At 35.8% G+C, this 288,358-nt stretch overlaps 1 long non-coding RNA gene and 1 pseudogene across 1 annotated transcript; both read right to left on the bottom strand.

Annotated features, from left to right (window-relative positions):
* Positions 1-71,383: 71,383 nt before the first annotated feature.
* On the bottom strand, positions 71,384-195,681 carry LOC140640911 (uncharacterized). Its single transcript, XR_012037510.1, has 3 exons — positions 195,592-195,681; positions 86,406-86,548; positions 71,384-71,953 (listed from the first exon to the last, which is right to left on the bottom strand). It is a non-coding gene; the product is annotated as an uncharacterized lncRNA (long non-coding RNA).
* Positions 195,682-201,053: 5,372 nt separating this feature from the next.
* LOC140640910 (probable E3 ubiquitin-protein ligase TRIML2) lies at positions 201,054-202,390 on the bottom strand (annotated as a pseudogene).
* Positions 202,391-288,358: the final 85,968 nt, after the last annotated feature.

The raw sequence follows: 288,358 nt of genomic DNA, 5'->3' as shown, positions 1-288,358 counted from the left end.
AGTTCTTAAATCGTATGTGTGTATGTGTATAAATATAGAGTGTGATGAGCAAGGCCTGTCTTCTTCAATTGACTGTGAACTCTCTAAGGGATTGGCAAAGGCGCTTTTCCTTTTGCTTGTCATTGTTTTCCATGTGTTTATTCTACTGACCATCACATAAGCACCCAACAAATACTTGCAAAATGACTGGATGAGTCCACCATTAATAGAATGATTCCTTAAATTGAAAAAGCTAAGCTGTATGAAAACCTGCATTATCCTATTATTAGCATGTTGTCATGTATATGTGGAAACTTAAGAACCACTTCTTGTTCTCAAGACAGGTTAAAAAAAAGTGAAGCACAGTGAATTCTTTTCAACAGGGACCATGGATCAGACGAGAAATGAAGGAAGGGAAGAGGCTGGACAACAAGAGCAATCTGACAGGGGCAGATAAAAACAAAGAAAAAAATAGATGTTTCAGTTAAGAACCGTGGGGAGAAGGAGAAATGACACCATGCTTACATCTTAAAAGTTAGTGATAAATGAGTAGCTAGGTGAAAATGACAGTTCAGTGTATAGGAAAGAGTTCAAAAGAGAAATCAGGAATCAGACATTTAAAGGCATAAAGTATAAGGTACTCCAAGGAATCAAGGTAGACCCCCAGTGGGGAACTGACGTTTAAGATGAGACACAAAGGATGACTCTGAGATAACTGGATGGGGGGTGGAGAGGTGAATATCCTAGCGGAGGGACTAGCATTGTCAAATCTCCAAAGAATAAAAAAAAGTGATTTGTTCAAGGCAGTGAGATGGTGGATATACAGATTAAAAGTGTTGAAACTTGGGGCTGAAGAGATAGGGAGAGGTCAGAATGCTGCTTACAGTGTAGTAGATGTTAGGATGCTGCTGTTTTCTTAAAGGCTGTGTGAGGCAATTGAAGGGTTTTAAGTAACAGAGTAACATGATCTGGTTTGCTTATTTGCTGTGTGACTGACGTCTGAGAGCAGATATGACTTTACTGAGTATATGTTATCAACAGTGACTTTGCTTGGGAACAGAGAGGCAAAGAATCAAAAGATGTCTTGATCTGACCAGGGTATCAGGGACTGTACCCCCTCAAAATTAAAAAGCTTGTATGACCTTTTAGTGTGATAAAGGATATGGGAACATGAAATAGAGATAGCAAATTAAGGCTGGAAAGGGGTTAGTAATGGAAGACAGAAAAGGCACATGGAAATGCTAGAGGGAATGGGAAAAGGCTTACAGTTGGAACAAAATTGAACTTGAAAGTCCAGAAGGAGAAATGTGTAGAATCTTAATTCAGTATTGTTCTCCTTATCTTATACAAAGAGAAGGCAGCTGTTCCTTGATCTTAGACTCCAAGCCCCATGGGGGCAAACCGTTAAAAGGGGAGTTTTAGGATTTAGAGGGACAGCTACATTTTTATAACTTCATGAACTTTTCTTCTGTATATAGGAGATGGAGATTTGTTACTATATGATTAAATACTCCTCCTCTGGCTCCTTGGCATTGTGCCCTAAGCTCAGGTATTCACATTTTTTTAAGAATAGAATTGAGGCCAGAACTAGATCTTGTTCTAGCTTTTCCATGAGATGAATAAGTATTCTTGTTCCCCAGCCTTTCACTGATGAATAACTAAGTGACTTTGGATAAACTCCTTAATCTCTCTGTGCCTCACTTTATTACGTTGTATGATGAGGAAGATGAAATAGATGAGCTCTGGTGTTCCTTCTATTTCTGACATTTCCACATTTCTACTGTTCAGTCTGGGCCAAGAGAGGTTAAAACTTTTTGTGTATCATTATTCATTAACGACGACTGTTATTATAATAGCCTTCTTTCATTGAACCCCAGTTCCACAGCAAGTATTGTATTTATTTCTTTACTTAATTTTCATTCTCTTATTCATTTAATCCCCACAACATTATTTTATGGTCAAGGAAATGAGCTTAGATGAGGTTAAGTCCTTACTCAAGGTCATACAGCTGGTAAATGACAGAACCAGGACTTTAACCTGGTTTTCTTTAAATCTATAGCTATTCATATTTGTAAGTGCTACGCTGACATTGGCTTAAACTTTTTTTAAATATTGGGATGTAACTGAAGTTAAAATAGATTTTTAGCAGAGCAGCCATTGGAGTATGAATCTGGCATTACTCTGATTCAGAAGAAAGTCTTACTCAGCTTCACACATAGTATGAATAATGGCATCAAAAATGTTCAACATAAATCTCCCCCAGACCTAAGGCCTGGATTAGTATGCTAATGTGTAAGCTGTTGCAATATTTCACAGCTAGGAATAAATGGCTAAACATAAAAATGTGTATTTAAATGTGGATGGATGTGCCTATAGAAGCACCAAAGGCACTACTAATATTATCCACACTTCTTTATCCATGGAGGATGGAAACCCTTTGGAGGCAGCAGTGAGGTAGGATTGTCTTGTTGCTGAGCCTAAAGCAATCAGGCTCTGAGACCAGATGAAATAGAATCAGAGAGTGCTGTAAAAAGCCTAGAAGAGCTGAACATCCCTGAAGAATGGCAGTGGCATTGCAGCTATTAGACATCCAATGGCCCAACACCTTGATGAACCAGCAAAGGTGAAATCCAAAGTCAAAGCCAGCCTAGAGGAAACATCAGAAGGGTTGCATTCAAATGTTTTCATGTTTAACCCTCAGTTAATAGCAGAAAAAGATGCCAACAGAGCACTTTGGAAAAAAGATGTATAAGCAATCTATCACAGTTTCACAGCTGCCTGGTGTGAAAGTCACAGTCTCTCTAAAGAGATGGGCAAACGTAGGTTTGTCAGAAGAGCGATGTATTAGATCATGTTTGGCTTGTCCCTATCCCCCAAATTTGGGGACAAGAGGTTGGCAAACAATAAGAAAACCAAAACAAATTTAAAAAAATGGTCCCATTAGGAATCAAGAGTCCTTTGAAATCTATTATTTTTTTTTTAAACTTGGATTTAAACTTTATCTTATTGGCACATGGAACCTGTGGTAATCTTGATTAAGCCTGCATCTCACTTCTTAGAATAATGTATTAGATGTATAAAATGACATATATATATATATATATATATATATATATATATATATGATTTCAAAGGTCATCAGTTATATGCCTTATAGTCATCAAAACATTTTAGGTTTATGACATAGTAAGGTACATGATTTTTTATCCTCACAATAAGTAATAACATTCTGGTGGTGGTTTTAATATTGACTATAATTTCAAAGACTGATGAAAGCAAATGATATTTGATGGTTGTGCAAAAACTGCAGTGTGATATGAAAATATATGTGATTCTTAACAATACCAAGTCATAGGTGCTGCTAATACTAGTCTGGTTTGTTGCCTTTGTTTATTAAAAAAAAAAAAACCTGGGGAGGAGGTGCAAGATGGCAGAAGAGTAGGGTCTCCAAATCACCTGTCCCCACCAAATTACCTAGATAACCTTCAAATCATCCTGAAAATCTACGAATTCGGCCTGAGATTTAAAGAGAGACCAGCTGGAAGGCTACAGTGAGAAGAATTCACGCTTCTCTCAAGGTAGGAAGACGTGGAAAAAGAAATAAAGAAACAAAAGGCCTCCAAGGGGGAGGGGCCCCGCGAGGAGCCGGGCTGAGGCCGGGGCGAGTGTCCCCAGGACAGGAGAGCCCCGTCCCGGAGACGCAGGAGCTGCACCGACCTTCCCGGGCGGAAAGGGGCTCGCAGGGGGTTGGAGCAGGACCCAGGAGGGCGGGGATGCCCTCGGGCTCCCGGGGAAACTAACAGACACCTGTGCCCCGGGAGAGTGCGCCGAGCTCCCTAAGGGCTGCAGCGCGCACGGCGGGCCCCGGAGCAGCTCGGGGGGCTCGGGGCGGCTCCGCGGAGGGGGCTGCGGGGCGGGAGCAGCTCAGAGGGGCTCGGGGGCGGCTCCGCGGAGGGGGCTGCGGGGCGGGAGCAGCTCGGAGGGGCTCGGGGGCGGCTCCGCGGAGGGGGCTGTGGGGCGGGAGCGCGAATCCAACAGCGCAGGCCTCGGAGCACAGGGCGCCGGGACACAGCCCAGGATCCGGCCAACCCCCGGGACAGGCAGAGGCCGGGAGGGCCCAGGACAGCAAGGACGCTCCTGCCCCGAGCTGAGCAGAGCAGCGGCCCCACCCCGGAGCCTCCAGGCCCTGCAGACCGAGAGCTCCAGAGTTACTGCAGGAGCTGACTCCAGGGCTCCAGAGCTGGCTCCACCACTGGGGTTGCTCCTCCTGGGGCCTCGCGGGGTAAACAACCCCCACTGAGCCCTACACCAGGCAGGGGGCACAGCAGCTCCCCCAAGTGCTAACACCTGAAAATCAGCACAACAGGCCCCTCCCCCAGAAGACCAGCTAGACGGACAAATTCCAGGGAAAGTCAAGGGACTTAAAGTACACAGAATCAGAAGATACTCCCCCGTGTTTTTTGTTGTTGTTGTTGTTGTTGTTGTTCTGTTTTGTTTTGTTTTGATTTCTGATTGCTTCCCCCACCCTTTTTTCCCCTTTCTTTCTCTTTTTCTTCTCTTTTTTCCTTTTTTTCTTCCTTTTTTCTTTTTCTCTTTTCTTTCCTTTCTCTCCTCTCTTTTTCTCCTTTTCCCAATACAACTTGCTTTTGGCCACTCTGCACTGAGCAAAATGACTAGAAGGAAAACCTCACCTAAAAAGAAAGAATCAGAAGCAGTCCTCTCTCCCACAGAGTTACAAAATCTGGATTACAATTCAATGTCAGAAAGCCAATTCAGAAGCACTGTTATACAGCTACTGGTGGCTCTAGAAAAAAGCATAAAGGACTCAAGAGACTTCATGACTGCAAATTCAGATCCAATCAAGCAGAAATTAAAAATCAATTGAATGAGATGCAATCCAAACTAGAAGTCCTAACGATGAGGGTTAACAAGGTGGAAGAACGAGTGAGTGACATAGAAGACAAGTTGATGGCAAAGAGGGAAACTGAGGAAAAAAGAGACAGACAATTAAAAGACCATGAAGACAGATTAAGGGAAATAAACGACAGCCTGAGGAAGAAAACCCTATGTTTAATTGGGGTTCCCGAGGGTGCCGAAAGGGACAGAGGGCCAGAATATGTATTTGAACAAATCATAGCTGAAAACTTTCCTAATCTGGGAAGGGAAACAGGCATTCAGATCCAGGAAATAGAGAGATCCCCCCTAAAATCAATAAAAACCGTCAACACCTCGACATTTATAGTTAAGCTTGCAAATTCCAAAGATAAAGAGAACATCCTTAAAACAGCAAGAGACAAGAAATCCCTGACTTTTATGGGGAGGAATATTAGGGTAACAGCAGACCTCTCCACTGAGACCTGGCAGGCCAGAAAGGGCTGGCAGGATATATTCAGGGTCCTAAATGAGAAGAGCATGCAACCAAGAATACTTTATCCAGCAAGGCTCTCATTCAAAATGGAAGGAGAGATAAAGAGCTTCCAAGACAGGCAGGAACTGAAAGAATATGTGACCTCCAAACCAGCTCTGCAAGAAATTTTAAGGGGGACTCTCAAAATTCCCCTTTAAGAAGTTCAGTGGAACAATCCACAAAAACAAGGACTGAATAGATATCATGATGACACTAAACTCATATCTGTCAATAGTAACTCTGAACGTGAACAGGCTTAATGACCCCATCAAAAGGCGCAGGGTTTCAGGCTGGATAAAAAAGCAGGACCCATCTCTTTGCTGTCTACAAGAGACTCATTTTAGACAGAAGGACACCTACAGCCTGAAAATAAAAGGTTGGAGAACCATTTACCATTCAAATGGTCCTCAAAAGAAAGCAGGGGTAGTCATCCTTATATCAGATAAACTAAAATTTACCCCAAAGACTGTAGTGAGAGATGAAGAGGGATACTATCTCATACTTAAAGGATCTATCCAACAAGAGGACTTAACAATCCTCAATATATATGCCCCAAATGTGGGAGCTGCCAAATATTTAAACCAATTAATAACCAAAGTGAAGAAATACTTAGATAATAATACACTTATACTTGGTGACTTCAATCTAGTTCTTTCTACCCTCGATAGGTCTTCTAAGCACAACATCTCCAAAGAAACGAGAGCTTTAAATGATACAGTGGACCAGATGGATTTCACAGATATCTAAGAACTTTACATCCAAACTCAACTGAATACACATTCTTCTCAAGCGCACATGGAACTTTCTCCAGAATAGACCACATACTGGGTCACAAATCGGGTCTGAACTGATACCAAAAGATTGGGATCGTTCCCTGCATATTCTCAGACCATAATGCCTTGAAATTAGAACTAAATCACAACAAGAAGTTTGGAAGGACCTCAAACACGTGGAGGTTAAGGACCATCCCGCTAAAAGATGAAAGGGTCAACTAAGAAATTAAGGAAGAATTAAAAAGATTCATGGAAACTAATGAGAATGAAGATACAACCGTTCAAAATCTTTGGGATGCAGCAAAAGCAGTCCTAAGGGGGAAATACATCGCAATACAAGCATCCATTTAAAAACTGGAAAGAACTCAAATACAAAAGCTAATCTTACACATAAAGAAGCTAGAGAAAAAACAGCAAATAGATCCTACACCCAAGAGAAGAAGGGAGTTAATAAAGATTCGAGCAGAACTCAACGAAATCGAGACCAGAAGAACTGTGGAACAGATCAACAGAACCAGGAGTTGGTTCTTTGAAAGAATTAATAAGATAGATAAACCATTAGCCAACCTTATTAAAAAGAAGAGAGAGAAGACTCAAATTAATAAAATCATGAATGAGAAAGGAGAGATCACTACCAACACCAAGGAAATACAAACAATTTTAAAAACATATTATGAACAGCTATACGCCAATAAATTAGGCAATCTAGAAGAAATGGACCATTCCCGGAAAGCCACAAACTACCAAAACTGGAACAGGAAGAAATAGAAAACCTGAACAGGCCAATAACCAGGGAGGAAATTGAAGCAGTCATCAAAAACCTCCCAAGACACAAGAGTCCAGGGCCAGATGGCTTCCCAGGGGAATTCTATCAAACGTTTAAAGAAGAAACCATACCTATTCTCCTAAAGCTGTTTGGAAAGATAGAAAGAGATGGAGTACTTCCAAATTCGTTCTATGAGGCCAGCATCACCTTAATTCCAAAACCAGACAAAGACCCCACCAAAAAGGAGAATTACAGACCAATATCCCTGATGAACATGGATGCAAAAATTCTCAACAAGATACTAGCCAATAGGATCCAACAATACATTAAGATGGTTATTCACCATGACCAAGTAGGATTTATCCCCGGGAAACAAGGCTGGTTCAACACTCATAAAACAATCAATGTGATTCATCATATCAGCAAGAGAAAAAACAAGAACCATATGATCCTCTCATTAGATGCAGAGAAACATTTGACAAAAGACAGCATCCATTCCTGATCAAACTCTTCAGAGTGTAGGGATACAGGGAACATTCCTCAACATCTTAAAAGCCATCTACGAAAAGCCCACAGCAAATATCATTCTCAATGGGGAAGCACTGGGAGCCTTTCCCCTAAGATCAGGAACAAGACAGGGATGTCCACTCTCACCACTGCTATTCAACATAGTACTGGAAGACCTAGCCTCAACAATCAGACAACAAAAAGACATTAAAGGCATTCAAATTGGCAAGGAAGAATCAAACTCTCCCTCTTCGCTGATGACATGATACTCTACATAGAAAACCCAAAAGCCTCCACCCCAAGATTGCTAGATCTCATACAGCAATTTGGTAGCGTGGCAGGATACAAAATCAATGCCCAGAAATCAGTGGCATTTCAATACACTAACAATGAGACTGAAGAAAGAGAAATTAAGGAGTCAATCCCATTTACAATTGCACCCAAAAGTATAAGATATGTAGGAATAAACCTAACCAAAGAGGTAAAGGATCTATACCCTCAAAACTATAGAACACTTCTGAAAGAAATTGAGGAAGACACAAAGAGATGGAAAAATATTCCATGCTCATGAATTGGTAGAATTAATATTGTGAAAATGTCAATGTTACCCAGGGCAATCTACACGTTTAATGCAATCCCTATCAAAATACCATGGACTTTCTTCAGAGAGTTAGAACAAATTATTTTAAGATTTGTGTAGAATCAGAAAAGACCCCGAATAGCCAAGGGAATTTTAAAAAAGAAAACCATATCTGGGGGCATCACAATGCCAGATTTCAGGTTGTACTACAAAGCTGTGGTCATCAAGACAGTGGTACTGGCACAAAAACAGACACATAGATCAATGGAACAGAATAGAGAACCCAGAAGTGGACCCTGAACTGTATGGTCAACTAATCTTCGATAAGGGAGGAAAGACTATCCATTGGAAGAAAGACAGTCTCTTCAATAAATGGTGCTGGGAAAATTGGACATCCACATGCAGAAGAATGAAACTAGAGCACTCTCTTTCACCATACACAAAGATAAACTCAAAATGGATGAAAGATCTAAATGTGAGACAAGATTCCATCAAAATCCTAGAGGAGACACAGGCAACACCCTTTTTGAACTCAGCCATAGTAACTTCTTGCAAGATACATCTATAAGGCAAAAGAAACAAAAATCAAAAATGAACTATTGGGACTTCATCAAGATAAGAAGGTTTTGCACAGCAAAGGATACAGTCAACAGAACTAAAAGACAACTTACAGAATGGAAGAAGATATTTGCAAATGACGTATCAGATAAAGGGCTAGTTTCCAAGATCTATAAAGAACTTATTAAACTCAACACCAAAGAAACAAACAATCCAATCATGAAATGGGCAAAAGACATGAACAGAAATCTCACAGAGGAAGACATAGACATGGCCAACACGCACATGAGAAAATGCTCTGCATCACTTGCCATCAGGGAAATACAAATCAAAACCACAATGAGATACCACCTCACACCAGTGAGAATGGGGAAAATTAACAAGGCAGGAAACCACAAATGTTGGAGAGGATGTGGAGAAAGGGGAACCCTCTTGTACTGTTGGTGGGAATGTGAACTGGTGCAGCCACTCTGGAAAACTGTGTGGAGGTTCCTCAAAGAGTTAAAAATAGACCTGCCCTACGACCCAGCAATTGCACTGTTGGGGATTTACCCCAAAAATACAGATGCAATGAAACGCCGGGACACCTGTACCCCGATGTTTATGGCATCAATGTCCACAATAGCCAAACTGTGGAAGGAGCCTCGGTGTCCATCGAAAGATGAATGGATAAAGAAGATGTGGTCTATGTATACAATGGAATATTACTCAGCCATTAGAAACCTCAAATACCCACCATTTGCTTCAACGTGGATGGAACTGGAGGGTATTATGCTGAGTGAAGTAAGTCTATAGGAGAAGGACAAACATTATGTGTTCTCATTCATTTGGGGAATATAAATAATATTGAAAGGGAATATAAGGGAAGGGAGAAGAAATGTGTGCGAATTATCAGAAAGGGAGACAGAACATAAAGACTCCTAACTCTGGGAAATGAACTAGGGGTGGCGGAAGGGGAGGAGGGCGGGGGGTGGGGGTGAATGGGTGTCGGGCACTGAGGGGGGCACTTGACGGGATGAGCACTGGGTGTTATTCTGTATGTTGGCAAATTGAACACCAATAAAATAAATTTATTATAAAAAAGTAATAACAGCAAAAAAATAAAATAAAATAACTATATCGGTTTAAAGTTTAAAAAAAAAAAAACCCTAAATTTCACTTAGGTTTTTTTAAGGTGTCAATTTTTTCTGTTTGAGTCCTTGGAGTTCTTGAAGTCTATACCCCATGAATCCTAGACTAAGAACTTCTGTACCATTTGCAGATTAAAAAACAGATAACCAAGTTACCTTTGGGTAAATATTAGATACTGTCATGACTTGTGTGCTACAGCTGATAGATAGGTTTCCTTCTTAGATCAAGGATTATGGTTCTGAAAATGCCTTTTTTGCTTTTTGTTCTCAAATAACAAACTGCATTATCTAGAATTCCTGTTTTTTACAGGTTAGAGTTTCAGTTGGATCCTAAAATTTACCTAGCCAGTGAGGCATCCTCACCTAGAGTAGTGGATTGTATGAAAGGATGAATAGTCACTTAACTCACTTAACATGAACATACTGCTATTAAGTCTAATACTCCTTTTCCAACACGCATGTCCAATACAGGTACATCCCATGCTTTGTGATCTCCCTTCCCTCCCATGCTTTTTCCTCATGAAGTGATTCTCTACTTCACCCCACTTACATTCTAAAATGGTAACTTCTATGCATCCTTCAAAACCTGCTCTGGTACCCTGGTCCTCCCATTCCTACTCTTCAGGATGGGTTAGATGCAACTTTTCATATCGGTGTCAGTAATATCCTGTGTTTGTCCCTGTCGTTGTACTGACTACTTTGCCTTGTTATTGTTGGGTTATGTGTTTGTTTCCAGTTTTAGACTCTGAGCTGCTTACAAGTCAGTGCTAAATCTCTTAGGTCCAAATCTCACCACAGTGCTTAGCACTAGATGGTTTCTCAACAAATCTTTATGAAATAAATGAGCAAAATTATGCTAAGGTTGAGGGGTGTAAGAATGTATGAAACACAGCACAATCCCTCAAGCAGCTTAGACTCACTGAGAATTGAGACTTTGTGTGTGTTTGTATGTGTACATGCCCATGCAAGATTAAGAACATTAAGAATACCTGGTATAAGATCCAGGTGCCTAATGCTAAGTAAGTAAAGTAAAAAAACGAATGATATCTCTATTTTAACAAACGTTCAAAGAAGAATATTAATTGAATTGGGGTTTTACCATAAAGCATCCTTCAGAAAGTGAAAACTATGCTGAGGTTAGGAATGTAGAAAGAGTTAAACAGTGTGAATGGAATGGTAATGGAGTCATTCTAGTTTTTCACTGGGTTTTTCTTCTTCAGTTTGCGAACTTCTAGTTCTTTTAACTGTTTCTTTAATTAAATGATTTCTAGAGCCTCTTATTTTTTTAGTGATTTTCCTTTATTTATTCCTTTTTCTGTTATTTTTATTCATTTATTTTTGTAAAGATGGATGTCTGAAACAGGACACGATAATTTGGAAAGGGCAAAATGGTTCTATGATCCCTGATTTAAATATTGTATTTACTTTTACTGTATTATCATTTATAATTGAGTTTGATTCATTAGTATCTGTGATACATTACTGGCAAAATGAGCAGGAGGTTAACTAAAACCCCAGGATATTTTTCACCTGACAAATAATTTTTAAACACTTTTGTTATTTCACTTAATAAACCATTCATTCATTTATTCCATATAAATTATTAGAATACTACTATGTACCAGGCATTATTTAGTAGATTGTTTTAGCCCAAACATGAATTTTTTCATAAACCTTTATTAAGAAAAACTGTATTTACTTTATTATATATCAATCTTTCTATCTATCCCTCTGTTCACCAATCAAACCATCTTATTTTATGATGTATTTTAAATAAAATGGCATATAAAATCACCTTATAGACATGCACTAATATCCCAGCATGTATACCAGGAACTAGAGTTCAATATGTTTGTTTGAACCACTTCTGATAAGATATATGCTAAAATTTTGCTGTGACGTTTCCTGCGCAAAACAAAATGATGTCCTATGTCAACTGCATAGCAACCCTATTCCAGTCCAAAAACTAAGGTAATGAGAAAATTACTGTGACATTTATTTGTATTTAAATTTTAGATTTAAAAAATATGATACCACAGTGTACTTGTTCCTTGAATTTTAGTGGTATATTTGAAATGATAAATACTGCTAGTTGACTTTGAGGGATATCTTTATCATTCAGATACAAATCAGCCCAAACTCTTATCAAGATTTAGAATATTGGGGATCCCTGGGTGGCGCAGCGGTTTGGCGCCTGCCTTGGGCCCAGGGCGCGATCCTGGAGACCCGGGATCACATCCCACGTCGGGCTCCCGGTGCTTGGAGCCTGCTTCTCCCTCTGCTTGTGTCTCTGCCTCTCTCTCTCTCTCTCTCTCTCTCTCTGTGACTATCATAAATAAATAAAAATTTTAAAAAAAGATTTAGAATACTATCATCACACTGAAAGTTTTCTTATACCCCTTTCATATGCATTTTAATTTTCCCAGATGATTTAATTTGCTTATTATGTTCCAATAGTCAACCTATCTACATTGTTTTCAATCTTGATTTTGAAATTTGACTAACATGCATAATATCCAGCTTAGTGCCATTTACTTATGTTTTTTGTGTACAGCAAAAGTGGTTGATTAAAGAGGTAAAAATAGTCAAAATTAGCAAGTTAAAACAGAAACCCCTCTAATATATGACAGAGTTTCTCCTTGGTTGCCACTGATTCATTGTTATACAATGGGGTCTATCCTTTGCAATGGCTATGTAGATAGCACAAGAGACTTGGTAAGAGATTATTTAATGGAATAATTAAATAAATACCAAAGTAATCCAATACTGTAAATACTGTTTAGGCATTTTAGTGTATAACTGAATTGGATTTAGACGTTTTTATGTGTACTAATTGCTGATAAATTTATATATCTTTTAGAATAACAAAATATCAGACTTGGAAATAAACTAACGTATCATCTGGCCCATTGCTTCAGCAGACATTTTAAATATTAATTTCCAACATCAGAATGAGTGATCTCATTGTTCCTTCCTGCATTTCTCTGGAAATGCAACTTGAGCTCTTTATAAGGAAGCTCGTTTTAGTGAGTCAGATGGTTTATCCTCATTGAAATATGAGCTTTTATCCTTACTATCATGTGTCACAAGGATCTAAATACCTATAGGGTAAAAAAATAATAAAGTATTATTATTTATATCTAAGATATAGATGCTGAAATTTGAATAATAAAATATTCTTAAAAGAAAGAATCTTTATAATTATTACATGACCTAGTGGTTTTTTATAAGTGTGCTATTGGCAGGTTAGTGTCATAAAGGTGCAAAATATTGATTATGGAAAATGTTCCCTATAGTTTTATATCTTGTACCTTTTAAATCTGCTTATGTTTCATTAATTATTAAGAGAGATTCTTGATTTATTACAATTTTAAATGAAATTTTTATCATTTTCAACCCAGGTTTAGCAGTTAGTGCAGGAAATTATCTCTGCCACTCACAAATGAAAGTGTTTATAAGTAAGAAATTTGCTAATTTGCATCAAATTATAAAGCTATCTTCTAGGTCAATTAGTAGTAATTTACTACTTTAAATACACCAAAAATTCAAGGAAAAAATACATTGGTAACTCTCATTTTTGGAAAATATAAATATAAATAAATGCCACTGTATTATTATTATTATTATTATTATTATTATTTTGCTTTATTTTCCTGACTTGATTAAGGTCTCCAGAATAATTGAAATTAAATAATATCTTGTTTATAGGAAAATGCATTACAAAGGTTTGGCACACATCTCTTGTAAATTGGATCAAACAAGAAATTTACCATTTAAATCTACCCATCAATTTGTAATGCAAATAAATAAAGGCTTATTGCATTTAAATAGTGCATATTACTAAATAATGAAACACACTGCTACTCCATTGATCAGTTTTGGTGTAAATTATGGCACAAGCATGGAAAGGTATCACTTGAATGGACTGAAACAAACCTAAGACTGAATTAGACCACAGTTGAAATTCAATATGTTCAATTTGCTGTAGCCGGCAGTCCAACAACTTGATCTTTTGTCACTATGTGCACCAGAAAAGGTCATATATCTCTTGTGCACTTATGTCAGGAAAAGCACCACAACTTACTTATCATACTTTCAAAACACTTAAGAAAACAAGGCAAATTCCCCCCAAAGAAATTCAGCTTTGGGTAAGGGTTTTGTGATTACAATCAATTGCAATGTTGTCAAAACTGACAAATTGAAGTTCCTAAATAACTGGCTCGTAACTGGATCTCCTAAGGCGAGAAGGGTAATGTGCTCCTGGCCCTTGATGATTTTCATATACAGCTTTGAGAATCATTTACACAAGGGTTAAGTAGGTGAACTGTAACATAAAAAGACCATAAAAAATGGTAGACTCCTTTTAAAGCTTAATCTAACACGGGATAGTGGAAATATTTTAAGATAAAACATCACATTGGCAATGCAATAAAACCAATCCAGTAGGAAACATTCGATAGCTTATTTAAAGTAGGATAATTAAAATAACATTCCTTGCTGCATTCCTGTTTCTTATGCTTAGTGCTATATTTTTAAATATTTATTTATTTATTTATTTATTTATTTATTTATTTATTTATTTATTTATTTATAAGAGATAGAGAGAATGGCAGACATGCAGAGGGAGAAGCAGGCTCCATGCAGGAAGTCTGATATGGGACTCAATCCTGGGACTCCAGGAACACACCCTGAGCTGAAGGCAGATGCTCAACTGCTGAGACATCCAGGCATCCCTGCTTAGTGCTATTTTAGTGATTTGACAGTCACTGATGATTATATTGTTGCAAAATCTCACAACAACATAGAAACCTGCATGCAGCTATGTCAAGGTAACTTTTCCAGTGCATTTTGGGCTTCAAGTGTTTCAGACCTGTGGGTGACTTCAGATCTTATTCTATTCTTAACATTTGGAGATGTGAGTAGCAAAAGATTTTTTCTCTTTCTTCTGGAATGATTTAATATCTTGTACATTTTGCTTACCACAGCATTTCTTAAAATGATGCAGCATAAAATGATGTGGCATATATATTATATTTTATATATATATAAAAGTATATATACTTTTTTGATCTGTGAAAAACACCAAAACAGAGCTAATGTCTCATTTATCCCTGTATTCTCACACCATGCTAACACAGGACAATAATAAGTCCTCAGTAAAGTAGAATGAATGAATGGATGGATGACATGAAACCGAATGAATGAAAATATGGAGTGTATAATATAGTGTGTGGTAAACAGCCTCAATGCTTCCAATTTTTCCACCCTTATTTATACTCCTTCCCAGGAGTGTACTTGCAAATGTTTAATGACTGGCTTTCAGAAACAAACAAGCAAACCCTCTAGTTTCAGCATTTGCTGATTTGCATGGTGTAAACATTCCTATCATGGCCAATTTCATGCTACCAATATGATATCACTAAATTCAGAGCGGAGAAGAGATCAGTCCTCATGAGTCAACACAAGCTGGTTCCAACACACCACCATCTCTCTTCCTGTAGTACGTCTTTTTATTTTCTCCCACTATAAGCAGAGATTACTTTTTTACTACATTAAGGTTGGGTTTGGTCATATGGCTTGCTTTAGAAAATGGAATGATAGTGGACAAGCAAATGCTTGAAATGTGCTTGTGCATTTGTGTTTGCTATTTATGATTCTTCCATCACCACCAGAAAACATGGAACTGGTATAGAGAGGAAAAGAGATATACGGAGCAAACCTATACAGAATTCATCACTTAGAACCAAGTCCTGCCCAAGTCAGCCAAACCCCTACCAATTTTATAGATGTGAGAGTGAAAGATCTGTATTTATTGCATTAATCCACTGAGATTTTTGTGGTTGTTACTGATACTGAGTGCAGAGAGAGTGAAGAATGAAAAGTAGTGTAAAGTATTATAGTAAGAGTAGATGACCTCATGCTCCATTCCTTACTCTGCTACCATTTGTGTGTTTTTTAAAAAGTGAACTAATAGTATGGATTATTGGTCTACTTTGCATTTCTCCTTCTGAAAATAAAGTCCATAAACACTTCCTTCTTAATAGTGGTATTATGAGATGCTCTACAATTATAAAATATTGGTATTGATGCCATTGTCATTTAGAAACTAGGAAATAGGGCAGCCCGGGTGGCTCAACGGTTTAGCACCGCCTTCAGCCCAGGGCGTGATCCTGGAGACCCGGGATCAAGTCCTACGTCTGGCTCCCTGCATGGAGCCTGCTTCTCCCTCTGCCTGTGTCTCTGCCTCTCTCTCTCTCTCTGTGTGTTTCTCATGAATAAATAAATAAAATCTTTAAAAACAACAAAAAACTAGGAAGCAGTAAGTCAATTATATCTTTAGGTTTTTCATTTGTCCGTATTTACAATCCATTCACAAGTTGGTAATGCTTACTATATGCATGAACTATGCTATGTATGAATACTGTTTTTCTTTGAGGGATATATTTTCCCCAACCTCTTAACTTCCTGTGTACTGATATTTTCATTCTACTAATCAGTTGGAACTTCTATCCATTGGTATTAGTTATTACTAATTGACATATTTAAGGACTTTCTCATAGTTTTCAGTCTTTATGGATTTCTTTTGTAGTTAGCAGTTAACAATTGAACTCTTCCTTCTCAAAACTCTTTATACATGGTGCCTATAGAACATCTTTAGCTTTTTCACTTTTGACCTCTCTTATTGGTTCTAATTTCCTCACTGATAGAAGAAACCAAAGTTTAGTCCCCAGTTCTCTCTACACATTTTTCTTTTCAGCACTCTCACTCAGACATACTTTATCACATCTCTGCTCAAGCTCTGCTTTTTTAGTGGCTATGCCTCTCAGATCCACATCTCTGTCCTAACTTCTGCAAGACTATCAATCCCATATCATGCTGAATATTCCCATTTAGCTCTCTATGGAGCTATTATTTCCAACTGAAGATATCTTAAATCGAATTATCCTCTTCCTATTAAAAGCACCTTCTGCCTTCATTGGCTCCATCATTCCCCAATTAAGAAAAGCTCTAAATCTTGAGATAATATTTTATTGTTTTTTTTTAAAGATATACTTTTTTAAATTTTTATTTATTTATGATAGTCACACACAGAAAGAGAGAGAGAGAGGCAGAGACATAGGCAGAGGGAAAAGCAGGCTCCATGCACCGGGAGCCCGACGTGGGATTAGATACCGGGTCTCCAGGATCGCGCCCTGGGCCAAAGACAGGCGCTAAACTGCTGCGTCACCCAGGGATCCCTATTTTATTGTTTTTCCTGTGTCTTCACTTTCATTACAATTTAGCCATATAATGCTCTTGAAATTATCTAGTAACTATTATATTTATTATATTATATTTATTATATCTAGTAACTATTAATATTTACTGTTTTTCATAAGGAAGGTAGGATTCTATCTCCCTAGCCTTTTGAAACTAGATATGGCTTTATAACTCAATGTAGCATGAGCAGAAAGGTGGTGTATTACTTGTATGTAATACAAGCATCCAACTAAGCATCCAACTTAGGTGATGCTTAGGACTGAAGCAACAAGCTATGGATAGAGATTTACACATTATAAATTGTAGAGCAGAAAAAAAAAAATAGATCCAGATAAGAACCAAGATCCTTGATGGCATCACCAATTCCTCATCTATACTCTAGGTGGCCTATTCCTGGATGTTTTGCTGAGTAAGACAAAACCACTCTGTTTATTTATAGGCATTAAACCTCATCTTCTGAAATCTAACCTGGATATGGATTCAGAACAGATGTATCTTTTTTGACACATCTTAATCTTTTTAGGCCCCAAAATAAGAAAGAGTCTAATCCACTGTGTACTAAATGTTAGTCTCATTTGAGCCCAAACAACCATTTGCATATCTCCCCCCTTTAATTTCTTGCTACATTGCAGTAGAACACTTTAGAACAAAATTTAGAACACTTTTTATTTCTCCTAAAAGAGGTCAAAGTGAGAAAAGATCATAGTGAGAAATATTATTTTAAGGAATAGATGCAAATATATTCTGAATACATTTCCTATTTCGGGTTTATAGACTAACTCCCTTACTATTAAAGTACTAAATCTTTAAGGATTTTCCAATTTCCCCCAACTCCTACCCCACCTTGAGCATAGCTTACGTTTCATCTGCCAAACAGAATGTAAGGGTATACTTTGCTGATGAAGAGCAAGTTGGCTGGAATTATACACATTAATTCCTTTGAGACAACAAAACAAAAAAAAAATAATAAAGGCAAGCTCTGCCCTATTTAGGTAACAATGAAATCAAAGTCAAAATAATTACTCATGAAATGAAGAAATCACCTGCAAGGCAATTTCTCAAGGTAGTGTGATTTTGAGTTAGAGAAAATATTCAACTAGCAAGAATTACAGATGACAAGAGCTTAAGAGAAATATAGAGCAATTCATTTTAGTTGCAGGAAGTGTCTTCATCTATTGTGTCCTAATGTCTCGTGAATGTGGCTGATAAGGTTATCAGAAGTACAAGACTGAAGTGTTGATTTTCTCTTAGGTCTGCATTACCATTTGGTTATGCATTATATTTTAGGACTCTGAAGGGAAATAAAATATAGCCATCATTAAAAACCTCTTTCTACATAATAAGCACATGCTGAAGGGTTACCATGAGATATGGGTATGTAATTGGATAGATGTTCCAGAGGCTTCTGTTGCCTCCTCAAGGTTATGAACAAATGATACATATCAACATGGATCCATGGATGATGGCAGAGACACATTCTTCTCTAAAACTGTTAAAATGTCAAGAAATACCAATATAAAGCATAAAATTCTTTTTACTAATTCTATTCAGCACTTCAATAGTAATAAGAAGGGCTTAAGTAAAACAAAGGCCTGACATCACACTATTTTCAAAGTCCTGAGAATGTAAAGAGGATGTGACTTCTATAGCTTGAGTCATCATAGTATAATGATTTGTCACAAATTGTTTGAGATTAATCTCAACGCAATCCATCCCCTTCTCTCAAAGAGATTGCTGTTTTTCAGTCTCACTACTCTCTGTTCTGAGGACACAGTGAATCACATTTAGAGCCCATGCTTTCATTTGTTCTGCATTTTCCACAGGATGAAGGCAGTAGAGGTCTGGCAGATGGAAAACTCATGAATACTGGCTGATAGTGGAAACAATTCACAAGTTAAGTTTCCCAAAAGAAAATAAAAAGGAGGAATGGATGTTTATAGAAAGATTTTTAAGAGGAATGATGTGTTCCCAAACTTCTGGAGGGGATGCCAGCACCTGGCAGACTGAACTGATAGATTAAAGGAAGACAATTATAACACTCCACAGGGATGATAATGAAGGCAAGAACAAGGTTACTAATATTCTCATGAATGTGAGCTCACCTGACATGTCTGAATAGGAGGATTAAAAACAACAGATGTGAAATTTAAATTATGTTAATGGCATTCAAGGCAAATAAGTCAATTGTTTTTATTACAAAAATGTCTCTTTATCTTGAAACCAAGTAACATATAGTCAAAGCGGATGAGAAATTTCTTTTAAAAATCCTGAATACAATCCAACCTAAACACAACTTCTTTATAGTTACAATAAATATGACTATAGTTTCCTCTCTTCTTAATTATTGATTTCTTACATTTCTACTGGGGAGAGAATTAAAGAGGAACTAGAGGCTAGAACTGGGGAAAAGATATAAAGGAGAGTGAAGTGTTTCATAAAATTGGGTAGATTGTTTTAAAAATCACCTTGAGGCAAGATAAAGGAGCTGAGATAAAAGTACACCTAGTTCTTGAAACTGCCTTCAGTATGCACTGGGGTTGGGAGGCAGAGTGATAGAAAGACAGCTGCTGGACTTGAATCAATATTCTGATGGCAGAGTGGCAGGAGCTAAGGGTTCAGAGTACCTGGAATCAGACTCTTGGCTCTATCACTCACCAGACATATGCTATTGGGCAATTTTCTTAACCTCTTGAAACCTCAGTTTTCTCATGTGTCAAAATGAGGACACTGAACATTGTTATTTACTAAAGCTGATGAGAGAACTAAGAGTGATACTGGATTTAATACACTTAGCATGGTTTCTAGCAAAAGCTTATGTGCAATGTTATTATGGTGGTGTGTTTGTTGCGACATAGTCACAATGGACAGGGCTAAGCCTTTATTTTAACTATTGAGGTATCTTTTTTTTCTTCCTGAGAAATAGAGTAGTGTGAATTTCTCCCACACTTTAAGGGCAAACTGTTCTGTTGTTAGACTAACACAAGCAACTAACAATCTTTTTAAGCCCAAATGACACCCATTACCTGGTCCTTATTTTCTCTGGAACAATGAAGACATCTTGTTTCTTCCCCACATATTACTATTTCTAGTTTTGAACACAAATCTCTCCCCCTCAGTTTTCTAGTTTTTATTCCAATTGAGCAAATTTCTTTGTTCATTTTTCCAGATGGATACTTTCCAGTATGGTAGTCACTAGCTACATTTGCCTATACTGAACACTTGAAGTGAAGCTACTTCCTTTTGAGATGCCTTATTATATAACAAACATACTGTATTTCAGACATCGTGTGAAAACCAAAATAGAAAGCTCTCAATAATTTTATTGTATATTGATTATATTTGAAAAATATTTTAGATATATGGGGTTAAATAAAATATAGCATTAAAATAAATTTCAGCTGTCTCATTTAACTTTTTTAATGTGACTGAGAAAATTTGTAATTACCTATGTATCTCATATTTGTTTCTTGCTTGTATTTCTATTGGATAGTGTTGATCTACAGAGAATAATTGTGGAGTTGACGTGATTAAAAGAAGAGTATACCAGAAAAAGAAAAGAAAAAAATGTGGATTTTAAAAAGTAAATAGGCTGCAGTTTGGAAACAAATCCTATGTATTTGTTATACACTTGTTACAATTTCCCACCAATCACCATCTCAAATTAATACAGTTTTCAACATATGTGGTCATGAACTAATATGAAACACATTAAACCAGATGGAATCTATGTTTACAGCTGTTCACCCTCCTGCATACCTTCCTCATGGAGCAGTGAGACTCCTGCCAGTCACCTGTCACAGATACTTAGAAGCTAGAAACTTAGAACATTTATCCTCACCCCTAAAAGCCCCTTTTGAAGATCAGTTGAAATTTCTTCAACTGAAACCCTATTTTGTTATGCCTCAAATTAAAGGTAAATTAGAGTAACAGGACCAAATGACTCCCTTTTCATTAATCTCTGAAGACAAAGTGCATATTTCAAAGAAGAAAATATCTCAAAGCCTAGAGAGATTTAAACTAATCTTGTTAGTTCTCCTTTAGGTAAAACTCCACTATACAGCTGAAACGTCTTTCACAGATTTTAAAGGAAGGAAGGCCACTATATGGCACTGCTAAATGCATTTACTTTAATTTGGTTTAGTTCTGAGTTTTATAAGGCTATAAGCTGCATGTGACCGGTGTTTGGTAAATTGTCTTCTCACTGTAGTTCCCCAAAGTGCAACAGAGTCCTTAGCTCAGCATCTAGACTTACTTGATTTTATTGTGAGGCTGTAATCTTTCTTCCAGCTTGAACTTCCTAAATAAATATATTGTTTGTGCTTCTAGAAAGCACCAATAGGCAAGTTTTTTAAAGTTATTTGAAGTATTTTATTCTGAATATCCGAAATAAATTTGTTGGATTAGCTTTCAATGAACATTTATTAGTCACTGATATATGTGTTAATCTAATAATTTAAGAAAATTTCAATTTTAAATGAAAAATAAATCAGCCAAGACAGCATAAATGAAGTGTTCTTAAAGAAGTTGTTTAATAGAAATTGTCAATTTTAGGGGCACCAGGTGGCTTGGTTGGTTAAGCTTCTGCCCTTGGCTCAGGTCATGATACCAGGTCCTGGGATAGAGGCCACGTAGAGCTTCTGAGCCAGGAGCCTGCTTCTCCCTCTCTCTCTGCCTGCCACTCTGCCTACTTGTGTTTTCTCTCTCTCTTTCTGTCAATTGTCAATTGTCAATTTTAAATGGAAAATATATCAGTCAATATAAAATTTGAAAATTAAAATTGTCAATTTTAAATGGAAAATATATCAGTTAAGATAGCATAAATCAAGTGTTCTCAGCCTTGGCGCAATTAACATTTGAGCCAGAGAATTCTTCATTGTGAGGCTGTTCTGTGCATTGTAGGATGTTTAGCAACAGCACATGGCCTCTGCCTCCTACATATCAGTAACATCCCTGTCCCCAGTTGCAACAGCCCAAAATATCTCCTGATTGGACCATATGTCTGCTGGGCAGCAAGTTTGCCTCTAGTTGAGAACTGCTGGCTTAGGTTTTGCTATGGTTAGGATTATAACAAAGCAAATCTCACAGAATAAACAAAGCAAAATTAGATTCTTCCATTCTCAATATATGTTCTATATAGGAGTTTATGGCTCATGATATTCACTCAGGTATCAGTGCTGCCTGAACCTGTTTCCACAGAAAAAAAAAAGAAAGAAAGAAAACTGGAGAATTAGTTGCTGGCCCTTACTTCCATCTCTGCCAATAATTGACCTTCTTTTCACATTTCCTTAATCAAAACAAAATATCTGGGGGAAAAAATCTGGGAATGCCTGATGTCAGACAGATAGGCAGTTTCAATCCTCCTGTGAATTATGAAGGGGTGAAGTGGGGTATTTGTAAATAGCCCTAAAGATCACTATAAGAAGCTTAGGGAAGAGGATGAAGAAGAAATGAAATCTGAAGAGAGGATGGAAGAAAAAGGCTCGTTTGGAAAAGACAACTATAAAGCAGGAAGGGAAATTCTAAGAGGAAGGAAGAGTATGAGCAGTGATTGATGAAGAACGACCCTTTTATGGACAATGCTTACAGCTCTCTCCTTATAAGAAAGTGCTGTGGGTACAAGGGTTAGCACTTCAAAGTCATGGTTCAAAATGTATTTAAAAAAAATGTATTTGAATATTTTTCTATTTTTATTATAAACCTTTTTATGTATCTCAAATTAATTACAATAAAAGTTAAAACTACTGGATGTTTACTGTGACAGTTATGAGTTTTGGGCTTTCCATCAGTTTTCTTTTTTTTTTCCATCAGTTTTCTATTTTAAATCTTCATAACCTTATACCATTAACCTTGTTGATAGTTTTTTCTTAATTTTTTTTTTTATGAGAAGACTGAAGGTAAGTAATTTGACATAGTCAAACAACTTGTATGTGAAGCACGAGGTCTAAAACCCAGGTTCTTCTGATTCTAAAATGTGTTCTAAACAACTGCACTATATAGGACAATGTAAATTATATTCAACCTTATAAGCATGAATTCTAAGATGCACATTTTTCTTCCTTTGAAACATCTCTCATATCTACAAACATCTTACAATCAATGTTGTGTCATAGTTTAATTGGCTGGTTTTTTCCCTTATCCCAATGGTACATAAAATAATAGTACGTTCTATAATCAATAGCATCTTATATTTGATAAATCTTTTAAGACAGCATTTTCTGTTAAGAAAAAGACAAAATCATTTCCATGCAGAAGCCATTAGCATCTAATCTGAAACTTTAGAGCAAGTCTTGCAGACTTTTTGTTAACTCAAACAACTGTTACTCAATGGCTCAGGCCAGAGGCTTCTGACCCCTTAGGATGGGTACTTATTTTCCTTTTTTCAGATTCATCTTCATTTGCAATACAGCTTCTTCCAAGAGCAGCGACATTCCTTCCCCAACAGCAAGTAGGGGCATTAATAAGAGTGAAATATCCAAGAGGACTGATGGAAAGGAAGAATAAATAGCTATTTTTGACAATAAATATTTTTGGCAAAATGAGATTTGGAGCAGAGTATTATTTACTTTTTCTTTGGGTGGTTCATCACCCTTTCTTTCTTTAATAAATGTATTTCGTGGGATCCCTGGGTGGCGCAGCAGTTTGGCGCCTGCCTTTGGCTCAGGGCGCGATCGTGGAGACCCGGGATCGAATCCCACGTCGGGCTCCCGGTGCATGGAGCCTGCTTCTCTCTCTGCCTGTGTCTCTGCCTCTCTCTCTCTCTCTCTCTCTCTCTGAGTGTGACTATCGTAAATAAATAAATAAATAAAAATAAAAAAAATAAAATAAATGTATTTCGTTTTAGTTTTGGATTAATCACTCCTCCCCCACTGTAGATTCAATGTCTGTGGTTTGGGTAAAGCTGATTCCACTCCTACCTGTGAGGGTATGACATACTTTGTAAAAGATTAATGCATTCCAACTCCCTGGCCACAGTAACTGGTTACACTCATTCCAATTGGTCCATTCAGAGTTCACACCTTGGGCTTTATTTAAGAAAATAGGAAATATTGGAACAAAATAAGATGTAAAATTTAGAGATGCTGAAGCCATCTTGCTGTTTCCTCAAGAACAGAGACATCTAAATGGTCACAAAGACAAGAGATAGAAATCAAGTTCAGGAGAAATCATTTGACCTCCTATCATAAATCACACCCAAAGTCAGCCTTTTCTCAGAGATTTTCAGTTATGTGAATAAATTCTCTTATATCATAAGCCAGTTTTAGTTCTGTTTTCTGTCACTGGTAACTGAAGGTGGCCTAATTGATGCACCCACTATTAGCTTTTTTTTTTTTTTTATAAAAATGGTTTCCAAAGTACAAAAAACAACTATGCAGAGAAACACACAACTGATTTGCAAAAGAGAACGAAATAGCTACAAAGCACTAAAACTGTTGAAGACAAATCATGTGATGCATATAAGATAGGGAAATTATCTTGGGTCAAATCTTCGGTAAATTTTTTTCTCAAAACCAGTTTTCACATTTTTAAGAATTATAAGAAAACTGTCACTGAACTGTCCTGGTCAGTTCAGACCAGAAATTAAAAAATAATTAACCAAGACTGTGTGCCTATAGCCAAAGGATAGAACTAGCTGGGTAATTACCAGGGCAAATAATAATACAAAAATGGATTCATCATTTTATATCATTTTGTTTTATTTTTTAAAAGATTTTATTTATTTATTTTTATTCATGAGACACACACACACACACACAGAGGCAGAGACACAGGCAGAGGGAGAAGCAAGCAAGCTCCATGCAGGGAGCCTGATTTGGGACTGGATCCCGGGACTTCAGGATCATGCCCTGGGCTGAAGGCAGGTGCTAAACCGCTGAGCCATCCAGGGATCCCTTCATTTTGTTTTAAAGACAAACCTTAAGAGATAAATAAAAATAGCCTCATTTTCCCCATCATGATATTGTTAGATATCAAAATAGAATGAATGAGTAGAGTTATGTAATGCTTACATATAATTTTTGAAAAACTGAATTAAATGGGTGTGTGCATGGAGAGAGGGAAGAGTAGAGAAAGACAGAGACACAGAGGGAGATGGATGGAATCAGACAGCAAATATTTTAACCAAATCAGAACTTTGGACAGTCTTTATTACAGAGTCGCCATTGAAGATATGTGTTTCCTCTGTTGGCAGTAACTGCCATTCTCTTCAGATCCCTTGAAACCATGACAGGCCACATCCACATCTTCTTTCTATATGTGTTTGTCCATTCTGTATTAGAATTCAATGAGGTATACGATGCCCTTTACAATGTCAGAGTGTTTCTGCCTGCTACCTAATTGCCTACTGATTTTTCACTCTATTTCATCAATCATTCTCTTGCAGACATTATGAGCTTTTGTAACACCTTGAATTTTAACACTCAGAATGATGGCTTTTTGCTGCAAACATACCTTCTCATCTGTACAAATTTTATCAGATATTAGAAATCAAAACTGTTGGCCGGTACAAAATAAATGGCAGAAAGGAAGGCCTCTGTGGCATAAAAACACACATTGCAGAACATGCTCACATCAGAGAGATGTGATGAAGTGCTCATTGGCTGAGGATATTTGTAGAATAGTACATTAAAGCCTCTCAGGAGAAAATTTACAGCACAATCTGCCATACTAGCTCTGGTTCTCATTAGATGAGAGGGTATGCTGGTCTCCCAAACTTGGGAAAAATAGATAGTTGACACACACATATACAAATATTTTAGGAAACTCTTCAGAGATAGTAGCGTTATAATGAATCAGAGCTGGGCAAGGTATTACTAAATGTAGTAAGTATTTGAAACACAAACAACCCAAGTTTTAGTTTTCAAAAATATAGATGAATTACCCAAGATAGTGGGATCTCTTTCACTTTTCTGAAATGTCAAAAAGGTAATTTAGGTAGCTAAAGTACTTAGATTTCAGGCCTTTATTTTGGACCTATACTTGATCATATTCCTGGGTGAAGACTGCTGTGTGATTTCAGCATCTATAGTTATGTGAGTATGGATACACTTCTAAGGAGACGTGATATCAAGGAGAGATTTTAATTCAGTTCATTGACATTCTCCTTTTCAATTTCATATGTAAGCACAGCTTACACAGATGCATGGGACATATATTTTAGGTGTTTAGTTTACTGCTTAATAAGGTATACATATTAAATACAAATTTTATCATGAAGTTGTATAGAAGTTACACAACAAAAATAATATCTAAAATGTGAAGAATGGCTTTTATGAATTGCTTACCACTTCTCTGGAATTGTCTGTGATGATCTTGTGATTCTTATAATGGCTCTACAAGCTATATATCATTGTTCACATTATGATGATGAGATGGTTGAGGCTCCAAAAAGGTGAGTTTGTAGCAACTTTGGAGAAATCTATCTGTCTCCCAACTTATTCTTCCAACTCTGGCAAGCTGCTGGCACATATCCAGTTCTTAGCTTTCTTTCACAAGGCTCTACAAAGATGCCAGAAGAGAAAGTTATTTAACCTTGACAAGAAGGAAGGAGCTTGAAGAAGAAAAAGTGTTTTCCTTTAAAATAAGATTCTAATATCCAATTCCCTGTGGCCCTGAGGACCGATGATCTGTACTAAGTTATTACACACCCTAGCAATTCTCATATGCCCACTTCTGCCTCAGTAGAAACACATGAGTTGATCAATTCCATTTGTAATTACATCTGGGAAAAGGGATTATAGAGACAAATATACTCAGCTGTTTTGTTCCCATGAGTACAACATGAAATTAATCACCGGACCAATCTTCCCCTTGCTCCAGTAGTATTGATCAACGCAAATCCTCTGCTAAGTCTGGCACATACTAGTCTTAACACAGGAGTATTTAGAAGAACAGAATGAAAATGTTTACTTCAATAACCAATTTGATCTCTTAATGCAATGATTACCAGTAATGATTGTAAACTTTTAGTTATAGTGACTAGGTATGAAATTATCTGGCCTATACTCTTTAGTTATTTTTGCCTTTTAACCACAATTGTGCTCAACAGTGAGCTCTATTCAGTAATTCAGAAGCACAGCTAATTTTTACATTTATAATGGTCATACCACCAACTTCTCACAACCCATAATGCTGACCAGCTGCTTTGATAAACAAGGCTGAGAAGAATTCCTAGGAGACTGATGCAATCACTTGCTTACTTCACACAAAATTTGATAGAATATTAAATGTAGTTTAATTATTTAATACTTTGAAGAAATAGATATTGCGCAGTCTTTTAGTTAGTTTGTACATAGACAAAATAAAAAGATTGTTATTGTCTTTCACAAAACATCCAAGATGATTTATTTCCCCTTTGTGATCATTCTCTAGAGTTGTATTTGCAAGGTGTATCTATAGTATGTTATTAGTTTTTTTTTTTTATCATGCATGAAAAATCCTATAGATAAATATATTTGGGGGAGATATATGGTCCAAAAGCGTTAAAGATTTCACAGTCTTTCATAGACAAATCAAGTTAGAATTCTTCAAAATAAAGTGAAGATTCTTCAAAAGGTTAGAAATAAATTCCAACAAATTTTCAGTGTAGACTTTTGTCTCAGAGGATGTTACAAGATTAGTGTTCTGTAGTGCACAGCTCGAGAAGTATTCTGTAGGATATACAAAACACAGAACTTCTGTAACCCAATGTCTTATGACTTCTAACCTGAATGATGGGTCAGGATGGATGAGCAAATATAAAGTATTCTAAATAGAAATCAGTCTTAGGCAAACATGTTAAAGGGGTATATTAGAAATAGGTCATGGATTGCTTTTCTCTCCAGATTACTAGACAATGTTATCAGATAATCTAACTTAACCCTCACAAATGCAACTGATTATTGGATACTTATGATATTCCAGGCAACAGGCATGACACTTTTTTTAATAGATTATAAAAATAATACATGTTCATTGGAGAGCATTTTTAAATGTAAGTACAAAGAAGAAAAAAATCTTCTGTAATGTAGCATTCATTCTTATATTTCCTGCAAATCTTTTTTTTTAATGTAAAGGTGTCAGGCCAATCAAGGATCTGAAAAATGCATAGCATTTATCTTCAAGGTTAAATGTTGGTATTTGATTTATGACATTCAGAGACAATAAGACATAATGCAAGTGCAGTGCATAAACCAATTGATAGGGTAGCGTAGTGGGGTCGAGAAATTCACCTTCTGTCTTAGATTTCAGAGTTTAGATAATATGATATATCTTTTTAAACATTACTATATGTGATTTAAATGGATTAATGTTAATGAAAGACTTCTGAATGTCCTGTACTAAATTCTTCACAGATTATACTCTATAACCAAAAAATAAAAACTGTAGGTGGAAGTAGTTTTTTTTTCCCCCCCTGCTCTATCTTGGTTAATTCCCACTTTCTTTCTTTTTTAAAAAAATATTTTATTTATTTATGAGAGACACAATGAGAGAGGCAGAGACATAGGTAGGGGGAGGAGAAGCAGGCTCCCTGTGGGATCCTGGATCTCAGGACTGGGGGATCATGTCTTGAGCCAAAGGCAGATGCTCAAGCACTGAGCCACCCAGGTGTCCCATTTCCCATTTTCAAATAATGTTTAAGATAACAAGTATTCTTTAGCTAAGGTCTCTATCATTTTATCTCCAATAGTTTTGTTCTCAACATTTTTCTAAACAACAGCAATAATTGCTTCAGTAACTGAATCCTAAATAAGAAAACCATGCTGTACTAGGAGGATGATCTTTAAGAGTTTATCTTCTCCTTTAATTATGTGTATGAAAAGAAGTTAATGTGTTCTTGTTTTTCATTATATTTTGTCTTAATGGTCTAAAAATTTCATGATGAGTACTTGTCAAGTTGTTCCCATTTTAAAAGCTCTGATTTTTAAAAGCAAATAGTACTTAACTGCTGAGACAAATTGTGCACAAACAATTATTTTTCTTCTGAAGACCTTATATATTGTGGTCATAAACCCATCTTCACTATATTAAGCATAAAGCCCTGACCGAGACAAACACTACTAAAAGCCATTCTTCCCTAGTAATCAAGACTTAAGTGTTGTTTAACCTTGTACAGTATATTCATTTTTGCCAGTTTTGGGGCAGACTTGAGATCATCCAAGGTCCAAAAATTTTTAGTCTTCCATCATGACATCATTGCCAACATCGTGTCTCATTCTTAACAAAGAAAAACTGGTCCAAAGTAAGATTAATCTTCTAACACAGTGTCAGGCTGGCAGTCTCCTTTATCTCAGTAACATGTTCATACAATTATCCAGCATAAAGGGCATATTCAGCATGACCTGGCCTAGAAGTTCAAGATGATAATTTGTGTAGAGCTTCACGGTAGAGTATTTATAACATAACCAGCTACATTGCCACAAGGTGAACATATTTAACAAAAACATTCTTGCTATTGAATCTCACAATTGCTGGATGGCTCTGGGTGATGGGGATTCATTTAAAGCATAGGATGAATTTCAGCAAATGTCAGTTTTTTATTGGCTAGCTCAAAGCAGCTCATTATATCGGGCCTTAGAACATAAGTCTCTATATGAGTTACAGAGCCACATATCCACCAAGTATTTAGAACTATAGGAAGGATAGCTGCAGAGGTTTTTATCTGAATCAGACCCCAAAGCTGCAATTAGTGCCAACTGCTAGCATTTTGAGATTCACGAGCGGCTTTCCATGTCTTGAATCAAGTCACGTTCAAGAGCGGCTCTACCACGTCAGAAACATTCAAAAGAAGTTTAAAACATCGTAGTTTAGAATGGGTGTTGGTTTCTTTGGTAATGTCTTCATGACTTTTCTGCTTCAAGTACATTCTGTTGCATCCATGTGTCAGCAGCAACTATTGGTTGCTTGAAATGTAGTTAGTAAGCCCAAAGGAAATGCTCACAAAACTAATAACTTGCTGATATCACCCTCACATTCATAATACAAATAGCAGAAATCTAACAATATAATCGCGTGTAGATGTTTCTGTACTCAATTCAAATATTAAAAAATACATTAGCTATGTTTCCCATTTTCATTGAAGTCTATCAGTGGTTACAGAAATCCCATTCATAATCAGTCTTCGCTTTTCCTAGGATCTTGGTCTGTGTGAAGGACCAATATTCCTGCCTCAGGAGACACTGTTTCAAACTTTTTAATGATTATCGTTACTTTCTCCGTGTTCATAAGAAGGTGTCTAGTTGTGGTAGGCTTTTCCTAGTATATCTGTTCCGTTACTCTAAAGCTGAATTGGGTCTCTTGCTTTCACACTTTTGCATTGGATTTAATGCTAGATTTTATAAAATTTGTGGTATTGAGTTAGTTGAAAGAAATTTAAATGCTCTTAAAGCCTTTAATGTAGATAATTAAATCCATTGCATCCCACCTGACAAGCTGCTTGGACTTACCCTTCTTAACTTTCCATGTGCAAAATTCACCTCAGAAAAGAAAGCTGTGGAATTCAGCTATGCTCCTTACTCCTTCTTTCTCATTTCAGGGGATAAAATATTTAGATGGTTTACCAAATTACATATTGATTTGAGTTACAAAACATCGATCTAGTTTTACTTGCACATATCTGCATTTCCAGGGGTGCCATTTTGCTTTCTGAAATTTGATGTTGCCCCTGATATATATTGTATTCCCTGCTGCTTATCATCTAACCTCCTACTTATGACAATTTCTAGAAGATTATAATTTGCTGGATTATTATAAGGATGTGATTTTGTGTTTCTATATATCCTTATAGGTTATATCTTTCTCTTTTTTACCTGTCAAATTTCTGGTTTTAGATTTTTTTTTTGTTTTAGATTATTAAAAAATTTTACCAAGTCAAATGCATTAACAATTACTCCAGATTGGTCAGCTTCCACTGTAAATACATGGTTTTTGGATTCTCTGTATCTTTAGGATTGGCCTCTAGGCATAGATGAAACCTTAAAAAATGTGATATCCACAGTCTCTGACCTCTAGCACTTTACTTATTCTATTTGTATGGGAAAGAGAAAGGAAGAGAACTTTTAAAGAAAGAATAAGACTTCTGTATCTGTTAAGTCATTGATGTACATTTCTCCACAACATTTCCACACTAATCCTAAAAAGAAACTATCACTCTCTACTCTCTAGATGAGTTAATTAAAATTTGAAGAAGTTAAGTATCAGCCTCAAGTTCTTACAGCCAATAAGAGACAGTCAGGATTCAAATATAGGTCTCCTGACTCCACAGCCTGATTCCTCTCCACTAATCAGATTACTTTCCTTTCATAGTTTTACATTCTAGCTTACCTTGTATTTTCATTATTTACATGCATATTATTTCTCCCTTGTAGGCCAGTGATTTTCAAAGCATGGCTTATAGTGTATTAGCATCAAATTCGCCAGGGTTATGTGTTTGACTCTTTTTATTTTTTAATATTTTATTTATTCATGAGAGACACAGGGAGAGAGAGAGGCAGAGACACAGGCAGAGGAAGAAGCAGGCTCCAAGCAGGGAGCCCGACGAGGGACTCGATCCAGGGTCTCCAGGATCAGGCCCTGGGCCAAAGGCAGCACTAAACCGCTGAGCCACCCAGGTTGCCCCAAGGTGTTTGACTCTTGATTGCAGTCTTAGATCTGCATGTAAAATCTCAACAGAAGGCAGAATCTACCTTACAAATATGAGCTCTGGGTAAATGTGATGCACAGTATAATTTGAAATCAGCCTTCTAAAGAGTCATGTTCAATATATATCTATTCGTTTTCTGCATTTCCCAGTTTAGTGTCAGACAGATGGTTGATGCTCAATAAGTGCTTATTATATCAGATTCTGAATATAATTTTAGAATCCTTGAGAAAGAAGTTTGATTTACTTTTATATTAAATCAACCAAGTAACTCTTTGCGATATGGCTACCAGAACTCCCCTATAACTCCTTTAATACAGCCCATTGGGTTCCAGGTGACATGTAGAGAACACAAAAGACTGGATCAGAGAAGTTTAGGACAATATATTGACCAGTGGATATATTCTGACATAAAACAAAATGGCAATGCAGTATCTTAAGTCTAGTTCAATGAGCAGTTTTGCGAAAATTTATATATGAGATGTAGGGCCCTTCAGTAGTGTCCAAATTACTCCTACTTTCTCCATTCTTCTTCCTTCACCGTAAGAAATTATATTCCCTGAGACATTACTAAGGGAGATGGGAACAGATGGGATTTTATTAGGAGAAATGGAAAGGATAAGCCTAAAAATAAAAACTTTGCTTTCAATGCAAACACATTTTTCTTCAGGAATTGTTTCTTAATATCTTTGAAGCTGCAGAATTTTTAAAATTACAAATGGGCACTGAAAACTTTCCACTAGTTTCTGGGATCCCTGGATATCTTGGCACCGTGGGAATCATTTGGATTTTCCTTCATATACTGAATTAATTAATTCAATGAGTGTCAAAATTATAGTCCTTCTTACAGATCAGTTAAGATTGAAGGGAATGCTTTTTTGTTTCCCCACTATGATATTGGGTTTAATAGGTGAGGTTCATAGGGCCTATTCTCAAGATTAAAGATAACTTTAAGGTGAGCCTTCTTCTAGACTCTGCTAATTTTTAAAGCTATTTATTTATTTATTTATATTTATTTATTTATTTATTTATTTATTTATTTATTTATTTATTTAACTGAGAGTGAGGCAGAGACACAGGCAGTGGGAGAAGCAGGCTCCCCGCGAGAAGCTGGATGTGGGACTCTATCTCAGGATTCTGGAATCACTACCTGAGCAGAAGGCAGACGTTCAACCATTGAGCCACCCAGGCACCCCTAGAATCTGCTGATTTTAAATCAGAGAACTCAATAAGTTATTCCATACATATTAGGGTCCTCTCAATATCCACGTTTGGATAGATGGAGCTATTTTCTGCCATTCATATACCAAGATATTGAAATCAGTTATTTTTCCTACACATCCCTTTGCTTGTATATTCAGTTTATAAGAGAGCGACATTTGAAAATAGCAAAGAACATCTTGTGTGCTATTATCATATCTTATGAATGGATCCATTGTAGTACTACAATCTTCTAATAACTTGTTAATCATTTTAGCATGCACATGTTAAGCGCTTAGAGATTTTATTGAATTTCTAAATTGACTTGATAGCTGAAATGTGAATAAATTTATGAAGTGAAATAATCCAAAGTAAACAATCTTTAAGTTTTCTTCTATCTCTAAGTTTTCCACATATTGTGGAAGTTTTATGTTCACAATTCAATTATCATCAGACCCTCAAAAGACAGTTAAAACTCAGGAGAATTCTCAGATGTGTGCTTAAAGATTACTAGGTACACAAATCAACAAAATGGGTATTTTCTCACATATTCGGAGAAACATTTAAATAAATGGAACAGAAGCTGCTGCTTCAGTAATGGATTAGCCCCTATGAGATAGAGAGTCTGCATCCTGACAATCATCAATATGCACACTGACTGCTAAGCAGTCTCATGCTCTTCTTCCACTGTTGTTGGGTGCTTTCTAACCCACTGAGACACTGCATTAAAGATAAATGGAGTGTGGTGGAGAAGCCCATGGACTAAAGCCTATAGAGTATTTTTTATTAGACTAGATTACATAAAAATAATTACTTGTAAAAGTATTCTAGATTAGATTGAATTTACTTCAGAGTGTCTAGATGGTATTTTCTACTATTAGAAAAATGGAGTAATCATCAAAAAATAAAAAAAATAGTCAATTATAAAAATATACTTCAAACAATTCAAAAGGTTAAGGCTAATAGTATTTTAATTTCAAATGTCAAGTTCATATGTGATTGTATGTTAAATCTCACCCTATCTCATCCTACCTTTTACAGTTTCCTAAAGGGAATGTAAATTTACCTAACATGCTCTTGTTTAATTTTAAAGAGTATTTGGTCTAGTAAATGACAAATGGGTATTCATAGAACTACATTAAGGAAAGGGAACTCTGAAAAAAAAAGTCAACTAGAACTTCCTGCTATTGAGCTGTTGGTATTTTGGAGCTCTTTGACCTGGGATATAATAACTGTACTTATGCCAATGTTAGTAATCTTATAATCTGTGTCACATTTTAAAAATTAACGAACTGATTTCTTTATTATGGCAGATTAGTTTGGCTGCCTAATCCAATAGTCATTTCTTACAGAGTTTGCTTTGCCAATCTACACTATGAGAGTTAGGAAAGAAAGACACTGTCTTTTATCCTCCCTTGTAGCGTAGGGTAGCTATGTGATATATTCTCATTGTTGAGATGTAAGTGGAAGTATGCTGGGGCTACTAGGAAAGTTTTTACTGCCTGAAATAAGTATTGTATGTCATCCGAACACTCCCTCTTTCATTCTTTCTTGAGATTGGTCACTCAATCGCAGTGACCACTTGCGACCACTCATCGTAGCTACCTTGTACAAAAGAAGTATAAGAGAAGGAAAGGCCAAGTGAATCAGAGCTGTCAGCATTAATATTATTGGTGACCTAATGTCAGAGTTTCTATAATAGACTTATTTCTTTGGGAAAAGCAAAGGAGGAGAAAAATTAACCTCTATTTTTATAAGCCACTGCACTTGTATATTCTGTTATTTATAGACAAATGTATTAAAGGGGATACATTTAACCCTTACTGCTCTGGGGCAAGTAGAGTTGCTCCCCTGTACACAGTGGCTACTGCTTTTTGTACAGAGTTTTTATATATGTAGATAGTTTTCAAGAGACTAACACATTCTTCTCAAATATTGAATGAATTCAATTTGTGTTCCTGCTATTAGAAGTCTATTCCCCTTGCTCCTCAATGACTGCTTTTGATTTAGGTATCATCAGGAGTAGCTTATTGAGGTTTCTCTCAGGAAAAAACATGTTCCCTGGTTTACCACAATTATTCCCTTTTTCAAAGTCACATTACTATTAAATAAATATTATGAAAGGAATTTAACAACTTATCCCTAACTCTTTGCCTTAATCCTCTATGTTTTTCTTAATATTTCCTTTTGATCATTTATCACATACGTGCAACTTTCACAGTAATAAAAAAAGAAATATTTTTATAAATAAATGATTTCATTTTGTGAGGTCATCATCTTTTCAGTTTTAATTGTTGTAGGCTACTTCATTAATTCGCTATATCAACATTTAATTATATTCAGCATTCAGCTTATTCACATTTTGCTCCTTTTGAATGTGTTAGGGTGCTAAGTGTCTGGGTTGAATTATGTTCCTCTCCAAATTCATATGTCAAAATATTAACCTCCAGTATCTCAAAATGTGACCTTATTTGGAAATAAGATTGCTACAGATGTAATTAGTTAAAGAGGAAGTCATTATAGGTCAGAATGTGACCTTATTTGGAAACAAGATTGCTGCATATGTAATTAAGAGGAAGTCATTATGGTGGACTCTAATCCAATATGACTAATGTTCTTATCCAAAAGGGAAATTTAGACAGAGAAATACACATAGAAAGATTGCCATGTAAAGATAAATACAGGGATTGGGATGATGATTTTATAAGCCAAGAATTGCCAAAGATTGCCAGCAAACCCCAGAAAGCTGGGGGAGAGGCATGGAACAGAATCCCCCTCACAGCCCTCAGAAGGAACCCAAGGAACCCAACCTAAGACTGTCTAGTTTTCTGACATCTAGCCTCCAGAACTGCGAGACAGTATATTTCTGTTAAAGTATTTAACAGTATTTCTGTTAAAGACCAAGTCTATGTTGCTTCAGCTCTACCAAACAAATACAATGTCATTGAAACATTGTGTGTGATTGATATTAACCATTCTTTCTCAGTTTTTTCAGTGTCTTTAGTCACACTTGCTTACACAGAATAATTTTTGCTAATCTTCCCCAGCTATAGAGGTAAATATTATAAATCATATATCTACATACTTATATCAACATATGTATTTATATGCCAAGTGCCTTTAAAATAGTTTTAATATTCATTTATTAGTGAATATATGTCCACTTATAAAAATTAATGACAGCCTAAGTATATTCTATTACAATTATTATTTTTACCTTCAATTACTATTTTGAATACTTTATTTATTTTGATAACATTATGAATTTATGACCCTTTTAGAGATTCAAATACTTTTAACAATGTTCAAAATATGTATTTTATTTTTTTAAAATATTTTATTTATTATTCATGAGAGACATAGAAAGAGGCAAAGACATAGACAGAGGGAGAAGCAGGATCCCCTCAGGGACCCCAATGCGGGACTCGATCCCTGGAACAGAATCACTGAAGGCAGATGCTCAACCGCTGAGCCACCCAGGCATCCCTACTTTTTATTTTTTAATTCCAGTATAATTAACATACAGTGTTACATTAATTTCAGGTGTACAATACACCGATTCAACAACTCTATACATTACTCAGTGTTCATCATGATAAATGTACTCTTTTTTTTTTTTTTAAGATTTTATTTATTTACTCATGAGAGAGAGAGAGAGAGGCAGAGACACAGGCAGAGGGAGAAGCAGGCTCCATGCAGGGAGCCCGACATGGGACTCGATCCTGGGTCTGATCAGGCCCTGGGCTGAAGGCAACGCTAAACCGCTGAGCAAATTGGGCTGCCCAATGATCTCTAAATTTAAAAGTCTGGTTTTTGCTGTTGTTTTTGTTTCTATTTTTTTCTTTGTTCATTTATTTCATTTTTTAAATTTCATGTGAGTGAAATCATATGGCATTTGACTTTTGCTTACTAATTTATTTCACTTAATATTATACCCTCTATGTTCATCTACATTCTTACAAACGACAAGATTTCATTCTTTCTATGGCTGAGTAATATCCCATTATACATATGTATATAATGAGGAATCTCAATATTGTTTTCCACAGGGGCTGTACTAATTTCCATTCTGACCAACACCAAACACGCATTCCTTTTTCTCCATATCCTCACCAACATCTGTTGTTTTTTGTGTTGTTGATTTTAGCAATTCTGATAGGTATGAGGTGATATCACATTGTAGTTTTGATTTGCATTTCCTGGAAAGTAAGCGATGACAAACATCTTTTCATGTGTTTATTGGCTATCTGTAGGTCTTCTTTAGAGAAATGTCTGTTCTTGTCTTCTGCCCATTTTTTAATTGGATTATTTGTGTTTTGGGTGTTAACTTTTATAAGTTATTTATATATTTTGGATACTAACCTTTATCAGATATGTCATTTGCAAATATCTTCTTCCATTCTATGAGTTATCTTTTGGTTTTGTTTATTGTTTCCTTCTCTGTGAAGAAGGTTTTTATTTTGATGTTGTCCCAATAGTTTATTTTTTGCTTTTGTTTCCTTTGCCTTAGAGGACATATCTAGAAAAAAACCTGCTCCAGCTGATGTCAAAGAGGTTACCACCTACGTTGTCTTCTAGGATTTTTATGGTTTCAGGTCTCACATTTAGGTCTTTAGTCCATTTTGAATTTATTTTTGCATAGTGTAAGAAAGGAGTCCAGTTTCTTCTTTTGCATCAATACCATTTATTAAAGAGACTGTCCTCTTCCCGTTGGATATTCATTCCTCCTTTGTCGATGTTCAATTGGCCATATAACTCTGGGTTAATTTCTGAGTTTCTATGCTGTTCCATTGATCTATATGTCTGTTTTTATGTCAGTATCACACACTGTTTTGCTTCCTACAACCTTGTAATATAACTTGAAGTCTAGAACTGTGGTGCCTCCAGCTTTGCTTTTCTTTTTCAAGATTGCTTTGGCTATTTAGGGTCTTTTGTGGTTCCATACAAATTACAGGATTGTTTGTTCCAGGTCTGTGAAAAATGTTTTGATATTTTGATAGAGATTGCATTGGATGTGTATATTGATTTGAGTAGTATAGACATTTTAAGAATATTTGTTCTTCCAATCCATGAACATGGACTGTCTTTCAGTTTCTTTGTGTTGTCTTCAATTCTTTTCATAAGTGTTGTATAGTTTTGGTAATTTATATGTTTCAAGGAATTTATCCATTTCTTCTAGGTATCCAAATTGTTAACATTTAATTTTCCATAATATTCTTTTATAATTGTTTTTATTTCTGCTGTGTTGGTTGTTATTTAACTTCTCTCATTTGTGATTTTATTTATTTGAATCCTTTCTCCTTTTTTCCTTAATAAGGCTGGCTAGAGGTTGATTAATTTTACTGATTTTTTCCCCCCAAAGAATAAGCTTCTGGTTTTGTTGATCTGTTCTATTGTGGTCTTGTTTTGTTTTTTAGTTTCTCTGTCATTTATTTCTGCTCTAAGCTTTATTACTTCCTTCCTTCTGCTGATTTTGGGTTTTGTTTACTGTTCTTTCTCTGGCTCTTTTAGCTTAAGGTTATTTGAGATTTTTCTTGCTTCTTGAGGTAGGCCTGTGTTGTTATTAATTGCCCTATTAAAACTGTTTTTGCTGCATCATAAAGATTTTGGACTTTTGTGTTTTCATTTTCATTTATTTCCATGTACTTTTGGATTTCTTCTTTTATTTCTTGGCTGACCCATTCATTGTTTAGTAGCATGTTATCTAACCTCCACATATTTGTGCTCTTTCCAGATCTTTTCTGGTGGTCAACTTCTAGCATTGTAGATAGAAAAGATGAGTGGTATGACTTCAGTCTTTTAAAATTCATTGGAGCTTGTTTTGTGGCCTAGTCTGTGATCCATTTTGAAGAATGTTCCATGTGCACCTGAAAAGAATGTATATTCTGCTGTTTCAGGATGGAATGTTTTGAATATATCTGTTAAGTCTATGTGGTCCAGTGTGTCATTCAAAGCCATTGTTTCCTTGTTGATTTTCTATTTAGATGATCTTCCCATTGATGTAAATGGAGATGTTAATGTCCCCTAGTATTATTGTGTTACTATCATTTATTTCTTTTATATTATTATTTTTTAAAGATTTTATTTATTCATTCATGAAAGACGGAGAGAGAGAAAGAGGCAGACACATAGGCAGAGGGAGAAGCACACTCCCTGCGAGGAACATAATGCAGGACTTGATCCCAAGACCCCAGGATCACACCCTGAGCCAGAGGCAATACTCAACCATTGAGCCACCCAGGTGCCCCCTCCTTTATGTTGTTGTTAACCGTTCTATATATTTGGGTGTTCCCATGTGGGGTGCATAAGTATTTATAATTGTTATTGTCTTGTGAATTGTATATTTTATTACATACTATACTTCTTTGGCTCTTGTTACAGTCTTAGTTGTAAAATCCATTTTGTCTGATACAAGTATTGTTACTTTGGTTTTCTGTTGACATCCATTTATATGATAGATGTTTCTTCATCCCTTCACTTACAATCTGCAGGTATCTTTAGATCTTAAAATGAGTCTCTTGTAAACAGCATATATTTGGATCTTTTTTTAAATTTATTTATTTATTTATTTATTTATTTATTTATTTATTTATTTATTTAAAAGAGAGAGAGCACAAAAAGGCAGAGTGGCAGGCAGAGGGAGAGGAGAGAGAGAAGCAGGCTCTCTTTGAGCAGAGCCCAATGTGGGGCTCAATCCCAGGACCCTGAGATCCTGACCTGAGCCAAAGCTAGATGTTTAAACACCCGAGTCACCTGTGTGCTCCTGTTTCTTTTTTAAAATCCATTCAGTCACTCTTTTTTTTTTTTTTTTAAATTTAGATACATCCATGAAGGCAAGAGAAACAAAAGCAAAAATGAACTATTGGGACTTCATCAAGATAAGAAGCTTTTGAGCTTTTGTACAGCAAAAGAAACAGTCAACAAAACTAAAAGACAACCTACAGAATGGGAGAAGATACTTGCAAATGACGTATCAGATAAAGGGCTAATATCCAAGATCTATAAAGAACTTATTAAACTCAACAGAAAAGAAACAAACAATCCAATCAATCATGAAATGGGCAAAAGACATGAATAGAAATATCACAGAGGAAGACATAGACATTACCAACAAGCACATGAGAAAATGCTCCGCATCACTTGCCATCAGGGAAACACAAATCAAAACCACAATCGGATACCACCTCACACCAGTGAGAATGGGGAAAATTAACAAGGCAGGAAACAACAAATGTTGGAGAGGATGTGGAGAAAGGGGAACCCTCTTGTACTGTTGGTGGGAATGTGAACTGGTGCAGCCACTCTGGAAAACTGTGTGGAGGTTCCTCAAAGAGTTAAAAATAGACCTGCCCTACGACCCAGCAATTGCACTGCTGGGGATTTACCCCAAAGATACAGATGCAGTGAAACGCCGGACACCTGTGCCCCAATGTTTATAGCAGCAATGTTCACCCTTTGTTTTGTTTTTTTTAATTTATTTTTTATTTTTATTTTTTATGATAGTCACAGAGAGAAAGAGAGGCAGAGACATAGGCAGAGGGAGAAGCAGGCTCCATGCACCGGGAGCCCGATGTGGGATTCGATCCCGAGTCTCCAGGATCGCGCCCTGGGCCAAAGGCAGGCACCAAACCGCTGCACCACCCAGGGATCCCCCACCCTTTGTTTTTTAATTGGAGTGTTCCATCTATTTACATACAAATTATAATTGATAAATATGTATGTATTGCCATTTTATTACTTGTTTTGTTGTTTTTTTCTGGAGATTTTCTCTGATCCTTTATTTTCTTTCTCTCTTTGTTTCTTTCTTTTTTCTTTCTTGGTTTACTGATTTTCTTTAATGATATATTTGGATTACTTTCTCTCTATTATTTACATATTTATTAGTGATTTTTGATATATGGTTACCACTCTACAGTTTGTATATAATATTTTCTGCCTAGGGATCCCTGGGTGGCGCAGCGGTTTAGCGCCTGCCTTTGACCCAGGGCGCGATCCTGAAGACCTGGGATTGAATCCCACGTCGGGCTCCCCGTGCATGGAGCCTGCTTCTCCCTCTGCTTGTGTCTCTGCCTCTTTCTCTCTCTGTGTCTATCATGAATAAATAAATAAAATCTTTAAAAAATAATAATAATAATATTTTCTGCCTATAGCAGTCTGTATGAAGTTGATAATTTGTTTGAACTCATTCTTTACTCCTCTCCTTCCCACATTTTAGATATATGATATATTTTATATCCTCTTATTTTTTGAATTTCTTGACTGATGTTTTAGACATATTCATAACATCACTTTTGGTTTTTCCCTCAACGAGTCCCCTTTAATATTTTTTGCAGAGTTGGTGTAGTGGTCATGAACTCCTTTAATTGGTATGGGGAACTCTTTATTTCTCTTTCTCTTCTGAATAATAGCCTTGCTGTATAGAATATTCTTGGATGTGGATTTTTCCCATTCAGCACTTTGAATGTTGTATGCCACTTTCTTCTGGCTTGGAAAGTTTCTGCTGAAAACTCTGCTACTAGCTTAATGTGTGTGTATGGGGGGTGGGGGTGGGGGTTCTTTCCATGTAACTATCTCTTTTTGTCCTCCTGCTCTTAATATTTTTTATCATTATGTTTTCCCATTCTAATTACAATATGCCTTGGTATCATATGCTTTTGTTGATTTTGCTGGGGCTTCTCTGTGCTTCCTGGAGATGGATATCTGTTTGTTAGCTCAGGTTAGGGAAGTTCTCAACTGTTATTTCTTCAAATAATGTTTTTTGTCCCCTTTTCTATATCTTCTTCTTTTGGGACTTCGTAATGCAATTAATATTACATTTGATAAAGTCACTGAGTTCCCTAAGTCTATTCCCACTTTGTATAATTATTTTTTCTCTCTTTTGTTAAGCTTGATTACTTTCCATTTCATTTATTTGTTCCTTTGCTTCTTCCAACCTGCAATTCATTCCATCAATCATGTTCCTCATTTCATTTATGGAATCTTTTTTCTTTGCTATGTTATACCTTTTCTCTGTATTAATGGTCTTATTGGTCCTATACTCTTTTCTGAAGTCCAGTGAGTATCCTGATGACCACTGCTTTAAATTCATCAAACATGTCACTTATATCTGTTTTGCTTAGATTTCCAGCTGTGCTCATGTCCTATTCTTCCATTTGAGGTAAATTCCTCTGTCTTTTCATTTTATCTAAGTCTCTGTGTCTATTTCTGTGTGTTGGGAAAGTCAGCTGCATCTCCGATTCTTGAGGGTAATGGCTTTATGATGAAGAAGTCTTTTATTGCCCTGCAGTGTAGTGTCCTCTCTTCCCAGGGCCTGCTGCTTCCAGGAGAGTCTTTAGTGTTTCCTTGCATGCACTCTGCTGTTGTGTCCTGGCTGCTCTATCCTTCAGGCCAGTCGCCTGCAGACACTCTCTTTCTCTTTGTTTGTTGTGTGCAGTGTTTGGTCCCTGGCCTGAATTTGGTGAGTTTTAATTAGGTGTGCTCTGGTCTGCTTGTGAAATGAGACCTGTCACTGCTGCCACTGGAACTGAGGCCTTGGAAAACTCCCAAGTTGGGAGATGTGGTGTTGGCAGGAGTCTGGGTCAGTCTTCTGGAAGAAGGGGCCCATTGTCCTGGAAATGAGAAAAGCATAACTTGGAAGGGCAGCTCTTCTGGAACTTGGGGCAGGGGTCTTGGTGTGAGCAAGTTAGTTAGCAAGTGTCCATGCTGTGCTGGTTTCCACAGGTGGCTCTGTGTTTATGAGGGGTGAGGGAGGAAATGTCACCTGCCAATTTGTTTGTTCCCTGAAGGGTCTCTCCATGAACACTGCTTTCCTGGGACATGCTCTGAGATAAGTAGCTAATCTCCCCATCATGTGCCCCCAGATTCATTTCAGATCATTTTTTCCCTGCTGTATGTCCATGGGCTGTTTGCCAGGTCTTTTTTCCAAGGGCAGCCCCAATGTCCTCCAAACTCTCCCAGAGCTGAGCATGCTAATCTTTAAAACGCCAGGCTTTGAGCCCCACTATTGCAAGAACTCACAAAATTTAGGTGCTCTCAATTTCCAAGCCAACTACTATGGGTATTTGTCTTCCCTTGTGGACTTCTCTGTTCTCTAGTCTATCTCTTGTTTTTTTCCATGACTGTGGCTCCCTTCCATGACTGTGGCTCACAATGATCTGTTTCTCTCTCAAACTGCATGTCTGCTCTTCCCTCCTTCTTTGATGTGGACTTTTCTCTTCTTGTGGAGTTTCTTCTTCAGATTGACTTTTGGGGTGTTTAGGATGATTTGATAGTTATTTAATTGTATTTATGAGATGGGGCAAACCTAGGGTCCCCTTACTCTACTGCCATCTTCCCAGTCCCTCCCCAGTTACTTTTTAATTTTTATTTTCAAATTATTTAATTTGGGTAGGACTAGACCTTTTAAAAGGCTGCTTCCTCCCTGCCTCCAGCATTGTCCCTGTCATCTTTAAAGCATTTTAATATGTAACAATAACTGGAAATTCCAGACCTAATCTGAATTTTCCTGCCTTATGTAACGAGGCCATCTTGCCTCCCTTTTAGTGAAGAATGCTATTAGAGACGAAATGTGCACACAAGCTATACTCATTAGTGTTGTTGGTAAACACTAGTGTTACTGCAATTGTGCTAGTTTTACTGATAAAAATGGAAAAGATATTTCTTTATGATGTCACAGGTTCATATCTATTTTCATATTTAACATATTATGTTTCTGAATGCTATTCTGCTTTCACTTTTAGATCTCTTAGACATTAGAGAAAAAACAAGTGATGAAAAGTACATGGTCAGTATGTGGTGTGTATTATGTTCTCTATATACATTTTTTTAATGAAAAACTATGAAAAACTGGCTTCTATATTTTGTTGATGATATACTAAGTTTTCTTGAATTGAATACAGAATTTATTTTAAGATGAGAGCAGAGCAATCAATATTGTAGCAATGTTACCGCTATCAATAAGAGCAGGAGAGAAGGGGTAAAATGACTTGAAGGTTATAAACGTGGTAAACCTGGATGGTATTCAGGTGACTGAAAATAGTGGATGAAAGTTCAGGGCAGAGACTAAAATAGAGAGTTTTGGGACTGACTTTCATTTTAGTGACATTTAAAATGTTGTATTTGGATGAGATTATTAAAAGGGAGAGTTCAGAGTTAGTGATGTAATAATGGTTCTTATATTCAGGAGGAAGATAAAGAGGAAATAATAGATGATGCAGAAAAAAAAAAAAGAGATCATTGCTTTTTTTTCTCCCAAGGACAAAAGAAATGACTCTTTGAAAGAGAATCATATTGACAACCCCCCTTTTTTTAAGAGTGAGCACATGAGCAAGGGGAGAGGAGGAGGCACAGAGGATAGAAGGAGAGAATCCTCAAGCAGACTTCCTGCTGAGTGAGGAACCAACACAGGGCTTGATCTGAAGACCCTGAGATCATGACCTGAACTAAAATCAGGAATTAGACATTTAACTGACTGAGCTACCAGGCACTCCTAGACTCCATTTTATATTCATACTACATACCATTTTTAGGGAGATCAGCTTTCGGGTAGAATAACTGGAATACAATTATCAAAGCACTTTGAAATCTCATATCAAAACTAAAGATGGGGTGCCTGGGTGGCTCAGCGGTTGAGCATCTGTCTTTGGTCCAGGGCATGATCCTGGAGTCCTGGGATCAAATCCCACATCGGTCTCCCTATGTGGAGCCTGCTTCTCTCTCTGCCTGTGTCTCTGCCTCTCTCTTTCTCTCTCTCTCTCTCTGTCTCTCATGAATAAACAAAAAATCTTAAAAACAAAACAAAACAAAACAAAACAACAACAACAAAAAACCCAAAAACTAAAGAAATAGTGATCTTCTAGGAAACATGATAAAGTCCTTGAGGCTACGGGATTTGGAATTAGGAAGTCCTAGGATTGAATACCGGTTCCTTCACTTAAGTACTTGGGCTAGTTGCTGAAATTATAGAAGCCTTATTTTTCCTTATCTCTACTAATGCCCATTTCCTAGAGTTATTTTCATATTTGTATAACCACACATGAGAAGCATCTAGTACACTGACATACAGTTTGCTTTCAATAATAATGGTTTTAAAGAACAGAATAACTTCAAAGGGCATTTTCCAAGGACTGTCTGTTATCGACACATTTGTATATCACCTTAACATCCACATTTATCAGGCAATTTATATTTGGATATAATAGAAATAGCTCTGACTGATATTTTCAATTTACCAGTAAAATAGTCTTGCTGTGTAGCTGTTATATAAAATGTGACTGTGTGTTGTCTGGTATACAGACATTTCTGCTTCCATTCCTTCTCTATGAAGCTATAATATTTCTACAGTCAAGGTCGACAGTCTAAAAGGAATGCAGAAGCAATAACCAAATTCTTGGCAGGGATAAAAGTCACAAGCCTGACAAAAATGAAATCCACTCCATCTTGTGTACATTCATTTATTCGTAGTTTTCAGAGTTTTGTGGTTACTGGAGAATTTGGAATGTCTTTGCTCTCATCAAATGAATATTTTCTTTAAATCTAGTGCAGTAGGAAAAGAGAAGAAGCTCAGATGACTTGGAGTTCCAGGAAATAAGAGACAATAAAAGCCAATTGTGTATGTGTGTGTGTGCACACATGCCGGGGTGTGTACATGTACTCACTGGGGGAGGGGAAGCTGTTGGAAATAATTTTGAAGGATATTTTAATGTTTGAAAATAAACTTTAATGTTTTCAATTTAATAGGATGCATTATATACAGGACCTTTTAGATGTCAACCAGTGAAGAATAGACATCTAAAATCAGAATTAGCATGGAAATTAAGTTTGCAAACATTTTCAAAGTTTTACTTTCTGAGTCCATGATTTCTTTTTGTAAATTTTACATATATTGTCACCACCTCACCTCATCTACATTCTGTCTGCATTGGAGTTCTTTTAGTTTTTCTAATTCTTTATAGTACCTATGTCTCAAAGCTGTTCCCACTGTCTTAAAGGCTTTTTTTCCACCCCATCAGGATATACCATTAATTCCTACATATTATTTATATCCCAATTTAAATGTCTCTTCCTCAAGAAAATCTTCCTGATCCACATAGATTAGATCAGTGCTCTTTGTTATTAATTTTCATAGTCTGTGTCCTTTTCACTCATGTGCTTATCATAGGGCTTGCATGTGGTAGGCGCTTAATGATTATTTGCTCAATGAACAAACTAAGGCATAAATAAGTTGGTCTTCTGATCACTCAAATGACTTTTGGTGTTGCAGAATCACCTGTAATTTCATGACATATTTTTTTCTTCTAAATAAACATCTTAGCTTTTGATCCCAAAATCTCTAATGCCACATTCATCCTCCTCTAATCACCTCTAATTCTGTTTGCAGTTATAAGAAGGTGACGATGTGTGTCAAATTTGTAACTGATTGGTCAGCTTCTACTTTATGGAACACTGATTTTAGAAGCCAATATTCAACTTCCATGAAAGTATAAAATAAAATCTCTGGATTCCAGAATTCAACATATTTTTAAAAAGAAAGAAAAACTTTTTTGGCTATACTTTTCTTTCTGAAGTATATGATCAGTTTTTTTTTTTTCCTTCTTAACAGCATCTGGTCTATTTTTAAAACTGATGAAAAAATACCACCTTCTTTTCCAATTTACTAAAAATGGCTAAGAATGGAATTATTAACAGTAAAATGATGTCACTTTTTTAGTCATTTAATTTGCTTATATTTTAAAAGAAATGCTATTTTAAGGCTGTGCACAGAAGGGGAAAAATAAAGATATTAGGGACTCCTGCTATTCTTTTCAGTAGAATGGGAAAGAGTGCTATTCATCTATCCTTTCATAAGTATTTTAGGAATTATTTTAATAGTATAAATCATAGGAACAAGCTAAAAAGAGCAGAAAAGATCAAAACAAGCTAATCTTAAAACCTGGCCACATGTGTGATCATTTAAATTTTAAAGTCAGGAGCTATTCATATTCAAAATACTATCATGCATAGGAAAAAATCAAGGTTATAATCATGGAGAGATAGATCATATTCCACTATTCCTGTTGACCTTGAAGTTAGTGTTTAGTAAGGCATATGCCAGTTTGAGACTTGGTTAAGTTTTACTTTTATTGTATTTTAAAATTTCCATCAATCCCTCATTTAAATGCACAATATCCAAATAATGCCTGCAGAAATATAAACCTCACTCTTCACTAAACAAAATTTTGGATTCATTTGTGATAGATTCAAAGATAAGTGAAAATAAACTATTGAAATAACACATTTTAAAAACCCCATAAAGGGATGCCTGAGTGGCTCAGTGGTTGAGCATCTGCCTTTGGCTCAGGGCGTGATCCCGGGGTTCTGGGATCAAGTTCCCCATCAGGCTCCTGTATAGGGAGCCTGCTTCTCCGTCTGCCTATGTCTCTGCCTTTCTCTCTGTCTCTCATGAATAAATAAATAAAATCTTTAAAAAGGTTTTTTAAAATCCACAAAAACAAAACAATTGGAACAACAACAACTCCTAGCTTAAATATGAAAAGTTGAAGCAAATTGTAAATGGTTTGTCCAAGGTCATACTGGAAATCTCTACTATTTCCACCAGGCTACCCAGAGCTGCTCCTATTCTGCTAATTTTCTATTGTCTCCGTCCTCCTTTTTCTCCTTTAAAAATATGTAAAAATTCAAGCTTGAAGCTCTCTTTTAATTAAATATTTCCATTTCTATTATGAAGCCTACATTCAGAATTTACTAATCAGCTTAAATTAAAGAAAGATAAAGCATGAAATGTACATAATTAAAAACCTCATTATATATTATGGACAATGGGCAACACATTAAGTGCTTGTGATTCCAGAGATATTTCTAAGGAAGTTCTTAATTCTACTATATGTATGTCTTATGCGCTTTGAGGCAGCTATGCCAACATATTTATTGTTCAGTGACCAAAGAGTAATTAACACTACAAAATTGTAAAAAAGAAATAAAAGTTACTAAATTTTATTGATTTGATATCCGCATAGCATTTTAATTTTTTAATGACGTGGCTACATTTTTATTTCAAGAAGAATTATATGTGATTTTGGCAACAAATAAGTGAAATGTTAAAAAAACAACAACAACAACAACACACTTTGGGAGCTTTGTAGTCTGACCTGCAAGGGTGAAGGATGCTTTTGAGAATGAGTTATTTATAAAATATTTTCTAGGCTTCTGTTAAAGGTATGAGGGCCACTTTGAAATTTCACACTGGAGTGTGGTTGGTGGTAGCACATTTCATTCACTAAGATATTTCTGGAACACAGGCAGCCTAACAGAGGCAAATGTCATGCAAGAGGGAAGTCGTGTGAAATGGTGGAAGATAAAAGTTTTAGAGCCAACATACAGGTTTGAGAATGGCTCTGCCACTCACTGGTTATATAAAATCGAGTAAGGAACATAAAGATTTACCTGGCAGAAGCTTGGGTTATGCAGGTTTATACAGGTGGTGACCTTTAATTTATTACAGAGACATGTGAATGATATACTTGTGTTAATAATTTAGCACACTATGCTGAATGTGCAACAGTTATATAGCTTGAGTTCTATCATTTCTGGCATTGCCCTGAAGTTTCTATTCTCACAGATGGAGAACAAGACATTACATTTGCTACTTCAAGGTTTGATATTTTGCAGGTAAATATTTCATATATTCAAAGTTCAGCCCCCATCTTTATTCTTCTCTTGTGATCTCCTCTTTCCTTTTTGTTAAAATAATGCCATGGTCTAGGAAAACCTTATGCACGTGCTCATGGGATGAGAGAAAGGAGGTTGGAGGCTTGCTGGTCCATGGGCAAGCCTGTGAGAGGTGTTTCCATTTCCTAGGCACTGGCTTTACTGTACCCTCAGTTTCCTGGTGATGGCAGGTTACATGGTCTTTGGTAGTGCTAGAATCCAGTCCTTTGGACTGCTAGCTTCCCATTGCCTCAGGTGGGACAAATTTTCAGGAGAGTTATTATATAAAACTGGCCTTATGTAACTGTTTAAAATGCTTTTTTTCTTTTGCTAATGGAGTCAACATATTAACAGTTTTCTCTTTTTCTAAAATGCACATGGAAACTTGAAATTAAAAATGGGCAAGATTATTTTATATAAGTGGTCACCTGATTTAAGTGAAACATTAGGCTTCACAGAATGATGTATAAATAAGTCTTCCTCTGCAGCATGTGTTAAATCATGATCGTCAAGTACAGTCTTCTCTAAATAGCAAACTTTTGGAAAAGTTGCTCATGCTCCCTTAGTAGATAGACTTGAATTATCTGATTTCCTTGTGGTCAGTCATATTAATGCCCATGGTGTATGGAAAAAGCAGGACCATATTTTATGTCAGTTACACACTCAATACTTAATTTTTTTTATTAATCAAGAATGTTCAGATTAGTTTGCATATGAATTTTAGCAGAAATAGTCAAACTTTGTGAGGATTCAAATTTCTTGCCACTTTCTATTTCCTTTTATTTATTTGCAAACCTGAAAGTCTTTGCCTGGTCTCATCTCTTTTTAAAAAGAAGAACAAGAAATCAAAAACAAGCATTAAAATTTAAATTTTCCTAAAATTAGAGGCTCTATAGGCACATGGTCTGTCTTTCCAATTATTATAGGCAACATTCAATCATGTTTTGTCACTACATAACAAGGGTCTCTAGCTTTCTGGTGAAGTATATCATCGTTTTCCACTCAATGCCGTATATTTAAGTTTTTTTCATGATAGTATCTCACTTTAAACTGCACATTTCTGTATTGGTTTTATCAGGCTAAACTTTAGTAACAAACTCTAAAATGTATATTGTATCAAGCATAGTAGAAATATATTTCTCATTATAAAAGTTCAAAGTGAATTTTTTTAAAAATTTTTATTTATTTATGATAGTCACAGAGAGAGAGAGAGAGGCAGAGACATAGGCAGAGGGAGAAGCAGGCTCCATGCACCGGGAACCCAACGTGGGATTCAATCCCGGGTCTCCAGGATCGCTCCCTGGGCCAGAGGCAGGCGCTAAACCGCTGCGCCACCCAGGGATCCCCAAAGTGAATATTTTGATTGGCTAGCCTTTTCTTTCTATTCATTAATTTAGAACACCAGGCCCCTTTTCTCTTGTAGAGCTACCAGTCCCAAGGCATTGTCATCATCTTCATCCAACCAGGAAAAAAGGAAAGACAACCTGAAGGGATAAAAATCTTTTTAAAAATCCTGACCTGAAAATAACAGATTATATACACTTATCTTCCATTGGCTAGTTCCAGCCATGTTACCAAAACAACCCCAGGAACAACTAAAAAATATAATCTAGCTTGTGGACAGAATGACAGGAAGGGGAATCTTTGACAACATCTAGTAATCTTGCCATCTGTGTTCCTCCTGTATGGACTTCCCTTCAGTTCTGTGGGACAATGACAAATTTCTCCTACAATAGAGAAATTGTCTCCCCCCCCCCTTTCTTCTATCTGAATGCTCTTCCTACCAACTCTATGCTTACTTCAACTCTCAGCTCTATATTTATTTTCCTCAAGGAAGTCTCTGCTGAGTCAATTTTGTTATCTGTGTTCATAGCAACAAATTCTCTCACTTTTATGATACTTAGAGTAACTGTCCTCAGAGAGCTGTATTCTGTTATTGTTCAGAATTGTAACACCACCACCTCCCCCAATGTCTGAAACATCATTAGTTGTTAATTGTTGAATAAATGAATCAATGAATACATGATGTTCTTTAAGCTCGTTCTTTAGATCAATTGGCAGAAGTTATACTCATGCCTTAGTTTCAGCTCCATTAGTGACATGAGGAGCAGTGCTAGGTATATGTACAAGTAGGGACAGATGTTTCTGAGATTAGCTTTTCCTTGCACAAAGTTATAAAGATGATATTTTTTAAAAACATGTGGCTAAATATAGAGTGGGAAATAAACACAGCTGATCCTTTGCTATTGATAATTAAGGATATGGAAAATAAAGCAAAATTAGATATATTTAAGAAGGCATGAATTTAATCATTATTTTCAATACTTTGTCCACTAAAGAGTTTTCTTAGGCTGAATGGAAAAATTATTTGTTTGTATTTATATCTTTGATAACTTCCTTCCTAATATAAAGATGATCAATACTATGCAAAGGGTCTGGGAAATGCTTTAATTACAATACAGAGTTTATGTATGCTAATAAGAGAGTAGAAATACTGCTTATAATTCAGTGTTAGAGTAACTTAAGTCCAGAGAAAATTTGTCTTAAGGTTTTTTTCAATACAGTAAACCACTATACATTGAGCTATTAGACTAGATTGATCTTACTAGACTAATTGCATGTCATTTCCATATGGCAGCTGGCAGTTTGGAATATCATTTATTTAACACTTCTGGTTTGTATATTCCTGCCACTTTCTCACCATGAACCTAGGGTTTGTATATATTTTTCTCACCTAGCAACAGGAGATACTGAAATTTTATGTAATCTGGGTTTTTTTAAATTGATGTGACCAAGTACTTTAGCTTTCTCTAGAAAATTATATTTCTTTGAAAATTGCAACTATCTTGATTACACAAATATTGAAAAAAAAATTCTGAGGCTAAAGTGATCAGAGTTCAAATCTTAACTTCAGAATATACAAATAATTAATGTAACTTCTTTTATTAACTTAGGAAATATTTATTTTGCCAGGATCTGTTCTGTGTAAACAACACAGAAGCAGATTCCCTATTGTATTGAACCTAACATTAGTCATGTGTTTTTCTAGTGTTGCATATGAAATCATGTGTATTAAACATGACTAGAGGCCATGGGTATTGAACACAACTAGAGGCCAGGCGTTATGCTAAGTGTCAGCATGGGAGAGATTGAGAGAATACACTCCCTGACATCAAAGAGCACATAGGCTACTGTGTAGAGTATGTCTTCAACTAACATTCACTGAGACAATATGTGTTAAAATCAGCTTGTAAAGGATCTAAATATTTGCAGCCATGGCATTTTTTTTTTTTTTTTGGTGCAAAGACTTGGCCAAATGTTATCTCTGGTGAATAGTATTTCTATTTGTACTTATTTAAAAATAGTCAATCCTAAGTAATCTACCTACATGAATAGGACATGTAGAAACCAGAAAAGATCTGAGAACAAAAATTAGAAAAAATATTTCAGCACTTGAGAAGATACTGGTAGCACAGCAATGATAACTGAAAAGCATATTTATGCAAACCTAACTATATGTTACTTAATGCCAACCAGTGCTATCACCTATAAGCTAGACTTTCCTTCTCTGGTCCCTATTGCAGTTCACCTCTACCTACCTTTCACCATTAGGCTTCTATTTTGGCCTGATATAAGATAGGAGGTTAAGACATCAATAGAACTTACCTTGAATGTGTAGAAAAGTGAAAATGAGAGTGTGATACTATTTTCTCAAGGATTATCAGAAATATTTCTGTGCCGTGTCCTTCAGAGTAACTCTTTCTTCCTCTACTCATTACTCTTAAAACTTTCTGACCCCTGTTAGTCTTCATGGCTGTACAAAAGGCTTCACATATCCAGAATAAGGGTCTAATTTAAATCCTATAGAGATGCCTATCTCTCCAAAATAATGCATCTAAATTCAGAATCTGCAAATAGATTGTGGCAGAGTAAAAATAGTATTACCCTCAAAGGGAGAAAACATTTTACAAATACTTATATAACTCTGTACTCAGGATAGGTGGTGGCTGAATTATCAGAATGTTCTGTGAAGCTCAGGGAAAAAGATGATCTGTAAATCTCAAAGTAAATTGACAGAAGTATTTTTCAAAAGATTGATCAGGACATTATTATCAATCTAGAAATATATGCAAGCTCCTATGTCATTTCATTCACTGTATTATAGATTTCAGGGTGCAAGCATACAAATCTTTCTCTTTCTCATCATACCGTGTTGCTCTTTTTTTTTTTTTTTACTTCTGGATGGTCAGTTTTAGGATTCATTACACAGTCTTCCGAAATGAGGGTGAAAACCCCTGCAAGCCATTTGACATTTAATAAGCTTCTCTTGAAATTCATCCTCACATTTTAGACTTATCAGATGCCATTGGTTGGTACAGTGAACATGATACCAAGTTTTTACATTTATCAGGCCATCTTTCTTTCTGAGGCATTCTCTCCTAGAGAGAATGGATTGTAGCCTGCTGTGAAGACTGTCTGTCCTCCCCACATATGCTCCATCACAGACACTGAGAGGAGAGAAAGTAGCAGGGAGGCAATGTCCCTTTATTAGGGTACAAATGCATATAATTGTGCTCCTTCCAATCATATAAGTCTCCAGGGCTTATTCAGACTAGGGGACTGGGAGCTGCTTACCAGCCCCTTGGCCCTTGGGTCCCAGCCTGAGCTGTGTGCTGCTCCAAGAGATTGCACAAACTCCTTGATGCTCAGAGTTCCACTTTTTACCCAGGCATCAGTTGACATGAACAGACCTAGGGCTCTGAAGAATTCTTCTCTGTTTAGGCACTCAGAGACTTCAGTTCATTAGCAGCTCCCCAGGGCAAGGGCAGTTCTCAGTAGTAGAGTCATTGTCCATTGTGAGGTTGAAATATATTGTATAAATAAGCCAAAGGTGATCTCTTTCTATTGGCCCTTATGTTGTCTTTTCTGCAGGCTGAGACCACTGATACCCAACTCAAGTCTTTACACATACAACTTTTTAAAAAAATAGTTCAAGGGCAGTCCGGATGGTTCAGCGGTTTAGTGCCGCCTTCAGCCCAGGGCGTGATCCTGGAGACCCAGGATGGAGTCCCATGTCGGGCTCCCTGCGTGGAGCCTGCTTCTCCCTCTGCCTGTGTCTCCGCCTCTGTCTCTCATGAATAAATACATAAAATCTTTAAAAAATAAAAAAACAGTCCGAGCAAGCAAAATTTTAGCCATTTACATTCTGCTTGTTTTACATGTTCTGAAACCTCACCTTGACAGATCACCTACTGAAAAGACCTATTGCAGTTACAAGGTCTCAACTCTCTGCTGTCCTACAGAGTTCTCTGACCCAGAGATTCCCTGCTGTCCTGCTGAGTGACATCACTGAGATGCCTAAGCCTCTCTTTGATCCTCCTCTCCCTGGGGATTTCCTTTTCTTTCCTCTCCTCTGAGTAGTGACACCGCCACCCTTCATCTCTCCCCCAACCTCTCCAACCAGAGCCATAGCCTTTGGACTTCCCCTGTATGCAAACATGTCAAAGTTAAAGTTGGGGGTGTTACTACCACCTCATGGTCAGATCGTTTTCCTAGATTTGCCCCCCAAAACTCTTGAATGCCTACAAAAAGCTATTTGCCACAGAGACACTAAAAAATCAAAAACAAAACAATAACAACAAAAAACTTCATGAAGGTTTCTGCCAGATGCTTGAAATTGTGATTTCTGAGAGGAGAAATTATAACAAAAGGCTGAGATGGGGCGGGGGAAATGGCAACCTAGGTAATAGCTGAGAAGACTTGATGGCAGGTACATGTTAAACACATCCTGTACTCTACTGGCAATGAATAGAAGAATTTTTTAGTGAAGTTGAATTCTTGCCATATAGGATGAAGTGAAAGTCAGCGAATAAACCTAAGTTACTTATAGATGTTCCATGCCATTACCATAGTGCTTCTACTTATCAGGGTCTTTTCTGGTATGGAGAGCCACCCAAGAATACTATAAACCCAGCATCCTGGACTACTGGTTTGCAACCTCCTTAGGAGCTTCTCTGGAGTATAATCTCAAACTGGCCTCTTGACATGTGGGGCAAGGGCATAGAGGTCTTAAATGAATTCAGTCATATACAAAATCTGGATAGTTTCAACAGCACATTATTATCTCAAGGCTCTGTCCTTGGGCAGCTTCTGGCAAGGGAAAGAAGTAGAATGTACTTCCCAAGGATAGAGGAGGGGGTAAGGAGACTCCCAACTGCCTGGGCCCAGCTGAAGGGTCAAACTGGCAGTCAGATCTTTTTGATGACGTCTTCCAGCTACTGTAGGAATTTTCATCATGCAAGCAGAGCTACTTGGTATTGGATCTGTGTGACAGATTCTTGACATAGATTTCAGGAGACAGGGCTTTGTAAACCACCTGAATTGAAGTGCAAAATGTGTGGAGACACATAAGGTACATGTCACAGAGTCTGCTGATGGTCTCATAATGTTCCTCCTCCCAATCTTCCTTAGATGTCCCAGTGTCCTTTGCAGTTGGTATGGTCATACCTTCCAGCCAATGAGATGGTAAGTGGAACTAAGATACAAACTCTGTGAGGCATCTTTAAAAGAATAGAAGACGTCCTTCTTTATCCTTTCTTCCCTCCTGCCAGCCGGAATATAGTCAAAATAGCAGGAGCTGCAGTATTTCCTGGGCCCTGAGTGGCCTTAGAAATAAAAGTCATGTACAGTAAAGTCACAAGTTGGAACTGGCTCAGTTTCCTACTACCATTTTGATTCCCAATTACCCTTGCACTGCTTATCTTCAAATTATTACATGAAAGAGAAATGCTCTTTTAAATGATCTCTTTTAAGTTTGGGATTCTGTGTTTCATCTTAGCCTATTTCTCAGTGATGCAGTGCATTTATGGAGAGTTTTTCTACATTTTTCATTTATTTCTCAAAAAGACCTTGTTGAAATATTTACTAACTTCTTGACTAGTAAATCCTAATGGGACAGAAAACAGTAAAATAAATAAATAAATGAATAAATGAATGAATAAATAAATAATCTGACAAGGCTTTTTGGGGATTTGTGAGGATACTGATCATTTGATGAAATTGAATACAAGTTAAGCTAACCCATTAGGACTAGTGACTAGTCAGTCCACGTTCAGATTTCAGGAAGAGCTGTAATTTATATCTATTATGAACCAAGTACTTGGCATTTCAGTCATTTTCTCTGTGAGCTTCAATTTACTACTATCCAAGGATACTGGGACAAAATATATAGTTGTTTGCTTCAAGGCAAAGATTAATGGAAACAGGCCATTGAATTGAAGTGGCAGGGGAAGCAACTTGTAAAAAACATATGGTTGGAAGTGCACTCAAGTTTCAAAAACAGTGAAAAACTTCATCAAATTGTGAAATATTGTGGTGCGTTGGTGGCTCAGTGGCTGTTCATCTGCCTTCGGCTCAGGGCATGATCCCGGATCCCAGGTCCAGGGATCGAGTCCCCATCAAGCTCCCTGCAAGGAGTCTGCTTCTCTTCCTGTGTCTCACATGAATAAATAAACAAAATCTTAGGAAAAAAAAAAACAAATTGTGGAACATTCATTTTGGAGGTACTAATTTTAGAGTGAGAACAACTTGTGAGAAAAAGGGAAGTGGATTAGAATATGATAGTATATATGATGTATATGACTAGTATGTGGTTAATTAGCATATGATATTCTGTATTTTCCTTGGCTAGTATTTCTTCTTTGGTATTATTATTATTATTATTATTATTATTATTAATTATTATTTAGCATTTAGCTTTAATCAATTATTGAGGGTATTGTGAATATGCTTGTATTATACTGAGTGCTAGTCTTATTGTGTAAATTTTCTGTGAAAGGTCCCCTACTACTAAGTATAACTTTATTAACATTTGAGAATCTGATATTTTTCCTGGAAGAGTAGTTCTATTTTAAAATGAATGCTAGTAGGAAATCACATTGAACACATAAAATAAAGCTACATGTCATAAGCTTGTGAAAATAAACATGAAACACTAAGTCAAGTACATGGTACATACATGTACTCTATAAATATCGGCTGTTATTGTTATTACTAGTTGCTATAAAATGTCATTTGTAATAAGAAACTGATACTCATATATCTTGCAATTATCTCTTTAGCAGTAGACATCTGGATAAAATATTACATTTCAATTTCTAGAAATCTTGAGCTAAAAAATCAAAATAGGTTATTTGTATAGTAGATATTGATAGCTAAGAACAAAGTTTTATTAATCAAAATATAAAGGTATATGCACAAAATACCAACAATTCAGTGAAACTCATAGGACAACTTTTCCTGCCTAAAATTATTAAATAATTTATAGAAAATACATGTAGGTGAACAGTAGAAAAAATCAACCAGCTGATTCATTAATAACTACTGTGAAAATTTCATGTGCATATAGTATATAATTGCATATTGTCAAATGGGTTATGCTATTACTTTTTAAGTAATATTAGTTTGACATTATGATATACCTTGAACATTTTTCATTACTATTCAACAGCATTGTTTTATTTATGTATTTATTTTTAAGTAATCTCTACACCCAGGATGGGGCTTAAACTCAATAACCAGAAATCAAGAGTTGAATGCTCTACTGACTGAGCTGGTTAGGCACCTTAAGAGCATTACTTTGGGCAGCCTGGGTGGCTCAGCGGTTTAGCACCACCTTTGGCCCAGGGTGTGATCCTGGAGACCTGGGATTGAGTCCCACATCAGGCTCCCTGCATGGAGCCTGCTTCTCCCTCTACCTGTGTCTCTGCCTCTCTCTCTCTCTCTCTTTCTTTCTCTCCCTGTCTCTCATGAATAAATAAATAATATCTTTTTTTAAAAATAGCATTACTTTAAAAGACAGCAAAGCAACTCCTAATATGTGCAAGTTATAATTTACTTAAGTCCTTGAATTCGTCATTTAGGTTATTTGCAACTTTTCCCTGATACACAATGCTGTAACAACATCTTGCATTAAATATTGATATAATACTTAATTTCTCTGGTGTTAATCCCTAGAATGTTGACATAAGTACACATACACAAAATATATTGTATGAACTGAAAAATTTTGTTCCAGACATCTTGGGTCAATTTCTATAGCCCTCAACATTGTGTGACATTACATGTTTAAATACATTGGCTAACAAGGAATAGGAATGTCCCTTTCTTTTCTTTCTTTCCATTGCATATTCTTTTCTTTTTCCCTGTTATCCTCCTTCGTCCCTTCCTTCCTTTTCCTCCTTGATCTTTTCTCTTTCTTACTTTCTCCCTGCTCATCCTTTTCTACCCTCCCTTGTGTTTTCTTCTCTTTTGCCAACATAATAATGAAAAATATGGCACATTACTGTTTTTAATTTCATTTAAATTATTAGGAAGTTTGAACACCTTCCGGCATTCATTACTTACCTATATTTTTTCTTCTGTGAATTGTTTGGTCAATTATTGATACTTTTATTTTTCTAAAGCTCTTTAAAATTAAATATTTGAACACTTTGCCTGACAAGATTTTTAAAAATTTGTCAGTCATTTCTAACAATTTTTACTTTTTAATGCCTACTTACCAATTAAAAAGATTTTGAAGGCTCATCTGTAGTTCCTTTCAGTATTTTTTAGTTTTTTTACTTTCATTTGGTTTTTTTTTTACTTTTTTCTTACTTTAATTTTTTTAACTTTTGTTACTTTCATTTGTCTATATTTTCCCCAATGATTTTAAATGCTACCCTTCTTCATATTCTTAATTCTTGCATTACCAAGATGTGTTTTCAGGCTGTCTTTCTCTCTCTCTCCCTCCCTTCCTCCCCTTCTCCACTCCCTCCCTCTTTTGCTCTCTGTCTCCTTTTGGTTTACCTGTCTGCCTTTGCCCATACTTGTACAATACTTTTTAAATTACAGTATCTTTATGTTTTAAAGTTGTCAGAGTTAGTTACCAATTATTACTCCATTATCATAGCCATTCATACTCATTTATAAAGTACATAAATTAACCATTGAAGTCAAGCTCAAGATGACAAGGTCAAAAATTTAGTTTAGCTTGGGTGGCCCAGTGGGTTGTGCCTTTGAATCTTGGTTTCGCCTCAGATCATAAGACCCAAGCCCTGCGTCAGGCTCTGCTTGGCGTGGAGTCTGCTTCAGATTCTCTCTCTCTCCCTCTGCCCCTCCCATTTGTGCTGTCTCTAAAATAAATAAATAAATAAATAAATAAATAAATAAATAAATAAATAATTTAAAAGATTTTATTTATTTATTGATGAGAGACACAGAGAGAGACCAAAGACATAGGCAGAGGGAGAAGCAGGCTCCTTGCCGGGAACCTGATGTGGGACTCAATCCCAGGACCCGGGGGATCGTGACCTGAGCCAAAGGCAGACACTCAACCCCTGAGCCACCCAGGTGTCCCTAAATAAATAAATTTTTAAAAACAATTTAGATTAGTTCAAATTGTAACATAACTGAAAATTTAATACTCTGTGTTTGTAGAAATATAAAATGAAATTAAAGGTCTTATACATATTTAAACACTCAAATTGTTACCTATTTTGTATATTAGTGGACATACTAGAATCTCCTATATGTTCTGAGCCTGCATGTGCATTATGAAAATGAAAGCAGAAAATTTATACTGGACATTGAAATTTGCCTATTACTAGCATATAGATTAATATGCCAAGAATGATTTCTTACCAAGTTTTAGGTGGATTTTAATGATAATTTATGATGCAGTTACTAGAGCAGAAAAAAATAAATGAATCGTTATACTCAGTATATGTCACAAAATGTTGTCAGCTATAATGCAACCATTTAAATAAATGGGACTAAATTAAAGTTTGCAGCCAACCTTTTGGTGACTTAAATCTTCTATTGCTCTAACTTTCAAAAAATGCACCATTTCTCCTTAGCACAGTTTCTGTCACCAAAAGGAAAGGTTTATGTTAAATAAATAGGAGAAAGTTCTTTGGAAGTTAAAAAAAAAAAAAAAGCAAGAAACTTCTCATAATAGCAAACAGATTTTTCCCTCTAATATTCACCATATTGAAATCAGAAAAATCCTTATTAGAGCTGTTTTAGTATTTTTCAGTCTTTAGAATAATCATACTATTTAAATAAAGGACTGAAATTTTTTCAAAACTGAAGATTTATAAGAAATATTATGGCTGTTGCAAGAAGTACAAGATTTTTGTGAATTTCAAAATAAAAGTTATAAGTCATTTCTTTGCCCTATATTTCAGCTCGGTGAATATCAATAACAATCACTGATCACAATTTATGTGTAAAAATTGATGGGTTAATAGAGATCATAATACTTTTTTTCAGTTTGGTGAAATTACAGTCACAATTATTTATAACATGAAAAAGAAAACAAAAACAAGTAGAGGAAGAAAAAAACAAAAAGAAATAACAATGATTAGTTTCAAAAGACAAAAATGTAGTGAAAATAAACCTATAATAAAAATGTTATGCCATATTATGTTCATTTGCTTGGGTTCCTACTATTGACTAATGCCACATTTCTACCTGCACAAAAAAATTTACCATTTATTCTGTTTGAGTTACATCAGTAAGAAAAAGATGCAGACAGTTTCGGTTTCTGGTGTTCATTCTGGTACTGTTCATGTACTATTTGTTTACTCTCAGTTGAATTGGGTTTGAAAAGAGCTAGATTAATTGCCCTGTAAACATAGCCCTGTGCCATTATGCAGTTATATTCGTCTAGTTTAGTTTTGTTTTCTTGAAATAGGCTGTTGGATGGAAGACTTGGTTATATATTATATATAACAAAACTGTGACCCAATGTAGAATCTCACTATTTTCTAACTGAAGAGTTCTTTAGATAAGAGGGAATATATGTTTATGTTTTCTTAATGTTTACTATTAGATATAACCAGACACTCTACATCAAGCAAAATGGCCTTTCCTTAGCCCTCCAAAAAACAATTCTCCATATGTCTGCATTGATGTGTTTTGTCTTTTACTGGGTCCTTTTTTCTTACCGCATTTCCTTTCTTCTCTTACTCTATTCTAGTCTTTTTATCCTCAAATCAGCTCTGGTTGTTGTCGGGTTTTTGGGTTGTTTGTTTGTTTTTAATTTCCAGGAAGTATTATTTATTTAAGTCATAGCCAGTTTTGAATAATTTTTATTATTAGAGCCATTCATCCCACATCATATTAAACCTGCTAAAATGTATCCACACTCCATAGTAAATGTAATTTATATATAACTATAAAGGAGTTCAGTAATGATATGTTATAGATACTTAAACTTTCATTAAGTTTAATTTCACAGTTTTTTAAAAAAGATATTATTATTTATTTGAGAGAGAGTGAGAACAAGATGGGGGAGTGGCAAAGGGAGAGGGAGAAGCAGACTCTCTGCTGAGCAGGGAGTGCAACACTGGGTTCAATCCCAGGACTCTGGGATTATGACTTGAGCCAATGGCAGACGTTTAACTGATTGAACCACCCAGGAGCCCCCAATGTCATAGTTTTGTTTTTGTATTTGGAGCTAACACTTTTGTTCAAATATCAAACATTTTTGTAGGCATTGGAAAAGAAAGCTCACAGAACATAAACACTGTGTCTAATAGATTAAAATGGACTGGAGGCATCCCGGTGGCTCAGCAGTTTAGCGGTGCCTTCAGCCCAGGGCGTGATCCTGGAGACCCAGAATTGAGTCCTATGTCGGGCTCCCTGCATGGAGCCTGCTTTCTCTTCTGCCTCTGCCTCTGCCTCTCTCTCTGTGTGTGTCTCTCATGAATAAATAAATAAAATCTTTAAAAAATGGACTGGAATTTCATAACTGATGGTCCCTATCTCTCCCAAATTATAGCTATCCTGAAATAGCTATCATTTTGGTACTTCATCCTGTTCCAGTCACCTTCTATTCACCCTTTTGGTGGAGGAGGGATCCTTTGTTCTAAATAATAAGAAAAGCCTGAAGGCATGACATTTGACACTGAGCAGATGACATTGGCAGCAGTTTATTTGTCACATATGCTCACAGTGCATAGGAAAAGGACACTGCAGACCATGCAGAGCCACATGAGGGGTGCACTGAGGAGCAAAGTGAACAAGTAGGTACTGTGGGAGGCAGGCTTTGTAGTGGCAAGAGGATTAGGTGACTCTTAATTTCCTCAGGATCACATGATTGGCTTGTTTGAATAGTTCTTTAGCTTACAGGGAGTTGAATCCCATTTGACTGAAGGCCACATGGAGTAAAGATGGTCTCGCTTGTAGAGGAATGAGCCTTTCCTGTTGGGTGGGGGACATATCTGGTCTGAGCAGGGCAACCCATAGCTAGGCTTTTGGGGATCTGTGAAGGTCAAAGATGTCAAGGCAGCGCATGGAATTACAAATCTTATAAAACATATTTACCTTCCAGATCTTTCCCTTTCCTTTCTGCCACCAAATCCTAGTGCCCACAGAACCCTGGTCAGAAATTAGACTCATAGTTAGATGGTCTGTTCTAAATTACTGTTCACCCTAGTAGGACATCGTTTTTCTTTTCTTAAATGATGAAAAAATGGGCTGTCCAAAGAGACTAGTTAAGCAAAGTTGACCAAATAATGAAATTTGATGTTCTATGCTTTTAGTTCGTATGTGTCACAAGTGCTAGAGTCACACCCTTGTCATCTCTGAATCTTCTTTTTCCTGGTTTATGTCTTTACATTTAACCTCCTATAATTTTATACATCAGGTGGAAGGCTATTGGTGAATATCTAATTTTTATGTAATTATTGAAGTTTTAAAATAAACATAACCTTTGGTTGTTACTGATACTTTGTATACTATATTAATTTCTTAAATTAGTAGTATATTCATTTTCCACAAATATATTGAATGCTTGCTTTAGGGGAAAAAAAGGAAGAAAAAATTATAAGAGGCCATTCAGAGTATATGTTAGATTTACTTTTGGTGTTATTTCTAATACTAGAAAGGGCTACTTTGTTGTTGTTGTTGTTGTTGTTGTTGTTTTCCTAACAAGAATCGAATTGCTAAGAGAAGGCAAATGGAGTAACAGCACATAACACACAGCAGATAAGCAGCAAACCTGCTTCTTAGTGTATTTCATGAATAATGAAATTAAACCCCTCTCACAATATATCGTAAACTTAGAGTGCCTGTACTTGGATGGCTCAGTTGGTTAAGTGTCCAACTCTTGATTTTGGCTCAGGTCATGATCTCAGGTTGTTGAGATAGAGCCCACATGAGGCTTTGTGCTGGGAGTGGAGCCTGTTTGAGATTCTCTCTCTCTCCTTCTGCTCCTACATACCTCTAAAACAAAAACAAAAAAAATCAGCTCTTGATCAAACAGAGACATGATATTGAAAATACTCTCCTAGTATAGCACAAGCACTGACAATGGTAGTCTCTGCTCGGAATGAACTCAGTCTGTTTGGGTCAAAAGAGGGTTCTATGGACTCTTGAAGTGTGATGTGTGACACTCTGAGTTGCTAGACTATGAGGTTGTGAGGGTAGAATGCCAGCGGAGTGAACTGGGGTGACCTAGGGCGACCTGGGGTGAGTGTGTGCTCAGTGTTTGACGCTTGGAATGTCAGCCTCTTACCGACTGTCATGGAAACATTTTAATAATTGAATGACCAGCCTGGTGCATAATGGTTCAATGTTTGCAGCTCTGCAGTGGTAGAATAATGGTAAGAGACTACTCTTGAATATTAAGATTTAAATAGCCAGATATTTTCCTTCTACTTTGTGGTCAGCATTTACTGGACAGTGGTTTGTACTCCTAAGTTTGGGACTTTAAATCATGTTATTCTAGGTTTTTATTTTATTTTTAAGGATTTTATTTATTTATTCATGAGAGACACACACAGAGAGAGGCAGAGACCTAGGCAGAGGGAGAAGCAGGCTCCCTGTGGGGAGCCTGGTGCAGTATTTGATCCCAGGACCCTGAGATCACGACCTGAGCCAAAGGCAGATGCTCAACCACTGAGCCACTGAGGCATACCAATTCTAGGTTTTTATAAGACTAATTATTTACCCACATTTAAAGGTTATTAAAGAGGCATATTTTGACTAGCTTAATCAGTCCTTCTTTAGAAATTCATTTCTACAGATGAATGAAATAGATACTATACTCGTCTGCCGTCTCTTTTGCAAATCTGTTTTATTTACCTCAACACTTAAAATTTGGTACTTTTAAAGCAGAATGGAAGAACTTACACTATCATATATCAAGACTGGAAGACTATACCTTTACTTTAAATGCCTCACCATTTTTTTGCTATGTGATCTTAGTGTTGGATTTTAATTCTGGAATTTATCATGAGGTCTTCTTCAGCTATTAGAGTGTAGATGGGAGTGAGAATGTACCAGTTCTGTTCATTCTTCTTGTACTTCTACATTGGCATGAAAAGAATGTTACTTAGCTGTCCCTTTGCTCCAAGGGACTTGAGAGACACATGGAGCAGAATTGGATCCAACTTATAGCTTGTAGCCCAGGCCAGCAAACCAACAGATACATGAGAAAAAAAATAAGTTATTGTGGTTTTAAATTATAGAGTTTGTAGTATTTTTTTAAAGCAGCATGATTGTGGGATCCCTGGGTGGCTCAGCAGTTTAGTGCCTGCCTTCAGCTCAGGGCATGATCCTGGAGACCTGGGATCGAGTCCTGCATCAGGCTCCTTGCATGGAGTCTGCTTCTCACTCCTCCTGTGTCTCTGCCTCTCTCTCTATCATAAATAAATAAATAAATAAATAAATAAATAAATAAATAAATAAATATTTTAAAAAATAAAAATTAAAAAAAAAATAAAGCAGCATGATAGTGACATTACTTGCCAGGCGCATAGACTTCTCAAAGCACTATAGCAACTGAAATGGCATCATAAATATGTGGCATTATAAACTTTAATATATTAAATGCATCAAAAATAAACCATGGCCAAATATTCTAGAAATTAAAGGATTAGCTACTATAAACAATTCATCTTGTAAATAATACGCTAGCAGGAGAGGCTTTTCCAACTGCATCTGTAGATCTCAAGTAAACTTCCAGAAAATAGCCAGAATATTTTGAATCTTCCTACAAACTACTGAAATTTCAATAAACCAGAATTTCTATAAGAAAGCATGACCTCTTTGAGTGTTTATGCAATTTAAACCCATCCCAATGAAATTCATCGCCTGTCACAATAATTGATACTGCTTAGGACTGTGTGGTCTTCACTATTCATATAACCAGTGTAGCCCAGAATTAAGTCTTATCAACAGGAACCAGGAAAACATTATTATGGATTTTGCAGTATATAATATCCTGGTATTTGCTTAATATCAGTGTTAAAACTATAGTGGTGGTAAAGTGACTATAGTTACTAATAACAGTTTACCCTGAAAGTTGCTTAGGTAATAATTGAGAAAAATATGGATCTGGAGAACAAGAGCAACAGGATTTATTTTCCTGGATGTTATTATTTTATGAAAATGTATCATGCATGCTACTTTAAGAAGGAATCCAGGCTTTTGGGGGAAAAAAAGTTTCTAATGCCTTCATAAACATGAGAGGTAGGGTGTAAGTCAGACATAGAGATGAATAAAAGTTATCTCAAATTCTAGGAAAATAAAGTGAATCACTTGAAGCAGAATTTCCAAAAAGAGTGTATATTCTTATCAGTGAGCCTTTAATCTTTTAGTGATCAAATTCATGAAGGAGAAGGTTCTGAACAGCTTAAAGATGTTTGCTACCAAAGTAGAATGTGTTCCATTAACAGTTGTCATCCATGGTCTCCTATCTCCCCAATAAAATGTTGTTTAACCCATGGCATATTAAATTGATTGAGGTGCCTGGATCCTTTTTAATACGGCAGTGATGAGTATAAAAATGCTGGTTATTTTGACCATCTGGAGACAGGCGAATCCTCACTCCATTCTGAAGGATATTTCCTGCTTCACTAAACTACTTACTGACCCAGAAAAAACTGCTTCATAACAACCCATGATTTTTTTCCAAGCTAGGAAACATGCATTTAAAAATAGTGCTAAGAAAATCATTATGGAGTAAGTCTGAACAAGCTATTTTCTGAGCACTGCAGGTCTGATTTATGGAGGTGTGACATAACAAATTTAGTTTTAACAAAAAGCATGTGGTTAAGGTTTTACAAGATCTCTGCTTTGAAAGATATTCTAATTCCGTAATTTTTAAGTCTTCCTAGCTAGATAAATTATTTACTTTAAAAAAATTGTTTCCTCCTTCCAGTTTATTTTTCTGTTTTATATTTGTATTTCAACAGTTCTCTAGAATCCAGCAGTGCCTAAAAGCTTGTTTTTGTTTTTTGGTTCCTTTCTTTCTTTCTTTCTTTCTTTCTTTCTTTCTTTCTTTCTTTCTTTCTTTCTTTCTTTCTTTCTTCTTTCTTTTTCTTTCTTTCTTTCCTTTCTTCCTTTCTTCCTTTCTTCCTTCCTTCCTTCCCTTCTTTCTTTCCTTTTCTTCCTTCCTTTCTTCCTTTTTTTTTTTTTTTTTGGTCAATGAGATAATTTTCTCATTCTTTTCTGTAAAATTTGGATGTAAGTTGAGGCCATATCTGCATGCGCTGATGAAATATTCAAATTGTGGCCTTCATTTTAGGGTTCAAATGACTAGTAGAACCTTGGACAGAATGTGAATAGTAGAATCAGCCCATTATTGGCTTGGTGGAACAGATTTGCAAGAAGAAAGGTTACATTGTATTATTTTCTTTAGGGCTGAAAACTAAGGCTAAAATTAGCTTTCACTGTGACAATTAAGTGTCTAAACAAGTTTAGACTTGTTTGGAAGTTGGAAGTTGGAAGAGAATGATATTCTCTTAATTGTGATCTTTATAATTTTAAATACTGCAATTGTATAGTTCTTGAAAAACACCCGAGGTCCCAGTAAAAGTAAAGTGGTGTGTGTGTGCGCACACACACACATTAGTTTGGGGGGTTATTATAGTGATGTTCCGTATTAATACCATGTATGTTATCTGGCGTTCTGTGGATTGATAACTTTATATAGGATATTTTAAATAAATGCCCATTTATTTCATTGGATATTAGGTTGATTTATGGTACTGGCTTTTAAGACTCATTTTAACTTGTAATTGACCTATAAAGAAAGAGTGCAGAAAAAAATAAGATTCAAAATTTAAGTAAAAAAATACACAAAATTTTTGCATACAGTGCATGAACACAAAAAGTATTACCTTAGACCCAATTAATGCCATTGATCAAGTTAAAATCTGGTGATTTGGTCATCTTATTGGCTTTATGACTAACTTAGGGTAGTGAAGCATTTTCCAGAGAGGAGGAAGAGCTGCTACAAAGTGTCTTTGTGGACTGAGGGGGTAGGTGGAAACATGAGTGTGAGGTGAGCTACCTGAGTACTTAGAAAAGTATGGATTTCCAGTACCAAAAGTAAGAGCACTTTAAGGATAAATCTCATGCCATATTTCAGTGTTTCAATACTCATACTATAGCTCAATTTAATTTTATTGGACAAACGCCCAAACATACTAATTCCTTGTGACGAGTAACAAACAATTAGAGATGCATGGTTTCTCATTCACTAGGACTAACCGTTTAAAAAGCCTTTTATTCTCTTATAGAAGAATATTAATTTTGAATATCATAAAGGACAGAAATTATGAGATTCTTATCAGTATTAACAACATATTTGTAATGCTAAATCCAATAAATTATATAAAGGTCTTTGGAACATGAAAATAAAAGTAGTGACAAAAAGATTGCATGCCAATTAGATGTACTATCCCAGTTCTTTAGCAGTGAGTGATCTCCTTATCAGCCTGCTTCGAAAGGGTTTTGAGTGATTTGAGCATAAGAAGGACTAAATGGAAACCAAAATATTGTATTAATTACATAAGCTCTTACATATTATGATTAAAAATAGAAAATCTAAATGTTTAGATTCGCTATAGAAATGTAAATGGAATCCTAGCAATGACACATACCCTCAATATCTTGAAGAAATTCATACTCATGAAGTTAATAACATGCCCATTTCACAAAATACTTAAGTAGTATGCCCAGGATTAAAATTTGGGTTTCCTTTAGTTCAAGCCAGTGTTTCTTTACTTATTCACCTAACAGCATTTAACATTCTTCCCTCTTTCCACTTCTTTCCAAATTTTCCCCCCAAAAAAATCTCTTGCTAAATCCCAATAGAGAAAACAGTTAAAAATCCGAACTGAGGGTTGCATAGAAGACAGTAGCATAGAGTTGCACTCATCCCCCTAACTCCATCTGCATCAACCTGAGGCACAGCCACAAAATGCAGCTTGCTGTCCACCCAGAATATGTTGAGACTCACTGCACAAAAGCATCCTACCTCTCCAAATGAAGGGAACAGAAGCTAAAAATAACCATATACCTATTAATCACCAAGTGTTGAACACAATTTAAATCATGTACTTCTCAATAAAAAACATATTTTCCGTGATGCTTAAGACCCTGGCATCACATGTCTACAGTGCTCCTGAAGCACCTAAATATCCAAGAAATCATGGGCTAATTGGACTACAGAGTATTATAACATGAGAATAGCATGTAGAACCTAATAGTTGGCATATGAATAAATTGCTTCTATCATTTTATATTGTCAATGTCTCACGACCCTCCAAATGCGGGATTTGCTAGTAAAACAATGCAAGTCCCCAGGGGACACTCTACCTGCATTATCTAGTTCTCAGCCTGCATTTTTGGACTCTTCATACTCATGACTACTTAAGGAGACAGATAACTGGGCATACAATTCTCTGAATCAGATCTTCCAGCCCGAAGTATGAGATGAAGGGGAGGTGGAAAGCTTAGCTTTCTCTGAGATGAGGAAATATGAAATATTTAGGAAAAGCACCCCTCACCACACCCACCACACCCCCCACAGTAAAATATAACCCACTGGATGTCCTGGGTTTTGAATCATGAGATCAAAACTTTCTGAGATCTGTGTTTTCTTTCCTTTTCTATGGGACAAGGCAGAGGGCCTTTAAAATAGATGTGCAACCACTGAGTGTTCCCCACCTGTCACTGTATAAACAATCTTCATTAATCCTCTTTTGTTCCCATGATCTTTTACTGGTGCATCATGAACAGAGGGTGCAGATCTAGTTCCTTCTCTCCCTTTTTTTTATGAGAGCAAAATGGTTTACTAAACATATATACAAGATTACTGATACAAACAATCTCATTATTCTCAGGCTGCTAACACAGCCTTCACCAATGAAGGAATCTAATTAGTTCAGCCTCTTTCTCCTATTAGAACCGATAAGGAGAATTGTTGAAACTTCCTCTCAGGCTCATGCTGTGCTCGGAAATGACCTGATAAAAGGACTCTGACAGTGCAGTACATAGAGGTGGTCTCCAAAAGCTATTTCCAAAATCTCTTACACTTAAAAACATTTCCTTAGATAATTCCTAGACAGCTGTGCTAATGTCAGAGCCTTTGCAATGAACCTGCACAGAGAAACACCAGGAAAAAAAAAAAAAAAAAAAAGGAGAAGAAGGAAGGAAGGGGAAAAAAAAAAGAAAAATGTGAAACACCTGGTTTTGGCAGATTTTTTTCTCTCACCAGAGGAGGCAGGTTTTACTACCATCTGGTCCACTGCCATGTTCTGCTCGTCCTTCTCCCCAGTACACTCCCCTATGGGCTGCACAGGACCAGGCCGGCAGCAGATTGCAGCCGACCCCGGCTCTGCACCATCCTGGGATTTGTAGCCCTGCTTCCGGCCTCTGCCTCCAACGTGGGTCTGTCTGCAGCATCTCCTTTTGACCTTCTCAAATAGTATTTAAAACAGCAACTGCAGTGACTCTCCGGAGCCCAGCGAACAGGCCATTTAAAATCTTTTAAGTGTTTAAAGAAATTGTTTTAACAAGTTGACCTTTATCTCTACCCAGTGAAAGTAGGCCAAACAAACAAACAAACAATTTTGGCTCTGGACTAAAAAGAAAACTTGCCATCTTAGCACTTTTTCCTGGAGTCCTACATCCTCCTGTCTTTAGCTGCCAACAGTGATCACAGGAAAACAGCCAAACATTCAAATACACCAGCTGTGTATTCACTCACTCTTTGCACAACATTCTAGGTTTCTTATGTGTTCAGTGGCATTTCCTAACATCTATTGAATTACAACGTGTCCTATTTCATGTAAATTGTGTTCCCTGCTTAAGCAATTACTAATGTCTGATTTAAAAAAAAAAAAAAAGATAAAATTTCATGTTGTGGAAGAAAGGCCCATTTCTCGAAAAATATTAGAGTTTACTGATACAGAATACCACAATATGGGAAGAAGCTCTGTATTATGCCCCGCCCCTTCATTTCAGATTCTCTGTGTCTTGTCTTTTGTTAGTATAACCTCCATGTGGCAGGCTCCTCTGGCAGCCTCCGTTTTTGTTTTCAACTTTTTTCTTTCACATTGATCTTCAGAAAGGACAAGCTCACTGTTGCAAATCCAATCCACAAAACATAAGTAATTGTTTTATATTTTATAGAAGTTTGGGGAGGGAGATGAAGAAGATAGTTTACATTTCACATCACATAGCTGAGTACTTAAAAATATCCCCATTAGACATTTCTGATCTGCTCAAAGCCTGTGTCTCTTAAATTTCTACTGGATCTCGTTTCATAATTCTAGGCCTTTATTTCTTATGGCAATCCTACCTCTGCTGTCCAAAATCTTGCATCATTTCACCCATTGCACTCCCAGAAAACAATGGAACCTCCCATTATTGATATCTATTCTCCTGAGAAGACAATGGGGATTATAAATAACTGCTTCCTTCTTTTGCTTTGCTTTTCATTCTTTTCCTTTTCTTTTTTTCTTGTTGTGCTGACATACCTTCTAGCAAATCCAGACAGAAATAAGCCTGTCTAAGGGAGCAAAATTGGTGTGAACTGTGACAGTATGGCCCCTGAGCTGTATGAAATTCATATTTTCAAGAGATAAATTCTGGCTATATCCTCCACATTGGAATACCTTCTCCCTGCAAAACATTTCTAATGGAATCTTAGCACATTTACATATTGTTTACAAAGCAATTTAAAAATAAGATGAAAAACAACAATAACTTCACATTTCTTTGTAGCTTTCTTGTGATTACAGGCAACTGGCAGTTCTTGTACACACTGATCTGTTAATATTTTCACTTTTGTGGTTTCATTTCTCAATATTCATTTATAAACTCATGTTCTAAAAGTTACACAAAGAGAAGTTCTGAAGAAGCCAAACATAAAATGAATAATTCAAGCTTGTGATGCAGGAAAACATGTTCAAATTGATTTTTTTTTAACTTAAAGTAACAATGGCTCTAATTCCGATGAATTGACAGTTTTTGAAGAAAATAGGAGCTACTTCACGTGTTATGTATATAGATCACGCCGAGCAAGAGAAACAATGGGCTCTGTTCATGCTGACAGTATCTGGATAGAAGGCTCCATGTATGAATAAGACAATGACGTGTCCTCATCTTTTTGTGAACCCATCAGCAGCCCACCTTTTTTAGCTGCACACCCTGTGCACACCACAGCTCATTGTTTTGTCCTTCTTAATGCTGCTCCACAGACTTGGCAGCAGGGCAACCCTACTGCTATGTTATTGCCTATGTGATAATCAGTGCATTTTTGTTATGAAGGATTAATGGTAGAAAGTGACCTTGAAAATACCCAAGGTTACAGACTTTGCATGTTAAAAATAAATTGTTAACTAAATTCATGATAATCAAAGTATAAAGAATTATGTTTTCTTCCATCTATCTGTTTTAATATTCTGGTCAGATAGGGTAACTGGTGTTAATTGAACTAGGTTGGCTTTGGTGCAATGGGGGCTCGCAAAGGAATTGGGGTTTTTTTTGTTTGTTTTTTGAAATGTAGGTGCTAAGAGTTAACACTTACAGAGTACTTATGGTGAGTCAAACACTGGTTCAAGTAATTTCTTTGTGTAGAGTCTTTTATTCCTCACAACAAACTTATGGGCTGAGTATCATTATTATAACCATTCTACAGATTAGAAAACTGAGGCATAAAGAAATCAAGCCTTTTGGTCAAGATTAAACTAAACTAAATCAAACTAAAAAGTGTTGAAAGTATATTTTTACCTAGACTGATTCTAGAATCTGTACCATTAACTGTATGCTACAATTATTAAAAAAAAACAAACAAAAGCTTAAGATCCAGGGTAGCAGGCTAAGAGATCACAAATGACAAAGAAAATCTGCAAACAGAAGTGCTAGATGTTAGAGTACCAAGCTTCACTTGATAAAATAACAGATGCTTATTTTCATACAGTTCTGGAGGCCAGAAGTCCCGACATGAGTCTTACGAGGCTGAAATCAAGGCGTTGGCATAGCTGTTTCTTTCTGGGGGCCCTGGGAAAGACGCTGCCCTTGCTTCTTCCAGCTTCTGGTAGCTGCCAGTATTCCTTGGCTCAGGGCTGCCTCACTCTAGTCTCTGCTCCTGTCATCACATTGCTTCTCTTCCACCACTGCTATCTTCAGTCCTGGAGAAAGAGAGAATGAATTATGAACATTAACAATGAGAGAAGTCACATGACAGATTTTTTAGAGAAGAGAAGAATAAGGAAGGATTATGAAAAATTTTATACAAATAAAATTGACATCTTTGATTGAATGGGTGAATTCCTTGAGTGACTAAAACATGAAGGCTCTCTCAAGAAAAAATACAGATTATTAATTTTCCTACCAAAGTAATTGAATCAGTGATAGAAAATGTTCCTACAAAGAGAACTCCATGTCCAGATGGCATCAGTGGTGAATTTATCCAACATTTAAGGAATCAATAGTTACATAAACATTTTCAGAAAGTAGAAAAGGAGGGACTGTTTCCCAAGTTATTCTGAGATCAGCACTGCCCTGAAACCAGAACCTAACAAAGACATCACAAGAAAAAATAATTACAGTTTAATATCCTTCCTCTATGAAAATGTATCCAAAAATTCTCACAAAATATTAGAATATTGAATCTAGAAATATTAAGAGCAGTAACAGAGCTTGACCAATAAAGGGCCCGAAATCAGAGTAGGTTTAAGATTTGAATTTCAACAAGTGTACTTTATTTAAAAGAATGAAGAAGAAACATTTACTTTTTTAAAAAAAAGATTTTATTTATTTATTTGAGAGAGAGAGCATGAGCTGGGGAGGTGGAGGTAGGGAATGCAGTGCAGAGGGAAAAGGAGACACAGACTCCCCGCTGAGCTGGGAACCTGATGCAGGGCTTGATTCCAGGACCCCAGAATCAAGACCTGAACCAAAAGCAGATGCCCAACCAACTGAGCCACCCAGGCACCCAAGAAGAAACATTTAAAACTTAATATAGTTTACTATACTAACAGAGTACTATATTATATAGTGTAGTGCTACTATACTACTATATAATATTTTATTATGAGAGGAAACCATACAGTTATCATTGAGATATGTTGAAAAAAGAAGAAAACTTGTATTTTATATTTACATACATATTTGCCATTTCTAGTACTCTTCATTACCTTTGAAAGTGGCACAACAGCTACCTTGTTTTCTTTAAGTTCAAGGATTGGAACAAGGCTTCAGGTATTGTTGCAGCCCATGAACGTGGTTGCTTATCTACTAATTCATCTGCTTGCCTTGGAGTAGCAACGGGGTACTTGACAATTGTGACACCTGTTAGATCTTTCTTTGGCTTTTCCAGATCCTGTCCCAGATGGGGAGTTAGCTCAGGGGTTAGCAAATTATGCACTGATTTTGTAAGTAAAGTTTTATCATAACAAAGCTGCATATTATCTGTGGCTGCTTTCATACTACAGTGGCAGAGGAGATGTGACAGAGACCATATGGCTGACACAGCCTCAAATATTTGCTCTATATGACCTTTTACACAAAAAGAAAGCTTTTTGTGTAAACTCATGGTTTAGTTCCATGATGAATGGTACCAGCATCTGCTGCAGGACGCTTCCATCACTGAATTCAGGTGTTTGGAGTTGGTGGACATTGATGGGAATTCCAGATGTCTTCAGTGGCCAAGGGCTTACCAGGATCCGTACTCTGCTATGCTTTCATCCATCTCTTAAAGATCTTTTATGATCCCTAGAGTCTCACAAAGTATTTCATGAAAATGGTTCTATTAATTTATAGTTCTCACTTCTCAAACAAAATGAGTTCAAATGCAAACCAGTGGTGCTGGGCTTCCTATCTTCTCCATGATATGGAAACAAAACTCTGAGATAGACACATAGTTATAAACAACTAATAGAAAAGATAGTGTATATGCTTTAAGATCTTGACCTTCAACCAAATTAGCCTCCAATGCTCTAGTTTATATGTGTGAGTGTGTGTGTGTAATCTCCCAAATGCATTAACCAATTCCAGTTCTTTGGAATACAGTTTGTTTCTTGCCAGGGCCTGTTGGCATTTACTCACCAACTCTTTGCACCGAAGTTTTCAATGAATCAAAGCTCTATGTGGTCTACTGCAAAGTGGGGAAGGATATATTTCTCCCTTTGTGTTGTGATCTGTTAGATATGGCCCAAAGCAAAACATTTTTCTATACAGTTTTAGGTGTCTGGGTTCTTTCAGGGTCATTTTTATTTGTATGCTCACTTGATTGACAGATCCTACAATTTGTAGGACCAAAAGAAGAGACCGATATTGGTTTGGCCAGGACACAAGATATGACTAACAGAACTGTTCACCCACCCAACTCTTTTCCCCCCCTTTTCTTCATGGCATTGGGTTTGCAGTGTTCTGACTTTTGTTTCTTCTTTAAGGATACTCAGGAATTTTCATGTAAACAGGCTTTTGGAGTACCTATCCTACCAATGTAACAGACATGTTCAGATTTTTCTAAATATTACTCAGTCAAGCTTGCAATATACTGAAATTCTCTTTTAAGCACAACTGACTATACAAAAAGAAAATTATGAAATAAAAATGCATGATAAACATCTTCATACCTACAACCAACCAACCAAGTAATCCTGTTCTTCAAGGCAAGACAATAAATGCATATTTCTTGAGGTCTGTTAATTAACATTTACATATCATGCCATTGTTGGATATTTTACAAAGAAACCTTTTTAAAACTCTCATTTTTATTTCTCACTGGCACCTTAATTTTCAGTGTTTCTCATCAACAATTTCCTTATCATTATTTCTTGTCAATATTCCATAATAAAATAAAATAGAATACAAATCATGTTTTAAACAAAAATAAATATCTTTTAAAGATTTTATTTATTTATTCCTGACAGACACAGAGAGAAGCAGAGACATAGACAGAGGGAGAGACAGGCTCCCTGTGGGAAGCATGATGCGAGACTCAATCCCAGAACCCTAGGATCATGACCTAAGCCAAGAACAGACACTCAACCACTGAGCCACCCAGGCACCCATAAAAATAAATATTTGTTACATGTTACTTTCTCAAATTTTTTTAGGGAGAGCAATTTTCCAAACATATTTCCTTTATTTGGAAAATTCCTCTCCAGGAAGATTAATATACAATATCCCTAGATTCATTCTGTCTTCATTGCTGAGTCTGCTTAGAACCATTCAGATTTTTGTTTTGTTTTGTTTGTTTGTTTATTTGTTTGTTTGTAGAGAGAGTGAGATAGCATGTGCATAGGTGGGGAAGTGAAGCAGCAAAGGGATAGAGAGAGACTTTTTTGGTAAGAATTTATTTATGTATTCATGAGAGACACAGAGAGATAGAGAGGCAGAGACATAGGCAGAGGGAGAAGCAGGCTCCATGCAGGGAGCCGCATGTGGGACTCAATCCCAGAATTCCAGGATCACGCCCAGAGCGGAAGGCAGATGCTTAATGACTGAGCCACCCAGACGTCCCAGAGAGAGACTCTTAAGCAGGCTCCACACCTAGTGCAGAGTCTGATACAGGGTTGGATTTCAGGACCCTGAGATCCATCACATGAACCGAAACCAAGAGTCAGACACTTAGCCCACTGCACCACCAGGTGCCCCAGAACCATTCAGTTTTCATTACCCAATGGAATTGTCACATCTGGGGCACAATTTCCTGCCTGCTTTGATGAATTGAGATATTTATACACATTCACCAATAAAAACATTGAAAATATAAGATGCTTAGGTGTATTCTTGTTGTTTTTATATTACTAGACTGGTTACCTTATGAGACTGTTTCTAGCAATGATCAAGGGGCCACTTGTGGAGCTTTGTCACAATGTCTTTGGATTAATGAAATATGAGTATTAGTTCTTTGTCTTGGTGTCTCAAATCCGCTCAATAAACAAGAATGGTGATTCAAATACAATGGAGGCATAAAAGTAGAGAATATAAATCAGCTCCTTTAACTTGTTATTTACTGTTTTTTTTTCCCGTATAGTTAAAAACCCAAAATGGCAGAGAGGATTGATGGAGACTTGATCTGGTATGTGACTTATGTATTGACATGTCTATTTTTCAGTAGAAAACGGGGGAAGAGATAGTCATAGTTGAACTTTGAGTGAAGCAAATATAAAAATTCCAGGTGGACTTCATTGAAGTTTTAGAATCGTCCCATCCCAGATTAGCATGCCATGTGAAAACAATGATTCAACATAGAAGAAGGGAGAAGATGAGAGAGAGGCAGGGATAGGGAAGGAGGAGGTCGTGGGGAGGCAGATGAGAGTGGAGGTTGGAGGAATAAGGCAGGAACAGGGAAGGGGATGGGAGCTCCACAAACAGCATGAATCTTCCTCTACAACTCCTATTCACTTGGTTCTTACTATATTTCTCTCTCCTTTTAATTCCAGCTTTCAAAAAAAATAATAATTCCAGCTTTCAAACCAATTGACATATTTTTTCTTTACATTTTTTTTTATTGGCACTAGAGATACACAGATGAAGAGTTCACAAATATTTTCAATGTAATAATTTTTTGTATAGATACATAATGGTAAACAAGAATTTTTGTAATTATTAAGGTTATTTTGAGGGCACAAGGCATATCTGTCACCTATTTTAAATAATAACTAGTACTTACTATCTAAATATAGTAGCAAACTTATGTCTGACGCACAGTATTTTATGTATTTTAATCTAAGTACTTTTATTCTAAGTGTTTTATTTATTTTAACTCATCTTCACAGTGTCTTATAAGGACGATAGTATTAATATTCTCATTTTATAGATGAGTAAACTGATATAGAACGGTGGTTGAATAACTTGTTCAAAATTAGGTAAAATTATTATTTATGAATAATAGACATATAGAAATGTGGGATTTGAACCCAAGGTGTCTGCCTCCAGAAACCTTGAGCTTTACATTATATGGCCTTATTCCTCATTTTGGTACTTAAAAGATATTGCCTCCTGCCCTTATTTTAGAGCGATAATTTCAAAAAATGTGCATTATGAGGGATAATGGATGGAAGATTTCCTGCTGTATTGAATATTATGGTTTAGTGTAGGGAGACATATATCTTAACAAGATATTTTTTACAACTCAACTAAAACTTCCGTGAAATCTTCTACTGAAATACAGTCGCCTACCTTCTGTTACTTTCATGTTTACTGGGTTAGTGGAACCTACAATTTGGGCAATTAACAAGTAATGAACAAATGACTAAATATTTGTGGAGAGTTGCCTATTATTCTAATTTGTGGGTTATTCAAAAAAGAACATAAATAGATAAATATAACCATAACTGTTAAAAACAACAATCTATAGTATCTGTCCTTTCAAAAATATTGGAAGACTTGCACATAATAAAACACAAGGATATATGGAAACTGGAATTGAACCTAGCAGCCTATACTAAATAGCAACTATCAATATAGTTAAAAAATAAATTTACTGTTAATCCTCCAGCAAGTTATCAGAGAACAATAAACTACACAAGGGAAACCTCTTAAATTTTCATTGTCTGTGACAGATGTACTTAACCCTTCTTAGTCACAATGGTACAAGTGAAACCTCTTAAATTTTCATTGTCTGTGACAGATGTACTTAACCCTTCTTAGTCACAGTGGTACAAGTGTAAGTGTACAAGCACAGTTAAGTTGCAGGGATTGGTTGGCTGATTTCAGGTCGGAATGCCTCCTACTTTCCATCAAAGGATACTTGGGAAAATTCTACAGGAAACTAATTTTTCTTGACTACTTAAAAGAATCACTGAAAAACCATGTATTGGATTAATCTTCATTTATTGCTGTTGAAAGATCATTTTTCAGTACTATAAACTGTTTTAGACATTGGGGAAAGAGTAGTAAGCAAAGCATACAAAACCTATGCCTTTGGCAGCCTGGGTGGCTCAGCGGTTTAGCGCCACCTTCAGCCCAGGGTGTGATCTTGGAGACCCGGGGTCGAGTTCCACGTCAGGCTCCCTGCATGGAGCCTGCTTCTCCCTCTGCCTGTGTCTCTGCCTCTCTCTGTGTGTCTCTCATGAATAAATAAATAAAAGCTTAAAAAAAAAATCCAAAAAACCCACCTATGCCTTTGTGAAGCTTATATTCTGGCACGTGAGATAGGAAACAAATCAATAAAAATATATGCTATATGATAGAATATAAACAATATATCATGTCAGGTGGTGTTTGGTGTCAGAGTGAAGGATGGAATAAGAATGCATACAGGAAGACGTTGTTAAGGAGTTCTCCAGGAAGGCTTTTTTGAAGGGTAATATGTGAGAGAGAACCGAATGACGCAAGAAACCATGAGATGATGTTTGTGGGAAATAGAATCCCAGGCTGAACGAATGGTAAATTGAAAATTCTGAAATTGGAATATGCTTGGTATGTTGGAGCAATAGGTAACAAAGAGGCCAATAAGAAAATGGTATATATGATAGTGCAGAAGAATGCTTATTGAAATGGGGAAATATTTGTGATTAAGTAAAAAAAAAAAGAAAGAAAAATACAATGTAGTATGTAGAATGTTATGTATATAATGAATTATAAAAATCACTAATTATAAAAAATAAAACTATAGCACAAGTATGTTATATATAGATAGAAATATATAGAGGTAAGTAAAAGACTGTAAATACGTAGACATATCATGTACCACTGTGATACCATGTATCACTGGTACATGAGTCATTTTTTTCTCTGCTTTTCTGTATTTTATTAATTTTGATGCAATATGCACAGATTACTTTAAAAAGTCTTAGCTTAAATTTTTTTTAAAGATTTTATTTATTTATTTAGTCATGAGAGAGAGAGAGAGAGAGAGGCAGGCTCCATACAGGGAGCCCGATGTGGGACTCGATTCCAGGTCTTCAGGATTATGCCCCGGGCCAAAGGCAGGTGCTAAACCGCTGAGCCACCCTGGGATCCCATCTTAAAATTGATCTACTTAATACACATTATTAAGCTCTTAATAATCTTTAAGAGCTTTGTTCTGCTGAGTCATTTAACCTCTGCTTTGATATTTACAAGTGGCTTTCACATGACATCAAAAGTAGAATTAGAGTATTGAGATAGGAAGCTTGAGTCAATTGGATGATTCAAAATCACAGAATTAAAAAAAAATAAATAAATGGACTGGTGCTAAATACAATAAATAAATCTAACATTTAGAGAAATTACTTACCATATAAAAGCCAAACATGGAATAGAGAATGATATAATGAACCCAGTAAAGAATGACTCTGGGGACTCAGCAACGTAGAAGTGGCTTATAGCATTTTGATGGATAATCAGGCAGGACCTTAACATGATTGCTGACATTAGCTTAATAGTAATACAAAGTTAATGAAACATTTAGCAGAAATTTAACATCCATTCATCATTATGTATTATCTTTAATCAAAGGCATTTTTAAAAAGAACATTCTGTGAATTCATAGGCTAAGTGTTTTCCAAGCGAGAGTTAAATCTCCAATATTTTAAGGGCCATCAAATGAATGCATTTCTTTTATTCAGACACATAAGGTTGAATTATGGAAAAATAAGAAAAGCTTTAGCCTTAGTGAAATAGCCTTTTATCAATCAAGCCAGAAGCAGTAGCCAATGTTTTTAGTGTTTATTTACTTGACTTGACACCAATCAGACTTGCATAAAAAGAAAGACATCCATGTGTATAAGTGATTAGGATGCCTTAGAGTCAGGATACTACTCTCCAAAAAAATGGAATTTTATTTTATAGTAGAAATAGACGGCAGGCAGTTAAATGGCCCAGACTCCTTCCTACTCGTGCCATTAGTTTTGTTTATTACCTGAGGAAAAACAATTTTATTATCTGTTAAATGAAGAGAGTAGTAGTAGCCTCTGCCGCACAGAAAGAAAACACTGATGACCATTCAATTCTGCCACGTGCATCAATGAAAAATTAGCTTTTCATCTTTATAAATTGTGCAGTGTTTATGTGGCTTCCATACTTTCCCACCTCCAGATACACGTGTAGCCTTTCTCATAATAAGTATATCCATCTTCATAGCTATTAGAAGAGATGCACAGAAGATAATAAATAAAATTTGTGTGGGTATATATACCATGCACTGTCAGTGTCACCAGGGTTTTCCCCCCCTGGTGTGGTTTTTCTCTTGTTTGCTCGTTTGTGTTTTATGAGATTTATGCATTACGTATATATCACCAAATGTATTAATAAAACGACCTTAGAGTTAGCACAGATGTAGATGCAACTTGCAAAAATGAGTGCATAATAGAGGCACAGCTGCTACCCCTTCTCTGGCTGTGCTATTTGCATCTTCTCAGGGGGTGTGCACCTGTGCATTGTTGGCCGAACTTCATTCCAGCATGTTACTTTTGCATTCAATCCCAATATTAGAACGGTGTAGTTCTGTGTTTTCTCTAATAAAGTAGAAAGGTCTCTGCCCTTGGAGTCATGGCTTTGTATTGTTCTTTGTCCTTTCACTTGCTGTGTAACCCAGTCTTTCTAGGATTCTTTTTTCTAATCACCTCTACTGTGTGACCAAACATTTAAAGGATGGTTATAGAGGGGCACCTGGGTGGCTCAGTAGTTGAGCATCTGCCTTTGGCTTAGGTCGTGATCCCAGGGTCCTGGGATGAGTCCCACATCAGGCTCCCCACAAGGAGCCTGCCTCTAACTCTACCTCTCTCTGTGTCTCTCCTGAGACAAAATCTTTAAAAAACGAAATCTTTAAAAAAATAAAGGGTTGTTATAGGGACTAAATAAACTAGGTTATGTAAAATCAGTCTTCAAAATGCAAATCGTTATCGCAATGTATAAGGAAAATACAATGATTTTAAATTTCTGATTTGCTACTGTGTCTACAGCTCTTTGATTAAGAAATAGGAGGTAAGCTCCCTACCAAGATGTAGCAAAACAATACTTTTTTTTTTGCAAAACAATACTTACATTATAATAGGAGAAGTAATACACATGTGAGAACAGTATTTGAAAAAAACTGCAAAAGTAAAACGAAGTCACTCATGAATCAATATTCATTATTAAAGTGATGATATGGGCAAAGAATACAATGAAGGTGGGAAAGGGAGAAAGGGACTTTGGGGTCAGAGGGATCTGTTAGACCTTGCAGAACTGGATAGGCAAGTTGTGGTTTTAGATACAAAGATTTTAACCAATAGGGTGGTGGCAGTATAGAAAAGAGATGTTAATTGGACTTCTCAATCTTACCTAGATATGTCTAGACTTAGAAGTGGTAATATATTTTTTTTAAGAAAAATTATGTAGTTCTAAATTGGAAACCAATCTTCTTGATGATTTAAAAATCTCAGTCTGTGTTTTCAAAAGATTATTTGTTAACAGATGAGTTTAAATTACCAGAAAAATAATGAAGTAACATATTTCATGAAGATAAATTCTACTTTATATTCCTTTAATCTTGAAGCTTAATCAAGGAAGCCAAGTGAAGAAAACTAAGTAAGAAGAAAAGCGAAGAAACAAACTATCTTCCATTATATGTACTAAGGCTATTGTGTCAAGCTTGTGGCATTTGCAAGTAATTTAAAATGAAATTGTGATTGATGAGGATAAGCAAACTCAGAAGGAAGATGTCAGCAGAGAAAACATTGATCTTAATTTTGGAATGTTGAAATTTTATTCCTAAAAGTGGTAGTTATAAGAGGTAGTGACTGTATCCCAAGAAGAATAAAATGTGAGAGGAAGATGGGAATGGACAGAATAGAGAGCAACAATAATTACCAGATTTTTTTTAGAAAACCTGAAATGTCTGAATCATTGCTTCCGTCAGCTTTTTGCTTTGCAATAGTATCTAGCCTAGATGTGTATGTGTGTTTTCAATTCCTTATAAATAGCCAAAGTAATGTTTTTGGACAACCAAGTTCTCTGCTGTCTGGCCTATTTCCAGGTCCAGATGATTCAGCTAGAACGGTGTCTCACAGTGTCTAGTGTAACGCAAAGTACAGAGGGGCTAAGCACAATAAATATTGATGGTGGTGGCATGAAACTATGATAGATTTCTCTTTTTTACTTCCTCTCTTGTTAGTCTTTCTCTGTCCTTCTCATTTCAAGTTTCCTCTTTTCCATGCAAGTTGAGTACCCATGGTGATTTAATCATCTTCCTTCCTCACTTCTACAGACAGCTATTCTTTACATTTTTATTTACAGTTTGATTTAGGAGTATATTTTAAAGATTTATTTGCACAGTGCATCAAATTTTAAATAAAACATGCCTTGAAATTCTAAGTCGTATCTCTAATATTAGAGTTATATCATTAATTCATTAGGTTTGTCACTGCCGGATGAATTATACAACTAAGTTCTCAAGTCATACAGCTGATGTGAATCCATATTTTAATCTTTGAACATAAATATCTCTATTAATAATAGCAGTTTGTTTAGAAGAACTGAACTTACATGTTAATCTATAGTCTTCCTATTTCTTAGTATATTCTTTACTCCAATGTCATATTCAAAAATGGCAGGAATGATATAGATTTATACTCTCAGAGCTTATTGTGCCTCTGTCATTTGTTCATCCAACCATCCATCTATCCATCCACTGTTCAACATTCATTGGATGCCTACTATAAAACATGCCGGACACTGGGTTTGTGATTGTGCAGAAAACCATCACAGTCCCTGTTGCTATGTAGGCTGGTCATATTAAAATACAAGTTATAGTAGTGGCGATACACCTGGGCATCTATGGCCTCAGCTCTACTCCTGTGTTTTGAGAACCACATTCAGGTTGTCCTTTGTCTCTGTCCCTCTCAAAAGAGTGAGGAGAATACAAGGCCAAGCATATGGAATGATATACATAATACAGAGAAGATCAAGCTTTGGATATCTAGGACTCCAGTACTCCATGCTCGAATGACCCGAAACCCTGCATTCAATGCCTCTCAGGGCCTCTTCCCTGGATTGTTGCTCCAAGGGTTAACTGAGCATGTGATGCTCTTCATACTTCTAGGCCTGCTGTGCTATATATTCTGTTTATTGAAGTTTTCTATTAACATACCCTACAGAATCTTTTGAATCCTTTCAATTATCTGACTTTGTGTAATTCCTGCAGACATATAAATGTTATAATGAGTGAATTAGGATAAAGAATATAATAGAAAGAATAAACACAGTTTTGGTCTAGGGTTCATGTAAGTCCTATCTGAGGAGACCATATTTAATCTGAGACTTGAAGGATAGAACTGAGATGTATTCATGTGGAGATCATGAAGAGTGTTCAAGGAAAAGGGAAGAACAATGGAATATTTAGAGGCCATTTCCAATTTAGATTGCTGGGTTTTTTTGGTTTGTTTTTGGTTTTGTTTTGTTTTGCTTTGTTTTTGGCTTGTGGGAGCTAACAAATTGAACTGATCTACAGATTGACTTTTTAAAAAACAGATTCTCATATATCTTTTTGCACTTTGAGCATTAGTATCTGTAGTCCAGAAAAGGGACACTTGGTTGCTATCGGGGTCATCTGAAGTGAGGACGATTTCCAGCTTCCAGCATTGTATGTCAATTTCCTGTAGAAGTAATCAAAGGAAATGGAACACAAGCAAGAAACCACTTAAGAATCTAAGACTTGTCTAAAAAAAGAATACAGGAATATTTTTTACATGGGTTCATTTCTTAAAAGAGTTATTTGAGACAGTGCCTATCTCTCATATTGAAGATAATTTATTAGGTCACATCTTGTCCTTCCCTGAGAAGATTTTGTAAAAGTCTGATGTAAATAATTTCCAGTCTTATGAAATCTTGAGGTTTGAATTAATGATGTGACAGGACATTCTAAAAGCATACTAAATGTTATAATCACGAGTGCTTTGTAGCAATCAAGGACTTTCTTAAGAGTGCTATAATAATAATAAAAAAAAGTTTTTAAATGGCTCCATTTAGATATATATCAGAACATAGACTAGATTGTCCCCTAAACTTTTTGTTGTGCTTAGAAATAGCTCAAGCAAAAATAAGTAACATTTAATTGCATGTAAAGACATATAGCAAGAGATAGACTGTGTATAGAGTACACAAGGTGTTCTATTCAGAATTATCTGGAGAAATAGAACCAAATAGGAGAAATACATGTATAGAATGAGATTTATTGTAAGGAATTGGGTCACAATTATGGAGGCCAAGAAATCCCATGATCTGCTGTCTGCAAGCTGGAAAGTCAGAAAAGCCGATGGTATGGTTCCAAGGTCTGACAGCCAGAGAGCTAATGTTATAGATTCCAGTCTGAGTCTGATGGCTTGAGACCCAGGAGTGAGTGCCTAGTGCAGAAGATTAATATTCCAGCCCAGTCAATCTGCCAGAGCATGATTTCAACATTCCTCCACCAGTTTGTTCTGTTCAGGTCCTCAATGGGTTAGACAAGGCCCACCCACATTGGGGAAGGTCATCTGCTTTACTCAGTCTGCTAAATCACATGCTAATCTTTTCCAGAGATCTCACAGACACACGCAGAAATTTAACTAGATGTTTGTATGTCCCATTATCCAGTGGAGTTAACACATAAAATTAACTATCACAAGTCTATCTGTTGCCAATCAGGTATGCATATGCATCTCTTAAAACCATAGCTAATCTCAAAATGAAGACAATAACAAGATCATAATCTGCCTCATGTGACATATCTTGTATACAATAGAAAATTCTAAGTAACTCTCTCTTTAAAAGAGGAGGTAAAGTCCTTGAGTATTGTCTACTCTTGTCTCTGGCATCCTATAACTTAAATACTGTGATGTAAATCAACAGTATTTAAATAATATTATACTATATTAATATATCTGGAGCACCTGGGTGGCTCAGTGGTTGAGCGTCTGCTGTTGGCTCAGGTCATGATCCTGGGGTCCTAGAATCAAGTGCCGCATCAGGTTCCTCACAGGGATCCTGCTTCTCCCTCTGCTTATTTCTCTCCCTCTTACTGTGTCTCTCATGAATAAATAAGCAAAAAACCTTAAAAAAAAAAAAACAAAGTTAGTATATCTTAAATGATAAAGGAATAACAGAGGGAAGAAAAGAAAAATATCTGAGATATATATGTATTTATTAATGTATATATGTGTGTATATATCTAGTCTATATGTGTGTATACACACACACACACAAGAAAGTAAGGAGGATTACTCATGACAATTATAGTTCTTGTTTGTGTAACTGGTCATATGGTCATAGCTGGTATTTGTAACAACTTCTTTCCACCATCTATTCATCTACCCTTTGCTTTCTGTAAGCAGCTCAGCTGGACATAGTTCTCCATGCAGTGACCCAAATCTTTATTCCTGAAGGATCTGGCTCATTAGTTGCTGGATCAAGTTGCTGCCTTTTATGATTCAGAGGCATGAGGAAACCAAAGTATCTATCTGGATGGCAATCTTAACTTCCAGTTCAATGGAATCATTGTTGCGCCTTCTGGTGGAAGCATTCTCCCTTTGGAACGGAGGCCTCTAGGCCAGCAGAGCATTAAGTCACAGGAACAGAAATAGGAATTTTGCTAGTGAGTTTCTTGGGGTAAATAGTGAGTGGTGCCACTCTCATTTTTACTCCTTGATTCCTGCATCTGGTAATCTGGCTGTGAGAGAAATAGCAGTGTATATTGAGAGCTGATTAGCACCAGATATATCCTTGAGAACCTTACCCCAGTCCTGCAAGGTATTGGTACATAGCTGGTGTTCTATGTGAGGCTTCCAAAGGCCATTCCACCATTCTATCAAGGCTGCTTCTTCAAGATGGTGAGGGAACATGGTAAGAGCAATAAATTTCATGAGCATGAGCCTGTTGCTATACTTCTTTTGCTGAGAGAAGAGTTCCTTGATTAGAGGCAATCCAGAATGGAATAAGGTGGTGGATAAGGCATTCAATAAGTCCATAGATGGTAATTTTGACAGAAACATTGACTGCAAGGAAGGCAAATCTGTATCTAGAGTATGTGTCTATTCCAGTTAAAACAAAATGTTGCCCCTTCCATGATGAAAACAGTCCAATGTAATCAACATGCCACCAGGTAGCTGGCTGATTATTCTGGAGATTAGGGCCATATTTGGTACTCATTGTTTCTGTTGTTAGCAGAGTGGGTACTCAGCAATGACTAGATAGCTAGGCCAGCCTTAATGAGTGGGATTCCATGAACCCATAAATAACCTTCATCCTTGCCATCATGTCAATTTTGTTCATGAGCATTGGTTGATGACAGGGGTGGCTAAGGAAAGGGGCTGACTGGTATCGATAGAACAGGTCATGCTATTCACTTATTAAAATCCTCATCTGCTGCGGTCACCCTTGGTGAACACTTACAGAGACACAAATATCTTTACTTCTTTCCCATTCAGAGAGCTATACACATGTACCTCTTCCCCAGATATTTTTTGTCACCCATTTTTCAATCATGTTTCTTCTATATCTCTAATCATCCAGCCAAACCATTGGTCACAGCCCATGAGTTAGTATACAATCACATATCTGGCCATTTCTCCTTTTAAGCAGAGTAAACAAGCAGATACTGCTGGAAGTTCTACACACAGGGAAGATTTCCCCTCACCACTCTCCCTCGACGATGTCCCAAAGTAGAGCTAGAGTGCTGCAGCTACCCACCTTTGGGAGCTGCCAAAATACCAGGCAGAACCATCTGTCAACCAGGCCCAAGTTTTTTTCTCTTCTGTCACCTGATCTTAGGGACCTCCACAGGGGGCCATCGGTGCAGGCTGGGAGAGAGAGCCATAGTTGTGGGGTTGACCCTATTGACAAGAATGGAGGAAAAGTAATTTGTCAATCAATAGCTGTATACCAGATGAGTGTTAATTTGCTCAAGCAGTGAAAGCATATCTGACATAGCTCCTGCAATTGGAGTTGCCATCTGGGTTATCCACTGTGACTCTCTAAAATTTATTTATTTTTGACACAGGTGAAATAAGCAAGTTGAATAGAGCTGTGGTGGGAATCGCTACCCCTGTCTGCATCCTTCAAGCCTTCAATGATGGCACTAATCTCTATAATTCCCTCAGAAATATGGTATTGCTTTTGATTTTCTATTTTCCCAGGTAAAAGCAGCTCTAGTGGCTTCTGTTTGTGCTTTCTCACCTTAATAGCCCTCATTGTACAGATCAGGGAATCAATGTAGGGATTCTGACAGCTGCTGAGTATATCTATTCCAATCATACATTCCAGAAGTAGGGAAATCACCATATGATGGGGATGACCAGGTCCACTGTGGGATGGAGTTGAGCAAATACTTCCTCGATTATTTGACCTCCACTAGCCCATCCCTAGACTGATGGGTCACAGCGGTGTTTGGGGTCTCATGAACTAAGTGTCACTTCACAGTCACTCTCCAAGAACTTTTTAGGGATAACCTGAAAGATGATTATTTCCTTTCTTTGAGTGCACAGTTATCCTGGCAGGAGGAGGTAGGTGCCTTTGTGGAAGGCCAAGATAAAGATTAACAGTATAAAGTTTGGGGAGTATATGAAGGTCCTTCCTCAAGGCCACCCAGGATCCCTTACATCTGAGGAGTTCTGAGTCTTTAAGCTGGCTCGATTCTGGGAATTGAATGAGGGACTGTGACTCTGCTTTTATGATGCAGGTTAGACTTTTAGTCACTTAACCTAGATCTTTTCTGCCGATACAGATCAAGTTAAGAATTTAGCAAGCTTCCTATGTATTTTACTTCTAGGAACACCATGCTCAACTAGTGCACACCAAAGGCCTATCTGGGCCAACTTATTCTGATTGGTGCTTTGACTTTGCTATCCTATACGATAATTGCACCCACCTTGCCTTTGGCAGTCCAGGGCTTCTACATGGTCCCTTCCACTCAGTTTCCAATTACTCTTATTGCTTGTGAGTTTCCCAAGTCAGCGACTCCAGTCCCCACTGTGAGGTTTGGACTACAGAGAGGAGGATTCTCAGAGCTCCTCAGAGGCTCTGGGCCTCCAGGCCTCCTATCACAAATTTATTTCTCACAGAACTGGTGAAAAGTACATTTTCTGGACCCCTCCTAGTGCGGATGAGGAGATCTTTACTTATTTATCTTTTAAAAGTGTATTTACCTTTATTTATGGCAGCTTTCAAGGAAGCTCTAGGCCCTGATAAATGAACGTATGAATTTCTTATACCATGCATTATGAAGGCATGCTTATAAGGCAAGCAAGGGTTCTAGTGACAATTATATGAGGGATTTTACTACCCTTGGTTGGCCTTTTAAAAACTATTCATTTTATTCAATGACTTGTAAACTTGGCAAGTTTGGCTGGTTTGCTTTATTTTTCCTTTGGTTATTTTATTTCTGTTCTCTGACTCTAAACCTGCTGAGAAGAATCCCATGCTCATGGAATTTTGAAACTTTAAGAGCTTTGTTTCTAAGGATGTTGAGGCTTTTTAGAGGATCTATATATTTTTCTCCACTCCCTGGTCTGTAGTTAAGGGGTTCAGCCTTCTTTGTTTATACCTAGTGTCTCATTAGAGAGGATCTGTCACATTTACAACACAAGGATATTAATCATGTTCCCCTCTGTCTCTTAAGCATTCTCTTTAGGCTTCAGAAATTGAAGGAGGAGGATATATTCTATTGACTAGATTTCCGTGTTTTTTGTTTGTTTGTTTGTTTGTTTTGGAAGAAGGTTTTCATATACAGGTTACATAATATGATTACATTGCATGCTACTTTTTATTTCGTCCATTATTAGCTTTATTAATTATATATAGGACTATTAATTCCATTTTATTCCAAATCAGTAGCAAATTAGTTATATTGATTTGACTTCTTCTTAATGTTGACTGGTGGTGATTGCTGAGCACAATACTCGGAAAATTCATTCATAGAATGATCAAAGATAATTTGCATTTGTTGCTGCCTTGGATTTTCAACATGTGTTGTTCCTTAAAAATCACCAGTCCTTTTTTATAACTTCATATTTTCCTCTTTTAGTTCACAAAACATTAAAATGAAAAGTTCTCAGCCAATTAACTTTTTTTGTTATTTATTTTCAGCTAGTTTCTTAAGTAACCAGTACATATTCCAACTGAGGGCCGTGACAAAAAGATATTGTTCAATTTGTTCTCAAAAAGCCACACAAATACCAATGATAGGATAGTTTCATTTTCTTACTTGGAATAATTCTGAAATTTTCAGGGTCTCAGGGATCTATTCTTGAAGCCTAAAGATATATATATATATATATCTTTATGCTATCTTTTTTATCTTTAAAAAAAAAAAAAATATATATATATATATATATATATTTTTTTTACGAAATGTGAATCTGAAAATGGGGGGTGGATAACATAAGGGAAGGCAGAGAAATGAAAAAATAAAGGAAAGTACTCTAGAACATCAAGGAGAGGTCAATTCTATAAGAGGTCAGTAACTATAAGGAATGAAATAGATGAGATGCCTGGGTGGCTCAGCGGTTTAGAGCCTGCCTTCGGCCCAGGGCGTGATCCTGGAGTCCTGGGATCAAGTCCCACATCGGGCTCCCCATATGGAGCCTGCTTCTCCCTCTGCCTGTGTCTCTGCACCTCTCTCTCTCTCTCCCTCTGTGTGTCTCTCATGAATAAATAAATAAAAAATATTTTTAAAAAAAGGAATGAAATAGATGCTGGAGAAAATTTAATTGAGATACATTATTGAGTGGCTTCTGCACAGGCTTTTTTGAAGAATACTACTGTTGAAGCCTGCATATCAGAGAGGAAAGAGCATGGACTCTGTTTTTTGTTCTTGTTATTGGTGGTGCTGGTTTTGTTTGTTTGTTTTGTTTTGTTTTGTTTTGTTTGGACTCTGAAGCCAAGACTGTGAGGCTGTAAATCCCTGTGCTACAAAGTATCAATTGTGCAATCTTTGTGCATCCCTTTCCTCAACTAGAAAATGAAGATACTGTTAGTACTTGACTCATAGAACTCCTGTAAGAAGCAAATGGACTGATATGTGTGAGGTGAATAGAGGAGTATCTGGGATCTGGTAAATATTTCAGCTACTAACACAGGAGGTTTGGTGGAAGTCTTGGGCTAGTGTCCTTAGTACAAATGAGTCATGGCTCCTCCTACTTTTGTCTCCGGTATATTTAAGGGCTATGTCTGACACTCACTATAATAATGCATTCTTGCTTGCATCATAATTTTTAGAGGCGTATTGTATGATTTGAGTGGAAAGAGAGGAAATCGATTCTTCTCTGGTATCTGCTTCTATTCTTGTTCTTTGTTAAATATGATGAAACAGATTAGTCTTTAGATAATCTGCTTCCACTGCTATATACTGGGATTCTTTCACTTTGTTTCCTTTGTAACAATTTAGCTTTCCAGTGAGGGTTTTTATTTGGTTTGTATAAAAAGGACCACATTGTAAAGGCTGGTCATCTTTGGATTCCTAATGTATTACTTTGTTCTTATGAATCACTTATTGGTAACTAATCTATATAACCTCCTATTTAGTCCAAAATGAGTTTTCATATTAGGAGAGAAAAATATTATTTAGAATTGATTACTTTTGAAATAAATGTTAGCTCGTGATTAAATGTATATGATATATCTAAGATTTAACTCAACTTTTGGTAATTTTAAGTGTTTTCAATATAGTTCATTTCATCATGCTAATGGAAATAAAAGTTTGTGATTATTTTGGGGGTATTAAAATTGTCCTTTTTTACACACACCTTTAAAAATACAATATTCTTTAAGAGAAATAACAAAAATATTTGTGCTTTTGCAATCATCTCTAGATATCTTGAGGTTTGAATTATAGAACAATAATTCTTCCCCTGTGCATCTAATGACACTCAGCCTGAAGCCTCCTTCCTAACAGTGCATAAAGTATTTGGCCTATAACTTATATTCTGCTGAGTCTTATTGCTTTGTTTATCAATATTTTTTGAACCTGCCTCCAGTCACCAGAAACATTATACACTCCAAGGAAACTTTCTTCTCTGACATTATTCCTATTTGAATCTGTTTTTGCATGCTTAAATATTGTCCACAAGGAATTGTAGATAGTGTAGACAGTGCAAGAACAAACGGCGTTAGCAAACAGAATATTTTGTCACAAATAGCCATCTTCCTGTCTCTTATAGCAGACAGTGGTAGCAGTTGTTAATGAGAAGTGAATTTAGTGAAAAAGGGAAGATGAAAGTAGCCGTTCTAATCAAAATCTGTCGTAATTTCTCAGGTGTCTAGAATTTATGACACACCATTCAGCAAATCTCCAATGATACATTTCCATAACAGGAGTTGTAAATCCATTGGCAGTTTCATTAATCAGACAAAGAGCTGTGCAGTTATTGAAATAACTCCTCAAATAATTGCCAACTTGCCGTGCTGTGACATCACTCCTAAGAGAAGTGCTTCCACAATTGATGATACAGCCTAGGTAAATTAGCATTTCTGGCATTGAAAAATCATTATTGGGCATACCACGGTTCTGAGAAAGCACTTCCTGGAATTGTTCCTCCTCTGAAGCAGGATTTAAAAAGTGGTGGTGATCAGTATTTTGCTTGTTTTACATGTGAGGAGAAATGTACAGGCATTGTATCCACCCTGCTTTAGACTATGGTCACAATTTTAACCATGAAACTATTTTAAAATTAAAATGTTGTTAATTTGATTGCTTTCGTATTTCTTAAGTGCCTTCTGAGCATGTGGACTGAAGTCTGCTAGGGATTTGGGACAAGTATGTAAAATAAGTAAGACGTGACACCTCCTCCCAGGTAGATTGTTACCCCTCAAGGGATGATCTGATTCAATGGAGTAAATACTGTTATGAAGGTTGTGGTAGGGGATTATAGAAGAAGGGTAAGCCAAGACTGACCATCACAATGGCAGAGAATCAGGAAAATATTTCAAAAGATGTGAACTCTTACATTAAATCTTAAAAGGAAGGAATTCAAAATATAGACCAAAAAAATTAAGTGAGAAGAGGTTTGGAATGAGAGTTAAGATGTGTACTCTACTTCAACTTCTCTGATACTTTGAATAAACCAGTTTATCTCTCTGAATCTTGATTTTTCTCTCTTCAAATATAAAGGTATTATTTTCATTTTTAAAGACAAATTCCCAGATTAAAATAAAAAGTTGAAATGGAAAGATTTTCTGGGAGATGAAAAGCTAGGGAAAACAACCCAAAATACAGTTATCATGAATTTTATTAATGTTATATCTCAGCAAACTACACAGACAGAACTTTGACATGCTTCTGATAGTTAAAGGAAATCATATGCTACAGTCATATTTATGTGAAATAAAATACTTTCCTATAGTTATTTGTGTGAATATGTTCCTTTTACATACTCCATATATACTCTTAGCTCATGACACAGATTTGCAAAAGACCACAGGTGTATCCAATGAACTAAAGACAGAATAGTAAAATAAAATACGCAAATGCCAAAATACAGAGTATAGCACTGTCAACTCTTTTCAATTTATACCTTAAGATCTGCACTATTTTTTAATACTTTGAATCTGATAATAGAAATATAATAATACAATACAATATTATATTGCAACCTACTCATGGAATTGGTGATTCAGGATGCTATGCATTTTGAATGGATGTAAAGATCTTAGTTCCTATGTACCAAATTACTTTACATAAAATATCTATGAAGTTTATATGTTTTTATATGTACAAAATAATCAAGTGAGGGGCACCTGGGTGGCTCAGTGGTTGAGCATCTGCCTTTCACTCAGGTTGTGATTCCAGGGTCCTGGGATCAAGTCCTGCTCTGGGCTACCCATAGGGAGCCTGCTTCTCCCTCTGCCTGTGACTCTGCCTCTCTCTCTCTGGGACTCTGATGAATAAATAAATAAATTTAAAAAAAAGAATAAATAAAATCTTAAAAAATAGGGAAGACATCAGTGATATGACTACTTCTCTAATTTCAGTTTCACTTAAGAGAATACTTTGTTAGTGTAAGCTGAGGAAGTAAAACATTATATAAAAATTCTGAATTTAAGAGCAGAAAATGAGAGGCTTACAAAATATGGTGAAATATTGTAACAGAATGTCCTTTCTCAAGAACATTTAAGTAGTCAGTGTGGACATCAACTTGTTATTGACTAAAGTGAACTATTAATAGCACTTTAGCAATTTTCTGTTTATTTTCGTAATTAATGTTTTACTAAAATTCTTGTGTGTCTCGACAATGTTTGTTCACCTCATCACTACCCTCAGTGAGTACAGCTATGTCTGGCATATTATATCACCAGATGAACTGAGGGATATGTCAACAGAATAACAAATATCAAGTATGCGTAGCTTTGCCAATTCAATCAGATGATTGTGTTGAGTGGGAAATAGCTACACCCTTCCTAATTTCTGTTGTGCACCCTGAAAGACCTGAAATGTTTATTTTGCTTAAGTTTCCATTTGTTCTCATTGGTAATGGAGACGTATAATCTTACCTAACTGATGCATTTTTTTAAAGTTTGATATTGAGGTAAATTAGGAACAGTGTGTGAACTATTATTTGGATGAATCACTTCAACTAAAATATTGATGATGATTTTAATTTTCCCATCACTGTCAAACTTCTGACAAAGGTGAAACCTAAAAGAAGAATGTGTTTCTTAAGCAAAATTATTTTTGTAGAGTTTATTGAGAGAGGGATTCTAAGAACTAGGGATTCTTACTGCTCTCTGTAAAGCTTACTGAGAAATGACTGGTCTCCACATTTGAAATTTGTACTTTTTTCCTAACACTAACTAGTTTTGTAATATATTTAAAGCAAAAGAGTATTGTGAATTTTCAATTTTCTTCTTCCCTAAAAGCGCACAGTCAATCTTCACCAACATTTCCTTTGCTCTGGAATAGCTGAAAATGGGCAAAATGTGAGTGAAAAAATACAAGATGCAACATCATCAAAATGTGAAATCTATATTGAAAACTAACCCATCATGGAAATCTGAAAAAAAAAAGAAGAAGAAGAGAAAGAAGAAAAATAAAAGAAAAAAAGAAAAAAGTAGGTCATCTACCAGTTATTTTAAGTAGTTTTGGGGCAGGTGATTACAATATCCATTGTTTGAATTTTTTTTCAGGAAAGTATTCCCCTTATCACTTTAGAAAGAAGAATCATTTTGCTTATTCCTTGTCTAAATTGTGATCGTATGACCTGTGGATGAATGAATATACATTTTATTTCTTCTTATTAAAAGCTGGTCTCACATGAAGTACTAAAGAGCTTAATTACAATATTTAGGAAAAGGCTGGGATCCCTGGGTGGCGCAGCGGTTTGGCGCCTGCCTTTGGCCCAGGGCGCGATCCTGGAGACCTGGGATCGAATCCCACATCGGGCTCCCGGTGCATGGAGCCTGCTTCTCCCTCTGCCTCTCTCTCTCTCTCTCTCTCTGTGACTATCATAAATAAATTAAAAAAAAAAATTAAAAAAAAAATATTTAGGAAAGGGAAGAGCCTGCTGTGGATAGTGTGAAACTTACTTTATTTTGTGGAATTACCGCAGCAGTTACACCATACCAAATATTTTGTTCCATTTAGTGTAAGTGAACAGAACAAGACAGATTCATGCAAACAAGACAGATTCATGCAATCTTCTTTATTACAAACATAGGCCAGGCAAGCTCTTCATTGCTTCATCCATGCTTTTCGTGGAGATTCCTATCACTTAACAGTATTCCTAGACTTTGGGCTTTAAAAACATAAAGCTTTCTACAGCAAAACTGACATTTTGAATAACTTCACTGATTAATCATTCCAATTTATCTCATCCCAAGGGCTCGTGTCTTTAAATGTTTATAAACTTGTTATTCTTTCCAAAAGGACAGTAATCCTCCCTAGGACCTGATTATTAACATGCCATTTTAATAGGCCATGGCAAAAAATATGATGCTAAACCTGAAATTATTTTGGATTTCTTGGTGACAAAAGTGAAAATGTAAATTTTTGAAGTTTTACATTTTTATCATATGTATCTTCACTAAATTTGGTACGGTTTGGTATAGTACCCAAAGCACATCTTCCATTTCAAAGTAAAAGAGAGAAAAGGATCCTATTCAGTGACTTTTGTTATGCCACTGAAAGTAAAGATGAGTTAACAGTGTTATCCTTTTTTGTCTTGTGTGCAAAAGATAGCAGATGCTTTGGGTGTTTGGAGCACACCTGGTTTTTATGCAAAGAAAATGTGTAATTTGGACTACCAAGTGAATAATTAATGTCAAATTAATTCAAGATACTTTCTTAAAAAATCACATGTGAAATTCCTTGCTTTCTCTAGGAAATGCTGAAACAAGCATCTTTATTCTGAGTCTCTCCACCCCACCCCCACCCCAGGAAGTTCTTTATCTCAGAGATAAAGAGCTCCTGCTGATTTCTCCTAGGAAAACAAAACAAAACAGAAACATTATATTTGCTATTTTGTTCTTTAAGAATTCATCCACTTGTGTAAAATGCAGGTTTTGTGATGTACTATAACTTTAGCTGACATAGTGCTTTCCAGAAGAGGGCTGGCTATTCCCTGTGATAGAACCACAGGGATTTAAAGAAATGCCATGTCAGAGTATCTACCCTTATTTGAAATATTAACAGCAATCCCTTAATATAAGCAAAAGGAGTTATCTTGTCATACATTTGGCTATTTCGAGTCCCAAATCTTGAAGCAAAGTCTGGGTTTAACCCCTGCCTTTCAGGCAATGGGTTGGGCCGTTGTCTGACCAGCTTTGCCGTTGAGAAATTCTGCTTTGCTTGTGTCTGCAGACAAAATGTCCTGTTTTTTCAGATAAACCATATTTATCATCAATATGTTCCCAGTCTCCCCAGGAAGACATGAGGATAGTCAAGATTTCTTTCTAAGTATTTAAGGAGAAGGTGAACAAGCGAGAGCTTAGAATAAACTTCTGTGGATTTAAATGCCAGCATTTTATTTTATTTTTTTAAAGATTTTATTTATTTATTCATGAGACACACACACATACAGAGAGAGAGAGAGAGAGAGAGAGGCAGAGACACAGGCAGAGGGAGAAGCAGGCTCCATGCAGGGAGCCTGATGTGGGACTCGACCCTGCGTCTCCAGGATCAGGCGCTAAACCGCTGAGCCGCCCGGGCTGCCCAAATGCATTTTAAAATAAATATTAAAACTAATTAAGGGCACCTGAGTGGTTCAGTCATTGAGGCGTCTGCCTTTGCTCAGGTGATGATCTCAGGGTCCTGGGATCAAGCCCACTGGGATCCCTGCTCAGTGGAGAGTCCGCTTCTCCCTCTGCCCCTCACCCTTTTCATGCTCTCTCTCACTCTCTCTCTGTCTCTCAAATAAATAATAAAGTCTTAAAAAATAAAACCAATTAAAAAAATAGGCATGGAAAAACTTATATGATTTAAAAGTTACAAGCAGGTGTTGTGAAGATAAATATATTTACTCCTAGGAAAGTGATGTAAATTGTACATGTTTAATCATATCAAAATAACAATTTGGGGAGTAATATACATACATACATACATATATACATTGTGTATATAAATATATACCAAACCCTGATATTGGTAGGTCAATCACATCGCACTTTTATCCTTCCCATGTTGTCCAGTAACGCTGGTCTACTGCCACTACCCCCTCTACCATCATCACACTATATAAATCTTTTTAAAGTCTTTTAATGTTAAATACCTAGTTGTTGCAGAAAACATCCACCCTATTTCCAGAGGAAGGGTTTCACTTCAGATATTTCCTCTATTTCTCCTTGTACTCTGAAATCTAACTCTTGACCAGGCTTTATCCAGATGAATACGGGTACTCTGAAATCTAACTCTTGACCAGGCTTTATCCAGATGAATACGGGTGCTGCTCTGGATCCTGCCCATAAATTTTGAGAGAAGATGGACCTTTGTCCATGTAGCTAGTGAAGAAGAGAACTTTAAATCCAGGTCAGCCCCACCAGTGGAGACTATGGGATTATTGGTGTCTACTGGTAGGTAGGTGGGTTCTCCTCTTAGATAGGCATACCTTCAAAAGCTATTTTTGTTTTCCTTAACCACCACACTAATCTCAAGTCTTAAAAAAGGTATTTCTCCTCTACTAAGGATTTGGCCTTGTCGTTTCAGTAATTAAGTAGGTATTTGAGCAGAACTTCTCAGTAACTACCTTGACAAAACTCATTCCAAATGGTAGTGTTTTCCTTTGGGGATCTCCAAGAGTTTGGTATTGATTGAATTCCTTTTATGACTCCTAATCATTCTCTGATACAAACAGGGAGAATTAATCAAAATTCGTGTAATATTAAATAAAATATTCAACAATGTTGTTACTAAATGTGAGAATAAAGATAAACGTTTCTGAATGTGTGGCAATATGTTATGGATAATCCTTCTTTAAATAGTTTCTGATCACATTTTAGATTACCCACCCAACTATTCTTTATCTTGTCATAAACTTTGTCTGAGTGGAAATAACTATTTCCACTTATAATCCTAGTTCATGGGGAACATCATTGATAATAATTGAACACTTCAAACTTCTAAGTACTTTTTCTTACTCTTGTTAAACAAGGTCAAATAAATAGTTTAAATTTTAGCAAAAGGTTTGTATATTGCCTTCATCTTTGTCATTCTCCTTTTTTCTCTCTTAAAGATGTTAATATATATATAAACATGTAAAAGTAAATAGACAAATAAATCATAAACCTATTTAACCAACAGCAGAGTTTATTAATTACAATATTTTATGGTATTTGTGTCAGTTTTTTTAGGAAATAAAATATGAGGCCTACTCTCTATTCTTCACTTTTACTGGGAGCAACTATTATCTGGAAGGATAGATACAAATGTATACACACATATATGTGTATACATATAATCTTGTCAAATGAAGAAAAAATATTTTTAGAACATACAAATGTCTCAAAAATACTACAGATTACTTTTTGTGGGTTTCTAAAATGTACATAAATTAGTCATATTGTTTGTATTATATTTCTACCTGTTTTATTCCTTAGTTTTATCATTTCAATATTTATGTGGAATATATAGAACTAATTAATTGATTTTAAAGGCTATCTGTTACATATTTAGCTTACTATTACATATACAGATTACAGTGACAGGATTTATGACCAGAGATTCAAGTTACCTAATAAACAGGTTAATGAAAGGGAATGAAATGAAACCCAAATCTAGTTCCTATGGGCCTGAGTGTCCTCAACATTTCCTAGTGCTAGTTTCCTTATATTCTAGAAGCATCTTTTAAAACTACATGCTCAGGATGCCTGGATGGTTCAGTGGTTGAACATTTGCCTTTGGCTCAGGTTGTGTTCCTGGGGTCCTGGGATTGAGTCCTGCATGGAGCCTACTTCTCCCTCTGCCTATGTCTCTGTCTTTGTCTGTGTTTCTCACGAATAAATAACATCTTTTAAAAAATAAAACTGTATTCCTGTGTTATTCTAAAATCAAAGAATCTTTTATATTTATTTATTCTGTTACATTTACTCTGATTACTAGTATCTTTAACTTTTTTCTAACGCATTAGTATTTTTGACTTAAATTTTTTTTCTTAGCTTCATTTATCTCCATTACCATTTTTCTTAAATTAATTAAGTTTAGTTCATTTTATTTTGCTTCCTTTATTGGTTTAGTTGTAATTCTGTTTTATTGTTTAAGAGTTAGGATTGCACTACCTCTGAAACTCACGATGTGTTGGCTAATTGAATTTAAATAAATAAATAAATAAGATGCAGAGACTGAAAAAAAGAGTTAGCATTGCATTATCTCATGCACACTTTGATTAAAATGCCTGTCGCTTATTATTCATACTGAATGGACGTCACATGAGAATAATATATATAGACTTAAGAATAATTTACTACTGTCTATCCCCTCATTTTACTTTTGCTTTCTCCTTGTGTTTGGTGTTCTGCAGTTTGTTTATCCTATGTGTGCATGGGTGCTCATTTCTTTCTAGTTACTCTGTTTAGGAATCTCTCTGAAATTTGGTGTGATTTGCAGGGTGGTTTTTTTTTTTTCCTGAATTTCATAAGGAATCATAATCATTGTCTCTTTACATATTTCTTTTCCTCATCCTCTCCATCTCTCTTCACTGATATGTTACATTTTTATATTGTGCATTTTCAATTTTTAAAATTATCATCTTTTTATATCTCTAAATTGGACTCCAGATTGTTTCTCTAGATCAATATTCTGATTCATCAATTATGTCTTCACAAGATCTATTCTCCAGCTTAAGATTTTCATTGCTCTTTCTTTTAACAATTTTATTAGTTATGTTTTCTAAAGCATTTTTCCTTTAATATATATACCATTATTTCTTTCATCATAGCAAATATTTAACTGTTGCTAAATGCTTTTTTGCCTCTATTGAGCTTATCATATGGATTTCCTTTGCTGGTTTGTTAATGGTGGCAAATTATATTTTCAAATGATTTTCAAATATTAAACCGTGCTTTGTGGAGAAACATCTCCACCATGTTATGATATATTATACTTTTAACATATTTATTTATTTACTTATTTATTTTTAAAATTTTTATTTATTTGTTCATGAAAGGCACAGAGAAGCAGAGCCATAGGCAGAGGGAGAAGCAGTCTCCCTATAGGGAGCTTGATTAGGGACTTGCACCTGGGACTTAGGGATCACGACCTCAGCCAAAGGCAAATGCTCAACCACTGAGCCACCCAGGTGCCCCATAACATATTTTAAATTTTTAAATATTTTAACATATTTTAAATTTAGTTTTCAGTATTGAAGTTTTGTGTCTGGTTATATGAGACATTGTTATCTGTGAGCTGCTTTTATTGCAACAATTTTCTGGTTCTGGTGTCAAGGTACTCCTAGCATCATAAAATGAGTTAAGAATCTGGAACGGGTTTATACAGAATTGGCATTATTTTTTCTTATTCTTTTGGTCAAATTTGCTAGTGAACCTATTTGAGTTTGGATCTGTTTCATGGGAAAATTTGAACTATGAATATAATTTTTAGGTACATTTGATGTTACAGATATTATAGATTTTTTCACGATTAAAAGCTTCAGTATATAATGCCTCTAAAAAATATTCCATGTCATCTAATTTGTAAAAATAACTGGCATAATATGTCTTATAGTATTATTCTTTTTATCTCTATTGGTTCATTTTTTAAAAGATTTTTATTTATTTATTCATGAGAGACACACACACAGAGAGAGAGAGAGAGGCAGAGGCACAGGCAGAGGGAGAAGCAGGATTTCTGCAAGGAGCCCAATATGGGACTTGATCCCGGATCCCAGGATCATGCCCTAAGCCGAAGTCAGATGCTCAGTCGCTGAGCCATCCTGCTGTCCCTCTATTGGTTAATTAATGACATTTGTCTGATAATAGTAATTCAGATCTCCTATTGATTGATTGATTGAATGAATGATTGTGAGAAAAGTCCAAAAGTTGACCAGCTCTGTTTAAAACAAACTTTGTTTCATTTCATTTATTTTACTATAATTTTCTATTTTCCATTTCACTCATTATTGTTTCTATTCTTATTCCCTGTGTACTACTTACTTTGGCTTAACTTGCTTTACCTCTAGTTTCTTAAGAAGTTTAGATCATTAGAGTCATTGAAATACACAATTACAGGGGCACCTGGTTGGCTTAGTTGGTTAAGCATCCCACTCTTGTTTTCAGCTCAGGTCATAATCTCAGGGTCATAATCTTAGGGTTGTGAGATTGAGCCTTGTGTCAGGATCTGCTGGGCGTGTAGTCTACTTAAGATTCTTCCTCTCCTCTGACTCTCCCCAGTCTCAAGAAAGAAAGAAAGAAAGAAAGAAAGAAAGAAAGAAAGAAAGAAAGAAATATACATTTACCAAAGATGCCAATAAAAGATACAAAGATGCCAATAGGAAATAGATAACTTGCATATCCATATATTTACTAATGAAATTAATTTTGTAACTGCAATCATTCCACAAAGACAACTCTAGGCCCACATAGATAGATTGCTTATACATGAATGTTCACTGCAGATTGATTGATTGATTATTATTTTTAAAAGATTTTATTTATTTATTCATGAGAGACACAAAGGGAGAGAGAGAGAGAGGCAGAGACATGGGCAAAGGGAGAAGCAGGCTCCATTCAGTGCCCGACATGGTACTTGATCCTAGGTCCCCAGGATCATGCCCTGGGTTGAAGCCTGTGCTAAACTGCTGAGCCACCCGGGCTGCCCCATTACAGTTTTATATGTAATATCCATACATTGGAAATAATCCAAATGTCCTTCATCAGGTGAATGGAAATAAACTGTGGTATACCCATACAATGGAATGCTATCCAGCAATTAAAATAATGGATAATTGATACATAAGATGGGATGGATAAATTTCAAAATATTTGTTGTGAGTGAACAAATCCAGGCAAAGTACATACTATCTGATTCCATTTATATGAGAACCTAGAAAATGCAAACTGAAGTACAGTGACAGAAACCCAATCCATGGGAAGGAATTACAAAGGGACGTAAAGAAACCCAACCCCTGTGGGTAATGTAAAATGTAGATAATCAATTATTTTGATTTTCCTGATGGTTTTCACGTGTGTATACACAGGGCAAAACTTTACTGAATAGTACATTTTAAATATATAGGACTTTAATGTTGTGCCAGTTGTATCTCAATAAAACTTTAAAAAGACAAATGAATTAGGTTCCTTACAAGAAAATAAATTTATATACATAAATCTTGATTTGTCTTGATTATGCATTGGCACTTCTTTCTCCATCTTCAAAACAGCAGGAAATAGTCATTCTGACTTATGTAGGTTGTGAAGATCAAATGGCATAATATGTAAAAATGATTCGAAAATGTAAAGTGCTATACAACCATTAATTGTTATTATAAATGATATGGCTAGATTTAAGCATTACAATTCATGATGGACTGTATTTACGTGTGTGTGTGTGTGTGTGTGTGTGTGTGTGTGTGTGTGTTGGAAGTGGGGGTTGAGATTTTTTAACTTTTTTTTCTCTTGTCCTTTTGTTCCTGGTCTTGCCATTTTTTGTAAACTTAATGATGTTCCACACTCCCTAGTTCTTTTCAGCCTGTTGGCAGCAACTCCTGGCTATATTTCACAGAAGGTTCTGATTCCTTCCTTGCAGGTTCTTTGCTTTAGTGAGAAATACAAAAAGGTAACGTAGGTGGGGGGAAACATAGAAGCTAGTATTTTCTTTGGTCAGTTGGGATAAGGAGATGAACGAAACATGATTGAATTGGCATGCAGGTTATATTTAAAAGGGTGGCAGCCTGAATGATGTAGCATGGCCATCTGGTAGATGTAGCAGAGCATCAGAGTGTCCAAAAATTTGATTTTTAAACTAACTTTGTTATTCCTCTGGCCTCAAAGTTTCCGCCAGCTTCCATACAGGGATGAATGTCTCCAAATTCCCAAATTGGTATTGTGTAAGAATTCAAAGATCAATGTTTACTTTATTGGAGCTGGGAAATATGGCTGTGAGAAAAATGAACTGACATTTTTTTCTAGCCATTACTATGGTCTGCATACAGTAGATATTTTTGCTTCTTATTTGGAATTGAATTCCAATACCGGCTGAGAAAAAAAAAAAGTTAGTTTCCTTCCCTCAGGAGCTCTCTTTCTTAGCTTTGATAAAGTAAAAATATTTCTTTGAAACTTATAAACATATACACAAAACATACAAATACTACTGACACACACAAGTATAAATGAATGTCACTAACGGCCTTGGGTTGAAATATCCCCAGAAGAAAACTAGAAATAAGGTAACATGAAACAACTAGACAGAGATGGGGCAACAGCCATGATCAGATGCATATCTCCTCAATAGCAGTCGAGTAGTTTCTTACTAGAGTTGGAGTTGATAGAGCTTCCTATCTACCTAGCTGTTATGGTCTGCTTCTCCTTAGAATTTAGAGGAAGCACTGATATCCTATTTTAAATCTTTGGGCTTACTGGCCAGTGTTAAGGTTTACCTTGGTGACAATTCATAGCTGAAAATAAGTGTCTGTGTATTTCATATTCCTTTGGTAAAACCAAAGGAATCTCCTCCTGACTGCTACATAAACTACCTCCAGGATTGGGAAGAGGGAGCATTCCTGTGGAATCTGTCTGGCCAATTCCTTGTCCTCTGCCTTCCCAATAACAGAATGAGGCAGAAAGGTGATAGGGATTGGTTGGTACCTGGGGGAAGAGATGAGTTCATAAAAATGGAAAGCATTTCTTTCTCCTTCCCTCACGCTTCAACTTGCAGGTGTAGAAGGGGATATATTTAATCTACTCACTTCAAATTTGGGAGTGCCTTAAATCCTCATGAAACTGGAAGGGTCAGTGTTTTATTTCCTGTCTGGTTGTTTCTGAGTCACTTCAATGCTGTCAGAACAAGAAGAAAGAAGCGAGAAAGAGGGCAGAGCAGCATAGCAATTTGGGAAAGGGCAAATATTGCTCACCAGAGTTGTCCAAAGAGCTAACTCTATATGTTCTGTGGGCTCAGGTAAGCGAAAAAAGGAGCTGAAGGCAGGGCCTGGCTGTTAGCCTTCCCATCCCCACCCAAGACTGTCCAGTGCAGGAAAGACAAAAACAAAGCATCATGAGGATGTACAGAGTCAGTGTGGCATTAGCTAAGGGAAACAGCCACATTTCTCCTGCATGATCTTTAATATTAAGCCTGTGGTAAGAATCTGCTGGGTTCCCAGTGACAAGAAAACAGGCTCTAAAATAGAGAAGAGAGGTAACCACCATAAAAGTAGGTCAGACTTTGATACCCAGCATTTGGAGTCAGCAGGGCGAAAACCACAGATAGTAATATGGCTCCCACACCCACCCAGGAACCTTTATGCATTTAAGTAGATTTCCTCATACATGCAGCCTCTGGAGCAATGAGAAAGAAGGTAGAAAGAAAGGCACAACTTCCTTTTTTTTCAAGTAACCATATAAAGTACAGCTTGAGCCAAGGCGGAGAAGTTTTGATTATTCAGAGAGGACAAGACTTGAACCAGGAAATAACTGTAAAAAATATTGAAGATACCCAGAAAAAAAAAAAAAAACAGGTATAACTTAAAAATCTTATCTGGGACCTTTAGGTTTAGGTGCCTATCATCCTTGCTCACTTCTCATTAGTGTAAAGAAAAGGAAAAAGTGGGATGCTTGAGAAGTAAAGTTGTTATTCACATTTACAAAATCTCTAACTCCATTAACTCCACTAACTTGAAATTATTAAAGAAACCAAATAAAATGAATATCATGCAAGCAGGACAGACCCAACATTTTCTCAAGTAAGTGTATTCATTGCCTTTCACTGTTCTTCCTTCCGTGTCCCTGATTTCAGTAAATGTTGTTACTGTCCCTATGGTTGGTCGAGGAAGAAACCCATTCCTCTTTGACTACTGTTTTAGTTAGTTTGGGCTGCTGTAACAAAGTACCAGAGTTTGAATGTCTTATAAACAATAGACATTTATTTCTCCCAGCTCTGTTGGCTGAAAGTCTGAGATCAGGGTGCCAGTCTGGTAGGGGGCTGACAAGGATATGCTGTCTGATTTGCACGTAGCTGTCTTCTCTTTGTATCCTCACATGGCAGAGAGCCAGCCGAGAGCTCTTTCTGGTCTCTTTGATGAGGGCATGAATTCCATTCATCAGGGCTCCATGTTCATGTCCCAATCATCACCCTAATACCATCACATTGGCAATTCGGATTTCAACATAAAGATTTGGAGAGGGCAATATAAACAATCAGCTCCTAACAACCAATTCCATCCAACTATCACCTCACCTGTCAGGTTTTCCTCCTAAACATCTCTTAAGTGTATTTACTTCTGCTCACTCATCCCCTTTGCCATTACCTTAGCTCAGGCCTGTCATTTCTCACCTAGTTGTCTCGAGGGCCTCATAATTGGCTCCCTGCCACTAGGGTGAAAGTAATTTATTAAAACATTATGTGATCACTCAACACCACCAGCGTCCCCCATAACAGTCATTATTATGTCTTTGTTGCCTTCAATATGAGTTTTAAATTCACAGGTAATGTCAAAGATGAGCTCACAGATGAACTTCAAAGATAGTTTACAAAGTCCTTCACAGTCCATCAACTAGTTAATCTCCCTTCCTTTTGTCTTTTCCATCACACTCTAGCTCAGTGGCATGAAAACCATGCCCCAAAGAATACTAGGCTTCTACAAAGCACTTCCAGAGACTATTGAATGAGCATATGTATGCACTGCCTGTGGGTGGGTCATTGTCTTCCTATGTTGTGAGTGTGTTGAAGGGTGCAAAAGTCTTTGGGCGGAGCCAGACTTTAGGACATCTTTACAACCTCACATTCTTTCATAGTAGCTGTCTATGTGGGGAAGAGGAGAGAGTACACAGGAGTATCTCTTTAAAGAAAGAGTCCCACAGCTTCAAAACTAATCAAACAAAACAAAACCTACTTTTAAGACCACTACCCTGCCATATGGATACATTAACAGTGTCTTGGACATACAATGACATACAATGGGCATACACTTTGGGCAGGTCCATTAACTTTCAAATAATTTCATTCTGGAAGATTCCTAGACTTTTTTTTTTTTTCTCTGTCGTCATTTTATCAGGTAATTCTTGCTGATTTTTCAGCTGTCTGTCCAAAAGCCATATTTTGGGGGAAGACTTGACTGAGTTTATAACTGTCTTTGCTTTTGTTATTTTTTTAACCATCCATCAGGGCTGATTATAATTCTTTATTTGTGTCCCAGACTGGATGGTAACATTGGACATCCCAGGCGTTCTGCTGGTCTCACCATAGCATTCAGGGATCCTAACAGGAGTTGCCAGCATCTATTTATCTTCAATAAACTCTGAATAGAAAAGTTCTATTAATGAAAGCTAGTCTTGGAAAGAGGAAGAAAATTCATTTACTCCATCAACTTTCCCCCAAATGCAAATTCAAATGACACTTTTGAAGAAATAAGCAGGCAAAAACTGTATTTACCACTAAAGCAGTCCTCATCTTTTACTTTTTCTTTCTGAAGAAGTTCTTAAATTTTTTCCTTATTTTTCACTGGCCACTTCTATAGACTTCTTTCTATTTCCATATTTGAGTCTTCAGAGTTGCTGGGTGCTTTTTTGCAAGTATTTTTTTCTAAAGAAAATCTTTAATGAATAAATTATGATATTCATTCGCTTGATGGAAAATACCTCAAAGCCCTATAAATAAAGAATGCTTGTTTGTTTACTTAATTTATCTTATTCCTATCTCCTTGGCAAAAATATACTTTTCAATATTTTTAATAAAGTATCAGATGCTTCACCTTCAGTTGAAAACCATTTAAATATTTTTCTTATAGATTTATGACAAATATGTAAGTAAGACCAATAAGCAGGCCTACGATAATGTGATTTCAGTGACAACTGAGTAAAAATAAACCAAGATCACTGCATAAGCATTTGTTTTTGAATGGGACTCCATTTATACAAAGACATGAAATTATAAGCAATTAAAATGCATTCATGCTTGAATTGAAAGGAACTTTTATGAGGCAGCCAAAGTAAAGGAATGGCAGGTGACCTTTTATATATTCTTAGGGGAGAAAAAAGAAGAGAAATGGTAGAATAATTTTAGAATGCTTCATTTAGTGAAAATGATTTTGAATTATTTCTTTTCCAGGAAATAAGCAAATTACATTTCTGGGTATCTTTTAAAATGACCCAATTTATTACAATTATCCATTTGCATTTAAAGTAAGTATTATTCAGCAGAGGCCTTCCTATTTTGTTTTCGTGTCCTATATTAGGGCTTTTCAATTTGTGGGGCTCGACAAATCAAAACACCTTCAAGTATGCGATAGTCGAGAAGCAGAAAGAACATCATTCACGCACCAGGCTCTCTCCTAGAGTCACGTGACCTTGAGCAGTCTGTATCTTCACTCTGACCCCTGTTTCTGTCCATGGACAAAGAATTGCTTCAACGTGGATGGAACTGGAGGGTATTATGCTGAGTGAAGTAAGTCAGTCGGAGAAGGACAAACATTATATGTTCTCATTCATTTGGGGAATATAAATAATAGTGAAAGGGAATATAAGGGAAGGGAGAAGAAATGTGTGGGAAATATCAGAAAGGGAGACAGAACGTAAAGACTGCTAACTCTGGGAAACGAACTAGGGGTGGTAGAAGGGGAGGAGGGCGGAGGGTGGGAGTGAATGGGTGACGGGCACTGGGGGTTATTCTGTATGTTGGTAAATTGAACACCAATAAAAAATAAATTAAAAAATAAAGAAAAGAAAAGAAAATCTCTACCTCCTATGTTCCTTTGTGCTTTGGAAGCAGTAATGCATGCAATATACCAAACACAGAGCCTGACACATAGCTTATGCTCCATAGGTATTGACACTTCTCAAATTGCTGCAGCAGGACGAGGCGGTGAATTCCTGGGTGTTGTTTGCGAGTCGGAACAGTTTGAATTGTGGCTGTGATGGAGCAGGCTCCGGTGAGCAGGAAGAGAAGCAAGAGCTGTGTAAATGGTTATTTGTATATTTAGGATATTCACATTTCATAACTTGGAGAGTGAGCACTGCAAAGGAGCAAGAGTACCCATAAATAGAGATTTCTAGTTGACAGGCTCCTGATAAAACAGCTTTTACTCTAATATGAGAAGCAAGTTAAGCAAACATATGATTGAAGCTACAGTGTGAAAAGGAATGCAAAGATTATGCTTGTGAAGGGGAGAGTGCCATAAGTTTGATGGTACCAGCTTAAATGAACTATGTATATACTACATATATATGTAGTGTGTATGCATCGCATGTGTACTCACATGTGTATATATAGAATATATATGTATACATACAATATATGTGTTCACACACACACACATCTATCTGTGGGTTGGCCAATCTATCCACCTACAACCCCTTGGATAGGCCCATGGTGGAGAATTAAATGAAGAAGTTGATTAAATGATTATATAGCATAAGAGTGGGACTTCAAGAAAGATTATCCCTACATAGACTGTAGGAATAGGTAGAAGAAACATCCTGGGGCTTAAATTTCTAATATTTAAACACACACACACACACATAATGTTTGAAACCAACAGTAGGTAGACAAATATAATTTAAAAAACTGAGTAAGAGGGGGAGGAGCAAGATGGCGGAAGAGTAGGGTCCCCAAATCACCTGTCTCCACCAAACTACCTAGAAAACCTTCAAATTATCCTGAAAATCTATGAATTCGGCCTGAGATTTAAAGAGAGACCAGCTGGAATGCTACAGTGAGAAGAATTCGCGCTTCTATCAAGGTAGGAAGACGGGGAAAAAGAAATAAAGGAACAAAGGCCTCCAAGGGGGAGGGGCCCGCGAGGAGCCGGGCTGAGGCCGGGGCGAGTGTCCCCAGGACAGGAGAGCCCCGTCCCGGAGGAGCAGGAGCTGCACCGACCTTCCCGGGGGAAAGGGGCTCGCGGGGAGTTGGAGCAGGACCCAGGAGGGCGGGGATGCCCTCGGGCTCCCGGGGACAGTAACAGCAACTGCGCGCCCAGGAGGAGAGTGCGCCGAGCTCCCTAAGGGCTGCAGCGCGCACGGCGGGACCCGGCGGGACCCGGAGCAGCTGAAGGGGCTCGGGCGGCGGCTCCGCGGAGGGGGCTGCGCGGCCCGGGAGCGCGAATCCAACAGCGCAGGCTCTGGAGCACAGGGCGCCGGGACACAGCCCAGGATCCCGCCTCCCCCGGGACAGGCAGAGGCCGGGAGGGCCCAGGACAGCAAGGACGCTCCTGCCCCAGCTGAGCACATCAGCGGCCCCGCCCCGGAGCCTCCAGGCCCTGCAGACGGAGTTCCTGCCGGAGCTGAATCCAGGGCTCCAGAGCTGCCCCGCCACTGGGGCTGATCCTCCTGCGGCCTCACGGGGTAAACAACCCCCACCGAGCCCTGCACCAGGCAGGGGCACAGCAGCTCCCCCAAGTGCTAACACCTGAAAATCAGCACAGCAGGCCCCTCCCCCAGAACACCAGCTAGACGGACAACTTCCAGGAGAAGCCAAGGGACTTAAAGTACACAGAATCAGAAGATACTCCCCGGTGGTTCTTTTTTTGTTTGTTTGTTTTTGTTTTTGTTTTTGTTTTGTTTTGCTTTTTGATTTGTTTCCTTCCCCCACCCCCTTTTTTTTCTCCTTTCTTTTTCTTTCTCTTTTTCTTTTTTTTTTTTCGTTTTTTTTTTCTTTTTCTTCCCTTTTTTTTTCTCTTTCTCTTTTCTTTCCTTATTTCTCTCCTCTCTTTTTCTCTTTTTCCCAATACAACTTGCTTTTGGCCACTCTGCACTGAGCAAAATGACTAGAAGGAAAACCTCACCTCAAAAGAAAGAATCAGAAACAGTCCTCTCTCCCACAGAGTTACAAAATCTGGATTACAATTCAATGTCAGAAAGCCAATTCAGAAGCACTATTATACAGCTACTGGTGGCTCTAGAAAAAAGTATAAAGGACTCAAGAGACTTCATGACTGCAGAATTTAGAGCTAATCAGGCAGAAATTAAAAATCAATTGAATGAGATGCAATCCAAACTAGAAGTCCTAACGACGAGGGTTAACGAGGTGGAAGAACGAGTGAGTGACCTAGAAGACAAGTTGATAGCAAAGAGGGAAACTGAGGAAAAAAGAGACAAACAATTAAAAGACCATGAAGATAGATTAAGGGAAATAAACGACAGCCTGAGGAAGAAAAACCTACGTTTAATTGGGGTTCCCGAGGGCGCCGAAAAGGACAGAGGGCCAGAATATGTATTTGAACAAATTCTAGCTGAAAACTTTCCTAATCTTGGAAGGGAAACAGGCATTCAGATCCAGGAAATAGAGAGATCCCCCCCCTAAAATCAATAAAAACCGTTCAACACCTCGACATTTAATTGTGAAGCTTGCAAATTCCAAAGATAAGGAGAAGATCCTTAAAGCAGCAAGAGACAAGAAATCCCTGACTTTTATGGGGAGGAGTATTAGGGTAACAGCAGACCTCTCCACAGAGACCTGGCAGGCCAGAAAGGGCTGGCAGGATATATTCAGGGCCCTAAATGAGAAGAACATGCAACCAAGAATACTTTATCCAGCAAGGCTCTCATTCAAAATGGAAGGAGAGATAAAGAGCTTCCAAGACAGGCAGCAACTAAAAGAATATGTGACCTCCAAACCAGCTCTGCAAGAAATTTTAAGGGGGCCTCTTAAAATTCCCCTTTAAGAAGAAGTTCAGTGGAACAGTCCACAAAAACAAAGACTGAATAGATATCATGATGACACTAAAATCATATCTCTCAATAGTAACTCTGAATGTGAACGGGCTTAATGACCCCATCAAAAGGCGCAGGGTTTCAGACTGGATAAAAAAGCAGGACCCATCTATTTGCTGTCTACAAGAGACTCATTTTAGACAGAAGGACACCTACAGCCTGAAAATAAAAGGTTGGAGAACCATTTACCATTCGAATGGTCCTCAAAAGAAAGCAGGGGTAGCCATCCTTATATCAGATAAACTAAAATTTACCCCAAAGACTGTAGTGAGAGATGAAGAGGGACACTATATCATACTTAAAGGATCTATTCAACAAGAGGACTTAACAATCCTCAATATATATGCTCCGAATGTGGGAGCTGCCAAATATATAAATCAATTATTAACCAAAGTGAAGAAATACTTAGATAATAATACACTTATACTTGGTGACTTCAATCTAGCTCTTTCTATACTCGATAGGTCTTCTAAGCAAAACATCTCCAAAGAAACAAGAGCTTTAAATGATACACTGGACCAGATGGATTTCACAGATATCTACAGAACTTTACATCCAAACTCAACTGAATACACATTCTTCTCAAGCGCACATGGAACTTTCTCCAGAATAGACCACATATTGGGTCACAAATCGGGTCTGAACCGATACCAAAAGATTGGGATTGTCCCCTGCATATTCTCGGACCATAATGCCTTGAAATTAGAAGTTTGGAAGGACCTCAAACACATGGAGGTTAAGGACCATCCTGCTAAAAGATAAAAGGGTCAACCAGGAAATTAAGGAAGAATTAAAAAGATTCATGGAAACTAATGAGAATGAAGATACAACCGTTCAAAATCTTTGGGATGCAGCAAAAGCAGTCCTAAGGGGGAAATACATCGCAATACAAGCATCCATTCAAAAACTGGAAAGAACTCAAATACAAAAGCTAACCTTACACATAAAGGAGCTAGAGAAAAAACAGCAAATAGATCCTACACCCAAGAGAAGAAGGGAGTTAATAAAGATTCGAGCAGAACTCAACGAAATCGAGACCAGAAGAACTGTGGAACAGATCAACAGAACCAGGAGTTGGTTCTTTGAAAGAATTAATAAGATAGATAAACCATTAGCCAGCCTTATTAAAAAGAAGAGAGAGAAGACTCAAATTAATAAAATCATGAATGAGAAAGGAGAGATCACTACCAACACCAAGGAAATACAAACGATTTTAAAAACATATTATGAACAGCTATACGCCAATAAATTAGGCAATCTAGAAGAAATGGACGCATTCCTGGAAAGCCACAAACTACCAAAACTGGAACAGGAAGAAATAGAAAACCTGAACAGGCCAATAACCCGGGAGGAAATTGAAGCAGTCATCAAAAACCTCCCAAGACACAAGAGTCCAGGGCCAGATGGCTTCCCAGGAGAATTTTATCAAACGTTTAAAGAAGAAATCATACCTATTCTCCTAAAGCTGTTTGGAAAGATAGAAAGAGATGGAGTACTTCCAAATTCGTTCTATGAAGCCAGCATCACCTTAATTCCAAAGCCAGACAAAGACCCCGCCAAAAAGGAGAATTACAGACCAATATCCCTGATGAACATGGATGCAAAAATTCTCAACAAGATACTGGCCAATAGGATCCAACAGTACATTAAGAAAATTATTCACCATGACCAAGTAGGATTTATCCCTGGGACACAAGGCTGGTTCAACACCCGTAAAACAATCAATGTGATTCATCATATCAGCAAGAGAAAAACCAAGAACCATATGATCCTCTCATTGGATGCAGAGAAAGCATTTGACAAAATACAGCATCCATTCCTGATTAAAACTCTTCAGAGTGTAGGGATAGAGGGAACATTCCTCGACATCTTAAAAGCCATCTATGAAAAGCCCACAGCAAATATCATTCTCAATGGGGAAGCACTGGGAGCCTTTCCCCTAAGATCAGGAACAAGACAGGGATGTCCACTCTCACCACTGCTGTTCAACATAGTACTGGAAGTCCTAGCCTCAGCAATCAGACAACAAAAAGACATTAAAGGCATTCAAATTGGCAAAGAAGAAGTCAAACTCTCTCTCTTCGCCGATGACATGATACTCTACATAGAAAACCCAAAAGTCTCCACCCCAAGATTGCTAGAACTCATACAGCAATTCGGTAGCGTGGCAGGATACAAAATCAATGCCCAGAAGTCAGTGGCATTTCTATACACTAACAATGAGACTGAAGAAAGAGAAATTAAGGAGTCAATCCCATTTACAATTGCACCCAAAAGCATAAGATACCTAGGAATAAACCTCACCAAAGATGTAAAGGATCTATACCCTCAAAACTATAGAACACTTCTGAAAGAAATTGAGGAAGACACAAAGAGATGGAAAAATATTCCATGCTCATGGATTGGCAGAATTAATATTGTGAAAATGTCAATGTTACCCAGGGCAATATACACGTTTAATGCAATCCCTATCAAAATACCATGGACTTTCTTCAGAGAGTTAGAACAAATTATTTTAAGATTTGTGTGGAATCAGAAAAGACCCCGAATAGCCAGGGGAATTTTAAAAAAGAAAACCATATCTGGGGGCATCACAATGCCAGATTTCAGGTTGTACTACAAAGCTGTGGTCATCAAGACAGTGTGGTACTGGCACAAAAACAGACACATAGATCAGTGGAACAGAATAGAGAATCCAGAAGTGGACCCTGAACTTTATGGGCAACTAATATTCGATAAAGGAGGAAAGACTATCCATTGGAAGAAAGACAGTCTCTTCAATAAATGGTGCTGGGAAAATTGGACATCCACATGCAGAAGAATGAAACTAGACCGCTCTCTTTCACCATACACAAAGATAAACTCAAAATGGATGAAAGACCTAAATGTGAGACAAGATTCCATCAAAATCCTAGAGAAGAACACAGGCAACACCCTTTTTGAACTCGGCCATAGTAACTTCTTGCAAGATACATCCACAAAGGCAAAAGAAACAAAAGCAAAAATGAACTATTGGGACTTCATCAAGATAAGAAGCTTTTGCACAGCAAAGGATACAGTCAACAAAACTCAAAGACAACCTACAGAATGGGAGAAGATATTTGCAAATGACATATCAGATAAAGGGCTAGTTTCCAAGATCTATAAAGAACTTATTAAACTCAACACCAAAGAAACAAACAATCCAATCATGAAATGGGCAAAAGACATGAACAGAAATCTCACAGAGGAAGACATAGACATGGCCAACATGCATATGAGAAAATGCTCTGCATCACTTGCCATCAGGGAAATACAAATCAAAACTACAATGAGATACCACCTCACACCAGTGAGAATGGGGAAAATTAACAAGGCAGGAAACAACAAATGTTGGAGAGGATGCGGAGAAAAGGGAACCCTCTGGCACTGTTGGTGGGAATGTGAACTGGTGCAGCCACTCTGGAAAACTGTGTGGAGGTTCCTCAAACAGTTAAAAATATACCTGCCCTACGACCCAGCAATTGCACTGTTGGGGATTTACCCCAAAGATACAAATGCAATGAAACGCCGGGACACCTGCACCCCGATGTTTCTAGCAGCAATGGCCACTATAGCCAAACTGTGGAAGGAGCCTCGGTGTCCAACGAAAGATGAATGGATAAAGAAGATGTGGTTTATGTATACAATGGAATATTGCTCAGCTATTAGAAATGACAAATACCCACCATTTGCTTCAACGTGGATGGAACTGGAGGGTATTATGCTGAGTGAAGTAAGTCAGTCGGAGAAGGACAAACATTATATGTTCTCATTCATTTGGGGAATATAAATAATAGTGAAAGGGAAAATAAGGGAAGGGAGAAGAAATGTGTGGGAAATATCAGAAAGGGAGACAGAACGTAAAGACTGCTAACTCTGGGAAACGAACTAGGGGTGGTGGAAGGGGAGGAGGGCGGGGGGTGGGAGTGAATGGGTGACGGGCACTGGGTGTTATTCTGTATGTTAGTAAATTGAACACCAATAAAAAATAAAATAAAAAAAAATAAAAAAAAAAATAAAAAACTGAGTAAGAGAAATACTTGGATGTCATAATGTCATTAATCTTGCCTTCTCTATGTGGTATGATATTGCTGTTCACATTCTCCTTTTTAAAATTCCTCCATCATTGTTAAGCTTCTTAGCACCCAACAGTGGTGTGTTCTTTTTTATTTACAAAATTTTGACTCTCTTAATCATGTCTTATTTTTCTTTTACATCCTTAGTATCTCTTCTGGAATTCAGTCTTGAATTGCTAAGAAATATGGAAACTTCTCTACTCTCCACAAGTGGATTCTCATTCCTCATTATTTTTCCTCCGAAAGCACCTGGGATTTCCTCTCCCCAGATTTTTTTCACTTGGTGTTTGTCTCTTCATTCTTCTGTTCACTAATAATTCTACATATGCTCCGTCATATTCAAATCTACTTCCAATTCTATTTTTTAATATTTTATTTATTTATTTGAGTGAGAGAGAGAGAGTACAAGAGCAGGGAGAGGGGTAGAGGGACAAGCAGACTCCTCACTGAGCAGGGAACCTTTACATAGGGACTCCAACCCAGGACTCTGAGATCATGACTTGAGCCAAAGGCAGATGCTTAACTGATTGAGCCCCCGGGTGCTGTAATCTACTTCCAATTTTTCCATCATTCAACCTGGTTTATAGTTTTTTTCTACAAAACAATTTCCCAGACCAACTCATCCGGAAGCAAGCTCCTGTTTCTGAAGTCACTCTCTCCTTAGTTTTCAAGGCTGCATGCATGGACTTTGTGACATTGTGAAGAGGACCCTGGAGTAAGATACACCCAAATCCAAATTCCCACATGACTCTACTGATTATTTTTTCTGGAAAAGTTATTCACAGTTTCTAGAGCCTCAGTTTTTCCATTGATAAATTCATGAAAATTAAAGTCTCATCTCCTTATGTTTTAAGATTCCATGATATAATACATATGGATTTGTGGTTTAAGGTGCTTCATGTAAAATCAACACACAGATATGTAGGTAAAGCACTTTGCATGCAGGAATATTTGCATATGCACAATGAAATTATAGTATCATTATCTTTATATATAACAATCCAGTTTCTAGCATGAGAAACAGTACCTAGTTGGCATAATTATTTTCATATAATCATCATTACGTGAAGTAATACATGTGAATGCACCCAGGATAGTACCGGTGTGTTATGTAAAACCTATATGCATGTTGAGTGCCACTTCCTTCTTCAGATGCCCCTTTATAAAAAAATAGGAACTGCTTCTCTGACTTCTTAGCATCAAACTTTCTCCTTTTCATTGCTTATTAGCAATCATATCAGAAGGTGAGAAGACAGGGAGAGTGGGCAAGAGTAGTGTTAGACTATTGGTAATTGTGAACAGCTTCTGAAAATGTTTAGTGAGGAAGTTCCTCTATTGAGGAAGAGAGTTAGGGCTAGAAAAAAAAAGTGGGGGAGTTTGTTTTCTCTATGAAACTCCTTTTCACAGAGGGTAAAAGTGAGAATCAGCTTATTTATAATTTTTTGTCTGGCATAATCATGCCATTGCATCTCAATTCCTACCAAGACATTGGGAAGTTCCTTGTTAGATTTTAATCCTAATCTCATTTCAGATGTAGATGCAAGTTGAGCATTTCAGTCTCAAAGAAGGCAAGGTTTATGTTAAATGTGCATGGCAGTTAAACCACACATACTAGGAAAAAAATGAGACAAAACAAAAACCCTCTTAACCCACATTAATTACATGTTTGGGAGTTTGCATTTTGAGAAAAGTGAACAGTGAAATGTTTTTTTAGGGAGAGGTGATTATAGTTTTCTTTGCTCCGCTCATTCAGTCTCTTAAGGGAGTGCCAAAATTAGGTTTTCTTCTGCCTTATAACTTTAAGATGGCAGAAAGCCTGCCAACCTGTCTTTATTCTGTTGCATTAAATCTCCCAAATACTCCCTTGCCCCTGATGATATTAAGTATCAAGGACTTTTTGGTCCTTTACCATGGTTCTCAGCATCCACCAAGCTTCTAGGAAACTCTGAAATATTGTTTGTAGCCTCCATTATAAGACCCACTAAGGACAGAGAAATGATGAATGTTATAATATAGATGGCACAGAAGTGACATCCACAGACCAAACGACTTGTGTGATATCATATCTTTTCTTCATTACCCAGGCAATGAATATTAATTTTCAGTTGAGTGCAAAACTGTTGTGATTTATTTTGTCCCCATTGGTTAAAGTCTAGGATGGGTGGGGATGCCTGATTGCAAGGTTTCATCATTTTGAAGCTATAAAAGTAAAGTGAAACTAGGACAAACAGGAATGCTGAGTACATAAATGCAAGAATGACTAGGAGAGTTAGGGATCCTTTTCACCACCAGGCAACATGAGGATTACAGAAAATGATTTTGCCTTCCAGCTTTGCCTAAAGTTACAAAATTTGAACTAGGTTAAAGGGTCACAGTGTAATAAATAATTTGCTTTCGGTTTTGTGAACATATATACTTTTTTCTCTATGTGCAAGAAGTGTTATAGTGTGCTTACCAAAAATATTAGAACCATATTCACTGCATCATTTCTCTCCTCTGGGTAGTGTTGATTTTTTCTATAACCTTGGAGAAAAACTTCTTTATGATAGGAAATTCATAAGATACTAAATATCACAAATGAAATAAAATTATCTATAACCAACCAGTCAGAAATAAACACTACTAAAATTTTGTGTAGTCATATTTTTCTCTTTTTATATATGTTGAGGGTTATATTTTTATAATGTGCATCATCTTTTAAATTTTATGCCATTATTTTCATATGTGTATATATCTGTCTACAGTATTTTTAGAGTTACTTTTTTCAATAAACATATATGTTATAATTTAATCAATCCCTCTTTCTGCATATGTATTTGGCTTCTTATGTGGAACAATTACAAAGAATGCTTTGACTAATCTCCATAGGCACAAACAATTTGGGATGTATTTTTTTGCATTACATAAATCTCCATGCTTACAAATGATTTGGGGCACCAAAGGTAGAATCACTGCATGATGGGGCAATGGGTGATTTAAAGACTTCTGCGTATGCTTTCAAATTTCCACTCAGAACGTATATGTAACATGTGAGTGTCCTTATTAGCATGCTGAAATGCACTGCAGAAAAATCAGTGAATAAAAAAATTGTGAATAACAAATGTAAGACAAGAATTAATTTTAAAAGATTTTTAAAAATAAAAAAAATCCCCTAAAATTTTAAGAATTTAAAATTTGAGCTTGAATTTAGGAAAGTGAAAGGGCCTGGGTGGTTCAGTTGGTTAAGCATCCAACTCTTGATTTTGGCACAGATCATGATCTCAGGGTCCTGTGATTGATCCCTGCCTCAGCTCCATGCTCAGTGGGGAGTCTGTTTGAGATTTTCTCTCTCTTTCTCTCTCTCTCTCTTCCTCTGCCCCTCCCCACCCCCCAGCCCCCCGTGTCTCTCTCTCTAATAAATAAAAAAATCTTAAAAAATAATTAAAGACAGGTAAAAATTGTTAGGAGTTGTTTCTATTTGTTTTTCCTCTCAAGAAAAGGACTTAGAGGACAACAGAGCTGCTTCTCTGATTAGAGACATTACCAATGCTCCTGAGAACAGAAACCAATCAGCCTCATTCCCCCTTTCCAAGAGAAAAGCGGTTACTCCTGGTTTTATGAGAGACTATAAAGGGTTCAAGCACGGTACATATGTGTGTGCAAATTACCGTGAGAGCCCAGCAAAGCCTCGAGGGGAATTACATTAAAGATGGAGATTTTTAATGAGCTAGGAAAATGTAAGGAGCACATAATTCTATCAAGGATCTCTCCTATATGTCCTATATGTACAAATGGGAATTGGTATAAGAGAACTCCACAGTCTATTTCTAAATCACATGTTTTTTTTTTAAGATTTTTATTTATTTATTCATAGAGACACAGAGAGAGAGAGAGGTGCAGACGCACACAGGCAGAGGGAGAAGCAGGCTCCATGCAGAGAGCCTGATGTGGGACTCGATCCTGGGTCTCCAGGATCATGCCCTGGGCCACAGGAGGCGCTAAACCGCTGCACCACTGGGGCTGCCCACTTTTTTTTTTTTTTTAATGTGCAAACATTTGTATGTGACATGGAAGCCTGTCATATAAACTTGAGAGTGTAAGATCATTACTGTCTGAATTATTCATAAACACATATTAAATTAAAATTTCATACATGAGCAATTTATCCTTTGGAAAGGACAGAAAATTTGATTTTGCTAATTGTTTTGATGTAAAAATATGCCAGTTATTACAAATGGTTCTTTTTTCCTTTAGGTGGTAAGCTGTGAAGGACCTTGGCAATCTGCATATGTAAATTCCATTCAGTGCACAGTTCTGAGTGTGTAAGTTGATAGCACAACTAAGTTGGTAGTTAAATTGTAGAGTGGGGGAATGCTGTAGGAAAGAATTTTATGTAGCATAACAAAGAAAAGGACTTCAAGAATGATAATTACCCTTGACAATATGGCACTATTTTATAATGGTCACTTACTGAAAGGACAGAATTTGCTCAAATTGTTAATACCATTTCCGTACTCACACTTTAAAGCCCCCATTAGGTACCACTCATTGAGATTTTTTTTATGTGCTCGTTTGAGAAGCGATAATGGCTGCAGCATCAGCAGAATCAACGGAGATAGCAATCCAAACCTCTTACAGAAAGATTAACTTGTCTCTGTCAGTTAGAGAGCTTCCTTTATGTCCTCTACTCTAGCAATGATTTTCAGCTTTCCTCTGCCCCTAGCCCACACCAGCCCCAAACACACACACACACACACACACACACACACACACACACACACACACACACACAGTTTAAAAGAGCAACTAGAATATAAAAGATCCAGCCCTAGAACTCTGCCAAACTGTGGGAGAGCTGCTCAGACTCTCTGTGGATCAGAGGGGTATGGAAGCGCCAAGATTTATGTTCCAGTATTTATTAAAATATGCTGAACACAGCTTTGATTGATATTAAAAATATAGTTATTAAATATGTTATTTTTTCTATATGTGAATTATCATATATGTAAATATATAAAACATATATTAAGTAACTATGTAAGTAAATTATAAGTAAATTATAATTTATATATATGACTATATAAAATATATAATACACATATTAAATTATTATATATAGCTATATAAACATACTATGCAGCAGGCATTCATCCAAGAACTTTACATATGATGTCTTATTTAATCTTCTCAAAACCCTACAAGGTAAGTGCTATATTATTTCCTTCTCTTTCTTTAATATGAAGAAACTGAGGTACAAATGAGCCCAATGTCACAAATCTAGAAAGTGGTGTGCCCAAGACTCATTCTCAAATAGTTTGACATGAGCCAATACTTCTATCTCTCACAGGCACGGCTTTGTTAAACAAATTTTGTTTGTTTGTTTCCATTGCTCTGGCTGCATAACATGCCTCTAATTCAATTTTTTGGAGGGGGGAAAATTTATATAATCATAAAGAATCTTATGGTGGCACATTGTACTCTGATTCTAGCCTTACTATCATTTTATTTTTTCTATCTTAATTTCCCTTTACCAAATACCATCAATTTAAAAAAGCCCTGCTTATATTTTTTGAACTCTATATATGTCTTCCAAGTTGTTCACTGATTCACTCACGTTAGGAGATGGTGGCATAAATGAAGACGTTTAGAAAATTATCCTATTGATTCCTCACAACAGCTTGTTGAGTGAGTATTAAAAAGCTGTGAACTGTGAGGCTGAGAGATGCGAAATGATTTGACAAAGACCACACACCTTTAGTTGCATAATTAGGCTGTGATTCTTAAAACACATTCCCATTCATTCAACATTCATTCAACAGATACTTATTGATCACAAACTTGAGTTCTTCTTTCATTATGCTGTGCTTCCTTTTGTTAACCAAAGTCAATTTGTAATGTTGATGTCACTCAGGTCTTTGTTCTAAATATGCATGAATAAGAACATAGCAGGCATTTTTGATGGCAAGTTCTGATGTTAGCTGTGGAGTCTTTGTCACAGGTATGCCTCATAAGCCTGTGTGCAGAGCACTGATCTCCAGGAAGCACTGGTGAAAATCATGTATGACTCAAAGCAAGGTAGAGATCTGCTGTACAATACGGTAGACAGTAGCTTCATGAGGACTTGTAGGGTGGTTAGTCCTAATGAGATATGCTGTATTTATAAATCACATACCAGATTTTAGAAGACATAGTAAGAAAAAGGAATATAAGTATATCACTAATATTTTTATGTTGATTAAAAGTTTAAAGGATAATATTTTGGTTTAATAAGATAGATTGTTAAAATTCATTTTAATTATAAATGAAGCAAAATTAAAATTAAATTCACTTATTTTTACCTTTTAAAAATCACTAGAATTTTTAAAACCACATATGTGGCGCATATTTTGGTCAACACCAATCTAGAGCATAAAATATAACTTTTATATCATATTTCTCTCATTTAAGTATTGAAGGGATCGTAGAATACAGTGACTACAGTCTGAAAACTCAACAATTTTGCAGTACTATTATTAGTTTCCATTAGGTTCTCTTAAGTTTACATATTTGTCATTGAATAGTTGGGACTTTTCAAATAGTTTGTATATTAATCTATTAAAGTATACCATTAGCAAATATTTCTACCAGTCATAACAGAGTTTTTGATCCTTTAAATATCAGAAGTCTCATAACTTTTGGTTTTATTAAAGTAGACTTCCTTTTTTTTTTTTTCCTTTTGGTCAACTATCATTCTTTTCCTCTATGGCTTCTTGGTTATATGTGGTTTAGGAAATACTGTCCTCATACCAAAATAACAAAGTTAATCTTTATTGCTTTCTAATATTTTTCCTGACATTTAGCTTTTTAACCATCTAAAATTTATTTTTGTGTATGTTGTAAATCCTCTCACCTACTTTTAAAATTCTTAGTTGTATATAGTTAATAAATTATTGTTAAAAATTGAAAAGCCTAGCCTTCCTATTTTTATTTTATTTTAAATGTGATCTTTATTTTATACCAAATTTCTTTATATCCATGGGTCTATTTCTGGATTATTAATTATTTTGAATTGATCATTGCCATGAACCAGATGCTCTCCCTGCAAAATCATATGTTAAAACTGTGATGGTGTTTAGGGGTACAGTCTGTGGGAGGTAATTAAGTCATGGGAGTAGAGCTCTCCTAAATGGAATTAGTGTCCTTATAGGAGGTAGGAGAACTTGCTAGCCCTGCTTTGGCCATGTTAAGATGTAAAAGAAATTGGCAATCAGCAACCCCAAAGGGGATCCTCACCAGTACCCGACTATGCTAGCACCCTGATCTTGGACTTAAAGCTTCCAGAATTACTTAATATATGTTTCCTATTCATCACTAGGACATTAGCATAATGTTATAAAATTGCAGTATTTGTGGTCATGTTTGAGTTGTTTTGACATTCAAATGTTTTCACTATTAAAGATGATTTTTAGATTTCTAGTACCTGTGCCTTAATAAATTAAGAAAGTTTCACTCTTTCTATACTCATGTTCTGGTAGGATGCAGCAGTAGAACAAAACAAAACAAAAAACCTCCCTGATTTACCTCATTTTTACATGGAGATTTTTTTAATTAAAAGAAATACTTAAAAAAATAAAAAAAAATAAAAGAAATACTTTATTTGAGAGAGAGAGAGAGAGTGAATGGGGGAGGGGCAGATGGAGGGAAAGAGAATCTCAAGCAGACTTCATACCCAGTGCAGAGTCCTTTCTATTGTGGGGCTTGACTTGGGGCTCTACCCCATGACACAGATATCATGACCTGAGCTGAAACCAAGAGTCAGGCACTTAACTGACTGAGCTACCCAGGTGCCCCTGGCTATTTTTTAAAAATTAAAAAAAAATTGAATTTTTTAAAAAATTTCTGACTAGAAAGAACACCATCATTGTTATTTTTAATTGAATTAATTTGTATCATCATCATTATTATTATTATTGAATATACTTAACCCCTTACATCCTTCATCAAACTCAAATTCTTCCTTCAAGATTTATCACAAATAAGCCATGTCAACACTCCCAAAGTGGGACCAGTTCCATTCTACTGTGCTCCTATAGAATCATCTTCTGTATAATTCTTATATATATTTACCACAATAGTTGCACATCTATTAGTCATGTGTCCAAAAATTATATACATAATACTTACACATATATAGTTAAAGCTGGATATGTAACTTTTTAAAAATAAATAAATAAATAAATAAATAAATAAATAAATATTTATTTATTTATTTATTTATTTATTTGAGAGAGAGAGAGAACAGGGAGGGGGTAGGGGCAAAGGGAGAGGAAGAGAGAGAATCTCAAGCAGATGTCCCACGGAGCACAGAGCCCAATAGGAGGCTCAATCCCAGGACCTGAGATCATGACCTGAGCCAAAATTAAGAGTCAGATGCTCAACTGACCAAGCCACCCAGGTGCCCCTGGATGTGTAACTGTTTATATTACCTTGCTTAGCACCATTTATTGCCTCATGGAATTACAGTGGCATAAGTTTTATTGTGTAAGCCTAAGAATTTTTTCTTGAAAATTCTATGGTTTCTTTGTTATCTTGCAGTCTCCTCCAAGGCTGTTATTCTATATATTTTTACCTATATCCTTAAAGCTAAAAAAAATTATTTAAATCATTATGTTTGTAATCTCTATCATTAGTGTGAATCCAATGATCTTGAAATTCACTTCCCTTCTACACAACATAGAGAATTTTCTTTTTTATGACTCCTTTTTCCAAAGCCTATGCACTGTCATGTCTCATGCATCTTTGTGTCTTCAGCAGCCAACCCTCTCATACACTATTAAGTAAATAATTTTTTTAAGATTTTATTTATTTATTCATAAGACACAAAATGAGAGAGAGACAGAGACACAGTCAGAAGGAAAAGCAGAGACACAGGCAGAGGGAGAAGCAGGCTCCATGCAGGGAGGCTGATGTAGGACTCAATCCCAGGACTCCAAGATCATGCCCTGGGCTGAAAGCAGGCGCTAAACTGCTGAGCCATCCAGGAATCCCCATGTTAAGTAAAGAATTTTTGAATATTTATTCTAGGCTTTTACATTTTTGGTTTCTTGGTACATTGGTCAGAGTTTTATCACAGTTCAGTAGAATAAAATATATTATTTCCCATATTATAAATAATAAAAACTTCTTTCTACAAGAAATGGCATCAGAATTTTATCCATATATCTGATAGTGTTTTGGTAATTTCTAAAATAAAACTGCAGAAAAGCAAGAGTTGATACAAAGTAAATATTTTCAAAAGGACAGGTATAAAACACATTAAAATATAAAACAAATGGTACATTTTCTTAAAATAAAATCTAGAACATTGTAGACTCATTAAGTGTGAAAGTGGTTATTTATGCAACAGTCTTTATTTGCTTTTGTTCACTAGTTGGAGAAAATTTTAATACACTTCATTTCTAAATAAAATCGTGTTTATTTTTGAGACATGAAATTTTCACTTTTCTTCCCACATGTTCTTTGTTAATTATATAATTAAATGAACCCATTTAAAGAAAGTCTGTGACTGTTTTCCATAAAACTATAAAAAGTTTGTAATGTAAAAATTTATGGTTGTACTGGATTTTAGAAATCAGCTGGTGTTTCTCACCTAATGTACCTTTTCATAACTTTGTAATAAATTTTCAACACAATACAGTGAATGCTATGTTACCAACCTATTTTATTTTAGGTGGTATTTTGATATTCATCATTTTATGAGACATTTCAAACAAAACAAATAATTACATGGCTCTCTCAAAAATTATCATTAATGGATCATTTTGTACCAATGTTTGTCATATATTAGACTTTTTTTGTCTGTGGTCATCATTCAAGGCTCATCATTTTCTTCACTGGCTAACTTAAAAAATCCTCATATGTTTTCTCTGCCTTTGGTGCCAACACTTTTTTTTTTTTAAGATTTTATTTATTTATGTGAGAGAGTATGAGAGAGAGGGAGAGCACTAGTAGAGGGAGGGGCAAAATTGGAGGGAGAGAATCTCTAGCAGATTCCACGCTGAGCACAGAGCCTAGATTCGGGGCTTGATCCCATGACCCTGAGATTGTGACCTGAGCTGAAACCAAGAGTCAGATACATGCTTAGCCAACTGAGCCGCCCAGGTGCCCTACATGCCAACACCTAATCTCCTATATCGTCAAATTGATCCATCAGTCCCTGGTCTAAAATGTTCCATGCCTCCAAATCATTTTAAACGTAGAAGACTCTTCTTGACTTGTCCCTGCTTCCATCTTGTTTCACCCCAGGCCACTCTAACACACGCTATGCCTATCAGTTGTTATGAACTAAGTTGTACTTTCACCAACTACCCCTTGTGTCTCACTGCTGAAAGTTTTCACACGCTATTGTCTCTGCCTGCACTGCCTTTATCACGCCCATTTTCCTCACCTGCACAATTCCTACCTGACCTTCAAAGTTGTTCTCAAGTATTTCATACTGGGGGATGTTTTCAAAAACATACCCCAAGTCCAAGGCTACATTAATTGCCTCTTTTGTGCTTTTATAAGATCCCATATAAAACTTTATCAAAGTTCTCATTATGAGGCATTAATATTTTAATATTAGTTTGCGTTTCTCCCTCATTAGAGTGATGTCAGATACTTCAGCTGATTAACTCCTACTCCTCGACATATAATATTAACAGCTAACACCATACAGCAAAATGCTAAAGTACATATTATCCTGTGTGTGTGTGTGTGTGTGTGTATGTGTGTTTATATCTGGAGGGCCATATGCTTAAAGAACTTCCCCGATTTCTGTTTCTCCCATCTCTTTGATCATACGTAACTAAGGTGGAATACATTAAATGAATTGATAGTGTGGCAAGGTATTAAAACTCAGCATTGAGCAGGGGAATGAACAGTGAGAAGTAGGTACAAATCATGGATCTGTCAGTTATTAACTGTTTTAACTTGCAGATCTCATTTAAACTATGAGTTTTAGTTTCCTCATCCATCAATAGGCATAATGTCATTTGCTTCATAGAGCGATTGTCAATTTAACTGTGTTAATGTTTATAAAGTGTTGAGTGCTATGTAGGTCACATTTATCTAACTTAGGTTGTGTGAACTTCAAATTGTGGGATATAGCTACATTAATATCCCACTTTATGAATAAAATTTGAAGTGCTGTAAATCTTTTTTAATGGCCACTGTATTGTTGGTTGTTATTCTTATTATACTACAACATAGCTTTAACTGATAAATAGAAATATCTACTGTTATTTGTTAATACCCTATAAACTTTATTATTGATAATATAAAATAGTATTTCTTCAAGGTATTTTTGTAAATATTATTATTATAATTTACAATGTTATTTGTATTCTATAATTATTTCATCCTGTTGTTTTAATTCATATGATATCATTAGTGCTGGCAAAAGCATGTAAAATCGGTAACATTGGAATTAACAGAAATAAAATAAGAAATTAAAGAAAAAAGTCTCTAAGAAAAATGCCAAACTACCACAAAGTCAAAATGTTAATTTAGGAGATTGTATTCCTAAAAGTTAGAAGTAATGCTAGATTTTTTTTTCTTAAGTCCTAAGGCTTGTATCTTTAAGTTTGCAAAAGTCAATCTACATTCAATTATAAATAATGAAGAAATCGGGAAAAATATGTTCGTGATAGACTACGAAATAGATACTACTGGGATGCCTGGGTGGTTGAGTGGTTGAGCATCTGCCTTTGGCTCAGGGTGTGATCCTAGAATCTTGAGATCGAGTTCCACATTGGGATCTCTGTAGCGAGCCTGCTTCTCCCTCTGCCTATGTCTCTGCCTCTCTCTCTGTGTTTCTCATAAATAAATAAATAAATAAATTTTTTTAAAGGAAACTACCATAGTATGCCTGTAAGACATCTTATTTTTTTTGTATATTAGGGCACAGAGAATTCTTGATGTTTGAGGAAAAAAATGAAAAGAAAAAATTTGCACACCAAAATTTTATTAAATAGTAAAATGCATGTTTCAAAGCAAAAGACACATTTGCAGATTTATGTACTCCAGAAGAGATTTCCCCTTTTATATTTATTAATATAAAGGACTCAGTCTTGAATTAAGTGAGTTTTGCTTTTATGCAAGCAACTAACTTTTTCATTCCTGAGCAATTCCTAGAACACAGTAGACACTGAGTGCAGTATATCTAATTATTATAATCAAATTATTGATTTTGTTTTAAGTCAAAAGTTAAGTTCCCTATGAGCAACTTTTGAACTTCATTACTTAATGTGAACAGTGTCATTTCCCTGGAAACTTTTGGATGTCTGTATTATATTTAGACCTCCTCCTGCTTTTTGCTGCTCCAAGCCAACCATAGCCCTAAGGTCAGAGCAAGTGCCAGGTGCTAAGACATCCTGTCTCATCAGTTGGTTCTATTCTTTGCCACATCCATCAGTTCTCTTTTGGGACACAAGGCGGGCATGTGTGGCCAGCTCCCCTAGTGTCTCTTGGTCTAGTTATTTTCTGGAAGGGATAATTGCTTGGGGCTGCGGGTGGAACCCACATGAAACTTCTCACTATTGCTTGAAAATTAGGTGTCAATGTCTAGTTGTAATCTTGTGAAATCATTTTTGAAGCAATAATCTCAGTTATTTGTCATCAGGTATTAATAGATATGATTCTAATGACCCAATTTTTCACCATTTAAATATTTGTCTTTTAATGAAATTCTTTTTTAATAACTAAAGAGAATACCCTATTCCAATCTCTTATTCTGTGTGACAAGAGATGTATAACTTATATTTCATGTTATTTATCACTGTTTTGTACTACATGTTACCTAGTCATCTGTAGGAAAAAAGCATAGCTAAGATTTGCAGAATGAATTATTCAAAGAAAAAAAAAAACAGTCGCACTATTTAGGACTCATTAATATAACTGAACCACAGAGAACATACCTAAAGACTGCTGGATGTCAGGGGGCTGACAGTTCTTGAGTAGCAAGTATTCTTATTTGTGAAGTACTCTGTCAGTCTTTGAAATTGTCAAAAGCCTCTGTAGCTCAGAGAATACCAGAAATATAAGTGAACAGGGTGAGTTCTTATGTTCAATGTATAGAGGTAGTAAAACCCAGTTGCAGAACAAGATAAAGTACAGGGTATTTTTCAAGTTCTATTAATAGACACATGCATAAATTTCTAAGACGGTCAAATACCACTACTTATATTTCTTTTTTAAAATGCACTGCTAAATTTATCTTGGCACATTAGCATTATGAGTTTCAAAGTTTCTTCTTTAAAAATATGCTACCCATCTGCTTCTTCTGTATTTTTAAGAGGCCATTGCTTTTGAAAGTATAGATACACTTTTTCTATCCCAAGGAAAGTTTACTTAAGTATATCAGAGTGGAAAACTGCAGCAGTTATATGGATTCTTGAGTTAAAGCATATATATATACATATATATGTATATATATACTCTTTTTTATATATATATATATATATATATATATATATATATATATATATATATATATATTTGGGATTTTTTTTGCCAGAAGTATTTAAATACATGATTAATACTTTTGGCTGACTCAACCAACCTCACTTCCCTGGATTTATTGAGTTATAAACTGAAAGGTAAATAGTCACATCTGGGTATTAAAAAAATTCATAAAGTGAATTACATTTCAAGAGTTACTGTTTAAATATACCATAACCCTAACACTGGGATCAGCCTGCAAAAGGGGAGTTCATTGGACCATCAAAGGCTGTGATTATTTTTATTTCTGACACCAGATGGCGCTCAGAGATTTTTTTTTTTTAATCAGCTTTGATCTTTCTTGTTTTAAATTTTTCCCCTTATCTCTCCTCTTCAGGAAGGTTTTGCTTAAAAGATTAAAGTTTATATATGTTTCCTCTCATGTAAAATGTAATTGAAGGCTTTCATGTATTGATTAAAACTCACAGCCCATTTTCACTTTTTTTTTTCTTCATTGGGCAATATTGTTGAATACTGAATATCACAAGAACAAGTGGTAAGAGTCTCTGCATTTGTAACCTGAGGGAACTGTCAATACTGTCACCACCTAATCATTTAGAAATGCAATTCATTTAGAAATTGCTCTAATTTTTAAGCAATTTTATCCGGATTTCATTCTTATAAGTATAAAAAGAAATACACTGGTGGCTAAGAGTTACATTTATCCATCATCCAGAAGAGAGCCCTGTCTATGTGCAAATGAGTTTTATATGAAGCCCCATGGGTGTCTGAAATTATTCCTCTTACAAACACTCTCTTGTTCTGCCTCATTCTCACATTTCCAGATCAGTGTCACTTTATTCCACCTAAACCATCAAACAGATAATAGCATAAAATTACGGTTCTTCTTATAAAGAGCAATGGCCATTCCTGCTTTTCTTTTTCTCCCTTTCTCTCTTCCTTTGTCTTTGAAGTGATTAGGATCACTTTTTACTTGGGAGGCAAGTGGAATATCGAAACAAATCTGTTCTATATTCTGAGACATTATTTGAATACAATTTTTGCATGTAGGCCTTAAGCTCTTCTAGTAGTCTCTTCTCTTGGAATTCTGAGACTTTGCTGATTTTTTTAAAGATTTTATTTATTTATTCATGAGAGACACAGAGAGAGGCAGAGACACAGGCAGAGGGAGAAGCAGGCTCCATGCAGGGAGCCCGACGTGGGACTTGATCCCGGGTCTCCAGGAGTATGCCCTGGGCTGAAGGCAAGCGCTAAACCACTGAACCACCTGGGCTGCCCAACTTCACTGATTTGAAACAGGAATTCCCACCACTCAGAGACTGAGAGAAGCACATACTCCTACAATATATAATGTTGATAGCTAACAAAATACAAAATTGAAGACAACTTTTGGTTAGGTTTTGGAATTTCTATTCTCAATCTCTGGCTTTTAGTGGAAACTGGTGGGAAAAGGGTAAAAAAAATGATGAAATGCAAGTTATGGAAAAGAGGCAATGATGCCATCCTTTGCAGTCAGGCTCAATGTGAGAATGGAGAGCTGCATTTTAGAAAGTTCTGTCATATTTCCTCCTGCTAAAATACAAATTACTCCTCTCATTATGATGAGCACTGTATCTAGCTCAGGATGTCACTTAGAAGCACACATTTTTCCCTGTTAAGAGTTGAGAGGGTTATTGACTTTGTTAAGTGAATGGTAGCACATAAAATGGGAGAATAGTCTTAGCACCAGAGACTTCTGTAGAATTTTGATCCTGCCCTTTCCAGGGAGGTCTATGTTATCTTTTGGAAATATTCCCACACAAGGTATTTTCTTTGGAATAGTTTCCCCCTTGGCAGCTGTTTGTTGATATATAGAAATTTTAGTCAGAATCAAGCTTTAAAAAAATTAAAAGATTGTTGAAAATATAGCAAGATTAAGGAACATACCAAAGAAGAGAACGCATTGGGCCATTTTTTCGACTGCCATTACATTAGGCCCTTCCATTAGTCAATCATGTACTCATTTAAGGAACTGGTTCTTCTCCAGCTTAACAGAGGTTTTCACAATAGGAGAAGTTGTTTGAGTGGTAAGAGATCATACACGATGGCCTAGCTCAACTTCAGCAGTAAAGAAACCACAGTAGAATCTGATCTGTAAATACTGAGAAGAAACTAATGATTTGCCACAGGGGAGGTAATGGGAGGGATGGGAAAAATGGATGAAAGGGACTAGGAGATACAAATTTTCAGTTACAGAATAAATAAGTACTGAATAGATAAGCATAAGGAATATAGTCAGTGAAATTGTTACCATGTTGTTTGGTGACAGATGGTAGCTACACTCATGGTATGCATAGCAGAATGTATAGAGAAGCTGAATCTCTATGTTGTATACCTGAAACTAATGTAACATTGTCTACTTATCCTCAGATAAAAATTTTTTAAAAACTACTAAAAAAATAGTACTGTTCACATAGAGGGACTTTTCCATGTTTGTTGCAGAACCAGCATTTGAGAGAAACCAATATGCCAGATGCCTACTTACACAGTGCTCTTTCTTTATCACATGAAATTATTTAAATGGTAATTTTGCTCAAAATCTCCATGGCCCCTCATTTCCTTCAGAGGAAAAGTAATTTGCCTTTATAAATCTTATGGAGCTATGTAATGTGACCTCTCCTCATTCTGTTGCCTTTGAACTTATCCCCTACCCCTCTATCCCACCAAATGCCTTAAAATCACCCTGTTCCAGAGATGCTGGCCTCCTTGCTTTCCCCCTCGAACATGGACCACAATGGCAAAGTTGGGATAATATTTGCCCAGATAGCTACATTGACTAAATCTGTTTAAGTCTTTGCTCAAATTTATTTTCTCAATGACATCTACTCTGACCACCCTACCTAAAATTATCCTTGCCAACCTTTCAGCAGTCTGGTATATCATTTACTTATTTTGCAGGATTTTTAATTTTTTTGGTGAGCCAAGATGGAGATACAGATAGATAATCACAGTTTTCTATAAAAATAGAAATAATATTCCTAAATATACCTTAGTAGAATGCCTTTTTAATTAACTTTAAATATGAAGAGATGTCATCATCCTTAGATCCAAAATACCAATAGTCACTCTATAATCACAGTTTTCAATAAAAATAGAAATAATATTCTTAAATATACCTTAGTAGAATGCCTTTTTAATTAAATTTAAATATGAAGAGATGTCATCATCCTTAGATCCAAAATACCAATAGTCACTCTATATGAAAATGTTTAAGGATCCAGATCTCCATTGTAGGAGATTTTCATATTTTCAAATGTGGAAATACATGAAAACAACCCAAATGAAAATAAACATAAGCTCTTTATTTGGAGCCTGCTATATAGTAAGGGAGCTAGGCACCATCGCTTGTGTTTGGCAGAGACTGAAAATCAAGCAGGGAAATAAGAAAGCTTAATAAGGAAAAACTGGGAAGACTTTAAGTATTCTCTGATTGGAGGTTGTTAGCAAAGAGCAAGATGCCCTTCAAGTTCCCCTCAGCTTGACTGAATTTTAGAGAGGCTTCTTTCAGACTGTAGGCTTCTAACTTCTCTTTTGGTAGAGTTGTTTGTTTGTTTGTTTGTTTTAAAGAAAACTTGCAATTGTAAATTCTCTGCCTCTTTAAGATGTAAATATTCTATAACCCAAGAATATCTTTCTCAAAGACCTGGGAGCCGACCCTTTGAAATGTCATCACCAAGAAAGACAGGGACCCTGTCTCCTAGTTTCTGTGGAAGAGGAGGAGCTTAACTTTGATAAGAATTAGTAAACACAGATGGTCTAATCAGATTAGCCTACCTCCCATTAATATCCTCCAATAGTTTTCCTGTAGCTTAATCCACCATTTAAAAATCCTCATACCTTTTGTTTCAATAGAGTTCAGTTCAACTTCTCTCTTCTCTCAATAGTCTTCACTTCTACTAAAATAGTCAATAAATTCTCCCTTGCCATTTTTATAAATATTTTATTTATTTATTCATGACAGACAGAGAGAGAGAGAGAGAGGCAGAGACACAGGCAGAGGGAGAAGAAGCAGGCTCCATGCAGGGAGCTCGACTCAATCCTGGGACTCCAGGATCACACCCTGGGCTGAAGGCAGGCGCTAAACCATTGAGCCACCCAGGGATTCCCACTTCCTTGCCATTTTAATTAGTGTCTGGTGCAAGGTTTCTTTTATAGAATAAGGAAGCTAGAGGCAGTCTTACTAGAAGCTAGGACATCCTATGTAATTAGTTTGAGGGTATATTTGGCTTTCTCTGATTGGTCCTGAGTTGGAAGCAAGAACAAAGATTAGAGAAGATGACAATCATTGACCAAATCCTTACCATTCAAACACATTGCTGTAGAGGTATGGTTTGGCTTTGCGGACTAGTTGCTACAGATGTTGTGACTCAAAATTCTGTTGCCATGTATGGTCTGGCCATTGTCCGCTTATATCTTTAGTTTCTCACAAACACTGATGTGTCTGGCTAAAGTAAGAGATTCCAGTCTTAGGGCAAAGAAAAGAGGAGTGTGTGCTATGTACATGTCTATTCCTTCCATTCATCCTGTGGAATATGCAAGAGAATACCAGGTGAGAAAGAGTAAAGATGTAACACTAGGGGACTTGCGGGACAAAATTGAGAAGAATCTAGTTTATTGCAATACTCTCTTGGGGTGTGACAAGTCAAGGGTACTTCTTCACTTCTCATAAAGTGAGAACAGAAATAAAACACTTCGCTGGAGATTATCATTTTACAACAAGTGCAGGGATATAGTTTCAGTGGGATGGCCAAGGCAGGAAATGACTTGCATGGCAAGTATAAGTGTGTTCTTTACAATCCAGTGGGAAACCCAGCAGAGAATGTTTTCAACATGGCTGCCATTCATGGAAGAAATCAGTGGATACCCAGTACTGTACTCTGAGAAACAAGCACAAGGCTTCGGCAATACAAAGGTGGTATCCAAACTGAACAACAGAAAGGCTTAAGCTGTGAAGGCATAATGAATAGAGTTACTTGGAACTAGAGCTGAGTATTAAAGTGGGTGATTTCTTTTTCTTTGCTTTGTCTTGATGAAATTTTAGTCAGGCTTCTCTTTCCTACAGGCCCTGAACTCTGCACAAAAATGTGGAAAGTGCCAGCTATGGACTGAATGGTTTTTCCAAGCCCCCTCCCTCACTTTATATGTTGAAATTCTAATCCCCAGTGTGATGGTGTCAGGAGGTGAGGCCTTTGGGAGATCATTAGTCATGAGGATGGAACCTCCATGAATGGGATTAATGTCATAAAAAGAGATTTAAGGGGCTTTCTTTCACTCTCTGCTCTCCTCTGTGTAAGGATATAACATGAAAGCAGCCATCTACAAGCCAGGAAGTGGTTCCTCACTATACAATAGATCTTTTGACACCTTGACCTTGGACTTCCCAGCCTACAGAGCTAGGTGAATTAATGTTTCTTGTTTAAGCTATTCATCTATGATAATTTGTTATAGCAGTCTGAACTAAGTGCCTTCTTTTTTTTTTTTTTTTAAAGATTTTATTTATTTATTCATGATAGTCACAGAGAGAGAGAGAGAGAGAGGCAGAGACACAGGCAGAGGGAGAAGCAGGCTCCATGCACCGGGAGCCCGACGTGGGATTCGATCCCGGGTCTCCAGGATCACGCCCCGGGCCAAAGGCAGGCGCCAAACCGCTGCGCCACCCAGGGATCCCAACTAAGTGCCTTCTCATCAGCTTTCCCTGAGTCAACTAACCACACACCAAGACCCTTTTCTTGTCAGACCCCTCTGGTCATTTGCCCTCATTTGTTCAGTTTCCTCTCCAAAGATTCTGCTTATATATGTTTGCTTTTTCTTTATCCTATTAAATTAAAATGTTCTGTTTGATTCGAGATAGTTGCAGAATTGTAGGCAGTGTTCTCCCTGCTGCAATGGTCCTTTCCCTTCTTTGCAACAATCCTTTTGAAGAGAATTTTGTCTTTATTAAGTCCTGACTTGTTTTTCTTTGACAGAATCCATAGGAGTAGTTATAGTAACGAGGACAATCAACATTTCTGGAGAGCTTACTCTGTGACAGGTAATATCAGTATGTGCCTTACACAGATTTCTTTGTTTAAACATTCCAACAACTCTTGTGACATAGGTATCATGACTATGCACATTTCACAGACAAGGAAACTGAGGGTTGGACAGTTTACTTGCTCAATGTGACATAGCTGATAAGTGGCAGAGGAGCAGTTTGACCCTGTAGCTGGTCTCTTAGTGGTCACACTCTTATCTCCAGAAAGGAAGACCTATACCAGAGGCCTTTCTCAAGAGAGTGTATCTCACTGATCCAATATAGGTAGCAGTTTGGGATGGTGAATGTTTTAGTTTTTAAAGAGGGGAGGGTAGTTTTCCCTTCTCCGGAAGATAACGGTATTAACAGAAAACTTTTCCTCCCTTGTTAGTTTATGAGACCTGGTTACAAGTCACTTCTGTTTGTTCTCAGCTCTTTCCTTTTCCTGATACGCGGTGATGAAAAGAGCCAGGGGAGTTTCTTTTGACAGGTTCCTCCTCCACATTTTATGCAGCTGTTAAAGCTCACTTCTCTGAGACAAGAACCCTCAGACTTCTCTGTCTGTGGCTGGTTGGGCATGTCTACATCTGTAGACTTGACCCCCACCTGTAATTTCAGGTTTTTGATTGTCAAAGAAGAGAAGTGGGCACAAGAAATTTATTCTTAAACCTGGATTTAAGCAGCTTTCTGCAGTGCCATTCCTATTAATCAAGAAGATTTTTTTTTTCCTTTCTGTGTGGTTCCTGGTCAATTTCTCAGTTGCTTCAGAATACTAAGGGGGATGGGGTTGTGATTAATTGATACCTTAAACGAAAGTGCTTTCCATTTCATGTTGCTTTACCAGCTTGAAAGCTTTATGTGAGGTAAGCCTCTCATCTGCATTTCTAACAGACTTCCCTCCCAGTGTGTGGGAATTTCAGGGTTTCCAAATGCAATGTGGCTAAAATTTTAGTTTTTTTAAGTTAGGAAGAGATGAAAGTGGTGCTTATGGTAGAAACTTTTAGTAGAATCACTTGGAACTGGATAACTTAGAACCCATAATGGCAGAATTATTAACAAAGGGAACAGAAGATGCCATTGTATGAAATGTGCAGAGCCTATATTCTCTTAGCATAATTGTGTTATTTTCACATATGCATCTACATTTCAGCAGAGAGCCTTTTAAGGAATATAACTTATGTGGAACCATTATAGTATCAGATTGAAGTTCTTGACAGCAAATGACACATACTGTGCATCTTGCATATATTCAGAAATTGGTACCTGGTTTTTGGTGTCTGATGATGATCATTGTAGTGCTTTTGTGTAGTCTGGGCATGAATATTTAATTTGGGCCACTATGAGCACACTGTAAGTCAATAATTAATTGTGCAGTAACTGTAAAATACATATAGGTAAATCCTTTCTCTTAGAAGTAGATTTCTTAATAGAAAGATACCTGGTGGTTGATCCAGGATTATGTCAGCTGACAAGGGAAGCTTTAATATTTCTAAGCCTCTCTTTAAGAATATGGTTTTGTAGCTGAAGATCTTTTCTAAGGCTAACAATCTGTTACTCTAGTCCATTGTCACTTACTAGCTAGTATCTAGTGACAAGCATAGTTTTAATCTCTCTATGTCTTGGTTTCTTCATCTCTTAAGTGAAGGTAATAATACCTGCTGTGAGTAGATGTTTATAGTTTTCATACTCAGAATCCATTTACTTGTTCTAATGCTGCCGGCTATTTCTTTAGATCCTCTCTTCTGTTCTCAGAAAAGTTGTTTGGATAAAATGGACTTTAGTTTTAGTTGTGTGGCTAAACCAGACTACTTTAGACCAACCAGTCTGTGGCAGTAAAAAAAGGATAGATGATTGTATTTGGCAAATAAGACATGAGGAGACAGCGTCAGGGCATCTGGGAAAAGTTTCTTTTCTTTTCCATAGATGTTGTGAAAAGAGATGTCCAGTGGGCCTCTAGGTAATGGGGGTGAGGATATGTTACCCAGACATAAGGTCTAGGAGAGCCACACTGGTGTTTATTAAGCTGAATAGGACCAGTTTGTGAATGAGACCAGTACATGAAAAAGTCTAGAAATGAAAGAATCACAGATACTATACTTGGTACCCTGATGAATCTTCAAAACTTGTCTGAAGCACACGTGTATCTGGACTTTTGTTTACATAAATTGATTATCTTATTATTGTTTATTTAAAGACATTTAATATTTAAGTTGTGCTTGAAATCTAAGATTCTAAACTGATACTGTTGTTCTAAGGATAAAATAGCTACTTTATATATGAGAGTTATAACTCTTAATATTGTAGCATTCCTCTATAATTATGGTGTTAAGGAAAAATAATAAGACAGAGAAAATATCTGCATCAATAATCAGTTATTTATGAAATATAGTTTAGATAGCATGTACTTTAAACAATAGTTTATTTGAGCCCACATAAAAATGAGGTTCACCTCATTTTGCCATTAAGGTAGAGAGCACACTCAAGAAAATATGTTGAATGAAATATTTAAAATGAACAAATTTGTGTAAGAAGTGAGGAAAGTAATAGATTTTGCTTTATACATTTAAATATCAGGATAAATTTTCACAAGTAGAATTGGTGACTAACAATGGACCCTCTTATTAATTTAATTCGGCAACAGCCTGTATGGAATTCCCTAATACTTTCCTATCTTAAGATAATATCTAATTTACTAGTACTTTAACACAGTGTTATCAGAATTCTCAGATTATCACCTAAATCAAAATCAAAACTTGAGTTCACGTGTTACACACTCATCAGTTGTATGTCTATCAGTCACTTCCTGACTTTGTTCTTTGTGTGATTTACATGAAGCAAGTGTAAATGTAAGGGGATGGCTTTGTTTATTAAACTGATTTTTTTAAAAGATTTTATTTATTCATGAGAGACAGAAAGAGAGAGAGAGAGAGAGAGAAAGAAAGAGGCAGAGAGAGAAGCAGGCTCCATGCAGGGAGCCTGACATGGGACTCGATTCCTGGGTCTTCAAGATCAGGCCCTAGGCTGAAGGCAGTGCTAAACCGCTGAGCCACCAGGGCTGCCCCTATTAAACTGAATTTTTAAGCAAGACTTTATCTTTAAAGATGTATATGCATTAGGTTTGCATGATTTCATGACATTCACATAATTCACTGGTTTAATTAAACCAGTGAGAAAGAGAACAAACTATTGGCTCCTTACAGTTGATCCAAACAAATGGTTGATGAAAGTAAAAAATAATAGTTAGTAAAAATAACTTATAATTTTTCATGTGTTCTATCGAAAGGACCCAAGTATTCATTAGGTTTTAGGTATTAAAGTCAGAATTTTCATTTGCCCTGTTGAATATTTCTTGTATTACAGCCATAGGTTTGTCTCACCACAGTAAATGGATATTGTTTTGTCTGTTGTGTAGAAAGATACTTTCAAAGATGAAATCATGTGATATAAGCATTAGAATTTAAAAAGAACTTTAGGAATACCTTGGTGAGTCCTGCAATTTGATGAGATCATCTATGACTGATCTATTTTACAGCATAGAGTTCACATACAAGAACATACAATTGTATATATAAAACTGCTCTTTGCTTCTAGGAACTAAGTTTGTGATGCTGGACACTAAAAATAGTGGAGTTGGAACTTTATCTTCCTAGATCTCATTTTAATCTATCATTTTCCCCCTCTTCATTGATGAGTATTTTAAAAAGTTTTATCAAATCTTAACATAACTGTTAAGGGTTGTGTTGTGTCTCCTCAAAATCCATATGTTGAAATCCTAACTACCAGCATCTCAGAATATGGCTTCCTTTGGAAATAGGGTCATTGCAGAGGTAATAATTTAGGATGAAGATATACTGAAGTAGGGTGATCTCTTAATCCAAAATGACTGGTGTCCTGATAACAAGGGGTGACTTGAATACAGACAGAAACACACTGAAGACATGAAGGTACATTAACACATCTGCAGGGAGATATGCATATCTATACGGCCACAGGAATATATTTTTCTCTCATAGCCATCAGAGGATACCAACTCCTCTGATACCTTGATTTTGAGTTTCCTGCCTTCAAAACTGTGAGACAATAAATTTTGCCTAAGACAATCAATTTGAGGTATTTTATTAAGAAATATCTAACAAAACTAATACAAGCATGAAAAGAGAAGCCTTCAAAGAGGACTTCAAACAGAAATTGGCTTGTCACCATTGGCAGAACACTGATACTAAGATGGCGGATTCTATCTTGTACTGTCTGGAAATAAAAAGACAAGGGTACAAATTATGAATGGTCTTTCAGAAGTATTTGTTTCTTTAATCCCCAATATTTATTCCTAAGGGTTCCTTTTCACTATATAGATAATGAATTAATGTTCTTAAAATATTCTGGGCTCTTTGGAGATGCAAGGCCAGCTGAATTCATTTATAATCTATCACAGTTAATGGCTCTGATTAGAATAGTTACTATAGTTCTGGATGATTCAGATCCTTCCACTACAGGAATTGTCATTTTTCTTTTCTTTATTTTATTTTATTTTTTTACCACGACTCTACCAAAAAAAAAAAAAAAAAATAGGTGAAATGCTTTCTTTACAACTAGATTTACTTTGAAGGAAATAGTTAACAGTAGATAGCCAAGAGTCAGAAATGGTGAGAGAATAGTTGTGCAATCCAGTGAGATAAGGAAGAGAAGAAGCTGGATGACCTGAGGTGGAACTCTGTGGATGCCTGGACCCTCAAGTTTGAGGAGAAGCCTAGGGGCAAGTCTCTCTGGTGAGGTTAAGACTTTCTGACCTAATGAGAGTGAACAGATGAGTGTCGTGGGGCCTCATTGCCTAGCTCAATGGAGAAGGTTAGAGAATTGCTCCGGGGCCTGCTTCTAGGGGTTGGCAGCTAATGATTACTTGGAGCTTACATTTCTATGCATGTTTTCCTTCTATTATAACAACATATGAAGCCAGTACAAATAAGTTTCTTAAATGTGAATGCATCCATCAAGTGAGCAAGTGGCAAAGGTTAACACTGGTGGTCTTCAGAGTGTTCTTGTGTTCATTCTTCTGTAACCTTGGCTCACCTTTATTTTAACATGCTCCAAAACTTGTCTCAGATACTGAGCTCTTTCTCTGACACATGCCCCCATTTTCTGTAAGTGAACATTTGAGCAATAGCTTTCTTTGTTCCTATACTAAAGTTCTAACTTTTATACTAAAAAAATGGTTTTCTGAACCTCTGTAGAATGTTCATGGTGAAAATAATGTCCTGATTCACAGACAAGGTCACTGAGACCCAGAAAAATACAATTACTTGGCAATGGTGACATTTGAGCTGGTTTCTGAACCTCCTGTTAGACATTGCTCAGCCCTCGGTTGTCAGTAATGGCTAGTGAAATTGGGAAGAAGATTGACATAGTTTGTCTTCAATATAACCCCATTTTCCTCCTTGAATTTCTTGTCTATTTTCCTTCTTGAGAATATTATCTTGTTCTCAGCTGGTGACATGCCAATCACTCCTAAGCTTTTACTATTAAATGTGGCGCTTGCTGACTAGGACTTACTGAAGATGGCACACCACCTGGAGACACTGCATTGGAAAAGACAACTTGATGCTGATAGTATTAAAGACCTACTGCTGGCATGGCAGGCAGTGGGATTGCTACTCCATGGGAGACACTACTCAGAAACCCTTCAGTTACATCCAGGTTTTCAACATTACTTACTTAAAGACTCATTCTCAAATGTTATTCAACCCAGACAACCCTCTCCCATGTTTAAGAGTTCAGTTCTTTCCCATAAAGGTCCCTTAACAAGCCTGAATAGATTGGGCATTTGACTGTCTATAGAGCTCTGTTACTGCTATGATTAAGTCACAGAGCTGATCCTCAATTTTCTTTGCCCTCTAGCTGCAGGAGATACGATTTATATGCTGCTAGGCAGGCCCACCAGCTCCCATATATAATCTTTAATAGACAGTTAATCATTTTCAACCTTAAATTGTCTCTCTCCCAAGTATCAGTTGTCTCCAGCAACATGCATTTCCATTATCTTTATTATTGCATCTTCCATATTTTTCAAATGACCAATTTATAAATGTCTATATTTCCTTCTACAAGTATACCTTCTAGTTCACCATCAGTGAGTTTTTATAATTTTACAGCCACTTTGTGCCTACAAGTAACTTTATTTTACCTATAAGCTCTGATAGAGTAACATATTGCTAGCTGTAGCTTGGTTCCCAAAGACCCCCATCTCTAGTATTTATATTTGTATAATCCCCTCTCCTTGAGGGTGGAATAAATATACTGATTGCTTCTAAGAGAATATGGCAAGATGATGGGATGTCAGTTCCATGACTGGGTTACAGAAGACTATGACTTTCACTGGTATTCTTTCCTGCCTTCTATTTTGCTTGCTCTCATGCTAGCAGCTTATCCTAAGGTATTCTATGAAGAAGTCCTCATGAAACAGAAATGAGAAAGGATTCCAGCCAACAACTTACTAGGAACTAAGACCTTAGTTCAAGAAGCCATGAGGAACTAAATCCTGCCAACAATCATGTGAGTGATCTAGAAAACACATCCTTTCCAGTAGAACTTGGAGATAACTATGAACTATTAATAGACCCAGAGGCTGAGGATCCAGCTAAGGGGTGCCCAGATTCTTGATCAGAGACAGTGAGATAATAAATGTTGTTTAAGCCACTAAGTTTTGGAGTAATTTATTGCATAGTAGCATGTAACTAATGCACCAGCCCTATGGTGAGAGGTTATAGTAGCCATTATACAAGATGGCCCCAAATGACCCCTACCTTCTATTATTCACACCCTTGTGTACCCCCTCTATATTATACTAGGATTGCTCTCAGAGATCCATATATATTATGGATCCATAAATACTATGGCAGAAGTTTTCAATATGTTACTTCTGAGATTATGTTCTTAAAGGAGTGTGGCTTTGGTCTTGAGCTCTCACTCTCTTGGATCATTTGCTCAAAGGGAAGCCAGATGTCATTTCTTGAGGCAGCTCTGTGGATCAGCCCATCCGGTGAGGAACTGAGTTCTCCAACTAATAGCCAACGAAGAAGTGAATCCTGCCAACAAGCATGTGACAAAACTTGGAAGCAGATCTCTTAGCCCCTGTGTAGCCTTGAGATGAATGAAGTCCTGCCTGAGAGCTCAACTGCAACCTTATGAGATACTCTAATCCAGAACTACATAGCTAAGATGCTTCTGGATTCTTAACGCTGAGAATTTGTGTGAGATAATAACTGGTTTTTGTTATAAACTGCCAAGTTTTGTAGTAACTTGTTATGCAGAAATTTATGACTAATCCAGTGACTCATTACTAGAATAAAATTGTAGTGTCTGCTTGTTTTGGCCAGTCCAAAGCTGAGCTTTACATAGAGATTAGAATGCAGGAAGTTTATTGGAGAGTGCTGCCAAGATATCTATTTATGGAGAGAAGAAAAAGAAACAGGATTGAACAAAGGGAGAATTTGTCTTATGGTGCCATCATAAGAAAGATTCAGATGAACCAGTAGTGCAATCTGAAATTGGGATAGCCATTCAAAATTAGTGAGCAATTTGAGTGGGGGATCAAAATTTTACCTGCATCCACAAGTACTTGGGGATAGAATATATTGGGATGAGTGCATGAGTCTTGGGTAAAGGACCTCTTTTCAGCTGAGCAAATTCCCAGAAAGAACTGATTGCTGAGATCTATCGACCACTGACCTTCCTGAGAGATATCATATTACAGGAAGTACAGTCGTCAATAGAAGCATAATTCATCCCCATTAAAGGAGAAAACCAAGTAGTCATATAAAGCAAAAATTAAATAATATGATTCAATGCAAGACTTGAAGCTACATTTTTAAAGGGAAAAAAAAAAAAACAACAACAAGAAAATTAATCCAGGATAGTGAAAGCTAAGAGATAGGCTAGTAAATTAAGAAAATAATAAGAGACCTTTTAAATCACCTCTATGTAAGTAACTTTGAACATCATTAAAAGGCTTAGTTACTTAGGAATATGTAATTTATAAAAACTGAGACTAGAAGTAGAAGACCCCAACTGAATGACTTCAAAGAAAGTTTCAGAACAATTCCTTTACTTCAATCAAAGCAAATACACGAGCATTCTGAGAAATTTTACCAACTTTTAAGGAACAGATCATTCCAATGACTTAAAAATTATCCTAGCATATTGAAAAAGAAGGAAAATTTCTAATTCTTTCTATTATGTGGGTATAAAATCAATACAAAACAGGGTGTTTTCACAAAAATCAAAACTGCAGCTTATTATGAATATGAAAACAAAAAAGGTTAGATGAAATATCAGCCTCCAGAAGTGGATTAAAACAGTAATATAGTTTTAAACAATGGGTATTATTTCAGAAATACAAGGATAACACAAAATTAGGAAATGTTTTAATGTAGTTTATTAGTTTATCTAATGAGAAAAATCATGTTTATCAACTCAGATGTTTAGAAAAGCAGTAAAAATAAATAAATAAACAAACAGTCATATTGCCAACATAATAGATAAGATGCTCTGTTTTGATATTGGAATAAATGTTTTATTTCATTAATTCAAAAAATAAAATAACATTTATTAGTAATTCCTATATACTTTGTACTATATTAGACTATTTTTTTCAAATATGGTACTTAATATTTACAACAAGAATGCTAATCATTATGTCTTCAACAGTTAAAGACATTATTCTTCTTTTTATAATTGGTATACCAAAAATTAATAATGAGCAAAAAATGCAGAAATCACATCAAATTTGAGAGCTATTTTTCTTATTAAAACATATGACCAATACATTTGGAGGAAAACATTTCACTTTAAAAATTTATGCTACAATTCCTTGCTCGTTCCTCTCCTATAGTGGATTTTGAGGCATGTTTCCAAGTCACAGAGTGAAAAATGACCCAGTATGGTGGTGATACAAGGTGTGAAGAAGTGCTTATGGGATATTTCTTTCTGTACCAGCTCCTCCATCTAACAGAGACCCACTTTAAAGTCTACTCTGATAGATACCCACCCACAGAATAACAACTCGGAATAATGTGTCACAGTATCATAGGACCATTTAAAAAAAGAGCCCCTACAAGTGTTTCATGTGCACTAACCTCTAAAATAGCATAGACTCTAGCATCTCCTTTCCCACTGCATGATCTTTCTTATTTCACATCTCTTCTGATGATATAAAACTGATTTCCTTTTAGCAATAAGCAGTAATGATAAAGAAGAAAAAGAAAAAAGAAAATACGTGACTGCTTAAAGCTGCAGACAATAATATAACCTATTATATTTTATTCAGTAGTATCCAGTTTCCTTGGATGTGTGAATATTTACAAAGACAAGGTATTTTGCTCTCTATAATGTTATAATGTTATTAATTGAAATTTTGATAAATTTAACTTGAAAATATATTTTAAAATATGTTAAATATATTTTGTTCTCTTTTATATGTTTTAAAGATTTTATTTATTTATTCATAGAGGGGAGAGAGGCAGAGACACAGGCAGAGGGAGAAGCAGGCTCCACGCAGGGAGCCTGACATGGGACTCGATCCTGGGTCTCCTGGATCACACCGCAAGCTGCAGGCAGCGCCAAACTGCTGCGCCACTGGGGCTGCCCCAGTTCTCTTTTATTTGAAAAGCAATAAAACAATATAGTATCCAAGGGGAAAAAACCTGAAATCATGATTGTTTACAGCTTACCGTCTCACTGGCATTTTATTAATAAAATTAAATGGATAAAACAGAAATCAACCTTTTTTTAATTTGAAAAATATATATATAGGCTTTTATGTTTGTTTGAATAATGACTAGAAGTCATAAATTTTTACTGGCCTAAAAATGATATAAATTCTTGTTCAATTTGTGTCCTTTCTTCCCTGTATTCTTATTGCTTTAGAGCTTCAAAGAAGTATAGATTATCATGACATTTGATCAAAGAATATATTTTTAAGTATGTTCTATAGCAGAGAGCAGTAGATTTCTGCATGGTATATCTAAGCATCCATGAGTGAGTGGCATTGCATAGGACCACAGAAGTGGTCATAGCTTCTTAGAAATAAATATTTAAGTATAAACTTAATGGTTAATATCTTCATTTTGATTTGATTTGATTATATCAAATGATGTTTTCCAGTTTTTTCTTGGGTTTTCATGGAATTACTATAGTCTAAGATGGTAGGTCATAGAGGGAGGCATATGGCAGCAAAACTCCACTCCTGTCAGGCTATAGAAGATGTTTATAAATGAAATAAAAAAGAAATGACCAATAAGAAAAGTCATTCAAAACTTCTATAATTATTTTTATAGACTGATACTTATACCTGCATTATGTATAATTTAAGTTTCATGCTAATTAGTAGTTCTTCATTGTTTTTCTTAGTTGTATACTTCCTATTTTAGTTACATCAATATTATTTCATTTCCAGCACTCACTTCCATTTGCCCCAGTGACAAATTAATTTTTTTTTTTTTTTTACCAAATATGCCAGTTATTTTCTTTCCTTGGATAAGAACAGCAATCTTTTTTGGGCAAAAAATTCGTTAAGTGTGTGAAGACATATTTTCTTTCTCTACATGTATAGCCTTGACATACATATACTTTTCTTTATTTGCTGGAATATCTTCTCTAACTATATTATTCTACTAGGACACTTTATAATAGGATACTATTATCATAGTCCTGCCTACAGATTAAATATTTGTGCAATATAAATACTCTGAGAGAAGTCATAAGGAGATTTATAAGTAGAAATAAGATTTAACATCCTAAAAATATTTTTAAAAGTGGGAAATAAAAATAGACTCTCTAAAACACTCATTTAATTTTCTTTTTCTAAGGAAAATCAAGACTTTTTATTATTAAGAGTAGGGAGAAAAGCTATAGAGATTTAAAAGATGAGAAACATGATGCCTAGAAAAATTCAGTGACTGTTTCAATCTTCTTATGGAAAATTAGATTTCATTTAGGAGACTGTGTGTAATCTGGTGATACATCCTGCTTCCAAGCATCTATTGGCATGAGATGATATGCATACGGATTTCAATATTTTATTGTTTAAGAAAAAATAGAATCAGAATGGTGAGAAAGTTGTTAGGGAGACCAATTTTGAAGGGAGAAGGGGAACATGCTTGCATAGATGTTTAAAAGGAGGAAGGGGGAAATGAAAATGAAGGGACTGGTATGACAGTTGTCCCTTCCTCTCACAAGAGATTAGTGTTGAGCACCTGTGGGGAGGAAGTTACATTTTGAAACAGCATAGCTCTCTGCTCAGGAAGATTTTACAGACCTAGAAAAAAGGGTTGTATTAACTGAAAACTATAAGTATCTGCGTGCATTTTAGAAATCCACTCTGAAATCTCCCAAATTACCAAAGATACACTGGGAGATGTAGGTTGGGTTTAAATATTATTCTAGACTGGGCTACCAAACTAGTGTGATTTGAACATGTTATTTGCACTCCAAGCTGGTAAGGCTAAAGACATGCGTGTTAGTTTCACACAAAGCAAAAGTTAGTCCTAAAGTTTTCAAACCTAAGGAAAACTATAATTGATAGTTATGATAGTTACAATAAGTAACATATTTTTCTCAGTAATTTGCATTCTATGACTAGGGATTGGCACCTAACTTACAAATGATCATTACATGTTGTTAAATTTCTGGTTTGTTATGGTTTACCTAAACCTTTTATCTACCTTACCTTTCACTCTTTTCCTATAAATATCTATATGTAAATCACTCTTCTGGGATTTGTGGGCAATGCACAAACATATATACATATAGATAAAATTGAGGGTAAACTCCATGATGACAAAGAAGGACTTGCTCTGCTTTGCTTGCAGTGTAATCCCTGGTACCTAGAATAGAACATAGCATTTAGTAGTACTAAATACACACTTGCTGAGACACCTGGGTGGTGCAGTCAGGAGAGTGTCTCACTTTTGGGTTTGGCTCCTGCTGTGATCTCAGGGCTGTGAGATGGAGCCCCATACTCAGCACAGAGTCTGCACAGGATTCTCTCTCCCTCTTCCTTTGCCTTCCTGCTTTGTGGTACACTCTGTCTCTAAAATAAATAAATCTTTATTTATTTTTATTTTTTTAAGATTTTATTTATTTCTGAGAGACACACAGAGAGAGAGAGAGAGAGAGAGAAGCAGAGACACAGGCAGAGGGAGAAGCAGGCTCCATGTAGGGAGCCCGACGTGGAACTTGATCACGGGTCTCCAGGATCACACCCTGAGCTGAAAGCAGGCGCCCAACTGCTGAGCCACCCAGGCATCCCTAAAATAAATAAATCTTTAAAAAACATGCATATTAGCTGAATGAATTAATTAAAAATATAGATTGTTTTAAAATTTTTATTTAGTGCATTCTCTCTAGAAAGTTGAATGCATTTTTCTTCATAAAATTAATGATTGTATATAGCCTTGTCCTTATAGTTGTCATTTAACAAAATGATAGTCACATTCTTCACAGTACTTCAAACTAAATTTCTTTTCTGGATAAAGACAGTATGATCAAGATAGAATCAGTAATCAAAAGCTTTCCAACAAAGAAAAAGTAGGACCAAATGACTTTACAGGTGAATTCTACCAAAATTTAAATAATAATTATTAAAGCTTTTAAAAATCTTAAAAAATAGAAGAGGGAACATATCTAAGTTTTTTTTTAATGAGGCCAGAATCACCCTGATATCAAAGCCTGATATCAAAGAAAAATGTACCATAAAAAACAAGTTGTAGGCTTACATACCCCATAAACAGATGCAAAAATTCTCCACAAGATATTAGCAAACCAAATTCAACAACACATTAAAACAATCATACACTATGATCAAGTGGGATTTATCTCTGGGTTGAAAGAACGGTCCAACATATGCAAATCAATTAATGTGACATATAACATTAAAAGAGTGAAGATAGGTTCACCTGGATGGCTCAGTGGTTGAGTGTCTGCCTTTGGCTCAGGTCATGATCCTGGGGTCCTGGGATCGAGTTCCACATCAGGATCCCCAGAGGGAGCCTACTTCTCCCTCTGCCTATGTCTCTGCCTCTCTCTCTCTCTCTCTCTCTGTCTCTCATGAACAAATAAAAAATAAATAAAATATTAAAACAATAATAAAAATAAAAGAATAAGGAATAAACTAACATTATTATCTCAATAGATGTAGAAAAAGCATCTGACAAAATCCAACATTCTTTCATAATAAAAATTTTCAAAAAATGAGGTATAGAAGGAACATACCTTAATGTATTAGAGGCCATATATGAAAAACCCACAGCTAACAATATACTTAAGGATGAAATGCTGAAAACTTTTCCTCCAAGAACTAAAACAAGACAAGGATGCTCATTCTTTTGACTTTTATTCATACATTGTGTTGAAAGTCCTAGCCAGAGCAATTAGTCCAAAAAAGAATTAAGAGTCATCCAAATTGGAAAAGGAGTAAAACTATCTCTGTTTGCAGACGACATGATTGTATATACATCCTTTAAAGTTTCCACAAAGAAACTATTAGAAAAAAATAAATGAGTTCAGCAAAGTTGCAGGATATGAAATCAATATGCAATAACCAGTTAAATTTGTATACGCCAACAATTTATCTGGAAAAGAAAACATTCATTTACAATAGCATCAAAAAATACTTAAGAATAAATTTAGCCAATAAACTTGTATGCTGAAAACTATAAAGCACTGATGAAGGGGATTCAAATAGACATAAACAAAGGTAAAAACATCTCGTGTTCAGGGCTTGAAATAATATTGTTAAAATGTCCATATTACACAAGCTGATCCATGAATTTGATGCAATTCCTATAAAATTCCCAGAGACAATAAAATAATAAAGAAAAACAGTCCTAAAATATATGTGGAACCATAAAATATCCCAATGAGCTAAAGCAGTTTTGAGCAAAAAGGAACAAAGCTGAAGGTATCACAGTTTCTTATTTCAAAATATATTACAAAGCTATAATAATCAAAACATTGTGGTATGGCATGAAAACATATAGGTCAATGGAACGGAATAGAAAGCCCAGAAATTAACCCTGAAAATATGGCCTGTTAATTTATGACAGAGGAGCCAACAATATGCAATGAGCAATGATAGTTTCTTTAATAAATGGTGTTGGGAACACTGGATCGTCACAAAAAAAAATGAAATTGGACACATAAAAATCAAGTCAAAGTGGATTAAAGCCTTAAATGTAAGATAAGAAATCATAAAATAAAACTCTAGAAGAAAATAGAGGAAAAAACTTCCTGAATTTTTCTTGGCAATAAATTTTGGGATATGACACCAAAAGCAAATGTAACAAAAACAAAGATAAACAAGTGAGGCTTACACAAACCAAAAAGCTTTTGTCCAGCAGAGGAAACAACCAACAAAATGAAAAGACAATCTACAGAATAGGAGAAAATATTTGCAAACCACACATCTAATAAAGGGTTAATGCCCAAAGCATATAAGAAACTCAAACAACTGAATATCGAAACCATTATGATCTGATTTTAAAATGGATGAAAGAACTAAATATATATTTATCCAAAGAAATACAAATGTACAATAGATGTATAGAAAAGAGCATTACTAATTAGGGGAAATGCAAACCAAAACCGCAATGAGATATCAGCTCACACTTATTAGAATGGCTTTTATTAAAAAGAAAAAAAGAGATTAAAAAAGTTATAAATAGGATGTGGAGAAATGGAACTCTCATATACTGTTGCTGGAATGTTGATTCAGCCAGTATGTAAAATGGTATGGAGATTCCTCAAACACTAAAAATAGAACTGGCATATAATCTAGCAATCCCAATTTTGCATATATATCCAAAGGAATTTAAATTAATATTTTGGAGGAGGAGGGTCAAGATGGCGGAAGAGTAGGGTCCCCAAATCACTTGTCTCCACCAAATTACCTAGATAACCTTCAAATCATCCTGAAAATCTACGAATTCGGCCTGAGATTTAAAGAGAGACCAGCTGGAAGGCTACAGTGAGAAGAGTTCGCGCTTCTCTCAAGGTAGAAAGACGTGAAAAAAGAAATAAAGAAACAAAAGGCCTCCAAGGGGGAGGGGCCCCGCGAGGAGCCGGGCTGAGGCCGGGGGAGTGTCCCCAGGACAGGAGAGCCCCGTCCCGGAGACGCAGGAGCTGCACCGACCTTCCCGGGAGGAAAGGGGCTCGTGGGGAGTTGGAGCAGGACCCAGGAGGGCGGGGATGCCCTCGGGCTCCCGGGGACACTAACAGACACCTGCGCCCCGGGAGAGTGCGCCGAGCTCCCTAAGGGCTGCAGCGCGCACGGCAGGACCCGGCGGGACCCGGAGCAGCCAGGAGGGGCTCGGGGGGCGGCTCCGCGGAGGGGGCTGCGGGGCGGGAGCGCGAATCCAACAGCGCAGGCCCCGGAGCACAGGGCGCCGGGACACACCCCAGGATCCGGCCTCCCCCCGGGACAGGCAGAGGCCGGGAGGGCCCAGGACAGCGAGGACGCTCCTGCCCCGAGCTGAGCAGATCAGCGGCCCCGCCCGGAGCCTCCAGGCCCTGCAGACGGAGAGCTCTGGAGCTACTGCGGGGACTGACTCCAGGGCTCCAGAGCTGGCCCCGCCACTGGGGTTGTTCCTCCTGGGGCCTCACGGGGTAAACAACCCCCACTGAGCCCTGCACCAGGCAGGGGGCAGAGCAGCTCCCCCAAGTGCTAACACCTGAAAATCAGCACAACAGGCCCCTCCCCCAGAAGACCAGCTAGAGGGACAAATTCCAGGGAAAGTCAAGGGACTTAAAGTATACAGAATCAGAAGATACTCCCCCGTGTTTTTTGTTGTTGTTGTTGTTGTTGTTGTTGTTGTTTTGTTTTGTTTTGTTTTGATTTCTGATTGCTTCCCCCACCCTTTTTTCCCCTTTCTTTTTCTTTCTCTTTTTCTTCTCTTTTTTCCTTTTTTTCTTCCTTTTTTCTTTTTCTCTTTTCTTTCCTTTCTCTCCTCTCTTTTTCTCCTTTTCCCAATACAACTTGTTTTTCGCCACTCTGCACTGAGCAAAATGACTAGAAGGAAAACCTCACCTCAAAAGAAAGAATCAGAAGCAGTCCTCTCTCCCACAGAGTTACAAAATCTGGATTACAATTCAATGTCAGAAAGCCAATTCAGAAGCACTGTTATACAGCTACTGGTGGCTCTAGAAAAAAGCATAGAGGACTCAAGAGACTTCATGACTGCAAATTTAGATCCAATCATGCAGAAATTAAAAATCAATTGAATGAGATGCAATCCAAACTAGAAGTCCTAACGATGAGGGTTAACGAGGTGGAAGAACGAGTGAGTGACATAGAAGACAAGTTGATGGCAAAGAGGGAAACTGAGGAAAGAAGAGACAGACAATTAAAAGACCATGAAGACAGATTAAGGGAAATAAACGACAGGCTGAGGAAGAAAAACCTATGTTTAATTAGGGTTCCCGAGGGCGCCGAAAGGGACAGAGGGCCAGAATATGTATTTGAACAAATCATAGCTGAAAACTTTCCTAATCTGGGAAGGGAAACAGGCATTCAGATCCAGGAAATAGAGAGATCCCCCCCTAAAATCAATAAAAACCGTCAACACCTCGACATTTATAGTTAAGCTTGCAAATTCCAAAAATAAAGAGAACATCCTTAAAACAGCAAGAGACAAGAAATCCCTGACTTTTATGGGGAAGAATATTAGGGTAACAGCAGACCTCTCCACTAAGACCTGGCAGGCCAGAAAGGGCTGGCAGGATATATTCAGGGTCCTAAATGAGAAGAGCATGCAACCAAGAATACTTTATCCAGCAAGGCTCTCATTCAAAATGGAAGGAGAGATAAAGAGCTTCCAAGACAGGCAGGAACTGAAAGAATATGTGACCTCCAAACCAGCTGTGCAAGGAATTTTAACGGGGACTCTCAAAATTCCCCTTTAAGAAGAAGTTCAGTGGAACAATCCACAAAAACAAGGAATGAATAGATATCATGATGACACTAAACTCATATCTGTCAATAGTAACTCTGAACGTGAACGGGCTTAGACCCCATCAAAAGGCGCAGGGTTTCAGGCTGGATAAAAAAGCAGGACCCATCTCTTTGCTGTCTACAAGAGACTCATTTTAGACAGAAGGACACCTACAGCCTGAAAATAAAAGGTTGGAGAACAATTTACCATTCAAATGGTCCTCAAAAGAAAGCAGGGGTAGTCATCCTTATATCAGATAAACTAAAATTTACCCCAAAGACTGTAGTGAGAGATGAAGAGGGACACTATCTCATACTTAAAGGATCTCTCCAACAAGAGGACTTAACAATCCTCAATATATATGCCCCAAATGTGGGAGCTGCCAAATATTTAAACCAATTAATAACCAAAGTGAAGAAATACTTAGATAATAATACACTTATACTTGGTGACTTCAATCTAGTTCTTTCTACCCTCGATAGGTCTTCTAAGCACAACATCTCCAAAGAAACGAGAGCTTTAAATGATACAGTGGACCAGATGGATTTCACAGATATCTAAGAACTTTACATCCAAACTCAACTGAATACACATTCTTCTCAAGTGCACATGCTACTTTCTCCAGAATAGACCACATACTGGGTCACAAATCGGGTCTGAACTGATACCAAAAGATTGGGATCGTCCCCTGCATATTCTCAGACCATAATGCCTTGAAATTAGAACTAAATCACAACAAGAAGTTTGGAAGGACCTCAAACACGTGGAGGTTAAGGACCATCTCGCTAAAAGATGAAAGGGTCAACTAAGAAATTAAGGAAGAATTAAAAAGATTCATGGAAACTAATGAGAATGAAGATACAACCGTTCAAAATCTTTGGGATGCAGCAAAAGCAGTCCTAAGGGGGAAATACATCGCAATACAAGCATCCATTCAAAAACTGGAAAGAACTCAAATACAAAAGCTAATCTTACCCATAAAGAAGCTAGAGAAAAAACAGCAAATAGATCCTACACCCAAGAGAAGAAGGGAGTTAATAAAGATTCGAGCAGAACTCAACGAAATCGAGACCAGAAGAACTGTGGAACAGATCAACAGAACCAGGAGTTGGTTCTTTGAAAGAATTAATAAGATAGATAAACCATTAGCCAACCTTATTAAAAAGAAGAGAGAGAAGACTCAAATTAATAAAATCATGAATGAGAAAGGAGAGATCACTACCAACACCAAGGAAATACAAACAATTTTAAAAACATATTATGAACAGCTATACGCCAATAAATTAGGCAATCTAGAAGAAATGGACCATTCCCGGAAAGCCACAAACTACCAAAACTGGAACAGGAAGAAATAGAAAACCTGAACAGGCAAATAACCAGGGAGGAAATTGAAGCAGTCATCAAAAACCTCCCAAGACACAAGAGTCCAGGGCCAGATGGCTTCCCAGGGGAATTCTATCAAACTTTAAAGAAGAAACCATACCTATTCTCCTAAAGCTGTTTGGAAAGATAGAAAGAGATGGAGTACTTCCAAATTCGTTCTATGAGGCCAGCATCACCTTAATTCCAAAACCAGACAAAGACCCCACCAAAAAGGAGAATTACAGACCAATATCCCTGATGAACATGGATGCAAAAATTCTCAACAAGATACTAGCCAATAGGATCCAACAATACATTAAGATGGTTATTCACCATGACCAAGTAGGATTTATCCCCGGGACACAAGGCTGGTTCAACACTCATAAAACAATCAATGTGATTCATCATATCAGCAAGAGAAAAACCAAGAACCATATGATCCTCTCATTAGATGCAGAGAAAGCATTTGACAAAATACAGCATCCATTCCTGATCAAAACTCTTCAGAGTGTAGGGATACAGGGAACATTCCTCAACATCTTAAAAGCCATCTACGAAAAGCCCACAGCAAATATCATTCTCAATGGGGAAGCACTGGGAGCCTTTCCCCTAAGATCAGGATCAAGACAGGGATGTCCACTCTCACCACTGCTATTCAACATAGTACTGGAAGTCTAGCCTCAGCAATCAGACAACAAAAAGACATTAAAGGCATTCAAATTGGCAAGGAAGAAGTCAAACTCTCCCTCTTCGCTGATGACATGATACTCTACATAGAAAACCCAAAGGCCTCCACCCCAAGATTGCTAGATCTCATACAGCAATTTGGTAGCGTGGCAGGATACAAAATCAATGCCCAGAAATCAGTGGCATTTCAATACACTAACAATGAGACTGAAGAAAGCGAAATTAAGGAGTCAATCCCATTTACAATTGCACCCAAAAGCATAAGATACGTAGGAATAAACCTAACCAAAGAGGTAAAGGATCTATACCCTAAAAACTATAGAACACTTCTGAAAGAAATTGAGGAAGACACAAAGAGATGGAAAAATATTCCATGCTCATGGATTGGCAGAATTAATATTGTGAAAATGTCAATGTTACCCAGGGCAATCTACACGTTTAATGCAATCCCTATCAAAATACCATGGACTTTCTTCAGAGAGTTAGAACAAATTATTTTAAGATTTGTGTGGAATCAGAAAAGACCCTGAATAGCCAGGGGAATTTTAAAAAAGAAAACCATATCTGGGGGCATCACAATGCCAGATTTCAGGTTGTACTACAAAGCTGTGGTCATCAAGACAGTGTGGTACTGGCACAAAAACAGACACATAGATCAATGGAACAGAATAGAGAACCCAGAAGTGGACCCTGAACTGTATGGTCAACTAATCTTCGATAAGGGAGGAAAGACTATCCATTGGAAGAAAGACAGTCTCTTCAGTAATGGTGCTGGGGAAATTGGACATCCACATGCAGAAGAATGAAACTAGACCACTCTCTTGCACCATACACAAAGATAAACTCAAAATGGATGAAAGATCTAAATGTGAGGCAAGATTCCATCAAAATCCTAGAGGAGAACACAGGCAAAACCCTTTTTGAACTCAGCCACAGTAACTTCTTGCAAGATACATCTACAAAGGCAAAAGAAACAAAAAGCAAAAATGAACTATTGGGACTTCATCAAGATAAGAAGGTTTTGCACAGCAAAGGATACAGTCAACAGAACTAAAAGACAACCTACAGAATGGGAGAAGATATTTGCAAATGACATATCAGATAAAGGGCTAGTTTCCAAGATCTATAAAGAACTTATTAAACTCAACACCAAAAAAACAAACGATCCAATCGTGAAATGGGCAAAAGACATGAAGAGAAATCTCACAGAGGAAGACATAGACATGGCCAACATGCACATGAGAAAATGCTCTGCATCACTTGCCATCAGGGAAATACAAATCAAAACCACAATGAGATACCACCTCACACCAGTGAGAATGGGGAAAATTAACAAGGCAGGAAACAACAAATGTTGGAGAGGATGCGGAGAAAAGGGAACTCTCTTACACTGTTGGTGGGAATGTGAACTGGTGCAGCCACTCTGGAAAACTGTATGGAGGTTCCTCAAAGAGTTAAAAATAGACCTGTCCTATGACCCAGCAATTGCACTGTTGGGGATTTACCCCAAAGATACAGATGCAATGAAACGCCGGGACACCTGCACCCCGATGTTTATGGCATCAATGTCCACAATAGCCAAACTGTGGAAGGAGCCTCGGTGTCCATCGAAAGATGAATGGATAAAGAAGATGTGGTTTATGTATACAATGGAATATTACTCAGCCATTAGAAACCTCAAATACCCATCATTTGCTTAACATGGATGGAACTGGAGGGTATTATGCTGAGGGAAGTAAGTCAATTGGAGAAGGACAAACAGTGTATGTTCTCATTCATTTGGGGAATATAAATAATAGTGAAAGGGAATATAAGGGAAGGGAGAAGAAATGTGTGGGAAATATCAGAAAGGGAGACAGAACATAAAGACTCCTAACTCTGGGAAACGAACTAGGGGTGGTGGAAGGGGAGGAGGGCGGGGGGTGGGGGTGAATGGGTGACGGGCACTGAGGGGGGCATTTGACGGGATGAGCACTGGGTGTTATTCTGTATGTTGGTAAATTGAACACCAATAAAAAATTGATTTATTAAAAAAATAATAAATAAAGTTATCCACAAAAAATAAATGAAAATAAATAAATTAATATCTTGAAGAGATGTGTGTTCTTTCATGTTTATTACAGCATTATTCACAATAGTCAAGACATATAAGCAACCTAAATAGTTATCAATGGATGAATGAAGAAAATGTGGTATACACATAAAATGGAATATTATCTAGCCTTAAGAAAGGGAATCCTTTTATTTGCTACAACATGGTTGAACCTGGAGGACATACACAAATGAAATAGGCCAAACACAGAAGAAAAAGTATGACATGGGACCATTTATATGAGCAATCTGAAATAGTAAAACTCATGGAAGCAGAGAGGGGAATGTTGGTTGACAGGGGCCAGAGGGAGAGGGAAATAGGCAGGTGTTAATTAAAGGATACAGTTTTGGATTTGCAAGATAAGGAAGTTCTAGAGATCTATTGTACAATATAGTGTATAGTTAACAAGACTGTATTATATACTAAAATTTTAGACACGAGAATAGATCTTATGTTCAATATTCTTATTACTACTGTGAATGATAAAATAAGGGAAGCAGAAAGAAACACTGGATATAATGGATAGGTTTATAACAGATTGTGGTGATCATTTCACAGATGTATACTTATTTCTAGACTCACCAAGTTATATCCATTATTTACAATGTTCTGTAAGCCAAACCAACCAACCAACCAACCAAAAAACTCCCAGGAAACAAAACAGAACAAAAAACCAAAACACCCATGGTATGCTAGGATGGAAAGAGCAAGGGATTTTGAATGAAATAGAGTCAGGTTCAAATCTTTAACTATGTGATCATAGGCAAATTACTAGATTTGTGAAGCTTGTATTTTTCTTTTGCAAAAAAAAGAAAAGTATTATTTTGTTCATGGTGGTTATGTTAGAATTAGATTGTCATACTTATAAATTGAATTATTGAACAGAACCTGACACAAATTAATATGAATGTCTTTTTTTTTCTATCTGCTTTGAGTAAACGATGCTTCTGCCTATGGCCATATAAAGATGGGTAAATCAAAGAAGGCATAGCAAGTTCTCCAACTTACTTTAAAGGAAGCCTAAATTCAGGCTAAACTTCAGCAAGCTAATGAACTCAGGTCACCTTTTCTTAAGGTGGTTCATGTCTTAGAGATCCTTGGGCGTCTTTTTTAGCCACTGCTAAATAAAGGTGTGGAGTTGTGGCTCTGATAGATGAAACTGGTGAGTAAACAACTAACTACCTGTTCAGCCATTTATTATGTATAAATCATTTACAGGATCATAAGTTGACAAGATTTCACACTCAATCTTGTGAGTGTTACAGCTCTTGAGTAGCTTATCTCTCTAGACCATGAAAATAATTTCATCCTGATTTATCAGAAAGGAAATTTTAACATGGAAGCCCCCATTCCTGTGGTGGGGGGCAGGGGTTCTTTTAAAAGGACACCAGTGTGGTGATGACTCATTAGTCTGGTTGTCACTGGATTCATTGACTAGAGCATGATATACAATCAGATTTCTTTCTGGAATTTTACTCACAGTAGTTTGACTCTCTATTTATTAAGAGTTCTAATTTGCTGACCACCAAAAAAACAAAACAAAACAAAACAAACAAATCTCTCAGTTCTTGTGGTCTTTTCCTAGCTTTGTGCTTTCAGTCACGAAAGACACTGCCTCTATCCATTGTATGATCTAGTTAAATTACCTGGTTTGTTACCTCTTCATTTGAGAGTAGGAGGGTCATAAAGACAATCAATGGCTTCTGCCATAGAACTGGTCAGAAATAAACAAGAATTTATTCTTTACTGAATTGTCCAACTTGAAGTACTTTACAAGAAGCTGGACAGATAAAAGTGGGAGAAGGTGGAGATAGAATGCAAAATTGGATCTATGTTGCCTAGGGCAGGGCAAGGTGAGGAGAAATAACAGAAAAGAATTAGGGATGATTCTGGATCCAGCAAACACACAGAAGATTCTCATCAGTTGCCTCTTTAAATTTTTATAATAAATAAATAAATAAATAAATAAATAAATAAATAAATAAATAAATAAAATTTCTGTCTCTCTTGCTCTCTCTCTCCCCCTACCATCCTCTTTTCTCTCCACAAATATTTGACTATCTACATTGCCTTAGGGGGTTGCTATGCAAATAACAGTCAAATAAAAGAATTTGCTTTAATTGGGAAAAATTTCATACTTGGGATAGTGTATTTTTATATATACGTGCTCAAATTTTTTTGTTTTTTTTCCACTCCTCATCCTTACTTCCAGATATTATTATTTTATTCCATGATAAGCATATAACCCCAAATATTTACTGGTCTTATCCAATATCTCAAAGCTTTAAGAGTTGGCTTTCATGTTATACATTTATTTGCAGTTCTCTGGATAAATTTTTTTTTATGTTCATCTTCTAGAAAAAAGACTAACCATTTCACTCCTAAAAGTGTTTTTAAAGTTTATTTATCCTGAGCAATTCTTACAGTTAGTTTTTATGTCAATATGAAAAAAGGCAGTAGAATTCTTTTAGCTAGAGATATATTTAACAATTAAAGCATTCTTACTTTCCACTAAAAAGAATAAAGCCAATACATTGTATATTTAGAATGGGAGAAATGCTCTTATATAAATAAAACTGAGCACTCATTGTTTTAAATTATATAACTATAACATCTGTAACATTTGGGAGAAGAAAGGAAATAATGATTTATATACTAGAGAAAATATAAAGGAATAGGTCAGGGGTAAGTTCTAAGGAGGAAAAATTGTATATTTGTATTTACTCAATTTTTTTTCAGAAATATAATGTAGAATTCCAACTAAGCTTTGGAAGTAGTTTGGAGCATTAAAGGAAACTTTAATCACTCATATTGTACCTTCTGGAGAGGTCATTTCTCTTATGTGACTGCAGAATAAATGAAGGTGCATATTCTGGACATCTGTGGCTAGCTTAATTTTTTTTTTTTTTCTTTTCTGGTTTGCCTGAGAGATTTCTAGGTAGCATCAGCTACTGTGGATAAAAATGGAATTCTTCAATTCTGTAATATAGAGATATTTTCTCTTGTGACTCTGACCTCTTTAGTCTTTCCTTTATTGTTCCAAGCCACAGCCATAGATTTAGTCCTAAGGAAGCCTTCCCATTCCTGGTATAAGTAACTATGGGATAAATGACAGGGTACTGTGACTTTTTATTCCAACAGGCCACACTATCTTCTCTGTACCATTGTGCATTTTTCTCTTAAGAAATAGTGAAGCTCTGAAGGCTCCTGGACATCTTGGCAAGTTTTTCCATCAACTGCAGCAATCAAGAAGCATTGCTACCTTAAGGAAGTAAGGTATGCATATAGAGGCAAATGTCCTTAGTTCTATTGGGAAATACATAATGGGAATTTTCTTGATTCAGCTAAAACATCTGTGGTTTCTGTGTGCTATAATATGAGATTTCCTGCTCTTCTAATATAGGTTCTCTCATTGTAGGAAGAAAACTTCAGAATCTAAAAAAAATCCAAGTATCTTTTGCTCTGCTCGTCTGCCTCTTTATTATATCATGTTTACCATTCATTGTCCTTGGACAAGCCACAGAAACTGAAAGCCTCAGATATTCATTCAATATAGGGTGATAATACATTTGCTTCATATGAAATTAAGATGATCAGATGATAAAACGTTATGTGAAATTATAATGAACTGTAACACTTAATGCAACTTTTTTTATTAACGCTATCAGGATAGACTCAAAATATGAGGATTGTTTCTCTAGATAGGGCTCAAAAGCAGACGATTAGGTTTGGTTAGCAATTGCTGGGTTTTATGCTTAAATTTGTTTCTCTCTTTTCTTCAAAAATTGGAGAAGCCTATATTCACAACTTTACTCCACTTTAAAAACAAAACAAACAAGCAAACAAAAAAAACCCATGATAATTAAACTTATGGGATAAATGCCACAGTGGAAAAGGAGAGAATAAAAAGCTTTTAAGAATCCCCCGAGAGCTCAAAAGATTGAAATCATTTTGAATCCAATATTCCTTTCCTTATTCTTGGGGTTGGGAGCAGAACTGAGAAAACAACAATGACATCAATGACAACAAAAACAGAATAACATTGAAGATGTATTTGAGAAAGCTATATGCCACTTTCTTGGGAGGTTCCAATTATTTATGAATACAACAAGTGAAAAAAAATCTAACCTGTTCCTATAAAAACTGTGAAGTTGTCTCAGAAGGGGGAAGGGGATGATATGTACTTTAGGAAAAGAAAGTATAACATGTATCTAAAAATAGCAACATAGTGGAGAGGTAGAAAGAAGGACGGAAAAGAGACATACTACTCTCAACACTTGGTAAAAGTTTTTTTCCCATTCTCCACCATGTAACAGCAGTCTTCTTTACAACATTTGACACCTATAATTATCCAGTCACTTATAATTAATTGGAGTAACTTGTCCTTTGGCCTCCCCACCAAAGGGCAAATTTCATGAGACTATGGGGCTGTATTTGCTTATACATGTCTCTGCCACAGTGTGAAATATACAGTGGGAGAATATCCAGTAAATATTTGTTGACTAAATCTCTGAGTGATAGGGTTGTTTGGGAAATGAAAAGAAATTCCTTTGTAAATAATAGATTAAATAATAGCTTGATAACTTTATCTGTATTGTATATGTGAGTAGGGCCAAATAAAAAAAATGAACTAATGCTAATGCATTAAGGAAATGTTATTAAGATATATGCAAAACCCTAGTTCAAACATGAGAACATATATTTTAATATTTTGAATTGCATTATGATTTCAAGTTAATAATACCTTTCTCTTTAAAACTACACATTCAAAATATATATTGCCTAGTCATGTTATTTTAATTATCTGCATGTTTTTGCTTCATCCCTTAATAGGTTTAGCTGTTTTTCCTCTTTTACTTAATCCCAACATAGCAAATGATGGACAAAAAAAAACTTACTGCATGCCTGCAGAGACCAAGATGACTTTTAGTGGATTTATCCCTTTGAAATGGGAAATAAGACATGAGGCAAAACCAGAAAAGACACAACTTAGAGCAAATTTAAAGCTGATTTATTTTCCTGAGTCAGATACCTATATACACATACTCGTGTGCATACTTATTAGAAAAGTAAGACAAATTGGCTATCCCAAAGTCTGTCTTGTGTCTATAATATTGTCCAGAAATATTAACAGTGCAGGTTTTTCATAGTAGAAAACATTTTACTTGGCTGAATCTCATAGACCATTTGCTTACTGTATCACAATTTCCATCAAAACACTTGGGGACTGGAGCACAGGGGTGGCTCAGTAAACTAAGTGTCAGACACTTGATTTCAGCCCTGGTTGTGATCTCAGAGTCATGAGATGAGCCTAACATCAGACTCCATGCTGAGCATGGATCCTGCTTAGGATTCTCTCTCTCCCTCTCTCCCTCTGCCCTTTTCCCAGTTCTCTCTTGCACACAAATAAATAAATAAATAAATAAATCTTAAAAAATAAAACACCTGGGACTTATTATCAGAGAGAGAATACTAAATCTGTTTTTAATTTTTACCTCTACTGTTTACAAATGTTAAGATAGTTTATATTGATAATATTGATTACAATATTTCTTCTTTTCCCTCAGACTAAGAAAGGAGATATCAGATATCAAAATAAAACAAAAACTCATCCTTATATGAGGACCTTGGTCAAATTCTGTATTTTCTGGTTGCCAAGCAAGCCAGCTTTGATTTTTGCCTTCCAGAGCTAGGAGACCTACTTCAAAGTTTATTTCTAGGCTTATGTGCCATGGTGTTTGTTCTTGCCAGTGAGTTGTACCAAAAGCCAGCTGGCAGTACAAGACCTAGGATATGGCCTTCATTCTCAAAGGATAACAAAAAGGGGAAAAGAACATTTGAGCTGTGCAAGCCAACTAATATGTGGAAGTAGACTATAGTCTGGTTTGGAAGATTAATGAAGAGAGAAAAAGACCAACATCCTTTCATCCAGTTGCCAAGGGCAACCACAATCTTTTTTTTCTATACTTAGCTTTCATTTACAAAGTTATTTTACAAAGAAATAACATATCAAATAATTAGCCTTTCTAATCTTTATACATATAACATCTTGGATAAATCACAAAAATATATGAAAAAATACATTTAAAAAATCCACAAAGAAATTAGATTAATTTTTATTAAGCTCAAATAAGGAAAACAAAACCTTTTAATACTTAACAACGCATAGGTAGGTTTTAAACCTATAAAAAGAAAGCAACAGTTAACGCTAGACAGGTGTCATGAAGCTTCAAGGACACCGTCAGTCTTCAATTTCTTTTTTTTTATAATAAATTTATTTTTTATTGGTGTTCAATTTGCCAACATACAGAATAACACCCAGTGCTCATCCCATCAAGTGCCCGCCTCAGTGCCCATCACCCATTCACTCCCACCCCCCACCCTCCTCCCCTTCCACCACTCCTAGTTCGTTTCTAGGAGTTGGGAGTTAGGAGTCTTTACCTTCTGTGTCCCTTTCTGATATTTCCCACACATTTCTTCTCCCTTCCCTTATATTCCCTTTCACTATTATTTATATTCCCCAAATGAAAGAGAACATACACTGTTTGTCCTTCTCCAATTGACTTACTTCACTCAGCATAATACCCTCCAGTTCCATCCACGTTGAAGCAAATGGTGGGTTTTTGTCGTTTCTAATGGCTGAGTAATATTCCATTGTATACATAAACCACATCTTCTTTATCCATTCATCTTTCGATGGACACCGAGGGGCTCCTTCCACAGTTTGGCTATTGTGGACATTGATGCCATAAACATCGGGGTGCAGGTGTCCCGGCATTTCATTGCATCTGTATCTTTGGGGTAAATCCCCAACAGTGCAATTGCTGGGTCGTAGGGCAGGTCTATTTTTAACTCTTTGAGGAACCTCCACACAGTTTTCCAGAGTGGCTGCACCAGTTCACATTCCCACCAACAGTGTAAGAGGGTTCCCCTTTCTCCGCATCCTCTCCAATATTTGTGGTTTCCTGCCTTGTTAATTTTCCCCATTCTCACTGGTGTGAGGTGGTATCTCATTGTGGTTTTGATTTGTATTTCCCTGATGGCAAGTGATGCAGAGCATTTTCTCATGTGCATGTTGGCCATGTCTATGTCTTCCTCTGTGAGATTTCTCTTCATGTCTTTTGCCCATTTCATGATTGGATTGTTTCTTTGGTGTTGAATTTAATAAGTTCTTTATAGATCTTGGAAACTAGCCCTTTATCTGATATGTCATTTGCAAATATCTTCTCCCATTCTGTAGGTTGACTTTTAGTTCTGTTGACTGTATCCTTTGCTGTGCAAAACCTTCTTATCTTGATGAAGTCCCAATAGTTCATTTTTGCTTTTGTTTCTTTTGCCTTCCTGGATGTATCTTGCAAGAAGTTACTGTGGCTGAGTTCAAAAAGGGTGTTGCCTGTGTTCTCCTCTAGGATTTTGATGGAATCTTGCCTCACATTTAGATCTTTCATCCATTTTGAGTTTATCTTTGTGTATGGTGAAAGAGAGTGGTCTAGTTTCATTCTTCTGCATGTGGATGTCCAATTTTCCCAGCACCATTTATTGAAGAGACTGTCTTTCTTCCAATGGATAGTCTTTCCTCCTTTATCGAAGATTAGTTGACCATACAGTTCAGGGTCCACTTCTGGGTTCTCTATTCTGTTCCACTGATCTATGTGTCTGTTTTTGTGCCAGTACCACACTGTCTTGATGACCACAGCTTTGTAGTACAACCTGAAATCTGGCATTGTGATGTCCCCAGATATGGTTTTCTTTTTTAAAATTCCCCTGGCTATTCGGGGTCTTTTCTGATTCCACATAAATCTTAAATAATTTTTTCTAACTCTCTGAAGAAAGTCCATGGTATTTTGATAGGGATTGCATTAAAGGTGTAAATTGCCCTGGGTAACATTGACATTTTCACAATATTAATTCTGCCAATCCATGAGCATGGAATATTTTTCCATCTCTTTGTGTCTTCCTCAATTTCTTTCAGAAGTGTTCTATAGTTTTTAGGGTATAGATCCTTTACCTCTTTGGTTAGGTTTATTCCTACGTATCTTATGCTTTTGGGTGCAATTGTAAATGGGATTGACTCCTTAATTTCTCTTTCTTCAGTCTCATTGTTAGTGTATTGAAATGCCACTGATTTCTGGGCATTGATTTTGTATCCTGCCACGCTACCAAATTGCTGTATGAGATCTAGCAATCTTGGGGTGGAGGCCTTTGGGTTTTCTATGTAGAGTATCATGTCATCAGCGAAGAGGGAGAGTTTGACTTCTTCCTTGCCAATTTGAATGCCTTTAATGTCTTTTTGTTGTCTGATTGCTGAGGCTAGACTTCCAGTACTATGTTGAATAGCAGTGGTGAGAGTGGACATCCCTGTCTTGATCCTGATCTTAGGGGAAAGGCTCCCAGTGCTTCCCCATTGAGAATGATATTTGCTGTGGGCTTTTCGTAGATGGCTTTTAAGATGTTGAGGAATGTTCCCTGTATCCCTACACTCTGAAGAGTTTTGATCAGGAATGGATGCTGTATTTTGTCAAATGCTTTCTCTGCATCTAATGAGAGGATCATATGGTTCTTGGTTTTTCTCTTGCTGATATGATGAATCACATTGATTGTTTTATGAGTGTTGAACCAGCCTTGTGTCCCGGGGATAAATCCTACTTGGTCATGGTGAATAATTTTCTTAATGTACTGTTGGATCCTATTGGCTAGTATCTTGTTGAGAATTTTTGCATCCATGTTCATCAGGGATATTGGTCTGTAATTCTCCTTTTTGATGGGGTCTTTGTCTGGTTTTGGAATTAAGGTGATGCTGGCCCAGTCTTCAATTTCTTGACCCACATGTTGGTTACATGAATTTTGGTATATAATCACTAATTAAACTATACATTCATGCATTATGCATTTGTTTTTTGTGTGCAACTTCACATTAGAAGGTTTAATAATCAATTGTTATATCATTGGAATTTTTGTTTAAACCAATGAATTAAAAAATTCATGACTCTTAAAAATTAAAAGAGGTCACATAAAATTCTAGACAGTAAATGCAATCCCTTCAACACAGGTAATTAGCTACATAGAGACATAGGTGGTTACAGTTACATAGGGCTATAGAGTTGGAGTACTAAGAGTGGAACTATGGGTGGATGACTCTTTCATTCCCAAGTGTCTGTTTGAATACATTGATTATTCTTTTTGTTTAAATTTCTTCCCCTATTTTACTGAGACATAACTGACATGTAACATTTTATAAGTTTAAAGTGTCAACATATAATTTTATCTGGGTAAATCCATTGATTTAGTCAGGAGCTGATTATAAGAGACTTGAACCTCTGTGGCAGTGGTTGGGTTCTGACTTTTACAGATAAGGAGAACATACTCAGGATTAACAGTGAGAGAGGAAGAGAGAGAGAAAGACAGAGAATCTTTCTAAATTCAGTCTACCCTTACATTTTGGGCCTTGTGATCTGAGATATCAATCTACCAACTACATTTAGAAATATAGTATTGATATTCCAGTGACTGTGCTTCATTCATCTATTGACCCGGGCTCATATGCATGCACATATAGAGTCATGTATATAATTAAGTTATATATCATCTTCACCTGTAGGACACCCAATGGCAAAGGAGAAATGTGCAATCTTAATGTTGGTAAAGCCTGTGAAAATCTAAAATTAAATTCATTCGCAATGTGGAGGATCCTGATTTGTGTAACTTAGAGCTATAACTATTCATGGTTTGTAGTTACCAATTCTTATATAAAAGTTTTATGAAGGAGAAGTAATGCATCATCTGTACCCTCCAAAAGTATACCTGGTGTTACTCACTGGCAGTCAGAGAAAGTAAGCCAAAGCAAACAGATGATTTTTTCCCCCAAGGACAAAGTAGGGTTTGTTACCACCAAGAATAGTGCTAAACAAAATTTCAAATGAATAGACTTCACAGATCACATCTTTCTAGTTGCCTTCTGCTCCACCATGACATACATCCACCAGCTATCCAAACCTCTTTGTTGTCCACAGTTGCTCTTAGTTTCCTTGAAAATAATCCCAGTAATTTACTTCAAAACTTCCATTTCTTGTGCTTTATGTTTTTATTATTTTACCTGATTAGAAAAACTCACTGTCACGTGTAAGTAACCAATAATTCACTTCTTCACCGTTCTTGCCTCAGTTCCCTTAGTTTCTTAGTATAGGACGTACTATATTCCTGACACTTACTCCACCTATCTCATCTCTTACCCTTTCTCTCCTTATCTCAGAATAGTTCAAAGATGAGAAAAAGAACACAATGTGTTAAGCTGACCTTCCCTAAATTTGATAGGTAACAATCTTAAACTATGTTCTACAGAACATTCATATCCCTTGATACATTAATATGTTAATGGATATCTCCAAAATGAAAAGTAATTAAAGTAAAATAGGTCATATGCACAGTGACATATTAAAATGAAAATAGATAAATAAAATTCTCTAGAAGCACCAATTAATGTTAAAACCACTCAGGACTCCAGATTTAGGTGGACTACAGCTTGAAGGATAATGGAGAATTTTGATCTTATCTTGCCTTTTTTTTATGATAATGCTTATGTTGTTCTATTCCTGGCCATTGAGTTCATGATGGGTTTAAATTGTCCTTTCTACAATCTTGGATGGCTATTCAGTTTTGGCCCCTGGGTTCCATGTTGGATTTTGGGTGATGGTTGAATGGCCATGCAGGCTTTCTGCTGTTCTACCTGTATGTAATCCATGCTCAGTATATGATTGAATGAACAATAGACCTTTAGGTTTCCTGGACAAATCCATTATCCACTTCACAGTGATTTTTGTATCCGATTTTAGTGTCTACATTACACAAATACACATTCACACATATTTACAAATATAATGAAATTCAAATGACATCTAGACACATCTTTATTGAATCCTTATTCTTCTTATGTTTCCAAAAGGGTTTTGAAAGAATTACTGAATTGATGTTATTGACAAGTAAGTGCTTTAAGAATCAGTTAATTAAGTAATATCTGAATATATATGTTTTCTGAGAGGTTAAGTATGTCTTCATTTGGGCTTTTAGAGTTTTTTCATGTACAAGTCTAATATTCTAAATAATTGAGCTTCCATATTAGTGAAATATATAAAGTTTGCTTCAGAAACCATATCAAAGACAGAGTTTCATACAGGGTTATAAGAAATTTCCTCTAGATACAATATTAAAGTACTAAAAGGTCAAGATTTCTTTTCCAATTGTCTAAAGTTTCTACAACTTTGGGCCAAGACACACTATTTTTTTTTTGTATTAGCTATAAATTTTAATATAGTACAATATGTCATACTAAGGAAATACTTACTGGGCCTTCTACATCTTTGTACATAGGCAGTTAACAATTGTTCAGTTGAACTAAAATGTCCCACTAATTACTTAAATATGAATATATATTTTTGGGAGTACATAGATATGATGAAAATACACTCTTTACAGGGACTCCTTGAAAAGTGAGGAAGAATAATGCATAAAACGTTAACGATTTCTATCTCTTTAACATTTAATACTGGTAACAATATTCATTCTCATAGTGCTTTTTTTAATTTTCATAGTGCTACAAGTATAAGGCAGAGGTCTCTACATAGATAAGGAAACTGAGAAAAGAATAATTAAGTAACTCAGGTAAGGTAACTCTCATGTTGCCTCTAGGATTTTAAATCAGCTACTCTAACCTAAACTTTGAATTTTTACAAAATCTAAAACACAACTAAGAATCCTGAGAACATTACATGTGCCTGTGATTTTTTTTTTTAATTGGAATTGAGAAGGTCAGTCTTTTTCAAGTGATGATTGCTGTCAGTATGTGGGTTCAGGAGCAATTGGTGGCCATTGTTCCTCACTTTGTAGAAAAAGTCAGTTTTATGATGAAATGATATACAAAGGGTAGACAGATGTAAAGCGTCCTGACAGCATTGAATATCCTCCTTCCATGAGTTCCTGAGGTTGAGCTACATGTCCATACTTTACTAAATGGGCTGTTAATCTTTCTTGGATTGTAAGGGCCAATAAATTTTTCCCTTTCCATGAGATGGGTTTGTGTCCTTGTGTAAAATCTCTTGATTAATTCATGTAGCTAACCTGAAAAGTTCAAAAATTTTGATACTACTCTCCTCTGTTCAAAATACACTCCCAATTTCTTTTTTCTTTTCTTTTCTTTTCTTTTCTTTTCTTTTCTTTTCTTTTCTTTTCTTTTCTTTTCTTTTCTTTCCTTTCCTTTCCTTTCTTTTCTTTTCTTTTCTTTCTTTTCTTTCTTTTCTTTTCTTTCTTCTTTCTTTCTTTCTTTCTTTCTTTCTTTCTTTCTTTCTTTCTTTTTTTTCTTCTTCTTCTTCTTCTTCTTTCTTCTTCTTCTTCTTCTCCTTCTCCTTCTCCTTCTCCTTCTTCTTTCTTCTTTTTAAGATGACTTAGTGATTAGTTCAGCCCTACCCTGGGAGTTATTCAAAGGATGCATTTCCCCTTTTCTGGCAATTTTCATCTATTGATACTGCTCTTCACAGAATAATTCAGGTATCCAGTTTCAACTTAAACACTATATGATGCTGATAGTTCACAAAAATAATTTATTAAACAATTAAAAAATAGCTTTTTCCAAAGTAAAGATCTTTGACTTAAAAGCTAGATTACTTGGGAGGCAGATTTCCTTCAACAGAGATTTATCCAAACTCTATTACATTTAAAGTATGGGTTGGGGGTGGAGACTTGAAACTGGAAAGGGATTGTAACACAAAGAAAAAGGAATTTATCTCTTCTTATCTCAAGTTTATGTCACAGTGTTTATCCAAAAATAAGCATGACCATCCCAACTCCTCTTCCCAGAATCATAATGTTAATTTTAAAAGCTTTTAACATTCTCTAATTTAAACTGGTTTGTTATCTTTCAAGTTATCCCAAATTCAGAGCCAATTTGGAGAAGGGTCCTTGCCTTTGGTTAAAGAGAGTGATATATATATCTTAATAACAATAGTTACTTGAAATATATATTGTTTAGATTACGTTTGCACATGTAGAAATTTGTCTCTTAGAGAAGTTGCATTTGCGACATTTGTACATGCGACATGTACATCTTTGGTCTGCATACCATTAAATATAGCTTCCCTAAGTAAATGGAAAACTTGAGAGTTTTCTTAACTGCCCACAGGATGGCATCAGAGTTCTCTTCATAAATCCAAAGGTTAATGCTTTTCTCTGACATTTATGTGCTAGACTCTTAAAGTAGAAAGTTTCAGATCTGAAGATTTGAGTATTCATAACATCTTTATTATGGTTGGTCCTCATATCTCCATTTTGATGCTAATTCTGAGTGTAGTTACATGGGTGAATAATCAGCACAGCACTAAGAGGAAATATAAAACTTGGCCTGAGCAAGCTTGAATAAATGTGAGGTTTTAAAGCACACACTAAATGTAAGGAGAGGGAAATATAGTTTTCTGATGGCAGGGGTAGCAGTAGCTGTCTTGATGATTGGATGTTTAACAGAGCGTATAAATTCAGCTACAGATAGTTGCCAGGAGCAGTTGCATAATTCACATGAAGCAAGTTTGCATCAAAGTAAGCCACAGCATCCACTGCTTGCATCAAACTATACTTATTCTTAAGGAGGCAATATCTAGTTTATTCAATATTCAAGGCTATACAAACAGACGTATGAATGGACAGTTGCTTTCTCAGAATTATCAAAAGCAAACTTAATCTCAGCTCCCAAGATACACTCCAGATATAAAAAATAGTGCAAAAATATTTTTTTCCAAATTTCAAGTAAAATAAAAATAAAAATCTCTGAATATCTGGATCTCAGGCCTCTAGTAGCTGTAGTACAAATCAGATCCCTAACCAGACATCCAGATAACTACTATTATTTTTCAGAAATGCTACATGATACTAAATGGAGTCCTATATGGGAAACAGACTCCTCATTCTGGATATTTTGCTGATCTTATACATGATGTGAGGCAAGCATTTTATTTTTTTTTTATTTTTTGAGGCAAGCATTTTAATTAATCTTTGTCTTTTTAAAAATTATTATTTCTAAATTTAATAGCTGGAAACATCTCTAAGACAGCTTTGGCCTCTCATGTTTTATGAGTCTATTTCTGTTTTCATTAATGTTTCCAAAATTCTATATTTTAACCGAAGAACACATTCTCTTAGATTATAAGTAAGTCGGCATGTAAGTTATTTGTTTAGAATTCAGTATGATCTTTTTCCATGGATGTAATAATGCATCTAGAGGTCATTTTTCCTAGTTAAACAGCAAGTACCACTCAATTTCACAATGAGATGATAGTTCGTGAGAACTATAGTAGGTAATATAAAAAGTGTTACTTAATATTATTAATTCACACTTGTAAAGGAGACAAAAAAACTAAAAACAGAGGTTCATTAGGAAATTGGAAGAACCTCTGACAAAGGGAATTTCAGCAAGTAATGAAGTATAGAGAAGGACTTCAACTATGAAGGATCAAATTGAGATGCGGTTTGGAGAAACTATTGATAAAGATTCTAGAGCATAAGCAACATTTTCTGAGCAGGAACAGCTTTTGAAATTCTGGTTTTTCAAAGAAGGAGAAATGAGTTGATATGCATAAATTAGATGTGACCATTCATATATGTAATTGAATTTCTAAATCAAATTGCATAAAAGTATTATACTATTTGACAAATAATCATGTACTCATAAAACAAATTCTTACCTCACAATAAGTAAATTTAAAAAATTCATTAAATAAAATTGAATTCAAATCTATTTAAACTGCATTTCACATATATGTAGGATATTTTGTAAGACTTAACATGCAAAGATGGTTTGGACCATCTTTGCTTTTAAGCTCATTTAAAACACATTAAAATATATACGACACCGATCATGAACATATTAACAAATAATTTTAGTGCAGATGAGAATGAATTAATTTATATAAGACACTGGAGAATTACAGGATCTGATTTTTAAATAGGAAGTTGGCCATATGGTAGGGGGAGGAAAATTTAGGAAGAAGGTGGATACAAAAAGCAGGGATATGGATGAGCATTCAGTGTATTGGGAACTATAAGTAGTTTTTAAAGTGAATGGTGGTAATAAAAGGAACTGTAGGGGATCCTTGTGTGGCTCAGTGGTTTAGAGCCTGCCTTTGGCCCAGGGTGTAATCCTGGAGTCCCGGGATCGAGTCCCACATCAGGCTTCCTGCATGGAGCCTGCTTCTCCCTCTGTCTGTGTCTCTGCCTCTCTCTGTCTCTCTTTCTCTGTGTCTCTTGTGAATAAATGAATAAAATCTTAAAAATATAAAAAAGGAACTGGAACAGTTGTTTTGATTAAGAAGGGTCTTGTATGGGGCACCTGGGTGGCTCAGTGGTTGAGCATCTGCCTTTGGCTCAGGTCGTGATCCTGGGATCCTGGGATTAAGCCCCACATCAGGATCCCCTCAGGGAGCCTGCTTCTCCCTCTGCCTATGTCTCTGTCTCTCTCTCTGTGTCTCTCATGAATAAATAAATAAAATCTTAAAAAAAAAAAAAGGTTTTGTATGTTAAAGTGCAAATTTTTTTTTGTGGTAATGGTCAATCATTGGAGTATACTAAACATGAAAGTTAGATACAAGAATTTCTTTTAACAAAGATCTATCTGGAACAGTGTAGCATGAAAAAGATGAGACAGTCAGTATGCTCTGGTAATTAGCAGAATGTTCAGACTATGACAATGGTAATGCTTGGAAAAGAAAAAAAGAGATTCCAAAATATTTAGTTATAGGATTTAGTAATATGTTTTCAAGAAGAAGTCTTACTTTTGAAAGCAAAATACACTTTTGAGTGAACTATGATGGGTTCTGCATGTAGTAAACATATAGATTGGGGTGAATTATTACTTGTGCAGAGATTAAGCTTGGATTCACTTAGAAAGCTGCTAAAACAACAAACAAGCAAAGTACACTCTTGAGCTCAAAGACCCCAATGAGTTGATGCAACTTTCCCCTGTTCTTTCATAAAGGTCAACTTAAAGTACAGTAACTTCAACCTGCCAATTTAAAGTCTCAACAGTCTCAAATGGATTTAAGAATCCAACATTCAGAAAACACCAGATCCTCAAGCTTGATGACTTTTGTGTGAGTGGCTGGAATGGGACAACAGTGAGTACTTAGTGATACAACTCCTTAGCACACAAGGAATGTTTCGCTGAAGTAGGGTTAAATACTTCTGTATTTGATTTTTCACTGAATTGGCAAGCCTATGGCAGGCAGACCTAACTACGTCATGCAGAAAAATGTAATACCATACAGGAAATATTTTATTAAGTTTAGCTAGAGGCATTTTCCATTATTAGTCAGAGAAAAGATAAACATGAAGCTTCTTTATTCAAGTTTCTATATAATCTCACACGTTCCACATTGGAGCACATCTAGTAATATGCTTGTCATATATTAAACTTCTTTCTTTCTATGAAATGTTTTGTAGAAGCATTGCAGAACATCCGTGTGCCTCACATCACACAAAACTGAATTAGAATATTCAAAATGTGCATAAATTACCCAAAGAAGTTTTTGTATGGTAAGAAGAGATAGGAAAGTGTCACAGGGGAGAATTCAAGTCACATTAGTGATGGGTGATGGTGACACAGAATTTCAATTACTCCTATATTTGTGGCAATAAGAACTGACAAGTGACTGGGGAAGGCTAACTATGGAGATAATACAAGGGTATTTCTCTACCTAGTTCAATAGAAAATCAGTAAGATCACTCCTGCTTGCAAAGTTATGTTACAGAGAGAGTAGTAAGAAATGTGTGGATGTGAGAGTATAAAACTAGATATGAAATAGTCTTAATTTCAAAAAGAAACAGAACAAACTGACATTAACTTGAGGACTGACATAAAGACTGGCTTGGAAAAATATTACATTGGAGAAATCAAATTTTACAGTTATTCTCCATGTGGCATCTATGATTTGAACAGTACCTCACAAGATGGCAGCATAGGAAGAAGCTGAATTCCTTTTCTCCCACAAACACACAAAATCTATAGCTACATATGTATCACTTCCCTCTAAAAAGGATCTGAAAACTAGAAAACTTCTTCTCTAAAATAAAGGTTTGAAAGACCACATTGAGATGGGTAGGAGAGGCAGAGACACAGTCTCATCAAAAATACCACCCTCAGTGCAGCAACACACAATAGAGAGGAATCTAACCAGTTTGGCATTTCTCCCAGAGGAGTAAGGGGTTGATGGCCCACATCAGGCACCCCAACCTCTGGGATCTGTACCAGAGAGGTGAGCTCCCAAATATCTGGCTTGGCAAACCAGCAGGGCTGACATCGAAGTCCTATAGAAAAGGAAATTCCCCGTTTAAAGGCCTCATGTGTAATTTTACTCACTCTGAACCCCAACAGAAAAAAAAAAAAATAGCAGTGTGAAAAGTGCCTAGACTGTGAAGGAGATTCATTTTGCAAATCTAAAAGCATCTACTGGAGGGTGAGGAAATAGTTGAAACTCTTCAAAGACAAAAGTGCTGGCAGGTACTATTTTTGTCCTCTACTTACTCTGCTGGTGTAGGTAGGTCATCTCAGTGGTGGCACCTTCCTGAGCCTTACTAAGACAGATGGCAGGGGCAGGAGGTGAGCAGTTGCCACACTGTCCCACTGCCTTGTTGCAGCTGGAGAGTAAAGGCCATTGCAATACTCCGTTGCCCCTAGATGGGGTTGGTGTGCACAAGTGCTCAAGGCATTCTCCTGCTCCCGGCCTAAAACCAGCATGAGTGCATTGACAAGGCACTCAATCTCTCACGGCATTTCTGAAGGTCACAAGTGTGCTGTCAAGACAGTCTCCCACTGCCCTTCTGCCCATGAACATGCCCTGCCCCTTAAACTCTTTGCCTGCTTAACTAAGGCCAGTGAGAGTACACAATTCTTATAGGGCAATGTCCTTTGATTGCTTGGTACTGGTGGTCAAGAGGGCTGGCATTCCAGAGCTTCACAGAAATGTAACAGTTAGAAAGACAGCTCTTGGCAGGCCTCATTTTCAGGACACTACAAAGACAGACTAAAGCCTAACTCCACTCTTCCTGTGAAAGTGGCCAACTTACTTAGCTTGGAGCTTCCGCCTGAGGCAGTTTTCAGTTTCCCCATACAAGGCACTACCAGGGAAGATAATCAGGCAGAGACACCTTGGCCTTGCTGCAACTTGATGAGACCTCTTGGGAAGGAGCTTATACATTTGTCTGGAGCCCAGATTTTTGCAACTGTCACCCAAGAGACATCTCCAGATCTTCTGGTCAGGAGGCCAGCAGGGATTTTGATTGCAGCCTGACAGGAATGTATATATTTGCATACTTTAAAAGCTGCTCAAGGGTCTGACTTCTAATCAGCCTGAAAATAGGTGCCAAATGAGAATCCTCCCTTGGAATAGTCAAAAATCTTAATATAACTTCAATGAGAACTTACCAATAATAAATTAGATGATTTAGACAATCATTAAGATTTGAGAGATAGGGGGATCCCTGGGTGGCGCAGTGGTTTAGGCGCCTGCCTTTGGCCCAGGGCGCAATCCTGGAGACCTGGGATCGAGTCCCACGTCGGGCTCCTGGTGCATGGAGTCTGCCTCTCCCTCTGCCTGTGTCTCTCCCTCTCTCTCTTTCTCTCTCTGTGTGGCTATCATAAATAAATAACAATTAAAAAAAAAAAAAGATTTAAGAGATAACCAAACACTATGGCAACGTCAAATGAGAAACTTCACCCACTGCACAAGCCACTCCTTCAAGACTGAGAGGCAGCTATTTTGCCTAATACATAAAAACAACAGAGAGTTGAGCAAAATGAGAAAACAGAGAAAAATGTTCAAATGAAACAATAAGACAAACCTCAGAAAGAGACCTTAATTAATAGAGATAACTAGAATGGAAAGTAATCCACATAAAGATACTTATTGAACTCTGGAGAAGAATGGGTAAATGCCGTGAGAACTTCAACAGTGATAGAGAACATAAGAAAGTACCAAAAAGGATTTACAGAGCTGAAGAGTACGATGACAGAACTGAAAAATATGTTAAAGCCTTCAACAGCAGGCTGGATGAAGCAAAAGAATGGATCCATATGCTGGAAATAAAACATCTTGAAATCTATGGGATGCAGTAAAAGCAGTTCCAAGAAGAAAGCTCATGATGATACAAGCCTATATCCAGAAACAAAAGAAATCCCAAATAAACTATTTACCTTTATACTTAAAGAAACTAGGAAAAGAAAACAAATGAAGGGACACCTGGGTGGCTCAGCAGTTGAGTGTCTGCCTTCGTTTCAGGGAGTAATCCCGGTCTGGGATCAAGTCCCGCATTGGGCTCCCTACGAGGAGCCTGCTTCTACCTCTGCCTATGTATCTGTCTCTTTTTCTGTGTCTCTCATGAATAAATAAATATAATCTTTAAAAACAAACAAACAACAACAACAACAAAAACCAAATGAAATCCAAAGTTAGTAAAGGAAAGAGATAATAGAGATCAGAGCAGAAATAAGTAAAATAGAGACTAAAAAGACAATAGAAAAATCAATGAAACTAAGAGATGCTTTTTAAAAAAAAAAAAAAGGTAAACAAAATTGGCAAACCTTTAGTTAGACTCACTAGGGGAAAAAAAAGAGAGAGGATTCAAATAAAATCAGAGATGAAAGAGGAAAAGGTACAACTGATACAACAGAAATACTAAGGATTATGAGACAACTTTGAAGAACAAATATGGCAGCAAATTAGACAACCTAGAAGAAATTGATACATTAAGAAATTTATATACTTCCAAGACTGAATAATGAAGAGATAGAATATCTGACTAGTATGATTACTAGTAAGGATATTGAATTAGTAATAAAAACTCCCAAAAAAAGAAGGTCAGGACAGATGTCTTCACTGGCAAATTCTACCAAACGTTCAAAGATTTAATACTTACCATCAACTCCTCAAAAAAATTGAACAAGAAGAGATGCTTCCAAACTCATGTTACAAGGCTAGATTACCCTCATACCAAAACCAGACAGCTACCACAGAAAAGGGAATAACAAGCCAATATTCCTGAAGAACATAGACACAAAAATCCTCACAAAATGTTAGCAAATTTATTTTTAAAAATACATTAAAAGGTTTATACACCGTAATCAACTAGGATTTATTCCAGAGATGCAAGGATGGTTCAACATTTGCAATCAGTATGACATACCACATTAAAAATTGCAAGATAAAAATCTTATAGTCATCTCAACATTTGCAGAAAAAGCATTTGACAAAACTCAACACCCAATTAGGATAAAAATGCTTGACAGAGAATATACCTCAATATCATAAAAGTCATAAATGATAAACCTACAGCAAATAACATACTCAATGATAAAAAGCTGAAAGCTTTTCTCCTAAGATCAAGACAAGGATGCTTACTCTCTTCACTATTATTCAATATAGTATTAGAATTACTAGCCAGAGCAACTAGATAAGAAAAACATAAATAAAGGACATCCAAATTGTATAAAGAAATAAAACTATGACGATTTGCAGATGACATGATTATATAGAGAAAACCCTATCTATAGCCTTCATCAAAAAACTTTTAGAATTAATAAATAAATTAATTAAAATTGTAGGATAAAAAATTATATAGAAAATATTTTGCATTTCTGTATGTTAATAACTATCAGAAAGAGAAATCAAGGGAAAAATGCCATTTACAATCATATCAAAAATAATAAAGTATGTAAGAATAAATTTAACCAAGGAGCTGAAAGACCTGTTCACTAAACACTGAAACATTGATGAAAGAAACTGAAGAAGATACAAATAAATGAGAAGATATCCTCATGGATTGGAAGAAATAACATTGTTAATGTGTCCATACTACCCAAAGAAGTCTACGGATTCAATCTACAGATTCAATTTTAATGGTATTTTTTTACAGAATAAAAAAAAATAATTTAAAAATTTATATGGAATCACAAAAGATCCTGAATGGCCAACACAATTTTGAGAAAGAAGAGCAAAGCCGGAGATATTATGCTCCCTAATTTCAAAATATACTACATAGCAATCAAAACAGTATAGTATTGATGTAAAATCAGACACATAGATCAAAGGATCAGAATAGAGAGCCAAGAAATAAACCCACAGATATATAGTCAATTAATTTATGATGAATTAGCCAAAAATATATAATTAAGAAAGGACAGTCTCTTCAATAAAAGATGTTGAGAAAACTAAACAGCCACATGCAAAAGAATGGAATTTGTATCTTATACCCTTTACAAAAATTAACTCAAAATGAATTAAAGAATTGAATGTAAAATCTGAAATCATAAAACTCCAAACAGGCCGTAAACTCCTTGACATAGTTCTTAACAATGTCTTTCTGGATCTGACTTCAAAGATAAGAACAACAAAAGCAAAAATGAACTATTAGGACTACAGCAAACTCAAATCTTCTGCACACTGGAGAATGCCATCAACAAAATTAAAAGGCAATCTACTTTTTTTTAAGATTTTATTTATTTTTTCATGAGAGACACAGAGAAAAGTGGAGACCTAAGCAGAGGGAGAAGCAGGCTCCTTACAGGGAGCCCGATGTGGGACTTAATCCCAGAACTCCAGGATCACACCCTGAACTGAAGGCAGATGCTCAGCTGAGCACCCAGGCATCCCAAAAGGCGAATGGGAGAAGATATTTACAAATAATATATCCAAAATATATAGAAAGAACTCATACAACTCAATGGCAAGAACAACAACAACAAAAATCCCAAAATAATTCAATTAAAAAATGGGCAGAGGAGTTGAATAGACATTTTTCCTAGAAGATATACTCATGGCCAATATTATGAAAAGATGCTCAACATTACTAATCATCAGGGAAATGCAAATCAAGACAACAATAATACAACACCTATATCTGTTAGGCTGGCTGTTATCAAAAAGACAAGAAAAAACAAATGTTGACCAGGACATGGAGAAAAAGGAACTCTTGTGCACTATTAGGGGCTTGTAAATTGGTGTAGCCACTATAGAAAACAGCATAAATATTTCTCAAAAAAATAAAAATAGAATTACTGTGTAGTTTTACTACTGGGTATCTATCTGGAAAAAAACAAACAACAAACATTAACTAAGAAAGATATATGCTCCCCTAGGTTTATTACAGCATTGTTTACAATAGCCAAATTATAGAAACAATCTAGGTGCTCAACCATAGATGAGTGGATAAAGAAGATGTGCTATATACACAAGGGAATACAACTCAAACGCTGAAAAAGGATGAAATCTTGCCATTTGCAACAACATGAATGGATCTTGAGTGTATCTTGCTAAGTGAAATGGGTCAGACAGAAAGACAAATATCAAAGGATTTCATTTTTACTTGGAATCTAAAACAAACAAAAAAACAAAATACAAATTCATAGATGCAAAGAACGGTGCTCACTAGGGGGGAGGAGAGTGAGGGGGGCAAAATGGGTGAAGGATATCAAGAAGTAAAATCTTCCAGGTATAAAATAAATAAGTTATGGGTATATAATGTACAGCATAGGAAATACAGTCAATTAATAGTATATATGGAGACAGATGGTAACCAGACTTATTATGATGATCATTTCATAACATATACAAATGTTGAATCACTATGTTGTACACCTGAAACTAATGTAATATTGCATGTCAGTTATATATCATTTTAAAAAAGACATGGTTTCCTTTTTTATTGAAGTATAATTGATATATTAAGACACAGTTTGGGATGCTTGGGTGGCTCAGTGGTTGAGCATCTGCCTTTGGCTCAGGGTGTGGTCCCAGGATCTGGGATTGGGTCCCCCATTGGACTCCTTGCAGGAAGCCTGCTTCTCCCTCTGCCTATGTCTCTGCCTCTCTCTCTGCGTCTCTAATAAATAAATAATTTTTTTAAAAAAGGAAGGTTTTTTTTATTATTCATTTAATCATTATAAAGATGAAAATCCATTAAACCTTTAAATCCTAGATTCCAAGGCTATAAGCATGCTCATAACCTGACTTTTCAAGGTTCATAAATCTTTTCAGATTATCTAACTCCCCCATACTGCTCATGGAGCCTGAACACCTTTGTTCATATTATTTCCAGATGTCATTAGCATATTAATGTCTTCAGCCAATCATTAATCAAAAATATTGACCAAGACACAGTCAAGAATATTAATTCTATAGCAGGCCACTGGGGGCTCCTGATATATTGTTACATATATTATATATTCATTTCACAGATTTGTGATTTATATACATTTGCTAATTGATCCCCCACCTTAAGGAAGCTACTATTATCACCCTTGCTTTATAGGCCAAGAAGGCAGAAGCACTGAGAAGTACAGCAGCCAAAGTGATAAAGCCAAGATATGGTGAAGCTGGGACTCACACTAGGTGATCTGAGCTGCATGCATGGACTCATTATGAATAATGTTCTGCCTCAGGATTCAGTTGCTGAAGAGCAGAATTCCTAAGTTAGGAAACATCTGGTATAAGCCTTTAGGACACAGAACAAAATATGGAAGAGGCAATACTCTAATGAATTAAATGAAATTGATTCAATTCATACAGTTAAGATCAATGCAAAAAGCAAACTCAGTAAAAGGAAAGGAAGCAAAAGATAACAAAAAATTAACTTAATAAGAAACAATTCTAAATACCCCAAATTTGGAGGATGGTTACAGCCTCTCTTAGAGGCATTAAAAGAATATGTAATATTCTATCTACAAAGAATCTGTAATATCTACAAAGAATATGTAATAATGTGGAGATGGGCTTTTTGTTGTAATATTAAATTGAAGAAGCAAACAACTTTTTGAAACAAACAGAATAATAGCACAGAACAACTTATTTTCTTGTTTAAGTAGAAAAGAGAAGACTAAGATTCTTCAGACTGTGGAGCTTCTTGAGAGTCTATTTGTATTACAAATTTTAGATGGAATGCAGAACAATTTGGTAGTTCTTATTTCACAGACAGTTACCCCAAACACCTTTTTTGAATACTAAGTAGGGGTATCTACTTTGGAAGATTTCAAGATAAACTAGCTATTGTTCCTACCCTCAAACTAAAACAACAACAACAACAACAACAAAAAAAAAGCCCCGAACAAAAAAAAAATGCTGTAAATGTCCTCTATGTTGTGAAAAAGTGTCCAAGGAAGTAGATATCTGGTTATATTATAACATAAAGGAAACACTCACATCCATCTGGAGGTAGGGGATTCCTTCAATGATACTTCCTGCCTGAACACTGAATGATGGGTAAAATTGTGATAGATTAAACTGAGTTTTAGGGGAGCGTATTTTATTAGAACACACTACATGAATAAAAGACAGGAAAGATTACTAGAAGCATATTTAAGGAGTTAAATTTGATTAAAGGATAGGTTATGCATAAAAGTGGGACATATGAATTAGTGAGAAACAAATTTGAAAAGCATGACCGTACTAATTAAGAATTTGGCAGTTGGATTTATTATGAGGAAAAAGAGAAAAGAGGATAGATATGGACTATTGAGTAGGTATCAGGTAATTATGTGTTTTTATCATATCATCCTTTCTACTGCAAAGTAGGATTCCTGAATGTGAGGCTCATGTTAGTTGCTCAATATAACATACTTTGCAAGGGGTAGAACTGGCATCAGAATCCCTATGACTAACTTCAGATCACAAGCTCTTTCTATTATATTACACGCTAACATTTTTAACTCCCTCTGACAGTTGAAGCTAAAATATTTCAGAGCAGTGGAAAAAAGATTATATTCTGTGTGCAATTTTTAGTGACCCTATGAAAGGGAACAATAGCCACTGGATTCTTTGAAACAGGACAGTGGTCCACTTAGATCCTTACCTCCCGTTTTGTTTGTTTGTGTGTGTGTGCACGTGGGGTTTTTATGCTTTTTTTTGTCTTTTGTGGTCCATACAAATTTTAGGATTGTTTGTTCTAGCTCAGCTAAAAATATTGATGGTATTTTGATACAGACTGCATTAAATGCGTAGATTGCTTTAGGTAGTACAAGCATTTTAACAATATTTGTTTAAAAAAAACAATATTTGTTTTTTTAATCCATGAACAATGAATATCTTTCCATTTCTCTGTGTTGTCAATTTCTTTCACCAGTGTTTTATAGTTTTCAGAGTACAAGTATTTCACCTCTTTGGTTAGGTTTATTCCTAGGTATCTCATTGTTTTTGGTGCAATTATACATCAGATTGATTCCTTAATTTCTATTTCTGCTGCTTCATTACTGATGTATAAGAAATACAACAGATACTGATTCTGTATGCTACAATTTTATTGAATTGTTTGGCAGTTTTGGCAGTTTTCGGTGGTATTTAAGGTGTTCTACTATATAGAATATCATGTCATCTGCAAATAGTGAAAGTGTTATTTATTTCTTCCTTATTGGTTTGGATGCTTTTTATTACTTTTTGCTACCCATTTTTTTTAACCAATCACATTTCTTTATGCTCATATCTTATATAGTTAGCTAAAAAGACTTAAATTGCTAAATAAAATCTTGCTGCCAATATTCTTATTTTGTCACCTACATACAAACTCTGTATATTTCATTTTATGATGAATTTTCATCTCAGTCTAGGGAAAATCCCCTTTCTAGGAGTGTGAACTCCATTACGTATCTTCCCTTTCTCTTAGTGTGAGAAGAAAGAATAATGGAGTTGGATAGTTTTGAATGTGGATCTTTTTCCTAATAAAAGTAGGTAACTTCTGACTATTAAAGAAGGGCATTTTCCTTTTACTCAGTTTTCTTTTGATTAGGAAATATATTTGTTCAGAGTCTTCCTAGCATTTCCTAAGCAGGAGCTGCCACTTCTCTTTCATAACGTGCCTATTTTAAAGACCATGCTCACTGTCCAAAGGACAATCAAACATTGAATACAATATAAATAATGGTATTAAAAGATTTACACATCTCCATAAAATGTATTAAAACATTTATCCTAAATAAAACATTTAATTCATTAAAACATTTAATTCATTAAAATTTCAATTTACTCAAAATAATTATTGTTCATATACTCAATGGTAATACAAAATTGAAAGTAAATGTGTGGGATCCCTGGGTGGCGCAGCGGTTTGGCGCCTGCCTTTGGCCCAGGGCGCGATCCTGGAGACCCGGGATCGAATCCCACGTCAGGCTCCCGGTGCATGGAGCCTGCTTCTCCCTCTGCCTATGTCTCTGCCTCTCTCTCTCTCTCTCTCTGTGTGACTATCATAAATAAATGAGAAAAAAAAAAAAAAAAGAAAGAAAGAAAGTAAATGTGCAGGGCAGCCCCAGCCCCGGTGGTGCAGCGGTTTAGCACCGCCTTCAGCCAGGGGTGTGATCGAGTCTCACGTCGGGCTCCCTGCAGGGAGCCTGCTTCTCCCTCTGCCTGTGTCTCTGCCTCTCTCTCTCTGTGTATCTCATGAGTAAATAAAATAAAATCTTTAAAAAAAAAAAAAAAGAAAGAAAATAAATGTGCAGAGTTCCCTCTTTGATTTTAAATGGGTACCAATTTAGCTAACATGGATTTGGCAAATGCTTGCTCTGCTACATTGCTGACTTAAAATAGAATGGTGTGATAGTCTTCAACTTTTATCCTTTTTTCCCCAGCTTTATTAAGATAGATGACATATAATATTGTGTAAATTTAAGGTGTACAATGTGATGATTTGATACATATATATATTGTAAAATATTTATCACAATAAGGTTAACATAGCCTTTACCTCACATAATTGCCCTTTGCTGTTGCTATGGTGAGAGCAGTAAAGTTCTGCTGTCATAGCAACTTTCAAGTATGCAATATAATATAGTCACCATGCTATACATTAGATCTCTGGAAATCATTTCTCTTAAAACTGAAAATTTGTTACTTTTGACCAACATATCTTCCACTTTTTAAAGCCCTGGCAACCACCGATCTATTCTCTGTTTCTGAGTTTGATACTTTTTAGATTTCATCTAAAAAAAGTGATTAAAGTAAGTGAGATTATACAGTATTTGTCTTTATTTGGCTCTTTCACTTAGCATACCATCCAGGTCCATCCATGATATCACAAATGGCCGGGATTTCTTCTTTTTAGAGAATATATATATTCAATATATATCATATATACATATGATGGAATAGTGTTAAAACTATATTTGCCCATTAGTTCCAGCAGACTTTTTGGTGGACTCTGGGATTTTCCATATGCAAGGTTATATCATCAGCAAACAGAGAATTTTATTCTTCTTTTCCAATTTGGATGCCTTTTGTTCCTTTTTCTTGACTAATCACTCTGTCTAGGACTTCTAGTACTATGTTGAAAAGAAGTGGTGATAGTGGGTACCCTTGTAGTGTTCCTGATCTTAACAGGACAATTTTCAACCGTTTACTATTGAATATAATATTAGTTGTGGGTCATATATGGTATTATGTTGAGGTACAGACTTAAATCTAGAGGGAGAAATCTCATGCAGTAATACTTACTATCCCTGTTGAGATCCTTAACAATCTGAAACTTTTTGTTAGATATTCTCTAACATTTCATTAGATATTTTTGTCTTCTTTATGAAGGCTAGGACATTAAGAAATAATAGTATTAAATCTCAGATAATAATAAATTTCTTAATTTTATTTAATTTTATTTACTTATTTGAATTCTATTTAAATTAAAATCAAGGGATTCCTGGGTGGCGCAGGGGTTTAGCACCTGCCTTTGGCCCAGGGTGCGATCCTGGAGACCCGGGATCGAATCCCACGTCGGGCTCCCTGCATGGAGCCTGCTTCTCTCTTGGCCTCTCTCTTTCTCTCTCTCTCTGTGACTATCATGAATAAATAAATAAAATTTAAAAAAATTAAAAAATAAATTAAAATCAAGTATCTAAAATTTCTGGAGGTAAGAAACATTTCTTATACTTGGCAATAAAAATTGTGAAGAAGTGTTTAGTCAGCAAATAAATTTGGGAACTCTAAGGACACAAGGACATCAATCAACAAAAGATGGAATTTTCATAGAACAAAAAAAAGCACATATTTCAACCAATCGAGGTAATTAACATTAGCAATAGAAAAGCAGAATGCTGAGTAGACAGAGAAATTCAAACTGCTAACCAAACTCAGGGTGCTGTATCATTATTGGTCTCAAAGCATAAACATCCTGACTTGATCCTCTCATACTCATGTGTGATAGACATGTGCATGTCCTATTTTAGGTAAGATGGGATAGATTAAAATCTATAATAATGTGTTAAATGTTAAAGTGTGTTAAATGTCTTTTCCTGGGGTTGCCATTTTAATTAATTCTGAATTCTGTCTAGCTCAAAAGAAATATTATTCACATTTTGCATAAAAGAACATAATTATAAAGTAAACTTACAGACAGGTGTTCTGTAATGCACAAATTATTTTTTTCTTCATGTTATGATCTAGCAAGCCTCCAGTTTTCCAATTCATTAAATAAATCTATTATTTAAAAATATAGCTAATTCTCATCCAGTTTTTCCAGCATGGTATGTTTGTTATTTTTATAATCATCTATGGAAAATCTTTATCATATATCAGATGAAAAATGTTGTTTTCATTTATAACATGAGTTTGTAAAGCCATGTGGCAAAGTAATAACAATATTTTAAATGAAAAATTCAATAATTCATAACTTCATTTGAAAAATCATGTATACCTCAGGGTGGCTCAGTCTGTTGAGTGTCCATCTGACTCTTGATCTTGGCTTAGGTCATGATCTCAGAGTCCTGGGACTGAGCCCTGTGTCAGGCTCTGAGCTCAGCAGTGAGTCTGCTTGAGAGTTCTCTTTCTCCATCTCCCTCTCTCCCCGCAACTCACTCACACTCTCTTTCTTCTCTAAAATAAATAAATCTTAAGAAAGAAAAATCATATATACTTTGAATTACCTCTATAATCAAGTTGTAGTTTACATATTAAGCCACTTGAAATTTTACCAAGTGTTTTACACCATAGTCTCATTGAAGATTAATATGAAACTATTGTAGTAAGCCATGGCACAATTTCTTGTATTTAGAAAGGCTGTTGTTCTGCTATTTATAGTTGTACTATAAATAAACCTCAAAAAATTAATAAATAAGCCTCATTTCTCATATCCAGGTAACTTACCACAGCAGACTATAACACTGTAGAAGTGCTAAAATATCTCATGTACATCTTGGTAGGATATACACTCCTGATTAGCAATGAAAATAAATACCAGTAGATTTAAATACATGTAGCTATTAACTTTAAATATATTTAGTGATTTCTTCATTTAATTAATAATATTATTTGTTATAATTTGTATTTGTTAAAGTAAAACGTCCTTCAAAATTTTGAAGTTGGATAAACCAGAATATTTCCTTTTTCGTAATATATTAGTGTGATGGCTCAAGTGTTTATAGATTTTGTGGCATATTAGAAGAAGGTTAAAAAAGGTCTTTGGAAAAGATGTGTATAAAACCAGACTTCTTTCAAAATGCCTAAAATAGTACTTTTAATGTAATGGGCATTAGTTTATGTCTGTTCATTCATTCATTCATTCATTCACTATTCATTATTTTTTAAATTGAATTATATAGTCTTCCAGACATTCTTTCTGCTCTGGAGACACTGTGGTGAACAAAGCAAATCCAGTCCTTCTCTTCCTCTCATGAAATTTGTTTCTGTAAAAGTAAAGCAATAAAAAAATATAGATAAAAAAGTGAATAAACCAACAGTCATATAATACATGCTATGAATAAAAATTCAACAGACTAAAGGGTAAATCGTGAAAAGAGTAGTGTTGGTGGAGTGTTTGTGCTATCATATTATTTTGTATAGGATAGTTGGGGAACCCATCCTAGAGAAAGTCATATTTGAGCTGAGACATGAATTAAGAGGAGTAACATATGCATACGTATGGGGAAGAAAAAATAGTAACTACATGGGCTCTGGACTGAGAATGTTTGCAGTATTTGAGGAAACACCAGAGGCCTATCTGGTTGGTTGAATCAGTGTGGGAAGCAGGTAAGTGATACGACATGAAGTCACACAAGTTGTGCAGTCAAGTTATGGAAAACCTTGTCAACTCTGAAGAAAACTTTGAATTATATTTTGTGTCAAGTGGAAAGCCATTGTAGGTTCCCAGAAAGCATCAGCATGACTTCACTTACATTTCATTTGGATAATTCTGGCTGGTAGGTGGAAATAAACTTATGGAACAGTAAGAGGGAAGCAAGATCAACTCAGAAGCTATCAATGTGTTGCTTAAAGGCTATTATGGTATTCAAACCCCAAATAATTCCTCCATTTATCTGTGGTTTCGGGAGAAAGGAGCAATATATTGAGTAGCCTATTGTGTTCCCTGATGATGTCACACTAATTACACTTAAAAATATGAATAATTCAAATCTATACAGTACCACTAACACTTGTAGGCATTTCAGTCTCCACATTATGAGTAAGAAAATGGAGTCGGAGAGAGGTTCCCAAAAGTCATGATTAAACTAGAATTGTTATAGAGAAGCAGTGATTGAACCATACATAAACTTTGGAGTTACACACACTTTGATTCAAAGCTAACACCTGATCTATGGCAACAGCGGAGTCAGGTCATATTGTCTTTATGCCTCAGTTTTCTTTACAACTTTCTATAAAATGAATGTAATTGAAATATTTAATCCAAAGGAGGAGTATTAAGATTTATATATTAAAATGCTTATCACCATGCCTTGAATATAAGAAGTGCTCAATTAAATTAAGCTATTTTCCTGTCAACCTCAAAACTCATTTTCAACATTAAATTCAATGTTTCCAACAGTCTCACAGTAGGTTCAAGATAAAACTGCACCATCAAATCATAAATCTGACTCATCAACATAGTCTATCAGAGTCTAGTCTTATCTTGACACAGGGACATTGCTCTTTAAGTTGGGAACATTTTGTCTATCCCTCTCTATATCCTGGCATCATCCAAATTCTTTACAGTAGAAAATCTCTTCCTTCTGGATTCCAAAAGCCTCTGCTTTACAAAGTAAAGACAGCAGGATACGTTACATCAATGTAAGAAATCTTGCTTTATATTCTCCTGGACAGATCAACACTGGTGCCATAGTCAAATTTCAAAATGTATTCTTACTCCCAGAGCACCATTCTATATGCAGAATACCCACCACAAAGCAGTATATATTTAGACCCTATACATTTTCTTATCTTTGGAGTTAGCAAGGCATGCACTTAATCCAATTAGAAAGTAAAATGGGCTTAATTACTTAGCTCAGATCAAAGAGCATAGGAGGTAAAGAATCTAATTAAAATTAATAATATAACAGGCAGCTTTATCTAATGCCTAATCTAGGGCATTTCATCTTAATTTTAAACTTAGCTCTCAAGTTCACGACAAGGTCCCATCATTGTCACTGATTGTTATGAAATCTGATAACCCTGTGACAAATCCTTCCTGTGTATTTGTTGCTCAATTCTAAGTAATAGATTTAACTCTGTTCAGCTAAGAGAGGTCAGAAAGTTCACTCCACTACATGTTTATATTGAATTTCTTTAGTTTCCTATCTCTTATTTTAGCTTGATTAATATTCTTCAGATGTTATTGAGTAGTGCAAATGATCTATGAAATGTACACAGCCACAGGCTGTGTTTACATTGAGTGGGAACAGCGCATAAGTTAATCAAGAACTTTCATAGATGCCTGGAAATCTCACTTAGAGTACATTTACAAAGTACTATTTATTTTAATGTTTGTACTAAATTGATCCCCCAAGAGAGTCCAAAGAATATATTAAAATCATTTGGTTGGCAATATGTAAAGGAAAAATCTAGTTAATTTATGGACGTACAATCCCCACTGTTAACGTGTGTCTGTGTGCATGCATGCATGCTTACACAGGCACAAAATAGGTATTACAAATCCAAAACCAAAGGAGTTCAACCTTTTACGTTGTTTGCTGAGGCAGACCTGAGTCAATCTTTCAGCTTCCAGGTAGAAATGACATATTTCTGTCAACTGTTAGTTGTCTTAAATATTAAGACAGACAACTGTTAGTTGTCTTTTTCCAGAAAGAGAAATTCAAATGTTGTACCATTAAACATATATATTGATTATAAGCTTCATTCTTATTTAGAATTTTTTAAGCATTTTGATGTCTAACCACCAGAAATTGGGTCTGCAGTCAAAATATAAAACAACTCAGTAGGTTTATAAAGCTCCATGGAGGGGCACCTGGGTGGCTCAGTGGTTGGTCATCTGCCTTCGGCTCAGGTCATGATCCCAGGGTCCTGAGATCGAGTCCTACATCCAGTTTCCCTGCAGGGAGCCTGCTTCTCCCTCTGCTTATGTCTCTGCCTCTCTCTGTTTCTCTCATGAATAAATAAATAAAATCTTTTAAAAATTAAAAAATAAAGCCCCTTACAATGTCATAGGCACTTTGGGAAAACAGCTGAAATCAGCGATAACTATCCAGGTAAGAACAAAGTGATGACAAGCAAGCTAAGAGCCACAATGGATGGCTTTGATCAGTATCAAAGTGGGAAGAAGTATAAATAGGAAAACAGCATTTAGGAAAAGTTTGCAAGTATGGGGCAGCTTGGAGTTTTCTCTTACATGAATATATATGCACTAGCCCTTTTTTGGAAGCTCTGCAGTTATGTTCTCATGGGCTTCTCTTTGTGCACCATAAAGCCAAAGATATTAAATTTCAGGCTTTCAGTATATACAGAAGCCTGTCTAAAGAGGCCAATCTCCACGGCATGCCTGAGAAGAGAAAAATAGATTGTAGAAATATTCTTTGGTGAAATAATGGCCAAAAAAGATTTCCTGTGAAGTCTGATTAAGCTCCCTTAAGAAGACATTCTTGCTTGAACTGATTGGCTAACACCTCAAAGTGATTGAAATATGTGGTTATGCACAGCAGGGTAATTCTATTGAAAAGAAAATTCATATGGTTAATATCCTTCTTGTAGTGGCACTTAAACTTAAGCACTCTCTGGTGTTCCACCTGGTTTATACAACTCCCTAAAAGCCCACATGATCAAACACTCCACCACTAGTAGAGGTTTGAGCCACAATATTTTCTTGCCCTTAGGAATGTTTCTCTTGATTGTAACGCAATCGGTTTCTGTAAGTGTTACCATGGTGGCTCTCGTCAATTCAGCAGGAGATATTTTTGGTACCTGTTGAATTAGGTGCTTTCTTGCCCACTGTGTATTAAATCAGATAAACCAAAAATCTTTCATTGAATTATGGATAAACATTTTAACCATAAAAGTTCATCAAGTTTGAGATAGATATAGAAAGAGAGAATTGAGCATACTGAACAAATTGAACATGATGGTCTGATTAAATTGTTCATACAATAAAAAAATTTTTAAAAATGAATTAACAAGACTGATGACCACTAAGAAAAATTCTGTACTTCCATAAAATTAAATGTTAAGATAATTCAAATTCCAAGTGAGGAAATGTCATTTTATTGTGACATATTTGCCATAGGGATGAATTAACCTGTAGTGTAGAGGACATAAAATGGAAATGTTTTATTGGGCAGATGAACATTTATTATATTTTTAGTAGATATATTGTGACATTTCTATTTTTAAAAAATGCATTTGTTTGCATATAGTTAATTATGAAGACTGGAGAAAAATAATTGAATAATTTCATGGCACAAAACACAAAATCTTGTCTTTCTGATTGGATTATCACAGCTTAATGTCAAGATCATTTTAGATTAATCAAATAATATTACAACATTCAGCTTCCCGACTACTTTGACTTGGCCTTTGAGTCATCTTTGATAATACAATTGGATAATTGGAGATATTTCTGTCACTCATACTTTACCACATAAAATAATTTCAGAGTCAGCTACTTTATCTAGCACAGATTCGAGATACCTAGAACATCAAAACATGTTAATATAAAAGGTTCTTCATCAGGTTTCTATATATAGTGATTCTTCATAATTATTTAGAATGTTTGCTATGTTGTAAAGGGCCATGAAATAATGAACCTAATTTAGCTTAAACCAGCAGTTTGTGAATATTGATTTTATTCAAGGTTTTATGCCAGTCATTTTGGGGGAACAAAAAAAGAAGACACAACATTTTCTACTCTCAGGAAGCTTAGGATATAACCTATTAAATGAACGCATGAGAGCTAACAAGGCTCTTTTTTGAGGAAAGAGAGAGAAAGGATTCTTTTTTGGCTCATAAATAGGGCTGGCTCAGGTAAATCTCCATGGAAAAGACATCATTTAACTGACCTGACAATAATTGTTAGGATTTTGACAAACTAAAAGGAAGAAGAAATGTATACCAATTGTAAGCGGTTTTAAAAAGACAGGGGGATGGAAATGCAAAGTGTTCTTGCAAAATAATCACTTTTCTAGTTGAAGCCTAATTGGTATGGAGAGAAGGGAAGGAAGGAATAGGTAGGCAACAAAATGGGCCATGTCATGAAAGATTTTGATTGCCATGCTTAAGAGATTGGACTTTATGCTCCAGAATCCACTTGTCCATCACATGGGACAATGATTACAAGCAGGATTCTGGAGGCAGACAGTCCTCTTTCGAATTCTAGCTCTCAACACACACCTTCTTAGGTATGATCAAATATCTAGGTAGGCTTCTTAAACAAGATGATTAACCTTTCTGTACCTTTGAACCATCTAAAAATTGAAATGATAATAGTACCAATGTGTTGCTTTGAAAATTAATGCAATTAAATCAGCTAAATAGCTTAGAATAGTGCCAGGCACATAGCAGTTGTTCCATAATGTTAGCCTTTATTAGCCTTAAACTACATTTGACAAGGTGAAGTATGGGAAATTTCAAAGACAGAGTCTTATTGCATTACTCTTCTGGAGGATTCGTTGTCCTATTAAAAATTACTTCCAACATATCAACTTTGCAAGACCACTCACTCATGGTCGCTAGCATGGAGTGTGCCTACTGAAATCACTGATTTAAAGAGTTATGAATGTTAAAAGTTATAATTTCTAATTTTTAAGAAAAAGTAAATATTTCTTTTCAGACACACACTTCAAGTAGGTTAGTAGATAAAACCAGAAGTATATAACACAATCGTTGAGGGTTTAAAAACAAACAAAAGTTAAAATGATTTTTTTAACCATGCTAAATAGAGGTAACTGTATTTTTGCCTTTATACCTCTCCAAGTTTTACTTCATCTGGAAAAAGATACTCTTCACCTTAACAAATTTTATACAAAATTATATTTTCCTCAAATTACCTTTTTATTCTCCTTCAGTTTTCATTGTTTCATATTTTTATAAGAAGTCATCTAAATGTGAGATGACTTTCATACTTTTTATTTAAAATACCTAGCATCCTGAATCTTTTTTAAGACTCTGCATTAAAAAGATATGCTGAAGAAAGAAAGAGTAAATACTGCAATATATGAGACAACTCTGAAAAATTATAGAGGGCAACTGATTTTAGTTGTAGCCTAAAAACCTACTTAAGCCAAAGAAAATCAAATATCACTTGAAAGGGATTATTGAAGCAGTAGGAAATAGTTAAGAATGCTGAGAAGAATATACCAAACCAAAAGTTAATAGAATTACTGGTATAATTACTGGTATGATAGACAACTCCAAAGTATCAGAGTTAAATAAAAATAACACATTTATTGCCCATTTATTATATGTCTGGTGCTATAATGCTCAGCATGAATTGTATTATTTAATCACTAGATTAACACCAGGGCATATTTTGTGGATGAATAAAATGACGTGTAGTAATTTGTATTCTTTTACATAGTTAGAAACTGATAGTGGTAATTTGAACCACAGAAGACTGATTTGGGAAAAAACAAAAACACCCCACACACTTTACTAAATTTTACCCTGAAGAAAATCACTTAATAAAAACAAAGGATCAGAATATCTGTTCTGATTACCTATTGCTGTGCAACAAGTTACCCTAAAACTTAGAAGAATAAAATAACGACAACATGTATTTTGCTTGTAAATTTGCAATTTGGACAGAGCTCAGCAGAAATATCTTTGTTTCATTCATCAATTAGAGCAACTTGAAATCTCAAGGCTACACTCATCTATAGGCTTGATCCTTCACATATCTAGTGGTTGATGATAACTTCTATCTGAGACCTTAGCTTGGGCTTTTAACTGGAACAATAAAATATGGCCTCTCTGTGTGGCCTCTCACATCATAATGCTACTGCCTTGAAAGTGAAGTAGCATTGCTTCTGCTATATTCTGCTTCTTGAGGTAGCTAAACTGCTCACCTTATTTCAAGGAAAGAGACTTTACTTTTTGACAGGGTAGAAGCAGTAAAGCTCTAGAAGAACTGAAGTGGAATTGTTGGTAGCAATGTTTGTGGCAATACAATCTGCCACAATGTTAGAGTAGAGATGAATGAAGAAAGTGAGGCACTAAAGTTTCCAATGGAAGAAGAAGTAACTCTTAGGAGGGAACATTCAATAGTAAGGGAAGTCAGTGTTGATCACTGATTGGTGGTATTGACAAAGTCAGTTCTCTGAATATGTGGAACCTGGGTTCCCATGGATAATGTGAACGGAAAAGGAAAATGTTGACAATGGAGTCTTGCATATACTTGACTCCTATCTACTTGCCTAGCCTTACCTCACATCCCATAGTGGGCTCTGCTCCAGGTACAATGACTTCTTACCAAGTCTTTGCATTGGTATGTTCCCTTCATCCATAGCATCTTTGGACATAGGGCTTCTACTTCTTGGGATACAATCAATCTATACCTTTGTTTACTTGGTTTTCTACTCTTTCTACTGATTTCATTCATTTTCTCAAAAATGATTTCTCATTTTCTCATACCAAGCCAGGTGTCTCATATTACCTTTTCCTTCAAAATAGTTCTCTCATAAATATTAATTTATTTTTGCTATTATTTGATTAACGTCTGTCTTCTTCACTAGTCAGCAAGATTTATGAGGCAAGGAATATATCTGTTTTTGCTCATCCCAAGAGCCTAGCAGAATGTATGGATCTCATTGGGCTCTTTAAATTGTTATTATATGTGTTTATGAAATAAGCTTATTTTTTTTAAGTTTCCATGTAGCATTTAGAGGAAAATACAGGACCAAGGAAATTCACTACACAAATAAGAAAATAATTTTAAACCATCAGTGAGAAAGAATTAATTTGGTCTTATTACTTGTGTCAGTTAGGATAGGCTAATCTTTGTAACAGACCCATAATGTATATTGGCTAAACATAAGCATTTTCCCTGCTCAGTTAACAATAAAGGGCAACTCCAGGCAGACAGGAGAGACTCTCCTCTATTCAGTCACATATACTGATGATCTTCCTGCTATCTTTCACAGTGATTTCCGTAGTCACTCGTTGGTAATCTGCATATGATTCAGAGTAAGGAATGAGAATGAGGACTGCATGTTTGGAGGGTTTCATAGGCTGGTTTTAGGAATGACACCTATCATTTACCCTGAGAGTGAGCTGGATTTCTGTCAAATCACCATAACTGATCACAAGAGCCTGGGACAGATGGGCTAGTGGTATGCTCAGAAAGAAGGGAAAACCAGTCTTGAAGAAGCACAATTACTAAAGCAAATGTTATTGATTAGTCTTATAAATCCTGTGAAAAAGCAAAATGAGAATATCTCTGAAGTTGAAACTTTGTATTGGATGGTAGGAAAAAGTTCTCTAGATGATTACTGTAGTATTCAGGGGGAAAAAAAGAAAGTCCTTTCTTGCAGATTATACAAGCAAAAGCACAAATGTCTATTATGTCTTTTATGAAAATCTAACATGACCACTTGCCTGATTACTCAGAAATACCATGTGCTATTTATCATTATATACGAAAAATAGAAAGCCTGTGCAAATGATGATTTGCAGCTTCAAAGGGGGCACAGAGAAAGGGAAGCCTAAAACCATTAGGCTCCCAAGATCATAATTACAGACTTGATTTTTGAGCAGGGAATTTCCCAGACTTGAATTTTTAAAAAAAAAAAAAATCTGAGTGTAAAAGAAACTGAATAAGAAAGGAAAAAAATTATCACTCATTCATTTTATTTTATCTCAAATATTCTTTCATAGAATTAAGTCTTAAACATTATTAAAGTATATAAAATGTTCTATTAAACTTGACTACTTTATGTATCTTTATATATCTATAGGGTATGACTGTTTTAAATGAGAAATTGCATTTTTAAATCCTGACAGAAGGGTTGTAAACTATTTCTACTAGTTCCTTCTTCCCTTTCTGTTCAGGGACCAATTATTTCTAAAAAGGTAGCTGAACACTTGCAGTAGATGCTGTTTAGTTAAACTTGGTGCTGGGAGACTATATCAGTCAGGGTCCTATGAAAAACAGATGGCGTGTACAAAAGGAAAATAGAGAATTTAATGAAGGTACCATTTACTAAAGGGTATGTAGGACTAAGAAAGCCAAGAAGGGACTAGCAAAGACTAGGAGGGGAAAGGAGACAGGGGTTTTCGTGACCTCCTCAGAGCTATTATAAGCCTATCTTCTACATTATAAAAATCGGGCACAAATCCCTCACTCTCTCTAGACTCTCCCACACTGGTTTCCTGCCAGGAAAGGCTTTCATTGGCCAAACAAACTAAAAGGAAGACTGGTAGCCTGACGAAATCCACAGAATTCAGCCTCTTGGACTGGTGGAGAATTGTGAAAAATATACCTCCTAAAAGGACAAACAGGATACAACATTCGCAAGAATGTTTCTGAGAGATATATTAATAGTACATATAATAAAGCAAGTGCATTTATGTATTCCTGAAATCTATATTTGTTTAACGAGAAGTGTGTGAATATTAGTTTTCTTCAAGGACAAATTTCAAAATTTCAAAGAGAAAAGGTTGAATCTGTAAAAGATCTCCTTATCAAAAATAATTAAGGTTTTTGAAGTGTGTTTTTTGAGCCATTGCCTGACCAAGATGAAATAGAGCAGCATAGGAGATGCCAAAACCAACAGCCAAGGGCCCTGATGAAACATGAGTCTGTATTCCATGTTCACTGAGAAAAAGAGAGGAGTTAAAATGAGATGAAGAGATAGGATGTCTAAGTTTTGCAGTATTGACAGAATAATGGTGAAGGTACCCAGATAGATGATCAGAGTCCAGAATTCCAGCCCCACAGCATTGTCACTTGAGGCTTAATTGGCATCAGTATGGCTGAGAATGGCCATAACTCAGGATTATATACACCCATAGGTCCAAAGGGGAAAATTGGTGATGGATCAAGCAAAGAAGATAAGAAGGGATCTTGGCAGGCAGGCAGGCAGGGCTCAGAGGAACTTGGCAATAGGTAAGGATGAAGGAGTCTTATGAAATTGTTGATTGACCATTAGAGAGGTCCATTGCTGTAGCTTGATTAATATCATGCAGATGGTTGATGGATGAATAGAAATTCAATTCCAGGTCTTTTTGTCTCAAATAAAAATTCTTTCTGTTGTAACATATGGCCTACAGCAAAGAAGAAATAATTATATCATCAATTAAAATCTTTCTTTACCAAGTCTGGAAGTTTTCCTAGCAACAGAATCTCTTTCAGCCAAAGCAACAATAGAATTGTAATGCACAGTTGTAAAGCTAACAAATAGCTATAGTGGATCCCAGCATATCTTGATCCACTATGAAAAGTTAAACACTGGGATAGACTTATGGTTTTAAGATGTCTATCTCAGATTAAATTTGCAAGCCAGATATTTTTATATTTTAAAGGAACAATTTTAATTTTCTACATGCTACAGAATTGTTTTATTACCACATCTGTGACTATTTTTTTTTCCTAATGAGTGACAAGATAAACTGAATTTCCTGATTGTTAGCTGAACTAGTGTGGTAATCATTTCATAATATATGCAAATCAAACCATCATGCTCTACTTCTTAAACTTATGGAGTGATGTATGTCAATTTTTTTTTCAATAAAACTGGAAAAATTGGCATGAAAATACAAACTTCAGCTGATCCAATTTAACACCTCTTGGTGTTGCTATTTCTTTCCATGAAATAACTCTTCTACTCAACAAAAATAAATTAATTAGCTAATTAATTACTGAGCCTACTCCTCAAGATATTTTTATATCATTGGGGAGTTTTATCAGATCCATTGATTTTTACTATTATATTGGGATAGAAAAAAGGATTTAAATTTCAAAATGAAACACTTTGGTTAAAATCTTAGCTCTGTTGTAGAGTTAAATGATATTCTATAATTTGCAATTTATTTGAGCCTTAGTTTCTTCTTCTGAAAAATTGGGATATTGATATCTATTTCCCTTGGTTATTTCCTAGTCAGTCCATAAAGTCTATGAAAGTGTTTTGAGATACATGGGATTTATAGGAAGGCAAATTTCTTTTTAATAAATGTGTCATTTGCCACCTATGCCTCAAAGAACATAATAACATTCAGGCCCCTTTTCTGGATACTGTATATCTCACTGCTTTGTCATATAGGTATGATGGTGTCACTAGAAAACTTGAATGCTTTGATAAACTTTATTAATATAATTTATCTAAATTGAAGACTATTGCCTCATGCATACCTGGAGACTCCTTTCACCTTTTTCCTTTCCTTAACATACGAGGTAATAAATAATTGACCACAGAAGATATGCCAGAAGATAACAGATCCCAGGATGATGCTTCCTTACCCCCGATGATCACTATCAGAGGGATGCCATTAAACAACTTTAGAGAGTCCGATCTTTTCTCTCCAAACATTTTTCTACAGTATGCATGTTTTCCTTGTCATTCAGTTCACCTGTGTACTCTCATGTTGTTTCTTTCAACATTGTGTACTAAAAATAGTACAAAAATAATAAAACCTAAACATTTATAATACATCTAATATCCAATAATTCTTACCTTGTGCCGCTACTTGTGAGTTGGTGCTTATTCTCTCAACAGTGTTGGACCAGTGTATCAGAGTCTCTAGTAATTTTCACCCTCTGCTATGGCCACACCTACCACTTCGAAATTGAAGCATGTTATGTAGTCAAGCCTATTAGTTAAGTAAACATGATACTTACGTGTCTTGTTCAAGTGATTTTAGCTTTACTAAGTTAGGAAAAAGCCTCTTCCCTTGTCTTGATTAAGTTATAACCATATCAGAGTGTATTTATTATATAATTGTAACATTTTCCATTCCTCCTATAAAGGTGTTTTTCTTTTTTTCAATGAAAAATATATTGAGTTCAAAGTATGAACACAAAAAGCAATGATTCATTGCTTTTTTGTATTGCTCACATATATCCTTTTATGATGGGTATTCTGATGTTTTGCTTTTTTCCTTAAAAACAAATCTAGTCTTCATCAAAAATCCAAATCAAGTCAGTGGAATATGCAATGTACATTTAGACATTTTTTATAGCAATGGGACTTATTTCCCTAAAAAATTGGATAAAATCATATCTTTTATTTTTAGAAAAATTAAGCACCTTATAATTATAGAATCTGCATTTAATCATTTTGGGGGAAGCTTTATCAATCCCATATCCCGGCAGTTATATTTATTTATTTATTTATTTTATCCATGAAAAAATTGTAGCCTAAGGACTCGTTGTAGATCAAACATTAAGTCAAGAGAAATGCCACAACTAAAGTTGTGTCTACCAGTTCTCATCCAATTTTTGTTTTCCAATTCCCCACCCTAATTCAGAGCTATGTGACATTCTATGTGAATATATAATGATGATCGCAGTGATAAAATCACTGTTTATATCCAGCAGAACCCCGAATATCAGTAGAATCCCTTGGTGTAGGAACTGTATGTATAATTGTAGTAAGTGGGTAGGCTCTGGAGCCAGACTGTATAATTCAAATTTCAGTTGTGCCTTCAGGAGCTATAAGGCTCAAATTAGTTCCTCCTCCTTTCTGTGACTTAATTTCCTAAAATTTAAAATGAAATAACGATAGTATTGATTCAAGAGGGCTTTTTGAAAATTAGTTAATGCAAGTCCCTGTCAAATAATAATAGAAAGTCTTCTACTTAAATAAGGGCAAATAAGAAGCTGCTATTATTATTGCCAACATATTTCATACACAGCCACAATATTTAAGCTTTAGTTGACTGTTCTGAATATAAAATAAAATGTAACATAGGTTTTGGCTCTCAAAATTTCCTGTAAGACAAAAAATTAAGTTGCATAATTTAAATCTGAAGGAAAAATAATCTTAGCTACATTGCATAAATTAACTGACAATATGTTAAGAGTTGATCCTCGAACTGATACACAATTTTTTACTGATCATCATTTCTCTTTTCTGCTTTTATCACCCTTGTCGAAACCTGCAAATAAAAGTATGTTTACTGCTGTGTAAAAGATTTAATTGAAAGAAAGTTTGAGTGTTAGAAGACAATTAGAAAACATAACTTTAAGTAGCTTTCCAACTTAAAAAACATGAAAATCACATGAAATTGCACTTTCTGAAAATGTTGTCCAACAGGCAATCTTGCCTTCTTTAAAGATACATGAAATACATTTCCAAGGAAATACATTTGTTTTTACTGCTAGAATGTTGAGTTTATGAGTCAAATGGAGTCACTCAGTAAAACTAAATAGCAGCATAATGATGATTACAAACAGCATTATGTCTGTGTACTTCTGTTTTGCTGTAGCTCAAGGCCTTTCACTGATTGTCTTTCCAGTCTCCTTAACATGTCTGAAACATAGAAGCAGAGGGACCCAAACATCATAGTTTGCATGTGGAAAAAAATCACTGACATAAAGAGATGATTAAATTATTTTAAGCTTCTCTTCAGTGCCAAAGCTCAAACAAAAGCCTGACTTTCTGAATCTCCATTTTATTTGCTACCTTAAACATCCAGAAAATTCTCTTCCTTTCTAGCTATTTCTGAAGTTCAGCATTGTTGGAGGGGAGGCTAGGATGCATTACACAGCATAGTGGTGTCATGTTTGATCATATTCACATCTATTATCCTTTAAAACCACCCTCGAGCAAAGCTAAGGTACTGTTCATTTCTTCAGAGGACACAGAGCATCAAGCACATTTTCCCAAAATGGCTTACACTGAATGATTCATCACATTAAATAGTTTCATGAAGTATGTTCGTTTTATTTTAAATTCCCTGTAGCCTATAAAAAAAAAAGGAATTCTGTTCATGGAGGGTCACACAGAGCATTTTACAGTTGAAAAATAACTTTTTAGACTTCCTTTTCCAACTCTCTGATTTTATAGATGAGAATCAGCTAGGTGATATTACTTGCGCAAGGTCACAACTTGGGTATTTTCTTTCCAGGGCACTTTCAATCAAACAGAGCACTGTAGCTGGGGTTTTCCAAACCTTTTCAGGAAGTGAAGATAAGTGTGCTTCTCTATACAACTAACATTCTTTGTCCTTTTTTTCTCATTTTTTGGCTTGTTGCTCTCATCTTTTTTAGTAGTCTTTAGGGCCAATCAAGTGATAACATAGAATACATGTGGAAGGTCAACAAAGAACTTGAAATTCCTTAAAACCACTTTTTGGTCACTTCTATCCTGGGCTTCTATCTGATCTTCCTCCTGCAGGTCTCTGGGAGAACACTTACTTATCTCTTAGGTTTTTAAAACTTTAAAACTGTTTTAATTCTGTAAATAAAGCGTTATTAAATATAAGATTTTACCAATTTTTGATATATTTACTACCAAAAACTCTCAAGTTAAAAATTAACAGTATCTCATCCCTAAATGATGTTAAAACACGAAATATTTCGGAAATTGAAGTAGCAAGGGTTACTTAGGGCCATGAAAATGTTACCTACGAACCTAGAGAAATTAAAGTAGGAAAAGCAAATAAATTAAAGTAGGAAATTAAAGTAGGAAAAGCACTACCTTTAGCATAATTTCCATTTTTGTTTCATTATTATAAGATTTTTGTGCACTCCCCCTTTTAAGAACATTTAATCAGAGGGCTGCTAGACATTCTGTGGTATAAGTGGATTATATTTTCCTCCTAAAACTGAGGGGGCTTTGTTTATGTTGTTTGTTTTGTATTTTAAGTTGGATAATGATACCTCTTTAGCTCTGCTGAATTTATATTCTGGTCAGAAGCCATGAAATTGTAAATATAAAGCACATGTCACTTTTTTTTTTTTTTTTTTTTTTTTTGAGAAAGAGAGAGAGAGAGAGAGAGAGAGAACAAGGGGCTAGGGGTATAGTGAGGATGAGGAGCAGAAGGAGAGGGAGAGAAAGAATCTTAATCAAGCTCCAAACTCAGGCACGGAGCCTGACATGGGCTCAATCTCATGATCCTAAGATAATGACCTGAACTAAAATCAAGAAGATGCTTAAACAATTGAGCCACTCAGGTGCCCCACATGTCACATTTTTGGATACAGAACTTATTTATATATTTAGTGTCAGGAGAGCCAATCCCTTATCTTAATGATGAATATGAATTGCATTATCTGTATTTTTCCATGAATTCTTTAATAAAATAGTTTCTAAGCTTTCAGAGCTGACCTTGAATTTACTCAGTTATCCCAGTGCTATCCAAAGACTGCTGGCTTCTCTTCATTAGCTAACAAATGTATCGTGATGTTATTAAGAAAGAATTTCTGCTTCAGATGATAGTGCTTATTATCCACCATGGCCTCCACCTCCTGATTTGATTTCTATACTATGTAGCTTATTTCTAATATATCATATGTGTCCTAGAAAAGTTATTCTACTCTCTATATCCTCCAGTCAGCAAGTATAACCTTCAGTGTACAAATAATCCTGGTAATTATGCCCTTGTACTTCTGTGTCTGACTTCAGAATGAACCCCATGAATGGGTTTTACATCAAGATTTAATGGTATTTAAATCAAGATAAGCCTCAGAGTTTACAGATTTGACTCACACTTCAAAAGCAAAAAACAAAACAAAAACAAAAAAATCCAAAAACAAACAAAAAATGGAAAGAGAAAGAAAACAATCTTGTTGTGTTTCTATATTTACATTGGGGTCATAATAGATGTAGAATACTTCTAGTGTTTTCCAATTTAGTTGGTATAAAAAAGTTGGCTAAGTGTAGCTTGTTCACAAATCTACCAAAAAAATCTGCCATAATCTATATATCCAATTTATCAGTGTCTTTTTCAGTGTTTCTGATTTTCATTGCAGTCTGATATATTTCTTTTTTTTAAAAGCAATAATAATAAATAAAATTTTATTTCTTATAGTCAATAAACTCATTAGCTCATGTTCCAAAGGTACTTAATTAAATATCAGGATATTACATCAAATTAATAGTCTAAAATAGATTATAATTATTACTGGATTACTAGGACTTATTAAGATTTTAGAATGTTACTCTAGAATTTAAAATTATTTGGAAACCAGGATGTTACTCTAAACAATTGTGGAGGGTGTGAGTAGTTAAATAGTAATTTTGTTGATGTCCTTTGGAAGCCAGAAATAGATTTTCCTTATTCTCTGCCTTATACAATTGTTTTTCACTTATGAAATATCCCAAATTCATGTGGAAATATCACATTTTGCCAGCCCAACATCTATTATTCCTTGTATAATAGACACATTGGTTTAAGTAAGAAATACACATATTGATTCTTTCCTTAGCAAAAGGAGGGGCATATGACTTGAACCTGGCCTCAGAGTACTTAAGACTTAATGTCTTTCTCTAGTATCTAGAGAAAGTATCTATCTTCTTTTGAGGCTGCTTGTGTTAGGTTGGATTCCCACAGCAGCAGACTCGTGGGCAAGGATTTGAGGGAAAGTAATTTATTTGAGAAGTGATCCAAAGAAGCACTGCTATGGGAAGAGCAGAGAAGGACAAGAAATCAGTTGAGAGTATGCTAATGAGATTACTGTTTTGGGAAACTGGAGTTCAGTCTCATGGGGATTTCTGGATGATAGTGTGGAATATACCTCAAAGCTGAGGGCTGCTCCAGGAGACATTAAATCCTTCACTCTTCTAGCTTCCTCTGTTTCAACAGCCACAGAAAGCTTCTAGGCAAAGAGATTGTGATGTGTGAGATAGGAAACCACTGGCATGTGTGGGACCATGAGGACTGAGGGAATGCAGGCAGGACACCAAGTGCATCTACAACTATGCTAGATTGGAAGGAAGAGACTCTTGGACTGCTGGTGACTATGTGGATCTCTGTGAGTGGTGAACCTGCCTAAGCTTAAAGCCAATGCTGAGAAAAGCAGAGCCAAAGAAAGGGAGAGAAGAAGATATGAAACAAAACAAAACACAACTCTATTCAGGTCGTCTGCCCACTTTTTATTTTTATTTTTTATTTATTTATTTTTTCAAGTCTTAGAAACTTGTATTGGATTACTTTATATAGATTCTTTTACAAAGTCAAGCTCTTCACTTCCTGGCTCCTAGTGGTCTTAGATTTCATGCTGAGGAAGACCGTGGGCTAACAGTAACATCACAAGATGCAACATGAGGAGAGCAAATGCTGAGTGAGTCAGAATTTGTGCCTCCAGTTGGGACACAAAGAGAAAATATGGGTCTGACAGCTCCCCAGAAGGTAACAGAAGAGAAATTATAAATGAGGGATCCATCTGTCACATCATAGAAGGATAACTGCCCATACTTGCAGTCTAGGAAGACTCCAACTTTGTGCATCTGCTCTCCTCTCAAAGAGACCTTTTTCAGAGGGGGAAAGACCCAGAATGTATAATCAGTTCCCATCATTGAAACTATGAGTAAGACTATCTCTGGCAGCAGTGGGTAGGTCATTGTATCCGCTGCCATAGTCTTCAGATATCCCCAACTGCCACTTGGTTGCCTCTTCCACATCCACCTCCCAGTAGTGTCTCCCTGAAGTGAAGCTCTCCACACCCAACACGGTGGCCCCGAAAACAATCCTCCCCAGGCCATCAGGCACGTTCTGCTGGACGTTTCTGAGACGTATACTTCTCAGATCCCCAGATAAGACCAGACAGGGATGAGCTGTTTTAGGATCCAAAGTGACAGCTCTGTGGAGAACCTGGAGCATTCCACTCATTCCTGTCAGTTGGCATAAATTCAGGTCTGTGATTCGAGCAGGCTCCAGACACTGGAGCAGTAGTGACTCGCTCCTGGAGCAACGCTGGGGTGTATTCCCCACACTTCTTCTCTAGCTCTGCAGTGATCCTTTGGAGGCTGCAGATCTGTTCAGAAAGCCTGACTTCACTCTCCTTCAGTTTATTCATGTTCTCTTTCCCCAAATCATTCAGTCTCCGTAGCATTTCCTGGGACTTCGCCTTCAGCTCAGTGGCAAACTCCATCAGCTGATTCTGACTGTCCTCCCTCCTGCTGGGGCTGAATCCGCACCCTTGCCAGCTCTGGACCTTCATCTCTTCTTCAACCATCAACTGGAACCTTATTCAGACTCAATATTCAGACTCATTCATCTCTTTAAAATCCTGCTCTTCTCCCCCCCAATCATCGCCATTCTTTCTTGCTCGTCAGCCAATAGGCGTTTCGCTACTTCAAGTTTCTCCTTCAATGTGTTCAATATCCCCTGGAATAATTTCCTGTAATGGTCAGCAGCCTCCTGTACTCCGTACACCATGTGATTCTCGTGCTCCTCGGAGCAGAAGCCCTGGGCGCAGAGCAGGGTTTGGTCATCATCACAGAACAGAAGCAGTGGTTCCCGGTGCTCCTCACAGTGGGCATCTTCTGGGATTTTCTGCTCCCCTTGGGAGCTGAGCCTTTGGGACATCCCTGCAGGCATTCCTGCTGTGAACACCCACCTGCACTCTGAACCAAAATGAGAGACGCTGATTTGGGGGCAGTCACACCGGCCAACCTCACTGTGCGACCACAGCAGCCAAGCATCAGAGCAGGTCTGCGCTTTCAGGGCTCCCCCTACCAGCAGGTCCTCCACCCCCACGTGCTTTTTTTGTAATCTTGATTATTTCCCTTCAGGAAAAAAGCCAGAATAGTGGTGACTCAAGGGCTTTCATCTGTTCAGATGCTCTCTGGTCCTCTCCTCTCACCATCAGGTAGGAAATCTGTGAAGTTTCAAATTCTATCCCCATAATAAATCTAGGATAGCAGTTAGGAAACTTCAGTGAGCATTAGAATCATTTGGTTTTATTCTCTGCCCATTCTTTAATCAGAAGTTTTGTTGATGTTGAGTTGTATGAATTACATTGTGAGAAGAGCATATCATACAATAAATTTGTTGGATCACTATGTTGTACACCTGAAAATAATGTAACACTATGTGTCAACTATTCTCAAATTTAAAAAAAATATATGAAAAAGATTTAGAGAAAAAATGAAGTTGAAAATTGTTGTGGGTTCTATTTTTCCAAAGAAGACCTACAGATGGTCAACAGACACATGAAAAGATGCTCGACATCACTCATCATCAGGGAAACACAAATCAAAACCACAATGAGATATAACTTTACACCTGTCAGAATGGCTGAAATCAACAGCCCAAGAAGCAGCAAGTGTTAGCAAGGATGTAGGGAGAGGGGAACCCTCCTGCGCAGCTGGAAGGATTGTACACTGGTACAGCCACTCTGGAAAACAGTATGGATTTTCCTCAAAAAGTTAAAAATAGAACTACCCTGTGATCCAGCAATTGCCCTAAGTATTTACCCGAAGAATACAAAAAACTACTAATTCAAAAAGATACATGCCCCTCAAGGTTTATAGCAGCGTTATCTACAATAATCAAATTATGGAAACAGCCCAATGTATATTTTTATTTTATGAATCTTATTTCTCTTGCTAGTTTTTAATTCTATGAATATGTTCAACATTTGCCACTTTATTTGCTGCTTTGGTGAGTGAGGGTCCAAGGGATACTCTGGTAGGCCATCTAGATAGGCAGAAAGTGGAAGGAAATACTGCAGTTGTCACTCTAAGAATGTGGAAATGCATGGCCAGAGGTCCTTGAAGATATTGAATGTAAAATAACATTTTTAGAAAAAAAGTAATTTTAATGTTACTAATATTTTGTAATTGCTGTAATATTTATACTAGACTTGTCTTTACTCTACATCCTTTTAATTATTCGACCATAATCCTATTCGAAGAAAAAGTTGAGCCATTAAAAAGTTTTCTCTCTAAGGAAGGAAACTATTCCTTACAAGATGCCTGTCAATTAAATATGTCTGCTTCACCTGAGTATTTAACACCCCACTCCATTTTTGTATAGTATTAATAGCCTGGGAGTAACATGATACATGATGCTTCCACTTTAATCTAAATTTCCATAACACATTCTTGAACTTTACCTTCTGGTAAAATAGAACCCTTGATCAGAGGTACCAAAGACTTTGTTAACCCATGATTTTTATTTTAGTTGTTCAATGGAATGATGATAATTATAAAGCAAAATGCCGAGTGAACACCAATCACTAAGATAGAAAAATGCCCTAAATAATTTGCTACTAGATATTGTGGAAACCCTCTATTTCTTTTGGAAAATGTTTTATTATTCTTAAGATATAAGAATAATAGTGTGTGTGTATTACACAGTGTGTGTGTATTACCTGAACTGGAGTCACTGGTATCCATGTAAAATGTCTTTTATGTTTAGTTGTTTTTAATAATATTGGATCCACATATATTCTCTATCACATTCCCTATCTCTCCTTCTTTCATAACATACTGCTTAAGAGCCAATAAATGTGATTCAGATCTTTTGATCAAAAGCCTGTGTTCACTCTCACATCCCCAGGTATTTAAGTCAGGCATTGGTTCACCATTATTTAGCACTGGCTGCTGAATCCAAGATCTTGTTCTCAATGAGTCAGATTTAACATGAGGACTCTTAACTTTTCTCTCGATCTATATCAGTTAATTTCCTACATTTTGAGTTCTGGGAGAAAAACCAATCTACCTCAGCCTGCTTCTACATAGGATCAGAGGCTTATTGAACCAAGAATTATACAGTACAATGTAATACAAGTAACCATTAAGGCTAGATTGAACTTCAGTCTGATGAATCCTTATGAAATCCTACCTGAAAGACTATTTCCAAGACGACAGCAGATTTCCAATTTGCACTCTAGACTTCTGTTATCAAATGTTATGCTTATGCTTATGCTATAGAAATGGCGAGTCTGATCTTTTTTCCCATTTTGGAAGGTTTCCTGGCCAATTGGACTAAAAGGAGGATCTGATATAGAAAGAACAAGTTTGCCTTAATAATGAGTGGATTTCTGTTAGATGAAATTGTCACAGAACAAACTCTTCACCACCTGTATAATTTTAATCCAATTTTGGAAAAAAAACTTTTAATAATTACTAATGATTATAGTGATCTTCGGTAAGAAGAAGAAAAAAAATGATCTTAGAAACTGGCAGCTAAAAGCTTTCAGTTAAGCTGTCATGTTTCCAACTAAACATATAAACATTTGAAGACTACAAACAAAACTCCAGAAAGATCACTCTGCAACCATGGCAGAACAAGACAGAGACAAGTACACTAAAACAACTCAAACAAAAAACACTAACAACTAGTCATTCTCTTCCACTGGCTGACTTCACTGATGATCCTTCCTGTGCCCTTGACAAATCTATTCCAACTTTGATTTTCAGGTCTCTTCAATAAAAAATTATTGAGATTACCCAACAACCAAACAACTCACTTGTTGATGTCACCCACCCCAAAATTGACATCTACTTCCCTAAATTCTCTGTGAAATCACCCAGAAAAAGCACAAAGACTGTAAAATATCCCTTCACACTTCCTTGCACTGAAACTGCCATCATTCCTCTGGTCCATGCTCTCATTTATTGCCGAAAGCTAAATAAACAGAAATCTATGTGATCACAAACATGTCTCTAGTCTCTCTGGCTTGTTGACTTCAACACTGGAAATAGAGCAAAAATGGACCATCTAAACCATCTACATAAAGTATACAGTTCAGAGCGTAGACTGAAGTTATAGGCCAAGGTTGTAATTTGATTCCAAGTTGTTCATTAAAAATGGAGTTGGGATAGTAGGAGGTGCTTCAACAGTGTTGATTTAAGTTTCTATGCAGCAAGAGAAATCAGTGGAAATCCTTCCAGTTTTCTCTAATTAACACCAATAATGGTGTCAATTTTGCTATAATGAAAATATTTTCTCACTTTTGCTACGAATCTGAGCGTTGATTTTTTTTTTTTTTTAATCAGCGTGAAAACATGAAACCACTAGAGCAGCAAGAATGGTAAAGGCTGCTGTTTTTAACTTCCCCCTTCCCTGAATGCCACACCCTATTAATTTAGTTTCATTTTAATCATGTCAGGCAATTCAAGTCAGCAAATGCATATCAAGTGACTCCTGTGTCAGGTGCTATACTAGGAGCTGAAGGGTATTCATGATGAGCAAATACCACTTCATGGCTTCAGAGCTTACAGGTTAATGCGAGGTAAGAGAGGAACTAAATTAAACATGGTTGATTTTGCACATAGATTCAGTGAAATTTTAAACCCTGAGCTAGTTTGGTTTTCACAGAGCATATAAGAACTGGCACTTGGCAAAATAATTTTATAATTGTAGCTTTCACATTTTTTGCTTAAATGTCATTTTTGTGAAATGAATAACACAATTACACATAATGAAAGGAAATAATTATTAAACGTTGTCAGGTGCTTTATATTTTATATGCCAAGAGCCTAGATTGTTTCTAAAGAGAATAAAGAGAGAAAATCAGTGTTTTGACCATTATCCACAATTCAGGGGTATAATTATAGAAGATTGTAGGGTATTTTATTCTAAGATTCGCCTGAGGACTCTGTTGGCAAAACTGTATTTGAATGTTTTTCCTTCAGCATTAAAACATGACGCTAAAGAAAAAAAAATTTAAAAAGAGTTTGTAGGCTTGGTTTCTTTAGAAAGAAGTCAAAAAATATATTAGCCCTCTCAGTATATTAAGCTTGCATACTAGGAACCCCTGAATGTTAAATCCTCCACAGCAATCTCAGGCTGACATATGCTAAATACAAACTCCTGGGGAGGAGATTTGTCTGGTTCATTCATGGGAAGAAGCAGCACACATTCCAAGATGGAGAATTGTAAAGTGGGTCATACTCACAGGTTAATTTCTGTAAAATGAGTAAACAAAATATACAGTGGATGCATATTGTTCATGTTGTAGAAATACATTTTAACTTTGTCCCTTGCCAAGTCCTTTAGAAAATGGACATTGTAGTTCCAAACTACTACACTACAGGTGAGATTTTCTTCTAATCACCTTTTAATAGAATTGGGATTATCATCTAATACAGCTAGGCATAAATACTTACCAATCTTTGTCAAATGTTTAGTAGGAAACCTGGATCATTACAAACATATCTCTCACAAAAAAAAGTAATTTTCATTTTCTTCCCAAATGACAGTACATTATTAGACTCCATCTCTAAAATGCCTACAAGCAAATTTAATTAGTCAGTTAAATGAAACTGTCAGAAATTTAAGAAACATTTTTGTAGTAAATTATAGCCCTAGGTATTTCTTAATTTGCTTTGTGTAACTTCAACTAGAAAGTGTGTTTATAATACTCTATTTGTTCAGCATGGATGAAGGTCACTTCACATTTACTTTCATCTTCAGATCGCCTGGCCATTTCACAGCTGTTTGAATTTTAATAAGAGGGAATCAGTTTGAAGGATTCAGAGAAAGGAAAAAAGAAAAATAATAATAACATTTGGCATTTATGAGGTTTATAATAATTCTGCTCTTGGATACTATGGAACAAGACTGATGTTTTTGTTTCAAGTCATAAGTTATGGAAATTAATTCTACAGACAAAATTAATAGGTGTAAAATTATGGTAATTACAGTCATGGTAACCAGATATCTTTATGCATTAAAAGCCAGGTCCTGTACTGTGGGTCAAGAATGGTATCACAAAAACGTAGCTCATGATTAAATAAACCTTTTTATGTAGTATATTTAAATGTTGTACTAAAATTGTTCAGAATGCCCCTCTATTAAAGAATGATACTCTCCCTCCAACCAAATAAAAGCCAGAAATAAAATAAATGAAAAGCTAGGAGTCTAGCAAGCAATCATACATGTGATTATAAAGACTAATTCATCTACATGGCTTTCATCACTTCTAATAATTTTTTTGTTTCTTTTTCTTTTTAATACAATTAGAAACCTGAGTATCTTCCATCCTTCCCTTTGAAGTTTTAAAATAACAAATATAGAATTCCCTTGAATATTCTCAGTGAGGTACTTTGCATTGACATCAGATATCCTTATGCCTTTTCTCATCCTTTTTAAAGTAAAATCCTTAATTTAAAAATTTGAGATTGAAGAAGAAACTGTGAGAAAACAATATATGTACAAAAGTGCAGCAATGAAAATTAATTATGCCCATAGAGAAAACAGTAGTTGACATAGAACTAAGCACATGAACATCTGAGTTTCAATAGAAATAACGTATGTTTTAGCAGATATGTAACATAAGACATTAGAGTAAAATATAAAATATGATTTTTTCCATTTTCATTTGAACAGGCTGAAATTAAAACTACACATCCCTGACAGAATGGTGAGATCCTTATTTTCTTTCTTTCTTTCTTTCTTTCTTTCTTTCTTTCTTTCTTTCTTTCTTCTTTCCTTCCTTCCTTCCTTCCTTTCTTCTTCTTCTTCTTCTTCTTCTTCTTCTTCTTCTTCTTCTTCTTCTTCTTCTTCTTCTTCTTCTTGTCTTTCTTTCTTTCTTTCTTTCTTTTTCTTTCTTTCTTTCTTTCTTTCTTTCTTTCTTTCTTTCTTTCTTCTTTCTCTTTCTTTCTTTCTTTCTTTCTTTCTTTCTTTCTTTCTTTCTTTCTTCTTTCTTTCTTTCTTTCTTTCTTTCTTTCTTTCTTTCTTCTTTCTTTTCTTCTTTCTTTTTCTTTCTAAAAAGTTTATGGAGTTTAATAGCAAGCTGTAGTTTCCTACTTTGTGAATGACCTTTCAACCTAGCAGAAAGATGTCAGTTAGAGCATCCCCCCTCTCATTTCTTGTGTTACTCAAACAAAGTGACCCTGACCACTTAAAACTCATTAACAGAAATTCTAGGAAGAAAAAGAAAGAGAAAAAGGAAGAAAAAGAAAGAGAAAAAGAATATCTCTGGATTTCACCTTTAAGACCTGGGTCCAAGAGAAATTAGAAAAAGTAGTCACCCTTGAAAGGCTGTTATTACTACCACTGATAATCTTAGGGATTAATGAACAGGAATTCTGGAATTTGGGAAACAAAGTAGTAAAAGGTAGACCTTACTGTTTGTGCTCTGGACTTTGAGGGATCCAGTTTTGCTTGAGTATAATCTAGAGTCAGAGCAGACCTGTCATCTGTTGAAATGCCAGAAACTAGGCAGAGAAACATCTCTGTAGAAACCATATTCTGGCCATGAAGATAACATTAATAATAATTATTAATGTTATTCTTTATTAAACACACCTGCTAAGTGCTATCAAGTATATTGCATATATAAATTAAGTCTCATATCACTATGTGGTAGACACTATTATTATTCCTATTTTACTGATGGGGAAACTGAGGCATAGGTAAGTTAAAATATTATTAGAAATATTTTAATGATAATAATAAGTTACAGGGCTGAGATACACACTCAGGCATTCTTGATTCACTTTTCTTTTTAAATCCCTATCTTAATTTCCTCATTTTGAAAAACAGATTATCTAATCATATGTTCCTCTTTGTAGCAGATGTATTTCTTTGTTTGCTTTGTTTTGCTTTTGATTCCCTAAGATTTCTAAATTTTTATTTGAATGGCTCATTCTTTCTTAAAACAAACAAACACCACAATTCTACATTTAATTTTGGCAAAGTATAATAAATAAAAAAGAGCATCATATGAAAACTGGTCTGATGTTAGGCAAATTTAAATCATGAGAGTTCATTAAAGTGAAAAATCATGGCAATATACCTGTGATTAACACATTACTAATGCATTAGTAGATAAAGTATGTGGTAATTTGTGATCATAAATAGTCTATCACAAAAAAGAAAAGAAATGGCCCTAAAAATCTAAACATCCACCCACTATAAGTATTCTATCTTCATTGTGGAATTTGAAGAATCAAGATGTGATTTTATTGAGCTGTGTTTTTGCTGGGAAAGCTGGATATCCACATGCAAAAGCATATAATTGTATCTCTGTCTTATGCTATACACAAAAATAAATTAAAATGAATTAAAAACTTAAACAAAAGACCTAAACTATAAAACTTCTTGAAAAAAACATAAGGGAAAACTTCCTGACATTGGTTTTGGCAATGATTTTTTGGATTTGACACCAAAAGCACAGGCAATGAAACCAAAATAGACAAGTGGAATTGCACCAAACTAAAAAGCTTCTTCTGCACAGCAAAGGAAATGATCAATGGAATGAAAAGGCAACTTAGAGGATGGGAGAAAATATTTGCAAATCATCTATCTGATGAGTCTTTATCCAAAAATATAAGGAATTCCTACAAGTCAATAGCCAAACAAACAACCTGATTTTTTAAATGCACAAAGGAATTGAATAGACATTTCTTCAAAGGATACAAACAAATGACCAACTGGTATATGAAAAAAATGCCCAACATCACTAATTTTCAAAGAAATATAAGTCAAAACCACAAAGGAATATGACTTTATACCTGTTAGAATGGCTATTATCAAAAACTCAAAAGATACATGGATGCCTGGGTGGCTCAGAGATTGGGAGTCCGCCTTTGGCTCAGGGTGTATCCCAGAGCCCCAGGATGGAGTCCCCCTTCAGGCTCCCTGCATGGAGCCTGCTTCTCCTCCCTCTTCCTATGTCTTTGTCTCTCTCTGTGTGTCTCTCATGAATAAATAAATAAAATATTTTTTTTAAAAAAGTCAAAAGATATTAAGTGTTGGTGAGGATGTGGAGAAATTGGAATCACTATAAACTGTTGGTGGGTTAATAGAGTGGTGTAGCCATTATGGAAAACAGCATGGAGGTTCCTCAAAAAAAATTTAAAAATAGAGCTATTACCATAGCATCCAACAATTCTACTTCTGGGTATTTATCCAAAAGAATTGAAATCAGGATCTCAAAGATATATCTGTGCTCACAATGTATATTATAGCAGTATTCACTATATCCACAATATGTAAGCGATCCAGATGTCTATTGACACATGAATGGATAAAACAAATGTAGTATGTACAATACAATATTATTCAGCCTTAAACAAGAAATCCTGCCATTTTCTATAATATGAATGAACACAGAGGAAATTGTGCTAAGTAAAATAAGCCAGTCACAGAAGGACACACACTGAATGATTCCACTCATATGAGGTATCTAAAATAATCAAATTCATAGGATCAGAGAATAAAATGGTGGTTGCCAAGACTGATGGGGGAAAGATCAAATTAGCTGATCAAAGGATATCAAGTTTCATCTTAGATGTTTGCTGTACAACAAATTTTCTGTGAAACAAATGTGCCTATAGTTTCCAATACAATATTTTTCTTAAAATATGTTAAGAAGATAGATCTTGTCACAGGGATTCTGAACATGCACACACATATATGCACATTCTCAAAACACAAAAGAATGTAGGGAAATTTTTAGAGGTTATGGCTATGTTTAATGCCTTGATTGTGGTGATGGTATCATGGGTGTATGCATATGTCCAAACTCATTATAATTATACACTAAAATGTGCAATTTTTATATATTAATTATACCTCAATAAAGCTTACAAAAAAGAGCAGTCACAATGTATTATTATATTGCACTATTATATTACATTATGTTAGGAGAATATTCTGTTGAATCAAGGCTACTCAATTCATAGATTACAGTGGGCTGGAGTCTTTCACTGTGTTCCACAACACTCTGAGTTTTGGGAAATACTCTATAATATTAGGTAAGATGTGAAACATCTTTGGAAAGATACTTATATGAAGTACTTAACGAATTTAGGGCTGTGCCTCATTTATAGGAAGTGCCTGGATGTCATCTATTGGTATCATTATCAATGACAACACAATTCGGTCCAGTCCCTGCCATTCTCCAGAAACTATACTACATGAGGATATAACCATGAGTAGCAGAGACATGACCTCATGCAGTTTACTGTCTAGAGATGTTTTGTCTAATAAGTAGCCCATGGAGCTATTTGAATTTAAGTTACTTAAAATTAAATAAATTTAAGTTTGTTTCCTAATCATATTAGTTATATTTCAAGTATTTAATAGCCACATGTGGCCAGTGGCTACTATGCTGGACAACACAGGTTAGAAAAAATTTCCATCATCATAGAAATTTCCATGAGACAAGGCTGCTCTAGGGATTTCTTCCCTTTGGTTTCCCTGGATGTAACATTCTAAGATCAAAATTTATCATGGTACCAGGTTTGAGGCAAAATTCCTGTATTACAAAGCTTTGAAAAGAACATTCATGGTAAGATGAATTGCTCTAGGAGCCCACGGTACTATAGAAATACCCTACTGAATCCAAAATATGCTTTTCCCTCAGGTTTGATATGATTCAGGGAAAATTCTTGTTCAGAAGATGATGGTATATTTAACAATCAAAAATAGCAATATTTTTCTTCGTGCAGCCATCATGGCCGAAAAACATTAAACTATGACCCAGAATATGATGAAACTGAAAATACTCATGAAAAAGAAATACAAAATGATCATTTGTTAATAAATTTTCTGTGTAGGGCCAACTATGAACCAGGCGCTGAGAGGCAGTGCCTCAATTTCCCTTTGTGGAGATGCCTATTGCCACTGTGAGCCAAGATATTGGCACACTACCCAGAGCTTGCCAAATCATGTAGTTATTGCCACTGTCCATAGTGATACATTCAAGGATGAACATGAGGGAAATTAAATTTAATTCTATAAATATTATTGGAACTTTTGGAAAATAGAAGGAGGATAATGCAAGAGTATAGTTTCCAGAAACCACCACAAACAGAAACACCCTGAGAATAAAGGAAAGAAACAGCAATGAATCTTATATCTACCTCCAGTGTTAGGCAGTACCCTAAACCAGTATAACTCTGTACTTTTCACAGGCTATTTTTTTCTTAAATAAATATTAATTGCATGTCTGTCATCTGAAACCAAAACATCCTGATTTAAAAACTAATATACTGTGAAGCTAGATATACCCTTAGTGGTCATCTAAATGTGCTGTTTTTGTTTTTCCAATTAAGGAATCCCCACTGGACTATAAGGAAACACACACCATTTAGGTTCTTAGAAGTGTTGGCCAAAGCATAAGCACAAATTTCTTTAAAGTATTATGATTTACTTTAATATAGTATGTACATTTTTCATTTCACTCCATGATGTGGCTGTTTGGTATATTTGTTCTTTTTGTAATATGAATAGTTTTTTAGGGGCTTAATAATCAAATAGAAATGGAAATAACATTATATTGAAGTAAAAGGTTTAAATGTGCCAATTTTCCCATTAATCTAATATCACTTGAACAGTGGTTTCAAATGTTTTTAAATGGCTTTGTATTTTTGTAATGGCTTTTCTCTTTACTCTTTCTTTCTTTCTTTCTTTCTTTCTTTCTTTCTTTCTTTCTTTCTTTCAATTCTTCCCTTTGCCTAATTAATTACTTTGGGATACTACTCTAATTTTACCCATTTACATTATAAAAATCAGTCCATTTTGGTATATAATATTCAATTAATTAGGAGTCTTTAAAGGTCAATATTTCAGTAATTTCAATCATAAATCATATAATCTTAGCAGAACCACATCTTCAGACAAGTTAGAATTAGCAAACTTTCTTCATCCACTTTTTGTTATATAGATTGGTCAGAATAGCTATTAGGAATATTAATGTAACATTTTTGGTTTACAAAATCTTTATGAAAACTTTTTGGTTCTCTCTCTTTTATCTTGTGTTAGTAAATATTGTTTGATTTCTGTATGTGGTGAAACCATGCAGTCCATAAAATTTCATTAGTTTTCTAGCTAAATACATAGTCTTTAAATTATTTTAAGTAAACTGGATACTCAAAGTATATAACTTCCACAATAAGGAGAAAGTTACTGGTAGCAATAATAATATTTATTATTAACCACGATTAAGACTGTGCCTAAGGAAAATGCATGGGGATTATTTTGCAGATTTGGATGGACTCTACCTCATCCCTAACTCAACAACTGTATGTTCTCTGACACAAACTTAAAAGTCAACATGTAATGATTTAAATGGTAGCCACGCATTTTATGAGTCAGAATACCAGAAGTTGGACCAGAGACCAATGGAAAGGGGTTAACACATATAAATTATGCATCAGTCACATGAACTTATGAATGAAAACCAAGACAAAGAGAGTCAGAGAGGCTGATAGTGTTAGCCTACACTATAATAATATAGTTATTATACATATATGTTATAAAACAAAACATACAATATCTATGTATAACAAGAAGACTATGTCTATAGACCTCAAGTATTAGTACTCCTTTAATGATGCCATCATAATCGTAAAAGGTGGGTTTAGGCATTTTATCAATAATATTTGAATATTATAGACTCAATGTCAACAGCAACCCAATTATGAATATATATGTACACATTAGGTATCTTAGTTCTGTTGCTAGTAAATTTTATTTATTTATGTTACCACTTATTCTGATTCTCATCAAGCCATCTGCTAATTATGTACTTGACTTTCCTCATCACAGTGCATGCAGGAAGAAAATGTGCTGGTTCTATAAATGCAAATATTCTGATTCCCATGGTAGTTCTGTTGTGCATATAAATCTACACATTTTCATACTGCTTTTAGTTATGAGTGTTGGAAACTTCTTAGTTGACCCTCAAAGGAATAATTGAGATTGTGTTTACCCAATCAAGTTTGTGGGCATGAAAAGATGGAGCTAGTATTTGGGCTACACTTAATTTATCAAAGTAAATACCTTTAAACTATACTGGGAAAGTTTCCTGCTAGTGGATCCATAGCTTTGCTGATTTCTATCCACCAAATACTTATATTAAAAATGAAAAAAACCAACTCACTAGATTCAGGAGAGTAAGATAGTTTATTAACATTGGTCAAAAATTTCTTTAATAATTATATAAATTTATGATGCCTAAGAGAACAGTACTCCCTCAGATGTGGCATCAATGTACAGAATGCAAATTAAATACTATTTTTAGTGGTGATGTGAATCTCTCATCTCTGTCCTTCTTGCTGGATGGTGAGTTCCTAGATATAAAGAACTTAAACTGATTTGTTGTATGCTTGCAGCAATTAGCAGATTGCTTGCATACAGTGTTATTTAATATATAAATGGTTAATTCATTAAATCAAATTGAAAGCAAAAAGCACTATGGGTATGTGAATTCAAGCAAAAAACCTAACTTCAAAGGTGAACATTTCTTTCGTGTACTTTGATCCACACTAAAGAACATCTATAATGAATGACCCTGTTTTTAACTTACTAGTATCCTTTTTAAACTACAAGATAGATTTGTTTCAGTGAAGATTATTCTTAATTTCTTTCATGTTATGCCTTCAACACTTTCTTTTCTCCAGGTTTCTAGTCCTGTCTCTTTTCACATAACTTCAAACTGGTAGTGATGGAGGAAGTTAACTAATTAATTCCCTTTAGGCTCAACAATAAACTGAACAACTTCAGTTGATATTGAAAGGTAGACATTTGTTTTGCATTTTTCAGTTCTTCTATGTAAGGTTATCTTGTTTGCTAGGGTACAACTGAAGAATACCTTTTGAAAATTGTTTGGGGTACTGGTAATACAGATCAAGCCAATTGTGCCTTCTGTGATTCCTATTCTTTTGAAATATCCGTGAAAATCTTTATTCTTCTTAATACTTGTGTTTTAAAAGTTTTTTTTATGCACTTTGATAATTATCTAAAGCCTCTAAAAATACATTAGCAATTTTTTAAAAAAATCTGGTTTGAAAAGAAAGCTTTGATTGTGATGCCTTAATGAGGGCACTTAGTAATGCTTTAGCTTTTACTGAAGGCTATTTTCAATGTCCTTGACTTTGAAAATTTCATTAGGTTTTAAGGATGATACAAAGTATTGCATTATTTCTATGCTCTAGTTTTACAAGAGCAATATTTTACTGCATCATTAAAATGAAGTGTGCAACCTTATTCAGGGGCTAAAAATCAACTCTGGATACTAGTGATGTCTCACCAATATAGTCACAACCAATTCACAAAATGCTATTGTGATTTGTTGAGCCCTTTTTATTTTTGGCCTTGTGAGATCATTTTTTTTCTTATAAGGTTTATCTTGTAAGAAAAGTTGATTTAATTTGTATCAATTGAAAATTTATTTTTATTTAAATTTTCTGAATTAATACCTTATTGCATTATATTTGCATTATAGTTTCATATATTTAGAACTGCTTTGGTGAGAGTATTTTGGCATAAATTACATACAAAGCATGCAATGAGGGAAACAGAAGAATTGAAACTTTAGAATATTAAAATTAGATGTAAGTTTATTTATCTGGAAGGAGGTATCTAATGGTCTAATGTGAAGCATACAAAGCTAAAGGCTTGGCTTCTAGTTCAGCTCTTCTTGACTACCTCAGGTTTCCTAGTGAAAGATAAGAGTGGAATTTGTCTGAAGTAATGAAAATGATACAAGTTGAATAGAAACCACTGTCACATTTCCAAATATAAGCAGTCTGCTTTAAATATTTCTTGCATATAGAAAATAGTCTTGAAGCAGAGGTAAGGGATAAAATAAATATAAATAAGTTTTTAAATATTTCCTTCTTGTACTTCCAGGGAAAATCTTGCCCTCTTTCTAGGGAGGTTGCATGCATCTTGTATAAATATTGAAATAATAACACCAAGAAAGTTAGTTAAGCTCATGAATGAACATATATAGATAGATAGTCCTTTCAGAAATACCTATTTTTTTCCATGCTTTGTCACAAATCTATCACACTGGTAAAAAAAAAAAAAAAAAAAAAAAAGGGCAGCCCCGGTGGTGCAGCGGTTTAGCACCACCTGCAGCCCGGTGCGTGATCCTGGAGACCCGGAATCGAGTCCCGTATCAGGCTCTCTGTATGATGCCTGCTTCTCCCTCTGCCTGTGTCTCTGACTCTCTCTCTGTCTCTATGAATAAATAAATAAAATCTTAAAAAAAAAACGACTGAAGGCACAAAAACTCTGAAAGCACAAAAATTTTACTCCCAAAAATATTCCTTTCAAGGGCTCATATTTAGCTCCCAAAATAATAGCTTCGAAAATAGTTTCCTTGCTTTAGCTCCTATAATGAAAACCATTTACCACAACATAATAACCAGTTTTCATTGCACAGCCCAAGATTCCCAAGGTCTAATCATATAAAATTTATTGATATTTTTTCAAGACTTCACACGTGGACAAACTTCCAAACTTTTATTTATGCTATAAGTTTTATGTGTAATACTCTACAAATATTTCCTTTCTCATATGGTAAAATCCTAGTCGTTCTTCAAGATATATGTTAAAATGAACTAATTCATATGTAAAGATTGAATCTGTACTCTCCAATTTTCAATTATACAATCTTGAATTTAATTTACACATTTTTATATGCATTCTGATTATTTATGTTAAAAAACATTTAGTAAATTTGGGATACTTCCACAGATTTAATTCAGTCCAGCCAGATGTAAGGAAAGCTTCTGCTAATCGCTCATTTTAAAAACACATAATTTAGAATTTAGCTTGCAACCAAATCAGTAACTGATACTAGGCCTCCCAGATAAAAACAAAACAAAAGAAAGACAACAACAACAAAACACCTCAAAATTGGATGAAATATGTGAAATTTCTGTTTTCAGATACCAAGAACAGGGTATAAGTGTGACTCCTAAGAGAAAAGAAATAAATGAGGTGAGCTCCACAACTGTATATGCTTTCTAACTCAAGATTCTTTCTGGACCTTTGTAGGGGAACCTAAAAATGTATATCAGAGAGCTGAGGATACAGAGACCCAAGATTGGGGCTGCTGTAGTAGCTGACATTTGAAGGAAAAAGTACCAGTAAGAAGAAAGCTGTGAAGATAAAGGAGTGCATAAATCTACATAGTAATACTCTTAAATTCATGGTTAAATACTAAGCTGAACATGCAGAGTGAGAAAACTCTACAAAGTCAGACAAGAAACATCTACTGGGAAAGAATAGTTACCAAGAATTTGTAAGCTGGAAAAGTACAAAAGATCATGTAAGGACAAGAGAAGTTTGAATTCTGACCTTCCAGAGTAGAGAGATCTCTCTCTGACTATACAGATGTATTCAATAGAAATTCAAGAAAACTGATGCCATGGGAAAATGACTAATTTAGCTCTGGAATAAAACCTACTCTCAAATTCTAGCAGTGCTTAAAAACAAGCATCAACAGATCAAGCTTAATTATAAGTAAATTAACTGTCATAGAAAAAATACCTATTAAGAAAACATCAGAAAAAATATCAGATAATCAAGAACTTAGTACTTGTAATGACAAGAATACAATAAAAAATTACTAAATATGTGAAAAAGTCAGAAAATATCATCAGTAACTTGTCACAAAATGAACCTGCAGAAATAAGCTGAGAAATAACAAACAGGAATCCCAAAGAAATAATCCACAAAAACAGAGACTGAATAGGTATTTTGATGACAGTAAATTCATATCTTTCAATAGTTACTCTGAACTATTGAATGAATGGGCTAAATGATCCCATAAAAAGACGTAGAGATAAAAAAGCAAGGCGCATCTATTTGATGTCTGCAAGAGACTCATTTAAATCCTAAGGACACCTCCATCCTGAAAATGAAAAGTTGGTGAATGATTTATCATTCAAATGTTCCTCAAAAGAAAGCTGGGGTAGAAATCCTCATATCAGATAAATTAAAGTTTATCACAAAGACTTTAGTAAGAGATGAAGAGGGACCCTATATCATACTTAAAGGATCTATCCAACAAGAAGACCTAACAATCCTGAATGTTCATGCCCCTAATGTGGGAGCTGCCTAGTATATCAATCAATTAATAACCAAAGTAAAGACATACTTAGATAATAATACGCTAATAGTAGGAGATTTCAACATGGCACTTTCTGCAAATGACAGATATGCTAAGCACAACATCACTAAAGAAACAAGGGCTTTAAATGATGCACTGGACCAGATGGATTTCACAGATATTTACAGAACTTTGCATCCAAACGCAACTGAATACACATTCTTCTCAAGTGCACATAGAACTTTCTCCAGAATAGACCACATACTGGGTCACAAATCAGGTCTCCACCAAAACCAAAAGATTAGGATTGTCCCCTGCATATTTTCAGACCTCAGTGCTTTGAAACTAGAACTCAATCACAAGAAGAAATTTGGAAGAAACTCAAACATGTGGAGGTTAAAGAGCATCCTACTAAAAGATGAATGGGTCTACCAGGAAATTAGAGAAGAATTAAAAAGATTCACGGCAACTAACGAAAATGAAGATACAACTATTCAAAATCTTTGGGATACAGCAAAAGCAGTTCTAAGAGAGAAATACATTGCAATACAAGCCCCCCTCAAAAAACTGGAAAAAAAAAACTCAAATACACAAGCTAACCTTGCACCTAAAGGAACTAGAGAAAGAACAGCAAATAAAGCCTACACCCAACAGAAGAGAGTTAATAAAGAACTGAGCAGAATTCAATGAAATAGAGACCAGAAGAACTGAGGAACAGATCAACAAAACCAGGAGTTGGTTCTTTGAAAGAATTAATAAGATAGATAAACCATTAGCCAGCCTTATTAAAAAGAAAAAAAAGAGTCAAATTAATAAAATCATGAATGAAAAAGGAAAGATCACAACCAATACCAAGGAAATACAAATGATTTTAAAAATGTATGATGAGCAGCTATACGCCAATAAATTAGGCAATCTAGAAGAAATGGACACATTTCTGGAAAAACACAAATTACCAAAACTGGAACAGCAAGAAGTAGAAAACCTGAACAGGCCAATAACCAGGGAAGAAATTGCCCCAGTCATTAAAAAACTCTCAAGATACAAAACTCCAGGGCCAGATGGCTTCCCAGGGGAATTCTATCAAAGAATAAATAATAACTATTCTACTAAAGCTGTTTTGAAGGATAGAAAGGGAGGTAATACTTCCAAACCTATTTTATGAGGCAAGCATCACCTTAATTCCAAAACCAAAGACCCTACCAAAAAGAAGAATTATAGACCAATATCCTTGATGAGCATCAATGCAGAAATTGTGAACTATATACTAGCCAATATTATCCAAAAGTACATTAAGAAGATTATTCACCATGACCAAGTGGGATTTACCCCAAGATGCAAGGTTGGTTCAACACTCGTAAAACAATCAACGTAATATATCACATCAACAAGAGAAAAAAACAAGAATCATATGATCCTCTCAATAGATGAAGAGAAAGCAGTTGGCAAAGTAGAGCATCCATTCCTGATCAAAACTCTTCAGAGTGTAGGGATAGAGGGAACATTCCTCAGCATCTTAAAGTCATCTATGAAAAGGCCACAGCAAATATCATTCTCAATAGGGAAAAACTGAGAGCCTTTCCCTTAAGATCAGGAACACGACAGGAATGTCCACTCTCACCACTGTTATTCAACATAGTATTAGATGTCCTAGCCTCAGACAACAAAAAGAAATTAAAGGCATTCAAAGTGGCAAAGAAGTCAAAGTCATCCTCTTCGCAGATGACATGATACTGTACATAGAAAAACCCAAAAGACTCCACCCCAAGATTTCTAGAACTCATACAGCAATGTGGCAATATGGCAGGATACAAAATCAATGCCCAGAAATCAGTGACATTTCTAACCACTAACAATGAGATTGAAGTAAGAGAAATTAAGGAGTCAATTCCATTTACAATTGCACCCAAAAGCATAAGATAACTTGGAATAAACCTAACGAAAGAGATAAAGGATCTATACCCTAATAACTACAGAACACTTCTGAAAGAAATTGAGGAAGATACAAAAAGATGGAAAAATATTCCATGCTCATGGTTTGGAAGAATTAATATTGTGAAAATGTCTATGCTACCCAGGGCAATTTACACATTCAGTGCAATACCTTTTAAAAATACCATGGACTTTCTTCAGAGAGTTGGAAAAAATAATCTTAAAGTTTGTGTGGAACCAGAAAAGATCTTGAATAGCCAGGGGAATATTGGAAAAGAAAACCAGAGCCAGGGGCATCACAATGCTGGATTTCAAGTTGTACTCTAAAGTTGTCATCATCAAGACAATATGACACAAAAACAGACATATAGATCAATGGAACAGAAGAGAGAACCCAGAAATGGGCCCTCAACTCTATGGTCAACTAATATTCGACAAAGCAGGAAAGATTATCCACTGGAAAAAGGACAGTCTCTTCAATAAATGGTGCTGGGAAAATTGGACAGCCACGTGCAGAAGAATGAAACTAGACCATTCTCTTATACCACACACAAATATAAACTCAAAATGGATGTAAGATCTAAATGTAAGACAAGAATCCAACAAACTCCTCTAGGAAAACACAGGCAACACCCTTTTTGAACTTGGCCACATCAACTTCTTGCAAGATACATCTATGAAGGCAAAGGAAAAAAAAGCAAAAATGAACTATTGGGACTTAATCAAGATAAAAAGCTTCTGCACAGCAAAAGAAACAGTCAACAAAACTGACAACCTACAGAATGGGAGAAGATATTTGCAAATGACATATCAGATAAAGTGCTAATAACCAAGATATATAAAGAACTTATTAAACTCAACAGCAGGGGATCCCTGGGTGGCTCAGCGGTTTAGCGCCTGCCTTTGGCCCAGGGCGCTATCCTGGAGTCCCGGGATCAAGACCCACGTCAGGGCTCCTGGCATGGAGCCTGCATCTCTCTCCTTCTGTGTCTCTGCCTCTCTCTCTCTATGTCTATCATAAATAAATAAATAAATCTTTTAAAAAATTTAAAAAAAAATAAACTCAACAGCAAACAAACAATCCAATCATGAAATGGGCAGAAGACATGAACAGAAATTTCACCAAAGAAGACATACACATAGCCAACAAGCACATGAAAAAGTGTTCTGTATCACTTGCCTTCAGGGAAATACAAATCAAAACCACAATGAGATACCACCTCACACCAGTGAGAATGGGGAAAATTAACAAGACAGGAAACAATAAATGTTGGAGAGGATGTGGAGAAAGGGGAACCCTCTTGCACTGTTGGTGGGAATGTGAACTGGTGCAGCCACTCTGGAAAGCTGTGTGGAGGTTCCTCAAATAGTTAAAAAATAGAGCTACCCTATGACCCAGCAATTGCACTACTGAGGGTTTACCTCAAAGATACTGATGTAGTGAAACAGCAGGACACCTACATCCCAATGCTTATAGCAGCAATGTCCACAATAGCCGAACTGTGGAAGGAGCCTCGGTGTCCATCGAAAGATGAATGGATAAAGAAGATGTGGTCTATATATACAATGGAATATTACTCAGCTGTTAGAAACAATGAATACCCACCATTTGCTTCGATGTGGATGGAACTGAAGGGTATTATGATGAGTGAAGTAAGTCAATTGTAGAAGGAGAATCATTATATGGTTTCACTCATACGGGGAATATAATAAATAGTGAAAGGGATCATAGGGGAAAGGAGAGAAAATGAGTGGGAAAAATCAGAGAGGGTGACAAAACATGAGAGACTCCTAACTCTGGAAAAAACAAGGGGTAGCAGAAGGGGAGGTGGATGGGGGGATGGGGTGACTGGGTGTCGGGCACTGAGGGAGGCACTTGATGGGATGAGCACTGGGTGTTATACTATATGTTGGCAAATTGATCTCCAATAAAAAATATACATCTTAAAAAATTTTAAAAAAGAACAACAAAGACAATGTAATAAGCAGAAAATATTTTTAACACAACCATTAGAATCAAGTGTATTTAAAAATAAAACAGAAACAAAACAAAACAAAAAACCTAAGAACCTAGCCCTGTAGCTAGGAGAGTCCTTAGGGACAATGTGGCATATCTCTTAGTGTGTAGCTGGTCACTGATTGTTAGGAGCCTTTTGTTCTTTTTTGATATGCACCATACAGACATGAATTGTGGGAAATATGGAATGATTCTATAAATACAGAGCAATTAGACATTAAAATAGGAAATATTAGATTTAATAATGATGTGAAGTTAATCTATAATGCAGAAATAGAAATTTTAAAAGTTGTGTAACACCAATTAAAATTACATCAAACAAAAACTGAAAAGAGAAAAATAAATAAATCTACAATTAGAGTTGTCAACACTTCTTATTCTACAGCTGATAAAACAATTAGTTAGTAGGAGAGTACTTGGAAATATTATTAACTAGTGCACCTAATTGAAATCAATAAAACACTATAATCAACAAAAGAAAATACACATTTTTTAAGTTCAAGAAATGGATTATATGTTAGGCCATAAAACAAGATTTAAAACATTTAAAAGAATTAAAATTGTTGACAATACATTCTCTGGCCATTACAGAATTAGTTGTCAATTTATTTTTAAAATATTTTTATTTATTTATTTGAGAGAGAGAGAGAGCAAGCACAAGCAGGGAGAGTGGCAGAGGGATCCGGAGACATAGGCTCTCCACAGCAGGGAGGCAGATGTGGGGTTCAATCTCCACACCTGGAATCATGACCTGAGCTGAAGGCAGATGCTTAACTAACTGAGCCACCCAGGTCCCCCAGTTAGTTGCCAGTTTAAAAGTAGGAACCTGGGGCACCTGGGTAACTCAGTCACTTAAGTGTCCGACTTGGTTTTGGCTCAGTTCACTGTCTCAGGGTGGTTGGATTGAGACCCACATTAGGCTCCATGCTCAGCACAGAATCTGCTTGAAATGGTCTCTCTCCCTCTCCCTCTAGCCATTCCCCTTCTTATGCAACTGCTCCTGCATACTCTCTCTCTGTCTCTAAACAAACAAACCAACCAAAACAAACAAAAAACTTTAAAAGTAGAGACATGAAAAATTCCCAACTACTTGACATTAAATAACATGATTCCAAATGACCAAAAAGAGAAATAAAAAAAAATCAATATTGATGATATGAAAACATAGTATATCAAAAAATACTAGAAAAAGATGATAAAATTAAACCTAAAATAAATACAATGAAAGAAATAATACAGAAATAAATGAATAAAAAAACAAAGCAATAGAGATAATAAAATCATAAGATGTGTCTTTAAAAATATTAAAGTTGATAAACATGTAACAATGTAGATTCAGAAAAGAAAGAAAACAAATGACTAATACAAGGAAATCAAGGGAACAAAATAGAAAAATCATTAATCATTAAACAATATTTAAAACAAAACTAGGTGGAGAGTCCTAATGAGCTCTATACCATATGAGCCAGATGAGAACAAACCACTAAAAACCAAAATCCTACATGGTGTTGATTCTATCTGGGAGGAAGGTATGAACTGGGAAAGTAGCTGAGGTTCTGAGAACATAAGAACTTGAAAATAGTCAGTAGGTATTTCCTAGAGAGTAGGAGTCACCAGTTTGAGAGCAGCAGCTGAAACCTAGTGGCATTCTCCCTTCTCCAATACTGGGAGAGTGCAAGGTACCCCAGGTTGGAAGGACTTGAATAAGCTGGAAGAGTCTACTTTATGTGTAGTCTTGAAACTGATCTCTCAGGGCTTCCTTCTGAGAAGGGAACAACATTAATGATATACTTTTGGGATTAGAGTAAAATTTGGGCAAAATAGAAACAAACAAGTAAAGGAAAAAGGAAATCTAAATGAAAGTTGGGGAAGGGAACTGTTATGACCTGAATTGTGACCCCTCCAAATTCAATGTGTAACTCCTACCCCCTGATATCTCAATATGACTGTATCTGAAGTTATAGAGCCTTTAAAGACGTAGTCAAGGCAAAATGAAGTTGTTTAGGTGTTGCTCTAATACAATCTGACCATTGTCCTCATAACAGATTAGTCACAGAAAATGCAAAGCCCAAGAGACAACCATGTGTCAACACAGCAATAAGACAGACATGCATACCAAGGAATTAGGTCTCAGAAGAACCCAAACCTGCTGACACCTTGGCCTTGTACTTCTAGCCTCCAGAACTTGAAAAAAAAATTGTTTTGTTGCTTAAGCCACCCAATTTGTGGTATTTTGTTATGGCAGCCTTGGCAAAATGATATGGGAACAAAACAAAGAAACTTCAGAAAGCAAGCCACTAGATTGTTTAATCCTATATATAAAAAACAAGAGAATGCTCAGTGATATTATGAGGATTTCCTGACATGTGATTCCAAAATTTCAGGAAAACTAATTTCACATAAAAATTGGCAATAGAAATATATCAGTATCAAGTCATATACACATTATTATAAGAAAAAAAGAGAATAGGTTGCACACTAACTTGCCTACCAATAGTGAAAGCAGACCAGAAATATGTGCCTGAGAAAATGGATGCAATGAAACTATTTTTAAAAAGAGTAAATTAAGATAACAGATGATGCCTTAAGATAAATAGAATATTAAAAATGAGAGGAGAAAAACCTTAAGAAGTAAATACGGAGTCAAATACTTGAGAATAAGTGATAAATACTAAAACTATACAAAGAAAGTGAACACAGGAATTATAGAAATCCTTGAAGAACCAAAGTAAGGAAACAAAACAAATATATTTTAAAAAGTCTGCAACTCAAAAAAATTTTCCTGAAATTAACTTAAGAAAAAATAATATATGTCTTCTGCCCACTTTTAAATTGGATTATTTGGTTTCTGGGTGTTGAATTTTATGTTCCTTATATATTTTGGATGCTAACACTTTATCAGATATGTCATTTGCAAACATCTTCTCCCATTCTGTACATTCCCTTTTAGTTTTGTTGATTGTTTCCTTTTCTGTGAAGAAGCTTCTTATTTTGATGTTATCCCAATAGTTTATTTTTGCCTTTGTTTGTCTTACATCAGAAGACATATCTAGAAAAAAGTTGCTAGGATCAATGTCAAAGAGGTTATTGCCTGTGTTCTCCTCTAGGATTTTTATGGTTTCAAATCTCACGGTTAGTTCTTTAATCCATTTTAATTTTTTTTTCAGGATTTTGTTTATTTGAGAGAGAGAGGGAGAGAGAGAGCACAAAGGTGGAGGAAGAGGGAGAAGCAGACTCCCCGCTGAGGAGAGAACCTAATACATGGCTTGATCCAAGGACCCTGAGTTCATGACCCAAACCGAAGGCAGACGCTTAACCAACTGAACCACCAGGTGCCCCTGAATTTATTTTTTTTTTGTATGATGTAAGAAAGTTGTTCAGTTTTTTTTCTTCTACATATTGCTGTCCAGTTTTCCAAACATCATTTGTTGAAGAGACTGTCCTTTTGTCATTGGTAATTCTTTCCTGCTTTGTTGAAGATTAATTGACAATATAGTTATGTGTCTGGGTTCCCCATTCTGTTCCATTGATCTATGTGTCTGTTTTTGGTGCCAGTATCATACTATTTAGATTACAACAGATTTGTAACATAACTTGAAGATCAGAATTGTGATGCCTCCAGCTTTGCTTTTCTTTCGTAAAATTGCTTGGCTAGTCAGGGTCTTTTGTGGTTCCATACAAATTTTAAGAGTGTCTGCTCTAGTTCTTTGAAAAATGCTGGTGGTATTTTGACTGGGATTGTATTTATGCGTAGATTGCTCCATGTAGTGTAGACTTTTACAATATTTGTTCTGCCAATCCATGAGTATGGAAAGTCTTTCCATTTCTTTGTATCATCTGCAATTTCTTTCATCAGTTTTATAGTTTCCAGAGTACAGATCTTTCACCTCTTTGATTAGGTTTATTCCTAGGTATTTTATTATTTTTGATACAATTGTGAATTATTTTCTTAATTTCTCTTTCTGCTGCTTCATTATTGGCATATAAAAATACAATAAATTACTGTAGGTTGATTTTGTATCCTATGATTTCACTGAATTTGTGGAACAATTCTAGCAGTTTTTTTGGTGGAGTCTTTTGGGTTTTCTACATAGAATACCTGCAAATAGTGAAAATTTGAGGTCTTCCTTGACAATATGGATGCCTTTTGTTTCTTTTTGCTGTTTGTTTGCTGTGGCTAGGACTTCTAATACTATTTTAAATAAAAGTGGTTAAAGTGGACATCCTTGTGTTGTTCTTGACCTTTGGAGAAAAGCTCTCAGTTTTTCTCCATTCTTTAATGGCTATGGGCTTTTCAATATGACCTTCATTAGGTTGAGATGTGTTCCCTCTAACTCTACTTTGTTGAGTGATTTTTATCATCAATGGATGTTATATTTTGTCAAATGCTTTCTTGCATCTATTGGATATTCATATGGTTCTTATCATTCCTCTTATTGATGTGATGTATCATCACACAGGTTGATTTGTGAATATTGAACCACTCTTGCAATCCAGGAATAAATCCCACTTGATTGTGGTGAATGATTTTTTAAAATGTTTATTTAATTTGGCTTGCTAGTATTTTGTTGAGGATTTTTGCATATGCTCATGAGGGATATTGGCCTGTAGTTCTCTATTTTAGTGGTAACTTTATCTGTTGTTGTTTTTTTTTAAAGATTTTATCTATTTATTCATGAGAGACACAAAGAGAGAGAGAGGCAGAGACATAGACAGAGGGAGAAGCAGGTTCCCTGCAAGGAGCCTGATACGGGACTCGATCCTGGACCCCAGGATCATGCCCTAAGTGGAAGGCAGATGCTCAACCAGTGAGCCACCCAGGCATCCCCCTTTATCTTGTTTTGGTATCAGGTAATGCTGTCCTCATAGAATGAGTTTGAAAATTTTCCTTCCTTTTCTATTTTTTGGAATAGTTTGAGAAGAATAGGTATTAGCTCTAATTAGCTCAAATATTTGGTACAATTCAAATGTGAAGCCATCTAGTCCTGGACCTTTGTATATTGGGAGTTTTTTGATTGCTGATTATACTTCATTGTTGGTTATCAATCTGTTCAAGTTTTCTATTTCTTCCTGTTTTAGCTTCAGTAGTTTGTGTCTTTCTAGGAATTTATCTATTTTTTTCTGGGTTCTCCAATTTGTTGTCATATAGTTTTTCATATTTTCTTACAATTGTTTGTGTTTCTGTGGTGTTGGTTGTTGTTTCTCCTCTTTAACTTGTGATTTGGTTCATTTGAATCCTCTCTCTCTCTCTCTCTCTCTCTTTCTTCCTTTTTGATGTCTGGATAGAGGTTTATTAATTTTGTGGATTTTTTCAAAGAACCAGCTCTTGATTTCATTGATATGTGTTATTATTTTTTTAGTTTCTACATCATTTAATTATGTTCTAATCTTTATTATATTCTTCTTTCCACTGGTTTGAGGTTTTGTTTGTTTTTCTCTCCCTAACCATTTTAGGTTCAAGGTTTATAAAATATAATTCTTAAAAAAATTAGTTGTGTAAATATCATTATGCCCATTTTTCAGATGAAAAAAATGAAGGTAGAAAGACCGTTAAAGTAGTCTTTAAAGGCATAAACTCTAGAATATGGCTACCTGGATTGGAATCTGAGCTCCTCTTATAACAAATTATATATGCTAACTTTGTAATTAACAAAAACATTTAAAATGATAATCATGTTACACCTATGTGATTGAGTTGATGTGAGCATCAAATAAGATATTATAACTAAAATATTTTCAAAGCGAAAATAGACTGCGAAAAGGTTAAACAGACAAGGAAACTTGATTTCAAGTCACTTCATGAGGGAAGAGACACCACAAAGGCAGCCTGAATTCAACTTTGCTTAAACAAAATGTGGATGTGTTTTCAAGTACCTAGGTGAGGGAAGATGTTAAGCTATCCGTATTTGCTAATTGGCCTTACTAAAAAGAGAAATTTTTAAAAATAACTTTTCTTGTATTTTCATAGCAGGAGATAGCTTTACAGTTTGGAACAAAACACCCATCCAAATTAGACTCGTATCTTTTCACAGAGCCTGGAAGATAGGGACATTGTCTTCTTTGATTATTACATTTCAAAAGGAATGGATCTCCTCTAATTCCACAAGGAAGAATCTTGGGTTATACAACTAGAAGAGGCTTTTATTAAGAAAAATACCTGTTGGAACTAATTAACAAATTAACTAAAGTTGTAGGATAATTAACATACAGAAATCAGTTGCATTCCTATACACTAACAATTAATATCTGAAAAAAGAATAAGCTATCCCATTCATAATAGCATCAAAAAACACACAAAAAATACCTAAGAATAAATATAACTAAGGAAATTAAAGATCTGATCTGTACAATGAAAACTACAAAAACTTGATAAATGAAATAGATGAAGATAAAATTTGAAAGATATTTCATGTTCATTGGTCTGAAGATTGAATTATTAAAATGTTCATACTACCCAAATCCATCTATAGATCCAACATAATCCTTATCAAAATTCCGATGGTATTTTTCACAATAGAAAATATATATATTACATATATGTATATATTTATATATCTCTATGTATACCTACATATATATATCTAAAATTTGTATGGAACCACAAAAGACTCCAAATGGCCAAAGCATCCTAAGAAAAAACATTTCCTGATTTCAAAATATACTACAAAGCTATGGTAATTAAAACAGCATGGTACTAGTATTAAAATAGATACATGAATTAATGGGACAGAAAAGAGAGACCAGAAGTAAGCCCCTGCATATATGTTCAAGTAATATTTGACAAGAAAGTCCAGAACACTTCATGAGTAAAAGAGTATCTTCAACAAATTCTGTGGGTAAACTGATAGGCAAACTCCAAAGAATGAAATCAGACCCCATGTTACATCACTCAAAAAAATAACTCAAGAGACACCTAGGGGGCTCAGGGGTTGGGCATCTGCCTTCCCCTCAAGGAGTGATCCAGGGTCCTGGGATTGAGTCCCACATCGGGCTCCCTGAGAGGAGTCTGCTTCTCCCTCTGCCTATGTCTCTGCCTTCTCTCTGTGTCTCTCATGAATAAATAAATAAAACCTTAAAAAAAAAAAAAAACTCAAAATGGAGACCTGCTACCATAAAACTCCTAGAGGAAAACATAGGGAAGAAGCTCCTCAACATTGGTCCTGGCAATGATTTTTTTGGATATGACACCCAAAGCAAAGCATGTGAACAAAAATCAAGTAGAATTATGTTAAATTCAAGACCTTCTGCACAACAAAAGAAATAATCAGCAAAATGAAAAGGCAACCTATGAAATATGAGAAAATATTTGCAAATCATAAATTAGATAATACCCAATGCATACAAAGAACTCAGAATTCAATAGCAAAAAAGAAAAAAATAAGCAAGCTGATTAAAAAAAGGGTAGAGGAATTGTATAGACATTTCCCAAAGAAGACATACTGAGGGCCAACAGATGCATGAGAAGATATGCAACATCACTAACCATCAGGGAACTGCAAATCAAAACCTCAATGTCAGCATGGCCATTTTCAAATAGATTAGAAATAACAAGTGTTGATAAGAATGTGAAAAAAGAAAACCACGGTCTACTGTTGGGGGGAATGTAAACTGGTGCAACCACTATGGGAAACAGTATAGAGTTTCCTCAGAAAACTGCAATATCCACTTTATTATGGTGGTCTAGAAATGAACCCACAGTATCTCTGAGTTATGCCTGTGAAAATGTTCACAAGTTCCACAGTCAAGGGGAGGCAATTTTAGTATATACAATATAAGACAAAATTTTGAGAAGCATCTTAGAATTAATTTTGCCTTCTACACATGTTGAATATACCCTTTCACACACTGTGTTTTCTTCTTTTTTATTTTTAATGAGGCTGGGAGGGCAAGGGGAAGGGGGAAGATGTGGCAGATGGGGACAGAGATCAGAGTTGCCCATTGGGCAGCTGGGATTTTGTCCTAATGTGGGGAAGCCTCCATAGGATTTTTTCTTTTTACTTTTGACTCACTTCATTTATGTCTCATACCCTCTACCCATTGCCTGTGGCAACCACCAAACGGTTCTTTGTATCTATTAACTGTTTGGTTGTGTTTTTTTAGATACTGTATATGAGAGAGACCATATAATAAATGTCTTTCTCTGACTTATTTCACTGAGCATAATGTCTTTGAAGTCTATCCATGTTATCACAAATGGAAAGATTTCATCCTCTTTTATGACTTATTATGACTTATATAATATATTATATATATATATGATATATAATTTCTTTCCATCCATATATGGGCACTTAGGTTTTTCATATCTTGGCTATTACAAATAGTGCTGCAATGAACATAGGGGATGCATATGTTTTTTCAAGTTAGTGCAGCATTATTTGCAGTAAAGTAAGTCAAATGAATTTTTCAGTTTCCCAGTGCATATAAAAGTCATGTCTACACCATCATTTATTGAGTGTTCAATAGCATTATGTCCAAAAAATGTAAATATCTTAATTAAAAAACACTTTATTACTAAAAAATACTACTTACTCATCATCTGGGCTTTCAACCAGCCATAATCACTGATTACAGACCACACTTGTAGCAAATAGAATAATGGAAAAGTTTGAAATAATTTGAGAATTATCAAATGTGATACAGAGACAGGAAGTGAGCAAATGCTGTTGGAAAAATGGTGCTAATTGATTTGTTCAATGCAGATAGCCAAAAACTTCAATTTGTAAAAACAAAACAAAACACAGTATTTATGAAGTGCAGTAAAACAAAGTGCAATAAAATGATGTATGCTTGCATATTACATGACAAAAGAGGAATAGTTTTGTAAATTGAATCAAGATCCCTATCAGTTACTTTAATCAACAGGGAGAGGTTTTCCTGGTGAGCCTGATCTAATCATATAATCTCTCTAAAAGAGGGTCCAGGCTTTCCCTGAATTTAGAGACATGAGAAGGCAGATGGTCTCTCTTTGCTGTTTCTAAAAGAAGCAAGGTGCTATGAATCTGCAGTCTATTGGTAATGATTTTTGCCAACAATTTGATAGAATTTAGACTTGGATGCTTCTCTAGTCAGGCTTCCAGATTCAAATGCAATCTGGCTAACATGTTGATTTCATCCTTGTGGGAATCCAGAGAACCCAGCTAAACCATGCCTACATCTCTGACCTACAGAAGCTGTAACCTAGTAAACTGGTGTTGTCTCCAGTCACTAGGACTAGTAATCTGTTACACAACAGTAGAAAATAAACACAACAAGCAACTTCTTACTAATGTAAGTCAGTTGTGCATATGTGGAGAAACATTGCCAGCTAAATTCAAAATTGACTTCCAAAACTTTTTAGGTAATTTATACATGCACAGTTAATATTTGGTATTCCTATTTTACTTAACTTTAACCTTTTTGGTTGCATAACTTTTGTTATATTTAAGCTCATATAAAGAGTAATGGTTGGGGGAAAGAAAACAAAATAGGCTGTGTACAGTCAATACTTGGACATTTCAGCAATCTGTGCCTAGAGAGATCATACACTTTTTGTTGACCATTATCTAAACAATAACATTGCCATGTGATAAGAACTACATCAGGGGTGCCTGGGAGGCTTAAATCAGTTAAGGGTCTGCCTTCAGCTCAGGTCATGATCCCAGAGTCCTGAGATCGAGTACCACATCAGGCTCCCTGCTCAGTGGGAAGTCTGCTTCTCCCTGCACCTCTACCCACCATCCCATCTTGTGCTTTCTCTATCTCAGATAAATAAATAAAATCTTAAAAAAAAAAAAAAACACTACCTCAGAATATAGACACAAGATTCCCTAATATCCTCCCAAAGCATTATGGAATATTATTTAGACATTACTAAAATTTCATATGTGATTGTCACATTTCTGTTTAATGGTGCATATGTGATAATGTATATAATTAATTACACAATTTAAAAATAGTCCCTATGTGTTACAATGCCTTCATAACAATTTTGAAAATATTTCTGAATCCTTGCTAATTTTTCATCATAAAATTTGATTTAGTTATGTACTTTTGATTTAGTTATGTACTTTAAGTGTTATGTACTTTTTTAATTATCTAAAAAATTAAAAAATTATGTATGCAGAATTATGGGTATAAATTTTCAGAAATTAGGAATATAATCTACAAATAAAAATTTTGTTCCTAAATATCGACTTGATACTGATACACAGGTATAAGCCATGGCTTGGCATTGTAACTTCCGTTTGTTTGTTTGTTTTTCTTTCTATGCTAGATAACTTGTAAATATATTTAAAGTCAAAATTTTCATTTTCATTCTTTCCCATATATCTAGCTAGTAGGTCTTATAAATTAAATGAGGAAACATTATTTACAGAAAAGAATCCAAACTAATCTGAACCTTTCCATGTGGTTACAGAGGAAGTTTTAGGGCAGCAAAAGTCCCGCACCATTTCCTGAACACGACTGCCTAATTTATTGGTTCACCTCCTGTATTAATTACCTCTTTTTTCATTTATGCCAGGATTGTATTGATCTAATCTTCGATTCTGTCTCAGGGGCTCCTGAACTCATTCTTGATTCTGTCAAGCCATCTTCAATCTGTATAATTGGTCCCTGTGTGGTTGTAGGTGGATAAACCCACTGCAGGAAGTTCCAGGTATTTTTCACCCTTCTTCAGGGACTTGTAGTCATGTAAGCCTTTCTTACATTCTGTCGTTTTCATGCTGCATAAGATAAATAATATTTTTTCAGGTCAATTTTGAAAAGAAACACTTACTTTATTATTGAAGCAAATGAAAATATTCACCTGCATTACTCTTGTTACTTTACAGAGAGAGCAAAAGACTAAGAAGGAGAGAATTATATACGACTACTAACAGTTGAAATCTATATAGAATATAACTGGTAAATTATGTAGCTCACTACAATTACTAGAAGTTAAATCAATATGATTTTATAACATAGTCATGTGGTTAATGTTTATTTGACAAACTACGTTAAAATCTGACTCTTGCTCTTGATTCCAAATGACTAATATTTAGATTAATTTCTGTTACTGAGAATATCTGAACTCCATAGACCAGTTCATCTACTTATATAAGGAGCAATTAAACTTGAGAGTCAGAATAAAGGCATACTTTGTGTTTTGAAATTCAGATAATCATTTTAGTCACAAAAATATCAATTGGTCAAATAACATTTTCGGGCTAATAATCAGCAATGGTCCTCGAAAAAGAATTGTGTTGCTTCTGCTGCTGTTGCTGTATCTTACCAAAGTTCTCTGTTTGCCCCTGAACCCCAGAGCCAAAAATCACATAATAAGGTACGATAAATTTGAACATACATTGTTAGAACCCTCAGGGGAAAGAAAAACAACAAATTGTCAATAAGGAGATAGTTCAAATGTCAACCAACTCTAAAGAAGCAGGTTTCTTGGGAGAATTTTACCTTAGCTTCAATGTACCTTACCTTATGGTAGGAGAAAAAAAAAATTAAACACTCATTTTATTCATAAGGATTCACATTCAAAACTCTCATCCTTTGACTGCAGTAAATTCTGTCTTGAGGCATACACTTAGCAGATATATGATGGATCCCAGTAAGCTCAGAATATTTTAAAATCTAATTTCTTGAGAAGAGTAAAACATTGTACATATTATATATACATGCTCAGATAATGCACAGGTACCATCCAGAGCTTGACATAATGGCTTCTCTTTTTATTCCAAGCACTAATCACTTCCAAATATATTTAGAGACACAATGTCAATTTTCATCCTCTTGATTACATTTAACTAGAAGATCACTTTGTAAAGTGAATAAAGAAATAGCTTATTAATGCAAGCCTAAAGATGTTCATTCTACTTAGAAGTGACCTATTCTGTTCTTAGTGAAGCTGAAGACTTAGGTATGGAAACTTCCCACAAATTTTATTCTCAGAATTATTTTTAATACAAAGCCCAAGAAGCTTATTGAGACCTTTTGCTGACTTGAATACTCTCCATTCGAGACCTTCAGGGACTAGCTAGGTTTAACCTTGGTGACAATAGTACTGATCTGTGTGGGAATGTACATTCATGTGTTTGTGTGGTGTGGAAAGATGTGTATAAATTATTGTGGTTTGGTTCTGCTTGATAGGCAGTGAGCAGGCTGTAAGCCATTCATTCTCTTTTCAGTTTCTTTCTTGTATAACACACCCCCACCCCTCGAAAAGTTGTTGGCTTTTTAACATGTCTTTCTGAAAAAAAGTACTTTTATAACACAATTATTTTTGAGCTTTGAAAAGTTGTTAAAATGATGTTATAAATCAATTAATAATATCTTAATAGAAGATTGTTGATATTCCTATTACTTAAAAATACCTAATTACTCAATAACTTTTTTAAAAGATTTTATTTATTTATTCATGAGAGACACAGAGAAAGAGAGGCAGAGACACAGGCAGAGGGAGAAGCAGGCGCCATGTAGGGAGCCCAATGTGGGACTCAATCCCAGGGCTCCAGAATCACACCCTATACCAAAGGCAGGTGCTCAACCGCTGAGCCATGCAGGCGTCCCTAATTAGTCAATAACTTATTGAGTTTGTTATGTTTTATAAAGTGAAATGGTCACTGTCTATAGAGTATAACCAAATAAGGATACATTCACTACAGCAGTTTGTCTCAGATGGCAGATACACTCTAAGGAAAAGAACAAGATTTACAGTGAGCCAAATTTGGATTGCATCAATGTTCCCACAAACATTAACTACATAGCTTTGGGCAAAATATTTAATTCTGTGATCTTCAGTGTTTTCTTTTGAGAATTTGGCATAATAGTAATAGGATCACATTAATCCTTACCATAAAGTGTTTTAAGCATAGCAGGTAAATGGATGCTATTCCTTTGCATTTGAATCTGCAAATGTATTGCCTGTTTCCTCTTTTAATATTTATTTGCATTGATAGTACTTAGGTAAATATGATTGAATAAACTATGTAATTGTCATATGTTGATATAGCCTCCTGGAAAAAAAAAAAAGGAAAAGTATTCTCAAAATATCAACTCCCTTCTAGGAAAAAAGAGCATCAAAATATAGTAGGGAAATCTTCCAGCAATGTTCTTTATAGTACAATTTTTATATTTTCAAATTGCTAACCAAATTAAATCAAATTCTTTCAGAGTACAAGTGTGAAATTTTTGTAGGCACTTATGTTTACTTAGGTTACTTCAATTAGCATTCTTATTTGTAAAATGTGTGTGCTGAAGGCATCTTCTCTGATTTTATGTATAAGAAATTATTATATTAATTAAATTGTTTCAACACCAAATTTGTAAAGATGATAATTTACATCAACTGATTATTCTAAGTCAGAGAAAATCTCACCTGTTCCTCTCTAGTTTAACCCCCTGCAGTTATTTCATCTGAACTCCAAAAGTCCTTAAGTACTAAATTTATTCATAATTGGTTTGAAATTGTTTAACAATTGATACTGAACAAGAAGACCTTAACCATTTCCTCTGCTTAAGAAACCTTATATTCCTGCTTCTTGCCTCCAGCTCCCTACTTCCCTCTCACACTGATCCTTAAGGAACCTGGATGGCTTAACCACAGAAGTTCCTCTTCCTCCCCTTTCCTAGTACATTTACTTTTAAGGAAACGGCAAGCTAAATCTTTCTAAGAGCTTTTTCCAGTTTTACCACCTAGACCTGTCTTTCTCAAGGACGCAGGATCAATTTCTTTGAAAAGAAATCAAAGATAAAGACTGGGAGACAGTCTGTGTGGAAGGATGAGTTCCTTGCTTCAAGCTCTACACATTTTCCTGTCATGAAGGAATGAAAAAATTTACTTTTTCTTTGGCTCTGGCCAGTTGGGAAACACAGAAGGCCTATGTTGTGATTCTTGATTGTTCTCCACTTATGTAGAGATGTGGTACTTAAAAATGAATCCCCTTTCCTTGTCAATCTTGGGCATAGCTGAGCAGACAGGCTGGGCTATCTTAGAACATAATTTGTACAAAAAATTATACAGACAGTAATAGAGATAACACAATCAAAAGACATTAACTGTCATTTAATGCAAATTTATATTTGATGCATATACTACTCAACAAAATTTAATTTTCAAGTATTTGAGGCTTTCCTGTGACATTGTTTTCTTGATAAAAACTTTTATCTAATTGTCATTTATTTAATTTTATTTTTTCCAGCTTTATTGAAACATAGTTGGCATGTAACATTTCATATGTTTAATGTGCACAAAATGTTGATTATGTACATTTATAAATTGCAAAATTATTAATACGATCTCTATTAGTTCACACTTCCATCCTGTTAAGTAACTATCATTTCTTTTGGGGGGTGAAAACATTTAAGATGTACTCTCAGCAAATTTCAGGTATATAATAAGGTATTATTAATTATAAACACCATGCTATACATTAAGTCCCCAGAATTTATTAATCTTATATGAAGTTTGTACACTTTGATCATTATCTCCTCATTTCCTCAACCCCCTGAAGTTTTCTAATTTAACTCTGACATAGAACATATTTTATAATTTTAAATCCATTTACATTATATTAAGACTTGTTTTATGACCCTGCATGTGGTCTGTCCTATTGACTGTAGCATGCACAATTGAAAATAATGTATATTCTGCAGTTCTAGGTTATAGTGTTCTATAAATGTCATTTAGATTCAGCTCATTGATTCAGAGCTTCTATGCCTTTACTGATATTTTTATCTAGGTGCTATATCAACTACCAAGACAGAGATCTTAACTTATAAGGTATTTGTGGAATCTATCTCTCCCTTAATGCTTTCAGTTTTCATCATGAGTTTTTAGGCACTGGCATTAGATGTGTATGCATTTATAATTTTCATATCTTCCAGATGAATTGTTTATTTAATCATTACATGAGATCCTTTTCCCCCTCTGGCAATCAGATTTATCATGAAGTCAACTATAATTAAATCATTAGCTTAGTTTTTGTGTATGTGTGTTTCTTGTTTTCATGGTGTATATTTGTCCATTCACTTGTTTTCAGCCTGTGTCTTATTAAAATATTTCTTCTAAAAGCAGCATATGGTAGGGGATGATTTTTATACATGCCATCAATATACTATTTTAGCTGGAATGCTCAGGGCAAATTCTTTTAGTTTCTTCCCTCATCTGAGAATGCTTTATTCTTGAAGAATATTTTTATAGGTTATTTTTCTCTACCTCAATTATTTCCCCTTTTGTTCTAGCACTCCAGGTATTTGATAGGTCTTTGGACAATACTTTACTCCAGCTCCCTGCTACTGAGTTTATTTTATAATAATTTAAATAAGTTCTTATTTGCAATTGTTTTTTTACTCTTCAGATTATATAATGTATGTGGACTATCTTCAAGTTTGCTGTACATTGTTTTGATATCTATCTATATTCTGCTATTGAACACCAAACATTCTATACATATTCTTTTTTTTTTCTTTTTTAAGATTTTATTCATCCATTCATGAGAGACATACAGAGAGAGAGAGAGGCACAGAGACATAGGCAGAGAGAGAAGCAGGCTCCATGCAGGCAGCCCAACATGGGTCTCAATCCCGTGTCTCCAGGATCATGTCCTGGGCCGAAAGCAGAGCTAAACCGCTGAGCTACCTGGGCTGCCCTACATATTCTTATTGATAGATACTTTTTAAATTTCAGAAATTATAATTTTCAGTTATAAATGTTCCTTCTGGTTCCTTTTTATTTATCTACTATACTGAGTAATCCAATAGTTTCAAGTGTATCTTTCTTTGCTTTATGTAGCTGAATATAATAACTAATTTAAAATACTTATTTGATAATTTCCATATTTGGGTCATCTGTCTTCGTAATTTTGAGCTGCTATAACATAGAGTCATCAACTGGGCTATTTAAACAAACATTTATTTCTCACAGTTCTGAAGGATGAAAATTCCAAGATTCAGGTGCCAGTATATTTGGTGTCCGGTGAGAGTCCACTTCCTGGTTTATGGAAACCCATCTTCTGTGCTCTCATGGTGGAGAGAGAGAAAGAAGAAACAAGTTCCTTATGACTCTTTTTAAGGACACTAATCTCATTAATGAAGATGACACCTTTGTAACCTCATCTAATTCTAATTACCTTTAAAAGACCCCATCTTTTTTTTATAAGATTTTATTTATTTATTCATGAGAGACTCACATAGAGAGAGAGAGAGAAAGAGAGAGAGAGGCAGAGACACAGGCAGAGGGAGAAGCAGGCTCCATGCACTGGGAGCCCGACGTGGGACTGGATCCTGGGTTCCCAGGATCATGCACTGGGCTGAAGGCTGTGCTAAACCACCGAGCCACCCAGGCTTCCCTGTACATTGTTTTTTAATGGCTTTGCTACATTTTTACCAAACTGTTTTTCTGATCATGTATGAGTCAGAGGCTAATCTGAACAGTGCTTCAAGTCTCAATTCAGCTATCAGTGTTTTTGCTATGCTGACTTGGGTTTTTTCCACCTGCATGTAATTCAGGAGTGAATAAAGTGCTATAATCATCTTTGTGTAGGTTTTTTAAATGTCTTTTTAAAAAAAAATATTGTATTTATTTATTAGTGAGAGAGAGAGAGAGAGAGAGAGAGAAAGGCAGAGACATAGGCAGAGGGGAAGAAGGCTCCATGCAAGGAGCCTGATGTGGGACTTGATTCTGCAACCCAGATCATGCCCTGAGCCAAAGGCAGATACTCAACCACTAATATACCCAGGAGTTCCCTTTGTGTAGGTTTTTCTGTGGGGGTACATTTTAAACACATTTGAGTAAATACCAAGGAGTATGATTATTGGATCATGTAGAAACAAGACTTCCAGTTTTCTAAGAAACTGTCAAACTATCCTCCAAAGTGGCTGTACCATTTTGCATTCCCACCAGCAAATATAATGGAAGTTCCTGTTGCTCCACGTCCTTACCAGCATTTGGTATTGTCAGTGCTTTGGATTTTGATAATTCTAATAGTTGTGTAGTGGTATCTCATGGTTCTTTTAATTTTCACTTCCTCAATGGCATATGATGAACATCTTTTCATATGCTTATTTGCCATTCATCTGTCTTCCTTGGTAAGATGTCTGTTCAGGACTTTTGCCCATTTTTTAATTGGATTGGTCATTTTCTGATTCTTGAGTCTACCTCTTTTTTATAATTATTTTTTTTTCTGAATCCATTCCCATTCCCCTTAAAAACAGAAAATAACCTTACATTTTGCAATTATTTCAGAAAAAAAAATCTTATTAATGCACTGAGATTAGGAGCATAAGTGTTGAAAACCAGAAGAAAAATAGAGTCTTCAAATCATCATAATTATCAAACCACTCTATTCATGCAATTTTGAAGTCATTGCAAAATAACATTTCAATTAAGATGTGCTGCAAGCCCTAGAATATTCATTGTTTTAAAAGAGACAAAGCAAACATAATGAATTGTTTTAATAATTGAAATTTATTTCCTTTTTTATCCCCCCATTTTGCCCAAATAGATTTTCTTTTTCTATTTTTCAGTTTTATTTAATTTTTTATAGTTTTTCTTTTGATTCCAATTAGTTAACATACAGTGTTAAATTGGTTTTAGGTGTACAATATAGTGATTCAATTCCACACATCTCCTGGTGCTCATTATAACAAGTGCATGACTTAGTCTCCATCACCTATTTAACCCAACTTCCCACTCCCCTCTGATAACCATCAGTTTGTTCTCTATAATTTTTAAAAAGATTTTATTTATTTATTTGAGAGAGAAAGAGAGAGAGAGAATGAGCAGGCTGGGGTGAGGAGTAGAGGGAGAGGGAGAAGCAGGCTCCCTGCTGAGCAGGCAGCCTGCTGTAGGGCTCAATCCTAGGACCCTGAGATCATGGCCTGAGCCAAAGGCAGACACTTAACCAACTGAGCCACCCAGGCTTTCCTGTTCTTTATAACTAAGAGACTGTTTCTTGGTTTTTATCTCTCTTTCTCCTTTTACTCATTTGTTTTATTTCTTTAATTCCACATATGAATGAATTCATATGCTATTTGTCTCTCTTACTGATTATTACCCTTAGCATTATGCTCTCTAGCTCCATCCACGTTATTTTAAATGGAGAGATTTAATGATTTTTTATGACTGAATAATATTCTATTACACAAATGCACACAAACACAACCCACAACTTCTTTACCCATTCATCAATCAATGGACAACTTGGGCTGCTTCCATATCTTGGCTAGTGTAAATAATGCTGCTATAAACATAGTGGTGCATGTATCCCTTTGAATTAGTGTTTTTGTGTTCTTTTGGCAAATACTCAGTAGTGTGATTGTTGGATCATAGGGTAGTTATATTTGTAACTTCTTGAGGAACTTCCAAGTGTTTCCCAGAGTGGTTGTACCAGTTTGCATTTCCACTAATAGTGTATGAGTGTTCCTTTTTCTCCATATCCTCGTGTGTTTTTTATTTTGCTATTCTGACAAGTGGGAGGTGATATCTCATTGTTGTTTTGATTTGCATTTTCCTGAAGGTGATGAACATCTTTTCATATGTCATTGGCCATCCAGATGTCCTCTATACTCTGAAAACTATAGAACACTGTTAAAACAACACAAAGAAATGGAAAGATATTCCATGCTCATGGGTAGGAAGAACACATATTATTAAAATGACTGTACTGCCCAAAGCAATCTAGACACAAATGCAATACTTATCAAAATACCAACACCACTTTTTATAGAGCTAGAACAATCCTAAAATTTGTATGGAACCACAAAAGACCCTGAATGGCAAAGCCATGTTGGAAAAGAAAAGCAAAGCTGGAGACAATAGAATTCCAGACTTCAAGTTATATTACAAAACTATGCTAATCAAAATGGTATGATACTCATACCAAAAACAGACACATAGATCAATGAAACAGAATGGAAAAACCAGATATAAACCCACAACTATATGGTCTATTAATCTTCCACAAAGCAGAAAAGAATATCCAATGAGAAAAGGGCAGTTTCTTCAACAAATGGTGTTGGGAAAACTGGACAGTTACACCCAAAAGAATGAAACTAGATCACTTTCTTACACCATAAAAAACATAAATTCAAAATGGATCAATGACCTAAATGTGAGATCTGAAACTATAAAAATCCTAGAAGAGAACACAGACAGTAACCTCTTTGACGCTGACTGTAGAAACATTTTTCTAGATATGTCCCCTTAGACAAGGGAAACAAAAACAAAAATAAACTATTGGGGCTACTTCAAAATAAAAAGCTTCTGTACAGTGAAAAAATAAAAATAAAAAAAAAACCCTAAAAGGCAATGTATGAAATGGAAGAAGATATCCATAAATGACATATCTTATAAAAGGTTAGCATCCAAAATATACAAAGAACTTATCAAACTCAACACCCAAAAAACCAAATAATCCAATTAAAAATGGGCAGAAGACATGAACAGACATTTCTCTAAAGAAGACATCCAGATGCACTAAGAAATTTTATTTTGAGTGATGCAGTAAATAAATAAGAAAGAAAACAATTCATTTATTTTAATTTATGCCAACGTTTTAACACTGATCTGTTGCTTGAACTCTCTAATCCTCAGTTTGCTCATTTTTAAAGATGGAAATAATAATAAATTTCTCTCCTCTTAGATTCTTGTGTGGATTAAAATGAGACAACATTTTTTTTTAAATTTTTTTTATTTTTATTTTTTATTTATTTATGATAGTCACAGAGAGAGAGAGAGGCAGAGACACAGGCAGAGGGAGAAGCAGGCTCCATGCACCGGGAGCCCGATGTGGGATTCGATCCCGGGTCTCCAGGATCGCACCCTGGGCCAAAGGTAGGCGCCAAACCACTGCGCCACCCAGGGATCCCGAGACAACATTTTTAATGGTCTGTCTACACCTAGTAAACATACAATAAAGATTAACTGGTATAACTAGTAGAATAGTTGTATATGTGATTTGAATAAAGCCTTAAAACCTAAATTCCACTATGGCTGATTGACTTCCACATGCTTACACTTATTTTATTTTCTTTTTTTTTTTTTTTTTTTTTTTTTTTTTTTTTGTCTTTTTCTTCCTTATGATTTTCTTTTTTTTTTTTTTTTTATTTATTTATTTATTTTTATTGGTGTTCAATTTACTAACATACAGAATAACACCCAGTGCCCGTCACCCATTCACTCCCACCCCCCGCCCTCCTCCCCTTCTACCACCCCTAGTTCGTTTCCCAGAGTTAGCAGTCTTTACGTTCTGTCTCCCTTTCTGATATTTCCCACACATTTCTTCTCCCTTCCCTTATTTTCCCTTTCACTATTATTTATATTCCCCAAATGAATGAGAACATATAATGTTTGTCCTTCTCCGACTGACTTACTTCACTCAGCATAATACCCTCCAGTTCCATCCACGTCGAAGCAAATGGTGGGTATTTGTCATTTCTAATAGCTGAGTAATATTCCATTGTATACATAAACCACATCTTCTTGATCCATTCATCTTTCGTTGGACACCGAGGCTCCTTCCACAGTTTGGCTATCGTGGCCATTGCTGCTAGAAACATCGGGGTGCAGGTGTCCCGGCGTTTCATTGCATTTGTATCTTTGGGGTAAATCCCCAACAGTGCAATTGCTGGGTCGTAGGGCAGGTCTATTTTTAACTGTTTGAGGAACCTCCACACAGTTTTCCAGAGTGGCTGCACCAGTTCACAGTCCCACCAACAGTGTAAGAGGGTTCCCTTTTCTCCGCATCCTCTCCAACATTTGTTGTTTCCTGCCTTGTTAATTTTCCCCATTCTCACTGGTGTGAGGTGGTATCTCATTGTAGTTTTGATTTGTATTTCCCTGATGGCAAGTGATGCAGAGCATTTTCTCATATGCATGTTGGCCATGTCTATGTCTTCCTCTGTGAGATTTCTCTTCATGTCTTTTGCCCATTTCATGATTGGATTGTTTGTTTCTTTGGTGTTGAGTTTAATAAGTTCTTTATAGATCTTGGAAACTAGCCCTTTATCTGATATGTCATTTGCAAATATCTTCTCCCATTCTGTAGGTTGTCTTTGAGTTTTGTTGACTGTATCCTTTGCTGTGCAAAAGCTTCTTATCTTGATGAAGTCCCAATAGTTCATTTTTGCTTTTGTTTCTTTTGCCTTCGTGGATGTATCTTGCAAGAAGTTACTATGGCCGAGTTCAAAAAGGGTGTTGCCTGTGTTCTTCTCTAGGATTTTGATGGAATCTTGTCTCACATTTAGATCTTTCATCCATTTTGAGTTTATCTTTGTGTATGGTGAAAGAGAGTGGTCTAGTTTCATTCTTCTGCATGTGGATGTCCAATTTTCCCAGCACCATTTATTGAAGAGACTGTCTTTCTTCCAATGGATAGTCTTTCCTCCTTTATCGAATATTAGTTGCCCATAAAGTTCAGGGTCCACTTCTGGATTCTCTATTCTGTTCCACTGATCTATGTGTCTGTTTTTGTGCCAGTACCACGCTGTCTTGATGACCACAGCTTTGTAGTACAACCTGAAATCTGGCATTGTGATGCCCCCAGATATGGTTTTCTTTTTTAAAATTCCCCTGGCTATTCGGGGTCTTTTCTGATTCCACACAAATCTTAAAATAATTTGTTCTAACTCTCTGAAGAAAGTCCATGGTATTTTGATAGGGATTGCATTAAACGTGTATATTGCCCTGGGTAACATTGACATTTTCACAATATTAATTCTGCCAATCCATGAGCATGGAATATTTTTCCATCTCTTTGTGTCTTCCTCAATTTCTTTCAGAAGTGTTCTATAGTTTTGAGGGTATAGATCCTTTACATCTTTGGTGAGGTTTATTCCTAGGTATCTTATGTTTTTGGGTGCAATTGTAAATGGGATTGACTCCTTAATTTCTCTTTCTTCAGTCTCATTGTTAGTGTATAGAAATGCCACTGACTTCTGGGCATTGATTTTGTATCCTGCCACGCTACCGAATTGCTGTATGAGTTCTAGCAATCTTGGGGTGGAGACTTTTGGGTTTTCTATGTAGAGTATCATGTCATCGGCGAAGAGGGAGAGTTTGACTTCTTCTTTGCCAATTTGAATGCCTTTAATGTCTTTTTGTTGTCTGATTGCTGAGGCTAGGACTTCCAGTACTATGTTGAACAGCAGTGGTGAGAGTGGACATCCCTGTCTTGTTCCTGATCTTAGGGGAAAGGCTCCTAGTGCTTCCCCATTGAGAATGATATTTGCTGTGGGCTTTTCATAGATGGCTTTTAAGATGTCGAGGAATGTTCCCTCTATCCCTACACTCTGAAGAGTTTTAATCAGGAATGGATGCTGTATTTTGTCAAATGCTTTCTCTGCATCCAATGAGAGGATCATATGGTTCTTGGTTTTTCTCTTGCTGATATGATGAATCACATTGATTGTTTTACGGGTGTTGAACCAGCCTTGTGTCCCAGGGATAAATCCTACTTGGTCATGGTGAATAATTTTCTTAATGTACTGTTGGATCCTATTGGCCAGTATCTTGTTGAGAATTTTTGCATCCATGTTCATCAGGGATATTGGTCTGTAATTCTCCTTTTTGGCGGGGTCTTTGTCTGGCTTTGGAATTAAGGTGATGCTGGCTTCATAGAACGAATTTGGAAGTACTCCATCTCTTTCTATCTTTCCAAACAGCTTTAGGAGAATAGGTATGGTTTCTTCTTTAAACGTTTGATAAAATTCCCCTGGGAAGCCATCTGGCCCTGGACTCTTGTGTCTTGGGAGGTTTTTGATGACTGCTTCAATTTCCTCCCTGGTTATTGGTCTGTTCAGGTTTTCTATTTCTTCCTGTTCCAGTTTTGGTAGTTTGTGGCTTTCCAGGAATGCGTCCATTTCTTCCAGATTGCCTAATTTATTGGCGTATAGCTGTTCATAATATGTTTTTAAAATCGTTTGTATTTCCTTGGTGTTGGTAGTGATCTCTCCTTTCTCATTCATGATTTTATTAATTTGAGTCTTCTCTCTCTTCTTTTTAATAAGGCTGGCTAATGGTTTATCTATCTTGTTAATTCTTTCAAAGAACCAACTCCTGGTTTTGTTGATCTGTTCCACAGTTCTTCTGGTCTCGATTTCGTTGAGTTCTGCTCGAATCTTTATTAACTCCCTTCTTCTCTTGGGTGTAGGATCTATTTGCTGTTTTTTCTCTAGCTCCTTTATGTGTAAGGTGAGCTTTTGTATTTGAGTTCTTTCCAGTTTTTGAATGGATGCTTGTATTGCGATGTATTTCCCCCTTAGGACTGCTTTTGCTGCATCCCAAAGATTTTGAACGGTTGTATCTTCATTCTCATTAGTTTCCATGAATCTTTTTAATTCTTCCTTAATTTCCTGGTTGACCCTTTTATCTTTTAGCAGGATGGTCCTTAACCTCCACGTGTTTGAGGTCTTTCCAAACTTCTTGTTGTGATTTAGTTCTAATTTCAAGGCATTATGGTCTGAGAATATGCAGGGGACAATCCCAATCTTTTGGTATCGGTTCAGACCCGATTTGTGACCCAATATGTGGTCTATTCTGGAGAAAGTTCCATGTGCGCTTGAGAAGAATGTGTATTCAGTTGAGTTTGGATGTAAAGTTCTGTAGATATCTGTGAAATCCATCTGGTCCAGTGTATCATTTAAAGCTCTCGTTTCTTTGGAGATGTTTTGCTTAGAAGACCTATCGAGTATAGAAAGAGCTAGATTGAAGTCACCAAGTATAAGTGTATTATTATCTAAGTATTTCTTCACTTTGGTTAATAATTGATTTATATATTTGGCAGCTCCCACATTCGGAGCATATATATTGAGGATTGTTAAGTCCTCTTGTTGAATAGATCCTTTAAGTATGATATAGTGTCCCTCTTCATCTCTCACTACAGTCTTTGGGGTAAATTTTAGTTTATCTGATATAAGGATGGCTACCCCTGCTTTCTTTTGAGGACCATTCGAATGGTAAATGGTTCTCCAACCTTTTATTTTCAGGCTGTAGGTGTCCTTCTGTCTAAAATGAGTCTCTTGTAGACAGCAAATAGATGGGTCCTGCTTTTTTATCCAGTCTGAAACCCTGCGCCTTTTGATGGGGTCATTAAGCCCGTTCACATTCAGAGTTACTATTGACAGATATGAGTTTAGTGTCATCATGATATCTATTCAGTCTTTGTTTTTGTGGACTGTTCCACTGAACTTCTTCTTAAAGGGGAATTTTAAGAGTCCCCCTTAAAATTTCTTGCAGAGTTGGTTTGGAGGTCACATATTCTTTTAGTTGCTGCCTGTCTTGGAAGCTCTTTATCTCTCCTTCCATTTTGAATGAGAGCCTTGCTGGATAAAGTATTCTTGGTTGCATGTTCTTCTCCTTTAGGACCCTGAATATATCCTGCCAGCCCTTTCTGGCCTGCCAGGTCTCTGTGGAGAGGTCTGCTGTTACCCTAATACTCCTCCCCATAAAAGTCAGGGATTTCTTGTCTCTTGCTGCTTTAAGGATCTTCTCCTTATCTTTGGAATTTGCAAGCTTCACAATTAAATGTCGAGGTGTTGAACGGTTTTTATTGATTTTAGGGGGGGATCTCTCTATTTCCTGGATCTGAATGCCTGTTTCCCTTCCCAGATTAGGAAAGTTTTCAGCTAGAATTTGTTCAAATACATATTCTGGCCCTCTGTCCCTTTCGGCGCCCTCGGGAACCCCAATTAAACGTAGGTTTTTCTTCCTCAGGCTGTCGTTTATTTCCCTTAATCTATCTTCATGGTCTTTTAATTGTTTGTCTCTTTTTTCCTCAGTTTCCCTCTTTGCTATCAACTTGTCTTCTAGGTCACTCACTCGTTCTTCCACCTCGTTAACCCTCGTCGTTAGGACTTCTAGTTTGGATTGCATCTCATTCAATTGATTTTTAATTTCTGCCTGATTAGCTCTAAATTCTGCAGTCATGAAGTCTCTTGAGTCCTTTATACTTTTTTCTAGAGCCACCAGTAGCTGAATAATAGTGCTTCTGAATTGGCTTTCTGACATTGAATTGTAATCCAGATTTTGTAACTCTGTGGGAGAGAGGACTGTTTCTGATTCTTTCTTTTGAGGTGAGGTTTTCCTTCTAGTCATTTTGCTCAGTGCAGAGTGGCCAAAAGCAAATTGTATTGGGAAAAAGAGAAAAAGAGAGGAGAGAAAGGAGGAAAGAAAAGAGAAAGAGAAGAAAAAAAAAAAAGGGAAGAAAAAGAAAAAAAAAACGGAAAAAAAAAAGAAGAAAAAGAGAAAGAAAAAGAAAGGAGAAAAAAGGGGGTGGGGGAAGGAAACAAATCAAAAAGCAAAACAAAACAAAAACAAAACAAAACAAAACAAAACAAAACAAAACAAAAAAAAAAAAAAAAAAAAAGAACCACCGGGGAGTATCTTCTGATTCTGTGTTCTTTAAGACCCTTGGCTTCTCCTGGAAGTTGTCAGTCTAGCTGATCTTCTGGGGGAGGGGCCTGTTGTGCTGATTTTCAGGTGTTAGCAGTTGGGGGAGCTGCTGTGCCCCTGCCTGGTGCAGGGCTCGGTGGGGGTTGTTTACCCCGTGAGGCCGCAGGAGGAACAGCCCCAGTGGCGGGGCAGCTCTGGAAACCTGGATTCAGCTCCGGCAGGAACTCCGTCTGCAGGGCCTGGAGGCTCCGGGCGGGGCCGCTGATCTGCTCAGCTGGGGCAGGAGCGTCCTTGCTGTCCTGGGCCCTCCCGGCCTCTGCCTGTCCCGGGGGAGGCGGGATCCTGGGCTGTGTCCCGGCGCCCTGTGCTCCGGAGCCTGCGCTGGTGGATTCGCGCTCCCGGGCCGCGCAGCCCCCTCCGCGGAGCCGCCCCCGAGCCCCCCGAGCTGCTCCTGGAACCGCGCAGGCCCCTCTGCACGGAGCCTCTTCCTCTGCCCGAGCCCGGCCGAGCTGCTCCCGGGGCCGCGCAGCCCCCTCCGCGGAGCCGCCGCCCGAGCCCCCCGAGCTGCTCCGGGTCCCGCCGGGTCCCGCCGTGCGCGCTGCAGCCCTTAGGGAGCTCGGCGCACTCTCCTGGGCGCGCAGTTGCTGTTACTGTCCCGGGGAGCCCGAGGAGATCCCCGCCCTCCTGGGTCCTGCTCCAACTCCCCGCGAGCCCCTTTCCCCCGGGAAGGTCGGTGCAGCTCCTGTGTCTCCGGGACGGGGCTCTCCTGTCCTGGGGACCCTCGCCCTGGCCTCAGCCCGGCTCCTCGCGGGGCCCCTCCCCCTTGGAGGCTTTTTGTTTCTTTATTTCTTTTTCCCCATCTTCCTCCTTGATAGAAGCGCGAACTCTTCTCACTGTTGCATTCCAGCTGGTCTCTCTTTAAATCTCAGGCCGAATTCATAGATTTTCAGGATAATTTGAAGGTTTTCTAGGTAGTTTGGTGGAGACAGGTGATTTGGGGACCCTACTCTTCCGCCATCTTGCTCCCTTATTTTATTTTCTATTACAGCATTAGCTAAAAGGACACTGCTGTGTAACTCTGAAACATTTGTTTCTAAGGTTCTTTTCCTCAGGTGAAAATGATATTTGTTTGACGTGTTCAGAGAATTTCTGAATATATTTGAGGCTCCAACTGCCTTTACATTTTCCTACCTTTTATTTCTCTTTGGGAAGATATAAATTGATCATGTTGCCTTGAACAAATTGGACTGGGGACACTTTCATTTGGTTCAGAGATTACATTATATTTTGGAATTGGAGAGGACCCAGAGGTTTTCCTGCTTGTTATTTTTGGCGTGCATTATATTACACTCGTCAGATCTCTCTGAGCACATGTGCACATTGATTAAAACAGCAAAATGATTAAAGTAATACATCAAGCGACAATCTCCAAACAACTTGAAAACCCCAAAGAACTTCTATTCATAAGCTAAACAAGTACAAACATTTAGTATTCATTTTACAGTGTTAGTAAGATTTTAAAAACGTAGGAAGTGTAGTTTCAAATGGCCAAGGTTGATACTCAGTGAGCTATTTGAGAAATAGCTAAATTGCCTCTTTTTTCATTAAGGGAGATATTCAATAATTTGGGTACAAGTCTCCACTACAATTCCTAAAATTTTCATTACTAGACTTATTCCATGATCCTATATGGTGATAATTGCACTATGTAGCACAGGGCTTATTAGGATTTAAAAAAACAAAGAACCGGGATCCCTGGGTGACGCAGCGGTTTGGCGCCTGCCTTTGGCCCAGGGCGCAATCCTGGAGACCCGGGATCGGATCCCACGTCGGGCTCCCGGTGCATGGAGCCTGCTTCTCCCGCCGCCTGTGTCTCTGCCTCTCTCTCTCTCTCTGTGTGTGTGACTGTCATAAGTAAATAAAAAATTTAAAAAAATAAAAAAAAAATAAAAAACAAAGAACCCCCCCCCACACACACGCAACTTCTTATAAAAATAGTCAATGGTTATAACAACATATGTAAATGATATGCATTATAACTAGCTTAATATTTAGGCAAATAAAAATACATTTAGGGACATTTTTGTATTTATTTATTTATTTATTTATTTATTTATTTATTTATTTATTATTGGAGTTCAATTTGCCAACGTATAGCATAACACCCAGTGCTCATCCCATCAAGTGCCCCCTTCAGTGCCCGTCACCCAGTCACCCCCACCCCCTGCCCACCTCCCTTTCTACCACCCCTTGTTTGTTTCCCAGAGTTAGGAGTCTCTCATTAGGAACATTTTTAAAATATAGTTTTACATGTATAGTATTATTTACAATGTATATTACAAAAAATGTGTAATGCCACAGGATAAAAGGAAAAGAAAGAGTATCAAGCGACTGATAAATGCTACTAGTACAATCAAATTAAAATGAAGTTATGTGGAAGATGCAAGCCCAATTTTGGACACAAAATAATAGGTAGATTTTGATAGGAAAACTCATTCTATAATCATTTCTCAAAGATGGAAAAAAATCCTTGAAACAAACATCATCTAGAGTTGATGTATCAAATTGCTTTGAGTAGAATGTTTAAAGAGCTCAAGAACTCTTTGATGATCTGACTACGTTGATGATCTATGATCCAGAACGTGCAGCTGAATAGGATGATAGGTATTGGTTACTGGGCATCTAAAGATAGAAAGAAGATATTTAGTGACTGGGGAAGAATTTCAGTAATGCCTTAGTGTATGTGAATAAAAAAAATACAATAATACTTTTTAAAGCTTGCTGCATACACTCCTGAGCAGATAAAAAAATAAAAATAAGTAGACATCAAATAATCTTGCACAGGAAGCTAAAGGTGATGTTAATTGTGGCAACAGACTGAACGTAGCTATCATCACTGTCAACATCACTTATCCCTCTTCTTTTATGATAATTACCTCCTGACTATAGGTTCTTTCTATTCTACTTGCAATATGTTCCTTCAGTCTCTGCCTGGCTGGCTGCTTCTTGTCTATCTCAGCTTCTTGTTTTATTTTCATCATTTAGCTTTAACTATTAATCTTTTCTTTTTACATATCTGTGTATTTCTTTTATCTCCCTCCCCTAGAATATAAGCTCACTGAAAAAAACGGTCTTAAGCAGACAACGGTCTTATCAGTGACTTGGACAGAGTTAGGCACAAAGCAAGTAACTAATACACTTTCATTTTAATGGCTAATTTATGGGGGTTTTATGTGGAACAAATTTTATCAATGGAAATACCTGGCCCTCTTGGGGGCAGTGTTGATTAAAAAGCTGATAGAACAACTTGTTTACATAAGGAGATGATAAGATTTCTTCTTAGAGTTGGAAGAAATTAATTCTATCTTCCACTAAACACCCCCAATTCATAAAAAAAAGAAAACAGATATTTCTAAAATCCCTATTTATTTTCAGAAAACATTATGAACTTGTTTGTGTTCATGGCTTGCTTTGTCATGTCCCCTAGGTCAGGAATGTCCTTCAGCCTTTTCTCCCTCTGTCCAAATGCTCTTTCTCATTTAGGTCTCAACTCTAAAGGCAACTCCAATGGAGGGTTCTGTAACCACTTCAATCAAAATTAATGACATGATTCTCTCTTCACCTTTCTGCAATATAATAATAATAATACATTGCTTGAACTATAGTTAGCAAGATCTTTACCCTGCCTTATGCTTTAACTTTTTACATGGAAAACTTCCCTTTTACATAGCAAGCTAATAAAGAAAAGGAACAACATTATTTATCTTTGCATCATCGACTATACCTAGCAAAGTAGTCTATACTTACTATGTCTTGAATTAATAAAATTAATGGAAGTAAACTAAGGTGAATTTAAGAGTTCTTTTCAAAGTGTTGCAAAAAAATAACCAGAAAATGAACAAGTGTTTCTAGATAGTATCTTCTGGCAATTAAGGAAAAAGTATATTATAGTTTATATTTACAATAGATCTTGTTTTCATCTGAATTTTCAGATACAGTGGTGGTGGGGTAGAGTAGAAAATAATCTACTCTGAGAAGGCAAAAATGAAGACTCTTTTTTTATAATACAAATGGAATAAAACTAGAAAAATCATATTGAGGACAATTTGACAATATCCATCAAAGTTTTTAAAATAGCCATTCTCTTTGTCTAAGCAGCCCTGTTCTAAAAATTTAACCCAGAGATAAGTAGAAAAACAGGCACAAAAAAATGCACTTACAATAAATTCACCATTAAATTGTGTATATTATTGAAAAACTTATAGCAAACCTAATTTCTCAAAATTAGAATTTGATTATAAACATTATATCAGAGCATGGGTGATAAAGTCAAATTGCTTAACTAAAATTGGGCTTGATCACTTACTCTTTGTGATCTTGGACAAGTTACTTAACAAAGCTTTCTATGCAAATTTCTTTGATTGTAAAATATGGATAAGAATAGTGCTTATCATACAGGACTCTTGCGAGAATGAAATGTACTAATAGTGATATAGTAGTTAGAGCAATACTGCTTTAGAGTACAAGCTAAACATCAAGCTATGCTAAATATTCTATATATACGTGCAAAATTTTTGTAAAATTTCCTTAATAGTGGCTATCAGTAAAATGTAGATTTATGGATAATTTTAGGTTCCTACTTCTTATTTCTATGTTCTAAATTTTCTGTTACATATAGACATATATTTTGCGTAAGTATAACAAACATTTTAAATGAGCATATTAATGTCAATTTCTCAAACATTGAGTGCCAGTCTTGGGGAAGCAAGAAATAATTATACACATGAATATTTATAGTGAGAAGATTCTTCATAGTCAGCCTTCTCGCAAACTGCAATAACTTTGTAGCATGACTTAGAAGCAACCACCCTTTCTAGAGTTTATTAATTCTTGGCACTCTCTATATAATCCTTCAATTTGCTTGACTTTGCTGAGAATAGGTAGCTGAGTTCAGGGACCATCATGGTGTTAATTTATCACTGGAAAAATGAAAGAGTCCTTCCAATTCTTCACACATTATTTTCAGTGTGTTTTGACAAAAGGAATGATGATTCTGCCTGGGTGAGACAGCAAGGCACAATAACACTCAGGAGGGTGGCTATATTTTTTGACATTTGTACAATTTGGGGAGAATACTACCTCCTTTTCATTATTTATTTTTCTAAATATGTCTGGAGGAAAAATATGACCATTGGAACATTGAGCATGTCTATGCTCAGTCTGAGCCCCTTAGAAAAAAATTGTAGTATCCAGAGGTACAATAATTTCTGAGAGTGCTTTCACCTCTCCATCTCTGTAACTTCATGGGAAACAGCCAGTGTTTAATGAAAATATTTTTCAACTAGCTTCTACTTGCTTTTAAAGCTCTTATTTGATTCCTCCACTATACACTTTATTTTTTTATCCTTCTGCTTATTTTCCTTATACATATTAAAACATTTCAGAAAGGATAGATTTTGGTAATAATGGTAATAAATTTTAGTTGACACTGTCAAAGCAAATATTGCACCAAAGTCAAATGGGAAAGGAAAACTTTATTCAAAGCGATTGCAATGGAAGAAGCCAGAACTCAGTTTGCCCTCACCTCTACTAAACAAATATGGGAAGCTTTTTAAACATTGGCAAGAGAGAGACAGATCAAAAGCTATCTGTGTTTGCTAATTAGCTTTACCCAAAACAAAAGTAAACTTTCTCATATGTTCATGACAAGAGAACAAGAGGTAGCTTTATAACTTGGAGCAAGGCACCCATCTCAGTTGGGCTCCAGGCCTCCCACAGAGACTGGAAGACAGGTGTCCAATTTTCCTTGATAAATCATTTCAAAGAAATGGCTGCAGGTCCTTGAGAGAGGCAGTTCTGGGTTGTAAAACTGGCAAGAGGATTTTTGAAACATTTACATCTTAAAGAAAAGAGAAAGAATTTACAAGTTTTTTTCTATAGTTAAATGCTCTAAGAAAAGGGAAGAGAGGGACATAGAGTCAGGAAGAAGACTGTCTAAAATTTAATCTGAAGGGAATGTTAAACTGAAGGGAATGTTAAGGCTCTCATGGTGAGCATTTAATAGGCAATTCAGCATTTTATTCTATGTCACATGAATAAGACAAAAATGAATCCAAAATTTATACTGTTATTTATTGTTTATATTAATTTTTGTGCACACTATCTCTCTGAAGTCTCCTCACACATGGTGTGATATATCTACTATTTTCTTCAGCTTTAATTTACATTTAACCATCTTTAAGAGCAGAAAGGTTAAGAGAAATTGCTACAACTCATATGCATGACCAACTAAAATAATTTTATTATTTTAAGCAATTAAGTTCAGGTATCATTATCCCAAATGCTGTCATCACTCATTTTTGCATGAAAAAGCAGTTTTCAATGGCCTGTGATCTTCCAGGCACTAGGATTACTTTTGGGATTACAATAGTAAACAAAACCAGTGCCAATCATGGTGCCAGTTCAAGAAAGATCCTTAATAAACCTCTATAATAGGAAAGACAAATGACACATTCCTTTCCTTAAGAAACTTTAAGTAATTTTGGCATAGACTTTTGATAATGCAAGTCAAATATCGTGGCAATTTATAAAAATGTTATAGTGTATAAGATGTCTCATTGAATGTCTCTCTGAATGTTTAATGTATTTTTTTTCTAAATAAAATTTAAACAGTTGATTTTATTACTTTCTTAGATTTTCTGGATGAATCAATCTATAAAACTATAACCAAATTTCACAAAAAGAAAGTCTTGTCCTTACTACTTGAGAAGACTATTAACATTCTTGGTTTTCTTGCTACCTTATAAAAAGTTAATAGTGACCAACTAAAATAATTTTATTATCTTCAATTTTGAAAACACATCTCTAAGCTGTTTGAAGGGAAGAAATATCCTCTTACATATTTGGTCTGATTACTTAATACTTTGAACAGTGCTAAGGAAGAGTAATTGTTATTCTTGTAGGTTGGATTCTTCTAATGTGTTCTTGTGAAGCCAAAGAGGCAGAATCAGATTGGGCAAAGTGAGAAGTTGGCCTGAGAAGCAGGAGAAATGAAGATGGCCTGGCTCCTGAAAGTTGTCCTGCATTGTGGTAAGGGGAATGGGTTTATACATTAGAGTTGATTAGACATTGGATGGTCACTTTCCTGGGGACATTGGGTATAAATAACGTAGAGCTAGACAGCTCTTAAGTCAGGGGCCATTTTTTAAAAGGGGCAAATGCTGAAGGCTGTTATTTGGAAACACTGTCAGCCATTTGCAGAATACATACTTCAGTCATGAATAGGGATTGGTTTAGAAAGTTTCAGTAACATTATCCATGTTACATAGCAAATAAATGGCAGAGTCAGCCTTCAATAGAGGCAGTTTAGTTTCATAGCTTGTGCTGTTAACCATTCTCTCATGGTATGTGACCTAATAACAGCAGTAATAGTAAAATATAAATAACAAATTTTGTTCTTCTTATTAATACAAATTTTAAATAGTGATTTAAAATTATTTTTTAAAAAGTCAAAAGGATATTTAGAGAGGCAAGCCCGATCTGCTTTGAGATAAAATATTCTAGAAGTATAAGAAATACAGGTACAAAGGAGAGCTCCTGGTACATGAATGACAGGTATCTGGGAAACTGTCAAAAGTCCACAGAAGTCTTGTTTCAATATATAGTAGCCAAGAAGATCAGACTGAGCTGTGAAAGGAGCAATGATAGTGAGTTTCTATGGTACTAAGAGGTAACAAACTTGACTGACAATAGTGTTGGCCTTCTAGTCAGTTGGGCATCATAGAATGAGTGTCCATTAGGAAGGCACAACCCACCCTCTCAATTCCAAGAGAGATAATTGTTAAAACTAAACATAATGAAATAAAGAAGATTTTCTGTTTATAAATCAAAGATATTGTTTTTGGGTTTAGGTTGTAATTTATTTCAGGATGTGAGCTGGAAATACCTTGCAAAACTCACTCAGAAAGCAAAGCTGGAAAAATAGAGCTTCTTCAGAATCAGAAAAAACACAAGAGCCCCAGCTAGTTTTCTGTCTCTTCCCAAGGGATTTGTTTAGATCTATTGTGATCAATACCATAAAACAATTCAGAGCTTGCTGAAGAGGATTGATTAAACTGTACATGGTTTTTAATGAAAATCTACCTATCTAAATGGACAGTACAATATGGCAATGTTAAAGTTGTAAAGACACTTCAAAGGTAAAGAATAAAAGTTTAATTCCATGTAGTAAATTAAAACAGAACAATGAATGTTGTCTGCTAGATGACACCCAGGTTTTTCAATTAGGAATCACCGTAGTTACTAACCTACAGTTATTTTGGGGTCAGTGGACATAATGATCTGCAACTAACAAAAGGTAATCTTAGATGCTCAAAGTTCTTGGCACTGAGAAATTCAACAGAGCAGTCAAAGGATATGCAGAGACACATTTTAATTTGTCCTTACAACAAAAGAACCTAAAGGTCAAGTGGCTTGTTAAAAGTCACATGGAGGATCTTTGTTTTAATTTGGATTATTAGAAGAAAAGCAACTTTACAGTAAAATCACAAGTAAGAAGCTAGAAGTTGTAATCAAATACCGGACAATTTCTTAAAGCCATATTATGAAAGGTTCTAAATGGCAATCTAAGTTGGATAGACTTCAATCGTCAGCATGAAATCTGTGAAAATGGATTAGCAGTGAGAATGACATGATTAAAATGGTGCTTTATGGAAAGTATAATATCAGAAATGCATGACAGGCCAAGGTTCAAGAAGACCAACCAAGAAAATAGTATATAATCTTCCTGATATGAGTTACAGAAGCCGGAATAGGATAATGGGAATGGAATAAAAGTAATATGTTGCTAATTATGTATATATATATATATTTGTATAATTATTTGCTATATAATATATAGCATATAATATTATATACAGCATATATATGGTATGTATCAAAACTTGTGAATCAATAGCTCCAGCCATCATGATTGCTTTAGAGATATGCATGCAAATGAAAGCAGACCAATGAGACCCTTAGGGAAATCTGGTGGAGTAATAGAGAGGCTCTTTTATTCTGGAATTGCTTTGCATATAAAATATAAGTGTGGAGCTGCTGCTGGACAATTTACCACAAGAAAAGATCCCACTTTAATGGAACAACATAAAAAGTGAGAGGGAGACCTTTGCAACAACATGGATGGAGCTAGAGAATATACTGCTAAGTGAAATAAGTTAGTCAGAGAAAGATAAATACCATATAGTTTCACTCACATGTGGAATTTAAGAAATAAACAACCAAGGAAAGGGTGGAAAAAAAGAGAGAGAAAAAAACTGGAAACAGACTCTTAACTATAGAAAACAAACTGATGGCTACCAGAGAGGAGGTGGGGGGAAAGGGGTAAAAGAAGTGATGATGATTGAGGAGGGCACTTGTCCTCATGAGTAGAGGGTGATGTGTAGAATTGCCGAATCGCTGTATTGTACCCCTGAAACTAATATAACACTGCAAGTTAGTTAAATTAAATTAAAAATTAAAATAAAATTAATTAAAATAAAAATAAAAACTTAAAAAAAAAAGTAAGAGGAAGAATACTATTAGGACTTTAGCCCTGTGCTCAACAAGACTTCAAGGTATATAATCTAGATGTTTAAGTCACATGCACAGATACATGTCACTTTTTAGTCAAACCATCTTCAGTAGATTTCAATCACTGACTAGTGTAAAAAGCATTTTTAAGAAAGTCATAAATCCAAGGGAACAGAATTCTAGGTGGTAGAGTTTTAAGCAGCAATTTTATGTGCTACACAGTTGAAAATGTCATCAATTTGGTATCTGTGATGTTTAACAATACAGTTTTACTGGACTAGCACTGCTCATAGTAAAGTCTCAAGAGTCTATGTAAGACTCTGTGAAGTAGATGAGTGATGTGAATAAGCAGCGTGTGCTGGCACTTGTTTTGAGGTATTAGGTGAAGACCAGGGAGGAGAAAGAGTAGCGAGAGAACTAGGATAGTTGAAAGAGGGTTTATTTGGGAATGAGGGCACTGGAATATGTTTGGCATTACTGAAGTCAGAGCCAGCCAAAGTAGAAAAAAGGTCTTTGATCAAAAAAGGAAGATATGTAGATAAATCATTGGGGCATTTATTATAGCATTATTTATAATGGAAAACTCTCAAAACAAGTAGGAAATATTAAAGAATTATCATAAAATAAATTTAAATATTTAACATATGAAATACTTGTAATAAAATATGAGAAAAGGCATGATGGATCACATTTAATATGAAATTGTGTTAGGGACAAATGGAGCTGGGCAGGGCTAGGTAGGGGGCCATGAAATCAGGATCACAAAAATCCCCAAAATGCTAAGGTCTAAGGAAACCAGAGATAAGGGAAGAAGCCAGACTACTCTGCCCTAGGTGTGGGTGGGGAGGGAGTCTTTTTTATGACAGTCATCTGTGACCAACAAATAACCAGACCCCAAAGAAGAAGTAAGCCATTAAAATTGTTATCACTAGTCCTTATCAACAGTGATATCAGTAGATAATGTTAAAAGGACTTAGGTTCCCTGATTGGCTTCCAATAAAAAAGCAACACTACAAGCCCCCAGTAACAACCATGACAGGATCTTTTTAAGTTCTGAGAACTTTCTCTGTATCCTGACTTAAGAAACTTCTTTCCAGGGCAACCCGGGTGGCTCAGCAGTTTAGTGCCCCCTTCAGCCTAGGGTGTGATCCTGAAGATCCTGAAGACCTGGGATCGAGTCCCACATTGGGCTGTCTGCATGGTACCTGCTTCTCCCTCTGCCTCTCTCTCTGGTCTCTCATTAAAAAAAAAAAAAAATCTTCTTTTGCTTTTATTCACTCTCCTTTGTCCACGAGATTCATTCTTTGATTCCATGAGACAAGAACCAAGGTCTCTCATAACAGAATCGATTAGTTTTGTAAAAATAGTGTGTTTTCTCAATTTTCTATAATAACAATTTCTGTAGCAAAATACTTTTTAAAACAAAATGATGTGTGGAAGGCAAGAAAAGGGAAATGAGGTAAAAAAAAATAATTAAAAAATGTAACACTCAAGAGGGAAAACAGGAAAATTAAATAGGATGTCAAGTCATTTACTTGTCATTTACTAAATTATACAGTCATTAACATAAGCCATACACTATTCTGTTTTATAAATATTAGCTCTTTCAATCTTTATATCAAATTAGCGAGGTAGATAACTTTATTATCTACTTAAAAATGAGGAAACAGTTTCAATAGAAAGAGAAATTAACTTAGTTAACATCACTCAGCTGGCAAGTAGAGGAGGTAGGATCTGAATTCAGACCAATCTGGCCTCAGAGTCCATGAACTTAAACATTATTCTAGGTGGCCTGCAAGATTTTTGTTTGTTTTTGGTTTTTGAATGATGCCAGCTATAAATATAAATATAAAATATTTATTTTAAATATTTTAAATAAATATAAAATATTTATTTCTCACTTAAATTCTTTCATAGGAAAAAAATCATATGAATATCTCTAACCTATTATTATTGTTTTATATAGAAGCCATTGTTTTCCCCCCAGACTCTTTTTTCATTTTTTAAATTAGGAAGATTGAGTAACAAATAAACAGATTAAATCTGGTTCAAATGAAGGATAATTTGATGTGACACAACACTGATTTAAGGAATAATAATATGTGATGGAAATTGTCTGCCTAGGAGACATGTTTCTGGATATTATCCTTAATCTACCACTTGCTGTCTATGGGATATTAAGAGAAGAATCTCTCAATAACTCCAAACCTTTAAAATAAGGGGGTTGGATCTGTGAGTTAATATTTTTCCTCAGATTTGGAAAAATGTTGGCTATTATTCCTTCAGAATTTTTTCTGACTCCCCTCACCCTTTTCCAGCTTCCTTTCACTATCCAAATATACTTTTTTGAGGATTCTTGATGTTTTCCCACAGGATTCTGAGCCTCTTAATTTTTTTTTTCATTTTTTTTCTTTTGTGTTTACTTTAGCTACTTGCTATTGTTATTTCTTATTTACTAATCTCTGAAATTATAGTTTCTAGCTCTAAAAATTCAATGTAATTATTTGTTCTATTACATGTCTATTCCTATTTAATATGTGCAAACTTTCGCCTAGCATTTTGAACATACGGAATACACACTGAAGTCAGGTATAATGAATGTTTAAGTGTATTTTTCTGCTAATTCCACGCTGGAGTCAGTTCTGGGTCAGTTTTGTTTATTGATTTTTCTCTTAGTATAGGTTACAGCTTCCTATTTTTTTGAATGTCTATTAAATTTTGGTTAGATGCTCTACATTATGATTTTTATGGTAAATATTATAAATATTTTTTTCATCTTTATTCTGAGTTATAATTAAATATAGTTTCATTCTTTAAGGTCTTGCTTTTAAGTTTCATTAGAAGGTACCAGAGTGCCACTTAATTTAAGACTAACTTTGTCCAACTACTGGGCAAAACCTCCATTAATATTCTACACAATGCCTTAAAAATTATGAGATTTTTTTCCCATTATAAAGCATAGGAACAGGAATTACTTCTGTGTGATTGTAAAGATTTTTTTTTGGGTGGGGGGGGTGGAGATGTTTTCCTTTTAGGCAATTCTTTTCTCCTTGTCACCTACTTCTCACTTACTAGGAAGCTAATTTCCTCCTCTGCATGATTTGATCAGTACTCAGCTGAAAACATGAGGGCTGTCCTCTCCAGATATTTGAAAAAAAAAATTTCGGAGGAATGTGTCCACCCTCTCTGGCACTCTGTCCTGTAAATTCTAGCCTCTTTTTCCTCCCTTGGAAACCTAGCCATCTCTTCAACTCAAGGAACTATTGGGTTTAGTCTGCCCCTCTCAGCCCCAGCCTATCCTGTTGCTTGGAAATTCTTTGTAGGCAGTAAGCTAGGGCAATGATAGAGATCAATTTCGTTTATTTCCCACATCTCAGAGACAATCTTAATCATTAGCCCATGTTCAGCATCTTATAAGAGCATTGTTTCCTATATTTATTAATTTTATTAGTGTTATTAATTTTCTCAAGGGTTTCTGGTAAATCTGCTTTATGGTACTTCATTTTAATCCCAAACAGAAGTATAAAATGAGCATTTGGGATAGGAAATCCCCAAAGTCCCTTTTATTTTAACATGTTATTATTTCCTGAGCAGTAAGAACACCAACAAAATGTGGGGAACATTTGGTTACTTAAAAACGTCTGAAATTTCCAGAGGGGCTAGATGAAAGAATATTTGTTTGGGAAAGGTATAATGTTTTGGTAAGACTAGAAAATAAAATTTGTTTTTCTAAGATGTTTTAATTTTTTTCTAAGATGTGTTTTAAAATAATAACAATCATGATAATAAAAGGGGAAAAGAAATAGTGAAATAAAAGCAGAAAAAGGACATTTTCAGATGTTATCTAAAATCATGATTCCTATAATAATTATTTGTCAATTTTAGCAATATCTGTTTTGCATGTATTTTGCATCAGCTTAGGATTTTAGAACTAGAATAGACCTCTAAAGATGTACTACTCTATCACTTCCCCTGCACTATCACTATTGCAAGAAAATTGATATTGAGGAACAGGGGCTCCCAAACTTCTGTGTTGCTGATTCACATAAAGATTTCTTAGCCCCACTGCTTCAACTACTTATTCCATTATATCCTATTTACCCTACTTACCTAATCATAAATATTATTTTGGCTTCTTTTTTCTTTTTCTTCTTTTTTCTTTTTTTTTTTTTTTAAACTTAGAATGAAATGTAACTTTAATGCAGCATTTAGTCTCTTTTAAAAATAGGATTGTTTATATGCCTTTAATGCAGACTCAGGGATATATGTTTATAACAAGTGTGCAATTGATTTCAATGCTAGTCATCAGTTGACCACACACTGAGAAACACTGACTTTCTGGAGTTGTATAATGATAGGGCAAAGTTGGCTTATAGACTTGTATTGCTCAATTAGAATAATTGTTAGTCACATCATTGCCAGACCTCTATGCCTTTCTGCCTTATTATTATTATTAATTATTATTATTATTATTATTAAAGTGGATTAATGTGGGAGAGAGAAAGCATTTGGAAAATTATGTATATCCGACACTTTAACATTTAAACTCATTTTACAAACAGAATAACATGGATTAATGTATCAAACTATTATCACGAAGATTTGTGCAAATTCCATCTTAAAAATCCATCCTTGAACTCAGTAATCACACTCTCCTTTCTTACATAGTCAGTACTCTAAAAATAATATCTGTTTTTACTATTTGCTTTTATGTCCTCACCTTTTTATTATGCCTCCTGAATGTATTGTGTGGTTTTACTTTTCAGAGAAATCACTTGTACTTATGTCAACTGAAAACAAGATCTATTAGTCATTATTCATTACATTATATTGTGTATAGCATAAAGTCTTAGTTGACTTTTCCAGCATTGGACATTATTGAAAATATTTAATAATTATCCTGCTTTCTTGGCCTCCCAAACCATATTCTTTTCCCATTTCCCTTTATACATTATTGGCATTTCCTATAAAGCCCTAAAGTGTACATTTTCATTCTTTAATCGCTACTCAGTTTGGCCTATTTATTCTTATCCATAAATATGACAGTCCCTTCTCCAATACAGAAAACTTTTCTGAATTTTCTACTGAATCTTTCCATCTGGCTATATCAAAACTATCCAGATCTTATTAATCTCACTCATTATATTTTCACCTCTGCCAAAGACTACACTTCTGTCACCAACATTGCATATTTGGGAGCATAAACAATATCACCAAAAGTCTATTTATTATCTAATGTAAGAATTTTGGAATTTTTTTCCTATGAGCTCATTCAAATCACAGCATTCACACATTCAGTTTCAGTTGGACACCACAGCAACATTTAAAATTTGCTGTGATCAACTATTGGGACACTTCCTTATTTTTCTATTGTGCAAATACAGCAAAGATGCTGAAAATCTTAATTAAATTTGATTGTAATCATATTTATTCAAAGCTATGATTTAAAAACATATAAACATGATTATAAAGCTATTGATTTTAGAAACAAATAGAATTATTTTATAAAGTATAATTATCACATATCTTTTCAATAGCACATAACTAGCTTTTCACATCTACACATTGAATTCCTTTTGATTTTCTCATTAAATTATTTTCTTTACACCTTGTACACAAAGTTTGACAGATTTTTTATTTCAAAACATGTATATGCTAGTTTACTTTGACTAGAATTCTAGCTTCACTTTATATTAAAATAAACTTTTAAAACAGAAACTTGACACAGTAACTCCTGCCAGGCTTTCTAGGATGGAATTTAGAATTCTTTGATGTCTTAGATTGTGCATTTCTTTCTTTATCATTTTCTGGTGAGTTTCTGCATTTTCTGTCTTGTTATATAACCTATTCGTGTACACTTGTCAGATTTTTTTCTGAACACATATCAGTAAGAAGGACATGGCAAAGTGAAATAAAGACAAATTTCAAAACACAAATTTCATGACATTAAAAAAAATAACTACTAAAACTTCATATTTCTTAAATACATCCTGCACTCACTGACTATTACATTTATTTTTCTCTCAAATGGAAAAAAAAAGTGCATTGTTACAAATAGCAAAATAAAGTCTATGTTTATAGGAAAAGAAGACATGAAGAACTGTGTACATGTTTCTTTCTTTTCTTTCTTTTTTTTTTTACTATTCTTAATTCAAGAAACTTAGTACCATGAGTCCCAGAAGTGCTTTAACCAAATGTTGAATTTTGTTCAGAAGTGGAAACACACATAATGAATGAACATTTTATGTCTAAAGGGAAGAAGGACACTCTAAACAACTTCTGACAGGAAAAAAATCAACAATGAATGTAGATGTTTATGGTGCTAAATAGTCTATTGAGAGTAAATTATACACTGTTGAAGGTCAGTGTTTGGAAGGAGGAATCGAATCTCTATTCCTGGGATAAAGCTATTCAATGTTTTCTTAATGTACTTTTCTCTATCATAACCTTAAGCTTGGAAAATATTTTCACCTATTCAACTATAAAAAAACACAAGTTTATAAATTAGTTTCAAGCATAGTGTTTTTAAAATGACAAAAATACAAGGTAGTAAAGATTAAACATAATGGCATTGCTTGTGAGCTACTTATATTTCAGAGCTGCATTAAAACAAAATAGAACAAAACAAAGCAAAATGGTAAAATACTAGTGTAAGGACTAAGAATCTTAACCACACTCTTGAGTCTGTCATTTTCAAAGATAACTACAACTCACTGTGTAGAGAACGGTTGAGAACATTTAGAAAGAACAACCAGAATAGGGAGAGAAAAATCAAAACAAAACAAACAAACAAACAAAAAAACCTCAAAGCCATAGTTTTCAGAAATGGATTAATGCATTACTTGTCAAAATTCACTAACATGTGTGTATTCATCCATATTAAAGAGAAAAAGTAATCTCACAGACCCCGGGAATTAAACTTTAGTTTCTATTATGTTACCTGAGTAAAATATGAAAGTATGGTTTATCATTTTTGTAGAGCTGAATCCTCAGACATGGTGGAAAAATAATATACTTTTATTGTCCTCAAACATCTTTTTTTTTTAACCTGAAGACATCATTTCTGAGAAATAGCTGAAAACTCATCTAGCCAGTTCAAAAATAACTTGGTCAAATTAACTATTATCCAACAATTTTATGTTGAAATGCAATCAAAGCCTACATTTCTCTCTCCCTTCTTCCCTATTTCAAATGAGGATCTCTCTCTCGAGATTCTGTCAGTTGATAATTCCTGCCTTATTGTAGGTTGTACAACACACTAAGGACCGCTGATATGAGAAGGAAAAGAGTTCAGACCTGTTAAAAAATATTAACCACATTTCTTTGTTGTAGGAATAGTAGTCCCACCACTACACAAAAATTTGAGAAAACATACTATCTATCCATTTGTATCTATCATCTCTCTATATATCTATTTCGGTGTTAGCTTTATGTAAATAGTGTTTAGGAGAAATCTGATGTTTAAAAAAATATATATGATATTTTAAATTTTACTAATGGGTTCTTTAAATTTTATAGGCATGCTTAAGTTCCTTATTTTCATCCACCTCCCATTCCAAATCCTTGGCAGGTATTGATATGTTTACCTTTTTGATAATTTTGACTTTTTCAGAATGTTATGTAAAGGGATTCATGGGCAGCCCGGGTGGCTCAGCAATTTAGCGCCACCTTCAGCCCAGGGTGTGATCGTGGGTGTCCAGGGTGTGATCCTGGAGACCCAGGATAGAGTCCAACGTCGGGCTCCTTGCAGGGAGCCTGCTTCTCCCTCTGTCTGTGTCTCTGCCTCTGTGTGTGTATGTGTGTTTTGTGAATAAATAAATAAAATCTTTAAAAAGAAAAAGAAGGGATTCATACATTAAGTTGCCATCTCTGATTGGCTTCTTTCACTGAAGAATATATATAGAAGATTCATCCATCTTTCATGGTGCATTAGGTCATTCCTTTTTTATTGTTGAATAATATTCTATTGTGTGAATATACCATACTTGTTTATCCATTCACTTATTGAAGGAAATACTAATTGCTTCCATTTTTTTTGGCAATTTTGAATAAAGTTGCTATAAATATTGGTGTGCATGTTCTATTATACATTTAAGTTTTCAAAATATTTGGTACAACCACCAGATTGTATGGTGGTGCTATGTCTAACTTTGTAAGAAATTTCCAACTTTCTTTCAAAGTAATTATACTTTTTTGCATTTCCAACAATGAGAGTTTCCATTGCTAAATATTATTGGAAATAAATAGTATTCTTTTTTTTTAACCATTTACCAAGTGTACAGTGGCATCTCATTGTTGTATTAATTTGCATTTCTCTAAAGACAGTGATGGCTAGCATCTGTTCCTAAGCTTATTTCCTATTTATATATCTTCTTTGATGAGGTGTTTGTTCAGTTCTTTGGCCCATTTTTTAATTGGGTTGTTTGTTTTCTCACTGAGTTTTAAGAGTTCTTTGTAACATTTTTGATACATGTCTTTTATGAAATATGTGTTTACAAATATTTTCTCCCAGGCTTGGCTCATCTTTCATTTCCTGTTTCATAGAACAGAAGTTTTTAATTTTTCCAAGTCCAACTTATTTGTTTTATTGGCTCCTGCTTTTGGTGTAATATCTAAGAACACATCACCAAACCCAGGGTTACAGAGATATTCTCTTGTTTTCTTTTAGATATTTTGTAGTTTTCATTTTGCATTTAATTTATGATCCATTTTTAATTCATTTTTATGAAAATGTGAAGTCTGTAACGAGGCTCTTTTTTTTTTTTTTTTTTTTGCATGTAGATACCCAGTTTTTCTAGCACCATTCATTGAATAAACTATTCCTTAAATCATGCATTTGTCAAAGGCTAGTTGGCAATTTTTGAATGGGATTGCTTCAGGACTCTCAATTTTGTTCCTTTGGTGTATGTATCTCATCTTTTACTAGTACCACACTGTTTTGATACTATAGATTTACTGTAGTAAGTGTGAAGATTGGTTAGTATAAGTCCTTCAAGTTTTTTTCTTTCTAGGTCTTCATCTTTCCATCTGAACTTTAGAATCAGTTTTGTTGTTATCTGTTTTGTTTTAATAGTGTGATATTGCAAAATAGCACTGCAAAATAGTGTGCTGAAGTTTTTGTTTGTTGTTTGTTTTTTAACCACAAATGGGTATTGAGTTTCACCAGATGCTTTTATTTAAGCATCAATTGATATGCTCCTATAATTTTATTCTCTAGCCTCTTGAAGTGGTTTACAGAGAATAATTTTGAGGTATGAAATCCACTTTCAAACTAGGAATAAATCAGCTTAATTAGTATGACATTGAATCTATAGATAAAATTGGGAAGAACTGTTATCTTAACAAAAGTATTTCATTATTTTGGTTCTATTGTAAATGATATTTTTAAAACTTTAAACCTCTTTTTTTCATTGTTGATTGTTATGGACAGAATGTTTCTATAAAAATTTGTATGTTGATGTCACAACCTCAAGTGTGACTTTATTTGGAAATAAGGCCATTATGGAGGCAAGGTTAAATGAGGTCAGAGGGTTGAGCCCTAATCCAGTAGGATTTGTGACCTTGAAGAAGAAACACTAGGAAGTGGTTTTCTGTCTCTCCATCTCTCTCCCCTGTAAGAATACTGCAAGAAGGGACTCACCTGTAAACCAAAAAGGGAGTTCTGACCAGAACTGGATCATGCTGATCTCAGGCTTTTAATCTCCAGAACTGTGAGAAATAAATTTCTGTGGTTTAAGTCATCTAGTCTGTGGTATTTTGATATGGCGCTTTAAGCTGACTAAAACATTAATGTGCAGAAAAAGAATTAACTTTTGATGTTGATCTTGTATCTTGAGACCCTAGGACCTTGCTACACTCATTTCATAGTTCCAGGTATTTATTTTATATATATATATATATATATTCTTTGGGATTTTTATGTACACAAGCATGATATTTGCAAACAAATAGTCCATTTCCTAAACTGTATACTTTATTTCTTTTTCTCATTTATTGCACTAGTTAGGATTCCAGTGTATTATTGAAATGAAAGTTGTGAGAATAGACATCCTTTCCTTGTTCCTGATCTCAGGGGGAAAACAATTCCTCACTATTAAATATGTTGTTAACTGTAGGGGTCATCTTTTTGTTTTTAGGGTTTGTTTTTTGGTTTTTGTTTTCTTGTTTGGTTTATAGATTTTTTTTTTTTTTTGTAGATTTATTTACAAAGTTGAGGATGCTCTCTTACATTCCTAGTTTGCTGAATTTTTTATCACAAAGGGATGCTGAATTTTGTCAGATATTTACTGCATTGATCATTAGGATCATATGATTTTTCTTCTTTAACTTGATGTGGTGGTTTATACTGAGTGATTTTCAAATGTGAAATCAGGTTTGCATACCTATAATACATGTTTGCTTGTGGTATATGACTCTTCCCATACATTGTTGGATTAAATTTGCTCCTATTCTGTTGAGGATTTTTGTATCTATTCATAAAAGATATTGGACTATAGTTTCTCTTGTAATATATTTAACTGGTTTTGATTTTAGGGTAATGCTGCCCTGGAATATCTTCTTGGAGAATTGATCCATTTATCATCATGCAGTGCCCTCTTATCCCTGATCATTTTTGTTTTGAAGCTGTTTTTTGTGAATTTAATAATGCTTCTTCAGCTTCCTTTTGAATGAGTTAGGAAGTGTTTCCTCTAATTTATGAAAAGAAATCAGAAAATTGCTCTAATTTTTTCCTTAAATATTTGTCAGCATTCATCAGTGAAACCATGACATTGTTGCTTTCTTATTTGGAAGGTGATTGTTAATTCAATTTATTTAATAAATATATATCTGTCAGGATTATCTATTTCTCTATATTTGTGCTTTTGGTAGTTTTGTCTTTCTTTTCTTTTCTTTTTTTAAGATTTTATTATTTATTCACGAGACACACACACACACACACAGAGAGAGAGAGAGAGAGAGAGAGGCAGAAACCAGGCAGGGAGAAACAGGCTCCATGCAGGGAGCCCCAAGTGGGACTTGATCCCGGGTGTCCAGGATCACACCCCAGGCTGCAGGCGATGCTAAACCACTGTGCCACCAGGGCTGCCCTACTTTTGTCTTTCTAGTAATTGATCTATTTTAAACAAATTATCAAATTTGTGGGCATTTAGTTTTTCACAGCATTTTTTGTAACCCTTTTAACGTTCATGGGATCACTAGAAGTGACCGTTCTTTTCTGATACTGTTATTTTTTATCTTCTCTTCTTCTTTAGCCAGAGTAGAAGCATATCAAATTTATTGATTTTATAAGTAAAACAGTTTTTTTATTTCTTCAATTTTTCCATTGTTTTCAATTTTATTGAATCCTTCTCTAATTTTTTAAAAATATTTTATTTATTTATTAATGAGAGACACACAGAGAGAGGCAGAGACGTAGGCAAAGGGAGAAGCAGGCTCCATGCGGGAAACCCAATGTGGGACTCAATCCCGGCACTCCAGGACAACACCCTGAGCCAAAGGCAGATGCTCAACCGGCTGAACTACCCAGGCATCCCGAATCCTACTCTAACTTTTATTATGCTTTCTTTTGCATGCTTTCGGTTTAAATTGTTCTTCCAATGTCTTTAATGATGGAACTGAACTAGAAGTCCTCTGCGTATAATTTTCATATGTACTTTACAAAAAGACATAGTTGATCATTACAACCCAATAGAGTTCACATAATAATTAATAATACATTCAAGATTTATTTAAAGTTGCACAACTATGTATTTAGCATCCATCAATTCAAAAAAATCCACTTTGAAGTAGAATGTTCTTTTACTTTGTAACAATTCTTATATGAAGAGACACCTGAGTGGCTCAGCGGTTGACCATCTGCCTATGGTTCAGGGTGTAATTCAGAGTGCCAGGATTGAATCCCACACTGGGATCCCTGTGAGGAGCCTGCTTCACTTTCTGCCTATGTCTCTGCCTTCTCTCTGTGTCTTTCATGCATAAATAAATAAAATAAAAATTTAAAAAAATTCTTATATCAAAATAATTTGAAATAATTTTTTTGTGACTTGAATAGATTAATGTAAGATTTTGAGACTACAGAAGGAAATAAACATGGATTAGGGCCGGATTAAGAAAAGTTATAATTTAAGATGTATTAATAGTAAGTTAGTCTCTAGTTTTCAAATATGTTCATATAAACCCCATTTCTTCTCTTGTCACACTAATTTTCCATAGTTCATACAGCCTTAGAATCAATAGATTTCTACTAAGGAAATTACAAATAGACAGTCATCCTGCAATTAAAGTATCTATTTAAAGAGGAATCATCTTGAACGGATAGAATCTTTAAAGTTTTAAAGATTATCAAGAGGGGTTCCTGGGTGGCTCAGTTGGTTGAGCCTCTGACTCTTGATTTCAGCTCAGATCATGATCTCAGTGCTTTGGAGTTGATCCCCATGTCAGTCTCCACATTCAGGGTAGAGTCTGCTTGTCCTTTTTCCTCTCTTCCTCTCTCTGCTTCTTGCTCACTCATCCTCTCTCTCTCATAAAAAAAAAATAATAATAATAAAATAAATAAATAAATAAATAAATAAATATCTTTTAAAAAATAGAGATTATCAGGAATGTATTAGAGGAGCAAGTATAAATGAACTGTTTTTTGAATAGTTTCTTGAACATCTCCAGTTTTTCTTAGATTTGAAAGAAAAAGTAGAACAGTGGAATTTCAACTATAATATGGCCCAAGGGAATATGGATATGAAATAATTTGAAATGGTAAACTCATCTCTTTCCCAGCTCCTAAGGAGATGTTTAATGGATTTTCAGTGGAAGCTTCATAACACTGCACAGTAGGAAATCAGTTTTCATCTGAATTCAAAGGAGAAAATGACTCTTTGATCCCAAAGAGGTTAAAATGTCCTTCCCTTCACTACCATAGAAAGAAAAAATATATTGTTAATGAGGAAAAGGGATTGTGGGAGAGAAAATAAAGTAAAACCACATAGAAATGTAAGTCAAAGCATGCAGTTGGGAGAGAGAGAGAGAAAGGGAGAGAGAGAGAATGGAAATACGAGGAAGTGAAAATAAATCCTACTATCATTCCCATTAGCAAGTTATACAGGAAACAATATTTTATATAACAGTTTGGAAGGAAACAAGTCTTCCTTATATTTCAGTAAACAATAATATCATTAAAAAGACTGAACTTTAGGCAAGTTTTTTATGTAAAAATTAAGAACATTTTTTACTAAATACATGTATAGAGCATAAAAGTAAAGGGAAAAAGCAATATGGAATATCTTTCTAGGTTTTGAGAATATTCTGGGGAAAAAAAAAATTCAGGCCAAAGCAGAAATATACCCTTGACCAGATTCTTTATAATTCACCTTCCTGTGTCCAATAAGGAGAAATAAGTTTCATATTAGAGCTCACTTCAAAGCATTGAAGTTTACAGCCTCTAAGCATGTTAGTAAAAATATATGTCCTTGTTTGAGAGTAAAGTTTCAATCATTTTGTAAAAATCATTTCATTAAAAAAATTTATTTAATTTCTATCCACAGGTTCTTTTTTTTATTATTATTTTTTAATTTATTTATGATAGTTACACACAGAGAGAGAGAGAGGCAGAGACACAGGCAGAGGGAGAAGCTGGCTCCATGCACTGGGAGCCCAAGTGGGATTCGATCCCGGGTCTCCAGGACCGTGCCCTGGGCCAAAGGCAGGCGCTAAACTGCTGCGCCACCCAGGGATCCCTATCAACAGGTTTTGACTTACACAGGTAATTTGGTTGTGTGAAAGTCTCATGATATTTGAGTTATAATTTTGGTATTTGTTAGTAACCAGGATATGTATTTCAACAAGATTTTTTCCCCTGTATATTATGAATTTCACTATGAATACGGAACATGGTGGAAACATAAAGAACCACAAAGCACTACCAAATTTTAAATGGTATAGCAGCAAATTCACTGGAAAACTAATATAATAATAGACCTGTTGAGTTCATGCATGATTTGGCAAACCTTTTCATATTATCCAGATAATATTTTCCATTACATTTTTATATCACTAAACTGTTCTTTCCCTAATTCTAGACTTTGGAATAAAAGAGAACAGAATCTATCAATAACTTCAGAGATGAATTTTTCCTTTTGTAATTAAAACAATTATTTTTTTTAATACAGTGATATTGGGACACCTGGGTGGCTCAGCGGTTGAGCATATGCCTTTGGCATAGGGTGGGATCCTGGAGTCCCAGGATCAAGTCCTGCATTGGGCTCCCTGCATGGATCCAGCTTCTCCCTCTGCCTGTGTCTCTGCCATTCTCGCTTTATGTCTCTAATGAATAAATAAATAAAATCTTAAAAAAAAAGTTAAAAAAATAAAACTGATATTTTAAGACAACCATAATATCATTCCATAGTTACACATTTATTTTGGACTAAAATTCATATTCACCCATTTTGATTAATTTCTGGCATTTAAGAATTTATTGTTTGCTTATTATATATATCTAGTTACCATTATTGCAGAAGTAACTGTTGTTCATTCGGTTATATTATGACAACTATATTAAGCAAACAGGCCAAATAAAGATATAAATTTGTTAGCAAATATTCCTGGAACCTATTTGTTTATGAGGAAAATGTGCCCATTGGACCCTTGAGACACATTCTTTTAAAAATCTATTTCTCAAATAATCAAGATGCCCATTTCCTCCTTATACATCTATAATCAACAAAGCTAAAATTATCTTGTCTAAGTGTAGCATACAGATGAATTAACAGATCATAGGTGTGAAAAGAGTATAAATAGGTCAAAGTAGAGAAAGTGTTCTCTAAAATAAATGTAAACATTTTATCTTTACCAATATTCTAGGAGAGAAAACAATATATCATTTCAAGGGTTATCATATCTCTGTTTTCTCTGGAGTACACAATCAGAGAATAAGAGGAAAAGATACAACCCATTAGCCATATTAATTTTAAATTTAAAGTCATTTTGTACAGAAATTCTTAAACATTTCAATTATACCCAAGACCTGTCTGTAAACTCCATAGAACTAATCAATAGTTCTTTTTTCTTTCTAATCAATAGTTCTAAGTAAATGTATTCAGATGTCTGATTTTAGTGTGTGCTATATCTTGTTGATTTCCATAAGCATCAAACACTCCTAGGAACTTGGTTACAATCCATAAAATGAGAGGTCTTTCAGTTTGAGTTTTCCTGGCTTCACAAAAAATCTGATCATACCTGTGCCAAGGACTTCTTACCATTGTCTTCTATCTATCTGCAGTTTAGAATAAAATGTACTGAACCCAGAAGCATGTTAAAACTGTGAAAATGACTTTGGCATTCAAGAGGTCACATATGTTTCATGATGGAATAATTTTGCTTATGGAAAATACCTGTGAGAATGCCACAGCTGGAAGTTTTAAATGTATTTAATCTAATATTCTTACTTTAGAGTTGAAGAAAATGGGTGACAGAGAAGTGAACTAACTTGCATCAGATAAAAATTGTAGCTAAAAGAAGACCAGAATGCAGGTTTTGCCTAATTTCAATATAGTTATTTTTCTACTTTGAGAAAAAAAAAAAAAAAAGAACCCTCTGGAATTATCTTAACTCTTAGCACTACTGAATCATGCAAATTGATCCAGTTAAAGAAACAGGGAAGATGATAGAGGAAAACAAAGGAAACTAATGGGCACTTGCTACATATTAGTAACTATTCTCTGTTCTTTATATTATAATCTCACATTTAATATCAACAATATTACTGTCCTCATTTTATAATTGAGGATACTAAAAAGCTCAAATATGATATCTAAGGTTCTTCTTTTACTGCCAGTTGCCTGATGAAAACAAAAAGCCCTATACATGGTTGCATGTACATTTCTTGGCATTTATGCCTCTGCATCCCTTCTTGAGTTTCCATATGTCTTATTCATCTGCCAAATTATTAATTTTCCTTTGAGGACAAGATTACTGTCAACATTCTTCCCAAACATACAAGAAAGATGTGTCAGGGCATTCACACACAAAAAGCTTCAGGAAAAGATACTATGTGACAAATGTTATATAAGTGGTAAAACAAAGAAGCTTAAGGGATCATCAAAGAGATAAGTCTTTCCACGATGGTGTGACTTCTGAAAGAGCACTTAAGAAGATATTACACTGAACTGCATTCTTGGTCACTAATGTTAAAAAGACATATAATTCCAATAAACCATGTGAAGTTTGAAAAGCCTATATACCAGTATGGCTAAAGCAAAAAGCTTTGGTTGCAAACTGATGCAGAGGAGTGCTAATGAACTGATTAGGAACGATCCAAAAGGGATCTTGCTTGTTAATGCAAGCAGTTGGGGTTTTAATTAATAGCTAATTGGGAATGTGCTAGATATTTTTATTATGATGATGTTAAAAAAAGAAATACCTTTTCAAAAGATCACTTTCTTTTTTTTTTTTTTTTTTTAAGATTTTATTTATTACTCATGAGAGACACAGAGAGAGAGGCAGGGACATAGGCAGAGGGAGAAGCAAGCTCCTCACAGAGAGCCCAATGTGGGACTCGATCCTGATCTCGAGATCATGCCCTGAGCCAAAGGCAGATGCTCAACCACTGAGCCACCCAGGCACCACAGATTACTTAATTCTTGATACAGAGGATGAATATGACAAGAAAAAATGGCAGGAAGACCAGCAAAGAAGTTATTAAAACCAAGATGTGGGCAGCTGGAAATGGAAGTGATATATATCCTATCTATAAAATCAGTAAGGCTTTTTTTGAAAGCAAAAGCATGATTCTTTCTTCATGGTAGGTAGGTATCTACCTTTTGTCTCATTTCTACAAATATAGAAACTGCTCCATTAGAATCTAAAAATGACCCTTTATTTTCCAGATTATCTTGCTTCTCACTAGTACATCCCTCTCTCCTCTGATCTGACCTCTCCTCTTCAAGTCAATACACCATGAGACAGTAACATCTTCTTTTGATTTTTCAATCAATAAGTAGGTGACTTAGCAAAGATTAACGATGATTACCATCATCCTTTTTAAATCTGACATCGTCATTTAGAAGAATGAGAAGATGGGTAATTAGATCACAGTCACATTCGAATTATTGAAACATTTAAGAGTTTCATGAAAATAGTAAAGTAAAACTTTCTAATTAAGTTCAAATACTTGTATTTTGTATTACATAAAATACAACTTGTTAGCTATGAATCCAGTTGCATTTTTCCTTTTTATTTACTTATCAGCCAAACCAAAATAAGAAAAATGTAGTATTTTCCAGATACTATGTTAATGTAGAAATAGTTGATTGGTTATTTGCATTTTGGCACATTATAGAGATTTATAGGGAATTAAACCTAATTGACAGATTGAAATAATTAAAGTGATCTATATTTCTATAATATTTGGATTGATATATGTTAAGCCTCTCTAAATACTAAGCATTTAGAAAGAAATCTGTCAGAGAGACCACAAATAGAGCAGTTATCAGCCTCATCCTAAAATTTTAGGAGCAACTTATGTACAGTAAGTGGATTAAGGTAAAGTTGGGAGAAAATAATATCTTTGGCAACCCAATATAGATTTTTAGGTCTCTGAGGATTGGTCTGTGGCTGTTGAAGATCTAGGCTGGAACACCTGCTAAGTTGAGTGGCTTTCTACCTTCAGCTCCTATTTGTTGCAAGAGGTAGTTAGAGAGGTCAATCCAGATGCTTAGAGAAGCAACATTTCTCAAAGTTTTATGAAAATAAATGAACTTTCAAAGTTAGTTAGAAGCTTCTAAAAAAGATAGATTTCTAAACTCCAAGAACAAACTTATTGAATTAGAATTCCTGGTAGCAGAATGGCAAATCTGCATTTTTTAAAAAAGATTTTATTTATTTATTCATGGGAGACACAGGAGGCAGAGACATTGGCAGAGGGAGAAGCAGGCTTCTCACAGGGAGCCCGATGCAGGACTCCAACCCAGAACTCTGGGATCATGCCCTGAGCCAAATGTATATGCTCAGCTGCTGAGCCACCCGGGTGTCCCAGCATATCTGCATTTTTAACAATGATTTTTATGCACTCGAGTGCTTAAACAATAGTCTTCAAACTTTTGCTTACGTTACTCTTATCTAAATTTAAAAGCCTGTATTTAACAATTTTTTTGTGAAGAAATGCTAAACATTTACTTTCAGAAAATATCAAGTATACACTACAGTGTTATTAACTATAGTGAGATGATTGATTTATTAATTAACTTAATTGTGGGGAACTATTTCACAATGTATGTATCTATCAAATCACCACACATGCACTTTATTTTTTTTTTTAAGATTTGTTTATTTATTCATGAGAGACACAGAGAGAGAAAGAGAGAGAGGCAGAGACACAGGCAGAGGGAGAAGCAGGCTCCATGCAGGGAGCCCGACGTGGGACTTGATCCTGGGTCTCCAGGACCACACACCCTGGGCTGAAGGCGGCGCTAAACTGCTGAGCCACCCGGGCTGCCCATGCACATTCACTTTAAATATGAAGTTTTGGGATGCCTGGGTGGCTCAGTGGTTGAGCGTCTGCCTTCGGCCCAGGGCATGATCCTGGAGTTGCAGAATCGAGTCCCACATCGGGCTCCCTGCATGGAGCCTGCTTCCCCTCTGCCTGTCTCTGCCTCTTTCCGTATCTCTTATAAATAAATAAATAAATAAATAAATAAATAAATAAATAAATAAATAAAATCTTAAAAGAAATATGTACAGTTTGTCAATTATACCTCAATAAAACTGAAAAAGTAATATTTTAAAATTTTAATAGGTAATAAAGTGATTAACAAGTTTTAGCAATTTTAAATATTGTTACTTCTGGTATATTGTTTCTAATAGCCTATTGTAAAAACTGTTTAACATTCTTATAGCTATATCCAGAGTATTTAAATAACTTGTGATTTGATATTCACTATCATGATTTAAAAACTTCACTTTTATAGTCATAAATTATTACATTTTCTCACTGAATGCATATTTATAATCTACTTAATAATTTTACTCTAACAGTATTTTCAATAACCTTTTATTATGGACAATTAAAACCAATGTAAAAGAAGAAATAATATTGTAAGTAGCCTTCATTGCACAATAGTTTTCATAATTACCAGCATATAGGCAAACAGGTTTCATATATACCCCCATTTAGTTTTTTCTTATTGTATTAATTTTAAGGCAAACTCACACAGAGTTATTTTATATGTAAATATATATGTATTTATTTCTAAAAAAAATAAGAACTGCTTTTAAAATACACCATGGAACATTCCAAAGCATTAAAAATAATTCCTTTATATAACCAAATATCAAGTCATTGTTAAAATTTTCTTGCTTGTCTCATAAATGTATGTGTATATTTTGTTTGTTGTAACATGATCCAAATAAAATCCACACATTATATTAGGTTGATAAAGCTCTGAATTTTCTTTGAGTTTGTAGCATTGGTGTTAAATAGAACTTGCTATGAACATGGAAATCATTTGTATGTATGGTCTCCATGTATGGCTATTGCTCTCTTGAAATATACTAGATGAACTGAATTTTTAACCTGATTTTTATTGATTTAAATTTAAATAGCCACATATGGCAAGTGGCTACAGTTTTGGAAAGTGAATATCAAAGAAAGGACTCTTGGGGATCCCTGGGTGGCTCAGCGGTTTGGCACCTGTCTTTGGCCCAGGGAGTCATCCTGGAGACCCAGGACTGAGTTCCACATCCGGCTTCCTGCATGGAGCCTGCTTCTTCCTCTGCCTGTGTCTCTGCCTCTCTCTCTCTCTGTCTCTCGTGAATAAATAAATAAAATCTTTAAAAACAAACAAAGAAACGACTCTCTTTTATGTTTTACTTACAATATATCTGTTAAAAATATCAGGTTTTTTTGTCTATTCAGTATCCCATAATCTGGATTCTATTGGCTGTAGAGATGGCATTTGATATCTTCCTCTGTCTCATATATTTTTCTGTAAACTGATGCTCAGGTCTAGAAGTGTGATCAATTTAATATTGATTTTCAGCAAGAATATGACATAGTTAGTTGCTATTGTATTTTTCCATTACGAGGCCTCTTGCCTAATAGCTTCCTTTTAGTGATCATTGCCTAGATCCATAACTTCATTTGTGGTTACAAATGGTGATATTCTAATTCTGTCCTTTCTTTTCATTAAGACTGGAATGTTTGAATAAGGAGAAATGCCTTTCTTAATTATTTAGTTATCCAGAAACGTAGTTTGAAAGAAAGGTGAAATAAATTCTTGATTCTTACTTTCAAAATAATAACTGGGCACTTTAGAATTTTATGATGTTCATCAATGATTGTTGCTATTTTTAAATGCCATTATGATCTGTGGATTTAAATAAATGTGATGTATCTCAATCTATTGCAATTATATTTCTTCTTGATGATAAAGTTTTCTATTATTGAGCCAAAGAGAGAGTCTTCAAGTTGGCTGTAAGATCATTTACATGATATCAGTGAGTCTGTGTTTATTATGTAAGACATACCAGGCATACCAGACATACCATACATACAAGACATACCAGGCTAATCTAGTGTATTTCTTGTTCTAGATCTGCACTCACCCATCTCAGAAACTGTGGTTTACTTTAGTTGAATTTTAGAGACCACAATTTGGTCATAAGTTGGCCATTTTCTTTCTTGGCACTTTCAAGTGACAGTGATAAGAACAACAAGAACAAATATAAAAATGCCATTGTGACTTCTTACTAATACTTCCAAATCAGGGCAGCCCTGGTGGCTCAGGGTTTAGCACTGCCTTCAGTCCAGGACCTGATCCTGGAGACCTGGGATTGAGTCCCGCGTTGGGCTCCCTGCATGGAGCCTGTGTCTCTGCCTCTCTCTCTGTGTGTGTCTCTCTCATGAATAAATAAATAAAATCTTAAAAAAAAAAATTCCAATCTTTAAATAAAATAATACTTCCAAATCAAATTCAGTATTTTAGGGTTGTTACTTGAGCTTATTGAACCTGTATCTCTACCCTTTATCTACTGCAGAACATCTGTTTTTTAAAGATGTCAATATAAATTAGTCCCTGTTCTTTATCCACAGTATATACATAATATTCTCTGGATGAAAAATGAAATAATATATAAAAAACCAAATTTTCAATAATATAAAGAGAACTTCTACAAAACAATATTAAGTGTAAAAAAACCCACCACAACAAAATTCAATTGAACAAATTTTAAAGATCATATTGGCTTTATTCAATGATTTGTGAATTGGGCAGCATCCAATGTAGCAGACAGAAAATAAGCTCCAGAGAGCTGTACAAAATGAAAGACTTTTATTAGCAGAAGGGAACAGGAACAAGGAAGTTGTGCAAGGCAAAAAAGCAGATTGGTTATGGCAAAGTCACTTTCCTTTAGGGGATGGTAGGAGTTTATCAGGGAGATTACATATGTGCTGATCAGATGATATCTGATTGACTTGTTCTGAAGAACAGTTCACAGCAGCCATACTCTCAGTTTTGAAGGGGAGAAAACACTTTATTAATATTATAAAAATCTAATAAAAACAGAAAGAAGAAAAGGGAAATATACTCATAGATGAAGGCAATAGTAAGCAGTATAGGAGCATAAAACAAGTTACATCAAATTGAGTACTTACAACATCCAGCCTCATTAGCTGGGGAAGCCCTGTGGAGACAACCAGGCTGGAGTCTCAATTGAGAGGCTTGGGTGGAGTGTCCTCCCCTCAAATGAGACTTCCAACTGACTCTCTCCATAAGGGCCATATTAATGGGACAAATAATGGGGTCTGAAGTTAAATGTTTGTTTGCCAATACGCAGTTTGGAGCAAGCTATATTTCTGTGTTATCATGTCTTTACATCTTCAAGAAGCCTGGGCCATGTGTGCTTGCCTCCCCTCCCAGATTCCATTCTAGGATGGCATCCCAGCCTGGATCCAGAGGAGATGCAAGGCACAATTTATAGCTCTTAGCCTCCAGACCAGGAAGGGCCAATTCTGACCTGGAGACCCCATAATGTCAATTAACCAGGCTCCTGAGGTCACTCATGCATCACAAGACTCTCGCACAACATTCTTTAGCCTGCCTGAGTACCTGCAGGTTGGGGTGGTCAATTATGCAGGACAAATCACAGAAATCTCCATCTATCCAATATGACAGTGAAGGAGTTTGGGCTAGGTCCCCCCAAAATGTGCCACTTTAGCATGGAGACTTTTTTGAGCTAAAGGCAATCAAGGCCTTTGAGATCAAGAAAAACTTCTGTCCCTCACTTAACTACATAGAAGAATCCAAACTGGGGAATCCTTCCCAAATGAAGGGCCATTACCAGAGATAAATTTTATGAGTGACCTACCTGTATGACAAACATCTAATTACCAAATGTTTACAAATCTTATTGCCCTGTGAATTGCATTCCGTCCCTTTGAAGTACTAGACTTCTACCCCGTTATCCTTAGTTTAGGATAATATATATATAATCTCATTTTCTCTGATTGTCCCTGGAGTTTCATGTCTGTGTGGATTTCTCATATATAGGAAATTAAATTTAGTTTTCTTCTGTTTGTTAATCTGTCTCATTGTCAGTTATTAGTTCAGTTATAGAGACCTTGAAGGAATCAGAAAATTCTTCCCCCCCTACAACTGGTTTAAGATATAATTTCTGGGAAAATGGAAACTAGTTTTGTTTTGGTGTAGCATAAGCAATTCCATTTTGGCCTTGTCTTTTTTTTTTTTTTTTCTTTTTTAAGATTTTATTTATTTACTCATAAGAAACACAGAGAGAGGCAGAGGGAGAAGCAAGCTCCATGCAGAGAGCCTGATATGGGACTTGATTCCGGGACTCCAGGATCATGCCCTGGGCCAAAGGCAGGCGGTCAACTGCTGAGCCACCCAGGCGTCCCTGGCCTTGTCTTGTTTTTAACAACTGGAATAAATATCATCTTCTAATACCACTTTTTACAATGAAGTCCACACTTTTTTTGTAATCTAGATATGCATCTATACTTAACCCATTAGAATAATCTAGACCTATCAGTGAAAAATAATATTAGAAAAGAAAAATTTTCCCTTCTTCCCTTCTAGGTTCTTCAAGTGGCCTAATAAATACATTGACATAGGACAGATTAACAGGAAAGAAATTAATTATATACTTATAGGAACCTCACAAATACATGAGACTCCAAGGCAGTCAGGCCATGGAGGCTTATAAATCAACCTAAGTTAAGGAGACGGTGGTAGGGGTCTGGAGCTTTAAAGGGGAAGAAGATAAAGCACATAAAGAAGAGCAAATGTTTTATTAACAATTGCTTATGCCTTGCAGGTAAGGTTTTCTGATATAAAAACTTATCTCTGGTGATAGCTCTTTTCCTGGTACAGGCCTCCTATCTAAATTCTATTAGACAGTTGAAGGAGAGATACAAAGTTTTTCCTAAATCTGCTGGTTCTTAATTATTTTTAATCTCCAAACAATCCTCGTATCAAAGTAGTACATTTTAGAATGACTTATTTTGTTCCTTCGCAATAGGACATAAATCTATTGTGATAAAAGATGTCTTTGAAGTTGGAATTTATATTCATGAAAATAAAAACTGTGAGCACAACTTATCTAACAAATACAAAATGCTTGAGGTTTAATTTAGGAAATTAAGAAAAGTCATATGTTCACTTAGATTTAATATGGATCAAGGGCTATTTTTTGAGCTGAGACATTTAGAATATACTTTTTAGGTGAATAATATGAATATTTATAAAATGGAGTGTGAGGTTTAGGTTCACTTCTTTGGAAATAATATTTGTACACAATAAATTACAATTTCAGGTCTTCAATGTTTTTCTCATTGGTTCAAAACATGAGAACTATTAATACATAAAAAAGCAATCCTCAATTTCATTTATAATAGAGCTAGGGCTAATAAGAGTAAAGGTGATTTGATTCTGTTCTTTTACACCAATATTTTGCAATGCAACACATTATACATCTGAATGAGACTTTGAAAACAATATTAAGATTTTAAAATTGTATTTCCATAAGCAGAATGAATTAAGAGTCTCCAGAAAAAGTAAAATGAGTCATAGCTTTTGTGACACAGAAGTCATTTTAGGCCTCCAGCTATTTTCTATTTTTGGTGATCTATGCCCTATGGACTCTACTTGCCTAAGCACACTTCTTGCAGGACTTCCTAGGAGATGTCAGAATTATAAAGAAATGCAAAAATCTTACTAGTTAAGGATTGTAAAAGAAGTCAGGGAATACAAAAACTAACAGTTTCAACCAGGCCAGGAAATAGTCTAACCATATCAGATACAATAAGTCAGTGGTAAAATTCCCAGTGCTGTTACAGAAGCAAGCAAGGTCTTGAGATAGCTAAGGAAAGATCCCTTCTGGTTTGAACCAGCTCTCAGAGGTATGCTCATAGCCCCTTCTCTGCCCATCAGTTATCTCTGTTTCATTATAATGTTAGTGTCCACCCTGTGAGGAGCATAAGCTTCATTAACTTAACATGGGATTCATATGGACACCAGCACAACATTTGCATGCCATTGATTAAGTTTTGGAATATAGGTGAAGTTTGGTGGGGTGAGGTCCAGAACCGATGGCCAAGAAAGAATTCTTGAGACGTCTTTAGTGCAAAATGGTGGTTTTATTAAAGCACAGGGACAGGACCCGTTCTTGTGCCCAAGATTGCGAATCTGAGAAACCACCAAGGAACCGACACCGATGCAAACACACAAGGGTTTATTTACAAGCTCCAGCTTGGGTCCAAGTATACCCGAGGCAGCGGAGTGGGGACTTAGACCCTGAGGTGGGTTTCAGCTTAGTTTTTTATAGGCTGGTCTAGGGGATCTTCAGAAGGGGTGGAGGAATTTCTCAAGTTCTGTTTACATTTTGATATGGGGCTTTCAAGGGCATTGAGCTCTGTTCTTATTCTAATAGGGGCTTCCTGCCCTTGGCTTGGGCTCTGTTCTTATTCTAATAGGGGCTTTCTAGGATGTTAAGCTGTAAGCTGTTTTCTTCCTGTAACTGAAGTAATGTAAATTTCAGCTCTTATTCACAGGGGCCTGGGATGGCTGTACTTGTGCTAACGCTAAACTTGAGTTGGAATGGCCTTGATTTTTCTCAGCCTCCACACCGTGGGCAGGAAGGGCTGCTGCTCTGGGCCTGTGAGGGGTGGGTGATTATATACCTGGGAGTTGGGAGGGGTTTGAGGATAGTGTACTCTTTAAGGAATTTTGGAAGCAAAGTTTCCAGAACCTTGAGGGGGCTAGCTGTTGTTAGAAAAAGGTCACTTAATACTGTCTAATAAAACCTGAGTCATGAGACCCTTCAGATGTTTGTCAGTGGGGCATGTACTTGAAGGAAGATAGTCCATAGGTATCTTGGGGGTTTAAAGATAAAGGGACATTTCTAAAGGAATTTTCATATGTTAAAGTAGGCTTACAGTATCCTGGGAGTCAAGCTAAGTTGCCTTTTGCCCTTAGCAAAGTATTAACATCTAAGCAGTTGAGTCTGTAAAGGAATGTCACTCTCCCAGTTTCAAGGACTGGTCAATGTGCTTTGTCCTCAGCTAGTCCGCAGTTCTCTCATCACCATGACAAAGCTCTCCTTTCTGAAGATTCTGAATATTCAAAACTCTAAATAAAGAACCTGATCACCCCTGCTCAAAGAGTCCTGGCTTTGGAAGTTATTCCCCATGACTTCCTTATTTGTTGCAATAAAGTAGTTTCCTTTTTGTGAAGCTCTACCTAGTGTAATCTCTATGTATAATTCACGAGGGAGCAAACCGTTAGTTTGATTAGATTTCTAGATATCAGTGGTTTTCAATCCTCAAAAAGGTGCAGCAGCATCACTTACAGAACTGTAGAAGAGGAAAAATAATTTTCCTTTACCCTTCTAGGTTCTTGGATGAGACCCACTCTGCAAGGAAAGACAGATTGTCAGTGGAAAGAGAGCCAACCTTAAAGTAGGTTAGTAAATGCTTTATTCATTTTCTTACTTAGGACTATAGCCAGAAGACAGTTTTTCAGATTGCTCTGAAGAACTGCTCTGAAGCTTGTTAGCTCCAGGGGATTACATATGCAAAAGAGGAAGGAGTTTTCCAGATACATACATGTCACAAGGTATAATTTGTTATGGTTATAAAAATTAAAGTTTTTCTGATTTCTACTTAGACATTAGATCTTTAGGTCATCCTAATACATTATGTTGCTGTCATACCTGATTTATTAAAACATATTGCCTGCATGCTTTTGCTTACCTGGTTTTCCAGTTCTTCCTTTTTTTGATGGCTCCTTGAGGTCACTTGAGAGGATCACAGAAGGCTGACATCTAGCGTCTATTGCAGTTTTAGTGTGCTAGATTAACAGGAGCAAAACAAACAGAAGTTTATATATATATAAACTTACTAGATCATGGGTTTATATATATATATATATAGCGTCCTGTATATATGGGAGACACCCAGGAAAACTCCCTGAAATGGCTCAAGCCATCACCTTAAATAACTTTTTCAACTAAATTCAAAAGAAGATTTTATTTTTTTTATTTATTTTTTTTTAATTTATTTTTTATTGGTGTTCAATTTACTAACATACAGAATAACACCCAGTGCCCGTCACCCATTCACTCCCACCCCCCGCCCTCCTCCCCTTCTACCACCCCTAGTTCGTTTCCCAGAGTTAGCAGTTCAAAAGAAGATTTTAGAGGGTGAACAGCTAATTATAGGAGGTTGTCAGGTAAAGCACAGGAAAGCTATAGTTATTATGCAAATTTAAATCCTTGCCTTCTCCATGGATAAACTTTTCTAGAGATCTAATCATCCTCCTTTTCCTGGTACAGAGGTAGATTATTTTACAAATGGAGATTTCCCTTAGGAATGTAAATGTTTCTTACAAAAGGGTAAAATCATTGAGTTTTAGGTTTATCCTAAATCTGCTATTTCTTAAAAATAACATGCTCAAGATAATCTGGATTCCAACTAGGCAAATTTTGGGATGCCAAAGTCGACTCCTCTTAAGATGTCTCACATGTGACAATTCTGATTACTCTGATTAAATAAATTTGGAGTCCCACTCACCCTTTTAGGCTACAGGCAGTCCAATCCCTAGCCAGGATAAAGAATTCCAGAAGAATTTACACTACTTTGGAACATGAAGTTTTCTTGTTATTGTATTTTTTAAATGAAAAAATAAATGGATTATAGAAAGACTTAAAGGGGGAAAAACCCAACTAGCCTTAATGGACTACTAATAATCTGTATGCTGAAAAAAGTTAGCCGTGGTTGTTCTAAATACTGTAAAATAAAAATACTAAATGTACATAGATTGCATTTGAAAGAATTACGCTCTTCTCAGGAAACTTGGTTTTGTATTATCTGTAGGGTAAATATGCACAAATATTAGTGGAAGTAAATTGCAGATTATTTTCACCTACACTATAAAATAATTCAGGAACAAATGGAATTCAGATATCCTGCTTTTTATGGAGAGTCAGAAAGAGACATTACAGAGTGAGATGGAAGGTTGGGGGTATATATGGTTTTTCAGGTATTTACATTTTTATTCTTAGATGTGGACACTTTTAGATTTTTCATTATAATATTTGGTTTCTTGTCCTCAGTTCCTAAAATAGCTTCAGACCCTTAAAGATGAAATGGGTGTCTTGCTATACATAACAAATCCCTTTCGATCACAACTGGGTTTAGAAGAATGGGGTTTATAAGATGAATTTGGAAATCCCCTGAAGGTGGGGAATTGTTTTCCATGGAAACCAACCCTGTGAGTAGAGAGTTGAAACTTTCAGTCCCATCCTCTGACCTTGTAGGAAAAGAAAGGTGCTAGAGATACAGTCCAATCACCAATGGCCAAGAATTTAACCACTCACGTCTATATAATGAAGCTTCCATAAAAACCCAGAAAGCAGGGAGACCTTTCAAGTTGGTAGAGATTTAGGGAGAACAGTCTGCTCCAAGAAGGCATAGGAGTTTTGACCCTTTTGTCCATCTTTCCCTCCCATCCCCTCCCCATACATTTGCCCTGTGCATCTCTTCCATCTGGCTTTTCCTAAGTAATATCTTTTGATAATAAACCCATGATCTAGTAAGTTTAATATTTCTCCGAGTTCTGTGAGTTGATCTAGCAAATTGATCAAGTCCAAGGCAGCATAGGTCATTGGGACCTCCAATCTATAGCCAGTTGGTCACATAACCTGGGCTTTCAACTGGCATCTGAAGGCCACGAGGAGAGGGAGTGTTTTGTAGGACTGAGTCTGTAACCCATAGGATCTGATACTGACTTGAGTAGATAGCATCAGTCGATAGAATTTAGTTAGATTGTTCTACACTTAGTTTGTGTCCAGAGAATCACTTGGTAGTACATGGGAAAACCTCCCCTCCTCAACAGTGGAAATTAGGTCCCAGACACCTTTTACTGGTAATAAATTTTTGATCCTCAAATCTGTTCTGTTTGATGTGCATGCTGTTACTCCAGCTTTCTAATCACTTTTTAAATGTCATATCTTTTTCCATCTTTTTACTTTTAACCTACATATTACTTTATATATTACATATAAACACAATATTGTTGAGTCATGCTTTATACACTTTGATTATCTGTCTAGTATTTGGCTTTTTTTTTTTTTTTTTTTAAATTCATGAGAGACACAGAGAGAGGTAGACATAGGCAGAGGGAGAAGCAGGCTCTTTGTGGGGACTCGATGCAGAACTTGATTCCAGGACCCCGGGATCACTACCTGAGCTGAAGGCAGAGGCTCAACCACTGAGCCACCAGACCTCTCTAGTATTTGGCTTTTAAAAACAATGTAAATTTACTATAATTATCAGTATGAGTAGGTTTAAGTGTGTACCCTTGCTGTTCATGTTCTATTGTCTAATATGTTTTTGTTCATTATATTTTCACCTTCCTACCTTCTTTTGGATTGTATATGCTTTAGTATGCAATTTCATCTTAATTTATCCTAGTCTTTTTTTATCCTAATATTCTAGTTTATTATCACTTTTTTGATTTCCTTTTTTGGTGCTTGCATTCATGTTTACATCATGCAGATCAATCTAGATTTTCCATAGGCAAGCTGACTTCAAGGATACAAATTATAGGAGGGTTTCAAATCATTACAAAATAAGTAATCAGGGGATAAAAGCATCATTCCTTAGTCTTTGTATGATATATTTTAACTACATTTTTTTAACTAAAAATGACTAACCTTTAAATGGTCTTCTGTTTGCTGTAACATCTTTTAGTACTTCTTTATAGTAAGAAAATCATCTTTAAGAAATTTAATTATTTTACACAGATTTAAAATAAACTATTTACTATTTACTATAATAAGTAAAAAGGGATTTTTAATTTATTCTAACACCATAATATTTTATCTAATGGAATTCTCATTTCTATGATATAATTTTATATAGGTAAAATTTAAATAACACAGTATTATATGGAGTCTAGATATGATAAAAGCTTGTAATGAAAGCCAAAATACTACTTCAGATAGAGAATTGCCGAAGTACATGGTGGTAAAATATTAAATCTAGTGGTTTTCAAAATTCACAAAGGAGAATTAAAACAAGATAGTCGGGACTCCTGGGTGGCTCAGTGGTTGAGCGTCTGCCTTTGGCTCAGGGCAAGATCCTGGGATCTGTAATCTTGTCCTACATGGGACTCCTTGCATGCAGCCTACTTCTCCCTCTGCCCGTGTCTCTGCCTCTCTCTCTGTGTGTCTGTCATGAATTAATAAATAAAATCTTTTAAAAAAAAATCCAACAAGATAGTCATGAGGTTAATTCTGGATGAAAAGAAATCTGAGTACATTGGAGAAAGAATAATAAATAGAACTCTGTCATGAAGTGGTTATGAGAGGGTGTTGGTGAATGTTGGGAAGAAGGCACCTGGGCTGATGGCCACATTATCTCAAAGAGTTATTTAATGCTTTCAGGATATATAGGATTTTATATCATTGCTTAATTTCATTCAGGTAAGAAAATCAAAACTTGCACAAATAGAATAGCAGGGACAATATCTCAATTCAATTCTAATTCCAAAGTATGTGTTCCTAATATTGTGATGTCTGTTGACTGCATATGTTGAAAGGAGATGGGTGAATGTGAAAAAGCTATTTTGCAGTTTTTTGGTATTTTAATGTTAGAAAAGAGATGTTAGGCTATATTATTAAATGTTACTTTTAAATGACATCAGTATTGTGGATTTACCTATATTAGTTAGATCAGGAAATGGAAACCTAATAATATAAAGTAATAATTTGAGGCCCAAGGGGAAAATAAAAACAGATAAAATTTGCTTAAATGTCAAGTGGCAATTAGCTGTTATATAAGAATGCAGGTTTCTGAATTAATAATATCAACAGAATGAAACTTCTAATAGCCAATTAAGCTGAATTGTAGATACAGGCCTTCAGTAGAGTCCTTTGGTCTGCTGTTACTAAATCATACCCTTTTCAGAATACAAACTGATTGGGGTGCCTGGGTGGTTCAACTGGTTAAGCCTCTGCCTTCAGCTCAGGTCAGTGGGGCTGATCTGCTCAGTGGGAAGTCGGCTTCCCCTTCTTCTCCTGCCCCTCCCCCTGCTCCTTGTTTCTCTCTCAAATAAGTAAATAACATCTTTTAAAAAAGGGAATACAAACTGGTTATCATCTTCAGAAGATGATTTAATCACTGCTTTAATACAGATTTATGTAAACCATACCTGCATCATTAGTGAAATCTTAGAAACTTAAGAAGTCCTCATTAAATCTGTTATGAAATTCAAGATTTAAAACTAGAGAAAAAATTAAATATCTCTTCATTCTATTCTATTTCATATAACTTGCAAAAATTTTGAGAACTTTCAAAAA

Source organism: Canis lupus, chromosome 10 (genome assembly GCF_048164855.1).
Source record: "Canis lupus baileyi chromosome 10, mCanLup2.hap1, whole genome shotgun sequence".
Lineage (NCBI taxonomy): Eukaryota > Metazoa > Chordata > Mammalia > Carnivora > Canidae > Canis > Canis lupus.
The sequence above is the reverse complement of the archived record's forward strand: the minus strand, read 5'-3'. Positions and strand labels throughout refer to the sequence as shown.